Source organism: Poecilia reticulata, chromosome 19 (assembly GCF_904066995.2).
Source record: "Poecilia reticulata chromosome 19, P_reticulata-male-v2, whole genome shotgun sequence".
NCBI lineage: Eukaryota > Metazoa > Chordata > Actinopteri > Cyprinodontiformes > Poeciliidae > Poecilia > Poecilia reticulata.
The window spans coordinates 4,172,967-4,396,810 of NC_088848.1; the positions used below are offsets into that span (position 1 = coordinate 4,172,967).

At 38.3% G+C, this 223,844-nt stretch overlaps 4 protein-coding genes and 1 long non-coding RNA gene across 13 annotated transcripts; 2 read left to right on the forward strand and 3 right to left on the reverse strand.

Moving 5' to 3' along the window:
* Positions 1-295: 295 nt before the first annotated feature.
* On the reverse strand, positions 296-55,840 carry afap1l2 (actin filament associated protein 1-like 2). Of its 9 annotated transcripts, none has more exons than XM_081600480.1 (20): positions 55,627-55,840; positions 37,354-37,482; positions 31,923-31,988; positions 27,474-27,565; positions 15,434-15,545; positions 13,525-13,608; positions 12,927-13,138; positions 10,592-10,771; positions 10,410-10,496; positions 10,192-10,276; positions 9,971-10,075; positions 8,399-8,610; positions 5,386-5,531; positions 5,199-5,310; positions 4,842-5,087; positions 3,267-3,525; positions 1,424-1,597; positions 1,161-1,348; positions 855-1,076; positions 296-760 (listed from the first exon to the last, which is right to left on the reverse strand). In XM_081600480.1, exons 1-20 carry the CDS (start codon positions 55,640-55,642, stop codon positions 734-736), a joined length of 2,754 nt encoding a protein of 917 aa, XP_081456606.1. In that variant the 5' UTR covers positions 55,643-55,840; the 3' UTR covers positions 296-733. The 9 variants fall into 9 exon arrangements, with proteins under 9 accessions (XP_081456606.1, XP_081456604.1, XP_081456605.1 ...); XM_081600478.1 differs by having other exon boundaries at positions 15,434-15,563; XM_081600479.1 differs by having other exon boundaries at positions 27,474-27,568.
* Positions 24,489-27,271, forward strand: LOC103481292 (kelch repeat and BTB domain-containing protein 13). Its single transcript, XM_008436695.2, has one exon. The coding sequence runs from the start codon at positions 24,634-24,636 to the stop codon at positions 26,143-26,145; it is 1,512 nt and encodes a 503-aa protein (XP_008434917.1). The 5' UTR covers positions 24,489-24,633; the 3' UTR covers positions 26,146-27,271.
* Positions 55,841-63,316: 7,476 nt separating the features above from the next.
* Positions 63,317-135,673, forward strand: atrnl1b (attractin-like 1b). Its single transcript, XM_081601030.1, has 29 exons — positions 63,317-64,443; positions 68,563-68,646; positions 69,921-70,034; positions 70,218-70,346; positions 70,435-70,643; positions 71,952-72,126; positions 73,951-74,038; positions 74,736-74,997; positions 75,929-76,112; positions 76,205-76,359; positions 76,496-76,580; positions 77,637-77,851; positions 77,947-78,065; positions 78,344-78,476; positions 79,230-79,417; positions 81,020-81,233; positions 81,327-81,518; positions 90,060-90,293; positions 90,908-91,045; positions 94,264-94,357; positions 99,376-99,428; positions 101,236-101,330; positions 101,523-101,601; positions 104,783-104,940; positions 109,711-109,772; positions 115,701-115,779; positions 126,818-126,925; positions 132,245-132,359; positions 133,859-135,673. The coding sequence occupies exons 1-29, from the start codon at positions 64,193-64,195 to the stop codon at positions 133,981-133,983; spliced, it is 4,137 nt and encodes a 1,378-aa protein (XP_081457156.1). The 5' UTR covers positions 63,317-64,192; the 3' UTR covers positions 133,984-135,673.
* A 4,600-nt stretch (positions 135,674-140,273) lies between these two features.
* Positions 140,274-169,284, reverse strand: gfra1b (gdnf family receptor alpha 1b). The gene is made up of 10 exons (XM_008436696.3): positions 168,656-169,284; positions 168,102-168,410; positions 165,169-165,252; positions 151,007-151,185; positions 150,589-150,761; positions 148,888-148,997; positions 146,568-146,702; positions 145,099-145,292; positions 142,032-142,079; positions 140,274-141,551 (listed from the first exon to the last, which is right to left on the reverse strand). The coding sequence occupies exons 1-10, from the start codon at positions 168,690-168,692 to the stop codon at positions 141,411-141,413; spliced, it is 1,410 nt and encodes a 469-aa protein (XP_008434918.1). The 5' UTR covers positions 168,693-169,284; the 3' UTR covers positions 140,274-141,410.
* A 48,027-nt stretch (positions 169,285-217,311) lies between these two features.
* On the reverse strand, positions 217,312-218,017 carry LOC103481294 (uncharacterized). The gene is made up of 2 exons (XR_536259.2): positions 217,860-218,017; positions 217,312-217,512 (listed from the first exon to the last, which is right to left on the reverse strand). It is a non-coding gene; the product is annotated as an uncharacterized LOC103481294 (long non-coding RNA).
* Between the last annotated feature and the right edge of the window lie 5,827 nt (positions 218,018-223,844).

A 223,844-nucleotide genomic window follows, 5' to 3' on the forward strand; every position in this document is an offset into this window, starting at 1 on the left:
ATTTACTTTTGTGTGTTTTTGTCAGGCGGAAATTTATTTATACCCCTTAGTGTGTAAGAGGTTAAGTGTGACAAACATGCAAAAAAACAGGAAATAAGGAAGGGGGCAAACTCTTTTTCACACCACTGTATATTTAGAGAAAATTGTGTTTTCCTCTAAAATGGAAAATTTATATAGGGTTTGTAAAGTTTAAATATTGAGAGCTTTTGAAAAATAAAACAGCAACTGTTTGAGACAAACTGTCTAGTTTTTGTCAAACAAGATTGAAAACATAACATTAAAAACAAGCAGTGTGGGGTTTTTTTTCAGGACATTTTTTATTTGAATAAAAAGTGCAGTTTTAGCTAGCAATACAAGCCAAAAGGCTGAATAAATGGTGTACATCTATTTACATCTTGGCTCCCAGCATACATGAACCAAGCTACAATCTAAATTTTACACAATAGACAATTTAGTAAAGGGCTTTCTTTTTTTTTCTGTTTAAAAAATTTAGTGGTTTTAAAATGTGCTGCACTCTTGTTTCTGCAACACTGGCCTTAATGGACTCACTTAAATTTGGTCCTTTGAAAATAAAACTAATGAGAAAAGTCATGTTATTAAGGGAATCCAGTGGCGTTCAACAAGTTTTCGGCTTGTGCTTCAGTCTCCTGGCCTATTTAAAGTCTTGGGAAGCAATCCGGGGGTTTTTACTCCACATGGTTGTAATATCTGAGCAGATTCAAGACGTTTCCATCTAAGTGGTGGATTTTTTCTCCCATTCCTATAAAAAGAAAAAGCAACAGCAGCTTTAACTCAAAAGTAAAGACTTAATAATTCAAGCTGTAGCCTCGGCATCTGCTGCAGTCCAGCCTCACCTTGGCTTTCTGCAGGACATTTCCTTTTGTGGCGATGATGGAAGTGGGCCTGTTTTTAAGAGCCGAGGCAGAGTTTACAGGACAGTCTGCACTCGCGCTGTTGTTGGAGGGCTGGGGAGGTGCTGGGGAAGACGACGAAGGTGATGATGAAGATGGTGGCGCTGCTTGTGTTGATAATGATAACGATGACGTTTGTGGATGAGGCAGGGTTGCAGCTTTAGTCTAAAAGACAAAAACGACGGAGGGAGTGTTGAGTTCACGCACCAAACCCATGAGCCCTGGGTGTTTGGAGCGGGCGAAGCTCACCGCCGGAGAGTCCTGGAGGCTGCTGTCCAGCGTGGTTCCCAGTGTGAAAGGCCCCGACTCCACCTTCTTCAGACTTTCCTTCACTTCTACCAGGCGGAGCTCCACCTCCACCCTGCGGCGCTCCGCCTCCCGACACGCCTCCTCCTTCTGCTTCAGACAGGCCTCCAGCTGAGCTTGCTGCTTAGGATCTGAACACACCAGACGGCTGGCTGTCAAACGGAAAACCTCCCTACAGAGACGAGTGACAAAGCACTGAGCTGTACCCTGGCAAGCGCTCAGCTCCTCCTTTGTTTCCCTCTTCTCCTTCTTCAGGTTGGCCAGGCTGCTCCTCACCTCCTCCCTCTCCTTCTCCAGACGATCGCGCTCGTCGATGTAGCGCAGCAGGTCCGCCTCGGTGCGGTTCTTGCCCAGTTTGATCTCAAGGGCACTGGAACTGCCTGAGAATAAAACGTCGGCATTTGTTGGTAATATTCACAGCTAAAAAGAACAGAGAATCCTTGTAGCTGTTGGACATTTTTCAAGCTGCTTTCGGGATTTGTTTGGCAGGTGGATCGTTCCGAGCGGTATTCCAACAGGTTTTTTCTGGACGATAGATTTTTCCAGAAGTTATTGCGATAAACGATAATATTGTTGTTGATAATGCAAGATCATATTCTAAACGATTAGTAAACTTTAAATTCTAATGAACTGGAACTGGAAGACATTTTAAATATCCAGAATAAATAAGTAAAGCAACAAAAAAAAGTTTGTTTTTAAGTCTTTGTAAACAAAATTATTCTTCAAAACAAGGGCGAGTTGAGACCAAAGCGCCAAACTGAAGACTTTTATCATCCAGATAAACGATAAATCATTATTATATTTAAATTATTGAGTTTCTTATAATTTATCATGCGATTAATTGACTTATTGATTATTATGACAGGCCTCGTGGTAACGCATTTCCCCCGCACATTGATAAAATTACATCAAAAAATTAAGTATATTTTTTATTCATTAATTTCGAGCAGATAAAAAGTAAAAAAAAAAGAAAAAATACATAAATTAAAACAAGCTATCATGCCTAATTGACATGCAACTTTAAAAAAGGAGCAGATAGAATAGCTTATGATTTCCTGCCCCTCATTAATTTACAAACATTTAAATATCCAAACACCAGATAAACTTGAATTATTTCCACATTGTATGACACTTAAACAACTTTTCTGTACATTCTTAAATGTACAATTATTTATACATTAATAAAATCATTTTGGTCCTGTGGGCACCCATTTTAAACAATATAGCTCCTTTTTAAACAGTTATTTGCACCTTTTTGAACTCATTTAATCCATTCCATAAATCTATCCCACACACCGATAAACAAAAACTATTTTTGGTTGTTCTAATACATTGTTTATTAAATCATAACCCCCCTCTGTGTCACAAAACATTTTTGGTAAACTGTTTATATTATGTGGAAGTTGATGTTTCTTGCTGTAAATAAATTGTACGGTTTTAAATTTTTACAGGGTCCCAGAATAAAAAAAACCAAAAAAAAAACGGGTTGTATTTTCTCAATATTCCACTTCATGTAGTATTCAAATAGATTTTCTTGTATTATGTACAACGGCTGTAAATTTGTTTTGTATTGCCCCAAACGTTCAAACAATATGTCAAATGTGGTACAATGACAGAATTATGCAAACTAAACAAGTAGCAACACTTTTGGCTAGTTTTCATTTTACTTGGAAGTTCATTAAAACCTTTACTTTTTAAATACTTTCCTAAATGAGGTTGGAAAGGGAGGGATTGGGCGAAATCTGCAGATCTTGAATAATGCCAGAAATATTCTTTGCATTTTGCACTTTCCAGTCATTTTTATGTTGAATATAGTGAAAAACTGCACATTATGTTGACCTATGAATCAGCTTTTAGTTCCATTTTAAAACAAAATAATAAAAAAAACTCTGAAAAGTAATGATTGAAGGGGTTTGGATTATAGCGTCTGAAGCTGTAATGGGTGAGTCTTTCCACCAGATGGCGCCATTCCACATCGCTCAGGAACACCCGGCGACCTTTCCTGCCTCAGCACCGCCTCTAAATCTTGACGTCGTTGTTGGACCTTACCTATGGTGTAGGCCTTTGGCCGTGCTGGTTGTGGGCTGTGAGGGAACCCAGCTGGACTCTTTTGTGCTCCAGGCAAACTGAAGGCTTGTGGGACGCCCAGGCTGCTCCTCTTTGACGTCTCCTGGCTTTGAGTCTTGACAGGCTGAGGTTGTGAGGGACTCCGTGATCGCTGCTGTTCTGCTTTGCTGGGGGAAGACGCTGAATTTGGCCCATTTAACAGAGGGCTGGACTCTGGCTCGGTGCGGTTCGTTGAAGTGACCTGGAGATTAAAGCGTGGATTGATTTAATCTGTCTAAGTGTACAAAAAGAAGCTCATAAAAAAGCCGAAGCGTGGGATTAATATCCATTGATTTTCTGATAAAACTTAACTATCTTTTCAGGTGTTTATACTACAATCTACGAAAGAGGATTAGGGCCACTGGAAAAAAAAAGAAACAATTCTAATTCTGACTCAGAATTCTGAGATTAAAGTCAGAATTCTGACTTTAATCTCAGAATTCTTTAATCTCAGAATTCTGACTTTAATCTCAGAATTCTTTAATCTCAGAATTCTAAGATTAAAGTCAGAACTGTTTTATTGTTTTTTTTCCAGTGGCCCTAATCCTCTTCCGTAACAATCCCACTTTAAGGCCTGAAAGTCTTAACTTCTTTGCTTTGCATCTTTATTTTATTATTTTATTTAATAATGACAGCATGGGATAAAAGTTCACTCTTCTGTTAGTGATACTCCGCCTGACAAAATGACATAAAAAAGCTGGATGATCAATTTTTTATGCTTTTCTGTTTCACATTAGACAGCATTTGCTAAATATTCATGGTTATGTTGATGATACTCAGCAATAGTTCTCCAAAAAGTCAGATAAATCAATTTGTTCAGATGAATAGTTCCCAAACTTTTCAGCTTTTGACTTCAACTATTGTCACTACAAAGGAATTTAATAACAGTGCCAACATTAGTAACTTCAGTTCCTATCAATTGTAACATTTATGGTACAAACTTGCTTAACCATTATTGTTTTAAAAACTTTAAGGAAACGTATTCATTCTGAGACATCCGTCATTGTGATCAGGTTTTTGGGACAAACGTTTTCCATCAAAACAACTAAAATGAGAAACGTTTAATCTGACAAACTAGTGAATTCATTTCTAACATCCAGACTGAATGATCACAGATCTATTATTATTGGAATGTCCAAAAAACGAAGAAAATCAACAAAAACCAAGAGCTTATCTCCAGTAGCTACTTTTTACTTTTTAAAGCTCTGAATGCCGTGTTAAAGATTTAATTATTTAACATTTTCCCTCAATGGTAGACTTTGTACTGGTTATTTCTAGAGCTTCTAGAAACTAGCTCTAGCTAGCTCCCTGCAGAATCATTTCTCCTTCTTTCTACTTTAAACTTTCCAAACTGGAGTATCAGTATGCTGGGATAAAGATTTTCTTTTCTTCTTCTCACCTGAAAAGCTTTCAGACCTTGTTTTTGTGGATTTTATGTCTACTTCCCATTCGCATCTATTGTTTGGGATGTTTAGACTTTTGGCGGACGAGGGCTGGGACAAATCTTAGATTATCTACCTCTTTAACTTGGCAAGAGGAATCCTTCTGGCCCTCTCCTGGGATTGGACAAACTCTAGGAGTTTCCTTGAGAGGCGGAGAAGCTTTGGCTCCGCAGGCCGTGTGGAGGAAGGAGCGCATCGGGACCAAGTCCAGGTAGATTCTGTTGTCGCTCTCTTGCTCTGTGGCATTGTCTGGCTGTGTTGCATTGTGATCCTGGGGATTGTTTTCTTCCTCACAGCTCGGCTGGGTATCCTCCTCAGCATCCTGCGTGATATGGGAGTAGGATGTTAGTGATGGAAAGCAGCCGGACGATTGTTGTCAAAGTGAAACCGAAAATAGCGCAACCCATCGGGGATTATTCGTTTCCAAGCCTACCTCGGGATCAGCTATTGATGCCACGTCATCGTAAATCTCATCAGAGTTTTGAGGAATAGACGGGAGGGCGTCTATGTACGTATTCGACTCCGAATATCTCCTTTGCATCAAGCTGGAGAGAAACAAAAGTCTCAGCCAGATGTTTCATGGCAGTGGAGAGCTGCGAGTCCTCGGGTGAATAACTTACTGAAAGGACGTCTTTGCGGCGGTGACGATGGTGCAGACCCTTTCGGAGTCGACGTAGTCGTACGTCAGGTCCTCCGGGTCCGTTTTGGTTCCCGTCTGTGACAGCAGGAGGCCCAACCAGTGACCCATATCTGCTGAAGTTTTCGCCTGGGAGAAGAACGGGAGGAGAGAAGAAGGAATGTGCGCTCAATGCAAAACAAACACTTGCAACATCCTGGGTCTGAAGCCACATGGGTTTATGTTACATGCCATCCATCGCTTTGGATTAATGAAACGATTGCTACAACAGTATTTAAGATGTGAACAGTTTGCTACTTACAACATGTTGCAGAACTATTCACGCCCCTCAAGTTTTTCAAGTTTTGTAACGTTACGGCTTCAAACTTCAATGTAACTTGTTTGAATTTTATGTGGCAAACCAAGACAAAGTTGAGCACAAATAAAAATGTGAAAATTTTGCATCTGCTTTCATTCGTGCCCCTTATAATGTGATAACACTAAATAAAATTAAGAAATTCTTGAATAAATCCAGTTAATCTGCGTGTTTTTAATGAACATCGGTGAACAAAAAGGACTGTGGCAACGATGTGGAGAAATCTATTTCAACATTGATGTGGCGTCTCTGAAGGAGATGCAGACATCCACAGATCACGAGGCAGAATCGATCAAGAAGACGTCTACAGGTTGTGCACTCCACCGAACTGGACTCAATTGGCAAGAAGGAAGCCATTTTGAAAGAAAACTGTATGATTTATCGTTTAAAGTTTGCCCCACGCCACGTAGAGCACTCGGCGCTCTGTCAGAATATAGCAAAACTGAACATTTTTTTCTTGTGAGCAAGGAAATGTGCAGCAGAAAACCAACACTGCACATCATCCTGAACACACTATATCCACGGTGAAATGCGGAGGAGGCAGCATTATGGTTTCTTCAGCAGGGACAGGGAAGTTTGAAATGAATGAAGCTAAATACATGGAAATCTAGGATAAAAACTTGTTAAATACAGAAAAAAAAGACCTAAAATTAAGGCAAAGGCTCAACTTCCAACAGGATGACCCTAAATATACAGATTCAGACAGAGCAACATGAGGATAATACGGAAGAGGATTAGGGCCACTGGAAAAAACAAAATCTGATTTTAATCTCAGAATTCTACAATTAAAGTCAGAAATCGGATTTTTTTCTTCTTTTTTCCAGTGGCCCTAATCCTCTTCCGCAGGATAATCTACATCAAAGCACAAACCTATTTGAAAATCACTGAGGTTCCGCCATTTTACCAAGAAGAATAGGTAAATGGGGCTGCTCAGTGGCGCAGTTGGTAGAGCTGTTGCATTGCAGCAAGAAGGTTCTGGGTTCAATTCCCGGCCCCGGTCTTTCTGCATGGAGTTTGCATGTTCTCCCTGTGCATGGTGGGTTTTCTCCAGGTACTCCGGTTTCCTCCCACAGTCCAAAAACATGACTGTTAGGTTAATTGGCCTCTCCAAATTGCCCCTAGGTGTGAGTGTGTGTGTGCATGGTTGTGTGTCCTGTTTGTCTCTGTGTTGCCCTGCGACAGCGTTTTAACTAAAACTCTTGAGTTTTTTTTTTCTCTTTTTCACTGTTTATTCAATGTCACATGCCATGTTTTTATGTCTTTAATTTCTTTTTATTTCTTTTCTATGTTTTAATGATGTAAAGCCCCCCAGAAAACGTCCCAGTTAAACGTCGTTTAACTAAAGTTAAAGAGCGTTTTGACTAAAACTCTGAGGTTTAAGGCCAGTTAAACAACGTTTAACTGACGTCCTAAAAGGGGTGTGGGTTTTAATGTTTTTATCTTTAAATCTCTTTCTCTTTCTCACCGTTTATTCAATGTCACATGCTGTTTTTATTTTAATCATGTAAAGCACTTTGAAATGCCTTGCTGCTGAAATGTGCTATACAAATAAAATTTTATTGATTGATTGATTGATTGACAGCCTGGCAACCTGTCCAGGGTGAACCCGCCTCTCGCCCCGAACGTTAGCTGGAGATGGGCACCGGCAACCCTCCCGACCCACTAAGGGACAAGGGTGTAAAGAAGATGGATGGATGGATGGATGGATGGATGGATGGATGGATGGATGGATGGATGGATGGATGGATGGATGAATAGGTAAATGTAGTCTCTAATCCCAGTGATCGGTGGCTCTATAAAGTCAGGTTTAGAGGAGGCTGAATTGAACTGCATGTCATACTTTTAAAAGCTTCCTTCCCTCTTGGTAGACATGACATCATAAAATCTCCCCAAATAGGTTGAAGTTTTTATGCTTTAATAATGCTGTAGCAGATTTCGACCAGACACACAAATATATAAAACAACCGCTTAACTTTTAGTGATCCTTGTGTTTGAACTATATGAAACCATAAGTATAAAACTCCCTCTGAGTGTCTACATACAGTTTCTCTGAACCAATGATTAGTTTGGAAAAATAAAAAAGGAGGAGGCCTCAGGACTAAATAATAAATTCCTAAGCTTATGACCAAATACGCACAGCAGCTGGGTGGTACTGAAGGACTAATGAAAGAGGGTGTAGCTTTAGTCTCTGAAATCCCAGCACAACCACACCCTTCACATCCATCCACGCACGCACGCACACACACACACACGCACACACACACACCCCCCCACACACACACACACACACACACACCAGCACACGGGACCACCCTTGTGTGAATGCATATCTCATATACCCCAAGTCAGATGTTAGCAGAATGTGTATTTTTAAAATAAGTTGGTGTTAGGGGTTGTTTTAGACTTAGCTTGTTTGTCAGATCAGCATTAAATCAGTCAGTTCTTATGAGAAAATGAGCCATGGACAGGAAACGCACCACATCCGATCAGGTGTCAGGATCTATTTACAATAACGTTTGCTGAATCAGCACATGCAGCGAAATACCGCTGTGCTGTGGTCAGGTTAAACGTAACAGAAAGTGTGCAAAGTCTTAAGCGTTTATTTGATCTCCTGTTTGAGAGAAACACAGCGTTTATCTACCTCTAATGTCGCAATCTGTGTGCCGTCAAAGTCGATCCTGAAAGAGTAGAGGTGCTCGGGGATGGGGTCGGGCAAAACGCTGCAGCCCTCCAGGGTCACCGCTGGTTGGCTCACTTTGTTCTTCCCCTTGTCTTGGTAAAACCACAGCTGCCCGTTTTTTATGAGACACCAGCAGGTCCGCCACTGGCTGTTCACCAGAATGTTCAGGTAACCTTTAAAAAAAGAAACGAAACCTTGATCAGGAGGCATCTGTTTACAGCTGGAAATATTAAAAGCTCAGGAAATGACTGTCACTGTGGAGGAAAGCAGTTGAAACATTGTCCATTTAAATTTTATGACGTTTAAGCAAACCACTAGATTCATGAAACAGGCACATGATTTCGTACGTTTTGTATTTAACCAGAATCAAAGTTTATGATGTTTTAAGCTGAATAATCAAGGAGTCATATCAAAACATGTTAGCATTAGCCTAGCCTGAACATCTTGCCTCTGCTGCCGAACTTTTCATGAAGACTGTGGATGATTTATCTTTAGAATTTTTTTTAAACAATTCTGCTTTTATGTAACATGAGAACTGAGGACAATATTCAATAGTGATTAGAGAACATACCCGCTTGCAGGTAGCCGAAATCCACAAATATTTGAGACTTCCTCTAAAAACACTGCTAATTGCATATTCTAATAGTTCAAACTCCAACTATACCTTGATATGCTTAAATTCAAATCCCTTATTAGCAAAGAACATCTCTAAGATGCATTTTCTTCACTGTCTTGGTTTATATAAGCAGCAATAAAATACAACCAGCAGTTTTGTCAATGGCTATGTTTACGCTGCTGCCTGAAGTGACGCAATTCCTATTTATTTTTCCGTAATGCGACTTGTGTCTGATCTTTTCATGACAGTCTGAACAACTCTGGTCAGATTTTTTTCGAATGCGACACAGATCACTTGGATATCCGATACGTATCTGATATTTTCAAATGCGACCCAAGTCCGAACGGCCAGGTCGCATTCATCCCATCCAACGTCAACGTCATTGATACTCGACAAACGTCACTATTCTGCGTCCTGATACGCGCAAGCGGGAGGAAAAACAACAATCATGGCGGATTAAGTTGTTAATATGCTGGATCCGGTCAGACAACAACTTTAAAATCATAAACTATGCTCCACCGTTGGCATCCATGTTTACTTCCGCAAACACTGAGCACGCTCTCTACGTGACGTTAGTGCGCCCTCTACTGCGCATGCGGGACACTTTCAGGTCACACTGGAGATCACATACAAGTCTTATATTTGGAAGAGAGAACGATCACGCCTTAAAAAATAAAAATAAAATACGATTTGACAAAACAAAAACATTTGAATTGGGTCTCTTCAGGGTGCAGCGTGAAAGCAGCCTATTTGTAATTTTGCAAAAAATAAAAAATAAAAAAAATAGTACTGCTTATAAAAAATATCAGTTGAGCATAAAGCAGAATACTTTTGACAGTAAAACACCAATGCAGTCATCAAATTGGAATGACTTCAGGAGGCATGAATGAAACAGAGTGAAGTAGACCTGTGGTTACCTGAGGTGTCGACGCTTTTCTCGGGGCTCTCCAGCGAAGATGGTTTTTTCTTCCCAATGTTCATCAGGTTGCTGAACATTAAACCTGGGCCATATTTTTTCTTCACTATAGCGACAAAGAGGAAAAAAAAAAGAAGCTATTTTTTTTAATGTGAAAATACAAGAATTGGCTTCCTGAACCAATGTTGGATGTGTTTGACTATCAAAGTAAAATTCACTCACCATCTTTGTTTTCTGTGGTTTCTGTATGGCTGTCTGTGCTGCTGCCACTCTCTGAAGCCAGCGAGTGTCTCTCATTCAGATCCCCCTGTGTGTTTGTATGAACAATTTATTAATTTCAGAAGCAAATTTTTCAAGAAATAAAAGATTTTTGATCCCACTGGTTTATCTAAAACTCCAGAGGTCTAGTACATGTAAAGAAAATATTAGAACAAGCATACCTTAGTGCAAATAAGCCGTGGGGAGTCTGATGCAGAATGTTGAGGATCACAGCTTTCAGCTGGCTTGGGACTTATCTCCTGAATAACCTAACATGTATAAACACATCCATGTGTTTTTTTCCCCCACACTTTAGCCTTAAAATAATTGAAAATATTGCAGAGAAACACAGAAAATCGATCACCTTAAGCCACTGCTCAGTTTGCTCTTTGCTCTGCAGGCCTAACACTATGGCCTCGCCTCCTACTGGGATGATCTTCAGCTTGTGCTCTTTTTTCTTTGGCTGTTTTTCTTTGTATATCACACTGCAGCCTAACAGGCTCACGTCCAGCAGTGGTGTCTGGTCCTTGGAGCTTTTGTAGCACTAAGAAAAATAAAGAAACCAGGGTGACTTCATCTCTACGGTGCGTGCTGACAACATGTTCTCCAGTTTTACAGCGCAGCAGTAATTCATTGAGGTTTGTGGGCAGTTGTCTGCACTCAACTTTCTCAAGAATCTTTCATTACGTTTCAGTCACGTTGTGGCTTTGGACTTTGAGAAAAACAGTGCAGCATCGTTTTTCAGCTGGGCTGACAATTGGTTAAAACACCTGGAGTTCACAGTAAACACCAACAGGAAATATGTCAAAGTTTGTAGCCGCAAAAAAAAAAAAAAAAATCCTCATCCTTTCACCGTTGTGCTTTACAATTAGCACGTGGTCTTTGATGCTGCATGCAGCTTGGTTTCCACCAAACATGATGTGCACTGTGGTCGAGCAGCCCTGCTTTGGTCTCGTCTGTCCTGAAGGTGTTATCCAAAAGGTCCTGTTGTTTTTATTTTGTTGAGAAAACTTTGGTAAACCTAAGCACTCAAATGTGTTCTTTTTAAAAAGAAAATACTTTCTCTTTTCAAGGACTCGACATAGGGCTGTAAGGATTCCTCAAATGGGTTTTATTGATTTATAATAATGTCTGTTGTTTTTATTTAAAAAAAAAAATCATTTTTGGGAGACCAATAACCATCCTGGCATGCCTGGACCACGGCAGCCTGGTAGTGGGTTCAGAATGGTACACCGGAAAAATACATTTACCACCAACAAATGGGTGGCGGAGCGTATCGTGGCGGTACAAAGGAATACATCAACTAAAAGCTGGAGTATAGACATTTTTATAAGCATATTTGTGATTTCTAAGCCTGCCTTTTTTGTTAAATTGAATATAATTTCAGATTTTTTGCATAACTTTTCTTCAGGTTCCCTTAGAAAGTGAGCTATTATTGTGACAGGTTAATTTTCTAAACCACACAAAAGTTATTGTTAGGGATGCTCAAATATGAAAAATTGGACTGATGTTGATATCAGATAGTAACACTACTGCTGTGTTAGATTTACCAATATTTTATTTTATCAAAATCTTTTTATCCAATTACTTGATTAATTGATAGAATAATCGATTACTAAAATATTGGTTATAACAGCCCCAATTGCTAAAACATTTCTGCCAAATGAGGACAAACAAATCCAAAATGTGGCTTTTTTGGGTCACTTATTTAGGCATTGATGTGCGACTTAAATATAAACTCAATGGGATATTAGTTGGCAGAGACTTGACTAATTTTCAGCTGTCAGATGGTCACACACCACTCTAAACATTTGGGTAAAAGGTTTAGTCCATCGCCAACCCTGACTGGATGGAATAAAAGTCTGACGGCAGCAAAAAAAAGCCCATATCAACACTTCCTCTACCACCTTATAGTAGTTTGTGTTCTTTGACCTGATATGCAGTTTGGTTCACTGTGAATAACGGTCAGACGTTTCTAATTTAGTTTTATTTGTCTTAAGGTGACTGTTCAAAAGGTCTTTACTTCAGAAGCACATATCCAAAGCTAAGCTGTGCCAACAAGTTATTTTTAAAGAGAAGAAACATTCATCCTGCAACCATTTTAAATATGCTTAATCTGATAAACAGATATAGTCAAAGACTGACCTAAATGTTTAATAAACAGGCATCTCTTGAAAATTGTGGTCATTTCTTCTCTGAGAGATGGTTATGAGAACCGAAGTAAAGTTAATAAAACTTGTCTATGTTTTGCACTTTAAATAATTAAAGTACACCTTAAAACTATTCAGACATTAATTAGGCATAACCGTTTTCTATGCAAAGTAGCAAACTTACCTTAGTTTACACATTGCATACCAAGATAATAAGTTATTACAAAGGTTAAATAGAGAGAATACCTTGTCAGAAAGAAATGCACACTGACCAGCAATAACAGAAGAATACAGAGAAATCTCTTGAAGTCTTTTCCAAGATTTTCTCAGAAATGACAAACCTCTGCCCAAAATAATGGCTGTTTACAGAAATCATCATGATACTTCAATACAAGCAGAAAAGTCAATTCTATTTTTGTAATTTAGGTTTTCAGGCTGAATTTACACATTATTTTGATCTAAAATTCCTCTAATTACAGAGGGCAAACACACTACAGCTGATGTTCTACACAGAACATCTGCTGGTCTTTAACTGAGCGTGCCACCCACCAGAAGACGATGGTCTTTGATGACACAGAGCTGCTTGGCCCACTGGCCAAGCCACTTCTTCCTCCACAGGAAGGCGCAGATTCGAGCGTCCTTCATCAGTTCAATAGACGCCTCGGCTGACGGCCACTGATGCTGAGCTGACGGTGACTTCTCTCTGGTCACCTCCTCTTCGTCGTACGACTCGTACGAGCTGCTGACTGCGTCTCCGTCTTCTAAGAGGAAAAAAAAACAAACGCAGAGGCAACAGTTAAAACTTTGGAAGGAGCGTCGCTTAAAGGATTGTTTAAAGCAAGCTGAAAGGGCTGGATGGTTTTGGAGGAGTTAATGAGCTTAATGTCCGATCTCTTGACCCTCTTGAGTGAAGCATTTCCTCACAAAACTTAAGCAGACGGATGAATTTTAAACGACAGATGGATGATTGGCAGGAAAATGAGGACAAGTGAAAAGAACACATTCAGGAAACTGATAAGTCTGATTAATGGCGGCAGCTCCTTAACATGCCACGCTCCGACCATGCTGGTTTCCCCATGCGAGTTTTGGTAGACGCAAAATAAAAACAAGTGTAGACATGCCACAGAGACACAGGAGTCTCATCTACCCCCGGTGATAACGGCATAAACCACACAGTCTGAGCTGAGCACTCTGGTCCAGGGCTCAGAGAGGAGGCCAGACCGCGCCAGATCTGCACAGTATCAAAATAAACCCCATAAGAAGACAGGAAATATGGGATGTTTTCTTTAAAAATAGTATCAGTTGAACATAAGGAATTAAATACATTTATAAAAAAATACAGATCTAACAACAATGAAGTAGATTTAATAAACATACCCCATGATTAGCGTAGATTAAATTTTTTTTGGTCTAGTTTCTAGTGCAAATGTCTTACTACACTTAAAATAAGTGTAGTAAGTCAATAATTTTAAGGAATTATTGACTAAAAAAAAGCTCTTTTTTTTGCTGAAAAGTTATTTGTAAGTTAGAACGCTTGAAATGAGATAAAACTAAGATTTTTGCACCAAATGACTTGGTAAAATTTTCTGTTTTTACAGTGTTCACAGAAAAGGCAAAATGTTCCCATTTATTGGTACTCTTAACAAATCCTCTAAAAGAAATATCCTTGAAAAAATGTTGAACAGTAATTGAGGAAAATTTAAAAACAAGTAAAATGTTGGAAAATATGCACAGAGACCAGGATGGGAAGAGAGGTAAAAATCTCCAGTGTTAGAGGACTGCAACCAAGAATGCCAGCTCAAGTTCGTCAACTCTGCCGACCAAACCAAAAGATGCTATGTGCAAACCAGTTGTTTGTGGGAATGCCAGGAAAAAGCCTTTTCTATCCCACCATAACAAATCCAAACCAGTGGAGTTTCCTTCCTCATATTGGGATTTTAATTGGGACTTCGGTCAGACGTGGCTAAAATTGAGTTTTTATAGTGTAACCACTGGAGGTGGTTCCAGTGCAAAACAAAAGAAACACCAGGAGATTTTAGGTAAATAACTGATGGTGTGTACAAGAACACCAGCGATAGGGTTATCTTTGGGTATTTCAGCTGGAACATTAATCAAATTAACACAGAAATTGTTGCAATGACAGAAAAGCTCTTTTTTTCATGACTAACTCAGACTCCAGAACCAAACACTGTAGAAAACGATGAGCTGAAAAGGAGAGCAAGACTCAAAGATCCCAATGTTACAGAAAACCAAGTGCTGCCCTTTTGGCTGAAGGAATTGTAAAGTATTTTCGCCCGGGGTGTCAACAATCAGTGACTTATTTAAAAACAATTACTTCCTCACTAAACCAGAGCTAAAAATCCCAATATGGCTGCTGAGTCAACAACACAAAGTGATAGCTGTGTTAATGAACAGTTTATCTGCATTCATAAATAATTAACTCAGCTCCAAACTCTGCTGGTACATGTGTAACTAGAGTGTTTGAAAGCATAATTTGTTAAGGACACCAGTGTAGCAACAATTAGGAAACTCACGTTTTCCCAAAATGCAGCTTGGATTAGTTTGGATTTAGGGTTGAATGTTTAAGACGTTTATTTCAGTTTATTTCTGTTGTTACATCAAACCAAACTTCCTCACAAGTTTTACTTATCATGTAGCTCAACTATATTTGAGTTGTTGGTGTTTTTCTGCATTATCTGCTTTATCTATTTGTTTTGTTTTCGTGCAAACACAATAAATATGATGTTCAGCTCGGTAAAGAAGTAGATGTGTGTACTATTAGGTGGAAATCTATTGCCAACATAAATATACAGTTTTTACAAATGCATTATTTACACATACTGTAACAGGTAACATTTTTATGAATATGGAGTCTTCCACATATAAAATAATCAAATGCAGTTTCACATAACATTTAAAATGATCCAATTTTCATTTTATTTCGTTGCATTATACTAATTTGCCACTAGATGTCACTAAATGCTAAAAAGTGCAACTCTTGGTGGTTTTTGCGGAAAGTGTAAAGAAATCTTGAAATATTTAGCAAAGGACCTTACCGTTGGCTGTTTCCTCATAAGGTTGTGCCTCCTCATAGTAACTCTCTGAAGGATCTATACAGGCTGGGGCTGGAATTGGAGGCAAGGGGAACGGTTCCCGACCCACTACGCCCTGACAAACAAGAGAAATCTGTTGAAAAATTCAGTTAGTTGAAATAGTTTGTAAAAGTTTATCCATTTAATCTGTCATCAGTACGTCTGAACTATGTGTGGATGGTGAATAAATGTAAAAAAATAAAACAAAAAAGAAATCACACACATTCATGCATTTATTATTAGTCATGTTTTATTCCTGCAGCCTGAACTTATCGTTAATCCAGATAGGAGTAAGTAGGGAATTCCTCGTGTAACCAATCCTTGTCTGACCCAGTGGACTAGAGAGCAAAACTCTGCCTTCAGGGGAGAGTGTGTGAGAGCATAGACATAGGAGAAGGAGGTGTGACGTGTGTGTGCGGGCGTGCGCGTGTGTGTGCACCCAGCGGGTTTTCCTGAAATCAATCAGCAGTCTGGCTTCACTTCTGTCTCTCTTGTCAACTCCTGTGTGGCAGACCGTCTGTCTGCCCCATGCCAAGCACTCAACCAAAGACAGTAAATTAGCTACATGGTCCAAAACACATTTCACAGACATCTGTTATCACAAGAATCTATCTTACTCTGCCTTTCCAAGGAATAATGGCTTGGAAAATCCTGAAGAATTCATCCTAATGGACGAATCTGAACAAGCTGTGATTTTTAGACTATACAACGGCTTACAAAAGCACTCACACCACAAATATTTTTACATTTTGACCAACAGAAACAAGCACATAATTGTGAAGTGCGAGATAAATTATACTTGTCTGCCAAGTTTCTCACAAATAAAAATCTGAAAAGTGTGTTCAGCCGGTCTGAGTCAATGCTCTGTAGGATCAGCAAGTCTTTCTAGGTGTGATCTTTACCAGCTGTGCATCTAGAAAAAGACATTTTTATCCATTTGTCAGTCATATTGAACAGAAATGAAGAGTACCTGTTGACATCAATTCAAAAGTATAGTCAAAATTGTCGGGTTTTTTTTTTACTGTTTCAGAGTAATTTTGATGTGCTGAATCCAAAAATCACACTGGTTTTACTCAATCAGATCAACTTTCTGAACTATGGATTCAACATGAGCATCAAAAAAATGCGTGACTTGTTCTCACATCTGGATCGGTTTCCTGGGAATCTGGGATCAATGAGCAACGAGCAGGAGAGACGATGACGTAATGTTTAATTTACATGTACTTATTCAATTTACAGAAATCCAAGTTTGTGACATTCAATTAATACACTCTGTTAGAAAACTTTTTTCTCTCCTAAAACCGTCTTTGGATGAGAAATATTAACGGAAATGAACTGATAATGTCACAAAAATGTCATCAGATTGAGATTCTCCAAATCAAATTAGTATTGCATTAAATACGGACACTTTTAATGCAAAGTTGCTTTAGAAGTTGCACTAAAAGTCTATTAAACGTGCAAACTTTGCATCATTTGGTAAATATTGGCACCTTAATGTAAAGATGGCTCTTTTAATGCCACGTTGCATCAGAAGCGTCATTATTTACCGAATGACAGCTCGTGACAACAGTGATAAACATTACTAAAGACTCCTTCATGTTCATAACAGGTGTTGTGTCATATTTATGACAGTGTCATGTCAGTCTTATGCAGACTCCATCAAATGAAGTGTTGCTGAATAAAAACCTCACTTGATTAAGAAAAAATTATGTCACTTTTGGAAAATAGTCCCAACTCAGTTGAAAAAACATAGACAATTTCCAAAAAGTATTTTTTGTAACCCTGTGTCATCTATTGGAACTAATAGATAACATGTACGCGTTTTAATCTGCACCATTCGATTGTTGCTGTGGCTGAATGTTCTCCATAATCTCTCTGCCAAATGGTGATCTTCAGCCTCAGGCTCAACTCTTTTGCACCCTCTAACAAGTTTTCCCACCAGGATTGCCATGCACTTAGCTCCATCCATCTTCCCACCAGCTATCCTGCTGAAGAAAATCATTCCCACACCACATCCTCCCCACATGTTTGCTATGCCCCCTATACGGATTGTAGCAACCTGGAATCATGACTTCTTTTGTCTTTCTCTTAAAGGTTTTCTTCTCACAACCTTTCTGTAAAGGCCAGATTTATGGAGTGAACGACACTCTGGGAACACTGTGGGATTCCCCTAGAGGAGCTGGCTCAAGAGGCTGAGGAGAGGGAAGAAGTCTGGGCCTTTCTAGACCAGCAGTGATTAAGCAGAAGACAAAAGATGGATGGACGAAAAAGTTGTTCTGTCAACACCTGCGTGTTACTGTGAGCTGCTGACTGGTGTGTTCCTTGGTCTTAATTATGCTCATACACACTTTGCTTCTATACTTGTTTGAGGCAGCAAATTCTGACATAACTAGTGATTCAAGAGTATTTAAATGTTGCTGCAGTGTTGAATTCCTTGCAAAGATACAATCAGAGAAAGATACACAAAAGGCATGAAAAATACTTCCTTGAATTTGTGCACAGCGCTTATTGTGTTGCGACATTGCACACAGATGTTTGTATGCATCAACCTATCTTTGCGCAACAATCCCTCCGTTCAAAACATGGTTAGTCATTTCTTCAAAGATCACTTTCTCACTCCCACTCTGTGCTGGAATAACTCCCACATCTCTCCGCAGGAAAACAAGGTTTATCCCTTCGACTTGTGTCCACAGGCTTCATGGGATGAGGTAACTGAAGTGGCAAGAAGATCCGAGATACACAAGTTTAGTCTGGCAGACGTGAAAACAAGGACGGTGGAAACCTTCGAGTAAAAGTGGAATCTATTCTTTCCTTTTTGATGATGTGATATGATCAAAAATTAAGGTATTTTCCAGATATAAATCAAATACACAGACGTCTACAGGGATGATGTGAGGTTAAAAGCATTTCAGATAATCTGTTTGTGCGGAATAAAGCCAGCACTGATGCAGGCAGCTTGTATTTTCATAGAGATTTACAGTGAACTCTCAGAGACTCTAAATGACATTTCTAAACTATTTTCCTCCCACCACTGATGTCTGGACACACTTCCTGCATTCTTTTACTTTCGCTTGAGTTCCTGTAAAACTCACAAATGATTGTAAAACTCACAGAGAAGGTTTGATGAACAAACAGGACATATTAGGTTTGAACAAACTGGAAATATGTGGTTCAGATCAGAAACGCAGGTGGTTGAAATCGATTCTCCTCGGGATGATTATTCTTTTAAGAATAATCCAATTTTTAATTTGAGAAAACATTACATCCTGAGAACAATCCCAATTTAAAAGAAAAAATGTTTTTGCCACACTCCCCAGTGCCTCATTTATTAGCACCCTTGCTGGTGACACTTTGAACTAATTGAAAAACACTTCCACGTGTGGAATTTGACCACGTGGTTTTGATCAGTACTCTACCGAAAAACCGAGTTTATATTTCAAATATCCAGGTGTTTCAAAGAATTACTTTGGAAAAGACTTAAACAGTGAACATCAGGTTCACTTCTGCATATGCATCCTGCGTTTCATGACCAACTCACCTGGTTTTTGTTGAATGAAACGTTCAATTTGTCTCATATGACCAGAGACCAAGGCTCTAGTTAAAATCTCCAGGAGAGTTCAACAAACTCCACATGTTTATACGCTACGACAGTCGGCTGTTTCGTCCAGATGCCTCCCAAACAACAAGTTTGTTTGCAGTAATGACGTATAATTGTTGTTATGGAGACTTCACCCTGAGCTTTGGAGATTTTTTCCCCTTCCCTGCCCTACCATCCTGCTCATGGTTTGTGGTGGAGAGATCAACTTAACTTGTGGCTAAGAGAAATGGGCCTCTTTATCATATTATCTTCATACTTTAGGAAAATAAAAGTTGCTGATTTCTAATTTAAAATGCCTGGACACTTTGATTACGTTCATGTAATAAGAATTGTTGAATATGTGACACATTTTACAGGGATGCAAAAAGTGTTGAGGTCGCTGCATAACCAATCTGCAAAAAGTTTAATTTTTCTTTTTTAAATTGAGCCACATACTTAAAACAAACCATATTTGTCTCTATGAATAAAAATCATAAAAATCATTATTTCTAATGTGGGCTGTCAGAGACCCTTCCTGTCACTCCCTTTAATCAGAGAGGTCCCTGTTTGTGAGCTGTTCCCACAATATCAGGTCAACCATCTCACACATTTCCAGTAATGCACAGCAGATGCAGCAAGCTGTCATAATACGTGGCGTCATGTCACGGTCTGCGCGCAGTCACAGTGACGACGACTCGGCTTAATAGCCCGCATGCCAGAACGCGCAGGAAAGGATCCACCAAAGGCGGGCGTGGGACGAAAAATGTTTTCATCGCAGCAAAAAGAGAACAGCAGTTTTATGTTAGAGGGCTCTTTAATGGTTCAGAACGCAAACATCAGCAAATATAGCCGTCGCCATCAATGCCGCTTTGGTTTTCTGTTAGTTTTAGGTCACATCTATTGTTTGAGACAGAATGAAATCCTGAGTTAAGAGAAAATTTACGTATCTTGGTTATGCATCAATTTTAAAGGTGGAGCTGGAAACTTTTTCAAATAAAAGTGATTTATTTACAGTGCAAGTTTCCTTCGCATGAAGGGTCAGATAACATTGATATTGAGACACAAACAAAACCTAAAATAATTAACATTATTAACTAAATTAAAACAGATAAAAAATAAATCTACACTTAACTTAATAAAGTAAATGTACCTTATTTTCCGCTCTATAATGCTCACCTAAAAACATCCAATTTCCTCAAAAGCTGACAGTGCGCCTTATAATCCGGTGCGCCTTTTATATGGACCAATATTGAGCCACAATAGGTCTAGCAACTACGGTAAGCAGCCACCGACTTCATTTTCGCCCGTAGAAGAAGCGCGCGGTGCATGCTGGGATAGTTGTCAGAACGCTGTTTTGTTAATAAAGTTTGACTGACCTATCTACCTACCAACCTGATAATCAGGTCGTCTGCAGGTCATTTAGCACCACGTTCTCCAACCAACATGCTGTGGGCGAACGGAGAAGGGTGACCATCATCCGGCAACGCCCCGGCCCAGGAAGGCTCTCCTCGCCGACCGGAGTCGGACTGTTTTGTTGACATTCTTTATGTCAACAAAGTGGCTTTAGATATTCATCCTTTAGTGCAGCTCCATCTAGTGGATGCATAACGTAACTCCAGCCTCTACTCTATGCGCCTTATATAAGAAAAAAGTTTTAAAATAGGCCATTCATTGAAGGTGCTTTACAGTGTGGAAAATACTGTAATTATTCGCATTCAGTTTAATAAAACGCCTGGTGTAATTGTCATAAAGCTAAAGTAGGAATGAATAATGTTAATTACTAAAAGTCACCTGAAAGCCGAATCATAAAAACATATTCTGGGTTTGCTTTAAAAGCGCCATGCTTAAGGTTTTGTATTTATATCATGTGTTTCCCTATGCTATGCGTACATCAAAAGATTTTATGCAAAATCTTCCATATGAAATGATAGGAACTTATATTATGCAAACAAACAACTAACAAGCTGGAAGATAACGACATAAACAGATATTTTCTGAGGCAGTCCTGATGATGCAACATACGTTATGTTTGCACCAGTCAGTCAGTTGATTAAAAGACGGTTGAGGAACTTTAAGGGAGAAACTAAAGTTATCTGAATGTTTAATGCAACATACATTGTACCAAACAGCCAGAAGTTGAATTTAATCTCAATAAAACCAAAGAGTAACGGGTGTGGATTTAGCACTTGAGTCAAATACAATCAGTAGAGAAAAAGAAAAATTTAAAAATGTTTTCATTTAATATATTTTGCCCTTCTTATATTACACAATTTGTTCAATAATATCTAAAGATTGCATTTATTTTCTCCTTCAATAACATGTTTTAAAGTATTTACACATTTATCCATTATTCGCCCGCGAACAGCTGAAATCCACAAACACCTCAGACACCTAAATGCTTATAAGTGCCTATTTTAACAATTAAAATACCAAACATGCTTTAATACGCAGAGTGAAAACTGTCTAAGTACTACAGCAGAAACTGACATCCTCCGTCTTTTGATAAAATACGTAAATAGACAAATTTCCCACATTAATTTGAGTTATGTTCCACAGAAAAGCAATAGGCGGTGGTCCTCTGTCATCATCCGGTGATGTAAATGGTGCAAAGCTTGGACTCAACAAGAAATAAGTTTTATTAGTTTTATTGGGATTTTTTTTCCTAATAAAATTATTACTATGACTTCGCTACCTCATGATTGAGATGGATGTTTTCTTTTCATCAAAGTGGCAATTGACTAAATAAAAGTAACAGTAAAAAAACTCAAACTCTCTTTCACAAAAAGTCAAATAACAGGAATGTCCAAGTCCACTCTGGTTCTTCAGAAGAAGATCTGGGTGGGTTAGGTTAGTCAGAAACTTACCCAGAGTTTTACAGAAACAGCTCATCTAAGCACTAAATTAGAAATTCATGTTTCAGATTAGGGGTCTAAATGCTTTTTGCCCTCCCTTGAAGAAACATCCCCTCAATGAGACTGCAAAATAGATTACACAGAGCAGTGAAGGCATCTGTTATTAATTAAAACGAAACAACAAAAAAAACGACAAGCATTCCAGAGCAGCAGCAGCAGCGGCGGCGGCAGCAGCAGCAGCAACCCCCCCATCCACACCGCCCACCCACTGTTATCTCTATCTGTTTCCCCTTCTTCTCTCTCCATTTCTGTCATCTTCACAAAAACTAAATCTCCGTGTTGTGTGGGTGAAGGCCAACTGGAACGTTGAAAAAGACACACACACAAAAAAAGAGAAAAAAAAGGGACACATGCCAACTACTTTTTTTGTCGTACCAGATTGTTGCTTTCACTTCTGTCTCTGTCTCACACTCAGACGTGCACACATCCTCACCACAGAAACACAGACGAGACGGGATGGATCGAGGAGCTGGGGCATAAATAACAAAGAGAGAGAGAGAGAGGAGGGGAGGAAGATGGGTGTGGTGGAGGGGCTTTGAGGGGAGAGTGGGAAAAAGAGCCCAAAAAACGAACACTCTGAGGAACATGGAAAATCCCTGGTTCCCATGCCAAAAATCTGCCGCAGCAAAAACACGTGCAAACACAGAGACCCAGAGGAGCTGAGGGCCTGTAGGGCACTCAGAGCAGATCAGAGGGTTGGTGATAAAAATGATCAGGAAAAACTCTAGCTCTCAGAAATCCTACACTTTTCTGCCACTCTCATCACTTCCTGTTAAAGTTAAAATAGAAAAGTGCAGCTCAGCTTTCCAAGAGCAGTAAAGTGGAGAAAAGCTCATAAGTCAGTCTGTGTATGTTCTGCATTCATCTCCTGTTTTGACTCCTCGGGAAGAGGGATGTTTTCCGAATTGCAAAAGATAAACTTTTTCTTACAGCCAACCAAAAATGATGCTTAATTACAGGAAATCCACAATGGTCAGACTTAACAACAAAACAAATTAGATTTAAAAGTATGCACAACTATGACCAATTCAGCACTTTGTTAAAGTAAATAGTAGTTTATTGGTTTTTCACAATTTTCTTCATGCTACAACCACAAACATATGTGTATTTTATGTGGGATTTTATGTGACTGACCAGAAAAACATTACATATGAGGGGAGTTTTTGTTTTTATTTTTTTAGAAATACAAATTTGGAAAGTGTGACATGATCCCCTTTACACTGATACGCCTAAATAAATCCCAGGACAATCAAAAGAAAAAGGAGAAAAAGCCTTAAGAAGTCCTGATTCAGGATAGGGCAAACATGTGGAAGAAGGTGCTCAGATGAGATGAAGCCACTGCCCATCACAATAAATATCCATCCCCTTTATGAAACATGGTGGTAGCAGCATCATGCTGTGGGGATGATTCAGCAGGGACAGGGAAGCTGGTCAGAATTAATGGCCTTGGCCTGTCACGATAACAAATTTTGCTAGACGATAAATTGCCCCGGAACTTATTGTGATAAACGATAATATTGTTGTTAATAATGACACAATAATGCAAGAAGACATTGTCAAGGATCAATAACCTTCAAATTCCAGTGAGCATTTAAACACTGGAACTGGAAGACATTTTAAATATCCAAAACAAATAAAGAAAACAACAAATACAATAAATAATGAAGCCTCTGTAAACAAAATGATCTTTCAAAAGATGGGCAAGTTGAGACAAAAGCACCAGACTGAACACTTCTATCATTCTATCATTAAAAAGAGAAAAACGTCAAGCAAATGAAAGTCAAGCGAATGAAAATGATTGAGTTTCTTTTAATTTATCATGCGATTAATTGATTCATTATATATTGTAACAGGCCTTTTAATGGGGAGATGCATGGAGCTGAAAACAGGACAATCCTAGAAGAAAATTCTCAGAGGCTTCTGGATTGGAAGTGTCATGACTTAGATCAAACCATGTTTAAAATAGTCTAGTCAAAGCCCAGACCTAAATAAGACCAAGAATGTTGTGCCAGAACTTTACAGACAATACGACTGAGCAAATGGTAAACGGTCTGTAATTGTATAGCGGCTGCCATATGCCGGCGCCTCTGACCACCACCAGCAGGCGAGGCGGTGAAGCGACTTATCCAAGGACACAACAGATGTTGCTCAAGGACACAAGGTCAGAGACGGACAGAGCGGGGATCGAACCAGCAACGCACCAATTAAGGAACAAACTCCTACCACCGTCGCCACCAACGACTCGCAGAAGTAATTTTAGCAAAATCTGCCTCTACAAAATACTGAGTTGCTAGGCAGATTTTAATTTGTTAAAAAAAAATCTGTTTCCCTCACTTTTCCACCTTCTAAATAAATCAATAAAATCCCAATACACTTCAGGTGAAGTCTGTGGAAAACATAATAAAAAATCAAAGTGTGCGAATACTTTTGCACTGTAGTTCCAAACAGCAACACAACTCATAGTGCATGTCAACGGTTTCTCTTTCCTGCCTGCAAGTGACACAGTGGCTATCTATAGCATAATCTATTTTCAGACCAGGCAGGCGGGACGCAGTTCAGCTCATACTTAAACTCATGTAGTGTTAGAGGGAAAATGGCTGATCTACATTCAAGTCATGCAACAAATAATTACTTGGGGCCTGTTTTAGAAAGATGAGGTCTTGGTTTGAACGATCATGGAAGCGCCTGGGAGCCTGGGAATCAGCCAGGATATTAAAGCCGAGAATCCAACTGTTGATCTGGAGGAAGCAGAGGCAGACTGGGTGAGAGTGAGAGTGGAGGAAAGCTGGTTCCATCTTAACCGTGGGTTTCTTGTAAGGCACAGCGACTATTTCCGAGCTCTTTTTCACTCAGGGATGAAAGAAAGCCAGGAAGAGGAGGTATATCTGAGAGGAGGCGTGCACGCAAGAGGTTTCCTTGTTGCGCTTGCCGTCTGCAGGGATGAGAACCCCCCCATCATGGACCCAGAAGAGCTTGTTGAAGCCGTAGAGTGTGCTGCTTTCCTGCAGATTCCCACTTTGACTCAGCATCTTTGCGACATCATAGACTCGGATAACTGCCTCTTGCTTTACCACGCGGCTTCCATCTTCGGAGTGGACAGACTGTTTCAGAACGCCGCTCTCTTTCTTTGTGATGCTTTTGATGACCTCAAGGAAGCAGCAGAAAGCACAATTCCTGAAGAGCTGCTCAAATACTCTCAAACGCTCTCCCCTGCTAGCTATATTGCCATAGGGACCCACACGCCATCAATGGAGCTGCTGCAGGACTCTTTCAGGGTTGTTTGCTTCCTTGATGAAAAGGAAGGGGAGTGGAAGCATCTGACAAACCTGCCAACTCTTTGCAGTACCTCCAGGGCTGGGGTGGCCGTGCTTGACAATCGGCTGTACATTGTTGGGGGAATTTACGGCTATGGCAAAGACACAGTGGACAGAAGCTTCTGCTACAATCCAGATTCAGGGATATGGGCAACTCTTCCAGGTCCACAGCAACCAAGATACGACTTTACGCTGCTTGGGCATGAGGGGCACCTATACGCCATTGGTGGAGAAGCTCAAAAACAGATAATTTCCACAGCAGAGAAGTACGACGCAACAAAGGGAGAGTGGACGTTTATCCAACATGCACCCAGACCTGTAGCATCAGCCGCTTGTGCTGTTGCTCGTCAGCGATTGTTTGTTTGCTTCTGGAAACCCCCTGACACTACAGATATCTATGAGTACATGCCACTAAAAGACCAGTGGAGTCTCACCACCACCATGATCAGACCGCAAAGCTACGGCCACTGTATGGTGGCCCACAGGGACAATTTGTATGTGATGAGGAACGGGCCTTGCGACGACTTCCTGCGCTGCCTGATGGACTGCTACAACATTACGACTGGCCAGTGGACCGCCATGCCCGGACATTACATAAACAGCAAAGGGGCGCTGTTCACTGCGGTGACAAGAGGGGACTCTGTGTTCACAGTGAAGCACATGTTGACTCTTGAATACACCATCACGGCAAATGGATGGAAACCCCACAGACAGATGAAGGGATTCCCAAAGAGTGGTTCACTATGGACTTGTCTGCTTAGACTCCCCAAGACCGGACCAGTTACACCAAAACTGGATGTGGATGAGAGACAAAGAGAAATCGCTTTGCCAGACATTCCAGAAAGATTTGTGGATGTTATACAACAAATGTGAAGTTACTCCAACTGAGCTAGAATGATTAAAAGTCTAAGAGGTTAAAAAATGTTGAATACTTCTGGACATTTTTAACAGATAAATACACTTCACACATTCACTTACTCACATACACAACACATACACACAAAGATGTGCTGACACTAAAGATTTGCTCTGATTAGCAACAGCTGCTTCTGTGGTTCAGATCAGGAAAGACCGCTGTGTCTGTGTGTGTAAAGTTCAAAGGGGTTGATGGGATGTTCTGAGCCTCTCATTCTCTTGCCATTTTCCCGAAGTCGCACTGGGCCAATTCAGGAACCAGTAATTTCCCGGTCAACACAAAGGCCTACCACTCACACACTCCTGAGCAATTGCTGCTTTAGTGTGCGGTCGCTTGTTTCTGTGACTTATAGGCTTGTAAACAGCCTAGGATTTTTTTTCTTAACCTGTTTCAGTAAAATAAAAGCAAATATAAGTAGATTTGCATTATATTAGTGATAGCAATGTCTATTATTACAATGCCTTGTAAGAGTATTTACAGACCTTGAACGTTGTTACTGCTTGTAAAGTTACAATAAAAAAGACTTAACAACTCAAGTGGAGGAAAAATTACACTTCATTTTCAAATTAAAATCCTGATATGTGTTAGAATTGCCTAGAAATCTAACTGAGAATCTATGACACGAGTTGAAACTCTGTTCACTGACAATCTTCTTCTACTATTGAATTCAATTGATCAAAACTGCCAAATGTACAAGAGAATTCAGTGTTTCCATTACATTCTTGGTGCAAACAGTATCATACATACAAATATAAAAATAAAACAGGCAGTAAGACCAAGATAAAGCAAACAGCTCTAAAGATATAAATAGTATAAATATAATAAATAATGCAGTGTAAACAGAACGAACAGTACAAACTTTATGTCCCACCGTTTAGTGTCCATATGACTGAGTTTGAGCTAAAGATAAACTGAAACAATCAAACTCTAAATTTGCACACGTAGAAGACAACCCAGCAAATTGCAAAAGACAAACATGTATCCTTTTTTATTTAATTTCTAATTATGCACTGCTTTTGTTATTCTACTCCTAATAAATGGCAACAAAATCTAAGGAAGTTTGTAGTTTTAATGTCACGACGATTCAAGGGGTGTGTAAAACTTTTGCAAGATACTCAACGTCAACATGTCAAATATCAAATGCCACTGAAGTCATTTCGCAAACCTGAGAACCTTCCCTCTGATTTAAATTCAGTTTCTGGATGTCACTGCTATCTGCAAAGTTTAAAATCTTCTAATTCTTTGCTTTTCTTTGATGGAACGGGAACAACTGGTAATAACTTACTGTTCTGGGTGGTGGTAGGTCAGGAAGGTTCTTCTGTGGCACTGGGACAAATTTTGCTGCTTTTCCATTGACAAGGGCGTCCAAATTGTCATCTGCTGCACAGATGCACAGAAGGAAGGGGGGAAAAAAAGAAGAAGATTAGTACATATTATCTCAAATCGTGTGCTTATATTGATTATTTTAATTTTTAAAACCTGTGGGAAATCAAATAACTTGAGTATTATGCAAATGTAGACTCAGTCTATTTTTTATCAAGCACTTAATCTCCAGATGTTTCACTACTCTCCTATGAACTAATGCTTTCTGGAAGTCCTTTGAGAACAGAACCTTCTTTGTTCAATCACAGATACCGAATAAAAAACGCCATATGTAGAAGCATTTTGCATGATCGGATCAATTGCACTACCAGAAAACTGTTCAGAAGTACTGAGATCCACTGGTGACCAGCCCTGCAAACTTGCTACTGTATTGCATCTCTAAGCTTTATTAAAAAATGAGAATATGGCCAGAGCTTAAATTAATACTGCAAATATCTTTATGATATCGTTTATAGCTAATATAAGGTTGCAGTCTACATTTGAGATGACAATATGTGAGGCTAAGCTATTTTTACACCTCGATTCCTATTCCTTTAATTTATAAAGTAACTGATGCCTTTAGAAGTAGACGCCCCCTATTGGTGGCTGCAGTACATAGCAATATAACCCGTCGTCAACTCAGCATATGCAGCAACTGTTATTGAAAAGAAAATAATAAAATAACTGCAAAACCCAGATCTCCATTCACTCCATTTATGAAAAAGCTAGCAGGAACACTGCAGCACAGCTATCTGAAGCAGGAAGTTAGAAGAGAAGTAACCCAACACTCCCTTCATCTGTAGTTTTAAAAGTTGCATGTTTTTGCCATGTGGAATCTATTTTAAGTGGACGATTATTGTAGTAAATGTGTTCATTAAATTTCCATATTAATGATAACTTTGGATTGATTTTGATGGATAATAGCCTTGATTATTACAGTTTCTAACACTTTTTTATGGATTTATGAGAAGATTTATGAGAAGCTGCAGCCATCTCAAAGTGTGACTGGCACAGGAAGTCATTCACTGGACACTTTATTAGGTACATCTTCTAGTAAAAGTTTGTAATCCTCTTTTGTCTTAATTCTTTTTGCCGTTGATTAAACAATATGGACACATTCCTCAGGGATTTTGGAATATTCTGTATGCAGCAATAATTAGGTGGGTTGTAGTGTTTAAATTAATGACGGAAATACCATTTAATGGCCACCAATAGCTTGAAGTTTTGACACAAAGCATGATGAATCCTTACTTTTATGTTTCTCACAACAAATTTCCAACCTAGCATCTGAATGTTGCCCAATCCATCGGATCAGGAAATGTTTGTCCTAATTCTTGTTGACCAAGTTCAGTGAGTCGGTGTAAATTGTAGCCTCAGTTTCCAGTTATTAGTCTACATGACTGGTACATGGAATAATGTTCTGCTGCTGTAGCCTCTCTACTTCAAGGTTCAACATGTCATATGTTCAGATTAGAGATGGTATTTTGCATTCCTTGGTAGTAATGAATGGGTGTTTGAGATACAGTTGCCAACCGCATAATCTTAAACCAGTCTGCCATTCTCCTCTGACATCAACAGTTGAGCTTCAAAGACGCCAAGTTAAGTTGCATTACTTATTGCCCCTAGAAAAAGGCGCTTAGCCCCTTTCTTTCTCATGGGCATTTGAAGATTTTTAGATTAAAACGCGCGCCTGCTGATTATGAAAGCTCTATTCTCACATCTCAGCGTTCCATCAGTTCTGTAAAAGAAAACTTGTGGCTTTTCTAGTGCTGCCGCTGAATATAAGTGTTAAATCTGCTTCTTGCTCAAACCACATTCTTCATCGCCGTCCAAACAAAACAGGTCCGACTCAGATGGTGAGGAGACTTCGAAGAAACAGACAGGAAATGGTGCGTGGGAGGAGGACGGGTGAGGGGGCGCCTCTGCTTGCAGCAGCTTATCTTTTCTGCTATTCATTTGACTGTACGTTAAGCTTGAGATGTGATAATGCTGTTTGTGTGCACCGTTCAGACCAAACAATAACACACAAACATTACAACTAAGAGTCCTTCAGGTGAGAACTTTTCTTTTAAAGCTTCGTCACAAACATTTCTTTTAAAGTTAAACATTAAACAAGATGAATTTGATAAAGTAAGGTCAAAAAACAAAAAGACAAGTGATGTCTAAAACTCAAAAAAATAAACAAAACTCTGAATGAAACACTGTAATACTGCTTCTTAAACAGTGCTGTGAAAAATTGCGCCAATTTTGTTTTTGTTTTACGTCACTCTTTACTATTCTATATTTAGTATTTTGAACACTTTAGAAGTGATTTTACTGGTGTGATTTGGTCACAAACTGATTGTCCTCCAGAATTTTCTGCAGGTCGTCCAGACAGAATATTATCCCAAAAGTCTTGGAAATCATTAAAAGGTTTATTTATGAGGTTTTATTTATTTTTATTTTTTGCCAAATGCGATCCGGGGCTGCACAGTGGCGCAGTTGGTAGAGCTGTTGCCTTGCAGCACGAAGGTTCTGGGTTTGATTCCCAGCCCGGTCTTTCTGCATGGAGTTTGCATGTTCTCCCTGTGCATGCGTGGGTTTTCTCCGGGTACTCCGGTTTCCTCCCACAGTTCAAAAACATGACTGTCAGGTTAATTGGCCTCTCCAAATTGTCCCTAGGTGTGAGTGTGTGTGTGCATGGTTGTGTGTCCTGTGTGTCTCTGTGTTGCCCTGCGACAGACTGGCGACCTGTCCAGGGTGTACCCCGCCCCTCACCCGGAACGCCAGCTGGAGATGGGCACCAGCACCCCTCCCGACCCCACTGAGGGACAAGGGTGAAAGAAAATGGATGGATGGATGCCAAATGCGATCCTGACCTTTATGGTCAGCCATGGGTCTGACTCTTGACCTCTCAGTATCTTTCTTATTGTTGAATCATTAACACTAAACTTAACATAGGCAAATGACAATAGCAGAACTTCAAATGTTTTTGTCGGTTCTTTTGTGACCCCCTGGATGAGTCGCTGATGTATTTGGGAGTAACTTTGGTAGACCAGAAATTCCTGAGAAGGTTCACCAGTGATTCATGTGTTTTGGAAAATAGCACTGTGTGGTTTGGAGTAGCAACAAAGCCTTACAAAGGCCTGGTGAGAATTTCCAGCTTGACAGATTTCAGTTAGTTTGCTTCTTATCGGTTCTGTGATTTCTTTAGATCAGGGCATGATGTGTCAGCTTAAAGTGATGAAGCCTACTTCATGTTGTCAGCAAGGTTTTACTGAAGTGATTTCCTGCATCTACAGGTCAGTAAAGTGTGGCAAGTAAATACAGCATTCCAAAAAAGTTGCTTTAGCACAGTTAATTTCATTTCATGACTTAACATGTACCTTTTGGGTGCGTCCACACTGCAGCCTGAAGTGACACAATTCCGATTTTTTTGACGTAATGCGACCTGTATCCGATCTTTTCATGGCAGTGTGAACAGCACAGGTCGGATTCTTTTTCGAATGCGACCCATATCCGATACGTATCCGATTCAATTGTCCAGGTCGCATTCCTCCGAACTGAACGTCACTGTTTCTCAACAAATCTCACTATTCTGCGTCCTAATACGCGCAAGCGGGAAGAAAAACAACAACCATGACGGACTATATGAGGATCAAGTTGTTAATATGCTGCTCTGGCGGGACAACAACTTCAAATATGTAAGCTAAGCTCCACCGTTAGCCTCCATGTTTACTTCCGCAAACACTGAGCTCTTCTTCTTTTTATGGCAGTTGGCAGAACACTGAGAACGCTGACGCTATTGCGCCCTCTACTGGGCAAGCGGGACACTTTCAGGTCGTTTGCCCGTTCACACTGCAGAACACATACAGGTCGCATTTACTGGCAGTGTGAACGCACCCATTCACACCGTTCTGTTTGAAAAAAAATTTAATCCCCATTTGAATACTCTATTTGAATTTACTCTTGTTTTATTAACTGATTTTTATTAAAATCTGAAACATTTAAATGTAACTTTCTGGTAACCACAGCTCCAGATGACGACTTTATGAAATGTAGTCCTATGCAAGACAGAAGATGATCAAATGCTAACCAAGCTAGCAGGTTTAAATAAATGCTTTTAAGTTGTTTGATCGGTTCTGTAATGCATGCATGGCATCAATTGTTAGATTGCTACAGTTGTGATAGAAAGAATGGCTTCGCCATTTAAATGATCATCACAAGTCTGCATAAATAGCTATCATTTTTCTGTGCTTTATAATGCAATCTTTTTATATGTTGCAAAGTTCTGCTCATTTTCTCAATGAAAATGAACAGGAAATAGAAATAAGATTGAATTTCTCCCAGTGATTTGTCACCTTTTAGCGACAAGTCATTTCACATCTCTTACCTTTGTTATCTTTGCCTTTTCCAGAAACAGCCACTTTGTTCATGTAGATGTATTCCTCATCACCACCTGCGTAAAACAACAACAAAACGCGGTTAACAGTTTCACAGGTGGGAAGATCATCTCAGACCACACAAGTTTCCAACCTAACAGAAACACAAGCGGTTTGATGTAAGAAACATTGTAAAGACAAACAGATGGGGAAAAAAAAGAACCAGAAAAATAAGGGCACTGTTCAGATGAAAAGTAATTTGTCCCACATTTCAGAATATTTAAAGCAAGACACAACAATGAAAACAAAAATATCTGTACAGTTTTGAACCATTTATTCCTAGTTATTGTATGTAATCCATGCCGGTTTTAAAGAAGAGTCAAAGTTAAATATTTTGATTTGACAGATTAAGACCCAGATTCATGTAAGCATATTTGCTCAGCGCTTTCCTTTAAACCCTGATATCCGGATTTCACAGGGAAAAGTTCCCAACATTCAGAAAACTACGCAAGTCTGGCAAATACGCTCCAACATAGGATGTCTGGACCCGGTGCACAATTTCTTTAACTGAGCTATTCATAGCCATAAAAATGAGTGAATTAAGTGTTTTGTTTTGTTTTGCTTTGCTTTTTCTAAATATGTGAACATTTCAAGTGAAAAGACAAAATAACATTTCAGGCATTCAAGACAAACTGGTCTGGTTCTGAATGTTTTGAAGTAACTGTGTCAGAAATTTAGGTTATTGTGTCACTGAAAACATTAGAACATCTCTAAAAACTGTTCCACATGTTGAGTTTGTAGCTGCATGGTAATAATGTAAGCTACAAACAGACAAAAACAGAATTTTTCTGGTGTTTTCTCTGTATCTTTAGCGCTTTAGGCTAGCATCATCACCAGGTTTTTGGCTATTGTTTGGTTTCATTTGCACATTTTGGACCAACACAGGTTCCTCTCTGGGACACAGAACCCGTCTCCTTCCTGAGTGACATGATGTTTGGACATTCCCATCAAGTCTAAACTTGCATTTAATCGTTTTAACACATAAACATGGCATCGTCAAGCATTAAGAAATTTATCCCAAGGGTGAGCCAGACCCGTGTGGCTCCACAACTGATTTCTTTGGACTTTCCCATTCTGTGAAACAAGAAAGTGTGTTGAAGGCATGGCTTGTGAATACTTCCACAGGCGTGCCTCGAGAAGTTCCCTCGTTATTGAAAAAAAAAAAAACATTCTGTGTGTAAAATTCTAATTTAAAAGACAATAATTATATCTGATCTTCTCTGTCATTATTGTGGCATTTAGCAAAGAAAACTAATGTTGGTCATCCAAGTTGACCTAAAATAAGAGGAGTTTAGTCAGAGTATGTAAATCTCTGGTCTCAACTGTGTTGCATGATTGTAAGGACAATCTTTGCTTTTTTTTTAAGCAACTGTACGTTGAAATTCCCTTGCTTCCTTTGCATTAAATGTGGGAAAAATCTAATCTCAGTTTTGTGCCAAACAAACGTTAAGGATGTTTGTCCAAAGTTCAGGATTTAAGAGGCCGCTCCATCCCAACAATCAGACCATTGTGCAGGCAGATGGGATCACTACTGACACCCACTCTGACCAGGGTAAGCATTCATCAAACATTAGTCAGAGACCTCCTCGCTTGCACACATAGAGCTTTGTGCCACTCCCATCTTTGAAGTTTGGAGGTTTGTTGACTAATTTTGGTATGTAACTATTGAACTTGATCTGTTAAAAACACTCATAAAAACAAGTTTGGATTATTTCAAGCAAAGATGAGGCTGGAAGGTGGATTGAATATTAAGTTAACGTCAACAACGACGTAATGTTTTTTTTTCAATGTATGCAGTTAAATAAGGCATTTACTGTCAAAAACAGGATTAAGACCTGATTTGGAAATAATGTGCTTATGTGATTTATGCATCATCACTGATGTGATTTGTAAGGAGTTGTTTTATGTAGATCAGGAAGCAGATGGCATAACAAATGGAGCTATGGTGTCATCTGGCAGTTTCAGGAGCCTCCAACAGTCAAAAAATTATAATTAAATATATTTCCTAATCATAATAAATATAATCTCAAGGAAGGTGCACACATTACATAGAAATTGAGTTCTATCAAACTGATAGTCCAGTTCAGTTGGAATTATAAAATAGTGCTATCAGCTGTTATTTAGAAAGAACTGGTAAAAAGTCACCCATCCAATCAATCCAAGATATTTTTTCCAAGTTTACAGTAAGTCAAAATCCTCGAGGAAGCATGTGGTGGCAGTGGAGAGGAAAAACTCACTTTCTATACGCAGGGGTGCCCAAAGTCTGTCCTGGAGGGCCGGCATCCTGCATGTTTTAGTTCTCTCCCTGCTGGTAGAAACAACCTTTTCAGCAAGTCAATGTTCCTCTTAGGCCTCTAACGAGCCACCATTGGATCCAGGTGTGTTAAACCAGGGAGAGAACTAAAACCTGCAGGATCCCGGCCCTCGAGGACCGACCACTGGTGACGATTTACAATAACTCTTTGAAGAATTAATGAGTTATAACAACATTTAATTTCCCTTTTGGATTAATAAAGTATTTTGTAATTGAATTTGAATTGAATTTGGAATCTGGTTGATGGATTTAATTCAATCGCCAGAAGGCATCAGACATAGAAGATTTCTCTTGGACTGCAGTAGCAGATGTTGATGTAGATTGAGATGGGTTTCAATTTGGGTTTAAATACTCATCACTACAGAGGATGCGTACCAAATCTCGTTGGTGATTAAATACTTTTTGTCAGCGAGGGTTCTTACACAAACTTTACTTTAATAATCACAACAGAATCATTTTAGTAGCATAAAGCAAAGTCATTTTTATTTGAGCCATATCAAGATCATGAATGTCTGTGGAAATGTATTAATAAAACTACCTATTAGCAAACTGTTAAAATATTAACGCTTTCTCTGCATTTGATGTAGTTTGACACATGCAAATATAAACTGATTTGGTTTGACTGATAAAATAATGTTTAAGCACACAACTGACATTTTGAAGTTCTATTTTTGAAGCCCTTGAGAGTCTAGCGGGCCACAAGAATAGCCATTATGGGCCGGATTGGTCTGCAGGCCTCGAGTTTGTCACGATGTTGTACATGGATGCCGTGACGTTCTGAAAAACCCAAAACCAGATAAACCAGATCCTTTAAATGTTTCCACTAATCTTGCTCTCATTCAGCCTCTATTTAAGGTTTAGTTTAATGCAAAAATGTTAAAGGTTTATAATAGCCATTTTTAATTAATACATGGTAAAATATTAATGTTTTTAATCATTGCTGGAATATCTGCAACAAAGGGTTAACTTGACCTGTATGTGCGCTCTAATAGCGGTTTCGATGATGAAACTTTGCAACAAAGAAATATGTAGATGGTGGAGGAACTATAAAACGCTCGTAACTTCACCACATAAACGGCCAGAGTAAATGTTCTGTCTTCAACAACAAACCTTGAGGTTTGCAGCACAGCGGAGCAAAGCTGGTTATTATAACGTGTTCTGGGAACTGATCGCGAAGCTGCAGCCCGGTTGTTGAGGAAAGCTGTTTGGTTGAACGACATATTTGAGCTGAGTAAGATTTTACCCTGAGAGGAAATCAAACAAAGCTCCAACCTTTGGGGTGAAACTCTCACGAAGCGTCTCCTTTGAAACCGATACCGTGAGGTGAAACCAAACAGCAGCAGAATAAAACGATGTTTTGCCTGTACAGTGAAAACAGATTTTTAAAGGGAACAGAGTTGAAAGGCTATTTATAAGCTCCTTTGCAAAGGAAGTGAGCATCCCCCAGAGGATAAATGCAGCTTTGGAAAAATGATACAGCCTGGAGCCAGAAGAGGAAGTATGGAGAGAGGAGTCCAAGACCTGAACATGGAAAATCGTGACTGCTTGTGTGATTGTTAGAGGGCAAGTCTCTGAGAACGATGCAGACTGTGGGGAGAGAAACTGAGAGAAATGACTCCTTAAAACAAAAACACCAATAAGAAATCTGATTTATTTTACATCCAATTCCTTTTGAAGCACAGTAAATAACTGCAGCATGAATTACAGTAACCCACCAGTAGCTCCACCATTTTCATGCTGAGTTTCAAGCCCAGTGAGTAAGAAATATACATCAACATGCTTTGCATTTATTTAGGAAGAATTGTAATGGTGATAGTTGTAATAAAAGAGAAAGAAACAGTTAGTGATTTTGATAGCAAAAGCAGAAAAAAGGTAAATACTATTGCTACATTCTTCTACCACCAAGTGGGGATGAGTCCCATGCACGTCTATTTTTTTGACTCCGTAAAGAACCGAGCATTTGAAAAGAATCTGGACATCATCATTTATTAGCTCAAAAGAACAATGACGGCATCATTATTCGTGACTGTATTAACCAGAAAAATAATTACATTATGCTCTGATTGTGTGCTGAAATTAAATGTCGTGTTTTCCTCAGCTGCAGAAATACGGAGATAAAGGTTTGATAAAGATAAGGGTGTAATAATTGAGTTACTTTACTGTAATAAATTAACTTTTCAATAATATTCTGTTATATTGAGATGCATCTGTAAGCTCAGAAAATCTCAACAACTAGCAGTTTGTCAGTTTTTATTCTTAGTCTGTTAGCTGCTAGCTGCTAGCTTTAGCAACCAAGACCAAGTAAACTGGATTTCTAACTAAAAATCTGCACCAATCTGAATTAGTTAAAACATTACTTGGCACACTGTTACTATTTAATCTCATTTGGCAAATATTAATAAGACCAGATGTGGGATTCCTCAGGCCAATTTTCTCAGACCACTTATTTTGTAATCTACTGTCCACCTTGCTTTCTCAAACTGCTCATACTGATTAATTTTTGACTTAATCTTCAAGAAAAATGACATATTAGTTGTTGTCATCACCTTTATTTAAAAAGAAATGCTGAAAGCATCTATATAACACTAAACTTCTATTTAGTGAACATAAAGATTTTGCACTTAGTTGACTCAAATAGATAACTTTTTGTTTTGGTAGGCCAAGTTTCCCTTCCTCTAAACGTTTTTGCTTCCAATATAGGCTTTATTTTTTTTTTAAACCTTTCTCTTCTGTCTTTATTTGGCCCAAAATGTATGAAGATTTGTCACAAAAACACCTATTAAGATCAGTTCCTGGATAAGAAGCAAGAAAGGCATCCAGAGGTTTCAGTATCAAAACTGAAAAAGTCTGACAGTGTTTTAGAAGTTTCCTGCATCTATAAGCAATACAGAGGGGATTTTTAGATGCGAGTAAATAGATCTCGAAATAGTTTTTTACCTTTTAAAGTCTGAATTAAAGCCATTAACTGATGTTTCACTTATTAGGACTATTTAAAACTCTGTATTTTTGCTATCATTAATGCATAAACATGTTTGAAAAGTACAGTCTCTAATATCTTTTCATCTTACCACTCGGGGTTCTGTAGGACAGCAGGAGATCCGACAGCAGTCCCTTCTGCACGGTGGCGTTCCCGCTCAGAGTCTCCCTGTCCAGGAGGAGCAGGAAGCGGTGAAGCTCCATCAGGAGCTGGTCCAGCACTGAAAAGCCCAGACAGACAGCAGGAATTCAGATTTACAACAAAACAAAAACTCCTTTAAACCTCACTGCACATCGACTGGCATGGGAATGTTTGGTCTTGCATCAGGGATTTAAGGACACGTCCATCACAGTTACACAAACCCATACATTTTCTGACAATCATTTAAAGAATATTTAACTTAAAACTGAGATAATTTTTGTTGCTTCTTAAATGTTATGTTTCGTGCCAGAGTTTTACATGGGAGAGACTCTTCTGAGGTTTTCTTCTGGCAGCCATTGATCGTTTCTATCCATCGACAGTGAAAGTCTGTTTCGTGCTTGTTTAGGGGACTCCAGTAAAAGGTCAAGTTCAGAGAGGGGGCGGAGCCTACGCCTGTCTGGGTGAAGCCCACACACATCCTTTAGGGGTCAGCGCTGAGCTCGCTGCCCTCACTAGCTGTGTGTAGGGAGTTCTTTGTATTTCCCCTCACTGTCTCTTGGCTTCATGAATAAGCCCCCTCGCTTCAGTGGGCCTCAGAGCGAGAGAACGTCCTCAGCAAGACAAGAGACATAACAGAGGAGAAGTTTTACTGAAGGAAAAGGACTTGTAGGTATTTGTAAGAAGGAATGCAGTGATTTAATATTCAAAATGTTAAGTTAACCCCTGCTAAGATGCCGGGTTTTTGGAATGGAGCAAAATACACCAAAAATAAGGATTAGTGAAATGTATCCTGCACACTTTAGCTGAGAAAAACAAATAGAAATCTCTTTTGGGCGAAACCAGGCTGCTTAAACTAATCTCTAGCATATTAACATCCCACACATGGCTATTGCCCTGTTTACTTTGAAACCCTCTTTCGAAATACATCAGATTGTGACGACATATCTTGTCCACAACCCTCCTCAGATGACCACTCACGTTCTCCAGGTGCAATGCTGCTTGGCATATTATTGGGCAAAGCTTGCAAAGCAGCCAATCCAGGAGCGCCACTTATTTATCTTGGGACTGATTGGCTTTACCCCTAAGAGAGCAGAACTGGACGACCATTATTATGATTTTAGTTTCTGTAGTAGTGCCAAGATCATTTCCACTCTCCGCGTTAATGAATATTAAGCTATATTTGGAATTTGAACTAATAAAAAAAAAAACAATTGTAGGCTTTTTAGAGGGTTTCTCAAGTATTTATAAGCCCTACAAATACAAAGTATCCACTGTGGTCTTAAGGCTCCCACATACTCTGTAAGCTGCGCTGACTCTGCACATTCTCCTGAAAATTTTGCACAAATTTCAGCTTTTGATAAAGGATGAAAATGAGCAAATGTCTGGAACAGAGAGAACAGATGAGCTTTATTTACGTTAAATTACATTCTCTAAAACTGAAGGCGTGTGTGAACTAAAGAAGACAGCTTAATAAGTCAGCCAAAAGTGTGAGCTTTTTGTCAGCACTACAGTTTTATGAGGATGTAGTTTGTAATTTGAAGCAAATGTGGCAAAGGATTTTGATACAATTTATTATAGTCTGAAGATGCAACACAAAAGCGTGATATTTCACTAGAAGAGATTCTACAAAATAACTTTACTCAACCGGAAATTGAAAATACAGCTCAACTTCTCCACTGCAAGAGCTTAACTTTTCACCCTATATGAAGCAAGAAACTTTTACAAGGACTGAAAGCTGTTCCTGCCTCTTTGAACTCTGTTAAAACAGTCAAATATCTCATTTTAGTGGCTTCTTCCGGCTCAGACTAATCACCAAGCCTAGAGGGGGTTGGGGGTACGTTCATGAACTCTCCTCTCCTTCCTAAACAAGTACAAGAAGGAATATTTTTAAGAATAGGGCGTCAGATCTCAGCAAGATTTTGGCTCTTGGAGATGACAAGACAATTCTTGAAGCTACCAGAAACAAGGTTCAAGAAAGCATGAAAAAAAATTAATTTATGCACACAAATGTTTTTAAAACGGATTACTGGGTTGGAAAAATGATTACAAAAGTTTCTATGTGCGATTCTAACTCTTTTCCAGTTAGTGTTTGGCCACCGGACATGAATCTAAACATTTTTCCAGTCTCTCCTCCTTGTGTGTTTGCAGAGATTGACTCAGATGGCCTTTTGCATCCGAGGACCCTGGGAAACGGAGTCAGCTGACAGGACAGGGAGGTCTGCAGCCCGCCCGTCTTCTCTGGGCCTCGGTTTGGCCAGATGCCCGACGCACATGCAGCGAGTGACCGCAGCCTCGCAGCACAAACGGTTCACCCCTGCAGGGAGGCCAGAGGGAACCAGAGAGACCTTCAGAGAGATGGACTACTGCAGAGAGGTTGAGCCGCTGCACCAAATACATTGTGGGAATTAAATACCAAATTCTTGTTAAGGATGAGTTAAAACACACATTTATTTGTGTGTTAGCGACTGCACAGGATGTCAAAGCAGAATTTCTCTTCCATGTTGCTGCGGTTGGACTTCCTGATTTGCTTTATTCCGCGTGACCATGATTTGTTTACTTTTGTCACACATATTTCTACTGTGTTGGTGATGAGCTTGCAGATTTACAAAATCAATTCAATTTTGTCTAAATTCAGGATTTATTTTTAAAGTATTCAGTATTCAACGGCTTCGTTTTTAGGTAAGTTTAGCAAAACATCAAATCAGAATCAGAGCTTTTACAATTATTGAACACATTTTAACCCCTGACAGTATATTAAATGTTTTGTGCTACATTAGCCGGGTCTATTTATTGAGACTCATTACTTGAATCCCGCTGCAACCTTAAACGAAAAAGACAATCCTCTTTATCCTCAGGCCAACAGTAATGATCACATCGTTTTAATGTCATCATTGCAGTTATATTTCCTTACAGCTAATCGCTTCTCAGCAACAACACATGTTGTTTGCATGTTATTTGTGTTAAGCAATTAAAACATGTGACTAATCTGTGTTTAAAGCTGCACACAAAAATAGAAGTAAAACCAATTATTTATGTGAAAATGTTCTTCTCAAAGATGGCCTTTAGTTCAAAAATAGCTCGGGAATTGGACTCGAGTTTTTCCCCATCGTTCCTTTAATTTCACCATCAGCTGAACAAGGATGTCTTGTAAGGACATTAGCTGGATTTCCAGTTCTGAGAGGCTTCAGGTTTTAAATCAAATGAAGCAGACAAGGCCTCTGATTTTGGAAAGGCAGCTTCCATACCAAATAGGATCACAGACATTCTTTTCAAAGCTTAAATAAACAAACTTATCTGGGGTAAATATATCCGTAATAGAGTCCTGTCAGACTGTGTCACAGATGCAGGAAGTGCCATAAAAAGATACAACGTAAGTGGATAGAACAACATTTAAGCAAAGAAACAGATCATAGAGACAGTAGAACTGATCTCAAATAATTTTTCATCGTTTGGCTTCACTTATCTTTGTAATTACCAACAGAAACTGGGATCATTTTGCAGTTTTTCTCTTATCCACACATCATCTCTCACAATCTTCCCTCTTCTCAAGCCCACACTTTTCATTACCACGTATTTCCCTGTGTCGTTACCAAGAAATGAAATGAATGGGAAGAGAGTCAAATAAAATAATGTAATTCCATAACAACGGCTTCAACTCGATGATGCAAGAGAAGCAGCTGAGATGTAAGATTTCCAGCCTGGAGCAGCTGGTTGAGGTCTGTTTGGGACACTTCCTCGACTCTGTGAATCACAGTCATATTTTGGGATGTGGTGCAGATGTTGGAAACAGTTGCAAATAAGCTTGTGTTCCTTTCTTTGCAGCTGAATGCTGAAGTCGACTTAAAAACACTTTCATAAAAGGTTCTGTTTGCACTTTCCATGCATTTTCTTTATCAGTGAACTCATTTTTCCAGCTACTCCCTACTTACCCCTCCAAAAAAGTGACAGGACAGTTTCTTTTCACAAATCCCGTGACTCACAGTCACAGTAGGCTGTTCAAAAATGAAACAATCAACACGGTTTGTGGATAAACTAAAAGAAATCATTTTATCGAGTCCAAAAAAAACCCTGCCTTTTCTTAATGTTGGCACCAGAAATTACTTTAAAACGGAAGCAGGCTGACTTCACGCAACTGCGAAACAATTTTCTTTTTCAGTTTCCATTCTTATAGACGCCCTATGTTTAACTCTTATGACCAGGTACTGTTATAGCTGGGTTTATTTTGCACGCACCTCAGTCCTGCTGCTGTATGGCAAGCTGTTTATGTCACTTTGATCCTGGTTTTCGTTCTAAGATAATAATTAATACAAAATTAATAAAATCTCCCAATCTAAACTTTGTGTTTTTTCCACAAGAATAACAGCTAGGACCAGCTAAATAAATTTATGATATTAACATAAACAGAATTAGCACTAAAATGAGATGTGAAACCAACAGAGTCAAACGCATCAAATCACCTTCTAACTGCCGTCAACTGAGGTGTAACTTCATCTAAATGGGAAGTGGTAACAAGAAGGAGAATTGCAACCAACAGTCACCAAACTTCACGTCAAAATGATTGGATGCTGGTGAAGTTTGGACTGACATGGACTGAAGAAGCTTCTGCTTCAGCAGGCATGAGGAAAACCGCAAAAGCAGAGCAGTTTAACAGCACATCTTTGCAGCTAAACAACTTTTTTTAATCTATACAATATAAATAATTTTAAAAAAAAATCGTCAACTTCAGAGTACTAGTAAAGTAGGAAATGGTTGCATTTGAAGATGTTTGCAGTAATTTGTGTTTGTGCATGATTCAGGTGTTGAAAAGACACAAATTGCATTAAATATTCTGCATTTTTTTTCAATCATCTTTCTTTTTCGACAAACAGTTGAGAGTACATCACTGCCACCAGTTAAAATGGAGTACAAATCGATCAACTAATCAGTTTAACAATCATTTACAACCATTACAAACATTAAGCCACTGTGCATTGACATGCTCCCGATGGTTTTGCATTTATTTAAATAAACAATAAACGACCCTATTTAAAAAATTTTCACGGGAAATCTTTTTTATGCATAATATTGTCTCTAGTTTATAAAGTGAGAGGCCACAGTGCAGTAGAAATAATAATCAAGTGGAAATTATTGGGTTTTTAAACCTCTTTAGAAATGTATCAGCATGTAACTTTTCCTGTGGGGGGGGGGGGGGGGGCAACCATGGCCACTTATGATCGCTTTCCTCCAGCCAGCTTTTGCTCCAGAATAAGTAGCAGATTATCATCTGAATAAAAGATCAAACAATGTGTTCATTGGTGTTTGATTTCTATTGGCAGGGAGAAACCTTTCCACCTAATCGTGACGGGTTCAGCTGCTGGATAGCTGCTGACATGGCTGATTAATTCAAGCTGTGTTTTGATCTCGTTGCCATAGAAACCTGAACATGAAATAAGTCTGGAATCGGATAGATGACAGGAAAAGGCTGTTGTAGGTACTGAACGAACTGTTTTAAAGACGTGGACATGCAAAGCAAAAGATGGAGTAAAAGATAAGAACTGATTGCTCACATTACAGGTCAGTGTTTTGTTTCCAGACTAATATCAGACCAACATTTTTTTTTTTTTTTTTTGTAAAATTTTAGCATTGCATAAAAGAAGCCTCACTTATGAGAAGACAATATTTTTCTAGAACAAAGTGAAACACTTTACCATCACATGAAATGTTCTAAAATATGTTTTACAGTGTTTTTTTCTTTGCTTTTTCAATTTAACTTAACTGATTAACCATAACAAGGAAGAAACTGAAACAATGTGGGAGACATTACGCCTATTAGATGAGAAATTAACTCCTAATTTCAAACTTCATTCATCTCATTTACTTAAATTATTAAATTAATTATTAAATGGAGTCAGTTTATTATTGCAAAAGCCTTCAAAACATCATGCTGAACAGAAAACATGCATACAACAAATACAGGTACAACAAATACAGGAGTAGTGCATTTATGTGCACTAGAATTATATTAAAATCTATTTAACTTAGATTACGTTAAACTTATTCTTCCTTCTGCTATTTGTTGTGATTAAGCCTTATTGTTAATGAATAAAATAAAATAAATTTTTTTTATCAGATAATTTATAATATTAAGTAAAACCAATATTATAAACAGACATTTTATGCCATGTTACAGAAGACAACTTTGTTCATCTTTGTGTGATTGAGTACCCACCGATTGAACCTGCATGCTTTTAACAGCATGTTGTATATAAGGATATGAATGAAAAGTTGAGTGGAAGAAAAAAATGTGTGTGGAAAAAAGGATCAACCACAGGGATAACATGACATGGAGAGGATTGTGAGAGAAAGTCAGTTTGAATTTTTAAAGATACTCACAAGACATGACATGTGGCTGGAGTTTATGTGCAACTCTGAAAAACATTAGAGACCACCTTAAAATGATCAGATTTTACTTTTTATAGGTATGTGTTTGAGTAAAATGAACATTATTTTTTTATTCTATGAACTACTGACAACATGTCTTTGAAATTCCAAGCGAAAATTTGGTGTTTTATTTGCAGAAAATGAGAAACGGTCAAAATAACCAAAAAGATGCAGTCCTTTCAGAGCTCAAATGAAGTTCATATTCATTTAGAGACAACAACACTAATGTTTTAACTCAGGAAGAGTTCAGAAATCAATATTTGGTGGAAAAACCGTGAGGTTTTCAATGGGGTTCAGTGCAGTGGACTCTAAAGTTTTTCCAGAGGTGCACTTTTTAAACTGAACTACTAAAATAAGTTAATAAAACGATGATTTATTGAGAAGCACCACTGTCTTAGCAAGAATATTCCATAGAATGTTTATAAAATAAAAATAAGACATTTTTTTAATAGCACGTTGCAGTAACTAGGAAATTCATAAATGTATTTTTAAGGGTATGTTTATAGTAAGGCCTTATTGACCACATCGGAAATTCCCCTTTGAATAAACTCTTCTCAAAGGTTTGTGCAAGTAACGTGGTTTACATACATGCGCAAAAAATTCACACCTTGATAGCAGGCAGAGTTCATGCTCCGTCACGCAAATGTCATGAGTGTTTACAGCTGCAGCCACAGACACCTGTCTCACACTGCTACAAATTCTCACTCAGCTTTCTTTAATTAACTAGCCATTAATTTGAGTTGAACATTGAACATTAGAAATATATTTTTTTAAGTTTCAGCGCTTTTAGCAGAGCCATCTTTCAAAATATCTGGGCTACCACTTTACGGTTGAATTGGTCAAAAAAAAGAATGTGGTCTCCCTTTCAAATTTGTTTTGAAACGACAAATGCAGAAGAAACTGCCTACAAATAAAATGATGGCTATCAGTTGTGGAGCCTGCCACCATCTTTTTCATATTTGTTTTGTTTAGACTTCCTCTGTTCCAGCTTTTGAATCATCTCCTTTATTCAGCTCAGGTTGTATCTTTAGATCTGAGCTGAACTAAGACTCACAGGTAGTAACAGAAGACATTACACAGTTTTTCACAACTCAAAGTGTAAAAAAATAAATTATATGTTTAATTTGAACAGCTAATATTAATTCCTAAGGGTGCAAGAAAATGGATGGATGAAAATATATATGATAATGCAGGACCAAACAGTCTTTGTTTGACTAATGAAAGATCACAGAAAAGACTTAAAAACTGTGATCTTTAATATAAAATTAGACCGCAGTGGTAGTCAACTCGTTTGAAGATGACAACTGTGATTACTGAGGTCAAAATGGCAAAACCCATTTTGCCTGTAATACTTACAGTTATCGAGTTGAGGTTTTAAGCAATTACTTATTTTTACTTATTTTTAAAGCTTCGTGACACTTTCAAAGTGTTAGGTGAAAGATGACCTGATACTTTACAATTTTGCAGTTTAATTTAAAATACAGTTGAAACTAGTTGTATTAAATGTCACTTTTAGTTAGCTATTTTTGGGATTTCTCGGATTAGCAGCATTGGATTTGCTTAATATCAGTATAAATCACAACTTTCCTTGATTTCAGAGGCCTAATGTACACTCAAACTACTGTGCCTCTAAACAATTTGGGAAACCCCATATGTTGTTGTCATGGCTCCAGATCCAGATGTGTGATTCTTTGAACACTCAAAAGATTCTGTAACATGTGCACAGCAGCAGTATTGAGATTAAGTTGACAGATGGTAGGATATCTTTAATATGGAATTCAATATGGAAATAAATATAGTTTTGTAACCTCTCCTGACAAAATTTAACACAGTGAATTCCACACCCTTGATCCCAATATACATGCAATTCCAGAAGAGGAGTACAGCAGAAGTAGGACACTAACTTCAAACATGAATGGAAATTGATGTCCTACAAAAGCGTCTTCTTTGTTTTACACCCAAATAACACAATATTGCGAGGTAGAAAACAGTGTAAAACAGCTGTCCTCCAGCATGGATCTCCAACATGGATCTTTGCATAAGCCTTATCAGAATGATTATTAGGGCTGCACAGTGGTGCAGTTGGTAGAGCTGTTGCCTTGCAGCAAGAAGGTTCTGGGTTCAATTCCCGGCCCCGGTCTTTCTGCATGGAGTTTGCATGTTCTCCCTGTGCATGCGTGGGTTTTCTCCGGGTACTCCGGTTTCCTCCCACAGTCCAAAAACATGACTGTCAGGTTAATTGGCCTCTCCAAATTGCCCCTAGGTGTGTGTGTGCATGGTTGTGTGTCTCTGTGTTGCCCTGCGACAGACTGGTGACCTGTCCATGGTGACCCCACCTCTCACCCGGTACGCTAGCTGGAGATGGGCACCAGCGACCCTCCCGACCCCACTGAGGGACAAGGGTGTAAAGAAAATGGATGGATGGAGAATGATTATTATTTTTAAATTACTGTTCTGAAAGTGGAGGTGGGTAAGTTTGTATCCAGTTATTTCCTAGCAGCTACCATTTCCTGATTCAACACACTTCTCCTTTCCTAGAATTGCATGTTGCCTTATCTTTCAAAATAAAAATAAATGATAAAAAAGCTAACAGAAACAAATCTTTGTGTCATATTTACACACGCACCAAACAAAAATCAATTAATCATAGTTCCTTGACAATCTGATGAACTTAAAAAAAAGTTAATTATGAACTGATTTATCTAAGTTTTTTATGCAATAATTTTTAAATGTTTAGAGATCTTTGCACTACCTCAAGAAGTTATTGCATCACTCTACATTGTTAGAAACTGATGAACACCTTGTGGCAGTAAATTTGCTGCAAACAAACAAGTTTATCTCTTCCTCCCACTCAATTTATTTGCTGACAAAGTGACAGAAATGAAAAATCTGTCAGCCTCGGGTCATGAGGCGAGGGAGGCTCAGCGTGGTTCCAAATCTCCTTCCTAATCCACCACCCTGTCTGCATCCTTCCATCAACATCTTTTCCAAATGTTGCAGACTCAAGCACGCACATGCTGCACGAGTGTGCAGGTACGAAAACATCAGCTACCTTTAAACTAGGACACACTGTGCCTTGATGGGCAGTTTCAGATTTAACAAAAGGGGAAGCCTAAAAAACCTCCACGGCAATTGGTTTAAAAACAAAATTACAGACTGCAAGCAGACAAATTGAAACTAGCCACAGAAGAAAAACTTCCTAATCAGATAACACCCCACAGAAAAGTAACTGGAGGAATAGCAGGAAGCGAACGAGTCAGTAAGGGTACATATGTACGTGATTACGAGTAAGACCCTGCTCTGAGCAGCATTCTCGTCAAAGGAGAACCTGCTGAGAGGAAAACACAATACATGTCCAGTTTGGAGCTACTGTTTCCAGTAATCAAAGGCACGTTTGATGTGTCGAAAACAAGCGAGAGTGAGGAGACCCCGAGGCCAAAAAGAGCCAAGCAAGCTCACACAGAGCTCCCCGTTCCCATAAAGCAGGAGGGCTGTCTTTCTTTTCATCATTTTTACAACCCAGTTTGGCTTCCTGCATTACCCACGCTCAACTCGCTCCCCGTTGGCAAGTTCATCCCATGACACACATGCAAGTGAACCAGAGGACCTCGTTCTCAGCCACGACAGTCTACATCTAAGCCTACCACTGCTGAGTTTATGGCGGGTTGAAGCCACTGGACCCACCGACTCTGTTCTGTTGTCGTGCTGCGCTGAATTGCACTTTTTTTCAACCAAATTCCCTGTGGTTTCTGAATAGCTTCCCCTTAGGACTGCTCTAACCTTGGTCCTATCTTCTGGAGTGTACACTGGTCATCCACTCATTTTGAATTGGAACTTTGTCTTGTTATTTTCCCAGGATTACTGGACCCGAATAGCAGCCAATGGGCTTTCCCAGGGTACACCCTATTCTATCACAGTCCAACAAAGCAATCAAATGCAATATTACCAAGCATTCACCTCCAAGGTCAAGGTAAAGTCTCCAGTAAACATTAAGAGGGAGTTTAGACTGTGTCTGTAAGCCAGAATACTTGGAATAAGTAAGAACTTGAAGACCAAAGCAGTACGTCTTACGCTACCATACATTTCTCAACACATTCTGATAGAATATATTATCATCAAGAATTCTTAAAAAAGGTATAGCTTGCTTAGTCTAAATCCTAAAACTGTAGAATATAATTTGACAGCAGGAGTTTGCTGCTCTCATCAATTTTTCAACAATTGTCGAAGAGATTCTCCTCTGGTTTGAAGATATGATTGAACATTTGATCTTCTCCTGCTATACCAGCCAAAAACATTAACGTTGATGTGAAAAAAATGGTTACTCAAGTGTATAAGTGTGTGCATGGTTATTTTTCTTCTGTTTTGTTGTGTTGACTCTATCAGGACTGGAAACCAGTCTAAGATGTACCCAGTGACTCTGAACAGGCAGCAAAAATGGACAGTCACTTTTTATCTAGTAAAACAAGACAACTTGGTTTGTAAAAAGTTGAGCTAAACATGCAATAATGAGTCTAAAAAGAAAAAAGTTAAGATTGTTTACCTTGGAAAACACCTTGAGACATTTGTTATTGAGTCACATGTGACGGAGGAGCCGCCACCAGCTTAAACGTAGTGCTACAGTAAAGTCCGTGCCGGTGTTGCATCAAAATCTGTGACTCATCATTTTCTGTGACTGCAGAGGGCGATAGAGCGCAGGTACGTCTTGAAGATCAGCGAGAAGAAGAGTTTTTACGTAAACTGCGTAAATACTGATACAGCTGGGATTGAAAACTTCACAGCTTCTTACTTACCATCGCACTGACGGAGAAAATATAATGTTTTACTTTGGATTTGACTCTGTAAACTGTTTGACTGACCATTGCATTGGATGCCTATGTGCTGTCATTAAAATATGTAAACCAACTGTGGCCGTTTAATAAATCATTAAACGATTAAGAAATGGTTCTAAGTGCTCTGGTAGTTTTTAACACGATTTTTAATGTTTTTGCCACCTCTTTATTACAGTCATATCACACTTATAACAATATTTAACCCTCAAATAGCCATGATCACACTGGTCACTGGTCACAGATTTTGATGGCCATAATAACCCGTGACCTTATGGTACAGGACTGTAAATAATGTGACCATTGTGATTCTGGCTATTTGACGGTTAAATATTGTTATAAATGTGTCAAACTCAAGGCCCGGGGGCCAAATCTTGCCCGCTGTAGCTTTTTGTGTGGCCCTCTCGACTTCAAATTACATCAATAAGTCCCTCTATTTTTTCCAGAAATACGTAAAAATTGCACAAAATCAACAAATCCCCACATTTTTCTGGTTTTATTACAACATTTTCTCAAAGTTGGTCACAAACATTGAGTTTAATTGACTGTTACAGTCCGTGATCGATATAAAAAGTCACATTTAACATCAAACATTAGAGCAAATATCATAAAAGTTCTTTACAAATATTTCTAAATTAGCACCACAAGATTTATGATTTTGATTTTTTAAAAAAAGCACAAATCACAAAGTCCAATCACAGCTATTTATTAATATTTTAACAGCTTAATGGGTTTTACTAACACATTCTGGCATAACTGACCCTTTAAGTTCGTTCAGATTTCTGACATGGCCCAAAATGAAATCAAGTTTGACACCCCTGATTTAAGATGAACTATGGCATTGTTGTCCAAGTCATAACAGACCCCAGCCGCCGACATCACAGCATAAAAACTGATGTGAAACCAAAAACATCTCTCATAATAGTGAAGCACCATCAGGAGAAATCTGCCATGACACTGAGAGGCAATAGGTTAGCATCATATCTGATAAGCATTTTCCCTTCTAGAAGCGCAGCATGACAGCCCTTGTTTTACTGCAGCTGCATTCATGCATGCAAATAACTGATTTGCTACATTGTGCAATGATGATAGCGGAAACTCTTAGCCTCAAATACTAATGCTTCTCACCCCATCTTGTAAAGCTACAGGGGGCTTAACTCTTCAACCTAACCCAGTCTGTCGCAGGGCAACACAGAGACACACAGGACAAACAAACATGCACACACACACACACACACACACACACCTAGGAATAATTTGGAGAGGCCAATTAACCTAACAGTCATGTTTTTGGACTGTGGGAGGAAGCCAGAGTACCCAGAGAAAACCCACGCATGCACAGGGAGAACATGCAAACTCCATGCAGGAAGACCGGGGCCGGGAATCGAACCCAGAACCTTCTTGCTGCAAGGCAACAGCTCTATCAACTGCGCCACTGTGCAGCCCCTTACAGCCCCCCTTATTAGAACAAGAAAGTACAAAATGTTTTATCGAGAACGTTTTCCTCCAGTCTTCAGTAACTTTTTCTTTTATTTGATTGGAGTGTTATTTAGTCTTCATGCTGCAGTTGTAGCAAGAAATACTGATTAACCATGAATCAACCTTCCAGACACAGGTGTCACTGCACTCAGGGGATCTCCATTAAACTCATTGAGAGACTACTAACACTAATTGACTAGAACTCTGACAAATGAGGTCAGTCATCTTAAAGGGAGGGTGAATATTTATCCAAGCACTTATTCTCTGTTACGTAGTTTTTCTTCAATTGTCATTTTGTACAAATCAGTTTTTAATCTCGACTTAAAAGTTTTTTGGGTTTTTTTCTGTCAAAATAGAGACTTTGTTGATGATCGATTTGTTAAAGCAATAAAAATAGTAAAATATTAAGGTGGTAAGTACTTTAAATAATTTCAGAATCTAACAAAGACCAAATCAGTTAATCTTTATACCATTAAACAGCTCAAAGTTATTTTAATAAGCTACCAAAAAACTTTCTGGATGACTCTTTCTGCTCTATGAAGCAGGCTAGCAATGTGAGCAGAACAACTAAAACCACAACCTCATTGTCCGAAGAGTAGAATAGTGAAAAAGGCGGGATTAGCAACATGCAATTGAAAATATAACTTAAAACTAAAATCAGTAGCTGTTAATTATTCTAAACAAGTCCAGGTATCCAAATCTAAATGATGTGCAAAATCATAAGTTTAAGGTTTTATGGTTTATCGTTTTAAATTTCTGTTTTAATATGAAGGTTCTCATGCTATGTAATGTCAGCAGAGAAGCCTGTAATTGGACAATAAAACACTAAACCAACGATAAGCCTGTGTCACGAGGTCAGTTGGTTCAAACAAAACTGCAGGTGCTGTCACTAATTTCATCTGGTTCCCTGAGAAAAGGATGGGAATCGAGCGCTATCAGGAAACAGCTGCATAAATCAGGTTCCAGAAACACAGAGCATATCAAACCTACTGAACAGTTCTTTCCTTCTCACCAGCCTACATGAGATCACCCAGGTTTCCCTTTACTGTACCTCTTTTACAAACTGCCTGGAGTTCTTAGCGTCTGATTTAATGTGTTGCTGCTGCTTATAGCTGCCAAACAAGCACAGTCCATTCCTTACGTCAGCTGAAACACACCCGTTCTTTCTCTGCAGCCTGGGACTCGCAGGTGCAGAACTTCCAGCGTCACTCCGACTGCCAATCAATTACATTCCAGTTCTACACATGCAATTTGACCCAGATTTAAATGTCAGTCCGTGGTCACAGACAAACGGCCCAGCTGTCAGTAAATGAGTGCTGTTAAAGCTCCCTTCTAACCTTTAGCTCTCAGGTGATGACATCTGCTGAGAAGAAGACCGTATTTCTATTTTTTTTATTGTGGCTATGCGTCAACCAAACACTCGCACACTGAGATATTGCAGTTGTTGTTTTGGGACTTAATTAGCAACCAGTACGTTGTGCTGTGTAAAAGTATTTGCCTAATTACAGATTATTCTTCGTTTTTTTTGACTAAGTATCAAACGTGATACGAGTACAGCAAACACAAAAAGTAGTATTTCAAATATTAGGGAATATAAACGTCATCTTAAAACGTCATTAAATAACATGAGGGAAGAGTTTGTCAGTTAACGTGTTTAAATTAAATCAGGATTTTACCAGCCTGTTTTTTTTTTCAAACTTTTTATTAATTTGGGTAACTGTTAAACTAAGCCACAGAACAATTGGATGTGGTCGCAGCAGCCGTCTGTTGGGGCGACAAGAAGCAGCGAGGGAAGATGCTCCGTTAGTTGCACAGACACAAAGCGACAGTTTGTAAAGATTTAAAAGTCAACATGTCTGTAAATCATAGTTTATCCCTTTGGTTTACTGTCTTTCTTGGTTTTACTAGATAGTTGATTAGCATCATGTAAGCCACACCAGGGTTTACTTGTAAGTGAAACAAGACCCAGCCATGAAGGCAGGCGTTAGGTCGCTTGTTTTGTTCAGACCAGAGTGGAGATGTTCTCCACTCTGGTCCATTTAAACAGGACCAAAAACACTGCAGTGTGAAAGCGCCATCACTTAAACTGAACGTAGTCCCTCATCAAGAACTACCACAAACTGTCAAACTCTCCTTTATTTTTATTTTTTATTACAGTGCATCTTTTAATGAAATGTGATGACGACAGCATGTGGTAATTCAGAGATAATCTTCACTGACAATGGAAGAATAATTGAAAGTACCACGTTGTTATACTGCAGCTATCCAGCAAACAGAAAAATAACTAAATTTAAGAAAATTAAAACGGAGCCATGATATTCCCACCGTACGTGCCTTAGTTTTTTCGTATTATTCAAATCGATCCATGGAGATCACAGTCTGTATTTGTTTTCTGATTGTGCAGCGTGGGTTACAAACCAAGAGGGTGTGGCTAAAAAGTTGCACCATTTACTTGAGCAAGATGTGTGAGATGCACGTGAGCTCATTCAGAGTATTTAAAAGCACTGAATCCCTTAAAAACAAGAAAACCTGTTGTGTGACATCCTCAACATGTTATTATCTGCCCCAGATTATATTGACCAACAGCTTTCTCAGATCAGAAAAACAACCGATTATTGTCCTATGGTTTTGGTTTGCTGGTGCTCCCTTTGATTTGCTTCATGTTATTACATCTCACTTGTTCCACAATCCCACATTAGTTCCAACAGTTTATAGTTGTTGTGGGTTTTTACTACTTGTTGATGTGGATCTGGGGTGTAATATTGGTAGATTTACTTCAATGTTCAGTTGACTTGCCAGGCGTAAAGAACACGTAGATCACAGAATGAAAAGATGATACAGAAGTGGTACTTGCTTCATACAAATTAGGTTAATATCCGTTAGCTTAGCCATTCCATCTGATAACTTTTCATAGGAACCTTGAATTCTTCATACAAGCAAATATTACTCACCCATTTGATCAGCAGATCAATGACCAATACCGAGCCTGTGTTGACAATTAAAGGCCTTCACAGGAAAACATACACAAAGCCCCTCTGACTTTGGGTTCCTGCAACATGAACTATTTACTCTGAGAGAGTGTGGGAGTAAATAGACTGAGCAATCTGGTCAGCTGGTGAACAGGAATGTGGCTGCAAGACTGTTTTCTTTCAAATTTTGCTGATCCCATCTCGGTTTGACTGGTGGCTATTGTTCCCGGTTTGAGGAAGTTGCTTCTGCTGCCCATCTGGACCAGAACAAGCAGGGGGTCCATAACGGATCCCTTTAACTTTAAACTTATGGAATTACTGCAAAGCATAACAAAATATGTTCCTGTATACACATGTACAAATGCACTAGCGTACTAAGGGCTCTAATGTCATTTGGTCCAAACTCAACTGTTAATAGGGAAGTATTAGATTTCCATTGCTTATCCTTAATGAACAAATAGCCACAGGAATTTAAGGAATGCTGTGAGAATGGATCTTGGAGCTTTTGGAATTCATCCGTGGCCACAATATAAGCCATTTTGCAAACCCCACTGAGATGCATAATGTTCTCCAAGGGAAACAGAGGTTTGATGTGAAGCTGTATGGCAAACCATTTGTGTAAATACTGAGTACCCTTGACATCAACAGTCATTTTGTCCTACTATTTCTGATTTCTTCTCTACTAGTTGAACATTTTTAAACACCAGTTTAATATCTAGCTGTTCTAGTTAAAGAAAACTAACCAGTGACCCTTTTGATTACTTTAATGCAAGTAGTAGAAGTAAAATTGCTGCTCCAGTCCCAAACTGTGGGCTTTTTGACACACTAGCTGATGACTAGACCAATGTAATTGTTGACCATGGCCTACTTGTTAACAAGCTGGCAATAAACACCAACATGTTTACCAGTTTATACAAATTCTGGATCTGAGTTCACTCTTGGTCCTTACATTTGTGCACTAGTCAACTAATCTGACAATGATGTCTCATTAGAAGGTCAAAGAAGAACACCGACATGCTGAGGAGGTTGTTACTACCACCAGAGAGAGAGCTAAAACATGCAGGATGCCGGCCCTCCAGGACCGACTTTGGGCACCAACGACCTAACTAGTTGACAACTAACACCACAAAATGCACAGTAGTTTTGACACCTGTTGACACATTTTTGGTCTTACTAGATGATGGTAACTAGCTTACGAGTAAGGCAGAGTGTTCACCTACCTTTGTCTCATCATTAAATAGAGCTTTAAAATACATGTTAATTTAGATTTTTGTCTTAAAGGTTATAACTAGTCAAGTCGTGAGCTTTTAGATTCTAGAAACTACTTTACGTGTTATGTCATACCAGTTCAGCGGTCTGCATATTTGAACATCAGTTGTGAACTAATCTGTGAATTAGGGCAACTTTTTACGATGTGGTATTACATTTCCCGCAACCAATAAGTCTTGTGTCAAATAACTAACTTGCTAAGAGGACTTTTACCTCTACTAGTTGGATGAAAATGCCACTAACTGGTAAAAAAATGTCATACTAGTCAGAGTGTTTTAGCATGTACAGAAAAGTATTGAAGTAGTGTGAGAAACATTCTGCCACATGGGCCAAAATCACAAAGTTGAAAGGGCATAAAATACAAAGATTATTATATTGTAATTTTTTTTATTATTTTGCAGGAAAGAAAACGAATCACAATAATTAAAAGAAACAACATAATTTGATTCTTGGAGAAAATAGACCCATAACTCATTGTAGATCAAAAACATTGATAAGAGGTCCTGAATGTATGCCATTTTAAAAGAAATAAAACTATTTGCCACAATTTTGCAGAGTCCTAATTTTCTATACAGGTCAGCTAAATAGAATCTAGGTCACTCTCTTTTCAAAACAGCTGCAATATTTACCAAAAAATATTAAAATGGGCCAACTCAAATCAGGAAAAAAATGTGTGGTCCTAAATTACTGTGAAATTAAAATGAAAGTAAAAAAAAAGGCTCAGTTAACATATAAAGTATAATACTTCGTGTTATGTTTAACATTTTACATTCCTCCTCAATGTACTGACAGGTCAACTCTTTACCTTTACCGACCGCACAAAATAATTTCCCGAGCCACACATGGTCCATGGGCCACAGTTTGGACACCCCTGGGCTAGTGGAGTGTTGTCCCTTCTGTTGGTAAATTGGCCATCTCATAGGGATTTGGAATATTTACATAAACGGCTTACCATAAAGTGGAGTGCTTTGACTGACAGGTGTTGGCAGATGCCAAACGAACGGAGCTCGGCAGACAAGCCCATTAAAATACAGTCAACACACCTGAAAACGCTTCAAAATGCAGCTGCGGCATCGTTTTACACGACTGCACTCAAATTAAGAAATGCCATGTTGCTTTCGTGAATGTACAGCCAGAATCGCGGAGAGTCTAGTGCAACCACTTCTTCACAGAGTTGATGAGAAATCTTTGTCCGCAACTCGACTCAAATTGACCCAGCAAGTCAACGCTTTCATGCAAACTCCTAAAACCGCCACCTACCTTTGTGCTTCTCCATTCAGAAACGTTCGCGCGTCGCCCCCGTTTTGCTCCTAACATGCAACGAAAAACAAAAATAAAAACAGTCCGAAAAGTTTCTGAGTGAAGATGGGACCCGAAACCTCCCGGTGCTGTTCAGGCACAAGGCTGACTGACTGAACTGCACTCAGACTGTGGAGACGCAGAAGAGCGCGTCCCACTAACTTCTCCCTAATCATTTTCTGTGCCGCACCACCTCCTCCTCCTCCTCCTCCTCCTCCTCCTCCTCCACCCAGTCTGCACCATCCAGACAGAAAGACAAAAGATCGTCTTTTCACTCACTGTGGTGATCCTCGTCGGAGTCATTCAGGTTTTTACCAGGATTTAATCGACTGCATTCATTGATAAAAATGTGTTAAAGAGCGTTTAACATTAAAAATCTAGTTTATAAAGAACACTGCCTGATGCACTTTTCAAATAATAAGCTTTTACAAAAAATATACATATTGCTTCCTAACGACTTATCAGATACAAGGTTTTGTTAAATAAAACACAATGAAGACAAATACCAGTAAGTATTAATGACATCACAGAAGGCACAATCATCTCAAGGACTATAAAACGAAGCATGCTGTGTTTCTAATTTCGCAACTTTGCCAACATATCTGCCAACAGACCACTTCTTTACTGACTACTTCTCAAAAGAAAAAAAGACAACAAAACAAAACAAAAATAAATATAGCTGCCAATTTTGTTATGGACTGAATTAGAAGGATATGTAGGTTTGCTATCAAAGGTAGGAGCAACAACAAACAACACGAGAAACGTCTAAAACAAAGCTACACAAATTTGTAGAAGGTGGAAGACTGGATAGGCTCTTAGGAGGATTTTTAAAAGTTGTTTTGTTAAGCTGTAATAAAGACCTTGGCTAACAACCACTGTGCTTTTTCTCAGTTGTTTGCACCTTCCACTAACCAAAACACTGCTTCCCATGAATGGCAATTTTAAGCCCTGGACATTTTTGAGACTCTGACTCAACTCAACATATTTGACTTTGTCCATTTACATGGTTCATGTAGATTATATACAGTTATAAACTGTTGTCTGACAAAGGTCCTGTTCGTTTTGCTGCTTGGCACTTGAGGTGAATATTACAGACATTCTCCTCCAGCGTTTCTGTTTGAGAGTACAACGTTTCCATCCAATTTGTGAAGTTATTCATCACCCTGCCACTAAATTTCGTCTAACCCTTTCACTTTAATTTCCCCCTGAAGTGCTGTTTTGTTTTACACCAAGCGTAGCGGAAACCACATCTCCCCAAAAGTTCCACTTTTGTCCCCTTTGTCCACAGCATATTTATTTTCAAAGGTCCTTGGGATCATCAAGTGGCTTTTGGCAAATGTGAAGGGTCTTTGTGTTCTTTGGCCTTGGAACCCTCCCATGGATGCAATGTGTGCCCAGTCTCTTTCTTTGAATTATTTTGTGACCTCCTAGATGAATTGTTAATGCACTCTTGAAGTTATTTTGGTAGGCAGCCACTCCTTGGAACTTTTGCCAATTGTCATTTTTACGTTAGTTTGAAATAGATGTCACTGTGGTTCAGTACAGTCACCAAGGAACGCCAAGGAAAGGGTTTTGCAAACTATCCCACACTGAGAGATATTAATGACTGTTTATAGCCTGTTTTTGAATTTCTTTAGATCAAGCTTTGAGATTTCCTTCATGTTGTCAGACAGGTATCTTGCTTCTACGTGTTAGAAGACCTTGATGTGTCTTGAACTTGAACTTTCAAAAATGATTTCATGATATAATAAACCCGTTTGGCTGATGACATTCAACATTTTGGTGTCCTGAAAAAGCATCTATAAATGTGCAGATGCTTACGCATAGTTAGTAAAGCAAGTTATCTGTGACTTCTAGGAGCTATACGCAGTAAAAATGCCAGTGTTGAATTAACACCCAAAAGTGTCTATATGTGTCCAAGTCATCTGGTGTTAAATTCAGCAACAGACACTATACAGAGTGTCACATTAACATACGACGGTGTTAGTGTTAAAATATATTAAAAGTAACACCAGTGTAGTGTGGTGTTAAAAAAGTTAATAATTGACCCACAAAGTGTCAATATTAATCAAATCCAGTGGAAAATATTCAAAATACATACACAGAATACACAGAAATGGAAAGTTTAACTTTTCTTAAACCCATTTCAGTATTATAGATCAATGTTAATTTAACAAAAAAATTGGTGTCAATCTTTTAACACTTTCAAAAGTGTTACTTTAACACCTGCTGACTTGGACACATATAGACACTTTTGGGTGTTAATTCAACACCAGCATTTTTACTGTGTAGAAGCAGCTAATAGCAACTTCAGTAGATCTAAAATGAGTTGGATTAATATTTACATAGACTAATTTGTTCAAAAGTTAAACGACTTTTCCTTGTTTTCATTTGCAAAACTGATTTTTTTTGTTTTAGAAAAAAGCTAGAAGAAATGAGTTATTCTAAGTCTTTTTAGTGAAAGATATTGAGCATCTGTTTCATTCCCAAACACATATATTTACCATTTAAAAAAAGACTCCAAACTCTTTCCTTGTCTTTTACAGAAAATTAAAGTACCTTCACAATTCAGCACCCCTGTGGGAGAACTGTGACCGGGTGGAGGTATGAGAGGAATGTCAAGCAACAAAACACACTCCAGCGGATGATTAAAACGCATGACATGGATCCCAGTGTTTCCTCTTTTTTTTTACAAGGCAGTCAGTGTAACCGGTATTTAAGGAGGGAGAGGGCACGTGCACGCCAATGCACAACATGTGGTTAACTTTTTAATTTTAGCAGCTCAGACAAGGATAATTCCTGTGGTTTGGTCAGAGCTGCATTTCAAATGATGAACTCACACCCAAAAAAAAAAAAAAAAAAAAGGCCACACACAGGTAGATCTGACGATATGATGTAATCTAATGCCGCTTAATGACTCAAGGAGAAGAGGTGCATGAGTTATTTAAAATCAAAATGTTTCTCTTTCTGATGAGAACAGACACACTCAGCTGCTTGAGTTTGGAAACAGATGGCGTACACATGATTCAAGAAATAGAAGACAATCAAAACATGGATAAAAAGAAGTATATCAACAGATTTAATGTAGCGATAGCTAATAAGCTGTGCAAAGAGGTCTTCAGGAAAAGAAATAAGTCTCAACCAAATAAACAACATAAAATCCTGCCGATATATTACAAAGACAGGAAATGTTGTCTGCTGTCTTTTCTGCAAGGTTTTAGTTATAACTGCAGCATACAAGTAAAAAGTTCAAGAGGAAGTGGCTGAACAAGAACAGACCACTCAGGAAAGAAGACAGGAAATCATTGAAGAGTGTGCACAAAGTCATTACATTTTCAAAACTTTCGCCATCAGCTTACCTGTTAAACCGTAGATGGGAACATAAACACAGACCCACTGATACTATCTTGTGTTTTACATACCAGCACAGAGTTTGCAGAGTCTCTTTGACTTTCTCCAGTTACTGATTGACAATAACCATGGTATATCTTGGGCACATTGCTTGTCCATCAAAGTTAAAGCGACAACAGACAGTTCATATATGAACACACTCAAACTAAATGGCATTTTTAGAATCTGCAGTTAACCCAGAAATCATGTTTGTTGGTTGTGGGACGAAGCTGTATTACCTGGAAGATAACAGGAAGGTGCTCCAACTTCCTGTTTAGTGATCCTTCTAGAAAGCTCTGTCCATATGACACGCTATATAACAATGCACACCAGAAAGATCCAAACTGTACATTAAGCCAAACAGAGACTTTGATACAGCTGAATGAAGAATGTGGTGCAAGTGGTAGAATCTGGACTTTGATGAATCCAACCGCTGTTTCTAAGATCCACAAAAGTGAAAAATCATTGTTTTTCTCATCTTAGTAGAAAAACAAAATCGACTCCATTAAATTGGGCCATAGCTTCACTGAGCTTTTACAGCTGTTGAACAGGATAATGGATTCACCTGTGAACTTACTGTTTTATCCTCACAATGAAAAGTGATTTTTAGCTCTACATCATGAGCTTTAGTTGTTTAGTTTCATACTAATGAATGAATGAAGATGCTCATTCTTCTGGAGTTCCTACAAGCACCCCAGTTTATTTAGGGGATGTTTTAGTGACAGGGGTCATACTGAAGAGTCTCTGCATCCAAGATAACTGTATGATGTTTTGTGTATTACTAATGTAATCATCTGAAAGAAAATTAAAGGCGAAAAGGTGAAAATAAAACCCCATCCTCGGAAGATTCGTCAAGTACCTTGGTTAGATATCACCCTGTGACCTGAATATTTCCCAAAACCGTTTCATTCAAGCTGGTTCCATCTGGATTTTTCTTTGCAGCTTGAAAATACAGATTTTTTTTGTCTTTTTATCTGTCCTGGATTAATTGAAGTTCTATCTTTGGGGAGATTTCACCTTTAGTCAGAGAAGGTCGGCAGATGATGTCAAGTTTTTCTACTCCTTGTTCTAAAGGCTTGAGTGAAAGGCAAATGTGAGTCAGGCAGGATGATGGCTCAGCAAGATGTGAAAACCAGGGTGGTCTGGACTTTCTTGCCTCCGCTCTTTCTTTGTCTGTGAGCCCACTGCTGAAGAACGGCCCTGTTAATCCAGCAGGGGAATTCCTTTTGTGCAGTCCCATGGAGAGCTCTGTCTGGGCTGGAACTTAGACATCTTTTGCGTTCATATTAGGCTGCTTAAGGACATTTTTGCAAGTGAATTGTAAGTAGGTGAGAAAAAAAGAGACTGCTAAGTGTTGAGAAATGGTGAAAACAGACAGTTGAGGTGAACAAAGCTGTTGAAGGTGCAGACTCTAGGATCGGACAAAAAGCATTCCTCAGCTGTGAATCAGAGGTGAAAAAGGTCAACTCCGAAATAACACCAATCCCTGTTTAATTTGAGGCTCTCCCCTTTGTTTGCACACATAAGCAGAGACACATAATGGAGCGTCTGACTCCCCTAAACAAAGACTTCCCATCTCTGTTGTCATCACAAATAAATGTAGCCCAAACCATGTGCTTTCATGTGGAAACACACCCTCATCCCCCCAAAAACATAACAAAAAAGGAAAAACTCACTGACTCTACAGCACCTTCCTGTACTCCTAATAACATTTAGACCAAGAATACACAGGGTATGCTACCTTTAGAATGGTGAAATCCACTGTCCTGAACCAATGCATGCAAAAGTGATGCATGCATCCAGCGGCTGCTGTTTAATTTAGGAAATAAAATAAAAGTGATGCATGCACCTGCACATTCTCCAGTGGCTCAAGATGGGGACTGATAAGCCAAAGTGTGATTATTTTTAGTTAAGGTGTGATCTGGTCAACAGCAGGCTCTGTGGAAAACGCTTTAACAGTGGTTCTTCAGAATTCAAAGTGTTAGGTGTGGTAAGAAAATTCTTGGTCTGACATCTTCAAATGCTAACTTCTGAAATATGATCACCCTGGAGAAAATAACCATTTACATGAATGTATAAAATTTCCTATGATGTAAATATATATAAATCGCCAAATGAAAAGTTTGCACTGAGTGAAGCTTCTCGGCAGACTCTTATAGTTTAAGGTAAAGTACTTTTAGGCATCTTTTTTGTTTTTAGAGAACTTATTTAATAGATATAATTACGTAGTTATTAAATTAAATAAAAGTATATATTTTTCGTGTTTTCTTCTAAGGTGTTTTTACTTCGTGAAGTGTGATTGTACCCTTAGTGGCACTGTGCAACATTGCCATCTGCAGGTGAAACAGCTAACTACTCCTACTCCACATTTTTATTTAATATAACCAGGGGAGGAAAACAAGACAGAGAGCAGAACAAGTTGAAAACGAGTTGAGACACGACAAATATAACAACAATCAATGCTTTTCCTATATCTGAATATTTGACACGACAGAGAAAGAGACAAAGTGATTCAATTCTCCTGTTTGGAAGGATAAGGCAAATTTAATTGTTTAGCATTAATCAAACAGAATGTAGTTAAAAGAGCTTTAAGTACATGAAGGAACAGAAACTTAATTTGTGAATGCTGAAAAGTGGTGAATTTGTAAAGCTAGTATTAAATCCACTTCCAATATGTTTACAGTGGATAGTTGGGTGTGGTATTAAGACAAACCCCTGAGGGATTTCATTGCTACAATAAGTTAGATGACACTATTTATATGTATATAACTATCTTTTTAAAGCTGTGCTTGAAACCCACCAACAGAATGATTACAGAACCCAAAAAAATAATTATATTTTCACTATGAAGCAAGATGTTTTAGTTTTTTTCCCCCCTCTCTGATAAGAATTCTTAGTAATGTTTTTGTTTTATGTGTGTCACCCTACTTATTACCTACAGTCTTAATGGCCTCAACAGGCGTGAAAAAATAACATCTCCAAGTTGCAAGGTCATTAACCAATTCTTGTATAATTTTTTACTGAGCAAAAGAAATCTGAAATGCCAGGCATTTAGTTCTAATTATCTTTCAATAAGATTTTTTTCTGTGAATTTTACTGCATGAATCTCACTTGTATAAAACTAATATCCATGCTGAAAAAAATCTTCATAGCAGACCACTCTCTCTCTCTGTCTAAATGGAACCTGGTTGCTCTTATAAATTGTATTATTTGTAATGCCTTCATCACACAACCACTGTATGTCACAGTGTTTATACTCCTGGAGTTTGCTCTCCGGTGTATGCATTGGTTCTCTCCAGGGACTCCAGCTTCCTCCCACACCTCAAAAACATGGCTGTTAACTGTTCTCTCATAAATAACCTCTAGGTATAAGTGTGTGCATCGTTGTTTGTCCTGTGTGTCTCTGTGTACAAGGACACATCTAAAATAATACAACCCTTAGTTTGTGCTGCTGCTTCTTTTAGAATAATCAGTAATCTGATCCACCCTGAGTCATCTAAACAGCAAAAATGATTTGGACATTAGTCAGGAAATCATTTATTACAGCCACAGCTTAAAAATCTTAGGATAGCTTCAACATCAATATTTTTGTTTGTTTTGTTTGTATATTTTTTCCAGGAATATCTTATAACATCTCATTGATATAAACAATGGAGATAGTAACTATTTTAGTAACTTATGCTGTTTTTTTTAAGTTGTCACATTCTGTTATTACATTCTAAAATTGATGTTAAAACACACTCCTCCCTACCACAAGATAAATGTTTTCTTCTTTCTTATCAGAAGGAAATCAAGCTAAACTGGATTTAAAAAAAGTTTTCTGATCACTGAAAATGCGAAACTGTTTTATAACTAAACATTTGTTTTTTGTTTTTTTTAAACTAATCACTTTCTTTCTTTCTTTCTTTCTTTCTTTCTTTCTTTCTTTCTTTCTTTCTTTCTTTCTTTCTTTCTTTTTTCTTTCTTTCTTTCTTTCTTTCTTTCTTTCTTTCTTTCTTTCTTTCTTTCTTTCTTTCTTTCTTTCTTTCTTTTTTATCACTGGTTTCTGAAAATATAATCCAGTCACCAAAACGTTCACAGACCGTCCACATAACCAACTAATAATTATCAGATAATAAACGGTTTTATAAAAATTACTACAAAGGCGAAAGTAGGCATCTATATTTTGGGAAGTCCTTGACCTACATTATTGTTGCTGTGGCCAACTGTGTCCGTTTCTGAGCGCTGTGTCTTTAAGTGGAGCTTGTTTGCAGTGCGCATGCGCGTGCTCTGTTTAGTTTTCTCCAACCTGAAGAGCTCTGGCTGCCTAGCTTCGCATCGCTGACTGTTGTTGTGAAGCTTCGAGAGAAACGAGACCATTTCCCCCCCCCCAGCTGGAATATAAAGGAGTTAACAACAGACGTTAATGTGACAGAAAGCCACGCTTGAAGAAGTCTGGAACCGCAGTGGAAACCGACTGTTTGGGTGAAGAATAGCTAAACTGTTCGCTGAAAATACCCCCCAGCAGCAGGAGCAGCAGCAGAGGGGCAAGAATAGCCCTCACGGATCCCACATCACAGCACAGCCACTGCGGCAACCCTGTTCTCTGACTCTGGCGACTACAAACGCTTCAACCACTTTTGGGTTTTCTTGTGTGACTATTTAGGTGGGAAAAAAAAAATCTTCGGTGAAAACCCAGTTGCTAGAGGAACTACCCGCTTTTAGTATAGAGATTTGTTAACGCATTAAAATGGCTGCTGAGACGGTATTTGCGAGAGAATGGTTCTAATTCAACGTATCAAACTGCAAATGAGCTACGCAGGCTAACAAACCGTATTAGTTTGGCCTATGAGAATATTCAGCCAACAGCAGCTTTTGATTTAACGTTTATTGTTTCTTTAAATAGCCGCTTCCAAGGCAGAAGTGGTGACGGGAATTCCTCTCAATCCGAGTCCATGCATGCGGTTAACCGAGCAGCTTTAATAGACACACATTGCAATTATTTTAGGCCTTTTTAAGTCTTAATCGAGTGTGCCCACCACTCAGCGAACATGCAGGACTTCTTTGTTATAGTTGAAGCGTCCTGAGAAGTCGAGGCTTTCTCTCTGAGAAGGCCCCGCTTGGTCGACCTGGAGGGGAGGAAGAAAGAAGAGGAACCATGGAGATTGGAGGAAGATGTAAGACTCTACTTTTTCTATTCGGGCCGAAGCTAGTTTCGAGGAGCCATCCGAGGGGAATCCACAAATATCTGGTGGTGTATGCGTTGTTTTCCTTCGTGCTGTTAACGCACGCCTCCCCGGCGAAATCCTGTGACAAGAGCTGTAACTCGGGGAAATGCATCAACGGATCCTGCGTCTGCGAGCGAGGATGGGTCGGAGATCGATGCCAGCACTGCCAGGGGAGGTTCAAGTAAGTGGGCCGAAATCCCTTTCCCGATGCCGGGCTCTGAGTAATTCCTCTAGGAACGATCGGAGGCAGGGATCAGTAGGTGAGCAGCATCCAGTGGCTGCTGTTTAATTTAGGAAATCGGTGTCAGTGAAAGTCATCAGGAGACGGGAACAACATATGTGTGGGTCCTGCTTGTGCAAATGACCAAAAACACTCCTGCTGACTCACTGCGTAACAGGATGAGTCCTGCTCAAAACCCGTAATTGTGGAAAAAGTTAGCAGACCTGCAAACGCAACACAAACATTTTCAAAACCGGCATGATGTACTGTACTATCTTTTACCTAGCGGGTTCATACTTCTTCTTTTTTTTTTTAAGTAAACATTCTGACTGAGCAACTGTAAAACTTTTATTTCCATCACATAAAAGTCAAAAGCATTTTATTGTTATTGAGCCTACAGCACAACGAGATCCAGAATCCAACACAGTAATTTTGGCAGCTACACACAAACAGCAGGCTCTGACTGGTGATCTACAAAACACAGCAGCTTAACATTTTGATTTGGCCCCCAAGCTTCAGGGTATTACATTGGGACTTTAAATCAACACAAGATACGGGATAATTGTAAATTACAGTTGAAACCAGACGTTTAAATACACTTAATAATGAGACACAAATTTTCTCATGGTCTAAATTTAAATTAGACCAAACTTCTCTTGTGTGAGTTAGTAATACCAATATTATTTTTAGTCACTAAATGGCTCCGAGAAGTTGTCAGAGATTTATTTATTAACATTTAAAAAATGCGAGGTTTACCAATTATTTTGTTTACTGCTCAAGCAGGAAATCAAAAAGTATTTAAAATATGAAGTGATGGAGCAACCTTCATTTTTTTTTAACTCTATTTGGATCTTTAATACTTTAGGTAATTTCTATGCAGGCTTCACACCTGTATAGTATTTAGTAGTGTTGTGTTTTATCTGTATGACTTGGATCCAGCCTTTCGGGTCTCTTTCCAAAAGCTTCTCTCAATAGTTTGCTGGAGTTCTGGCCCATTCCTCTTGACAGAACAGGTGGAACCGAGTCAAGTTTGGAGGCTGCCTCACCAACACGTCTTCTCAGATCTACCCACAACTTCCCTTAGAAATTACCTTATTAATAGTGTTCAAAGATGTGTTGTTTGACATAAGTATAAATTAGAGCCGCACAATGTCACCATCAACATTTCAATATCAATGTTTGCAATTGAGTGCCATATGTAATTATGTATCAAGTTTTAAGTGTTGTGCTAGTTTTACACTGCATGGCGGTAATATGTTTAGCCAGTAGGATGATCTCTAATTGCCACTGGTGCAAACCATAGCTATATTTTAGTGATGCCATGGTAAAGCTTTTAAATTAGGGTGGGGAAATCATAATGGTGTAAAACTAGACAAAAAGAATCGGGGGCAATTTTCCTGATGCAATCGTTGTATAAATGGTGGGAGAATCTGACTGCAAAAACTATTTGTTGAGTTAGCAAGCAATAAAGACATTTAAAAATACTGTTTTTCTTTAGAAATTCTGCTTGGTCTGAATATTTTTTTCTAAAACTGTTAAAAAGAAATAGAGTAAAGGAGTCTGAAAAGTCGCTTTAAAGCAACGGGTTTTAGTATGTTGTTGAATTGTTTATGTCAGAAGGTTGCACTTGACATTAGGTTTGGAAACTATGCTAAGGCCAAGAGAAACGCGGTGTTTCATGCTGTAATAAGCTAGAACAAACTGAACTTAGGCACCTGTGCATATAAAGCATGTTTTGTCACAATCAGGGTTTTCGTTTTTAGAGGAAGTGACGTTTTTCAGCAGTCTGTGTGGACAGTCACCATTGTGTAATAATTTGTGCATTCAGTATAGTAACTATCCATCTGTCCACATACCTATTAAGTCATTTGTCACTGCTTCCTTATATTATTATGTTTATCCATCCATGCATTCATACATATGTCCATGCATTAATCATCCATCTGGTTGTCAATTCATTCACCCTCTCTCTTGCAGAAATATCTCCCGTAAATACATAATAAACAACTGCATTATGTTTTGAAAAAAATACAAATAAAAAAAGCTAATATGACTCTGGACCTCTAGAAATTTCTGTAAAGAAAAGCATGAAATCCTGCCATAAAAAGATGTAAATTGGATAAAGCGTACCCTATTCCATATCAAATCTATTCTCTTGATTTAGTGTTTAGAGGTCTGTGTCATAAGATCTTCCAAATAAAAGATCTTTGTCTCTTCTCGGCATCGCAGCACATATTCTAAACCAATAACACTTTCCTGTGCACTGGCTTATTGACTCACAGTTGCAAATAGATTTTCAATGAAATCCCCAAACATATAAATCAGTTTGGCTTTGTGACAAGAGTGAGCACCCAGTGGCTTTGAGGAAACACCTGTAATCCACTTAAATTTCCATAAACCTCTCCAGCAGCAGTGCTGTTATTGGATGAATTCTCAAAAGGAAGGAATATGTGTCATTTGGTGGCGATGCAAGACAAAACAAATAGGGTAGATATAATAAAATCTAAGGATGCAATGGCAGAATTAATGGCTGCTAGCTTGGTAATGTTGTTGGATGGCCTTTCATTACAGCTTAGCCGCTCTCAGTGGCGCAGATGTAACTCGATCTCTATAAATAGCGTTGTACTTAATGTGGTTACAGGTTTTTGTTGCTGGTTGTCATCAGACATGTTGTGGAGTAACAACATGCAAAACATAAGACACTTTCGAACTGTGACGTTCTATAACATGTGGCATGACCATAACTGTGTGGAAACGTTGTTTTGATTCATGTTTATGTGTGTGTGGTGTCGCAGTTCTGTAAACCGCATGAGGCTGCCAAACGGATTGCGTTTCTCACGGTAGCTTCAGGTGCAATATGAAAGATTAATCCTTTTTTTGGACAATTAAACATCCTCTGGATGTTGCCTTTTCTCTGGCTGCATGTTTAATTCATAAGATCTCATCTCCATTGCTTAGTGGGAAGGAGCCAGAGTAAAAGCCGTTTTCTTTTTAAGGAATATAGTGCGAGGATCTTGAAAAAAGAATGTATGCCCCGTGGACTTTTTATGTTTTTGTCAAATAAAATCTTTGACGGACTCGGAGTAAAGTCGCAGTTCCTCCACTTTTTCGCGTTTTTCAGACTTTGTAAAACAATAATCTTCACTATGTTGTGTTGGTTTGCTACATAAAATACGAAGAAAATGCACAGAATTTTTCAGTTCCTAACATAGAAGAATTTGAAATAGTTTTCCAATGTGCTGTTTTTTTCCCCCCTAGTTTCAAACTACTTTAAATCGGAGAGTTTAAAACTGTCTGAGGGTCTAATAGTGCAGCAGTCAGTTTGTGTTTAATTTTTTTTATCAAGCATGCCATGTTTTTGTGATGCATTTGCTCCCAAACATCAGAGAGGAAAATCATTTTCGGGCTCCTTTCTTACAGATGGTGTCTAATTATACAGCCTCTGTCATTGTGAAACATAACAGTGGGCGGTCACTTAAAGGCTTTTTTTCTAAGGATTAAAGGACCTTTTACTAAAGACTGTAAATGGTATCTTTTGGTTGCTTGGGCCTCTTCCTGTGCTCACTGGGCTCCTTCAATGCTGACTGTTTAATCTGCAGAACTAAAGACACACTGTGAAGTTATAATTTAGGCCTTTTGGATTATTTAGTTTTTGGGAAAATTCTGTTTTGGTTTAGTATTAAAAAAAGAGAGCTGTGATTGTGATTTCTATTCCTTTTAATCAGTTTATGGAGCTGAATGGGTTGCAAAGAAACACAGTTCTTTTAACCTGCATACTCAGAAAGCATTTGGATGTGTGTGGGCCCACAGCAGAGACCCCTCCCATCTGGGCAGAGAGGCTTCATCATAGGGGCGGGGGGAGGTGATCATAAACAGAACTCATGTTTTGATGTTCGGTCACCCTTCCCTCTGAGGGGAGAAAACCATAACAACAAAATCTGATCATAGCTGAATCACCACATCCTCTCACTGGGGGGATGAAGCGTTGACATTGTTTCATTAATATGTTTTCCACTCTGTGCATACCAATCCACTGAAACAATTTCTTTTTAATGTTTTGTTTTGTTTTTTGTTTTCCAGATTGACAGAACCTTCAGGCTACCTCACCGACGGGCCCTTCAACTACAAGTTCAAAACAAAGTGCACCTGGCTCATTGAGGCCTAGTGAGTCCTTCATTCGATTATTACGCAGAAGCTGAACAGTCGCAGCAAAATTGAGAATTTTTTGATATTTACCTTGACGGTAAAAAGGCTTCAGGACAATTTGTCCCTGTGCTACAGTCATTTTTATTACTCAGATGCTGCCATTTTATCCCAAATTAATCCCAACTGGTAAACAGGCAAACCATGTGGTTAAAAATGTATTTAATCAGTGTTTTAGTTTGTATAAAAAGGTTCAATACTTCCTGTTGTTCCACTCATTGTGGAACAAAACGGTGGTCAGCTTGTAGGAAATATTATCAAAGGGCCTGATCAAGCAAAAATACTTGCGGTCAAACTCCTCCCTGTAGATATTATTAGTCATTTATAGTCACATGTTCTTATAATCATGTCTGTACTTGCACATAATTCTTTGTACAGATAAACGTGACACATTCAACCATATGATTTTTTTCCCCCCAAGATTGATCCGGACTTATGGGGCTTCACAGTTCTTTTTCTGACTTTGTCATGGTATCAAACGAGAAAGCAAAGAGTTCCAGGTGTGATCTTAAAATACGTCCACAGCTGTGGCTCCAATCAACATTTTCTGATGGTCTTTGGCTAAATTGAAGCAAAGTTACCAAGAATCCTCAAAACCTCCTGTGGCAGATGGCTTCTTTGGAGTGATGTGGACACAAATGTGGGAGCACCCACTTAATTTTAGTCATCCTTTAAAAGCAAATGATGGTTAAACGGCATAACATAAAACTTAACAGAACAGGCAAAAGTTTCTGTATGATTGTGTTTCTGGATTAAGGATTAAGAGCCTCTATATGCCAATTCTAACCATCATTTAGAATCTTTTTTTTTTAAACTAGAAATATAATTAGCCAAAGTTAGCTTGCTATTCTCAGATCCAGTTGGTTTTGGGATGTTTCTGTGGACTAAGAGCATTATTGGACCAAAACACAATCATTAATTCATGTTTGCTTTTTAAATTCACTACAAAACTGTTTTCTTTCATAAAGAACTCAAATTGCCGAGTGTAACTACTTGAACTAAATAAAAACTACTTCAGCAGTTGAATGCCCTGTGAATTTAAACATTATAATATATATTTTTTTGTAGCTGTTGCTGATTCCTGGTGCATGAAATGACTTTTAAAGTTATAGTTTTTTAATTCTAATGTTTTTATTAGCATCTTTTTCTGCATGTTCCTTCCCAAATTAAGCTGTAAACATTATTCCAACTCTCTCTTATCAGACAGAAACACGTGGATGTTTTTTTTCTTTCAGCCCTAATGCGGTTCTGCGGTTAAGATTCAACCACTTTGCAACAGAGTGCAGCTGGGACCACATGTACGTCTATGACGGGGACTCTGTTTATGCTCCTCTGGTTGCTGTTTTCAGGTGAGAAACTCCAGATTGATCAGTCGATATGCACACATCTAAACTTTGAAGTCAGAAAAAAAAAAGAAACCACTTTCTATGTCACTAGTTTGAAGTTTTTCTGTTTCAGATTGATCATTTTTTGTAACATTTCTCTAGAAGTATTTAAAAACACTAAATGGGTTTGTGCATATATTTCCACAGTGGCCTGATCGTACCAGAGACACGAGGCAACGAGACGGTTCCTGAAGTTGAGACGACTTCAGGCTACGCACTGCTTCACTTTTTCAGCGACGCTGCCTACAATCTGACAGGATTTAACATACTCTACTCGTAAGTATTTGACGCTGAGCATTTAAGTTGTATTTCAGCTGATAATTACTTGAACCAATCTTTTCTACTCATTTATTTTTATTTCCAGGATAAACTCTTGTCCCAATAACTGCTCCGGTCATGGGAAGTGCACGCCGGGGAACTCGGTCGCCAGCAGAGTGTACTGTGAATGTGACAAGTACTGGAAGGGCGAGGCGTGCGACATCCCCTACTGCAGGAACAACTGCGGGAGCCCCGACCACGGCTACTGCGACCTCACCGGCGAGAAGCTGTGTGTCTGCAACGACAGCTGGCAAGGTGAGAGCCGAGGGGGGAAGAGGAAAAAGATGACGCTTATAAGTCAAAGTGACTTCTGCAAGTGGGTGGGCTGTGAATGCTGATATAGGCCGGTATGGATTTTCACAGGATGTTAACCTTGAGGAAAAATACCGAGGTTTCACAGTATTTACAAAAAAAGTAGGACGTTTTCTTATTGCTTACATTTAGAATAAAATCGACTGTTATTTGTGCTATCTTGATTACCACGTTTCTAATGAGGTTTCCTCTAAAATCAGGGTATTTTTATACATAGAGCACAAAATTATGACTTTGTTTAAAAATGAACCAGATCTGGATCTTCAGGCGTCAGCAAGATATTGGTGAAGCCTTGTGATAACTCCACTCTTTTGAAATGTTGGCAGAATTTTTCTGCACCATATGCTAAATTGTTGGTTGATGTCATGAGCAGTGTGGTACCAGGGAAACAGGAACAGCTGTGTTGTGTTATGACACAATGTAACGCTGATTGCTATCATGTTGATAAGCCCTTTGACTGCGCCTTATTATATTTTTCCAGCTGGAAGGAAGCAAAAGCTTTTGCATGATGGAACTTGACAGTAATTCAGCATGCCCTTCACTAACACACATTGATGCTTGGCAACTTCTTGCATTTGATTAGTTCAGGCTTATGTTTAGGTTTGGCTTGCTTGCAGTTTTTATTAGTGAAAATATTCCTGCCATACATACAGATACAGTTTGCATCTTAAAAATGGTGAACTTTAGGAGCATGTATTTTTATTATTTTAATTATTTTTTTGCCTTGACATCACTTGATCTTCTTTACATGACGTTATATGACAGCAACAAACTTTGGTGTGTTAGATTTACAGTCTCCTATACTGTTTCTATTATGTAACCCTGCTTTAAACTTTCATAACTTTATCCCTGACCTGTCTGCTGTGTTCCTTGATGTTTGTTCTCAGATGTTGTTCGAGGCCTTTGCAGAGTTGGTTGTATAAATAACACGCAGGTTATCTCTATTTACTAGCTAACTGACTTCTGAATTCAATTGTTTGCTCTGAGTTTTAGGAGTATCACATTAGAAAGGGACAGAAAACTAATGTTCACCACACTTGGACATTTTTTTGTTATAAAAACTTTGACTATCACATTAAATACCATTAAAACATATTTAGGTTTGCAGTTGGAACATGACAAAATGTGAAAGGAGTTCATATTTAAGGGGCATGGAAACCTAAAAGTCAGTGTGGATGTGTTGCAAAGAGCTTGTTGTATTGCGTTATTGTATTTTTAACTTGCATGTCGTAATGCCTTCCCTCTCTGCAGGCCCAGATTGCTCGCTGACTGTACCTTCAACCGAGTCCTTCTGGATCCTCCCAAGCGTCAAGCCCTTTGGCACCTCCCTCGCCAGGGCTTCCCATAAGGCCGTGGTGCAGGAGAAGGTCATGTGGGTGGTGGGTGGATACACATTCAACTACAGCTCATTCCAGATGATTCTCAAGTAAGTTGCTATATATTTTTTGAGTCACCTAATCATTTATGGTCTTAAAATTAGACGGCTTAAAGAAATTTCAATAGAAACCAGTGAAAAAATACTTTTGATCTTTGTCTGGTTATTAGGGATATCTGCCACTATTCTCTGAATTTTTTTCTGATTTATTTTGGAGAGATCACAAGCCGGTGTGGGCAGTTTGTAGTAGAAGCTGCTTCTTTGGAATTTTTGGTTCGTTAGAGGTTTTGTGTTTCCATATGAACGGCTTTTTGTTGTCGTTGACGTTCGGCTCAGTGTTTATTAATCACCAGGTGTGATGAAGATTCCTGACGTTCCTGCTCTGTCTTGTTTGAATAACAGAGCATTGATGTGACCAGGTGTTCCTGTTTATTGCACACAAGCTGTAAATTATGTACACTCATCACTGTGCAGGGCCTGCGGCTGAACCAAAGCATTGTTTACTTCTTTACAAATAAAGGCAACGGTTGATGTGCAAGTGACCAGATCCAAACCAACATCATGAGTGGGAAAAAAGCCACCATTGATTCTGAATGTATCTGAATCTTGATCTTGAATGTATTCAAGGGTTTAAGAATGTTTATTTACACTATATTAACAAAGTGAAATACATTAGGTAGATTAATTACACACAGACTGTTTTCAAGCTTTCATTTCTGTTCATTTTTCTGATTACAGCTAATGAAAACAAGATGTTTAAGATTTGAATATTAAATCAGATCAATAAAAAACATGTTTAAAACCAAAATATGTGTTTAAAGAAAGTTCTGCTTAGAAAGTATTTTCAGAAATGACTTTTAATCTGACACACTAGGCTTATTTTATGGTTGCATTGTCTTTATACAATTATTACAAAAGAAAAAAAGCTGAACCAAAACTGCACTTTACAAGAAACTACAGGCAATTTTAATTTTCTTGGGAACTAGTTGTAAGTGCAGACTATGTATGCCTTTGTCTCTTATTGTGACAGTTTGCATTCAATTATATCTCTTTTCCTTTGTTGTGCTGATGCTTCTCACACCATAGAAACTTGTCAGACCGCTTCTAGGTCTTCCTCAGAAGAGAGATTTTATCTCAAAGAACTTTCTGATAATTATAATGGTTATTAAAAACTGCTGCAGGCAGAATGTCATTAGCAGTTCTGTCGCCTACAAGCATATACCTGGGTACATTCTGGTAAAAAAAAAAAAGCAAAAATCACTCATGTTACTGCTCATTTATTAGATGTTATTGATTATTACTGTTAGAATGTTGGGTAACGCTTTATTTTTTATTTTTAATAAACATGAAGGAGTCTTAGTTAATGTTTGACTTGTCATGAAGTATCATTTGGTAAATAATAATATATTTAATGCAAAGTTGACACTTTTAATGGACTTTTAACACAAGTTTTAATGTAACTTTGCACTAAAAGTGTCATTATTTACCAAAGAATGCAACGTTGACACTTCTGATTGACATTTGGTTAAACTTTTAGTGCAGCTTTGCAATAGTGTCATTGTTTACCAAATTACCCATCATGACAACAGTGAAACATTTATGAAGACTCCTTCATGTCCAGGTGTTATGTCATGTTTATGACAGTGTTATGTCAGTCTTATGCACACCCCTTCAAATAAAGTGTTACCAAATAATTCTAGTTCTAAAAATATTATAACATTCCTTTATTTTTTTGTTATTGATCAAACATCAAACCATTTTGCCACAGTGGAACAAACTGCATATGCATTTTAGTGGATTTTATATGTATCTTCAATGGAATTTCTTGTTGCATGTTGGAGGTTTAGTTGACATGTGACGTTTGTTTCTCTGCAGCTACAATCTGGAGAGCGGCGTTTGGAACACGGTGCCCATCACCGGTGGCCCTGTGCCACGATACGGACACTCACTTGCTGCCTTCCAGGTATCTACACCACGACAGACACCCAGGTGTTGCATTCTGCTGTGCACGTCTGACATACTTCTATAAAATCACAGTAATTGTTACAAAACAGGAGGTTTTATTCAACATATATAGGGAGGAATGACTAAATCTACATTCACAAAGTAGGTCCAGTTTTTTATTATGTTTTGTTGAAATACTGCTAATAAACTGTGATTGCAATTAGACTTTTTAGCCACCTGCATTCAGAATTAATGTAGATGCTGTTTACATAAGTGATCATAGATTCTTTTGCCTATGGATTGATTTTAAATTTGTTGAACAATGGGAGCCGATAGTGTTATCAAAGCTCCATCCAGTGTCTGCACTCCAGTTATTCAGATTTACCACGTCCGGCTTCTTCTGGTGTAGAATTATGATGTACGTTTCACGACGAAGACGTAAAATTGTCGGATACATAACAGATTTTACAACATGTGGAAGTCACACAAGTCGGATTGTTTTGGGCATGAAAAGTTGGGTATGAGTCGCATAGCGAAAAAGCTGTAGATATCAGGGCTGCTGGATTTTTTGAGAGTCTTATATTTGTGATATTTTTGAATATTGTAACAATATCGGTTGAGATTAAATTGAATCAATCTTGCAATAATCTTTCCGTTAGTATCCTCTTCCTCCCATGCATTCTGTAACAAACCAATCAAGTTTCTATGCTTTTCAGGACGACCTCTACATGTTTGGTGGGAAGCTTGAAGCCAGCTGGGGCAACGTGACGGACGAGCTGTGGGTGTTCAACATGCCAGGTCGGACGTGGCAACGCAGAAGCCCCGTCGTCGGCTCGCCGGCCCAGGCTCAGGTTTACGCTGTGGAGGGCCACACGGCCCACTGCGTGCAGCTGAGCAGTGGCGAGGCCATCATGCTGGTCATCTTTGGTTACTCCCCCATCTACAGCTACATCAGCAACGTACAGGAGTACAACCTGAGTGAGTCCCAGCTCCGCTGAGAAACCCAGTATCGCTTGATGACCTCAGTCATCCCATTTCTAGTTTAAAAGTTTATTTCCTCTTCAAAAGCTCTTACACTGAATAGTGAAGGTTAGTTTTTAACTCATTTGTAAACCACATGAAATGAACTGATTTGACTTTTTTCTGATTCAGTCAGTTGATAAAAAAAAATCATAAAGTTGGAAAACGACATAAGCCAAACAGTTACAATAATAAACAGCATACAATTTCATGTTTAACTTTTATGATGCATAGGATGACAGGAGAATGACTGACGTTAATCATGTCTGCTGTTTATTTCACTGATGGCTGATTAATTGTTTCTGTCTGTTGCCGACTTGCTGACATGAAGAATAAATGACGATCAGTTAAATACAAACAAATCTTGTCTTAAGATTTGTATTTTGTTCTTGTTTTGTTTATAAATACTTTACTGCAGAAAATAATTTTTATTTATGTTTTTTTTCCCGCACTGCTCACTTTAGTTGTTTCCATTCTTGCATTGCCTTGCAAACATTTTTGTAAAGCAAAACTTTTTCCACATTTAGTCACGTTGCAATAAGAAAATAAGAAAAACGTGCATTGCAAAAGTGAAACTTTGAAAAACTTTTTAAATAAAAAAATATGTTTTTAGAGTAATTTATTATGTGTATGTAACAGTTGATTTTTGTTTAATTACATTCTTTTCAAATAGTTTTACAGATTCTGTTTCACTCTTTTGGGACATACAGTATTTCTATTTGTCTCAGTGGACAACTGTATTATTATTGTATGTGCAATGTGATTTTTTTCTTTTTTTTTCTTGCCAAAACATCAGTGACACTGTTTTGTAATCGGTGGATTTATTGAGTTTTTTCCTGTCGGTAGATTCTTCTATCTCTTCAAAGCTTTCCATATGTTTTCTTTTCAGGATCCAAAGTGTGGCTGGTACCTGAGACAAAAGGTGCAGTCCCTCAGGGAGGTTACGGCCACAGCAGCACGTTCGACAGCTCCAGCAGCAGCGTCTACGTCCATGGAGGCTATAAAGCTCTCCCAGCCGGCAAGTACGGCCTTGTGGATGACCTCTACCGCTACGACGTGAACACAAGGACGTGGTAAATCATCATAATCGTGTGCAACACGGTGTGTGGCGGCGGCTTCTTGCCACAGCTGTCCCTGACACAGACTTGTCACACGCATTTCGCAGGTTCATTCTGCGAGAAAGCGGCTTTCCACGGTACCTGCACTCTGCGGCGCTTCTCAGCGGCACCCTGCTCGTCTTCGGCGGCAACACGCATAATGACACGTCACTCAGCAACGGGGCCAAGTGTTTCTCTGCTGACTTCCTTGCATACGACATCGGTATGTTGGAATATGTTGAAAGAAATGTTCTTATGAAGCAGAAGCTAATTTTTTGTATAAGAATTTCTCTTAGTTTTAGGGAATGAGGAAAAAATGCTTTCGTTTATTGAAAATTGACCCAGTTTCTATTCCTCAGCCTGTGACAAGTGGACAGTCCTCCCCAAACCAGACCTGCACAGGGACGTCAACCGCTTCGGCCACTCGGCTGTCGTTAGCAACGGGTACGTTTCTAAAACTCATGCGTGAACTCAATTTCCCTACATGGTCGACAGGGTTAGACGTGCCACAATATGTAATAATTGAATAAAATTGGGCTTTAAGATGTTATTAAACATAGTTAAAACCACACTATGTTATAGCAGATGGAAATGTAGTAAAATTCTTGAAAGCATTTGAATCATTTTGCCTTGAATGACATGTAAGTTAATACTGAGAGTTTGAAAAGGTAACTAAACAACCAAAAGTTTGGCATTTATTGACCCCAGTTTCAGTTTAAATGCGTATAGGATCTACAAAATCATTTAGTATAATGATTAGGATGAACACAGACAGTTTATTACATTATACGCCACATAATTACATTGTCATTTCTAAGAAAGAGCTTACGCATTCTGTAATAATCGGCCCAAATGTAATAATGTTATATAAGCGGAAGAATGTATTGCAAAATGTGTTCAAGGATTTTATTAGATTTTGTGTAGATTATTACATAATGCGGCTTTAATTTTGTTTTGCTACATTTTGAAGCCTGATTTTTATTACATCATTACATATCGCAGGATTCTAGTATTTTTATGAAAAATCTTTTTCTTCCGTCTGCCTGCACATTTGTCTATTTTTGTCCAACCATCCGATAAACCATCCATCCACCTATTTGTCCCTCACCCATCCATGCATTCATACTTATTAATTTGTGTGTCATTTTATCAATCTGTCCTTTCATCCATGTCTTTGTCCATACTTCTGTTTATGCGTTTATGGACGAGCATATAGGTATTTTGAATTTTAAACCAGAAAACCACAGAAAAATCGGCACTAAATTCAAAAAGGAACTGTTGTCTTGAACACCCCATCTATAAAAGATGGCCTAAACAAAGTGTGCAACATGATAGCAGATTTTACACCTACTTAAGTTTAAATTAGCATGAAACATCATGTCAAGTGGCATGAAATCTTAGTGGAATGTTTTTAATGACTCTGTTTTGGCCTTTGCTTGTGAAACTTGTGTTGGTTATCTTGGTGTATAATTAAATGAAGTGCTCTGTTTTCTCTGCCAGGTCTATGTATGTGTTCGGAGGGTTTTCCAGCGTTTTGCTGAACGACGTGCTCGTGTACCGGCCTCCCAGCTGCCAGGCCTTCATGGCAGAGGATGGGTGTGTGAAAGCCGGGCCGGGGGTCCGCTGCATCTGGAGCAGAGGACGCTGCGTCCCCTGGGAGCCCAGCATGGCCAATGGCAGCTTCTCTCCGGTACCTTTCTGCTCCTATAAAACAGGTAACACCGACCAGCAAATCACGCCTTACGTTCACAATATTTAGTCAGTACAGGAAAAACACTCACTCCAAATAATTAATTTGTTTTCTTTACAGTGACAGTGGATGAATTGTGCTATAAGTTCTCTGACTGTGGCAGCTGTGCGGCAAACACCAAAGGCTGCCAGTGGTGCGACGACAAGAAGTGCATCTCCGCCTCCAGCAACTGCACCACTGTAAGTGTATCAACAGGGGGCAGCAAAGCACTTTTAATCCAGCTTGTTGAAACAGCACAAGTTTTTTTTCCTTCCCAAGATTTTCCAAACTGAACATGCATGTTGTGAATATTTATAGCTGTTTACTAAGCTGTTCCCCTGTCCAATCCGCTACATGATGGCAGACCCCGGATGATACTGAGTTAATTTCACCAAACAGATGCAGCCTTCCCTCATTTTATCTTGAAATTACAGCCACTCTTCTCCTCACCCTTGCCCTCTCTCTGCCCTGCTTCCAGGGCGTGAAGAACTTCACTGAGTGCCCGGTGCGCATCGAGCAGGTGTGCAGCAAGCTCGCCAACTGCAAGAGCTGCTCGCTGAATCTCAACTGTCAGTGGGAGCAGAATCACTCACAGTGCCACTCTTTGCCTGGTAAGCCTGACAGTGGAGCATGAAGAACACTAATGCATGCATGGGATGCTGATCAGATGTTTTTTTTTCTCCCACATTTGAGTAAAGGATGTTTTCCTTGTTGGAAATTACAAATAGATCCGTTGACATTCTCTGCTAAATACGTAATTTAGGAAGATGAATTTGGCCGTCAGGGTTTGGCTCACGTAACTTGAATAAATAAATCTATCCGTGGAGTGAATGTTTTAAACACAGCAGAAGATTTTTTTATTTTATTTTTTGTAAGCGTGTTTTTCAGTCTGTCATCCTGATGTTGTTTATCAGCTTTGCCAGTGCATTTAGTTTACCTCTCAGCTACTTCCTCCCACCCAGCCCTGTTGTTGACATCGACGGCGACAGAATCTGAAGAAATGACGCTGTCACTTTATCCGCAATTTTCAGCTCATGAAGAGTTGTCGCCTGAGGGGGACTGCGGTGGGAGCTGCAAATAATATCTGTTTAACATGTGTGTGTGTGTGAGTGTGTCCGTATTTGTCATGCATGAAAGAGACTTGCCGATCTCACACACGCACGCACACAAAAAACCCTTCTAAGACCAATAGATGCAAATTAGAAAATTAAATATACAGCACACATTGAGACTTTAAATGTTGATTCCCCTCACCCCCCAAAACTTCACTAACTAAATGAAGCTCAACTTTTTCTGTGGACAAACGTTGAACTCAGTAAAGCATCACAGTGAATGATAGTTTTGATTATGTTTCTGTCTTCCAGCCCAGCAGTGCAGTGAGGGTTGGAGCCAGGTGGGCGACGCCTGTCTGAGGATCAACTCCAGCCGTGAGAGCTACGACAACGCTCAGCACTACTGCAAGAACCTCAACGGCAACATCGCCTCACTCACCACCTCCAAGCAAGTCGACTTTGTACTTGAAGAACTTAAAAATCTTCAGCAGCAAGAGAAGGTAAAAGAAAATAATAATCACAGTTTGGGTGAGAAAGGTGATTCTCATAGTTGATTTAACATTTTTTTTTGATCAAGAATTGGGTTGCATACATTTTTATTTATTGTGGGCTGTTTCAAATCCACAAAGCCAAAATGATTCACTTCTTTATATATATGTATACATGCACTGCTACTGAGATTTACTTAAAAATCCATTAGCAGATTGCAACATGATCTCATGCTTTTGTTGTAATGAGCAAACGTCTTTTTCCCAGCAAGCTTTGATGCTAAGTCCACAAATTTTCAGTTGCAGAAGCTGAATGTCAGGCTGCAAGGTTTGATTGACTAGTTGCTGTTTTTAAAAAAGGATTTGTTGATCATCCTGTCATCTCTCTGTCTACATTGTAAATATTTTGAAGCACGTCTTCATTCCTTAGTCAGCTCCCTCTCCGCCCATCTCTTCTGATCCTGATTTGAGATGAAGTTTATTATTCTGCCCACTTTAGGCATTGCACCAGATGAAATGGTGTGGAAGACTCACCTTGACTTCTCTAAATTTGCTTATTGTCATTGTAGTCGATCTTTGTCCCAAAGCAGGGTAGTGGCTGCATCATGCTGAGATTCTATGCTGATTTTAGACCAATAGAAATTCCTCATTTTGTTAATTTTGTTTAAAAAAATCTGCATGATCATTTTTTTCCCACTAATAAAAAGGAATTTCAAATGAGTGTTTTTGAATTCCCAAAATGGACGACATTCACGCTAGGGGTGCACCGATTTCCTTAATTTTGGGTGATCGGTGATCAACTGATACTTGCATGAGAGACCAATTTTTTCTTCCTCTTCATAGGTCTGAAAATGAGCCATTGTTCCTTTTGTGCTCTGCAATAAGAGATCTGACAGGCTGGCCCACCGCTTCATTTTTGAGAGCACTTTTTGATGTTGTTCTATAAAATGAGATTGGAACGTTGAAGGTGTATTGTGCCTATAACACCTGACAGTGTCAGTTCTAAAATAAAATTGGTATCGGTCAAACTCAGATTCGGCAGTATACGTTATTTTAAAGATCGATGATCGGCCAGAAAACTTCGATCGGTGCACCCTTAAATCACTCCCATGGTGAGTGTATTTGACATTATATATTCATGCAGACTTAACATAATGTTTAGATTTTTTATTATTTAATCTCTCGGTGTTATATTTTAAATCTCTTCATTGCCAATGAAAATTTGGGCATTTTACTAATTCTTTCTTCGACTTTACAGCAACATTTTCTTCCTTCAGCTGCAGAAGAGTTGCGAAACCCCACTAATGAGTTTGTCATGCATGTTGTATTCATGAGGAGATAAATTGCAGTCTGTCTGCCTAGTTTCAAACTTTGCTGTTCAGAACCTTGATGTACTGTTCCACATTATTTTCCCATTACATTAAAAGCTGAATCCTGGAGGCAAATAAGTAATCATATCTGTGAAATTATGTTTAGCAGACCTTTAATGGCGTTTTTGCTTCCCAGGTGTAAATGGAGCAATTATTCCTATTATTTTTTTATAATAGCGTGACTGAACAGCATTTAGGATGTTTTTGTTTAAATATGCAGTAACTTTCAGCTCTGTTCCCACAGCGACTGTCTCCCTGGGTGGGCTTGAGGAAGATCAACGTGTCGTACTGGGGTTGGGAGGACATGTCCCCCTTCACCAATAGCAGCTTGCGCTGGCTGCCTGGAGAGCCCAGTGACTCTGGTTTTTGTGCCTACTTGGAGGAGCCTCAGGTTTCAGGCCTTCGGGCCAATCCGTGCACTGCGACCGCTCATGGCCTCATTTGTGAAAAAGCCACTGGTTAGTGACAAATATCGTCAGATACTATGAAACTAAATACGTTTTTACCTAAAATAAGTTTTCTTAAGGTCTCATTGTGTTGTGTTTTTGCAGGGAACCCCAATCAGAGCAGTCGTGGGTCTTGTAAGAAGCCTTGCTCGCTGCACACAAACTGCGCCAACTGTACCAGCCAAGCAATGGAGTGCATGTGGTGTGGCAGCACACGGCGCTGTGTGGACTCCAATGCATATGTGATCTCCTTCCCCTATGGCCAGTGTTTGGAGTGGCAAACTGCAGAGTGTATGGGTAAGTATCTCGCCATGCATTTAATCTAGGCGAGTCATCTTGGAAGTCTGACATTAATGCGAGGGACAATAAGTTCTCCTAGATTGGCTTCTGTAATCGGTCGATATTCATCACAGAGAGAGAGAAGAGGTTACGAGGAAGAAAACGGCTTAAAGTGGAAGGTGTTTGATTCACAGGGAAAATCGCATTAGTTTCCTGTGATTGACTTTGGAAGCTGTTTTGGCTTTTAATGGTCAATTACTTTTGCATATAAACTCACGGCCAACTGCTGGTGTCCCTGCTGACTGCGCTTTAGATGGACTCCTTACCGTAAGATGCCTTTTAGTAATCTTGTATGATGAAATGGTGGCTGGAGTGGAATGGAAAGTAGGCAAAAGGGGAATTTTTTTTTGGACATGGTGAATGGTTTTGTTTTAACAAAGGTGAATGTTGTTTGTCTGCATTTGTGCTTTGTTAAGTGGTGCAGAAAATGCAAAAACAGAGGATCAGTTTATAGAGGTAAAGGCTTTCTGGTAAAAAAAAAAAAGACCAATTAAAATTTTGATGAGTGATGGAAAATTGAGTTTGACTAGTTTTAGAAACGTGGATCAAAAAGGTTTGCCATTGTTCCTCTACCACAATTTCTCACTTAGGAGAAATGCTGAAAGCGCAGTAGCTTGGAGACCTATAAAACCAGCACCCTTCCTAGGGATTTAAGAGCTTTGTGTTGGCTGGTTTCATTCATGTCAGGCTTTGGAGCAGAAATATTTCCTCAGACATTCCTGGATGCTTTAGTTTGATGTCACTGTTGTATTGCATGTAGTTAATGAATGTAACTTTTTCACTGTTGCTTCTCAATAGTCATTATGCAAATTATATACCCTCATCACTGAAGAACTTACCCTGAGATAGGATGGAGTAGATTATAAGAAATAATTCCTAGATTGTTTAAAACTATATTAACAAGGTTAGAAAATCTAAGACAGAACTAGCTAAGTCTTTTCTTAACCTTCCTCCAAGAAGAACATTTGTTCCTAGCCTCAGTTTAACAAATTTCTAAGCTATTAGCTCTTCGATTTTGATCAACAGGAACCAGTTCTTAAATCCAAACTCTTATTCTCTTCATGGTGGTGCTTTAAGCTCTTGTTTCACAAACAGTATTTAATGAAACTTTAGTCTTACTCAGAGGTTACACACAAATAATCTTCCAAAAAAAAGAAAAAGCAACAAGCCAGATTACATATCAGACACATGCGAAGGAGAAAATACGCTTTGACTACCCAGCAGCAAGCTGATTGGGGAGCTCCTTCACCTGAAGGTCGACAAAGCACTTTGCTTTGGTGCTGGTGCGTGATGTATGAATTATTTCCACCGTTGTGTCACATTGAGAAAAATCTCTGATCAGTTTAGCGAGTAACAAATTTAGGGAGCCCAGGAGTGCTGTCTCAAATTCATTTGTGTCTGCTGGTGTTGGGCAACACAGAGATTCTGTTTGCTGTGGATATTTGTCTTGAGGAATTAGTCTCTGTTGGCATGAAGGACAAGGAAGGTTGTTCTAAAAATTCCCTTTGTTTCCCCCTCATTCTGTTTGCCTGGGTGAAGTCGGAAAGCTGTTTCGATCTTGAATTTGTGTGCCTACTTTCTTTGTTCCTTCTTTAATTTGAGTGTGAGTGTATTATTTAGGCTGGGTATTGTATATAAATGCATTCGAAACCACAAGTGCAGGAGAAAAATATGCAGCAGTGGCACAGATGATTACTGTGCTTTACAAGAGTTGTTGTATTTGGTGCTTTCAGTGGAGAAAATGCTCTTTTTGCAGATTACTTGGACAAGTAGTTATTTGTTTTTCACAAACATGGAACTTTTTCCAACTAAAGAAATTCCTTTAACCTGATTATGTGAAAATTGTGCTTCCCCCCTCTCAGATCACAGAGTCGGTTAACTAAATGTAGTTTCTGCATCATCATGGATTCTGAACAACTGAATATACTAAAGTAAATTTAAAACATGCAAAGCCATATTGAGTGTATCTTGCCGCAGGGTGTTTTCCCTGCTTCATTTTAGTGGGATGGTATTTGAGCGCTGCTTTCCTCCCCTAAAGTTAGCACTAAATCTTTGTTGTGTGCCGATTGCAAAATGCTGCAAAACATTGTAATGATAAACAACAGCTCTAAAGGAGCTACAGAAAAAAAGCTAATTATCCAAGTTGAAGTGCTACTATGCTACTATTCTCTCTGTTTTCATATGACTTGTTGATATTTTCTGTAGCATATTTTGGTGTGGATCTATTAAAGTGCATGCAAATAAAAGCTATAGAAGAAGTTCTCCAGAGAGTGCCATAAATTTGCTTACTTTTCCAAACATTTTTAAATTGAATGACTAGTGTTACTCTAGGTAGCTATGTGATCTCAACTAATGGAGGTGATATCACACAGGCAGACCATTGGGTCTCTACTTCTGTGTTTTAAAAAATAATAATAATAATGAAAAGATATATATATCTGATGGGAAGAAAATCAGACTCAGTTTTTCAAACTGGAGGAGCCCTTATCAGAATTTGTCAAGCATATAATTGAGTGATTCCAGTCAAGAACTGATTTTCTTGGTGCTGCAGGATATTGGGGGAACAATGACATTGATTTTTTTTCTCTAACCCTGTCATATATATATTTATAAAAATATATATAAATATATTGAAAAATACTGGACTTTTTATTAGCACCTTACTTTTTGTGAATAGTACCAGTATGATTTTTTATTTTATTTGAGCTATTCTTTTTTGTTAGAGCTGCAACACATTAGAAAATCTTGAGCTGGAGACATATTCACAATATATTGCACAGCCCTGATGTTTTGTTATGAAATATTGATGGAAGGGAGAACCCGTAATTCTTGGACTGACAAAATAAGACACATAACTTACATGTTTTTGCAAGCACGAAAACTAACAACTATTTTATTTTTTAAATATTTGACTGTACGTAACAAGGCAATACGGGTTTCCTAATAGCGCAGCTGACAGACAGACCAACAGCCATTAAAGGGAGCTAATTTTAGACGGGGACTCTGATGCAGACCATTTTAAAATTTGGAAACCCCTAAATAAATCTAAGCTCTCTGTGGTTGAGTTGAGTTGTATAGCCTAAATCACTCAATATGACAATGTAATGTAACCAAAAGCAAGCATTTCTCTCCCCAACCAATAGAAAATAACAGCCATTTTTGCAAAGTTAACAGGCTGATTTCATCGTATCCAGAGCTTGTTATCTAATCTTTTTAAGACAATACATCATTTTGTGTTTGTTTTTTTGGAGACACCTCCAGCCATCACATTTGATCTCTGTAAAAGGAGCTTTTTTGTGTTCCAACATGCTTTTATATTGTGGCAAAGCAAGAGTCCTCATCCAAACGTCTTCTGTTTTTTCCCAGAGCATTTTCCGCAGAAATCCTCCACTTATGGCCTGTCGTGAAAGCAAACTTAAATGGCCTTACTTTGTTCTGATTGCTCTTGTGTTGTCATGGTTTCACATCCATTAGCGGAATAGCTGGAGATTTGTTTGACATAGACTGAGGTAAAAGCACTCAGTGTTTGTCGTCTTAAAATAGTGGTGGCATTTCTCCACTGAGGTGTCTGTTGAGCGGCCGAGTGGTGGCTTTGAAAAGTTGTCAAGCAATCGAAGTGTCCTTAAGAGTCTCTTAGATGGCAGAACAGCGTTTCTCCTTCAGGTTTCTAAAGTTAGGGTAAAGTGCCACGATATGCAGCACATTTAATCCCTTTTCTGAAACTTTGCTGAAATGCGAAAGTTTTAGTGTTTTCAGGCGCATTCTCATCTCTTGTCTGTCTGTGGTTCGGACACCAACAGCCATTAAATGCTGAACATTGTGCTGTTTCTTATCCCCTTATCTCTTTCTGATCAGTTTTCTTAGTGCTTCACTCTATAATCTTCAATCTTCTGAAACTCCAGGTGATAGAAACTTTGCGAGGAGGATCAGGTTTGTGGTAATAAAGGACATTCTGAAGCTGAATTTCTGTCAAATTAACATTTAAAATCTTTGTGTGTTTTATCACTTAAGCAGGGCAAATATGATGTGCATTTATACTGAGCCATCTCTCTTTTTTGTCAATATTTTGTGCAATTTAAGTAGCAAGTCTTTTGGTTTAAGCATCTCCACAACGTTCTTCCTGTGTTCCCCAGACTTCATGATTCTGTTCGTTGACTAATGTTCTCTAATTCACACTGAGGTTTGTGGTTGTAATGTTATTAACATAGGGGGCTGTGCAGTTGGTAGAGCTGTTGCCTTGCAGCAAGAAGGTTTTGGGTTCGATTCCTGGCCCCAGTCTTTCTGCATGGAGTTTGCATGTTCTCCCTGTGCATGGTGGGTTTTCTCCGGGTACTCCGTTTTCCTCCCACAGTCCAAAAACATGACTGTCAGTTTAATTGGCCTCTCCAAATTGCCCCTAGGGGTGTGTGTGTGTGTGTGTGTGTGTGTGTGCGTGTGTGTGCGTGTGTGTGCGTGTGTGTGTGTGTGTGTGTGTGTGTGTGTGCATGGTTGTGTGTCCTGTCTGTCTTTCTGTGTTGACCTGTCCAGGGTGAACCCGCCTCTCGCCCAGAACGTTAGCTGGAGATGGGCACCAGCAACCCTCCCGACCCCATTAAGGGACAAGGGTGTAAGAAAATGGCTGGATGGATGGATGGATGGATGGATGGATGGATGGATGGATGGATGGATTACAATTACTAATTATTCACATACTTCTCCACATACATACAAACTATTGTTAGGTTCCTCATCAAAAAATGTATTGATGAGGAAAACACTGTTGAGCTGATTTAATGGGAAACCAGGTGATTGTGTTTTGCACATTGTAAAGCCTAAATCAGTTACAGCCACATTGGCTGAATCTTGTCTAAATTGTTGGAAAAAGTTACATTTGTGTTAATATGAATGAGTTTATTTGGAAATGTTTTGATGGGTTGAAACATCTCCTTCACTAGGAAGTGTGAATCACTTCAGAGCTTTTCCTGGTTACCATAGCAACTGTTACACTTCTACCCAACTGATGATGTCACTAGGAACCCAGGCCTTGTGTCATAGATTCTATGACATCAGCTCTGAACCCTTTGAATGTCTTGTTACGTGTGTTCTAAAGCCAGATGCGCAGAACTCAACGGATTTATAGAGAAGTGCAATTTTTCATCCAGAGACTGAAACGCAAGATGGAGCCCCATCGATTCCCCAGGGGGCATCATACCCCTTTGCTTATGACGAAAAAGATATCTGACCCAGACTTCCCATGGGATTTTGGATTCAAGAAGAGCGTCAAACAACGAAAAGTAGATATTTGGGAGGATTGCGAAGATATTCAGGAGAATTCCGCCACAAGTGATTCCAACTTTAGCATAAGCTCAGGTTTACTTCTAAGTTTGGAAGATGGACATGATATTCAGGCACGCATTGACCAGCGTAATAAATTAATTAAAGTACAGGAGTTGAAAGAAAGACACGAAGCTGCTCTTCGTAAATTACAGGAGAAGAAGCCAAGACCAACAAATGCCCACGCATGGGATGTGCAAAACTGGAGAGGCAAGCGGGAGAAAACTCCTTCAAAAACGTTGCTGCAAATTGACAGAGATGGGCAAAAACTTCTCAACTTGTCCAGACCCAGAGTTAGTGTAGGCAAACTGTCAGAATATGTACATGACGAGAGGGAGAAAAATTTTCACGAGCAGTTAAAATTTCAAGAAAAATGTAAGAAGATGGCCTATAAAAATGTAGAGAATATAAGGAGAAAAGAATATGTCAAAGATTCTGTTGAGGAGAAAAAGCTTAATCAAGAAAAAGCTAAGCAGGAGTTTGCCCAAAAGTTACTTGACAAACCGCAAAACATGAGGGACCAAAAGTTTAATTCTTTAGAGGAATGTAAGCAAATTGTTTATGAAAATCTGGATAATATTAAGAAGAAGGAAGCTGCCAACTTCGCTCTTTTGGAGGAAAAGCGATTCCAAGAGAGGGTTAAGCAGCAGTTAGGCCAAAAGTTACAAGAGGAACAGGAGAGGGACAGAAGTCGTGAAATACGTAAAAAAATAGTGTACGACCAACTGTCACTTACAAAGAAGGAAGAAGCTAAAAAACGGGCTTTTATGGAGGAAAAGTTACTGAAAGAAAGAAAAGAGCGGGAATCTGCAGAGCAAAAGCGTGAAAAACTGGAGAAAGAGAAAAAAGCTGCAGCTATAAAAAGTCTGACTAGTTCTTGGGATTCCCAGATTCAGCTCAAACGGCAGGAGAAAAAGGAACAGTGTGAGATTGAAAGGAAAAACATGCAGACCTTGATGGAATTAGACAGAGTGTGTGGAGCTGAAAACAGTAAGCCAAGCCACCAGACTCTGCCAGGGAGAACTACCTCCCTGGCAGAGTCTGCAAGAAGATCTGCAAGAAGATCGGTGGGAACTGCTGACAAACATGACAACATAAAGAACAGACCTATACTGAGTAGTCAGAAAGTTAGGAAGCCTGTCACACTTCCTTTACTCAAATCCACCACTGTGCACTTTGCTGAGGATCACCAACAGCAAATTAAAAGAGTGAAATTCCCGTCCATTTCCAGTCCCAGATAAATGTCTGTTTCTCAGCTGGCCAAGGAATGTGATGGGAATCCCCCGGAGGAGCTGACCCAAGTGGCTTAGGAGAGGGAAGTTTGTGCCTCCCTACTTAGGCTGCTGCCCCCATGACCTGAAGAAAATGGATGGACGGATACATGGATAGATAGATAGGTTTTCTCTGGGCGCTCCAGTTTCCCTTCAAAAATGATCGATCGATCGATAGATGGATAGATATATGGATAGATAGATGGATAGGTTTTCTCTGGGTGCTCCAGTTTCCCTTCAAAAACGATCGATTGATCGATAGATGGATAGATAGATAGATAGATGGATAGATAGATAGATAGATAGATAGATAGATAGATAGATGGATAGGTTTTCTCTGGGTGCTCCAGTTTCCCTTCAAAAACGATCGATTGGTCGATAGATAGATGGATAGATAGATGGATAGGTGTTCTCTGGGTGCTCCAGTTTCCCTACAAAAAACGATCGATTGATCGATTGATTGGTCGATAGATAGATGGATGGATAGATGGATAGGTTTTCTCTGGGTGCTCCAGTTTCCCTACAAAAAACGATCAATAGGTTTTCAGCTTCAGAAGGGAGGCCCAGACTTCCCTCTCCTCAGCCACTCCTTCCAGCTCCTCCGGGGGAATCCCAAGGCGTTCCCATGCCAGCCGAGAGACGTAGTCCCTCCAGCGTGTCCATGTCTTTCTGATTAGCTTCCCTGTGTATTTAACCCCACCTGTTGTCTCTGTCCTTCGTTGGGTCCTCGTCATTAGTTCATCGTTCGTCTGTCCGTTTCCAGTGCCGCATGTCTTTCTGAGTTTGTTCCTGATTCTTTATTAAATACATAATTTCCTCATTACTACCTGGGTTTACCGGCGTCTTCCTCACCTACAACCATGCACATATGACAGAATGTCCCTAGTATTGGCTACGGCAGATATATGGCCAGGGCCGTACAGAGACCACTACAGGGGCAGGTGCTCAACAACAAAAAAAGGCCCATCTAACCGCCTTCTAGGACAGAATATTAACAGCCTCTCAGCTTTCAGAGTTTAATAAACAATGATAAATTACAAAATTGTGAGACATACAATCAGAGCTAAAGGAAATCTCTACATAGAGCATAACACTATGCATATGTAAGATATTTTATGAGTAATTTCTTTCTGCAGGTCTATTTTGTAAATCAGAGCTGGTGGTCTAGCTCTGGTTTACATATTTTGTCTTTACAGAATTACACTATTACATTGTGTGTGTGTGTGTGTGCGTGTGTGTGTGTGTGTGTGTGTGTGTGTGTGGGTGCGTGCGTGCGCGCGCGCATGGTTGTTTATCCTGTGTGTCTCTGTATTGCCCTGTGACAGACTGGCGACCTGTCCAGGGTGAACCCCGCCTCTTGCCCGGAACGTTAGCTGGAGATGGGTACCAGCAACCCTCCCGACCCCACTGAGGGACAAGGGTGTAAAGAAAATGGATGGATGGATGTTATTAACATGTATATAGGTTCAGGAAATATAAATGCTTTAGCAAGACTGCTATATATGAAAAGCCATTGTTGAAAAAACACTGCAAAAACACAAAGTCTTACCAAGTTATCTTAGTTTCTGGAAATAATATCTTAGTACACTTGAAATAAGACAAAACTAACTTACAAGTAACTTTTCAGCAAGATATAGGAGCTTGTTTAAGTAAATAATTCCTTAATATTGATGAATATTAATATTGTAAGTGAAATCTGCCAATGGAACAAGTATTTTTTGTTAATATTAAGGGATTATTTACTTATAATAAGCTCCTATATCTTGCTGAGAAGTTGTTGTAAGTTAGCTTTGTCTCATTTTAAGTATTTGCACTATAAACTAGACCAAAAATGCTTCTTTTTGCAGTGAAGATCAATTACAGCAACGAGTTAAAACATCCCAAATAGTGAATTTGTGCTTCTTTTCCACTCCAGCTCAGAACTGTTCTGGACTGCGGACGTGCTCCCAGTGCTTGGACCAGCCGGAGTGTGGCTGGTGTGGGGACCCCAGCAGCACAGGGAAGGGCCTCTGCATGGAGGGCTCCTATCGGGGGCCCATGAAAAGAGTGGCAAAGCAAGGCCAGCAGAGCCAAACCCATGACATGAACCTGGAGCCCGCCAGCTGTCTCAAAGACAAAGGCTTTGAGTGGGCCTTTATTAACTGCCCTGGTGAGTGAGCTGCACCCTGTGCCGTCCTGTTCAGGTTCTAGTATATCTGCTGCATTATTGGGTATCAATTCTTGGCTTTTTGATTTTTGTTTGAAAACGATATCTCCTGTTTCAGCTGCAGAATGCAACTAATCCCTCCCTGGTGACTCTGTGCAACCTTATGCTACTATTTCCTTTTTAATGTGACCTCTTTGTTCACTTCTTCACTATACATTAGCGGATGATAATAATATACCCTTTTGAAAGTGGTAATTTGATCATCTAAATGGTGCTTGGCTGCAGATTATTGGAAAGCTCTACATTGAAGTGAAAGGCAGTGACCTAATTTTCTAAAGTTTTTATTTTTTTCCAGTTGTAGATGTATCCAGAGGCCAATTAAAAGTTGTTCCAATAAAGCAAATTCCAAATGGCAGCACTGATTAAAAAATAATTAATATGACATTGCAGACACAAGTTGTCGACAGCACTAACGGGTTTCTATCATTTCTGGGGAGCAACAACAACCGTAGCTGCAAAATCCCTAATCCCAAATCGACGCCCACATGACACTCAGACAGGTGTATTGAAAAGCATTTATTTTATGTACACCTTTCAACACTTCCTTTTCTCCTCAGCATGCCAGTGTAACGGCCACAGCACGTGTGTGAACGGCAGCGTGTGCGAGCAGTGTCGCAACCTCACCACCGGTCCACACTGTGACACCTGCATGCCGGGTTACCACGGCGACCCGACCAATGGCGGCAAATGCCAGGGTGAGTGCTGCACCTCCCTTGACTTTATTTATTTTGTGCTTCCAGTTGTAAATGTTTTCCTCTGAGCCAGTGGACATAATCTGGACGTGCTGCTGCAGCGTTGGGTCTGGTTTTGAAGCCAAACAAAGCATTTAAACTTTGATTATTTAAAAAAAAATAAAAAAACGTATGGGTTGGGATTATCTAAGCCGATTATAAACCGTCAATAGATTTCTCTCGGATTGTGTTATTTTGAGACTTGTGGAACATTTACATAATCCAGCCCAATGTGGAGAACGTTTTCTAGTCAGATGTCCAGAATGTTGCAAAATTGACTGAAACTTAAAACATGTCAGGTTGGAAATGTATGAAATCAAGGATTTGTAGAAACTCTGTTTTGCTATTAGAAAAATGTAAGTAATTTATGCGGCGAGTTTTACACATTTTCAGACACTTTTCTAGCGTACACAATCAGGACACATGATAATTTTCAGAGTGATCCAAAGTCACTTTGAAAATGGTGAGACAAGTTTCAACTTAAAGCTCCCCATTTTCATTCCTTTACTGATTTCGTAGGTGTGGTGCTCAGTTTTGCCTTGTTTGTAAGACTTCTTTATTCAGGTGAGGATAAAAGTAGATTTATATCTTAAGCCTGCTGCCAAATGAAGAAAATTATTCTTCAGTCGTTGCAAACTATACTTTCTACAGAGTCGCTGTTTTCACTGTAGATAATGATTATACTGTGTTCTCTACTAAATTTAAAGCGCTGAATGATTGCAGTCACACCAGAGGAGTTGGCACTAAGTCAGAGGAATAACAGTATAGCTCTCTGATGTCTTTCTGCATCTGTCAGCTGAATGAGTTGTACACTGGTTGAACTACGGTTTTGCAGGTTCCTTGTAAAGATGAGATTTAGTTCCCCCTCTTGTGTTTTGACATGAAATATAAAAAGAATTCCTGAGAAATTACACCTAGGCATTTGTTTGAAGTATGGGATGCAGAAGTCACGCACGCTCACATTCAAAAACACATCGCCGTGGGAGCTTTGTATCCCTAGAGACTATTTTCTAATGGATGTAATGTAAAGCTGCAAAGTGAGAATAAACAACAGAGCACCTTTAAAACTTTCTGCAATTTGTTCATTTTCCTCTGAAGTGAATTCATACTTGTCACTGAAACCTGTATATGAATCCACAGTTTAAATTGATGAAGCATTCCTTCCTCCCAAACAAAACATTAAAAAACAAGATTTTACACACATTCCTCTTCAGACACTGAAATAATTTGCTCTTTTGAGTTGGTCCAAGTTGGATTATTGTTGTATTTTTCTTCTTTCTTTGCATGATTTGAATTCACTTCATACTGAATTAAGACTACCTGTATTCCAGAAAATTTTGCAGATTCCTGGCCCAGATTTAAATGATCAGTTTCAATTTCAATTATCAGCTCATTGATTCAAGTTGTTTAAAAAAATTGTGAATCAGACACTTATTGTTCTATTTAATTTGTTTACCTTGCACAGATTCACAACAAATGTATTCTCCAGGCATTTGGCAGAACAAACGCGTCCATTTCATATATTAGGAAACCCATATAATTGCATTAAATCATTGACTTTGTGCAAGGCCATCTAATAATGAGCTCTTCCAGTTATCTCTGCTGTGCTTGCACATTCCAGTGAGCACCAGAGGAAATTCATCTTCTGTTCATGATGTTTATGTATTTTATCTCAGCGAACTTAAAAAAAACTCAGTTCATATCCATCTATACAGAAATGTGTAATCAAATCAGTTCTACAGAATTGTATTGTCAGAATCAAAATCATTTGAATGTGACTCGGATCAATTATACCGTAATTATGACACAGTTCATTCAAATAAAGTTTAGAATGTCAATTGGTAAAACGGCATCTACCCAAGTCTAACTTCGCTGCAATCCATTCTGGGCAAGCAAAATGTGAGGAAATGAGCAAGAATTTCTGTCGGTAGTCGGAAAGGAGCAAAGCTGTTTGGGTAAGCTCACAAGACAAACATTTAGAAACACCAACTGATCCAACATTCACGTTTTTGGACTGTGGGAGGAAACCAGAGTACCTGGAGAAAATCTACACACGCACAGGCAGAACATACAAACTCCGTGCTCAAAGGCAGCAGGGCTACCATCTGCTGCACCATGCAGTCTGCACAGAAACCTGTCAGATGGAAGACGGATTTGTTCAAGTTAAAGATCTAAAAGGAATCTTTGTCACCGTTTCGTCTAGTTGCTCCAAACTCAGCAGAATCCATCCCAGCTTAAGGGTTAAACACCTGCAACTCAAAAGCTTCTTAATATTTCAAAATCCGTCAAGAATTTGGTCAGGAAATTACTTGCCATTACTAACTAAGTGGCTCGATTATTGTGCCTCTTGTGATGTCATCAACCAAGATATGCTCAAAGCAGGAATATTTTTTTTTTCCTTCAGCATTACTGTTACACCTTTCTGTATTTTTGTTAAACCTTCCAGTAAAAATCTATACTATCCATATTTGTTGGTGGGGAAAAAAAACCCTCATCTGGATGGTATCTTTAAGTTGCAATGTGTCAGTAAGACTATGTCGTAAAGCAAGAACTTAGACACTTGGTAAAAAGCATTCCAGTCATGTAAAATATTTATATGCACCATGTTAGAATTTGGGAATGGAGGTAGAAGGCCCACTGACCCCTCAGTAATCCGTCTTCTCAGTGTTTTGAGCTCGGTGAACTAAAATAAAGGGGTCTCTTATTTTCCTTCAAATGCTAACCTAAAAGCCTGCCTCTGCCAAAGCACTTTAGCAGCCAGTCCACCCACCTATTGCTGCACCTTTTACATTCCTCACACATACAGAGTCTCAAACATACACAGCTGGGGGGAAAGGTGTGTGGGGAAGGTTCTCAATTGTCTGTTAGATCTTTAAAGTTCACACAATTTTTTGGGAAAGGCTTTTGTTTGCCGTCGTTTCCGGATCAATATCAATTTCCGTCGTGTGTTTGATGCAACAGCAAGAATCCGGGGCCTAGCTTAGCACAAACGGCCCAAGAAAAGAACAATTGTGAAGGCTGTAGGAATGCTGGGATGTGAATTCTCTCTCAGGTGTTTTCAATTCAAACATTGGTAACAACTTATTGTTGATAGAGTATTCTATTCACGGATGTGTTCTCTCTCTTTTCATGCTCGTTCTTATCAATCTTTCCCCCACATCTGTTCTTGTCACCTGTTCCAGCTTGTAAGTGCAACGGTCACGCAAACGTATGCCAGGTGTTAACGGGCAAGTGCTTCTGCACCACCAAGGGGATCAAAGGAGACCAGTGCCAGCTGTGAGTACAACAAACTCAGTAAAAATCTGAATCTAAGCAAACACTCTGGTTTATTTCTCCTGTTTTTGAAACCCCATGTCCTGGTTTTGGCCAAAATAAGCCTAGCTTTTTCCTATGAACATCAACTCAATATCAGGGGGAAAAAAAACAAAACAAAGACAGGCTGACAATATGTTCCCAAAAAGCTTAAAACAAAACATTTGTTGCTGTTTTCAGAGAATACTGATAAAGAAAAAAGGTTATAATTGAAATTTAGCACAGTAAGTTACAAATGGAGAAGCAAGTATACCATTTTTGCATTTTATTTCAGGAAACGAATGTAAAAAATATCTTTTATTTGATATTTTCCTATATTCTTAAGCTTGTTTCCATCAGCTTTATCGATACTAGCCGTTTGCACGTTGTTACTCCACTCCACCATGAAGGACGTCAAAACAACCAATGATTGTTAAGTCCTGTGAAGCTTTTCCATATGCAGATTGTTGGTAGCCTAATATCACTTTTATTTAGTTAATTTCATTCTAAAAATGGTTTTAGGGCTCTGTGGAATCAGCTGCACAAACAAACAAAGATGCAAACCCAAATCTATCCTTTTGCTCTTTTAGCCTCTGTTAACAAACCTGCTGGATTTGAGAAAATAGGTGGTTATGCCATACAAATTCCTAATAAAATATGATATACTCTCAGGTCGTTTTGTAATTTCCTTTAAAAGTTTATTGAACTTGTTTCACAGCGACTGCTTCCTCACACACAGTTTGACTTTGTTTCTCCTATATATAGTTGATAATGGCTCACCACAGGTACGCAGGAAGAGCCTTTCTTAAATGCAATTTTTATAGCAGGTTATATTATCCGTTTACAATCTGAACAGACTGAAATTAGCATTGACAGAGCAAAGTTCTTAAAAAACAGATGAGAAATCGCCTATAAAAAAACGGAAAAAAACAAAACAAAAACCTCAGTTTTAGAAAAAATAAGCTTCATACTTAATTATAATATTAGATTAGAAAATTAATAATGAAATATTCAGTATTAGCATTAGTATATTCAGGTCAGAAACAAATCTAGCCGTAAGGTATAAGTAAACAGCTGTCTGTGCATCAAATAAAATCAACAGGATCTCATTTTGAGACGGTCTGACTGCCAGTCGCCCTGCTTCAATCACACAACGAGATTCATGTGTGTGATTAATTCAGTCGGGGTGATTCATGGCTCTCATGACGTGGTGTCGAGCGTTGATGTCAGATCTCTGTGAGCCAGCCCCATTTCCTCATATGGAGTCTCGGAAGCGGTGATGCTGCGGATTTGATGGGGGGGTGGAAACGACGAAGGAATCGGTTGCATTATCGCCCAGAAAGTCCACATCCAGGGTGATTTGTGCTGATCCGGTGGATTCCAGCTGTGTGGGAGGGCCATTTCCTCTAAGCCTTGTTTTTACAGCTGTAAGCAGGATAATGCAATAAGAGTTATGGATGGGTCACAGGAAAAGCTGAACAAGCATTCATGCTTTTTAACATAAAACGGTTTTCTTCTCAGTTATTTTGCGCAAAGGCTGCCAATACCTGGCTGGAAATAAAATCTCATGCACTATCTTGTATTTCTATTTTTTATTTTTTACACTTATTTAGTTGCGTATTTGACTCTGACCTTTTAAACTTTTGCTTTTTTTTGCATTGTAATGAGATATGCTTTATAAAAAAAGTCACAATATTTCTTTTCTGAAAGAATTCTCGAGTCGGAAAGCTCTATGCAAATTTAGAGCTTCTTCTGAATTTTCATAGGAGAAGCTGCCACAGCTTTTAAACTGTGTTTCCATATTTTGGCATTCAGGGAGGAAACAGTGACTGGGTCAGAGACGAGGCATGAACTATTTGTGAATAATGTGAAAGCATCACTATATGCTGCTGATACGCAACGCTGATATGCAATACTGACATTGCCAGTTATTTTTAAATCTAGTCTGATAGAACCTGAACAAAGTTATTTTATAGTTCTTACAGTTTTTGTAGCATAAATGTATTAAAACACAAGTATTTTCTTCAGTTCTATTGTAATTAAGGTAAGTTGTTGCATTAATTAAAGGAAAAATAAACAGTTTCACAATCTTTGTGGTCATTAATCGTACTCTATTTTATTGGCCAAATTTTGACTTGTCTTGTGGTTGGAGGGGATGATCAAATTCATTTCAAGGACACCAAAAGGCAACCAGGCCACACTTTAGGCACCAAAGCTATATATTTAGCTGTAATAAACAATATGTTACATTATTTTAGTAGCTTAGCATATCATACTCTCCTCTCATTCTGGCTCATGTCTAACGAAACCAAGGTAGATCCTAGTATTTCTTCAAAATATTGTTAAAATGCATGCAATGTTACTGCCCAGTTCTTTAAATAAATAATTTTAATCCAACTAAACTTTAAACTTGTAAAATGCTTGAACAACAAACAAATTCATAACATTTTGCTTTGTGGTTTCTAACGTTCTACGTTATTATTGGTGTTGAGGCAAACCCTGAAGTATTGAAGGTAATGAAGAGGGGCTGCAGGAGAGTAAGACCTCTGTGAATCCTCACTGCTTTCTGTCAACTGTAATACTGAATATATAGCACTTTGCACAATCGACAAAGTGCCACATTGATTTCTTCTTCCAGAAAATGCAGTCCAGCGCAGTGATTAGCAGACCGAACCACAAGGCTGCAAAGTGCACAAAGAAAACACATGCAGGCTTCCACCTGTGCTTACACTGAAGCCACGGCTGCTATTAAGACTTGAAATAATAGCTGTACTAATGAAGCAAAGAGTGCATTAGTGCAGAATAATAATTGTTTTGAGGGTGGAAAAAATAATGATTTTGTCTATGCGGCATTACGACGATCAGTCATCGGGAAAGTTTTTCTCCTTTTTGCTCATTTAGATGGATACTTTAATCAGAAAAATTTCTCATGCAGGAGGCAGCGGCGGTAACGAACTCTTTCTGTGCCCGCCGTAGCCTGCGTTTATAGGTTGCACGGGCACAGACAAAGGTTCACGCCGCGTCTAGATCAAATTAAGATGCAGCAAAGGGGGATTGCCTGAAGTTTGGACGCGTGCATGGTTGCATGCCGGTGTAGATTAAATTAAGATACTGAATGAGTCGAGGAGCTGAATTATACTGATGAGCAAGTGGGTGTGTGGATTTTGCCCTCTAAATGCCAGAATGTTTAAATACTCGGCGATGTTCCCTAAGCTTCCTGTAGCCTGTGGCAGCATTTGTCCTTCATCCCTTTTTTTTTTTTTTTGTCGTATGGAACAAAACATTCTGCCTGTTTATCATCAAGCAGCGAGAACAGCAAAAACTATTCAAGTTCCTGAAAGATTCATCGTGCGAAAGAAGTGGAGTCTTTAGAAGTGACGCAAATCTCCCCCCAGCTTTCCTGAAGTGTTGCCGAATTATTTTAAGAACCGGAGTCGATCATTTTACAATGTAACGCTGCTTCACAGCCGCCTCCTCCTCCTCATCATCGGCGGCGTTGTCGTCTCTCAGTCGGCTTCCCTCCCTCCCGCCCGCCCATCCACCGCCGTCCTCTCCGACTCCTCACCACCACCTCTGATTTTTCACATTCTAACAAGTTTAATTAGTCGTCTGAAACATGAAATAACTGCGAAGCATAGTTGGTGCGATGAGAGAGGTAATTTTTAGAACCACTTTCACTTTCTTTGTACAGTTCCAGCTCATATAGGATAATACTTTGGAGAAAGACTTCGCTTCACAATGAATTGTTGAGAGTTCGGGGCATAAACAACTGAGATTCAGAGCGGAGAGACGCATTTAAATAAGATAAAGGGCAATGCAGTCCAGTGAACATGGCCATATGCTTGGATTGATTAGAGCGCTTTGGAAAGCCATGAGGTTGATAAAACGCACTAATGTGCACACATATTCTCAGAACCGTTGACATCCCACTGTGGATATAAACAAATTATTTTTACTTGGCAGCTCTTCATATTTAAAGTTGGCCTGTTTTGGCTGAGTCCACAAATTGACCAACTGCAGCTGTTTGAACCAACAGCATCACTGCTGAGGACATTTTATTTAAATAAAGTAATAGTAATCTTCCCATTTGGATTCTACCTTTTAATGGCTTCAAATTGCAGGTCCGATAAAAAAGAAAAACATTCTCCTAAATCAAGCATTATAAATCTATTAAACCCAGAAGATAATGATGGTTTTTGTTTTGTTTTTATCTAAAGAAGTAGGTGATTGGCTGTAGGAAACGATGTTTCCGACAGCATAATTTTCTGTCTGTCTTACTATCTACTATAGTTATCACTGCAGCTTTTCCTTAGTAAAAAAAACTGACATTTGTCTCACGATTCCCAATTTATATTTGGATTTAATCCTGATATAAAGTTACCATAGATACCAAGAAGGATATGTTTCCATTAGACCTTTGATGATTATTTTTTATAATGCATCACCATTTCACATCTGGAAATTGCAGCCAAGAATGAACCAGATTTGGTTCAGAACTTTCTTCCTTCAATCTCTTATAATTTCTTTAAACATTTCTCACAAAGTCAAACGATGTGCCTTAAAATATATCCACAGAAGATTAGGCGTCTTTTTATATAGTGTATGCCTACATCAGTTTCACCTGTTTCCAAGAGATTTCTTTGATTATTTTCAACCCCATTTCCAATGTCGGCGTCGTATTTTGCTTCTTAATCAAGTGAGAACTGATGTTGGACTGATTTTTTTCAGTACCACGTTTTTTGCTTTGCAATCGGGGGGAGATGAACTGTGATTCTCGTCGCTGTTTAAATTTAATGAAAGTTTAAGGTAAAAGTCTGTTCTATCAGCCGTCAGATTGTTTCCTTTATGTCAGAAGTTAAGAGGCTTGATGAGGTGCCAACAGCAGGAGCTAATGCGCTGGCACTTGGCATACACCGCACCTGATAAGAGGCGTTGTTTTTTGCTCTCAATCTGTTAGCGCTCATCTTCATCTGCTTCTCTCTATCCTGTATTCTTTGCTGCAGATGTGACTCAGAAAACCGTTACCTTGGCAATCCGCTCAGAGGAACCTGTTACTGTGAGTAATTCTCCACTGGACACATACACACGCACACACACACACACACACACACACACACACATCCACGTTTTATGGGTTATTCTCTCGTTGCTTCCCACTTCTCTGCTCGCACTCTTCCGCTCCGGGCAGATGGCGCATCTTAACACTTTGGCACCAGGGGCGCTTGTTCGATGACAGAATGACTTGTCGTGAAAATGTCAAGTGCATCACAGGCAGTGAGTGATTGAGCTAATCAAGGAGACGGAGGAGTCAAAATTCTCCACTTGTCTACTCACTCAATCTCACACCTATTCATTTATTAATTTTGAAAGGTAACGAAACGGTAGCGCAACTTTTAAGTAGGAAGAGTATCTATGGAGGTGCACACGTCTGCCTCAGTTCCTGCTCATGCTGCTGTCTGTGTTTATTTGCATGACGGGGTGTCCTTCACAGCGCCGCAGCAGTACTTTGTGATTTGTTATGTCTTTCAGCGCTCCGCTACTGACTTCAGAGCCTTTGCCAAGGCTTTGTCCCTTTTAAAATGTCATAGCCTGACAACAGGCTCATTGAGGAGGAGGAGGACACAGGAAACTAGAAGCCCGGAGCCTGTTTTAACCTCTGGACACCACTGGAGCTCCTTGAGCTTTGTTATTCTGCTTTGTAAACACGACACTCCCTGCAGTCAAAAAGGCCATTGAGCACAGATTTAACATAGCATGCTCAAGGCGACAGTGGTCAGCTTTGTCTCAGGGTTTGTTAGTGAGCTCTCCCTCTTATGGATTGCTTTGTGTTAAGTTTTGGAGCATGCTGACTGATAATCCTACCTTGTCCCCATAAAAGACTTACTAGCCAGACTCATGTATTTAAAGGAGTAACTGAAAATTCAGTTTAATGCGTTTGTCTTAGAGATAAATAGATGGACTTATCATACTACTTTAATATTGACTGTACAGCAAAAATAATACTTTTGACTACAAAATGTATTTCTACTTGTCCTAAGCACGTTTCTTTGTCAACTATATTATGTCAAACACCAGGTGCAGTGTAATATGATGAATTAGATTTGTGATGCGCCATGACAAAACCAAAAACAAATCGCCAAAGCAGAAATTGAGGAGGGGGGGGATTTGTGGAAATCACCTCATACTTTTTAAAAAAAACAGCTTCAGAGATTTTAAAATGGTGAACTTTATGTTTGAATTCAGCTTGTTTTCAGAGTAAATCTGAGCCATTTCATTGGGTGGAGAAGGGCACAGTTAATTAAATTCTCCACTTGGGGCACTGTTGTGCATCCATAAACTTTCTCCAGAGTGCAATGCGTGGATGGATACTTTAGCAGCAGAAAGAGAGTGGCAGGACATTAGAATAATTAGACATCTCTGAAGCTAACAGATGTACAGTTCTTAGATGACAAAATCTATCAAAGATACAGGTGAAAAAAGAAAAACAGTCCAGGATATGATCGGAGGCATTCATATTTGCAGGAATACTTTTTCGTTTCTCATGTGATGAGCTTCACAACTTCTATTCTCTGTAGAACACGATTATAAGACATGGACTGAAGAGCTTATTGTGAGATGTATTCAAGACTTGCAGTGTAATATGATGAATCAGATATGGGAACAGTTTGTTAGTGTTGGTATTCAAATGGCTTTATTTATTTATTTTTTTAAAATTTATTTGTGTTTCACATTCATTAGGAAACTTAGAATCTACACTTTCAGAATTTGTAAATGACTCAAAACGCTCCCAGGCAGACTTGTTCCTGTGTTCTTTTTTTCCTGGCCAATCATATTTATATTTCTTACTTTCGTCTTTTCAATAGATAACCTCCTGATTGACTACCAGTTCACATTCAGCCTCATCCAGGAGGATGACAAGCATTACACCGCCATTAACTTCATGGCCTCACCTGAGCAGGTAACATCTTTAAGAGTAGATCTCATATTTGTAGTTGTTTTGCTCTCCATCAAATATATGTATTAGAAATGATCATAGTTAGCTGTTGATGTTTAGCTTTTCTAAAATAAAATTTTGACATGCTGTTTTTTTGCTGTTGTGCATATTGTCTCCCTGACAAAATCCCCCTGGATTTATGTTTTTCATTTTAAGGCAAACAAGAACTTAGACATGTCCATCAATGCATCAAACAACTTTAACCTCAACATCACGTGGTCCGTGGGCTCAACAGGTACGTTTGTGCGTGCGCCATTTTTGTTATTTCCTGCAAACTAAAATTACCGTATTTTCCGCATTATAAGGCGCATAGAATAGACGCTACAGTTAAGGTTGCCACCCATCCCGTATTGAACGTATACGGGACGTGATTTGTTCCGTACTCTACAAATGTGGACGTGTAATAATGAAGAAGTGGTCCTCCAGTACCTTATATAGTAGGCTGCCCCAGTCATTGTTTGACTCACGGTGTTGGTGTTGCGATATTGTGCCCAACTGCTTTCTGGGTAACAGACCAACCGACACGCTGCCGCCGCAGTCTCTGTCTCTCTTCCCCCGAACCCTCCAGCTTTAAATGTATAGGGGCTGGTCCCTTGGTAACCCTAGTCGAAGCTCCCCGGATGAATATCTAAAGCCACTTTGTTGACATAAAGAATGTCAACAAAAACAGTCGGACTCCGGTCGGCGAGGAGAGCCTTCCGCGACTGGGCCGGGGCGTGGCCGGATGATGGTCACCCTTCTCCATTCGCGCACAGCATGTTGGTGGAGAACCTGGTGCTACATGACCTGCAGACGACCTGATTATCAGGTCGGTAGGTAGATAGGTCAGTCAAACTTTATTAACAAACCAGCGTTCTGACAACTGTCCCAGCATGCACCGCGCGCTTCTTCTATGGGCGAAAATAAAGTCGGCGGCTGCTTACCGTAGTTGCTAGACCTGTTGTGGCTCAATATTGGTCCATATATAAGGCGCACCGGGTTATAAGGCGCACTGTCGGCTTTTGAGGAAATTGGAGGCTTTTAGGTGCAACTTATAGTGCAGAAAATACGGTAAGCAAACACAATAGTTCCAGTCCTATTAGTTTGAATTTAATCATCAGTCAATTTAAACAAGGATGATAGACTGTTAGCTGCAGCTAAATTCATTTTAGTATTTTTTTTTCCTGAGGTATATTCAACAGTAGATTTTGCAAATAATAGTTACCTAACAGATATGTGGCATTTTGCAGAAAGGTCGCTGGAGCACTATCAATTATTTCCTATTTGCACATAATTGTGCAGACTGTATATCTTTAGTTTAGCTTGGGTCATTAAATTGAGCTAATTTCACCTGAAACAATTCACATTGAATGAAATACATGTATGAAGTATAGTTAAAGAGCAAACACTATCAGGTTTATAACCTTTATTTTCATCTTGATTTGACTTGTCACGTTTGGTAACAACATTTATTTCCATGTCCATGTTTTCAGTAAAAAGAAAAAAAGCACACAAGGCAGGAGGTTATGGAAATTAAAATGGAAGCTAAAATACTGATCAAAGAAATTTAGAATCTATCATACACAGACACGGAGAAAAGAATGACTTTCTGCTGTAGTTATTGTGAACTTGAGGGAAGATTTTTGGACAGAATAATTATTGATTTTGATCTATAAAGCAATCTTCTGACAGGTACGAACATTTTCATCAGATGTCTCGACAGAAACTTTATGCTCACAAACGACAGTCATCTTAAAATCACCTGGTTGCCAACTCAGTGCTAGAGCTTCCTGTCATATTGGTGGCATAAACAGTGCTTTGTCCTCTTCTCTCAATTTGGGTTGTTCCTTATTATGTAGTCGTTCCATTGCCATGGAGAATAAAAAAGTAATTCTTTATTTTTAGCTGTTCATTTTTCACATTTTGAGTTATTTTTGTGTTCCCAACAAGTGGAGACAGACCTGTCTGACATATTCCTGTTAGAAAGGGGGGTTGTTTATGTCCAGGAAAAAACCCCCCGTCTGTTTTCTGTTTACAGACTCGGACGGTGGGAGTCTGGGGTTCCAGACAACATACCATCACTCTCTAAATGAAAGTGCTATTCCATTTAGAGATACACAGTTTCCAAAAGTCTGTTTCAGAAACAGGCTTCTTAAAATATGTATGTTTAAAAAAAAAAAAATGAAAAGGCTTTAAAGCTTTGAATATTTTCAAGTTTTCTGTTTCTACTCTGTCATTTGCCCTATGAAGTAATTTAACTCAGAGTTCTTGGTTTTTAGGATTCTCACTGTATGGGATTTTGTTGATTTTTGCATTACAGCAAACATACAATTGGGTATTTTAAAGCAGAAGCAACAAAACCAAATGTTAAACCTCCTCTGTTGGCATTTACGGTGTCTCTGCTGCTGTTGGTCCCCTGAGGAAAGACACCCAAGGACACTGCAGATGTCCGGTGCCACTGTTTATCTCCCGCCTTCCCTTTCTTCCTCCCAAGTCGTCTGGCGCTCTCTCTCCGTTCCTTCAACACTGACATTTTCTCCCCACCAAAACGCGTTAACCCCACACGCCAACCTTAACTTTTCCAGTGTGCTGTCGTTAATATTTGAATTTGAGTCCCCACTTTTCCCCGGCACAGATGTTTTGTCTCAGAAGGAATAGAAGCCTCTTCACAATTGAGGAGAGCAAGAGGCGCCTTTAGTTGGTGGGGGGAAAGAAGGTGTGGGGGGTGATTTCAATTAAGATAAACATGCTCACGTAGCTACACTCAAGCTGTCATTTTCAGTGCTTTGTTTCAGAGCTGTGGATTGGAATATCAATGCTGAGAAAGCACTGACATGAAGAAGCAAAAGAAATGATTTGGAACATTAAGACAGATGGAAAATGGTCTATTTTTACCCTTATTCTTTTAAAAATTGCTTCTAATTTTAAGATGGGCAATGCAATGCTCGCCCAGAAACAATATTACTCACATTCAAACAATAGCAACTGTTTCATACACGAATTCTGGATGTATTTGGTGCCTTACCAGAAATCTGTGAATATTAAATGGGAAATTTGGGGCATCGCATTATGGATAAAGAAGTGGGATCATGAGTTCAGAAAAGGGATGTTTGTCGTTCGTTCAAGCTGAGCTTTTCACCCACATCGTATCCATTTTAGTATGAAATATAATAGGCATGTGTAATTCTACAACACTGTGTTGTTGTTTTTTTTGAACAATAGCAAAGTTAAATGCAGTTAAGAAATAATGATAATTGCACATGAGTGCTCTCCTGTTGTTTGAAACGGACAAATAAACTCGTTAATGCATTTATAATAACATGTTGCAGCTAAAGCACCTCCTCCATCTCTATGTGTAAGCTTGTTTTATTCATTTTTATTTTTTATATTAAAAGCTAAATGGCTTTGTACTGAGAATGAACACTTTGTTTCAACAGCTGGGACCATTTCTGGAGAGGAGGTTCCCATTGTGTCCAAAACGAACATTAAGGACTACAGGGACAGTTTCTCCTGTGAAAAGTTCACCTTCAGAAGCAACCCCAACATTACCTTCTACGTGTACGTCAGTAACTTCTCATGGCCCATCAAGATCCAGGTAACAACAAACGCCTGACTGCTGAATCCGGAGTAGATTTTCTGTAAAAAACAATCTTATTTTTAGATGCTGTCTAGCGTTCTATGCTTTCTTTGAAAACATGAGTCAGAAGATTTGATTGTAGGACAGGTCTTGAATTACCACTGGAAAAATAGTGTTTATCCTCTCCAAGTGTCTTGGGGTTGCATAAAAACCTGTGACAGCGTGGCAGACAAAACGATTAAAACCGAATGCCAACCACTCAGGCAGTCCCCTAAGGTCCAATTAGAGCAAAGTTTCTTCAAGGGGAGTACTGTCAGATTTTCACACCCCAAACGTCTGCATAAACGTAAGGAGATAAAGAAAGTCTAATTAAACAATTAGACTGTAAAAACCCCACTTTATCTGTTTTGGGGAAGTGATCCAACATTACACAAAGTGAGTTGCCAAATTATCATAATATTCAGGATCAGGGTCTAATTATGAATTAAAATTAGAGACAGCTATTTGTAAGCAGTGTGAAGTAAACAAATCAACAATTTAAGGACCTTAGAAACAGATTTATTGGTGCTTGTTGAGCTAAGATGTTGCAAAAAATTTTCTAAAGGGAAATACACAAATAGATTAAATGTATTATCTTCAACCTTACAATCTAAGACATACACGTTGAATAATGACGGATGTAACAATAAATGCTGAAATTTAGTATGTTGAAAGATATTAGCCTTGGCTATAAAGCAATAAAAAGTAAAAAAAAACAATACTCTAGCAAATACATTAAAGTAAACTTAAAATATAAATATTTATGACTAAATAATAGTCAATTCAATATAAAATTTGGAGAATTTGAAACATGTATGTTATATAAGAACTACTTTATCCAAACGTTGCAGCTACACTAAGCAGGTTTCTAATAAATTATCAAACATGATGTTTAATCAATTTATTGCATTGTATTTATCTACCTTTGTGTTTTGCAAATTTTAAAAATTTTAAGATTTTGATTCACCAACTTAATTTTCATTGGTAGACAAATTATTTCATTGATGCACTCTGATCAAATTTATGTCACCACAATGCAGCAGGTTATTTGAAACACATCAAAATGATCAACCAGTTCTCAAGAAACCCTTCTACTGTTACTAACCGACTTTGTTTAAGCAAGACAGGAAGGTTTTTGCTGAGAAATACGATAGTTTGAGATAGGAGTAGTGATTACTAATAATAGCACACAGTGCCCGTTTGGTTAATTAGCCCACTCCCACATATTGATTTTTATATCCTGTCGCACCACATCGCATGGTAGATGAGTGGACCACCTTGAGGTAATAACATCTTCGGGGATGGTCCATCTGTGGAGGTGGCCCAGTAATAGTTTTCTATTAAATTTCCTGGCCGACAGTCACTTACTTATTATGGACCGAGCCCACGCCATAAAAGCAAATAGCTTCTATTACAGGATAAGGATTCTTTCCTGGTTGGGCCTCGTGATGCTGGACTGATTCTGGAGACCTGGTTGAAATCTGGAAGAGATTAGTCTTTGTTAAAAAACAAAGACTAATCTCAAACAGCATTTAAAATAAGCTGTTTGTAATGTGAATCGGGATGGACAGAGATTTTTCAGTGACATCATTTGACATTTGCTTTCAGGGTTATTGGATGTTCTGATTAATTTTAAGGATTCTCCAAGACTGGAGAATTATAGAAAGTGGAAAAAGAATGTAGGAACATTTTTGTATTCCATATCCTGACATTATTTCCATCTATCCATCCATTTTCCTTCTCTCTTTCCTTCTATCATTAGATCTTCATCTGTTCTAACTTTCTTCCTCGGCAAGTTTCATTTTTAAATATTCAAAGCCTGTCAAGTATCTGCCGTAATTGTATTGGAAAATTAAAACACGGCTTTTTCCATCACAGATATTTGGGAACCATGTGCTTTACGCACCATTCGTCTAGTTTTCAAATAAAATGAATGGCTGAGATGAACAGATTGAAATTAAATTAACCCTACATATATTGCTTTGAGTTGTATAAGCACAGAACAGAGGAGCCCCACTTATTAAAAAGCCAGACAATCATTTGTGCTTTTCAAGTTAGCCGTGTCAGTGAGCATCGCATCTCAGATCAGCGCTTCTCATCTTCTTGTTAATAACGTAGAGAGAAGTCAAAGGTGAACAAAGTTTAAGAGGGTAATGGAGTTTTCCAAGAACAGTTTAGTACAATAAAGATCCTCGTCCTAAATAAGTGCCCTCCTCCCTCTCACTATTTGTGAAAAATACACAAATATCTAGTCGTTTGTCGCTTTTCGGCGGCTCGTTGTTATAGAAAATATAAATTAGTGATGCCGTTATTGGCCTCTGTTTAAACAACCTGTGGTTACCTCTATTTTTTTCTTTTCGCCATTTCGTACCATCCACTTTTTTCAAAATTGCAATTCAGAGCAACAAATGTGACGCAAATGGTCCACCTCTGAAAGCAAAATTGTGCTCCATTACCCAGCACTACATGTTGCCAATCAGAGGCTGAATAAAGCTGCAGATGACATTGTTTTTGTGGTTCTAAATGCTTTCGGGGCAGACTGGCTGCAAAGCATCTGTAGTAGATAATGACTTGTCACCATGATGTGGCCTATCATATATGATTTAGCTGCTAGGGCTGTCTGTAATCTCTCCTTTAATGAAGATGAACCATATTCCTGACTCATTATTCACTGGACATATTGCCTTTGAGGCAACAATACACAAATCACCAAAAATAACTAGTGATTCCTATCAATTTAATATTTGTATATGCTTTTATTATGTCTTCATTTGTAAGTGTAAAACCAATCCATGTTTAGAGTGTTTTCATTTAAAACCTTCTAGCCTCAGGTTTATGTACAGATAAGCCTCTAAATGCTCACAAATCACAGCGACTATAAAAAAACTCCTTGCCTGTATCGCCTGGCAGTTTCCAAGCTTCATCCTGAGAATTTGTTTCTCCTCTTTTAAACACTGTTTTAAGTCAATCCATCTTATTCGCTTTTTAAAAAAATATGAGGTAAATCTTTAGATGCTGCTACTTTCTGTCAAATTATGTTAAACATGTTTCTATAAATGTTTGAAAATTATACTACTTTTACTACTTTTTTTTTATTTCTAGTTGACTTTGAGTTTAATCTGCAATGCAGAAGAATTAAATGCTATTGAACGTCTGCATTTTTTTATGTTACGACCAATAACTTCAATCTGCATAATTGGAATTTTACTTCTATGAAAGTAGTGCGTAATTGTGACATAGAAGTAATTTGATTAATTGATAACATTTTTTTAATTTTCTTTTTTTATTGTTTACAAATTAAACCCTAATGCTTTTAAAATCATCCCTTCTGAGTCAACACTTTGTAGAACTAGCTGCAACGGAAACTATTAGCAATAAAAGCCCAAGATCTACCGGAAGAGCTAGAGAAGGTCAATTTTCACAATTTTGCCAAATATTTTCTTTTGGATTTATTTCAATGGTTTTCTCACATCTGGATACGCTTTGACCTTAAACATTGACAAGGTCAACAGCCGGAAGTTGAAACCTCACCCCAGGCTGAGGGGTGGAGGTTTTCTTTCTTTTAGCATTTCTCTGTATTTATCCCTTGTAAAGTACTAACATAGTAATTGTTGGTGCATTGTTTTGTTCTCAGTTGAAGGTTACTGTCTCTTTAAGAGATTCTAAAAGCAACAGCTGGAGCTCTGCTCTCTATTCGTCTTTCCATTGACTCTGACTAACTTCCCATAACTCTATTTTTTTTTTAAATAATTTGATAATCTGTAGCCCTCATTTTATTAAAGAACATTAGAATACAGGGGGTTAGATAACACATTTACTCCACACTTTTCAGATTTTTTTGTGGTGACAATTTCTAAAGAACAGTGCATTTTCATTTCACTCCAGAAATATGTACCAATTTGTGTTTGATGATCACATAACATCTCAACGCATTGAAATTCACAGCTGTGTTGCGTAATGAAGACATTGTAAATGAAATGGTGTTGGAATCAGTTGTTCAGTTACATTTGGTCCCTTTTTAAAAAGAAGGTGGCTCATGTGAAGAAGCTGAAACTCCTAAACTCTTCATCCAGTTTGAACGTGGAAACATGAGAGGCTGCACTTTGTATCCGTTACATAATTATAATCAGAATGTGTTCCAGTTGCCTTCCTTTTTAGCTAAAAAAAAAAAAAAAAACTTTTCAGCTCTAATTAATTATAACCTTTATTGTGAAATGTATTGTTCATTCCTAGTTTTATCTCGTTTGTGTTTTAGTGAATTGCAGTTTTGCGGCCTGACCGTGTTAGCTGCAGGTCAGGCCGTTCCTTCACACCACATCCATCCAGTTGAGCAAATGAGTGTTGATGTCGACTGCCAGAAACTTCTACCTTGTTCTCATCGCTTTCCACAATATTACATCAGACATTTCTTGTTGAGTTTTTATTTTATTTATTTATTTTTAACGCTGGTTTTAATAACAAGTCTTTGAGTGAATCAGTGACCTTTAACAGGCCAACTTGGTTCTTAGCGCTGACTTGACCTGTGTGTGCCACGTCACATTAACCTCCTCACTGTCACATTTCAACTCGGGCAAATCAGTCAGAGGTTCTTGGATGTCCCAAGGCAGGTTTGGTGTAATGGAAAAATGTAACTGTATTGTGGTTCTTTACCCTTCCTGATATAATTGTATTAACCATTACTCACATTTTGCAGATTTCCTTCTAGACCACTCAGAAATTCCTGATTTGTCTTCTGTTTTTCTCCAATAGATTGCCTTCTCCCAACACAACAGTATCATGGATCTTGTCCAATTCTTTGTGACGTTTTTCAGGTAAGTACTGTACTGAGCAGTTCAGTCTTATTGCTTTCGATACACATTAAATGCAATAGATATAAACTATTTAACCTTGAGCAGTTCAGTCTTATTGCTTTCGATACACATTAAATGTAATAGATATAAACTATTTAACCTTGTTAGTACAATCTTTTCATGTAATTGTGTTTGTTTAAAAGCTTTGGGAATTTGTTCTACAGATTTTTTTGAATCTTTTTCCTCAATGCATTTACTCCATATTCTTTAATAGTTTACACCTCAAACAGCACTGAACATAGGTGATGGCATTCTTGGTAAATGGATGAAAAGCCTGAAAATGAAGCATTTATTTGTTGTTGAAAAATATAACTTTAAATCAGACTACATTTGTGTGGTTAAAAAAAAGTGTTTTTACAAAATCACTAATGCCACATTTGTTGAATTTTCTAACAATTCATGTCTGATAAATGTTATCAAAGCATTAATTACTTTTAATTTTTAAATAGCTTAAAATGTAAACACGTTTAGACACGTTTCTTTTAATTCTGAGACATAAATTTAAAACTAGCCACTCTTCAAAATGGGAAAGACTGGAGAACAGGATGTTGGAGGAAGGTTCAGGTGTTGCCCACAAGAAAAACAAAAATGATTACTGCTTCTCTTTAAAAATTGATGATTTAAACCAACACACTAACTTCATGAAAACTGTCCTCATATTTAGAATATTTACACTGAAGAGTTTTAAGAACAGGAATGAAAAACCAGTAGCCGTAAGATTACTGTTCTGAGTGTTTGGCTTTACCTTACGTGTAGATGTAACATCCTTCCATCCCTTTAGTTCAGATGTATTTTTAACACAAACTAGCAGCTTATTCCCACAAAATCACTGAAAACATCCAGAGAAAACTTTGGAGAACCATTTCTCACAATTTCTTTGAAGGAGTCAAAAAGTCTGACTTTTAGAAACTAACTGTACTTTGTGTGTATAAGCTGTGCATTAAATCCCCTTAATCAGTCAAGAATGATTATGAACAACGTCTTCATTCTCCCCTCCGTGTTTCTTATTACTTATACGTGTTTTAAAGTGGCACATTAACTACCACTAACACTTTAAGAATGTGCATAATTCTCTGTAAGTGGCATCTAAAGAGAAGGCGTGGGTGATCAGGATATGAGGGCTCTTAATCATTTCTTTCCTGCTCAGAACTGTGAAGGAAGTCTTTCATCATTAAAATGTTTCTAATGAATAGGTTGAGCTGTTTGAAATGCACATTAATGTCTGAGTGCATAAAGATGATGTGTTTGGGATTTCTGCACTTATGCTTTCAATTACATACTGTAAAAAAAAAAAAAAAAAAAAAGATATAAAGTCTGCATACTTTTCATGCACCTGTACTCTCCAACGCCATGGCATTTGTTTGTTGCTTGTGTTATTAAGAACACAAGTAGCTTCTCTACATTTGTTGATTTGCGTTTAAAGGTGTGCAGTTCCGGTTTGCTTATATTGTGTGTGTGTGTGTGTGTGTGTGTGTGTGTGTGTGTGTGTGTGTGTGTGTGTGTGTGTGTGTGTGTGTGTGTGTGTGTGTGTGTGTGTGTGTGTGTGTGTGTGTGTGTGTAGTCTTAATGGAGAGCCGTTCCCTAAGGCAGCTGTCCATCAGCGCCCAATCCTCAATACGTTTCCAGAAAAGCTGTCACACAGTCAGTTAGCCGCTGCCTCCAGCTGATCATGTTGCAGTCTGAACAGAATGAATCTGGAATCTTTCACAGCTGAGACGGACAGCTGCGGATATTATTTACACAGAAAACTACACCTTTTGGGTAAAATGCAGGGTTTTTTTTGTACATTTGTATTTGGCTCTGAAATCTAAATGTTTTTAGAACTCCAATATATAATATCAGTCTGAAGGATTAATCTTTGGCTATTGAAATGGGGAGGAAAGTGTTCTTTAATCTTAGATTGCTTTAGCATCTGAGATAAAATGTTTACTTTAACTGAATATAATGAGAAACATCAACAAAAACTACTAATGAAAAAAAAAAAACAAGAATATAATCCACTCAAATATTATTATAGATTAATTTGTTTTACTTGTTGTGTCCTGCAGATCTTCTGATCAGGACCTTCTTGTGAATAAGATCTGGATCTCATTGAAGTTTTACCTGGTTAAATAAGGGGGGAAAAAAATTATTGTCAACTTATTATTCAACTTATTATTGTTTAATAGGCATGCTGCAACCGCCTTAAAGGGTTAAACCACATCACTGTAGCAACACTAGTATCTTCTATGCCTTTTTCTGAAACTTTCTTGGGATATTTGATCGATTTGAACGTCCAATGATGGCCCGTCAGCTTTCTTGCGTAACACGATGCAGTTTCTCTGGTGCTGTTGTAACAGGAAGCTTGAGAAGAGAAGAAATAAAACAATCGAAATCTTGCAGAAATATGCTGCGGCATCCACTCATGTGTGATTGCTAACAGTGGGCCTGCTTTCTCACTGAAATTTCAGCAGTTGGTGAGTAATTTATTAATTCGAGCAAAACACAAATAGTTTACCATTTGAGCCTCAGTTGCCAAGAATTGGCAGAAACATCGATTCAGATTTTTACTTATTAGTTTTTTTTTTGGGGGGGGGGGAAGTTGTTTGTAGAATATATTACATTTATAAAGCAAATTAAGTTGCTCCTCCTACTATATGGGCCAAAACTTTGGATTCAAAATCAAAATGTATTAAAACGGTTTCTTTCCGTTATGCAAATTGGTTGCTTTACGATACATGAAAATATACTGTATATGAAAATGATAAAGCATGAAAATAAGAAGATATTCCAACATTAAGGAATGAAAATGGTTCAATAAAAACACAATTACAATGATATTGCATTCATAAGAGTCAATGGCACAAAAAATCCAGTGTTACACAGATAACTGTATTTCCAAGCTATATGGGAGACAACCTGCAAAAAGATCAAATCAACCAAACCACACAATCTGCCCCAATCTGTTTCCAGTTATATTAGAAAGCCAAAGTTTAGCAAAAGTAGATTAAAAGAAACATAAACGAGGTTCACAGAATTGGAAGACCTTTAGTAACTGACACATGTTAACAGGTTGGCTTGTTTATGCTACGTCCTTTACAGGTAGCATCTGTCATTAGCTTTGATAACTTTTTGAAGCTTCAGATGAAACTCCGCAAATGCAGTGATTCCCATTTCTTACACAAAAAGTTAACATCTTCATTTTCTATAAATAAAAGAAAATCGGGTTCAACCAACTTTATAATTTTCTGTTGCAGAAAACTCAACAAATAAAAAAAAAAATCTGAACATTCAATATTTGTATCTATATGTTATTGTAGTTATTCATTGTGTTCATATAACAAACATACAGTTTAAGGCTGCAAATACCTTTTTTTATTTTAAGCTTCACCCGTCCGAGTCTTTGAACGCAGTCTCAGTCTTTCATTTCCTCACACTTAATCGTATGCATTAATTTCCACAGGAATGCAGTGAAGTGTTTGTGTTTTTCCCATTTGGAAGGCAGATCATAATAATTCCATTTAGCCTTTGTCTGTATCTGTGTTGTCCAGTTCTCAGTGACCCATAAACCCAAGAAGAAAAAACAGGAAAAAAGGAACAGCACTGATTCACTAATGAGCTGTTTTGTGTGTGTGTGTGTGTGTCTGTGTGTGTGTGTGTGTGTGTGTGTGTGTGTGTGTGTGTGTGTGTGTGTGTGTGTGTGTGTGTGTGTGTGTGTGTGTGTGTGTGTGTGTGTGTGTGTGTGTGCGTGTGTGTGTGTGTGTGAGACGGAGTGTGTCTCTGGATGTGAGGGAAGATTTGAGGAGACTTGAACCTGCAGGAAACATAATCAGCCTGATGACAAAATGTCAAATCACCCCACAGGGTTTTTTAGAGCTCCTTGAAGGAGAGATAAGGAGCAGAGAACGGACATCACGACTTTTCTAATGTTTTCATTTCTTTCTTTCTTCTATGAGATCAAGCCATTTTTTAAAAATCAAAACATTTTAGGATGGGTGTGCGCACAAAATGCGTATTTCGTCTTTAAATTATTCTGTTACTGAGTCATTATAACCCAGAAAAATACCATAAATGTTTTTTTTTGCTTGTGATTTATCGTTTTAAGAGGCCTCTTGAATTGTTTGCATCTGATAAGAAGCCCTTAAGGGAGCAGATGCTTCTTTTTGTGTGGAGTCACTGAAATAAAATGTTTAACTGAAGCGGCAGATCTGAGCTCCGGTTTTTTTGCTGATCTTCACTGTTATCACCTTGTTCAAACATCTGATCAAACACATCTAGAACACGTGGCGACCTGAAGTTTACATACCAAACAAACTGGCTCGTAACATCGGAGATGGTTGTCTGGCTCCTGTGAGTTGAGATGTTTGCTCATTTTACCGGTGTGTACATGACAAAACTGCAGCACATCTCTTAAGACACGAGGGCAGTGCTGGGACGACAGCCATTAAACTGGGTCTCCGGACATTCAGAACAATTTCATGTCTGTTTTTTTTATTCTGTGACGTGATGGAGAAGAATAAGATGTTTAGGTGTATAAGCATGGGCTAGTTTGAGATTTTCATCTGTCATGACGTTTAATGCGATTTCACAGTATTTGTCCAAAAAATATGAAAAAATAAAACCATGCTGGTAACACTTTATTTGAAGGGGGGTGAATAAGACTGACATGACACTTTCATAAACATGACATAACCACGTCGTGAACGTGAATAAGCCTTCATGAATATTTATGACTGTTGTCATAAAGCGTCATTCAGTAAATTATGACACTTTTAATACAAAGTTGACATTATTCAAAATGTCTTTGTTATGACAACTTGACATTAACCAAGAAATCATTACTGATATAAATTTATTATAAATGTATTACTGATTGCACTTTAAAAATTAGGTATCTTTGTTATTAAAGGTAAAGTTTAAACAGTAATGATTTCTTGGTTAATGTCAAGTTGTCATAACAGACATTTTGAATAATGTCAACTTTGTATTAAAAGTGTTATAATTTAACGAATGACGCTTTATGACAACAGTCATAAATATTCATGAAGGCTTATTCATGTTCATGACATGTTATGTCATGTTTATGACAATATCATGACAGTCTTATTCACCCCCATTCAAATAAAGTATTACCGGAATGCCTTTAATAAAAGCAGAAATGACCCAGCTGCTATAATAATCCATCATATTACGTAATGTGTTTGTGTTAGTTTTAAATAAAATCTATTGTATATTATAACATTGTGGCTTTATTCTATTGATCTACTATCAAAATCTTTGTGATTTTAATACCATTATTTTTTCAAGCCCCATAATTTTTCCTATACCCACTATGTTACTAAGGGAACAACATTTTCTGTTTTTGGATTGATTCGAATTTGATAGCAGAAATCTAATATAGACAGTTTTATCCACAAAAAAAAATCTGTTTTTGAGAAATTTAATGTAAAACTCAAACTGCACCATTCTAACCAGTTCTTAAAAAACCGCCTCTTTAGTGGATAATCATCCTGACATAATATGTCAAAAGGATAATGAAGTGGAAGCTCTCGATCAGTCAATTTTCCCCTCCCAGATCAGCTTAAATCTTGCTGACTTTCCCTTGACTAATGATCACAGTGTTGGGTTATTAATCGAAGTAATCGGCCAAAATATTTCAGTCTGAGGATTTTTAAAGTTCTACCTCCTCAAATTTGTCTCGTATTCCTTTCAGATTTTGTTTAATGGCATGCTTTCTTCAGATCAGCCAAAATGTATAAAGGTAGAAGTTCAAAAACAAACCTCCAATAGCTCCAGTCTGCTTTATTATGGATCCAATTTTCTATTTTAAAAATGGCTAACTAAATTAAAGGAGACATATTTTGATTCAGTTGTAATCCTGCTTGTTTTTTCTTCTTTTTTCCATCCCAGTTGCTTTCTGTCTCTGCTCCTGGTGGCAGCAGTGGTGTGGAAGATCAAACAGACCTGCTGGGCGTCACGACGCAGAGAAGTAAGTCCATGACGTTTAAAGCAGAACTGAGTAATTACCTTTAAGGCACTCCTATGAAACTCGTGTGAGTGAATGCAAGTCTGCAGATTAGTCATTTTAAAATGAATTGAATATACATATAATTTTGTATTTTTCCAGCTGAGTTTATTAAACATGTTTGGCAGTCTTGGCCATTTATGTTTAAGTCGGATGCTGAACTGAATATGTGAGGAATTGTAGCTAAAGTTGATACATTATGAATGTTAAAATTGGCATCTTTTTCACCTAGCCCTTTTTTGTTTTTACGGAAAGATGATATGACACACAAATTTCACCCTCTTGAGCCAACAGCCTGGCTTTTTTTCTTAGACTCGCATGAAATCAGACTAAACTCTTTCTGTTTTAGGTGAGATCCCAAAAATATTTCCATTTGTTAAATAATTTTCAGGGAAAACTTTATGAACTTTCTTCAAATTTAGGAAGTTAACAGACGTTTTATTGGTATTTGGTAGCATTACCTTTTAAATGTATGATTTGGGTCACATTTTATGAGGGTTTTCCACAAGATCCTCATCATGATTTGCAGAAATGTTGCTGTGTTCCTCCAAATGAACTGGTGTAACTCATTCAGGTTTGCCAGTATCCCATACTAACCCATAATGCATGGCAACCATATTGAAAAAGTAGACTTAAATGTTTGTGATTAACATTTGAGATTTGAAAAATATTTAAAGCAAAGAGTCTAGTGTGTGTGTTTTAGTCGGCCAGGACAATTGAGTCTTAAAAAGGTCTTATATCTCATTAAAAGCCTTTGACCACTGCTAAAGAAAGTTTTGATTAGCTGCCAGCAAAATCTTGTGCTCTACAATTGGATCAATTATGTTGTCAAATACTTTCGTTGAAAGTGGATAATTATTCAAGCCCAGTGTGGGTTTACATTTAGTGGAAAGGAATGGGAGCCAAGCAGACAGTAGGGATGAAAAAGGAGCCGAAATATTAATGATTAATATTCAGTGGTGGAATGAAAAGGATTTTGGGATGAAAAGATGTGGTGATTGGCAGTGGAAATTATAAAAGTAGGTCAGAAGAATTCTGTTCTGAAAATGAAGGAGAGGCGGAATGCAAATTCACCTTCCTGCTCTTAATCTGAAACCGCATTGGAAACATTTCCTGCTTCTGAACTGATGGTAATTTCCATCTCTTTGGGGTTGAATCTGCTATTCTCCTGTGTGCTGTTGGGTATTTAACAGCAGGAATTTAATTTTGGTCTCTCTGCATGACCTGTAGTCTGTTAATGAAGCTTTCACAATTCATTTCTACTTTGGGAATGACGTTAATAATTAGGGGATCAGAATTTAATATCCCCCTAATTGATTTATTGAAAATAAACAAAAATGATTACTGCTGTGTCTCTGACTCATGCCTATCCAAAAAAATTAAGAGTCAATAAAATGTAATGACAGCAGATGGTCTCTATTTTTGTTTCTGTTTTGGACATTTATTTCTGTGATCTGTTCTTTAGTTGACCAAAAAAAAAAAAAAAAAGAAAGAAAAAACAGCCTACTTTACTGGGTCAAAGAAAATGTCAATGTTTGATCCCTGTTGCGTTTGATTGTGCCCTTTTTTGTTGCACCATAAGGACAGATTTAGATGCATCTTTTCTCAGAAAGCTTGCCTTGTTACAGCTCAGTTGAACTTCTTCGTAAAGGTTTTTAAAAGTGATTCAATTCTGGATTTTGTTGGGAAGAATCCATGTGTGAAAATGATCTCTAATGCTCCCTGAACTCTTCATTCACAATTTAAGACCAATGAATTGTGGAATTTTCTTCTCCCAGTGAGGTAAGAAAAAGAGACATTGATAGAAAAAGTTTTTTAATTTTGAGTTCAGCACCTCATCTTGAGCTTTTCTTTACCCTGATGGACTCGTCAGTCTGGATGGTTGATTTAGATCAGGACTAAATCAACCATAACTCCTTTTTTGTTCCACATTACAATTTTTATTCTTCAGAGCAAAGTCTTTTTTGTTCAGTTGCAAAACTTCGGCTTGTCCTTGCAGATTGTTTGGGAAATATTTTTAAACATCCCTGAAATCTCTTTCTTTTTAGTTTGATAATAAAAAAAATATTTACAGGTAAAAATCATCTACTTACGTAATTTAGACATATATGGTCGACGTCTGACTTTAAACCAGACCATAACTTCCCTGTTGAAGTAATTTTGGATTATAAAACAAGATAATAAAACATGTCATTGTTTTGCAAAAATTGTGGATTTTTTATTATTTTTTTGGTTGGGTTTGCTAAATTTGATTTAAAAATGTCATGTCAAAAAAACATCATTCTTAGCAATCAAATTTTTCTGGTTCAACGTCTCAGAGGTTGTAAGGTCTCTTTTCCACCACCCTAATCTTTAGTTCCCCACATTGACGCTCTACCAGATTAACTTTGGGACGCTGAGCAACTTCCAAAACGTTAATGTGACTTCCAGTCAGAAGAGACATGTTGGTAAAAGTAAAATAACACTTTATGTCTAAATGTGCCCGGGATGTGAATAACTTTGGACTTAGCCGTATCCTTGACATCAACACTTTACTAAGACACAGTTTTCTACAGCTCTGGTGTGGCATTTTCAGTTGGCCTACTTTTAAAGAAACATTGTGTTCAGAATCTGTGTTGGTAACCTTTTCCTGAAAGCTACGGCAGCCTAGAGGTTGCCCTTCACCGCTCAAGTTGTACTTTAGCTTTGCAAATAGATTTTAAACTACTTCACGTGTTGCAATCTTTAAAGCCACTCTTCCGTAATACAAGAATCAGTAAAATCACTTATAGAGATCCTTACAGGACCCTTTAGGGTCCATTTAATAGACGGTCAATCTGAGGAGGTTTTAGTGCTAACCAGGCCATCTGCTTGTTGTTTAATTGCTTACAGTGAAATGAATGCACAGTTTGTCTGCTTACCCAGACATATAGATGAGCTGATGGTGATAGTTTATGAACGAGCCGACTGAGCCTTGACAGCTTTGTTTTTCTTGTAAACTAAATGGTTCCCTGATTCTTCTTCACTGTGTCTTTGTATTTATGGGTCTTGGTGAAATGAGGGATGGAAAGTTTCATCCTGGGGCCATTTGAGCCCCCATCTTCTGTAAGGACATGGAATGAATGAGTTTTAATGAGGCTTTCAGAAACTGCTGGGCTGATAATGAAACTGTGATCAAGCTATGGGGCATTTGGGCATCTGATGAAATGTTTTTTGTAACTGGCTTCCTGGTGCTAAAGGTATTTGTAATTAGGGATTGTGTTTGACTTGAATTTGAAGCACATTTTCTTTGGGGTTGGGTTTTTGTCCTGTAAGATTTTCATTAGGAAGATCTCTAGTTAAGCAAGCAGTCATTTCAAATTCTATTTCTGAAAATTGGCTGTGAATAGAGGACAATTTTGAAGGGTTTCTAGAAACCACACAGCAATTCCTTGAATTACTTTTTATCTCCAACGAGCCAGATGTCCTCCACACCACAACAATAATTAGATAAAGGCATTATTTTTTTTGTCTAGGGTTTAAAGGGACATGATAACAGAGGTGTGCCGGTTAATTTGGATAATTTTGGTTGAAGTTAAGTGATGGGACTTGGATTTTAAACAGGGACCACAGGGAGGAAGACACAACAGCTCTAAATGCCACATAGGAGGACAAAGGCTGACCTCTTTGACGCTACCTGTGGGGGAAAACAGAAAGGAGGGGTGCGCTGACATTTTACAAGAGAGAGCTGCAAAGATGTTACACACACACAAACATGGATTTATCTAATGCAGCTCCTCTGTCTTTTACACACATGCGAAGACGTACCTTTTAAAATCAACTGTGATGCTCAGTGGTGATGGGTTGTTTGTATTTTCAAAGGCTTTATTATTTACTCGGTATAGTCTCATCAATGCATTGGTGGAGAATTATTACGAAAGCACAACTTCCAGGATTGCTGTGTCCTTTTGGTTCTCCTAATAGAGGACTTGATGTTTCTTTATCGTTTAGCTGGATTTCTGGGGCATTCAGAGCCAGAATTGAAATGGCCGACTAGCTTCACCGTGTTGTTTGTCCCCATCTTAAATATTGTGAATACTTGCTGTCCGTTAAATCCCCCGTTCTACTTGATAAGTGTCCTTGCATCTCTGTTGGTATCTGGTGTAGTTCTTAAGTGGTTTTATTTTTAGTTGCCTGGTTTTGTTGTGTCTCTTTGACCTTTTATACTTGTGGGAGGCCTCAGGGGTCAATACTTGTGCCTTTTTTATTTTCTCAACTGGGAGTCGTTTTGCTCCTCTTTCTACAACTGTGGCGACAGTGGCAGGGGTTTGTCCCGCAAGCGGTGAGTTGCCTGTTCAATCCTGTGCTTTCTTGCTGTCGTTGGGCAAAACTCTTCGCCCGCCATGTTAATTTGATGAAATCTGTTGTCCCCAAATAATCAGGATGATCATTATGGTATAGAATAACCCTGGCATTTTCCAGACGCTCATAATCTGCAATGGAAATGAGTCATTTATTTTAAATCTTTTCAATATATCGTAAATTGAACATAGAAACTTTTTTTTTTGTGGCTGAAATCTATGGGATATTTTTGTATATTCTAGCAAACATCTAAATCCTTTCCAGACAGAAGAATGGTATTTATCAAGTGATAAGATTACTGGGAATAAATCATTTTGGTCCTAACTGTGTAGGAAAAATAAGAAAATAAAAGCAGCAAAAACAAAAGAAGAAATCTGTTAGTGTGGAAATACTTTTTCACAAACCAGCTAGTCTAAACTCTTCACTCCCAAATCTTCAAATCCAGGTATTTTTTGTTATTTATTTCTACAGACTTAAAGTAAATGCTTGCTTTCATGCTTGAATGTCCCCCTGAGGACAATTAGGACTCAAATAAGATCATCTTCCTCCTAATCCTTTTTGAGCGTCAAGTTAGCTCACTCGTTCTTCTTTGTCAAGATTAACATTTAAGTGCAAAATAATTTAGCACCTTTTTGGATCCTTCAGAAGTTGCCCTTGAAAATGTTTTGTTTCACCATTTAGCCCCTCACTTTACATTGAAATTGGGCCCGTTAATTAATATTCTGCTCCTGAATTTGATATCTTAGCCCACACAGAACACCTCAGCCTTTCCAGTGTCATATCAGCTTTGAAAAGTGTGGCAGGACACCACTGGATATCTTCATCTGGTTATCTTAAGTCCATTAATCGCAGTACGTGTTCAGACTGTCCAACAAGGGGCCACATGCAGGGTGTAAATTGCCTCTGACGTATTTGCTATGAGGAAAGCACTGGTGTATGTACATTTGACCGCATGTTTATGTATTGTTTGACTTTAAAGGAGCCAGCCTGTGGGTATAACCGGTGATCTTTGAAAGGGACAGAGTGACCTGCATCGGTGTGAAATGCGCTCGGAGGCGGGATGACACCCACCCCTTCATACAGTCCAATGAAGGGAACAAAATGTTGTATTCACTCGACAGATAATTCATGCCCTCACTTGCCAAATTAATCAAGTTGCATAGCAATGCGCTGCAAGCCCACCCTTATCAAAACTGTGAATGGCTCCAGCTTGTACTCTAGACAAAATCAGTCTGTCATTGCATAAACGTTAATTGGTTTTACAGAGTTCAGCCTTGCCTTTTGTCATTAACTTAGCATTCATTTCCAGTCTCTCAGGTATTGTGCTGGCCCTTTTTAACCGCTGCTTTCTTGGCACATTTCTGACGGCAGGTGCTAGACTTTGCTCTTGCTCCCATCTTGTGCTTTGCTGCGTTAAAATGAATTCTGCAACATGATAAATAACATTACTGCTATCTGACATTTAGGATGAATGTTGTTGGATTTGAAGCTTTTTGTGCTGGAAACCGTAATAAGCCTTGAGCTGTTTTCTTGTTTTGGAACAACCTCGCCGGGCCCCCCCGCCCTGCGTTTATCTTTTTTGAAAAGGGCAACATTTTTCATTTTGACCCATTGTGACCCAGCAGCTCAAATCTATCGGTTTTGTATTGTCGGTTTTGATGTTTAATGGCAGAGATGTACAACAATTTAACATCGGGCATCAGATATAAAGTTTAAAAAAGGAAAAATCAATCAGGTGATCAATGTCAATTTCATGTGGGTGCTGTTTTTTTTTTCCAGCACTACCTCCCTGAGGGAAGGTTTTTCAGATTGAACAAAGCAGCACCACTTTCCACTTATTCACCATGTACCGATACGTTTCCACGGCACTGAGTGGAGTCTCCGAAATGCTTTAATTATATTTGTTGGCACATTAGATTAAGTAAAGGCTTAACATTTAAGATGTAGGTGCATCTAAATAAACCAGAATGTCAATAAAAATATTAATTCCATTGACTCCTTTTAGAAAGTTAAACTCGTATAGATTCATCACATGAAAAGAGCGTTTCAAGGGTATATTTCAGTTATTTGGATGATTTTGACTTGTACTTCACATTCTAAAAGTGCACAAGACCAATTAATTATTTTTACTTTAGAAATGTTACGTTAAAGTAATCACATAATAGGTAATTTGATAGTTATTCACACCCCACACATGGAGGGTAACGTATCCCACATTCATCTGAAGCTGAACAGTTCAGTTACGTGGTAGTGGGACGCATTTGCAGTTTTTGGCGCAGACTACCTGGGGGACACCCCAACCTCCCTGCATCCTCTGTTTTGATTTTCACAAAACAGTCATGGTGAAAGGGCCTCAATGTTCTGCAGATGGCTTTCTCAGTGTTCAACAATGTCTCGACTTCTATCCATTAGTTTTAGCCATTTGTTGGTTTTACTTAAGCCTGTCGAAATAAACAGTAAATCAATTGATTGCACGATAAACTAAAACAAACTCAGTGATTTTCATTTGCTTGATTTATTGTTTTTTTTTTTTCTTCTCTCTTTCTACCAAAACTGGTCTTCAGTCTGGTGCTTTGGTCTCAACTTTTCCTTTTTTGAAAGACTATTTTGTCTACAGAGACTTCATTTTATCTGTTGTTTCTATTGTTTTAATATATTTTGGGTTTTGAAAATGTCTTCCAGTTCAAATGTTTAAATGTCCATAAAGTTTATTGACCTTTGAGAAAGTGTTCTTACATTATTCTTTCGTTATTACTATTACTTGATAACAGTCTCAAAACAACAATATTATCGTTTATCGCAATAGTTTCTGGGATAATTTATTGTCTGGCAAAATTTCTTATCGTGGCAGGTCTAGTAGTTTAGTAAGGAACTGTTCAAATGTACACAAGTCCTCACCTCTCTTGTGTCTCCTTTGGATACAAAAAACACATAGTGGAAGCTGTCTAGTTGAAACAAAATATTAACATGGTTGTCTGAGCGCATTTCTGCATAAAACATGGCAACAACCATCTGACCAATCACACGTCACTTTGCACAGAGCTCTGTCGAAGGGGACGGGGGCGCCTCTCTACGGACAAAATGACGCAATTTTCCTCAAACATCCACATAAGTTAAAGCTGATTTTGACACTTTGAAGGAAATATGTGAGACCCTTAAGCTATCAGAGGTTATTTCTAAAGACGTTAGCTGAAATAGTTGAAGCTGTGATACATTTGATTGCATTTGGAATTCTTATTTAATCATTTAATTTGTCTTTGGGATCAACAAAGTATTTTTGAGTTAAAATGTTTCAGTACAGATCTGTATTTTAATATAAAACCATAAATTACTTAAGATGTCTAACTTATGGCTGCTACTGAAGAATTGCAGAGCAAAAAGAGTCATTATAATAGCCTGACTTTGTCTTTTTGCCATTTGTCTTTGATAAACACCTAGACACTGATTCAGGTGGTCACTTTCTCACCTGTTCATTTTTCACTTGTCAACCTCTCTAGACCTCTTAATATTTTTTGCTAATTAACAGCCAGACCAATGAATACTAAATTATGCTCCGTGTTAAAGGTTGGGGGTCCAGTGATGAGAATTGTCAGGGTCAGTCCAACCTCAAGGAGAACGTTGTGTTCAGGAATGAGACTGTAAGAGCCTAAAAACCACATTCTTATTAAAGTTGATCTATTTATACTGAGTGTGGGAAAGTCTTTAAGAAAAACTTTTTGAGGCAGAAATTTACAACTAAATTCATTATTTCTAAGGTTTGAAATGGTAAATACAAATCATTATTAACCTTTTACACCATGCAACATTTATTGATGATACTGACATGTTTGCCATATTATATTTTCAATACTGTCTAGACCAGTGGTTCTTAACCTGGGTTCGATCGAACCCCAGGGGTTCGATGAGTCGGTCTCAGGGGTTCGGCGGAGCCTCTGCCGCGGAGGTAAAGACACACTTGTGTAAAGTCGTGATGACGCGGTGCTTTGCCATCACTTGCTGCAGAGGATCACGTTACATTGCTTAGCCAATCAGAGCTGCGGAGGAGCACTGATTGAAGGAGCTCCACTCTCAGCATGGATTTGAACTTGTGTCTTTAATTACTTCAGCAAAGCTCACAGTTTTTACCAAATTCTGTAGCTTTCGGTGTACTTCTAAATCTGCTCCTTAGTCGCATCTTTTCAGGATTGCTACTGCCTCTAGTGGCGTGGGGGTGGTAACACTAAATCAGAATACCACAAGTCTTTATTATTTATTATTAATTTTTCATTCTCTTAAGAATGTAGAGCTAATTAAATGATCTAAACAAGACCTTAAAGTGGTTCCAGTTTGTCTCGATGGCCAACCTGTTGACACTGTGGCAGATTTTAAATACCTTGGGTCGTTCCTGGACAGTCAGCTCAACTTTGCTGAAAACAATGACTATATTTTGTATATTTTGAAGAACTGTTCTCAGAGACTCTACCTTTTAAGAAGACTTGGTGATCTTCAAGACATATGGGTGACCCAACTAGGGTCTAGTTGGGTCACCCATATGTCTTGAATTTGGAAAAAAAATAATTTTATTTATCACTACAGAAGGGTTTCAGTGAATGCGCATATGAATCTGATGGGTTCAGTACCTCAAAAAAGGTTAAGAACCACTGGTCTAGATAGAATCCCCACATTTTTCAGGTCAGTCTGTCCTGTTATATAACCTAAAAAATGTTTTAAATTAAACTTTTTCAATTTAATTTAGGCACCAGATAATGTTTATGTTGACCCGTTATTTGTAGGTCATTAATTTGAATTGTCTACAGAAAAATAAGTGCAAAAACAAATAACTTGTTGCACTTTTCTGTCACAATCCATCCCAGTAGGCGGTGATACTTTTAGCTTTTTAACCACATTTTCAGATTTTTTTTTGGCAAATGATAATATATTTATTTATTTTTCACAAACTTTAACTCAAGGGACCAATGTGCGTTTTGAGAAAATTCCAACATTTTTGAACATTTTGTTAGAAATGAAAAACTCAATTTACAAACTATAGAATTGAGCTAAGGAGGTAAAAATTATGTAAATAAATATACATTCAAAGGATTCGATGCATTTCTATGGTCTTTGATTAAATCCAATTTGAATACAATGTGTTATCTGAAAATATGATCAAATCTGTTTTTGATTATTTGCTTAGGAAAAAATAGACGTTCCAGAGTTTCGCTTTTTTGTACAATTTCACTTTACACATCTTTGAAATGTAATTGTTTGCTGGTGTTCATTGTAAATGATACTTGGAGAGGTCCAGAAGAAGCACCAGTAATGAGAATCATCATTAAAAAAAAACTTACTAAAGGGTTTTAGTGATCTGAAATACAATTAGATCTTAATGCACCACGCTTAAGCTCATCTCAAACCCAATACCAATCAGTCATGTCCTTGGTGCCTGTTTAGATATTGATCAGCCGGTGCGCTGCTGATGATAGTGTGGCATTAGCTGTTGTACAGTATTGATTAGTTGGGGAAAAATGCATTTTCTGCTCAATTTAGGCAACAGAAATCATGTCTCCATGTGATCCAGATACCTAATCACACTTCTCCTGTAGTTAACCAGTCAATTACTACTCTTAGTTTTAATTTTATATATCGATTCAGTGTGTTGGTGGGGTTAAGAAAAGTACATATTTATTAATGTCCCCTTTTGCATTTTAGTAGCTACTAAATTTGGGAGTTTGGGGGGATTTTGGTCAGAATGATTGGTGGTGTGAATATTGTGTAAAACCAGGCAATTTTACAATTTCTTTTGTTGAAAATTTGTTTTCTATTTTCTTCTGCTTTTTCATGTGATATTTTCATTTATTTATGTTGCAAATGTTTCTCCACTTGAGGTTTTTTGCCGCCTTAATTGCGCAACTCATTTGAAATCTGTCTAAAGATTTATTCAGATCGGGGATCTGAGAACGCCTTCAGATTTGCTTGTCACTTTGCACGAGTGGAAGAGAAAGAACAAATGACTGATTATTTTATTAAAAATTTTGAACAACACAAAAAAGACGAGAAATGGATGAAGAAAAGTCAGGTAAATAGAAGGAAGAGTAGAAGTACATAAGGAATGGAGGTAGTGCACTGGGAAGGAAGGAGAGAAAGAAGCAACATAAGTAGGATGCAAGAGAGAAAATGCAAGGAAAGCAGATGGGGAAACAAGGAAGCAATAAAGGTGGCAAGGGAGGAGGGATGTAGAAAATAAGGAACGAAGAGGAGAACACAAGATGGATGGATCCAACACTTGGACAAAAAGAATAAAGTCTGAAATTAGGAATATTTTCCCCTGATCATATTTTCATTTCCTATGCTTTTCCAGACTCTGCAGGAACTCTTCATTTCTCCTCAAGGAGAAGCAGCTGCCAAGCAAATTAATGTTGTGCATAAATGTTTGTTTTTCTCATATCCATCTGTTTTAGTCTTAAATTCCACCAAACAAACACAAAACAATTAACAGTGATCTTGCTTCGCTAATTGGAAAAAAAAGAGTGTTTCATCTTTAACTTGAAGCTCTTTGGAGAAAAATCGTTAAGCGATCATAGTAATGTAGCGCTGGTGTTGTAATTCTGGTGAAGTGTTTGTATTAACGGCACTGAACATGTGTTAAATGTTTAATATCACGTTTGCTGTGTTTTGTTCACGTTTCATCTGTTTGTTTCTGCAGCAGCTGATGAGAGAGCGCCAGCAGATGGCCAGTCGTCCATTTGCATCCGTCGCCGTTTCGCTGGATGCCAGAGGAGAGCTAACAGAAGTCCTGCAGCCTTTGGTTGATGTGAGTCTAAATCCCACATTTCGTGCAACATTTTTATTGTATGCGGTTTTTTTTGGGTTTTTTTACCTTGATTTACAAAATGCAAAATGTAGAAATAGCAACAATATTCAACTTGTACACCCTGGACTACTTTTTCTTTTAAAGAGATAGAAAATGTGTTATTACTTTAATTCTACATAATTAAAAGCTACTATAATGAAGTCATCCAAATAATTTTTTTCCCATTTGTCATGTCAAAAAGAAATCAGTGATGATTTCTTTGAGGTATTCAAACTGCTTCAGTTTTTTTTCTTCTTTTTTTTGCCTTGATTTGCTCCAAAATTGGTCTCTTTTCATTTATTACTGTCACTTTCTCTCTCATATATCTCTGTTTGGAATTAAACCGTACTGTCCAGTCAGTCCTGTTTTGTTCATACTTCTCAAACTAATGGGAATGTCTGGCTCCAAGTCCAACATAGGGCTCCAGGCTATATGCTATATTGCTTGGTTTAAAGTAAGATGAAGAGATACGTCCCCAAAATAAGATCTGAGGGACCGGTGGTGATTTCTCAGCCTGGTTCGGGCTCTGTGTCACCTGCTCCTGCAAGAAATAAAATCACTGTGGCAACCTGCAAAGAGGCAACACATTAGCGCCGAGCGTTCTGCTGAGTGGTACTCACACAGCATTATGGTGTTTTGAAGGGCAATGTAAAGCGAAAAAGAGGAGGAAAAACAATGCTTCTCGGCTCTGTGAGTGCATCGCGCCGTCTGGATCAGAATGCTGCTGGAAACTGCCAGTTTTTTTCTTGATTAAAGTGTAGTTTTAATTGCATACTTGTCACTCTAATGTAGGTTTGTATGGTGTTTGATCTATTCTAGCCTTCTCATAAATATCTCAAGTGTTTTTTGTGAGCCACATTAAACGGCATACCTAACAGCAGTGGTGGGAAGTAACGAAGTACAAGTACTTCGTTACTGTACTTAAGTACAATTTTCGTGTATCTGTACTTTACTTAAGTATATTTAATAATGGGTACTTTCTACTTTTACTCCACTACATTATACAGTAAATATCTGTACTTTCTACTTCACTACATTTCTACAAAACTGTTGCGTTACTCGTTACATCCAAGTCGCATTGTGTTTTTTTTTCCCTTAAAATGTGAAGTTCAGGGACTTAAGGTGGCGCCGTAAAATCCAAGCAATAACATGACTTAGTGTCTGTTGTCACCCATCGACTCCCCCTTTACTCGCACGCGGAGCTCCAAGACATGCGCAGTGGCTTTCTCTGAGCATCAGTAATATAATAGCGCTGCATAAATCATAAGATATGGCGACATGTAAAATCAGCAGCGCTTCGCTTTCACAGACGGTGGGGACTTTGTCCAATTTTTAACGTCACTTGGAAGGAAAGCTTTAAGAAAGGTAAGCTCCGTGGACGTGATGCTAGCAAAGCTAGCTGTATTGACTGAGACACATGTTGCATCTGCGATGACTGACATGTCGCAGATATGGGACAACGCTGTGACCAAAGTGCAATATTGTAATATGACATTCATGGACGATCCGATTCTTCTAGACGGATCTTGACCAAGTCCTATAGTACTGAAGCCTCACTGAGAGCCGTTCTTTGTTCTTGTAATGCTCTGCGTACACTGCAGTAGCTATTTCATTAAAATATCTTTATATTTAATTGGTCAATAAATAAGACAAGAACGTAGGAACACAGAGCATGCTCATTGCTCTTTGTTTTCGTCACCTGTCGTGGTGGAAGACATTGCAGCAGGAGGGAGGATGAGAACAGTCACGGTGCTCCTCCTGCTTGGTTACTTGTTGCTTATTGGGCCTTGGACAGTATTCATAGTTGAGCGTTGTTAATTGCTATGTTTAATGGTGCAGACAATTATTATTTCTGACATTGGCAATATGGGCAACCGCCCAGGGCGTTATTTTTTTAGGGATGGCAGGAGACCTCTGTGTATTGTGGCACAGAGATGAAAGCAAAACAGAATGAAGAAGAGTTTGAATTGATACTGGTTAAATTTATTTCAGCTCTAATTATTTAATATCTAGGTGGGAAAGTGAATCTTTCAGATCAATTTGAGAAGCAGTTTTGATAGGTGCACTAAATTTTATTGTCATGTAGCGCGGGGTGCTGGTTTTGATTTGGTCTTGGGTTCAGTGGTCCAGACTACAACTCTGCTACGAGGCTCCTTGGTTCCATGTCCTCCTCTGCCAGTTGAATTTTTTTCAAAATAAATGTGTGGCAAAAAAAGTGAAGTTCATGTTATGTTAGGACAGGAGACGAGATGTTTCCATCCCTGAAATTATGATGCATAGAATCACATATCTAAGTCTAAACTATGTTACAGAGTAAACGTAATAAAAACATGCTTTATCTGTGGCATATCAGTACACTTAATGATATTAGTGATTAGGCAATGCATTCAGCAAGTACTTTTACTTTTAATACTTAAGTATTTTTAAAAACCAGTACTTTTTTACTTTTACTTAAGTAAAATGTTAATGTGGTACTTTGACTTTTACTTGAGTACATTTTTGTCTGTGTATTTGTACTTTTACTTAAGTACATTTTTTGAGTACTTTCTCCACCACTGCCTAACAGTCACTAGAGAACGTTTAGGGAACAAAATCGGTGTAGGCTTTATGCTTAAATCTGGAAAAATCCACACCTATTTACTGGCAAAACAAGGTTACACAATAATGCTCCTAATAGCAATAAGACAGAACAGAAACGGACCTTAAATCCATTCCATCCAAAAGAATTAAAGCTTAAATTACCATTTATCTTTTCATTAAAATGCATAATTGTTCAGGGTTTTTTACCTTTTTGAGACAGTTAAGGGTTTTTGACGCTTTAATCAGATTTTTTTTTAGATAGGAGCAAACTCTCGGGAATTCTTGCTCTTGTTTTTGTTAGATTCTCGCTTTGTGTTTATCTTAGTAAAAAAATGTTGTCCACACCTTCTTGGTGTGGCGTACCTCATGGTTCTGTTTTAAGAACACACGTGTTTCTGCCACATTCTCCCACATTGTCAAATTTTAGAAGAGTTTTACATGCTACTGGAGGATAAAAATTATTTTTTGATCCACTGGGATGAGGACAGAGACAATTCTGACTTCATTAACATTTTATTTTATGGCTTAATTTTGAGGAACACAGAAGGCAGAACGTAAAAGTACCAGATTGCTTATGATCACATAAGGTTTTTTTGTGTTCCTTTGCACCAAAGTGACATTTTCTGATCTGTGTAAAGCTAACGGGAAATATTCTGAAATGTGACAAATATTCAGAATGTTTTTTTTAATTATTATTATTACATTTTGATCCAAAGGCAAAGCCGAAACGTTATTTGCAGCCGTAAACTGGGATGCGTTTGTTGCAGCAGCTCCACAGCTTGCAACTTTAATAAAGAATTGCTCATTAGTTGAAGTATTTATCTGATAACTGTCGCATAACCTTTGAGCAAAAATGTTTTTTAGCTCAACTTTTAGAAATATATTTAAAAGTTGAATGTTTACACATTTTTAAATATTCAGTTGCACTTTTGGGTGACTTACAGATGTATTAGATGATTGATGATCTGGAGGGGAACTCTCAAAACAACCTAATTCTGCTCTGTGTCGGCTAATAAGTCAACATCTGCTTCCACTTAACTGTTGCACTTTTTTTTTTTTGGTGACACAGAGGACATTGGCTTTATTTCGCCTGCTCTGTTTCTGCTTTAACTACTACATTTTAGAGTACTTTCTCAAATGAATTTGAACACAATCAAGAAAAGTTGTCTCACCATGTTGGTCTCTCAGAAAGTTTCCGACTTACTGAAACATTCAGGTCCAGTGTGACTGAACCATAAGTGCTAATCTCTCCATATATGTCTACTTTTCCAACTGGTTTGAAAAGATCCCAGCAATTTTTTTGCCCATTTTTTTCACTTGCTTGGCTTAAACCTCCAAGTCGGGCTCCGCTTTTAGTGACCAAGATGACAGCAGCTGCTGGACAGAGAGACTCGGGCCTGCAAACTGCAGACCAAAATGGCAGGCACTCGACATATGGAACCAGTAATGAACAGCTAGTTTGATTGATGAGACCTGTCAGTCCTGGAAAGGGAGCTCATACCGACTGTTTGGTCGTGTGTTTGCATGTATTAGCACGTTTGAGCTTGTGTGTTTATGAGCTTTGGAGTTATGAATGACCATGTTACAAATGCAAAATATCTAAATAGGCTTTGAATAATCTTAACCAAAATGTGTGACACATTGGTGGCAGAAAGAAGTTTGGTTGTATGACTAAAGAGGAAACTGATTTAAATCTAAAACTGTTCATATTTTGAAAATACTGAATAAAACTACAGATTCTCAGAATCCTATTGGACTTACACCAATCGTTTTTTATTTTAGCTTTACAAATATATGTGCAACGCAGTAATGATCTGTTAAATATCAAAATGGTTACAGAGCAACATTTATAATTTTGTGGTTTGAGAATACAAAAATTTAAAAACATGCAGTTCTTCTGAGATCATGGCATTTAAAATTGTCTGATGGATACAAAAGTGCAATGTGTCTTTTACTAGAAATTAAGACAAGAATTCAGTTTTATAGTAATTATTTCAGTTTTTATTAGCTTTTATCTAACTATCAGGCTTTCAAAGCAAATTTCACAAGAATCTTCTTAAAAATATCAACACTACTAGGGACTTAAAAGTTATTATTTTCACTCTCAACTTGCTGTTTAAACACCATCAGGCAGAGAAAGGGGAAAAAAATGCATTTCTATTCAGAGACACGTCGTTTCTCAACAATTTCTGTCCTTTCATCCAAAGCATGCTGTGAAACCCTTGACATTCATTATCAGGATGACATGTTTTTCACGCTTGATACGAGCAGTTCTGGCCATTACGTCTGAGGGGTAGGTCATCGCCTCGGCACTCTGACTGTCTGACAGGGACACAAGTGTTTTTGTTGTGTGACCAATCAAACCATTTGTCTCAGGAGGAGGGCGTCTTGACTTAAATGCAGCAGCTCTATCAGATGACATGAGTGACTTTTGGTCAGCTGGTTTCTTTAAAAAAAAAAAAAAAGCATCACTTGAACCAGAGCAGAAAGTAAAATTGATTTCAACTTAGTTGGTAAAGCAAGGGTGTATGATCCAGCAGAGAAATCTGTTTGTTAATTCATTATTGCAGTTATTGATGCTGTCTGTCGAGAACAAAAATACTACTTTTTTTTACCCATATTATTAGATTGAGAAGAACAAAATCTTGATTAGTATTAAAATTCTGTTAATTTGTGTTTTTTCTTTTGTTGTTTTTTAAGGGTGCGCCTAAACCAGTTGCAATGGAGCCATGTTTCGGAGGGAAGGCTGCTGTGCTAACTGTCCTCATGCGTCTCCCGTCTGGACTTTCTGACCTGCCTCCACCTGGACAGTCAGGTAAACTGCTCACACTGACGCGTGGATCACATTTCTCTGAAATCGGTTACATAAACCCAAAGAATGCGATCTGAATTAAGACCACAGTCATAATCGTCATGGTGGATCTTTATCCAACGTAGAGAAGTTAGACGTGTTACACCTACTACACCCATTGCACTAATTATTTAACTTTTGACAAGCAAACTGGGCAATGAGTGCAGCCCGAAGCAATATTGTTTTACTTTTTAATTGAGGCAATAATAAATGAATTATGAGATATTTCCTGCCTGAGAGAGAGAAAGAGAGGGGGAGGATTTACTTGGAAGATTGGTCAAGCTTTTCATTTGTTCTTGCCAAATGGAGTCCTCTTGAGTAAAAACAAAAACATTACCACCGAGTTATAAAAGATGACTGATGAGAAAACACATTCTTAAATTGTCGATGATCTCACTGATGAGAGTAAATATTAGATTGTCGGTACTCAGATTATGTTTTATTTCATTTCTTGCTCTGATTTGCTTGTCAGCATCTTGTCAGGCTTGGCAGCAGTCGTCAAATGTCACCTCATATAAAACAGCTACTTTATCCTTCGTTGACTGTTTTTGCTGAAATAGTTTTTGTAAAGCCTTTTATCTCTGATTAAATTTCATGTCAGCTACTCTTTTTTTTTTTTTGCACAATTAGCCATATTTTTTTCCCTTTGTAAAACAGATTGTCAAACCAATAAAAAAAAACATCTTGATGATGAAGCTTATAAAACACTAGAAAGCAGTTAAAATAACATTACCAGTGAATAAAAGAGGATAGAAAAATAGAAAATAATAATTAATTGAGAAGTATGTTGTTATTGATATACTGTCATATGAAAGACTGCTGATTTGGCAGTTAGTAAAGAAACAAAAGATCATCTGAGATATCATAGCACATTATTGGAATGTTGAGTGGAAGGACAAAGTCTGGTAGAAAAAAGTGAACTGTTGCTTTCTGGTCCAAAGCAGGAGTCTGCAACCTTCTGCATTGGCTCTTAATAATTTAGCAAAGAAGTGCAGAACCAACATTTTTTTAATTACGCATATAACAAATACAGTTTTTAGTTGTTTTTTTTGTATGAAATAAATTCTGTGTTGTTTTTCCACAACCGAATGACACTAATATCACTTATACACAGCTCTGGAAAAAAATAACAATACAGTAAAATACAGAAAAACTGTCTTTCTTCCTCTGTGTACCAGTTAATCCTTCATATAGTGAACACATCATAAGAGAAACTGTAAAAAGTTTGAGCACAGCAAGTTTTATAGTTAGTAGAGGAAATGTCAAACCAGCAAATGTATATGTATAGATATTCAAATTGAGCAACATTTTACTTCTTTATTATAAAATTCTCCTCTGACCAAATGAACGAAATCACACTGTCCTTTTCCATTTATTTGGGTTTTCTTCAGTTGTACATGATCAATGTAAATACATTTCTTTCTATCTAACCTCATACGTCTCTCTGTTTTCCTTTACTGCAGGACTGATTGTCGCCAGTGCGTTGGTAGACATCTCACAACAGAAGCCATTAGATTTCAAGGACAAGTCCCAAGCTTTAAAGAACCGAAAAGCCCTTCCTCCAGCTCACCAAGGGACCTGCGTCTGACTCCATCCGGCGGTTACGTATCAGACCGACCGCCTTGTCATTCCAGCATGTCTCAGGTCCCGCGGCTGGAAGCCTTTCCACAGACTTGACATGCCTAAGTGACTTGTAGGAGATTTGTTTTGGCTGCTAACATTCACCACTACAGTTCCCACTTCGCGTGAGCGCAGTCCCTCATTTCCGAATATGCCGACATCAGAAATCCACAGCAGTGACCGATCCAGGCCGGGCTTCAGTTTCTTCACTTTCGCTCGGACAGCTCAGTCTACATTTAACGAACATCTGTCATGTTTTCCACAAATTACGGCAGATCCCGACTCATTGAAGTACGACTGATGAAGGTTTTTTTTATTTGCAAAACATGAAGGAAATGTAAATGCGCATTTGGGAATGTCACAAGCTGACCAAATTTCCTCATATGATCAAAAACGGTTATTAGATGTCCAATATGTGCACCCTGTATAATTTTGTACTTTTCTTTTGCGCACCCGTAAGTGGTACATTTGGGTGCCAAATCATTCAGATTTCCCTGGTTTGTCTTTTTTTGTTGTAAAGAATTTAGACTTGAAAAGGTCTCAACTTAACAACCCACAATTATATTGCAAACCATGACAACTTGAGCATTTTCTGCAATTTCTAAGCATAATTGTTCGTTTGCATAAGACTCCTCCACCAAGCAAAAGCTAAAGTCTGTATTTTCTGTGGGATACATGAACTAATGCTGCAGAGGAGAGAGTCCCTTCTCATGACATGCCGGATGAAGACGTGAAGGAGCCACGAACTAATCATTCGTCGTTGAATTATGGCATGAAATTCTAGAACAAGTTCGATGCATTTTATTTGGGAAAAATGTAGTTATGTTTTTTTTTTTTTTCTCGGTGTAGTCACTGTTCAATAAACAGAAAAAACACTGAAGTTACTGTAGTTTGTAATGAAAAGTTTTGGACGTTTTGACGCTTTTGAACTGAGATTGGGATGGTGGATGGCTGCTCCAGAGAAGTCCTGCTCTTCTAGCTGTTTACTAGTTTGTTTTGTAAGTTTTATATGGGAAAAAAAAGAAGCTATAACTTTATTTCACTTTTTAAGTACAATGAGTTGTGCTAATAATAAGAATGCCTTGGCTCTTCATGAGCTCAGATGGGAGCATGAAGATCTGAAGGAGCTTCTCAGCTGTACAGTGTCTCGTTGGAACAAATGTGCGTCGTCTTTCACAATTGTTTTTTTTTTTCCGTCAGGTTTTTATGAAACTGGTGAAAACCTTTTGTTAATTTCAGGCCTTGTCACCTGATACTATTATATCTATAATAAATTATCGGTTTGCTACACTTGTGAGGAGCTTTTCTGTTACTGTTTTTGTATTTAACAGATTCCTGTTTTCTTGCACATTCTCGTTGACTTCAAACCACTTGTTCTAATGTCAGCCCCCCTTTTTTTCTATTTGTGCATCTTTATAAACTGTTTGGGCATTGTCCTGCTTTGTGTCTCAGAAGTCATGATGTCAGCTAATGTATTTTTTTTCTTATTTTTATTTTGTGTTTGTAGAGTAATCCTTTAACCATGTCTTTGCACAGGAATCAGGCTCATGCTGTTCTGTGAAACAGATGACAAACTTGCATATCAGTCATCGTTAGTGTATTGGAAAGATGGACAACATGCCAGAAAATTAAAAGAAAAAATATCGAAACAAAAAAAACTTTTTGCAGTAAACTTTATTCCATCTCTCACAGTATGTTGAAGTTACATGTTTTTTGTCTTTCTGAAATGGATCCATATTTAGTTTTGACAGTAGACTGGGAAATATTTGCTGCAGATGTAAAAACAGAGTAAAAATACTGCAGGGTGTTCAGTTTTTACAAATGTAAATAAATATTGTCACTCGCACTCGGGCGTCGCCATACTGTTTGCGCTGCAGTGCATTCTGGGTAAATGATATATGCTAGGTCATAGCAGTGCTAGCTCCATTGAGCCCAGACATTTATGAGTAACGTTAAGCCTTTTAAATTGGAACCGGAGCACTACAATATTGTATGTGTATTGAAGATGAGGCGGACCAAACTGAGGAAGAGGAAAGAGTTGACCAAAGAAGTGGTTTGTGCTGCTTTCAGCTTAATAAATGAAACCATGAATGACGCGTACCTGTGGTTGGAGTCGGGCACCTGTAAGTCGTTGACGTTCTCTGTGTCAGGTGTGGTGTTACATCCGTTTAAGGTCTGGTTTCCGGTTTGTTGTCGGGTCTCACATTAGGTACAGGTGGTACGAGCAATTAGCTTTGTTATAAAAGATTTGCCAGTGTTGCCTGTCTGATGTTTTCCCACTTTGTTGTTCGCTAGCTGGGACAGTTTAGGCACTTTGAGGATGAAATGTTAGCCATTTGGTTTTAGCTTGAGAAATAAAGACCATCTGTTAGCTCCTTCATCAATTTTACAAACGAGTGAAGTTTTCTGGAGATAAATGTTTAAGGCACAAATGTGGGGTCATTCGGAAATTGTGTTCTTCCATTGGCTTTTTCCCTTTGCTCTCTTTTTTCTTGTGGGAAGAAATGGAAACTCGCCTTACTATTTGTTTTGAAATTACAAGCCAATAGCGATGCAGTGTGGCATTGTCTAAGTTTATACCAGTCAAACGCAATACTATAGAAAAAAATGTTAGCTTTCCTGTGTTTCCAGTCCAGCAATAACCTAACCTAACGCTGCAGCCCAAATCTCACAAAATAACTTTTAAAATTCAAGACTTGACCTTTAGGTATTTCTATATATTTAGTAAAAAAAATAATTACCATAGACATACTTTTTACTGCATTTAACACGTATATTGTTTTGCTTTCCCCCTTCAACTTAACATTTTGCTACTTTGCAGTTGGTGGAAAGGATGCATCGTGTATTTTACCTTTTATTAGCTTGGTGCTTTCAGTGTTTATTTTGAAGTAAAGAACGTATTGCATTCGTCTTTTCCAAGCTCAGCGTATTGTTGGAGAGGTTTGTCCTTCATTGTATTAACTCCCTATAGATTGTTCATGGCCTTTTTTCCCCAGTGCCATTGCTGTGTGTTTGAGCAAGGATATAGGCAGTTGGCCAAAGTGCTACTTTAAGGAATCTTCACTTATTCTGTACCCATTAGCTGCAGCCGCTCTTGGAGAAAAAAGCTTCTAGTGCCCTACAGGAGCGTTCAGTACCAGCAGGAGATCCTTAAATGATGGTGCACACCATACACAGACGAAGAATGTGATATTAAGCAATATGACTATGGAGTATTAACTTCACAATGGGTTCAGTCTATGTATTTAGTAAACTTTGTTATCTTTGACTCTCATGTAGAGGGTTTCCTTTTAAATCATCTGGACTGACCTTGAAAGCATGGAAATATGATTTGTGGGAAGCAAATTCCATCAGAGGACCTGCAACCAAGGTCAGTCAGAGACTAAAAGGTTTAGAAACTACCCAAGTAGAGGTAGTATTTTTATTGTTTTTATTTAGGTTTAGCAACATCAGCTAATTAAGACCAACCCCAGGAATGTCTAGCTGTACTGTTCAGGAAGGAAACATGTTTGGGTTGAAATGTGTATATTAACCCTCAAATTAAATAAAAAAACTTTATGAAGATGTGGGCTGAATGTGGCAACAGAGCATTGTGTAAACAATATAAAAGCCATGGACCAACATATGTTGTCTGGCGGAGTGGGCCAAATTTACAGCAAACTGTTATCAGAAGCTTGTGGAAGACTAGACGAGATATTAGCCCCAGTTCACACCGTTTTAAAGCTAATACCAAAGATGGAAGAAATGCATGTGAATTTTGATTTTGGAAAAAAAAAGAAATCTTTACATTTTTTGGCAAAAATGTTGTAATCTTAACTGACTTAAAGTGGGAACAATTAGTCTGAATAAATGGTCGGTAAATAGTATCAGCAGAGGGTTTATGTAACTCAGCATTTGAGTTATTTCTTCAAAAGCTACTTTATTTTTAATTACATATTAATAAAATGTTGCCATTTGGCCAGTATTTAAACTGGTAATTTAATAATTGAGGCTGTTTTCACTAGAACTATTTTACTTTGGTGATTTCTAGATAACGCAATAAAAGTTCAAATCAGTGCCCACAAGACATTTCTAAAATTTTGCATATTTTAATTAAATTATTGCTCTTTTTCTTTGCTTCCAGCAAAATTATTGTGTGGTTTTAATATCTTTTTTTTTTTTTTGTCAAAAAGAATCTCACTTTTTATTTTAACCATTTAGGAGATAATAATATTCTGTACTATCAAGATAAAAACAGATTCATAAAGTTGTTGGTTATCTGCAGTCTTACATCGGTTTTCTTTATCCATCTTGTTTAGAGCCTTAAAAAAAAAGTTTGTTCCTCCAAAATCCCAATTTAATCCAATCAAGAAGCCATTATTTCTTATCTCTGTCCATGGGACAAATTTGAAAAGATATGAAGCAAAGTATCTTGACGTAACTCACAGTTGTTTACTGTGAAAAGTCAGACACACACTGACATTTGGACACAATAAAACCCCCCAAAAGTAATAAAATGAAATTGCCTCTGCTCTCCTGGTTAATAGAAAAGGTTGAAATCCACAGAGAAGTTCTGCCTGTGCAGGAGAGGTCAGCGGTGCAGTAATTAGGTATGAGGTGCCGTGGCTGTAATTGTGCTGTTTTATCAAGATCTGCTTTAATCCATGCCAAGGGAGAGCGTGCGGACGGTGAAGACTTGCAGTGGTTTAATGGGTGTGGAAGGGTTGTAACCTACCGAGCTCAGAACTTGGTGGCAGGGGAACAATAAATCTGGAGGGCAATAATATTTACAATGGGCTTAATGTCAGCTGATTGTCTCAAGGCATCAATCACCTGAAGTAAGACAACATTAATTGGATTTTGATGTGTTGAAGTTATTAGAGAAGCAGTTTTAATTTAGAAACTAAGATAAAAACTATAAATTATTAGCCCAGGAGCTAATAATTTAATCCCATGAATATTGTAGCTGGCTTAAGATGACAAAAATGTGCAAAAAGAAAGCATAAAGGTATAATCTTATATAATTTTTGGTTTTTGAAGTTACAGAAACGAACAGCGGCTCGCAGATGTCTTCCTCTTGACCTTTTTCACATTTTGTCACATTACAACCACAAACTCCTTGGTAATTTACTGGAATTTAATGCGAAACCAACACAAAGTATCATATAGCAGTGAAGGGGAAGAAAACTGCTACCAGATTTAAAACGATTACTAATAAAAATCTTAAACGTATGTTGTTTGTTTTATAGTCTTGCTCCTGCAGCCCCCAGACAATCTGCTGTATAAAGCAATCAATTACAATTACCACCTTGCAGTTTTGCGTGCTTCATGTAAAGCGTTTAGAGTACTTTATACTTTGCTTCAGCATCTGATAAAATGGACAGACTATTTCTTTCTTGTGCAGAACATGAGGTGGACATTTTGGTCCTTCTGTTTCTGTGAGACGTCCAATAAATCTCTGGCTTTCTCTCTGGATCGTGCATTCCATCACTGTTCCCAAAACAGGTGACAGTACACATCCCCCTCCCCGTCCAGGGACGAGTCTGTCCTCTGCAGGTTACGTCCTTGTCCGCTTCTGTCACTCCACACAGGGACTGATATGATCTAAGTGGCAATAGTAGGGTGTCTGCCAGGTGCCATCCTATAATCCTGCTTTACAGGAGTTTCTTCTATATGGGAAGGTGAGATAAAGTGGCTTTTTTTTGGGGGGGGGGAGGAAGGATGACATGATCCAGGATATATGTCTGTTATTGAGTCTGTAAACCAAGATGTCTTATTATTATTACTATATTGTCATGCTTAACAAACATTAAATGTTATCTTTTGATTGTTAAGAGATTTTAAAAATAATCGTGCCTTGCAGAACCGTATACTTTATCACAGCAACCTTCAGTGAATGTTACTGGAATTCATGGTTATCAAAATCTTGTATATATAAGTATCAGAAAAGTGTGCTGCGCTTGAGAGACTTTTGTTTGTAAAAATATTAAAACCACAAATATTTTCCATCCCACTTAATACATCTGCACTACTTTTAGTTGGTCTGTCACTTAAAATCTCAAAGTTTGTGAAGGTTTGTGTTTGCATCTTGACAAAATGTAAACAAGCTCAGAGCACTGTATTATTAAATAATATGCTTCTTTTTTTTTTTTACTCAAAACAACAATCTATTCAAAAAACCTCGTATCTTGAATCAATTCATTATAGGTAGACTGTTGTTCAGTTGTCAACAGAGATCAGTAATTACAACAGACACATTGCATTTTTAGAAATGCTAGAGATGTTTAGAAATGAGCCTTTATTGTGTTGTACATTCTTTGAAAGTCTGTGTTAACTCGATCCATTTAGTACAAACTAAGTATGTGTTTTTATCTTTCCGTCCCTTCAGACCAGCTCTAATTGCAGGCAATTAATGTCTGCTGGCTTTTGTCTTTTGACATTAACTCTGCTCGTGGGTATTTACACATTGTTTATTCATCAAACCTTTGTTCCCTTTGCTCTTTGCAAAGAAATAATAACGTGGGGAAAAAAATAGAAGTGTGTGGTCCTCGAATTTCTGGATGAGACCAGTGCCGTTTTTTTTTTTTTTTTTATTTCTTTCTTTGTAAATTCTATGGATTGCGTTTACAAATACTTTGATACCTAAGAGAAATGATGCACGTTTCCATCAAAATATATTCACATAACAAAGTCAAATCTGTAACCACATGAGAAAAGAAGCACATCTCATCACATTTCATAAATCACAATTAGGCTGGATAAAGCTGAGGGACCTCAGTCACCTGTTACTAATTTACACTCTCAAAATGTTACAGACAATATTCTTTACAAGCTAACAGCAGCATACTGGAACAGAGTTTGCACCTGTATATTTCTATGCACAAAGTGAGGTGTACATGATAAAAGCCACAAACCACCTTGACGACCAGATCTACAGAGCTGCTCTATACCTAACGCCAAACATGTAGAAGAGAACGCTGTTGCGGACTTTTTGGGCAGATTCGTCTTTGTCGTCGTTTGATTTTTCAGACAAAATGGACGTTTGAATGACCTCATCGATCGTAATCCAATGCATGTATGAAATGTGTTGTATGTCCACGGTTTTCCCTTTTGCTTCCCACATGTTTAGCTTTTCCCTCAACTGCAACAAATCAAGCAGAGAATGCATGATTTCATGCTCGAAGCAGTTTTCACCTGCACTCCACTCAGTCAAATATGCAGAGTCTTTGCAAATGACTTCCACGGGGCTTTGGAAGGCAAATGAGCTGACATCTCAGCGACAGTCGTTCACAAATCTGACCCACGAGTGGCTATGATTTCAGAAAAACCTTGAGGTTCCAGTTCGGTGAGTGTCTGAATTAGAATGACTTTGATTGCGTCTTAAGACCAGAAAGGTTGACCTCCAGTTCTTGGCTCCTACAGAAACAGGAAACCTTTGAGCTGTAATGCTGTTGAGGCCGCTGAGAGGACTAAAGTTGAGAGATGCAAGGAGTTCAGTTCAGATGGTGAACGTCCAGCGATGGCATTCAAAGTGCCAGATTCATCCAGCTGGTGGTTCTGAAGGAAAAAAACAAATCAGTTAGTTTTTCGTCGTACGGAAAGTTTTATCATTTACTTACAATGTTTTGCAGAATTAACACCACTTTTTCTCTACATCACAACCAGAAAGCTCAATTTATTTTCTTGGGATTTCATGTGAAGTGAAAACAATAAATGGTTTTCACAGTTCTTTTCAAAAATCCTGGCATGAACCCCTTTACTTTGATGCACCTTATTAAGGAAAGGTTAACAGAATCCAGTAAAAACCAAGCTTTTCTTTAAAACCCACAGATGCTTGTCAAAGAATGCAATAATTGAAGATGCTGAGAAGTTAAAAGCAGAAGCAGCTCAAATAACAGTTAAAATACTGCTTAGACGCATATAGGTAATGAAATGTAGCACTTCATTTTTTAACTGAAACTAATAAATATAGACCCAGGATTGTTTGGTCTTATGGGAACCATGGAACCTTCAAGCGCTTAATAAAACGAGTCTTACCGGACAAAAAGCTGCTTTTGCTGTTTGATTTGAGACCAGATTTTGGACCTTGAAGGGAGAAAAAGAAAACAAGTGAGGCGGTAGAAACGCGTTAAATTTGATTTCTGTTTTTTATTAAGTTCTCCACAGCCCGACTGAGGGCGATGAAAAACGATACGGTACAAACCACAGACTGTTTTATCCCCACAAAACTCTGGTGGTGTAAACTTTTGGTGTAATTTTCCCTCTGCCTGTTTGTGCCAGCTCAAGGTTACATCAGTTTATTACGTTACAACTTTTCTCAGTTTCCTCAGAACTTTTGCATTCATACATATATATATAAAACAAAACTGTATTTGCACATACAAATAGATAAACAAAATAAAATACAACCTCATAGCTGCAGTGTTTGGGTGCAGAAAATGATAAGGGGAATCTGCGATGGTTTGGAAACAGAATAAACACTCCATGATTTTTAAGCAGAAAGAATCCTACAAACCAGGGTTATGGAGAAGAATGATTAATTGCTGTATTGGAGGTCTTTCCTCCTAAAGGATGCTTTACGGGTGATAAATCATATTATCGCTATTAAAAGCCAATATGATAGATTGTTTCGGTTAGAGGAGGCTCTGTGATATGATCTCATTTATAAGAAAAAAGCCCCAAAGTATTTATCAGGAGAGAATAGCAGATATCGTGAGCGTGTTGATCGAGCCAAAATCTGTCCAAAGGGGTTGCAGCGGATTCTGAGACAGTTAAGCAAAATTAAGTACAAATAAAAACAGTGAATATACGTAGCATTTTGAATTCAGGGAACTGAATGCTTGTGAAACACAAAATAAAGTCTTAACGTGATGCAGTGGGTTTTAAAAGCGCACATACCTCTGCTAAAATGCCAGATTCTGGTGGTGTAGAATAGAGTGACATTAAAATGTGACATTAAAAGTTGTACAGCTCAACTGAAAAATATGCAAATCTGTTAGGGGGGAATAAAGGTGCAATCACCTGGTTGCATAAGGATTCAAACTAATACTTTGTTCCATCTTTGGACTGAATTTCAGCATTCAATCTTTTATCACACCTTAATTATTGGTAATAATTATCCATTCCATCTTACAAGCGTTCTCCAAATCTATCATCCTCTCGTCAGCATACCTCTTCAGGTGACTGCAACAGATTTTCTGTCAGAATTGGCTCTAATCTCTGGTTAGGTCACCCAGAGTTTTCATTTTATTCTGGTTTTCATTCATTTGGATGCATGTTTGGTCCCATTGTAATACTGAAAAGCAAAATCCATTTTCATGGCCATATTTCTTGCAACCAAATGAAGGTTATAAATCAAAACTGATGAACATATAGAACTGTTCATGCTTAACAAAGAAAGATCTATAGAAAAAGCCCAGTTAACTCTGAACAAAAGTAACCTTAGAGCATGATGCTACATGGTGACGTACAGCGTTGATTCTTTGCTTCCCCTCCTTATCGAAAGTTCAGTTTTAGTTCCATCAGACTGTAACACATCTGTATGGTTTTTAGGGTGAATTTTAGCCTTGGCTGAATGTTTTGAAGTAAAGGTTTCTGTCTTGGAATCCTGTTCCAGGAGATTGCCGTCACATGAACCAGTACTGGGAAGAAAAAACAAACTTCTAGCTTTTGTAATATTGTTGTCTAATCTTTTCTTTAATCATTTTGATCTTTTATTGCATAGTGGCGCAGTTGGTAGAGCTGTTGCTTTGCAGCAAGAAGGTTCTGGGTTCGATTCCCGGCCCCAGTCTCTCTGCATGGAGTTTACATGTTCTCCCTGTGCATGGTGGGTTTTCTCCGGGTACTCCAGTTTCCTCCCACAGTTCAAAAACATGACTGTCAGGTTAATTGGCCTCTCCAAATTGCCCCTAGGTGTGAGTGTGTGTGTGCATGGTTGTGTGTCCTGTGTGTCTCTGTGTTGCCCTGCGACAGACTGGCGACCTGTCCAGGTGACCCCGCCTCCCACCCGGAACGTTAGCTGGAGAGGCACCAGCACCTCCTGACCCCACTAAGGGACAAGGGTGTAAAGAAAATGGATGGATGGATCTTTTGTAACTTAGATTTGTATAACGAGGTGTTCGTACAATTCTGAGATCCACTACATCTGTGCAAGTAATGGAAGCACTGTACAGACAGAAAGGTTTTTTCTTCACTTTGACTTTTACAACGACCTACAAACTGAATGTCAAACAAAGTTGAATTAAGACCTAAACTAAGAAATATCTAGCGCAAAATAAAATATGACAATTATTGTTTTTTAGTTCTTTGCAAACAAGATACAAACAAAATAAATAGAAAATGCCACTCACTTGTCATGGCTTTGTTAGTTTGGTGACTTAAGACTTAAGAACATGAAATCATTTAAGTAGATTTTAAAGATGCTTTGTGTCTATTAGGCACTGATAAACTGTGATTATATGACAATTTATCTTGCCATACAACTCTTCCTCTCTCTGCCATCAGTTCAGAAGTTTTAGGATTTAAAAATGTACTAAATAGCAACTGAAAATTTGAGTTTGGGAAAATTCAGACACTTTTAATTTGATCATGTAAGAGCACTTATGAGTGAGAACAAGTTAAAAAAAAATCTAGTCTAGTGTCCTTTCCAATATCTGACCTTCCAGTATTGAGGCGGGGAATATGAGGGAGATCCCTTTGGCTTTGGCTCCTGCCTGCACACTAACATTGTCACAAACAGACTGAACCTCCAGGCCATTTCTGAGGTTACCGAGGCATCCAATTAGCTTTGACGTGACAGCTTCTGAAAATGTGACTCCACATTGACATATCCACTTTCTGCCCAGGAGGCGGGATTCTGTGCATGCCGTTATAAAACCTTCGCTGATCTATCTCAGTGACAGATTCAGACATCTGACAGTCAAACTGAAGCTCTGAATGGATTTCTTGGTGACCTCCTAAGGTCTGAAGTTGGGATGAGGCATTTTCGTTCCCAAGTTCGGGGAAGTTTCTAAAGTTTTGCAAGCATTTTCGTTAAACATTTCAGCAGAAATAGATTTAAATGTTTCTGTACAGCAAGATTTAAGATTTTCTTCTCAAAACTCACCTGCAAGGGTCCACAAATGTGATACGAGTCACTATTGGCGCCCAGTTGGTTCACGTCTGTCAGGACGTCCACAACGCTGTTCGTCCAAGCTTTACCCCTACGAGTGATGCTTGGCTCCACAGTGGGTTGAATGGGGGGTTGAGGCTGCCATACTCCAACATCAGTACCGTTACCAAATGCCTTTATGGCATTTCCTAAACAAGAAGAAAGTATTGATCCTATTGGCTTTCTGAACAGAACAAATGGAGCATGTCAGGAAAACAGAAAACATGGCAGATGTGGGACAAAATTTGCACCAAATAGCTTGACTTTTATTCAGCTGCTCTGTGTTTGATATGATGGATTAATACGGTTGTATTTAAAAAGCTTAAGTAATAAAAACAGGCTACCTAAGCATATGCAAATAAATAGGGTTATGTACTCACACAACTTTTACGGTTACAAAAGCTTTCATGTAATAGACTAACACAAAGTAGTGCATAATTGTGAAGTGGAAGTTTCCAAAGTTTTCTTAAAAAAGAAATGTAGCTAGTAAAAATCGGGTGTTTTGTTTTCATTTGTGTTTGCATCACCTGTGATTGCTGAACAGGTCTCGCTTTGTTTAGTTTCATTTGTAAGTTCTTGGTGTGTTTCTTGCATTTTTGTGTTTATCGTTTAGATTTGTCAGGCTTTTCCCCTTCAGTTCTAAATCTGTTTTACTCTGTTCAGCCCCTTCTGTGTTAGTCTCCATGTTTTCCTTCTCTCACAGCTGCACCCTGTTTTCAATCAGCCACCTGTCTCTTGTCACTAATCAAACTCACCACTATCTAAGTCTCTCAGTTTCTGCTGTTGCCTTCATGATATTTCTCTTTCCTCCTGCTGTTGCCTTCATGATATTTCTCTTTCCTCCTGTTGTTGCCTTCTTGATATTTCTCTTTCTTCCTGTTGTTGCCTTCATGATATTTCTCTTTCCTCCTGTTGTTGCCTTCATGATATTTCTCTTTCCTCCTGTTGTTGCCTTCATGATATTTCTCTTTCCTCCTGTTGTTGCCTTCATGATATTTCTCTTTCCTCCTGTCTCATGGTCCCTTGCATTTCTGCTGGTTTCTTGTCTTGATCCCTATCTGCCACTTTTTCTGTTTTTAATATGAAGGAACTTTCACTTTACGTTCTGCCTGTGTTTGGGTCCATCATGAAACCAAAACATGACAAGAAACAATGTTTTGAATTATGTCTCTACTAGCTCTGCTCAGCTAGACACTAAAAATTTTCCCCTTTCATCCAACATTGAATTCTCGGTGAAACTAGATGTGAACATTGAATTTTCAAGGATTTCCACAAATTCTCAATTAGATTCCAGTTGGCTGGGCCGTTCTAGCTGTCGCTTTTAGTAAAGTGGAACTGTTTTCTCAACCTGTAAAAGTTTGGGGAGTATAAATACTTTAGCAAAGCATTGTACATGCTACGAAAAACAGAATGCTGGAACTCACGGAGACATCGATTGTTGGTGAAAAACTCAGCGAATTTATCACAGTCAGGCTTGCTGTTCCCGCTGCTGCTGCAGTCACACCATGGTGACAGGCTAATGCCAGAAGACCGCACATAATTGGGAGTCATCACTGTACCTGCAGCATAAAGCAGAATAGGACCCCTGTTAGTCATTGCTACTCCGGTTGAAACCATTTAATAGGGCACTTGTGGTTTAGTAGGAACTTTTTCTGGCCTTTTATGCTAAATTAAAATGTCCAGGTCAGCCAGTGAGAGTGGGCTTACTCTGTGTTATAAGGAGCTTTTACTCCATTTACAACATCCAGGGAAATTGCAGTGAGTGATAAAATGATAAAATTCCTTAGTAAGCTGTAATATCAAGCAAAGACTAATTGTCTGCCTTTTTGAAGTAAGTTTGAGGCCGAGTAGGTTCGATTTCTGCAATTACAAGCAGATTCTGTGGCGTGGCGTCAGGAACCTGTCGGGTGGGAGCATTAGAGGGAATAAACTGTGTGAAGCATGATATCTGTGGTGTAGATTGAAATTTCTGCCTGTTGAGACTGCAATTGGCCTCCGTTGCACTGTGTTCAAATCTCATTTCAAAAACTCTGTGGGACGTCATTTTCCTTTCTGCGTAATGAAACCCCCTGATGAAAGGAAGACTGGATCAAGATCTGTTACTGCACAATGAGCTGCAGTGAAATGTTCGCACTGCAGCGTTGCGGCTGTAATATAAGGTGTTTGCCAGCCTGGCTGATCAGCTAGTTTAACCTTTGCTCTGCAGAATACACACAGGCTAAACTGCTTGGCTTTTCAATGAGCACCTGTAAATGATCTGTTATATGTATGTAGTCCGCATATGAATGTGTAGAAGAATGCAGCAGCTGTGCCAGAAAGTTGTTGAAAAAACAAATAAGGATTTTTAGTTGGCATCATAATGTGGTTGTTAAGAATAGTCTCTATCTTTTTAGTGACCCATTAAGCAAGAAAGTATAAAAAATAACTTTGCTCACTCTGTAATTTTGGCGACCAGAGCGCCAAAATGAGTAAAAACAGAGAACATGGCAAGACGACTATGCGTGTTGATTTACAAATGGGTAAAATAGCTATTGACCTAAATAAGTTTAAAACAAAGTTGTAACACACAAGGTTGGATGAGGACCCGAGTATAAAGTATAAAGTTTCATTTCCACTGAGAAAAATGGTTAAAGAAGATAAACAAATCTCAAAGGGGCACTAATGGGGTCAGTATGTCTCCATAGCAGCAATCTGGAGCCATTTACATGCCAGTTAGAAGACAACTTTCCATCCCTACCATCACTGACATAAACATGTGGAGTCGGACCAACTCTACTGGTACTTTAGCTGGAAATTGTGTGTTTTTACTCAGGTGAGACTAAAATTGTTCAAAGGACAAATGCATGTAAAACCACTCTGTTTGATGGAGAATCTGAGAAACTTCTAAAACTGCACAGCAGACTAGACTTTTTCCAAATAGCAAATTTTAACAAAAGTCCTCACTGGGTTTTTAAGTTGTATAATATGGCTTGCGGTCAACATAACAGTGAAATGCTTCACCGAACGTTCTTTGATGGCAATTTCAATTCACAGACATAAATCTTATTGAAAATTAATTGAAGATACTAAAGTCTCAGAACTCTGGATGATTACGTAAACTTGTAGATTCCCCTCTCTGTATGTGAATAAGGGGTTGACATAAGTATTAACAGGACTGTGAATAATTGCGTTATACAGTTGAACCAGAAGTTCACATACAGTGAATAGACACTTATACCTTTTTTCTCACCGTCTAAAGGTAAAACAGACCAAACTTATTTTGTTCTGGTCAGTAAGAATGACCAAAATGATTTCTATTAGCAAAATGCCTCGATACTGAGGAAAAGGACATGTCAGAGATTTATTTAACGTCTTCAAAATCAGAAGGCATGCAGAAACAACGGAGGAAAGTCCAGATGATGATGACGTACCGGTTTTGGAAACTCCTGATAGGTTAACTGACACATTTGAGGTAATTGGAGGCTAACCTGTGGATGTATTTTAAAGCTACACCTGGAACACAGTAATTTCTTGTTTGACGATGACAGAGTATTTTTGTACACAGCATTTTATTCCACTCTGAAACAATGTACAAAAATATATTTTAGATGTTTCTAAAATGTTTAATATGAGGTTGTGCTACCACAAGAAGACAATGTTTCACATTTTTACCAGGTGTGGCAATAATTGAGAGCACAGTTCAGTAAGATCACGGGTCCTTGATGAAAAATATGTCCAATACACCTATGGATATGAAGAACTTACCAATAAGACCTGAATAGGAGAGCAGGCAGTTGGCGTAGTTCTCTAGAAGACAGCCAGATATGGAACCAGCTTCGGGCTGACAGTTGCTGAGAAAGTCCGCCAGCCTTGATCTATCAGCAACGGAGACACATGCTGTCAATGAAAGCTTCTTAAAACGACGCTTTTGTGTCCTACTTCTGAAATCACTCTCCAAGAAAGATCTAGGAGGACAGCTCTTTAGAGTTTGCTCATGTTTAAATAAGATACAATGCAAAGATTGAGCGATCAATCGGATCAAGATGGACAAAACTTCATTAAGTGTTTGTATCTACAGAACTGGACAAGTTTTCACTGAACATTTTTTTGAACCTGAAAAGCTGTGAAGGTGAAAATTATTCAAATTCAATCAAATTTTATTTTTATAGCAGCAAGGCATTTCAAAGTGCTTTACATCATTAAACACAAAAACACAGTCATGCAACATTGAATCAACAATCAAAAACATTAAATTTCCTGCTGAAATAATAATAATAAAAAAAACTCTTAGTGGGGAAATTCACAGCGTATCCAGAGCAAAGTGACGGATAAGTAGGAGACACAAACATAAAAAGCAATAAAAAAAATGTAATGAAGATGAAAAATGATTCAGTTTTGCAATGAATAATTTTGCAGTAAGTAGAAAAATGTTTTAAATAAAGTAATCTTTTCTTACGGTGTTTGAACTTTGCTTCTATATTAGTGCGATTTTCAAACGCCTTGCAGATTTCGTCTTAAATCTTTTACTTTTACTTTTACCGTCATGTTTTATTTTTCCGACTGGAACAAATCATTTTGAACTGGTTCATCCCAAGTTCTGACTTGAATCTGATTGGAGGGAACAAAAATGTCTAAAACTGGCCAGGAGAATGAACAATTTAGCACTTGGCTATATATGGTTGAGATGATGAACTCAGTGTATTGAATAAAATATTGGTGCTGAAAACTCTCTTAAAGGTCAAAGGTCAGGATACTTCATGCGGAAGATTTAGTGATATATTTAGTTCATCATGTTCCAGACTTCTGAGTAGCAACACAGAAAATTTTGTAATTGCTAATATAAGGGAATTACAATTGTATACATACATTCACTAGCCACTTTATTAGCTCAACTTGTTCAACCACATGGCAGCAAATCAAAGCACGTAGACAATCTACAGGGACGTAATGAAGACAACTTGCTTAAATTCAAACCAAGCTTCAGATGGTGAAGAAGTTAAGTGACTTTGAATGCAACGGGGTTGTTGGTGCTATGTGTGCCCACAAATACAGATTGCAAAAAATGAGTTTAAACTTAGTGGCGACACACAATTTAGTAAGAGTTGAGCATCATTTAAAAGCCACAGCCCACCTAAATCATGTCCATCACTTTATGATCTCAGTTTAAACATCTTATCCATGCTTTCTCTTCTACACTATTAACCTCCACCTGGTTTCTTGAACAGAACAATGAGTTCAATGGCCTCCACAGTGACCATCTGTCATTCCACTGAACTGTGGTGGAACAGGAGATTCACATTGTTCATGTGCAGCTGACAAATCTGCAGCAACTTCTGGCAAATTCTTAAATCTGTGCCATGGAGGATTAAGGCAGTGTTGAAGGCAAAAGGAAATCCAACCCAGAACCAGCAAGGTGCAAAAGAGGATTCAGTCAGCATTTAAACCTGTTAAAGATTCCTGTTTTACCTGCAGATGTAGTTAGTCTTGCATGTGTTCTGCAGAGAAAGACAGTTGGGCTTGTCTTTATCCTCATAGGAGCAAATGGGTACGATGGTTTGTCTTCTGCGTTCTGCACAAGCCATCTGATCTCCCGCTGGACAGGAGCAAAACAGCATCCCGTAGCTGTGCTTAGGTGGAACCTTGATTTTGGAACAAACACAGAAAACACCAAAGTCTCAACATGAAACAGCGTTTTTTAGTAATGTACTGCGGCGTACAACATTTTCCCAGCTGAGACATTTACAAAGACACTGCGCTGAAAGTGAAATCCCATTTAGAACTGTGATAGAAGCAAGTTTTTGATCATTTTGAGAAATGTTAGGCTGAACGTCAGACATCGAAACGGAAGACAATAAAAGCTCTTAAACCTGGCATGCTTAATTACCTTGTCAAAGAACTGTCGTAGAGCCTTGTGGCACTTGCGCTTGTTGCAGACCTCAGAAGCAGACACCCTGCTAGTGCAGGGGTTGATGTAAGCAGAGCGGTATTTCTTGCAGGTGTCGTTCAGGTTACAGGCTTTGGCAGCACTCAGACAGTTGTTCTCCTTTGTGGATGCAGGCTCAGCTGGGACAGAAAAAAGGGAATATGTTGAACTGAAGATTCTAGGCTTTCTTGCAGTAATGAAAGGAAATGATGGACTGCACAGTGGTACAGTTACAAATACTGTTTCCTTGCAGCAAGAAGGTCCTGTGTTTGCATCCCAGCCTGGAGTATTTTATGTACAGTCCAAAAAAAGTATGTTAGGTCAGTTTGACTCCTTATTTTTTTTCTGCCTCATTAAGGATATCACTGACTCCACAAAACTAAAACTTTTAATCACAATTTTAGCCTTACTGTTACTTTTCAGGGTGGAATGACGACAATTTTTGTTGCTAATTTCAACAAGTTTCTAAAACTCAAACTGGTGGCAAAAATTTACTTCATTGTTGGCCGACATTTTACCGACAGGCTCAAAAATGCACTGACTAAATGTTGCACTTCAACATCTACAACCTTTCATTGAGCTTTAGGCATCATTTTGATATTTCACTCGACTTCCTGGCAAAATTTGTACGTTTCATGTAAAGTTCTTTGGGTTATTTTTTTGGCCCTCGTTTGGTTTTTGAATCTATTGCGCAAAATTTTAATTGTGTGGATGTTGACGTTCAGACAAAAGAAAAATGTTAAGGTCGTTTAAGAACAACAGAAACACAGAACCAACGGTGAAGGACGGTGGTGACAGGATCAAGGTGGATGGATGGAATAATGAAGTAGGAGGACTAAATCTGTTTTACCTAAACTCACAAATCTGAGTAATCCAACAGGACAATGATCCCAAACACAACAAAATTACTTTTGAAATGTAAAAAAAATCAGGTTTCCATTAAGCTTCTGGTCTTTATAGTGTTCCTTAAGCCTTGAATATCCACAAACACAACTTCAAAATAAGCCATTTAAACATTTTTATGGTGTAATTTTGTTCTTCTTATCCCATTTACATATTACAAACTCATATGGAAATAAGCTCACTCAAACTTGCTTCCATTCTGATATGCCTTTACGCTCATCTCATAAAAAGAGCATTGTGTGGTCAACATAATGCCTCTCGCTTCCTATTATTTCTCATTTATTGTAGTTAAAACCCTTTCTGCTCCACTGACTCCTGCACAGTAGAACAAACTCTATCCTCGGCCTCGACATGGAAGAATGAGCTCTGTAATTTTGCTTTTTGAGGTGGAATTGAAGCGCACTGAACTCTTCAATGCACCACAGAATGAGCTATGATTAAATCTGAATACATTCTTGAACCTTGAGGTTAATCATATATTACAGAATCCATTACTTATATGTGACGAGTTCTCAGAGATCTGGGCTGTGATCCTGGAGTTCTTGTTTGTGTCTCTCAGGGCAAAGGTGTGACAGCTTTACCCCAATTAAGGTGACCCCGAGGCAAAATGCACACTGCTGTTGAATTAAATACAAACTTTTTTTTTTTTACAAAAAGGTATTATGAAAGGGCATTTGTCTGTACATGTAGACAAACTGCAAACAGAGAGAGCAGAGCGCAGGAGAAGGTTTAGGTCACAGTGTGGGTTTGTATGGAGACATTGCACCAGAGCAGAGAACAGAAACATTTTCTTTTGGGGCATTTTTGCATTTAAAAAGGTCATCTTAATGTCATGAAGTGCCTTGCATAAGATTTCATGCTTTTTTGAACTTTTCCACATTTTTCATCCATTCATGGAGAAAAAATATTCAGTGTTCAGTCGTTCAGCTTTGCTTTGATCTGGCCGGATGTTGAGAGTTTTGTCCTCCTGGACCAGTCTCCGCCCCCCCTTCCCCGCCGACACACAAAATACTTTGCGGTATTCTGATTTAGTAATGTAATTATATTAGCTGTGTTACCACCTCCACGCCACTAGAGGCAGTACCAACCCCGAAAAGATGCGACTAAGGAGCAGATTTAGACTATAGATTTTGGTAAAAAGAGTGGAGGTCCTTCAATCAGGGCTCATCCGCAGCTCTGATTGGCTCAGCAATGTAACGTGATCCTCTGCGGCAAGTGATGGCAAAGCGGGGCGTCATCACGACTTTACACAAGTGTGTCTTTACCTCCGGCAGAGGCTCCGCCGAACCCCTGAGACCGACTCATTGAACCCAGGTTAAGAACCACTGTCCTGGACGTTTTCCTCCAGTATTGCCTCGTTTTGTGCCCCATCCATCTTCTTATTAACTCTAAACAGTCTCTTTCCCTGTTGAAGGAAATCATCTGCAAAGCATGATGCTGCCACGTTCACCGTGGGGATAGTGTGTAAAGATTTTCACTATATAAATAATAGAACCCGGTTAGAGACCACAGCTGCCTTTGAATGGCTGAAATCCACAAATACTTGAGGTGCCCTATAAAATATAATATAAAAATGCATATAACTATGTATTTTAATAGTTCAGACACCAAAATGTACCTTAATATGCATTAAAACACACCGTGTAATATACAAACTAACATCCACAGCTTTGCTTATCTTTGCCTTCGGGGGTACAGCCAATCAGCACCAAGGGAAATGAATGGCGCTCCAGCCAATAGCACGACATTCTAGGATTTTCATCTTGCCAAGCTGACATTTCTGTTGAATATCAGATAAACTACTAAAAAATCCTCAAATAAGAGGATTTTCTGCAAAAAAAAAAAAAAAAAACATGGAATGAAGTTTAAACTTTGAATAGGCAGAAATCAACTCTAGTGTTTAACACTAACAGCAAACCGAGCTCCATTTTAATTCTATCTGATCAGAGCAACTCTGACTTTAATTAGTTCACGTCTGAAGAAATCGAACCAGATTCACTTTAGTTATCCAAGCACTGAACAAACAAATGCACACCACAGTTATTTGTAAAAAATGAATAAAAAAATTAAATCATATGTGGTTGTAATGTCACAAAATATGAAGGGAAATGAAAATAATAGGTGAATACTTCTGAGGTGCTTCACTTGTTTTCTGTCTGTATTTCAAGTTCAGTTTTATGAAAAGGCTGCTTTAAAGTTGTTACTTGTTCTGATTTGTATGGATAGCTGAGTCTGACTTTATCAGAAAGCATCTGATAAAGTCATCTAGCTTATTAGACTCTTAATATTTGTGAAATCCCAGAGTTTCAATCATACACGACGAATGAGAAGTCACTTGCAGGTGCCTCTGTAGCACGTTATGATGATAGATGCAAAAAAAAAAATAAAATAAAATCTGGCAATGAAAACCAAATCCATGCCACTCTTCTTAGGTTGCTGCCCTTGAGCAAGGCCACTACAGCAGACATAACAGAAATCTGACCCTATAAGCAACTCTCAATAGGCTGATACAAGAGATCTTTCCAATGATGTCAGTCAGGCGGCGTTGAATATGGTTCCAAAACGTTGTTAATCACGGTGTCCTGGAGCGGGAATTAATTTCAGTAATGCACCGAGGGCAACATGTGAAATTATAGTTATCCAAACTGCAGTTTTTAAAATGCTTTCTAACAAAGTGAGGAGTTGGAGCTGGCATTTGTCTTTTACAGTGGGGAACATAATTATTTCGTCCTCCTGCTGAGTGTTCTCACTTATAACAAAATGAACAGTCTCTAATTTAGATGGTAGCTTCATTTTAATATGGAGACAGAATTTCAACCAAAAAAAAAAAAACCTATTAAATAAAAGTTTAAATCAATTTTGCAACACAGATCACACACCCCTGACTTAATGCATTATTTATATGGAGCACACCTGCCTACAGGATTCATTTCTTCCAATCCAGCAACAAGATCAGAGTGCTGTCAGAAGATGTTACAGACCAAATAATAAATCTGTTATAACCTGGACCATCAGGCTGGTGAGAAGAAGGAAACTGTCAGAGATGTGAAAACTGTCTGGAGCCCCATGGAAGATTGTGAGGATGATCATGAGAAAGTTGAGGAATTGGCCAACCTAAGAGAAACCTAAGGAGATTATTGAAAATCTGGAGGTAGCTGAGAGCTCGCTCACCAAGAACACTGTTGTTGTTGCACTGTGATGTCATTTCCTGAAATCTTGAAGCCTCCTGATGTTGAAGGCACAAGTACAGACAGTGAAAGTTTGGCTCTAAATAAGTCAAAGCTTCAGAGAAGGTGCTGTGGCCTGATCAGACCAACATTGAACTCTTTGGAATCACGTCAGCCATGTTTAGAGGAAGATAAATGGTGAGTGCGACCCAAGAATAACATTTCCACAGTGAAGCACGGAGGTGGAAGCGTTATGCTTTGCAGCCATGCCTATTCTATTAGTCGATGAAAGCCATACATCGAATAATGTATTTTCACAAAAAGCATCTTCCTTTAGCTAGAAAATAAATAATGTGTTGCAGATGGATCCTTTAGCATGACAGTGACTCAAGACATCCAACTATAGTCAGAAAGTAGTAGCTAAAAAAGATACAAATTAAGTTTTTAGTCTCCAGATCTCAATTTTTCAGACGTCTGTGAAAGAAGCTGAGCCTTTAAGTTGACAAATTACAGGAGAATTCAAAGGTTTTCTGTAAAAATGCATATCAACAAATGAACAAAAGTTATTCCACTGAATAATTTGTCTTGCTTTGCCATGTTTACTTTTTACTTTTCAGTTTCTACTATTTTTTTTCCAATATTCTGAATTTTGAGCTCTTTTCAGCACAAACAGTGTTTTGTGAGTTTCATCAAGGTTTTTTTCTAAGTAAACTGAACACGTGGTGATATAGAAATCAGTCTGGTTCTTTGTTATTGTTTTTAAATCAAAGACCACTTGAAAAAGAACAACTACATGATGCTACCAGTGTGGGGTTTAGTTTCAAACTGACAACTGCGGATAGTCTGACAAGAACATTCTCAAGCTCCTCCTTATCTTTCACTGTGTAATAAGAGCATTAGGAAAATGCAGCTCTTGTCTTTTTATAAGATTTAGGCCTGACATTGTCCAAGAAGCTCAAGAGTGTGAGTGACCCGCAAGATAATCCCTAAAGCTCTTACTATGACTAATAATCCCACAGTAACAAGAACCATAAAAGGATACTATGATTCAAGCTGATGCCCAGCTCCCTACCAACATGCCTCTATCATGATTATTTGAATTAATCATGTCTGCATGTAGCAAAGTTTAATAAATCGTAGACTGGCGACCTGCCCAGCTACTACACTGACAAGAACCGGTCATGAAAAAATGAAGATTCCTCATTAAAATAGTCAATCCTTTCACATGTAAAGTTCAGGCCGTATCATTATCCAATATGTTACTCTGGGAATGAGGAGTGAAGTTAATCTTTTAAACCTTTGCATCCATAAACTTATTGTTCCTTCACAATTCGGGAAAAAGAGACCCAGAGCTCAGAGCCTTTCCCTCATGCTGCCCTCCTTTCTGTCGAATCTCCGGCTAGCATGTATAAATCCCCAACAGAGTCTTAATATTTATGATCAGACTCAAGACCCATTTATTACGTACACCCATGAAATTAGTGAGATCCCTCTTAGCTCCTGCTGCAACCGCTGCTCCTTAATCTTTGTGCCAGTCATTTATTCTGGAATGATATAGTGTTTTTGCAGAAATTACTTGCTAGGATGAAGCACCCAACAGACGCAGCAATATTGTCAGCAATAGTGGAAGTCCGCGAAAGTTTCCCAAATGTTCCCCTTTTGTAGAACATTTAATCACCTATAGAGAATAAATCACTTGCTTTTCAAGCCAAGCAGATATTTTGTTACCTTGGTGGAAACTCCACATTGTGGGATAACAGCGTCTGCTTCAGGTTTGGCTCACTAATCATGATGATGTGCTGTACTGTAAGCTTGAACGGACATATGGCGCATCGTCACTGCAGCATATGGGTGAGCAAGCCAAACTTTTTCACTGAGACGTGCAACTTTCTGACGCACTTATAAAATATGTCATTTAGGAATTCAGATGTTTACTTGTAGATCCATTTCTTTTTCTTCTTCTAGTTACAATTTAGGTTTTGTATCTTCAAATTGTTCAATTATTTTGAGAAAAGAAGAAAAGAAAAATCACATTTCTGTATATGTGAGTTCACGTTTCCCCCTGAAGATGACACAGTTGTCATTTTTCAAAAGGGTTGGGGTTTCCTTTCACAGAAACATATTAATGCAGATGCTTTTAAATGTAACACCTAGAAGTTTGGATTTTTCAAATTCAACATTTGTTTCCAATATTCAAAAATATGGCTGTTAAAATACAAGAATGGTGTATAAAGAGACACAGGACTTTTTTTAAATTTTTGCTCTGACAATTTTTCAATTTTTTTTGGCTCATATCTAATCAGAATAAACCATTTTTCTTTAGGCTGCTTAGGGATATTGGAAAATGTTCGATTTGCTTCACACTAAGATGACCATAACTTTAGACACAGATGATGATGCTATGGCTTTATGCTAATAGATTATATCACAACATTTGGATGAAAGGGAGGCCCATCCATCCATCCATCCATCCATCCATCCATCCATCCATCCATCCATCCATCCATCCATCCATCCATCCATCCATCCATCCATCCATCCATCCATCCATCCATCCATCCATCCATCCATCCATCCATCCATCCATCCATCCATCCATCCATCCATCCATCCATTTTCTGCCGCTTATCCGGGGTCGGGTCGCGGGGGCAGCAGCTTCAGAAGGGAGGCCCAGACTTCCCTCTCCCCAGCCACTTCTTCCAGCTCCTCCGGGGGAATCCCAAGGCGTTCCCAGGCCAGCCGAGAGACATAGTCCCGGTGGGACGTGCCCGGAACACCTCACCAGGGAGGCGTCCAGGAGGCATCCTGACCAGATGCTCGAGCCTCAACTGGCTCCTCTCGACGTGGAGGAGCAGCGGCTCTACTCTGAGTCCCTCCTGGATGACCGAGCTTCTCTCTGTAAGGGAGAGCCCAGCCACCCTATGGAGAAAACCCATTTCAGACGCTTGTATCCGTGATCTTGTTCTTTTGGTCATGACCCAAAGCTCATGACCATAGATGAGGGTGGGAAAGTAGGGAGGCATTCACCAAAAAAAAACAAAAGACCTCGTGAAGATGCGATTGGAAGCTGATAAATAAGCTCCACTGAAATAAGACCTGCACCATGACTTGGAAGAAGCCATGTCTCCAAAAGTAAGTAAGAAAAAGCCATTTTTTCCATGCCAACCGTGAAATACACAGGTAGCAACATCTTATTTTTCTCTTCAAGAAACTGGTGCTCTTCTCAAAATAGATGACGTCATGAGAAAAGAACACCAAGTGCAAATATTATTGAAGTAACATCTCAAGACATTTAGCTTTGGATAAGCAGGCCACCAATTCTGCTATAAAGCGGCTTAAGCAGAACGAGGTTTATGTTTTTGGAGTGGTCCTCACCAAGTCTTAATGTGTCTGATAGGAACGTGGGGGCAGGGCTAAACATGCGGGCTGCAAGTCTGACTCTGTCTGGCAAAATGGGCGGAAATCTCAACAAACTATTGTGCGAAACTTGTGGAAGGATATCCAAAACCACAAGATATCTTGTTTACATTTGGCCACAAGCCATGTAGGGGGACACGGCAAACGTGTAGCTCAGTGGGAAGAGCAGTTGTCAGACAAACAGAAGGCCGTGAATTTGATTCCACCCCCACCCTTCCTTTGAAGTGTCCTTGAGCAGGATACATGACTCTAAGCTATTAATCCATACATTTGTAAATGAGTTACTGTGTGAAACTGTGTTGTGTGATATGGATAGAAAATGCAAAATGTGTGCTGTAATTTTTTTTTCCATTTGGAAGAAAGGGATCTGGTCAGATAAAATCAAAATTGAACATTTTTGGATACATGTAAACCGCTTTGTGAACAGCTTTGGGGACAGCAGCACCAGTAAAGCTGGTCAGATTTAATGGGAAAATGAATGGAGTTAAACGCAGGGAAGTTCTGAAAGAAAAACGGTTGGATGCTGCGAATGACTTGAGACTTGGGTAGGGATTTACATCCCCAAGTGACAGGAGCAGTAAACATAAAGCTAGACCTACAACGGAGTGGCTCAGATCAAAGCTTACATGTGTGTTATAATGGTCCTGTGTCCATTTGCTGCAAGACTTTAATCTGACTGGGCAATTTGGCAAATAAGATGGAACAAATATGAGGAACTGATTAAGATTTTCCCCACATAAATATGTGTATGCTTGCCAAAAATATTATTGTGCGTTCCTTACAGCCAACAGCACTTTGGTTTTGCGTTTCTAAGCCCTGGTTAGCCAATAACTGCATTTCCAATGAGTGCATACCCACTTGGCTTGCCGTACTCAGCCTGTCATGGCTCGGCCATCAGGTACATTCATCTTGGTGAGGAATTTCTGTTTTTCAAGCCATTTAACTGAGCCTTCGTCTTCCAGCACCATTTATTTATGTCGGACTGAAAGTCAGTGAGCCAGTATGCAAATGTGCGAGTGTGTGTGTGTGCAAGCTGAAGTTGATGTTAAAAATTGCATTTGCTAAATAATGTTCTTGGCGTGACTTATTTTAAGTAGTCAGTTTTGCTTAAATTAACTCAGTTTTGCGCGTTAGCTCATGGTGAGCTCTTGGAAAAGCAAATTCTGCGTTCTAATACGTTTTTGGATTGCAGAGCACAATTTGAGCTGAATCCTCTGGAGTATTTGGCAGGTGAAAACATTGGCTTCATACAAGCAGCACGATGTCCTCCAGTGTTTGAAATTTCAGCTCTGGTGTTAAAACATCAGAGCGTGCACACCAGTTGTTTTCTACCTCTGAGGCTCATTTAACTTTTCCTAATATTGAAGTGAGAAAAGAGGTACGAATCAGGAAAATGATCCGTAAAATACTAAACTAATGTTCTACTTGTGTTCGTATGCACATTGGACCAGCATAAAAATCTCATGCTTTGGAAGATAAATGTGTTTGGGAGATAAAACTAGAAAAATCCAGGTTATTTTAGAGATGCTTGCTGGAAAGATAATCAAGCCGAGCTTAATTTATTGCTCTGTAACTCAGACTACTGATGAAATATGAACTAAGCACCGTAGTTCATGATTGGGTCAAAATCTGTGATTTCCTCAAGGAGAAAACTGCATTTTTGTCTCTATTGAAATTGGATTTAAAAAGGTAATCCATTTAAATGTAACAAATGAGTGAAGAAATACATAATTTGCTCTCATGTCTATGAAAAATGTAATATAACAAGTTTAAATCCACTTAAGTTAGCTCATTTTAGCATCATGTAAGAATCAAAACCCTGTTTTCCAATGATGATTTTATTTATTAAGGTGAAAAACAACAAGCCATATGTTATAAGATTATTTTTATCCATCCACACTGGAGGGCTTCTGAGAATGATTGTTATCTTGGGAGTCATGCCACAGCATCTGAGTTGGATTTATACCCGGGTTTTGACTAGGCCATTCCGAGACTTTCATTTAGATTTTTTGAATCATTCAAAGATGAAGCAGCCGGTCTGCTTCAGATAAAAAGCAAAGCAGAGTGAGACCTCCATGTTTGACTGTAGGTGATGTTGGTTTCCAAAATGTTGTGCACCATTTTGTTTTCTTTTAGAGTTGAATCAAGAACACTGAGCTTCACTGAGGTTAGAAATGTGTTTTTAACCCTTTCATGCATGAATTATGATCCTTTGTGTCAGAATTTTTTTCCATTTTTTAAATTTTCTTAAGGCATTAAAAAAAAAGGTAGGAAAAAAAATTTGTAAAAAAAAAAGTATAATATTCTTTTTAGGTGATCAATTGTAATTTCCTTTAAAAATACAAAGTTGTTATTTGAAAAATACATCAGTAGTATTGTTCTTTAGAGGTTATCTATTTTTTTTTACCTGCCAGAGTCGTCTACAGCAGAAGGAGGGACCGGATCGGTTGGCATGCTTTTTGTCTGTCGGCCATATTGGATTTAACAAAAAATTATTTCTTGCATTTGCAGCTGATGGCCAGTAGTTGATAGTGTATTTTATGACGCATTAGTGTCCACTTCAGTGGTCTGTGTGCATTTATAACATAAAAATCCAAAAGAAGCACAAGAAAGTGGCTTTTAGACAGCTGTCCACTGCAGTGACCACTATGCATGAAAGGGTTAATGGCTTCTTTTGTAACTTCCTGGATAAGTTAGGAAAAAATGTGAGCGTACTAAGAAGGTTTACTACTTCTATGTTCCATGTTTCTTTCTTTAATGGATCTCATTGTTGTTCACCCCCTTTTTTTAATTCTTTCCTGTATGATACATGCATTACCTTTTTCTATCAACCATTCTTGATTTTCTTTCGATTGGGGTATGATGAATTGCCTTATTTTAATAGATTTTCTTTTTACCTGCTTCATGCTGTCAGACAGGTTCTGTTTAGGTGATTTCATTATCTACTTGTCTGGCTGTAAAGAGGTTTAGATCTGGATAATGAAGATAAACAACGAAATGTGGTCTATCACAGTTGTCTCATAATTTAAAGAGCCTGATTTTAAATTTAGTTTGATGATCTGAAACACTTAACAGTGACAGTAAAAACATGTGAATTTCCCACCAAGGCAGGTTTCAGTTGTGCACATGTGACATCTTTTAGTAGAAACTTCAACCACAACCGTCCGTCGGTTCATGTATTGTATTACGTGACTGAAGGGCAGCTTTACAGATTGATTGTGTTTATTGATTTTTTAAAAGATACAGCATTTCATTTCATCTGTTCCTGGAAACCATGCTTGTAGTTAGTGGTTTGGGTTTCAAGCCTGCTGGTCTGAATTATTAATGTGATGATTACACGACACCCAAAGTAGGGGAAAAAACCCCCACAAATTCAAATTTTACACTTCTAGAAGATTGCTTTTACTTTTAATATATATTTTTATGTATAACTACAGTAATACTTTCATTTAGTCGTAGGTTAATATTACAATTGAAATAATTGGTCACTTCCTGGCATCTTGGCTTACCAGTGTCTTATATAATTGTTTTGAAACTACAACCATTTTCTGTTAGACCATTCCTTAATGAGATTAAACTCAGAAAACAACCATGTTTTTAAAGCAGAACAGCCCCTCCCCTACCTGTTGCTGTGTCTACCTCTCAGCAGGCTAAAAGAAAACTACTGCACTTTTCCCTCACAAAAAAGACAAATTGAGGTGTTTAGAAATATTTATTTTCTCAAAATTTCCATATATGACTTGTTAACTAAACTAGAGTCAACCATTAGAACTGTAGTTTGGATATAGCAAGCTACATGCTAATGCTAATATATGTGTTGTAGCATCTTAAGATAAAACCTGCATTCATGAACAGCAAATATACATTCCTCAATGCCAATCCTATGTTTTTTTGGTAAATAATATCTAACTTCTGTTTCCCAATATAATTAATAAAGACAAGTAAAGTTTTAACCATGTCCATTGCAAGAGTGTTTGGGGTCAGAAAAAATGTCAAGTTTGTGAAAATCGGGATTAAAAAAAAAGAAAATTAGTTGTTAGAAAGGAACCTTAATTACATATACAGATTCTGCCTTTTAATGGGGATTTCACTTTTTGAAAACAACATGAATAGTATAATGTAATGCTTAATTGTTCATACCTAATTGTTGATTTAAGTGTGCGACACAGTACTTTCTTTTCAACTAATTTTGGAGAAACGGAGCAAGGAGTAATAGTCGAAGCACCTAGAGCCTTTGTTTTACTGAAGGATGCTTAACGACAACCATCAAGTCAATAACTCAGCTCTATCTTGAGTCATATGTGCATTATTTTATGCTTGGCTTCGTTTCAGGCAGGAATGAGGTCACTTACGGTTAATGGACTTGTGATATCTAACCCATTAGGTGAATTATGTTTTTTTTTTCTTTCTCAGGCCGCTGTGGCTGTTTACACAGCTACAAGTTAAAATTGCTGCTCATCTTCAGCTACGTAACGTCATAGCTTATAATGCTCATATAATATAGGTAATACATGTGATTTTTTTCTGTGATGACACATAATAATGCTGATAAGTTACCCTGTCAGACTTACATATTCTCAGTCACTGACTTTGATGGAATAGCACATTAGTCGTGTATCAAGTTTCCAAATGATCTCTTGATCAGGATTTCAGCATTTCTCATTTCTTCAGTGGAATAATTCCAGTTTTATGCAGCCAGATGCCTCATCTAAGCTACTTCAGGCATATAATGGTGCAGTGAAAACTGTGTAGTGAAAGTGTTACATTAATATAGATTATTGATGTCTCTTGGTCATATTTTCTGTAAACCTTGAACAGTTTTAACAATATTTTCATCTTTCTGATTTCAGCATTTACATAGCCTTGAATTTTTTTTCCCGTTTTATGTTTTTAAAACAAAAGCGTCAACATATTTTATTGCAATTTTATATGTCAAACCGTCACAAAGTACTGCGTGATTGTAAAGCAGGAGAAAAATATTGCATTGCTTTGATTGTTAGAGCCAAAACCTGGTCGTTTAGGTACATTGGCAGGCCAAGCAAGTAGAACATTAATCAGAGAAAGAGAAAGCCAAGATGTTGAAAGAACGATCTGAAACGTGTGAAAGCAGCTGCTCTGTCTGTCTGGTCAGATGAGACACAAGTCTAACTTTTTTCACCTACATGCAAAATAGAATATGTTGTGGAAAATAAAATAAAATCTGCCTGGACAACCCCTCTTAACCCTTTCATGCATAGTGGTCACTGCAGTGGACAGCTGTCTAAAAGCCATTTTCTTGTGCTTCTGGTGGATTTTTACATTATAAATGCACACAGACCACTGAACTGGACACTAATGCATCATAAAATACACTATCAACTACTGGCCATCAGCTGCAAATGCAAGAAATTATTTTGGTTAAATCCAATATGGCCGACAGACAAAAAAGCATGCCACCCGACCCGGTCCCTCCTTCTGCTGTAGATGACTCTGGCAGGTAAAAAATGAGCAGAAATGTCAGTTTCAGAATTTGAAAAGCTAGTAGACGTAATCCAAAAGACTTGCCTCTATAATTGCACATTTTCTTCCATTTTACAACTATGTCTTAAGTTGTTTTTCTATGACACCAAAAACCTATTAAAAAAATACATTAATGTTTGTGGACGTAACGTGAAAAATATATAACGTTCAAAGGAATATTTCTTTTGGCAGGCACCAGACCTCCTCATCATTTCAGCATTTTTCCAGGAGAGTAATGTGGATCTTAATAATGTTTTCTCCACTCTGTGTTTGAAACACATTAAGACACTCAGTCATTGTATGCTGAGCAGAGTGACTCTAATATGGCAAGTTGGTTCTGCCACAGCGAGAGCCAGAAACAGCAGGAGGCAGAGCACAAGAAACAACAAAAAAAACAAGAGAAAAAAAAAAGCCAAATGTTTTTTCCACCGAAATAGTGGCTGGCCAGTTCAGCAGATGCATTCCTCCAGCCAGAAAGCCCAACGCTGTGAAGTGCCAAAGGGTTCTGCACATGTCACAAAGCTCTTCCTCTATCATTGCAACTGAATGCAGACAGATGGCTAATTGCTCCTCTGCGAAACTAAATATGGGCTTGCCTAAGTGTATGCTCACAAGTCCACCGTTGATGGCTGTGGACATGTATGACATTTATATTTTCACAAAAGCAAACAAGCCTTTTTTTTTTTCTTCTTTTTTTTTTAATCCAGGGATTCAGCTCTAACAGGTTCCTGGAACTCAGACGCATCGGACTCAGCTCTAAAAGGATGATTATTTCACAACTAGCAGATAAATGCGGTGTTCAGCATTAGCGCCATGACAGCAGAAAAACACGCAGGCCTCTCATCATCGCTTCGAGGGCAGGAACTCAAATATACTAAATTATTCTGCTTTGTGTACCATGGGTCACAGTGGCAGATAAAAGCTTTTGTGATGGATAATGGGCATTGAAAGCTACAGCCTGAAAACTAGACGGCGATAGAAAAAAGAGCGGTTGTCAGAAACGGTGACGGATGTGCTGCAGTGATGTGGTGTCTTATACAGAGTGCAACTGAGAAATACCAGGGATATAAACAGTGACTTAACTCTGCACAAACTGAGACCTTTAGGAGGTTAAAAAAAAAAAAAACAACCTCTTACCAGCTATGATGGGAGCCAAGCGGAAGATGTCTGAGAGCCGGCTATTGACTGGTTCATATGGAGAGTATTCCAGTAAATCGTTACCTGCAGAACGAAACAGATTGTTAACACTGTGTGCTTAAAATTGCATGTGTGTGTGTGAGACAGAGAGACAGAGTGTGTTTGTCTTAATGGCATAATGGGGCCTTGTCATTACTTTCATCCTGTGGGGACGTCGGTGTCTTTGGAAATGAAAGTGGATTCCCTACGGTTTTGACAAGTAACTTATCATTTCGTATGCAACCAAAATGAAGCACGATTCTGTTAATTTTATCGTCCACGTATCAGTGAAGCAGTATTTTGCTTAATATATGGAGGGACTGACAACTATTGAACACTTCAAAGGTTTTTTTTTTTGCTGTTTGCATAAAAATCACACCAGGCATTGGTAAAAACCCAAATAAGACAAAACAAATGATTCCAGAAATGTAATTATGTGTAATGAATGGAATATCACAGGGAATAAATATTAGGAACATGAAGAGAAGAGGCAACAAAAATGTATGAAATTACCTGAAATCTGTAGAACATAGTTCTGCTTCCTCCTATTAAGTTTATTATTGCATAAGAAGCAACTCATGATGGTTAAAAGTCAAGAGTTCTCTATAGAGCTTCACGACCGTATTGCTGCAAAATACAGCGATGGCACTGGCTACAGACATATTTTCATTTCACCATGAACTAGCCTTGACCAGATGTTTATTGCTGGAAATTTGTCAAAGGATTCAAAAGCATTATAATCGAAATATTTCTCCAAGACACAAGGCCCACATGTAGAGCTTTTGGAGATGTGTACTTCATGAAGAAATGCACACAGCTGCAAAAGCTTCTATGCACACTAACTGCTTAATAGTTTCCTGCAAATTATTTACAGAAATAAATGGAACATGTCAGTGACGTTTGGTCAGATGAGACCAGAATTTAACTCTCTGAATGTTATTAACAGAGTCTGGGAGGAGATTGTACTTCAAATAAAATAATATAATAAAGTATTAATAGAAAACTGACTCTCTTATGTAGGTATGATCTTTAAATTTTGTAATTTTTTTTCGCATTACAGAATGTTACAGTCATTGACTTGCTTGCACAGCTTTTCTTAGTCCTCAACTTTAGATTGAGCATTAAAAATGTACATTAACACAATTCACACATCAAAATCCAGCTTGTGTAGATGTTTGGTCCGACCTCTACACAACAGTATAACCTCATGCATCATTACATGTCAGTATGTGTGAAGCTTATGCTACTTTGATATAATGCGTATGAGAAAATATGAAAAAGCTGACTCTGAATTCAAAAGCTGAAAATGCAGATGTGTGTTGCTGCAATTTGAGTCACTCGTTACTTTTTGAAATACAAAATATCAACTTGAAACGAGCTGAACGAGGAACAGTTTGACTTTATTTTTAAAATAATGCCATAAAATTACAGGCAAAGAGAAAAAATGACCTTGTTTCCCTATGTTCCAACACCCAACATACCTCAACCTTTACTTGCAAAGTGTATGCTCCTCATATAGAGCAGGGTTCATGCTTTGACCTCATACGTAATAAAAAAAAATGACCCCAATAATTATTTAGCTTAATCAAAAAAAGGACCTGATTGCACTGTGTTACCAACGCATAAAGTTTTGTATATGTTTACAACAAATATTTCAAGCAAATTCCTGAGAAAACAAAAAAAGCTATTGAAGCTGCTGTCATATTTACATATTTAAATTGAAGTTCTTCTTTAAGTTTGTCTTTTGTTGTTATAAAAACAAATAAAACTTAAAAAAAGGAAGCAGCTTGAATAGTACAGCACACAAAAGACATACTAAGGTCAGACTGTTGCAGTTGTTTCTGGAGCGATACATTTAGGGTAATGATAATAAAACTGTCTAACTGTAAGATAACCCAACATCCTGAGGCCACTCCAGCTTATGAAGGCAAGCATGACTTCATATGACGCGCTCTCAAGTCATTACATTTCCACTCTTGCGGGGTACTGTGTGGGTCATTTCCAGTGTCTCAGTATGATTCTGGCAGCTGATGAAATCGCAACCATGACACATGAATATGTCCTTCTTGTCAAGGTTGGTGTTGGACACTGGTGGAGTCGTTCCTGCCCTCAGATTTAAGTATTTTATAAGCTGCCAGAATGGACTGAAAGGTGTCAGTTTATTTACATTTCCAACGTACAGCTCTGGAAAAACAAAGTGAAGAGCCCACTGCACTGGACCCCAGTGAAAACCTCCTGGCTATTCCACCAAATAATGATTTCTGAACTCTTCCTGAGTTAAAACATTAATATTATTGTCTCTAAATGAATATGAACTTGTTTTGTTTGCACTGAGGTCTGAAAGGGCTGCATCTTTTTGGATATTTTGACCATTTGTCATTTTCTGCTAATAAACACTAAATCTTTGCTTGGCATTTCAGAGACATGTTGTCAGTAGTTCATGGAATAAAAGAACAATGTTCGTTTTACTCTAATTAACACATATAAAAAGCAAAATGAGGGAAACTGATCATTTTAAATGGGTGGATGTTGCTATTCATTCTTCTAGCTCGGAAAAGCAAGTTGGTGTCCAAAAGTAATGCTGCAGAATTTAATATTGAATACATTTCCCTCTCATTTCCCTGATGTGTTTACCACCGTTAGCGTCTCAGTCAGAGCATTTCTGCCACCTCCACTCCATTCTGGTAGGACGTCTTCCTCAAAACCTAATTCATTTAGGCGAGTCAAACCTGAGCTTCATTATTCTACAATGAACAGAGATTTTTACAAACAAAGTCTGACAGTCAGTAAACGTTGGTTTCATTTGCTATTTAGATTTAGACCCAACTCTGAACTGAATTATTCATTGTATTTGTGCATATATGTATATATCTAACCTTCAGTTTAAATCTCACCTTGTAAACTCTGAAATATGCTCCAAAAAATCCGGAGGCAGTTCTTCTCCTTCTTCATGCCTCTCCTGCACCTGCAGTTGTACAGGGAGCTCTGCTTCATGGCATCTATGGCGCTGCGGCACTCGCCCTGCGCCTCGGGACCGGTGACCGCGCTGAAGTTGCTCTCCCTCCCCGCCACGCACTGCCTCATCACCCGGTACTTGGTGCTGCAGGAGTACTCCCTCAGACAATGCTCGCTGGCCTTCACACAGTCCAGACGGGCTGCGCGGGAGGCTGCGCCGCCGTCACCTTTCAAGGTGACCACCGAATCTGAGAGTCGGGGGAAACTCAAGTGAGGTTTGTGAATAAATGGAAACCTTTAGACTGTTTTACGCGCGCCAGCGCTTGGAAAGGGAAATTAATGACGGCGTAAAATAGACAGTGAGCGCTACAAACTTGATCAGTCGTAACACACACACAAAAAATGGATTTACAGCGAGAAAATGAAGTTAAATCAATCTGATGCAGTTTATGGAAATGTTATAAGTCTAAAGAAAAAAAAAAAAACTACTTACCCCAAATGGATAAAATAAAGACAAAAGTTAAAATCATTGCGCTTTTTGGATATTTTTTCAGGATCTAATCAACTGTTGCTGGAATTAAATTAAACTGTGAGAAGAACTTGTCAGATCGATCCACTTTCCGTCTGGTTGCAGCTCAGGTATGTTGAAATGACGACGCATTGTGTTACATCCGACAGGGACAATCCAGATTCTGGAATAAAACCATCGCCTTGTGAATCCGTCGGAGGTTTTTTGTTTGTTTGTTTGTTTCCTGCAAAGCCCTCAGAACAAGTAGCCTAAGTCGTGAATCAGCGCTGACTGACTGCTCCGCTGCTGTGCCGTCTGCTCTGACTCTGAGCAGCCGAGGCGCGAGTTGCGCATGAGGACAAACTTTCTGAAAAGCACAACAGCGAAAAGAGTCGCTGCTCTAAGCATTTAGTGGAATTTAATGAAGGTTCGGAGAAAGTTGGATTTGTCCATCAATGCGCTTAATTTATATCCCAACATCTGAAAAAGTAAAAAAAATTAATAAAATAAGATAAAAAGTCCTCCCATGCAGAGCAGGTGAAGAGACAAAGTAGTGACACTCTTTGATCCGGACCGTCCTCCACTCTGAGGGGAAACTGAAGGGATCGAGATGTGCTACCCATGAGGTGTGTGACGTCATGCGTCTTTCCGCGGACTGATCGTGATAAATCCTTTAGCATCCGGATTTAAAAGAACATCAGGACTCGATCGACTTAATTTTGTATGTGAGGAATGTTGGATTATTTTATTAATTCAGTTCAAAACGTGAATGTCAAATGGATTCAGTTCACAGAGTAATATCTTTCAAACGTTTATTTCTGTCCAGTTTGATTGCTAAAGCTTGTAGCTTCAACAAAAACCCAAAATTCAGTTTTTCTGACTCTGGAATATAACAAAGTTAATTAAAAAAATGTTACTATAGACATTCTGGAGGTGTGTAAACCACATAATACCATAACTAAAGATGCTGGGTGCTTATAGTGATGTATCCAAGTGTATTAATGAAAGATTGAGTGGAAGGAAAAAAGTAGACAAACAAAATGTATAGTCAGATTTGTGAGAACTGTGAAAGAAAATCTGTTCAACAGTTTGAGAAGATTTACATATTTTAAAGCTGGAGTCACACACACGGATGTTCAGCATTCCTCCTGCTGAATAACTCCTGAGAAAATCAGCTAACAAGGGCTAAGAGTGCAAAGTACTGAGTGTTTGCTCATTGATCTTGGGTCCTCAAAGCAGATTAAAGTGAATTCAGTACATTTTCTCTGAATCAAAGTCTTAAAGTCTGGAGGAAAATTGTGCACTTGTCATCTTGTGTTTTATCAAAGTCAGCCATCTGTTATCAGACCAGCAAACTCACCTGACCTACAGTATATAAGCTCAAGTTAACATGCTTAACAGTTATAGCAAAGTAATTACCTTCATATTAGTCCACCAAATCATGCATTTAAGAATAATTAAGAATAACTGGATGAGGCATTTCTTAAAAGACATGTCTTCGTTCATATATATCTGCATAATACAGGTGGCTTACATTTTTTTTTATTACAGTGCAGTTACAGTGCTGAGCAGATTCCAGTCTCCTTTTTACATTTCCATAAGCAGGCACTTTAGTCCTGGTCTCTTTTCCCTCAGCCAGACAGTTTTATATGCAAAAATGAATAAATTTGCTCCAATGGTAAACCTCCTTTTCCTCCCATTTCTTCAAGAAACTACATATTACCAGTTGATTTTTTATTGAGAAGACCAGTTTCTTAATTAATTGAATTCTAAAGCTCCTAATATCTCACTAAGTTACCTCTAAATATTGTTAAATACTTTTCAGTTTGAATCGAGATAACCTGCAGACCACATGATAGCTGATCGTTACAGTATTATTCCTTGTGAGTAATTTCAACACATTTCAGTCCTTTCCTGGATAACTCAAAGTGGAAATTGGGCAGAGGGGGAAAAAAAACAACAACATATTCTGCCTGTATCTAAAATTGAAAATGCATTATGATAACTGCAGGAAGAACTTTTTCTATTAAAGTTTGTTCTTCTGCATTAGGAAATCAAGATTCTTATTTACGGGCCGGGTGCAAATCGAGGCGGAAAATTGTGGAGGGACTCATAATCTCCAACCTCCGACACACATGTTCCTCACTCGTTCTATTCATGCTCACAAATGGCACAAATTTTAAAGGACCAACGTTCAATTTGTGACATTCGGTGACCAGTGGTGTGGCCCAAAATAAACGTTTGAAATGTATTTGCATGCAAAACCTCGGTGGGAAAGGTTGCTGTTGTGAACTGTAAGGAAATATTCCTCTACGTCACAGGTCTGATTCGCAGTTTCTCCATTTTCATGCTAAATTTAAGGGCAATTTTATTTTATTTTTTCAGGAGACTTTGATTAAAATTGATGTTTTTTATTTAAAAATGTAAGACACTTAAGCTGGTCAATACCCAAAAGGATTGTTCTGCAAATAAATAGTGTTTCCTGTGAACAATTTTTTTAGGTATAGGTTTCTAGTATAGGTTGGACTCCATTTTGCCTTTATAACTGCTTTTAGTCTTTTTTAGAATAATTTAGAAAAAGTTGAGGATAATCAGCTGAATTTTTTAAAATTCTTTTCAGTAGCTGACGATGCTACAAATTGTTTTGTGCAGAATTTGGATCACAGTGTTTTAGGCTAAAGGTTTCTGCGTCGGACTCTTATTTCTGAGTAGAAGTTTCTCCATTAAAGCCTGTTCAGCATGTGGAGTTCCTCAAGGCTTGATATCGATGCCACTGTTATTGTCAGTTTGTGCAATTCCTCTTCTACTCCTTTTTAATGTAATCTCTTCCTTTTATGCCGATAACATTCAGCGTATGCGGGTTTTAAACCCTGCATAATAGCCAAATTGATCTGCGGCCTGTAAAATTGGCTGATAATTAATTTACTTTGCAGTCTAAGAAAGGAGAAATTATATTTGCAGCCTCATTGGAAAAAAACCCAATGATTATCCAAAGGTACAGCATCACTGTGAAACTTAAACCACCACATATGAATGTCTCTGAAAATAAGATTATTACATTCCTGGGACCAACCGTCTAGAAATTAAATGGCAAAAATTAGCATTAACCACTGAAATATGGTTTATTGATACCAATATTCATCAATCAGCTTCTTGCCTACCACTACACTCAAATGTCTTCTGAAGTGTGCATTTCTAAACATGTATATATCGTATTATTCTGTGGATTTTCTTTTCATCACTTCTAAGTAGTAACTTTTGAGTGAGCTGATAAAAGCATGACAGCAAAGTGTCCAGCTGGCTGGACGAAATTTATGGGACTGTTTAAATGAATCAATTGGACGAGCCGATCGGATTACTTTCCTCTGGATGTAAGTCAGGGGCCATTTCCTGACTTAAGTAAAAGCCAGACATTTACGACATTGATTTGTTTATTTATGACATTGTGCCAAATAGAAAGATCAAGACCTTCCTGTAGTCTCATAACTGCATTTTTTATAATAGAAATATCCCAGCAGACGACCACCTGCGTTGTTAATCCACGAGATGATGTCTCATCTGTAATAATGCAGATTATCGGATGGACTCCTGTAAATGCACTGAGCCATCAGAGCAATAGGCCAATATCTGTCAGCAGAGCTGGAGCTAATTAATTGCTTTAAACACTTCATTAAGTGCTGGATGTATGTGTCGTATTGAGCGCGGCATTTGTTATAATTGATAACCGATGACAATGAAATCTGTAACCTAAGCTTTGTGAAATACTCGGGGAAGAAAAAACTAAATTAAATGATAACTGCCATTTCAAATAATCACTTTTCAGGATTAGAAACTTTAGAATAACATTGTCAGGAGAAAGTAGATTAATCGGCATTAATTAAAACCCTGTTGGAGGTGAAGAAGCCGTTAGATCTTAGGTTTCTGAGGGGGAAAAAGCTAATGTCTTATTTCCTTCTTATAATACGTCATTCCTAAACAAATGAAAAATCTATACTGAATCAGCAACAGGAAGAAACTCAACCTCTGGGGTCCTTTGCTCATCCATGGGAGGTTTCTTCATTACCTTGCAAAAGTTCTCCTTCAGCATTTTCCGTTCCATCTCCCTCCATTTATGGGGATCATTTATTTGATGTGTCCCCCAAGAACGCCGAAGCCGTTTCCGCTCAGGCTCATTTCCAGGGTTGAGATTTATTTGGGAATAATCAATATCATTGTTATGTGTATATCACAGGATCAACACTAACCAATTACTGAGCCCAGGACCGGTTTCTGCACCTCCGACAGGAAGCTATAAATCAAATCACGTGTGGCTCATGTCCTGTTAATGGACCGGCCAGTCAGACTGCTGTTCATCTAAATTGCTAATAATCGTGGAGTGTATCAGGAAGGTGTGCCTTACTGATAAATGATGTGCTTGATGCCTCTTCATAGTCTCGTATAACATTATCTAAATAACATTTATTAAAAAACCTGATATTTTAAAAGTACTCAAAGCTTTTTCTTTCCCGTTTTTTAAATAGTAGCAGATGATAGTCACCAGTTATTGCAGAGAAAATGCAAACATGAAGAAGAAGGATCTTTGTATTGTTGATTTAACAAACAAAATGCTTTATGTTGTGTAAAACTAAGGCTGGAGGAAAATAAAGAGTATTACTAGAAGAAAACCAGTTTGAGGATGTAGAAGACCCACAACAGGGGAAAAATTGACCTTTCAGAAGAAGAGCAGTCCTAAGCATACAGTCAGAAATATGATGGAATGATTTACATTAAATCATATTTTTCTGTTTGAAAGGCCTAGTCAAAGCCTGGATCTTCAGTATGTTCACTTGAGAATCTCAGCCAAGACTGAAAGATTTCTGATCACAGATGCTCTCAAGCCAACTGGACTGAGTTTCAACTATTTTGCAAAGAAGAATGGACAACATCTACCAGATGTGCCAAACTAATAAAGCCATACCGCCCAAAAAATACTTTTTTTTCCAGCAGTAAAAATGACACGTAGGTTCTTTAAAGTTCCTACGTAGTCTGAGAAACTGAATCCAAATGCAACAGATGCATTTAGTTAAAATAAAAAAAACAAACATTTTCATTCAATTTCAAAATTTTATGCAGCATTTTGTTGATCTACAGCAAAAAGTAAAAGACCAACTAATACAACACGCCAAAGCTTGTGGTTGTAATGTGGAAGCATTTGAAATAAACGCGTTTGCAGATCATAGTGCCTATTTGCATGTTATGAAAATATTCTGCACAGCAGTTGTGACAAATAAAATGTCAGAGTTCCTGTTGCATTGCTGACAAAACACAAATTAATCAATTCATTCATGCTGCTTCGCCATTCTTGCCTTAGTTTTATGTTCACAGCTCTTTAATAAACAGTTTCTGATGGTTGGTTCCTTGTAGTCAAGTTGTACAATCTGTGATTCCACCTTTTGAGGAATTTCATTTCATGTATTTCGTCATATAAAACTCATCTTGACAATTTTCTTTAAAACCCTCTTAGGTCTAGCATTTTAGTTGCATAAAATTATGTTGCATGTCTTTAAAGTTCTCAAAGTTTTATAATGTTTTTAATTTAGTTGAGGTTATTTTATTGACTGAATAACAGCAGCAGCAGTCTGTGTGGTAAGTTACACTGAACAAATAAGTGATTATTTCTGAAGGAAAGAGGCTCGGCATGTCTGGAGGCGGTAAAACATGTTTATTCAAGCCTCTGTGGAAAAAGAGGAAACACTGCCATCTAGTGGAAAAAATTATGACTTGCAATCTCTTTTTTTCAGTATTATGTACATTTGGCAGATGCTTTTTTTTTACAAGTGATAATATAACAATGCAGTTAATAGGACAGCTAGTAGCAATTTTAGCTCGAGTTTTAATTCTCTCTCTTTTGGCCAATGCATATAGAGTTGTAGTAAAAAAGATAATTTTATCATAACTTTATATTTGTCAGTAGCAAAGGGATGGCTGACATCAAAAGTACTAAAAGCAATGGCTACAAAAAAGAAAGATTTGTTGTGAAAAAATTAGTACTTGTAAAATACATGTTGTGCTTTTATATTTACTAAAAAAGGGTATAGACAATAACATAAATTGATATACAAAACACATTTATTTATATTCCCAGCAAGTTTTGGTTTAAAGTCCTCTTTTAATTTGACCTAAAAGTTTATTCTGACTAGAAGTAAAACTAACCTTCTTATGCAAAGTTTTTCTTCAAATCTCACACAGAATTTGCAAAGGGAGCAAAAGATTAAAGTACCTGCAAGAAAACCATTCAACCCTAAAAACATTGACATTCATCGCTATCGAAAACGTGAGAATATCGTCATATAAACAAACCCTTTGCAGACACCGAACCTACCTAGGGCTTTGTTTCGGTCAGTTTAATTGGTGTGCTGGTTGCACTGGTGCATGACAGGATGCAATCTGCTGGTTTTCTTTGAGAGACTGCTTTTCTTTTTTGCTTTCCTTTTAACTAATTGGCATTGACCTGCGTTATATGAGTCAGACTTGAATTTGAAGACGGCTGTTTTGGGTTGAATGGTATTTGAACTGCAGACTTGTTTGCCTGTTGTGCTTCATAAATAAACCAAAAATAAATTTGGTTAGATTAATTTCAATAAAATTGATGTTTTCTTTTGATCTACATGTTACAGATAAAGATCACCTATTTTTAATGTAAAAGCTTAACCACGTGTTATGAATGAATTTATGAAAAAGATAAAACAAACCTCTTCCGACAGGTTTGTTGGCCAAGCTTTTTTTTTTTCTTTCTCTAAATCAGCAGTTCATAATAGAAACTCCCAGCTTCCTCTACATTCTCCTCTCAGAGAACAGACGATCTGACTAGATTTTGAAAGTGCCTTGCTGGATTCATTTGCATAGCGGAGACGCACATGAGGGAAAAGGCAGGTCATTAACCGGCTCAGATGCCTCATGTTTAACTAGCAGCTTTCCTGAGGCAGAAACTGGGTCACTTTGGTTGCATTTCACAACAGGGAAAGGTTACTTTGATTATGCTAAAATAACAAGAACAACAGACAGAAAGGGGTTGATGAAAACATCCTTCTTAGACAGAATAAGTTTAATTGATGTATCCTAGTGCTACAAAACTCACAGCATTTGTGACCCAGAAAAAAATGTTGCTTTTTCTGCCGTGTTTTCCTGTGAAGGTAGTAACACAGTTGTCTTCCTTATCAGAGCCTTAAAGGTAAAAATAGACACGACTTATAGAGAAAACTCCAGCTTACGTTACTGGAAAACATGGCAGGATGTCAAGTTAATATGTTTGTGCTCGGTTTATTCTAAACGTGGATGTCCTTTGTGGCAGAAGTTAGTACACTTCCATCTACTCAGTTGCAGATATAAATATTTGATAGAATAGAAAATGTGCTTTACTTGTATTTCGTCATTCAAAACTAGGGTTTCCTTGCAAAATAAGGGGACTTTAGTGGAAGGCAGCAAAAGGAAACTTTAAGATTACATGGAAGACGTACATTTTTCATACGCAAGACATCCAGAATTTATTGTGTTGCGTCATTTTTTGTAAATGCAGAAAAATAAGTAACTTTATATAAAAAGCACCAGCCACATTTATAGGTATTTCTAGTTGAATGTGTAAAAAGTATTTAAATAAATGTTAGTTTTTTGGGTTTTTTTGCATCGGAATATGTAATTTAATTCAGATTTTATTTTTTGTCTTTATTTTATTCAAACTTTATTCAAGTTTTGTAAGAACATATAATTAGTAATACAACAATGTAAAAGTATAATGTGATATAATGTGAGCATTTCTCTTAGTCATTCTTCTAAATAGGAGTTTCGGCTTAACAAGAGTTTATATCAACCTTGAAATAGTTGAAACACAACCAACATCACAGGAAGTGATGGCAGAAAAATAGTTTCCTGTCCTTCCATCACACAAAAAAATGTGGAGATTCCTAAACACCTCTGGGACTTTAACTAGACCAGATGAAACTGAGATTGATCTTTTAAACTAAAACAGTAATAACAAAAAACAGTTAAAGAAATTGGGTTTTAAAGAAAGACGAATATGCAAAAAAAATATCACTCCATGAAAACTGTTAAGTAAAGTAGTGGTGCTGTAGTGCTGTGGGCTTGGTTCATAAAAAAAAAAAGAAAAGAAAAGCTTAATCAACACAGAGACAAAATCCATATTCCTTCATTGGCATCTCATAAAAGAGAGATTGAGCATAAAGGAACAGAAAGGATTGTTTCTAAACAGAACAGTTTTTAACATGAGCTCTGAATGAATCAAATAAAAGGTTGATTGTTTTTCAAAGATGTTCACTGTGAGCTTACGCTTGTTGCAAAAAAAATAGAAAACAACAAAAAAATAAAGATGGATATGTTAAGTCCCTTTTACATACCAGGAACCAACTCATTCACTGGTAATTTATGGGGTTGTTTTTGATAAATCTCAAACTGCCGCGGAGTCGCCTGTGATTTACTGAAATCTTCTTTATGATCCGTGAACATATGGGAACGCAAAGGCGTACTCTGAAAAAGATCCACGCCTCCAGCTGGCTTTGAGGAAAGCCAAAATAATGAGTAAGCTGATTTATGGCATGGTTCTGCTCATTTGATCGTTCCTGTTGTGTCAGCTTCCACCAAGGCATCAAAACAAGCGAAGAACAGCATGTGCAGACTGCAGATAAAAGGAAACAGAACCTGCAGTCGGCTGTGGGTCATAAAACCAGCAGGGGGCAGTGTTGGTGCGCGCATCATCAGGGGGGCAACGCAAAGAAGTGAAGATGGCTCCTTATTTCATAACACCTCTGTGTGTGGAGATTATCTTAAAAACAGTGCTGAGTGTTGCACTGCCATTGTGTGATGGCTGCAAATGCTCAGTGAGATATTAATCCACATGCTATGATTTCTGCAGGCTTCATCTTGGACGCCCCCCCACACACACCTCCACTTCCACCACCATCACCATCCTTTCTGGTTTTTCCTGTATCCAAGTTACACTAAAAAAGCAACAGCTGAGGTGACTGAGCCAGTCATGTGGAACAGTTCATTCTTTTTCTTCCTCTCCAAAAGCTCAGTATTTATAGGTTCCCTCTTAACTCCTCACATATACGCGCAGACTGTGAGTGGGCAGAGTCACAGTCCTAAAGGAACACGACTAGCTTGCATTATGAACACAAAACCACGGCTCAGCTTTGCATTTCACATTTCTATCACATTCTATATGTTAATTTCAGATGGTCCGGTTCCAGGTCTCTCCCTCTCTCTCTCTCTCCGCCGCGGCAGAGCTGCAATTGTTCTTGTGCTCCTCTCGCTCTTTGCAGTGTTGAATGAGAAATTGCGTGTGTGCGTGTGTGTGTGTGTGTGTGTGTGTGTGTGTGTGTGTGTGTGTGTGTGTGTGTGTGTGTGTGTGCGTGTGTGTGTGTGTGTGCGCGTGTGTGTGTGAGTGTAAGTGTGTAAAAGCGTTGGGCGGGGCCCCTCCATTTAGCTCAGTTTCTGATTTGGGTAATGCTTTGGCATCCAGTAGGTTTTAATGGAGCCAGACACATTGAGGCTTGTTGTGTTACTGCATAGCAGTTTGACAAGCTGCTGTTGCTCCTGTTTGGTAACTCTCCAAAGTGTCTACATTATACTGTATGCTGTTTTCAGAGACTACAACATTTAAATAATAGTCTGTGTGCGTCTATAAAAAAACAGGAGAATAAGCTGATTTTATCAGGTCTGACTGAAGACGGCGTGTACTGTGGGAGCTTTTAAATGTTAAACCTCTTGCCAACCCTGCATAACATACCGCTGACATAAATCTCAGACAATAGTCAAAATTTAATTAGGTACCAACAACAAGTACTTATTAAATTCATGTTCATGAAAGCAAACAAAACAATCATGATCTGCTTTGCTGATCCTAAGAAGTACCGTTTTGTTTTGCTCCAAGCTACAAATCATTTCAGAGAGCAAAACATTCTCATTCACAATGCTAAGTTATCAACTGTTTTTCATTAGACAGAACCAATGACCATATTTACAGAGCAGTGTGGTGTAAACTCGTGGAAACATTGATTTCAGATGAATTTGAGGCCTTTAAGGTGAAATAGGAAGCCAGTGGCGGACATCTGAACTGATGCCTTCTGACGGAAAGAATCAGAGAAGATGCTCTCTGCTGAGGCGGCTGGGTCTGTTGGAGTGCAGGGGGCGCTGTTGCTGAACTGGAGTCCTCTGTTACTGACAGACTAATGCATCCTTGGTGCACAAAGGAGCGTCATCACAGATTATTCCTCCCATCAAACCATTACTGCACCCAAAAGACTCAACGTCTTTACAGCTCTGCTGTTTCTGTCTTTTTTTTGTTTGTTTTTTTTGTAGTTTTGTCATTTCAAATGGCAGCAACATTTTTTTTTGTTCCACAGATAAATCTGTGGCACAGAAGAGGAGTAGGGCCACTGAAAGCTCCCCTCCCAAAATTCTGACTTTAATCTCAGAATTTGGACTTTTTCCTCAGAATTTTGATTTAAAACTTTTGAGATCAAAAGTCAAAATTCTGAGGGAAAAAAAGTCAGATTTCTTTTCTTCCCTGATGCTCTTCTGCAACTGTGTGATCAGTTTATTGTTTATTGGTAGGAAACTGTTTTCTTCCAGTGCTTTCAACTTTCAGGACATTTCATATTTTATTTCACCCCTCTGGGTCCCGCGAAGGTTAAACGCATCACGAAAGTTTGTGTTCCTTCAACGAGGCACAAAAACGGGATCGAATCATGTTTGTGCTGCTGTCTGCAGCAACAGTTCATACGCAACACATTTCTGGCCAACTGAGACAGTCCCCATTCATTCTGCTTCATCAGTGCTCAACACCTTGCTCCTTCAATTAGCTTTATCAGTTGTGCAGTTTATCTCTGCCACCTCCCTGAGCCCTGGGTTAGCCATGCTCCCTTCACAAATACCCTCCATCACTGAGAACAGAAAAAAACCCCTGAATATATTAGGACTACCTCAGTAACTTTTTACGTTTTTATTCGATAAAAGTGGAAAAAAATAAAACCATCTTAAGCTATTGGATTTGTCCTACTTTTTAAAGCTGATTGATCATTAAAAACAAATTCACCTAAAGGTGACCAGAAAAATTGAGCAAAAAGTGATTTTAATGTGTTTAGCTCCTTGCAACAAATATATCATCCATATTTTTGAAGGCATGGACTTTAATATTAAGCATTATACGGATTAACTTTGCAGAACGGTGCCTTGTCATGCACCCTTTTGGTTTCGGATTAGACTGGAAACATTTACTGTGCATGTTATTGAGTTGATTGGCTGGTGGCAAGATGCATTATCATAAAACCGGCTTTCAATTGATCAGAAGAGAAAAGAGTCTGAAAGTCGACCTGAGCAGAAGATAATGACCGTCTGCCCTGATTCCTCACTTGTGATGCAGTACTGTATCATCCGCGTTGAAATGTCCTCGTTCTCTTAAGCAATTCATCCATATATGTTTCTTTGCGATCAAACATGCATTTTCCTATCGGCTCGTCACTCAGTACCACTTACGCTTTCACTGCTTCTCCCCTCTGAGTTACTGTGCTGTAGACATGCTTCTCTCTGCAAAGGAGCTGGAAAAAGACTGAACATGTAGCTTCTTCTTTTTCTTTGCAAAATAGGTCAAGTTTGGCAAAAGAGCATTTCAAGACTTGCAGCAGATTCGCTGTTGGATTAAGGTCTGGGCCTAACTTACACATTAATATACTTAGATCTGCATCATTCCTCTGCAGCTCCGTTTGGTTAGAGATAAAGTCCTGCTGCAAGGGGAACCTTTATCCCCGTCTCTCATCTTTTACAGCATTTTGCAACTTTTCTTTCTGCTGTCCCTGCTGAAGAATAAGTGTAGTCACAGCATGATGCTGTGACCAGTGAGTGCTAAGTGTGTCTGCAGTAAATTGCACTATTAGTTATTTGTTGTCTTCCTTATGGCTTATGCCATAAAGAAACTGCAAACATGGTTTCTCAGACCTCATTTCAACAGTGACTTCCTGCCACTTTGTTCTTGCTGCCCGTTCAGAAAGAGATTCTACCACCTCAGCACTGGATTTGCGGTTATGTTACTGGAAGAAAATACGCACAAAAATCAGTTTATTTTACATGGTGGAATATGGAGGAATACAGTTTAACAGGAAAAAGACTTACTTGTTTTGAAAATAAAGTGGGATGTGCAGAGAAGAGGTTTGAATATTCAACAAAGTTCTTCAAATCAGAGACTCTGGGATTTCATGCACTTTCTGCTTGATGCTATGTGCATAAAGCTAAAAGAGCAAAACAAGTTTTATAAAGAGATAGTTTTATTTGATAAAACTCTATATGATAGAAAGAATAGCATTAGGCTGAATGAGTATGTTGCTTTACAGTGTATTCAGATTGTGCACAATTTTTTTGAAAAACCAACTAGAACTATTAAAGTGGCTAATTACTTTTGAGAATAAATAATCAGTAAAGTAACTGGATTATTTTCATGAGGAGGTAATTAGTAATCAGTAACTAATTGCTATTTCCAAGTAACTTGACCACCACTGGTCTGACTTCTGGTCAATTTTCTTTAGAGATTTCAAAGTATTTTCAGATTTAAAAAAAAATCTAACCATTTTCATTGCACAAGTATAAACTATTTTATGTTGGTTTTGTAAAATAAAATCATACGACCATTCTTTGAAGCTTGTAGCTTGAAGAGACAAAATAAAGAAGTGAGTTATATGCTCTTCTTGGACAACGTTACTGTTTTTCACTGGCTCTGAATTTTGAATTTTGTGAATTTTGGACAGAGCTGACTGGAAACAACCCACATCTTCCCCCCCTCCCCTCTTTATGTTGATTTACCTACTTGAAGGAGTTTCATAACCCTGCCCATTGTTTCGGCTGACAGCGCTCTCGTTGGGGCCGTGTTTCCCATCAATCAGCCAGGTGTAACAGCTTGTTGAGGTCTGTAAGCTCTCTTTTTAAACCACAGACCAATTTGCATAATTAGACTTTTGGAGACATTTGTTTTTCAAACACAAATTACAGACTGATTCCAAAATGCTTTCTTCCACTTGATAGAAATCGTGTGCCAGTAATTACAACATGGTCATTTATTATTTTTTTTAAGGGTTGTTTTCTCAAAGTCAAAATGTTCAGCTGTTAAAATAAAATTGCTTCACATTGAATCTGTGATTATTATTTTCCATATTTGCTATCATTGCTGTTTTATTGTTGTTTCTTTATTGCTGAGCCGAACTGAGAGCATTAATTTCCAACTCCGTCAACAATCTTTACTTTACTGTTTCGCCTATAATGAAAAAATAAAGCTCTGAAAAATAAAGTTTGATTTGATTATATTTGGATTATATAAAATTTAAAACTGTAAGCATCCACTGCGCTACATCTCACCTCTCAAGCTTTGATATTGCTCTGTGCCTTTCGTGTTTTCTTTCGCCATCATTTGGTCGGCAGCCTTTATGTTTGGTATTCCAGCCCACACTTCCAATTACCCTTGACGTGATAACAGCTCTAATGTAACGCACAAGGGTAAACGAGTACTCCGCCTAGAAACAGATCCCCCCCAGATCCAGTCCTCCCTCATGCACACAAGCAGAGCTCATGTCAAGTCCCGCTGGATCGTCACTTACAAACATTTGCAGCATTAATATTTAGATTCGGCACACGGCGATACGGGGAAACTATTCATTACACGACACAATAAGGTGTATTGACGCCATTTGAACATGAAGAAATGCTTTCAGAAGGCCGCATTACGCAATAACTGAAACTAGGATATAAAGCATGTAATGAGTGCTAACTACCTAGTTTTAAAGTACAAGGTTATAAAAGTTTTTTACAAATAAAAACGAAAAAGAGAGCCTGACATTCTGAATCGGTGCCTTTTGTTGCGGTTACAGGTGAAATCGCTTGAGACTTGTTTCTGTTTCTCCATCCAGAGGCCGACATTCATTTTTGCCAAACAGCTCAGGCTCTGTTAGACTGAATGGAGAGTTTCTGTGAAGATCAACTTCTCATTGATTTTCCATTAAGGGCAAAGACACAGACAAGCTGAACAGCTTCAGCCTTCACCTTTTCAATTTACGCAAAACTTATGAATTATTTTTACTGGACTTTGTTTTGAATTTCTTTGATTTGTATTTGGAGTGTTGATCGACTGCAACAACTGTTAATATCCATCCATCCATCCATTTTCTTGCACCCTTTTTCCCTCAGTGGGGTCGGGAGGGGTGCTGGTGCCCATCTCCAGCCAACGTTTCGGGCGAGAGGCGGGGTCACCCTGGACAGGTCGCCAGTCTGTCGCAGGGCAACACAGAGACACACAACCATGCACACACACACTCACACCTAGGGGCAATTTAGAGAGGCCAATTAACCTGACAGTCATGTTTTTGGACTGTGGGAGGAAACTGGAGTACCTGGAGAAAACCCACCATGCACAGGGAGAACATGCAAACTCCATGCAGAAAGACCCCAGGCTGGGAATCGAACCCAGAACCTTCTTGCTGCAAGGCAACAGCTCTACCAACTGCGCCACTGTGCAGCCCCTGTTAATATTATAAGCTAAATTAAACATTTGGATTTATGTTTGGACTTGGATTCATTCTAAAACATGAATATGCTTTTTGCCTATAGACTAATGGTCTCATACTGCTTTCCTCGAGGGCCGGAGTCCTGTAACTTTTAGGTGTCTCTTTGCTCCAACATTAGCTCATTAGCAGAGCTTGACTGCATGCTAGTGCAGTCAACCAGTGAGGAGGCGGCTTCGCCATGTAAAAGTCACATGTAAAAGTTGCAGGGCTCCGGCCCTCGAGGAAAGCAGTTTGAGACCACTCATCTAGACCAATCAGGAATGATGTTGAACTCAGCAGATGGAGGTTCAGGCTGAGGCTGGTGTTCCTAAAGGGACGCTCCGTACCGGATCACTGCACTGCTGTTTAACGGGCTGCTCCAGTTGATCCCTGGTGGTTTCGAGTTTCCCTCCCTTCGTTTCCTCCAGCAGCTTTCCCTGGCGTGCTTAAAGGAGACGTTGAAGAAGCTGGCTCATTTTTTATTTTTTGCAGTTTGTTCTTTCGTAGTTGTGGTTTGGGTGTCCATTTTTCGAGTTGGTGGGTTTGATAACAACCCAGTTGCAGTAGAGTGCTAAATACTTACATTTAAACAATATGGCACTCTTTACACTAAAAATACGAAAAAAGTTCAATCTGGTCTTTTTTTTAGTTCAGTTGAACAGTTTTGTGCTTCCTTGTGTTTGTCCATCTATCCATCCATTTATCTGTCCGTCTTATGAAATGCCAATTAAACATTTTGGCCAAAAATGACTTAGGCCAACATTAAGGTTTGCGACTGTAAAAAAAGTGAAGTTCAGTGGGAGTTAATACTTTGCACTGGTTCTGCTGCCAGAATTAGCTGTAAAATATTGCTCTTCCTTCCAGCTTAGATCAACTTGCCGCTTGTTTTAAGCTCTATCCAGACTCATCTTCTTAAGCTTACAGTATATCTTCTGCTGACTGCAGCTCAATCTGCTGCTGCAGCTCAGGAAGTTCAGGTTATTTCATCTGGAGAACGCCCCGCTCTCCACTTTACTTATGTAAGAAAATGGAAGAAGTTTTCGAAGAAATTAGCTATTAGGAACTTCAAGTCAGAACATTATTAATGTTGGACATTGATTGATGACTGATAGCGGTTCGACTAATTAAAACAAGCCAGTGCTGCCAAGGCGAGGTTTTCCTGTGGGGATGTCAGTGTAAATCCTTCTGCTGTAGACTTTCCCTGCAAGCTGACTGTGGGTGCTGAATCAAGAATGACCTTTCCAAGACGTTCAAAAATTAATGAGACACTTTTCAGTGTCTGAAATTAAAGATCAGAAGAAAAATTGTTGTAGAAAGATTAGTGACGATGCTGAAGGAAGATGGGTAAATTTGTTGGCAATTAGAAATCAGCGATAGAAAAAAATCAGTCTAAACTGTTTTGTTTTTTTTGCCTCTCATATACACACATGCAATCTTTTCTTGTTAGCTGAAACAATCAACTTTGCATATCATAAGTTTTTACCATCCTATTTTATAACAAAAAAAGGTAAATCAGTGAGAAACTTCTCCTTTCTTCCACCTAAACTTGGTGATCTTAGTTGCTTTTTAGAACACAGTTAATGAGGTGAATAGGTTCCAAAGCCGGCCAATTACCAAGAGTTGTTTTTCTCTTAAGTCTGACTGGCAACGGATTACTTTAAATAAAACAAGCTGTACTTTAACCTTCCTTCCACACATTCAGACCTTTGAAAATACAGTATAAACTTTCCACTGAAGAAAAGTAGGTTCCCATTCAGATTTTTGGCAAAATGAATCATCAGTATGAAGCCGTCATTCTCCCTTTTCTCCCATATTAAAGAGTCAAAAGCTTCATATTGACAGACACAACAGAAGCCTGAAAGTCAGAAACATTTGTTCTTTTTGATTATTGTATTAAATATAAACCAGCAGGCCCAGATGTGTTCCTGTATGTAGAAGTTAAAAATCAAAAGGTTGGCTCACTTTACACAAATCCAAGTGGACTCTTCTGCAAACCTCGGATTAATAGGTTAAACTGTAAAGACACCGTGTCTATAAAGAATGATTTCTCCTGTAATGCTTTATGTTTATCTCAGGGCTGTTTTCCTATGTGCGTACATTACAGCAATACCCTGCATGTCTGCGCTCTTAAATCAATATTGGCTGAAGCTGCAGGAGAAGACAATAAGCCAGGCAGGTTTTCAAAATGTGTCAGCAGCTTGGTATTGGTTCATATGAAATAAACAAAAAAAACACCTCCTGCTCCATTATTAAGTCATTTGATTTGTAATTTCCCCCCCCCCTTATGACAGGAAAACAATATCCACCAGATCAGAAGCATCAGTTGAACTCAGCTCTGGTTTTACTCACGTTTGATTCCCCCTGTGTTGCTGTGTCAGAGTCGCTGACTTATACGCGGTGATTACCGCGTGTAACTTCAGTTCAGGTGAATCAAATGCAACAAACGCACTCAATACAGATGTGAGGTCAGAGCAAACTGAAGACACAGTGACCTAGCAGTGAGCAGTAACTACGCCTGAGGTTCTGTAAACAGGTGGGAGAACCTACAGCTCTGCATGCTCGGATAACACGTCTAATTAGGTTCCTGTCCCGCTGTGATGATAATGATTACAGAGCCAATAACTGAAAAATGTGTTACTTAAAACACAAGACTTGTCAGAACTTTGACATGCTTATGCACCATGTATTTGTTTTTCTCTAGTGCGTATTGATTAGTGTTATTATGTCTCAATATCAATAGATGGAGTCGGTATTGATACATGATGAATAAAAAAGCTTTAACATTTTGTATCTATACAATTTAGAAATACTAACCTGTGAACATAAACACATTTATACAAAGGGATTAAAAAAACCCCATCCCATATTAAAAGTAATTGATTTTTTTTCCTGCAAAATCATCAGCGCTTCATTTATTGACATTCTTGCTATTAATATTTGATACAGCCTCCTTTGGCCAGTAGGACAGCACTTAATCTTCTCCTGTTACGTTTCACAAGGTTAAACCATACAGAGAAGGATCCCTGACCCTTCCTCCGCCAGCGTGGCTCTATATCTTCAGGAGTCCCAGCTCCTCTCTTCTGTTGCCATCTTTACAACGCGGCCCAGAGCTTTTCAGATTCACGTCTGGATGGTAAGACGGCTGATTTATTCACTGGTGAACCATTTCTGTGCTGATTTTGTTTATACGGTGAAAAGTGACTCGATTTCATCAAAAGTCATTAGATTTTAAAATGTCCTTTATTATTTTAAAGAGTTGTACCATAGCAAGGTTTAAATGTTGGGAATGTCTATGAAACTCCTTTCAGTGCTACATGCAAACTTTAAAATGTATCAATTTAATCTTGTTTGTTAACAGATATATTTTGCCGTGCCGATTAGAACCGTGCGTATTGGTTTTCCTTTTTGCTTTATTATTCCTAATTACATCTAATGAGGTATTTAATTTACTAACACATTGGAAGCGGTGAACTCTGAGCCTTAGCTGATTGCGATTCAGATGCGCTCTTGCCAACCAAGCCGAACATTAAATGTCTAAGTTACGTTTTCTTCAGCAGTAAAACTTCAGCAGCTACAAAGAGGAGAGCTTTCTGGAGCCTGAATAAGTTCCTCTACACGTGAATCTCACTGAGGAAGGAACGAATGTGGAAGAAACGATCGTGACTTTAGGCTACGTCTCATTAACTCGGTTCTGGATACAAAGTGATATTGAGGCAGTTGAATCTCAACAGTGCTGTGATTTACTGCGATTTAGAAGTGATTTATTAACTTCACCGCGGTCCTGTCTGATGAACAATGACGCCTATAATGCTCTTCAATCATCAAATTATTCATTTTACTTTGCTCGTGACCAATCAGAATGAATATTTGAGCTGCACTGTACCCGTAAGGGGCTGCACAGTGGCGCAGTTGGTAGAGCTGTTGCCTTGCAGCAAGAAGGTTCTGGGTTCGATTCCCGGCCCCGGTCTTTCTGCATGGAGTTTGCATGTTCTCCCAGTGCATGGTGGGTTTTCTCCGGGTACTCCGGTTTCCTCCCACAGTCCAAAAACATGACTGTCAGGTTAATTGGTCTGTCTAAATTGCCCCTAGGTGTGAGTGTGTGTGCATGGTTGTTTGTCCTGTGTGTCTCTGTGTTGCCCTGTGACAGACTGGCGACCTGCCCAGGGTGACCCCGCCCCTCGCCCAGAACGTTAGCTGAAGATGGGCACCAGCAACCCTCCTGACCCCACCAAGGGACAAGGGTGCAAGAAAATAGATGGATGGATGTACCCGTAAGTAATGAAGACAATAGCTCAACCAGACATGGCAGAATACATGTTGGCTGTTTGATATAAATGTGTGAGAAACATCAGTGGAAACTCTGCGTACAACTCATAAAGTAATGAGTGCACATGTTTCAAAAGACAAATAAATAGTACGAGTCTTCTGCTTCAAATGAAAAAGTATTATATTATATTTGATTAGAGTTTTCTTCCTGGAATTGTAAGTATGCATGTAAATTGCCTTAAGTGTTACAAGATGTGAAATCAAATTTGTGTTTCCAGTTTCCCAGCCTGGAAAACCAAGGTTTACACGATTGTAGACTAGTAATTAATGGCAATCCTCTGGGAAAACAGGAGAAATGAATGAATGTATCTACGCGGAGCAGTCTGTATTATCTCTATTCCGTAAAAGGACAAATGGCTGAATGCGTGGATAAGAAAATGGTTGACATGAGGCCTCTCTTTCCCCTTGCTGCATTACTTTAACTGGATGAATGTAATGTCTTCTAGGCTAGATACTTCGTCTTCCAATAAGACAAGATTTTAAAATGTTTATATTAACAATGAGCTCCTATCACAACCGACTTAATTAAGAAAAAAGAGAGTAAGGTCATCCTAGACTTGAACTTGTCTCATCTGTACTGTATAGCTGTGCAGACCTTAATATGGACCTAATGTCATGAGCGCTGCGAAAATGAAATGTCTGGCTCACTGATTGTGTGTGAACTCAGCTGTGTTTTGCTGCTTCAGCTGTTCTGCTCCGTATTCATGGAGTGACACTTTGGTAAAAGCCTCCTTCATTCACTTGTCTCACTCCTCAGGGTCTTTTCACTTTTTTTCAGCCCTGCTGAAATTGAGTTACATTTTTCTCCTTCCTTCTGCCGGCATGTTGTAGACGTTGCACAGCTAACAAAAAGCTCAGTTGTCAGCCCTCTAACCTATCATTACCCATGAGGTCTAAACTCTTTACAGATACATGTTCCCTTCAGCTCATTTAAAGTTGCAAGTAGCTTCTACAGTTTTAATGTTATTCATACATCTGGGACATAATTCACAAATTAAGTAATAATTGCCTTCTGTAACCTACATAAACTCAAATCTGGATTTTTATTGGAATTTCCTTTTGGAAAATGTGTATTTCCAAAACCCTTTTGTATTCCATTCACTATGTTGGACGTTGCATTTAAGAGGTTTTTACTTCTGAGTTCTTACCAGAATCAGCCTTGATGGTATTTATTCCCTTTATACTTAGAAGGTACATGTAGTAATACAACCAACCAAACAACTAGACCAATGAACCAGCCAGTCAAAAAACAACCAAATAATCACATAACTGACCAGTCAAATGACTAACTAATCCAATAAACTGACCAAACAACCAGCCAAAAGGTTCACTACTAACCAACCAGTGAAGCTACCAACTGACTGCATTAGGCACAACAGCCCCGTTGAAAAAGAGGGTAACTAAACAAACAACACCTGGAAATTGAAGACAAAATTGCACTCTAGACATCGAAAGTAGATTTAAAAATAATCTACTTTTGTAAAAAAAAAAAAAAAGTTCTGTCTGTTACTACCCAATAGTAAGTCCCGCCCACTCCTCACAACTCTTTGGACTCACTACGGCCCAGTTCTCTGTCTAACAGGTCCGGAAAACCCCCAGAAACTCGGGTCTTACCCTAGCGATAGTTTGTGGAGAATTATCTGTTTAAACTGGGGTCGGAAAGGACTCGTCTAGCTCTGACTACCTTCGATCCAGAAGTTATGACCTTTTACAGTTGAGGGGCAATCCGCTGAGTAGCCCTCACAGCGACATAACCCCTACAACCACTCCTGTTAACGGTAGCTCCTCTCCTAAAATAACGGCACTTGTTAACGGCTAGATTAAATTTAGTGACTTAGATTTAAGTCCCAAGGTCATTATTTTAGTTTTGGCCAAAAGCAACCTATAAAACATTTCTACTTTTTCCTCCCAGAATCAAACTTCATAGCTATTTCACAACCATCAAAGAACTTTAAGGTGACTCATTAATTGAATGTCCACAACATCTTTTAGATTTTCTTAATGCTAATTATTTTATTAGTAAGGCAATTTTGCAAGGGTCAGTACAGCTTAATTCAGTAGCAGAAATAATCAAATAAGTAAAATCAATAATCTAGCCTATCTTTCCCTAATGCTGACACTGAGAACTAAAAAAGGGAAACTTTGAGAGAGACGGACAGAGTTTGGCATTTTGAACCCCAGAACTGGCCTGATGATGAAGAAGGTGTTGCAGCAGCAGGAGGTTCCCAGTACAGGAAGAGTACTGACTTAGAGCAGCAGGTCTCGGGCATCAGGGTGACTTCCTCATGCGCGTAGCGGTACTCAGCTTCTTGTCTTGCAGCTCTGTAGCTCCCTTCTCCTCGTCTCACGATCTTTCTGGTCCCACGGAAGGAACACACCAGTTCTTCCTCTTTGCCTTTGTTCTTTGCCTTTGTCTTTATCTTCATCTTTGCCTTGGTCTTTGTCTTTGGGGGTCTAAACCCAGCTGTTGAGAGAAGTGCGATTTGAAGCCACATGTTGCGGGGCTAACGGGTTGGTCCCCATGTGCAGAACAGTCTTCGGTTCTGTGGCCCCGGCTCTTCTTCAGCTGCAGAGTTCTTTGTCCATCTCCGTCTTGGCTCGAAGCTGCCTGAAGGATCCAACCAAAGATTCCTCTGTTGCACCCACCTTATAAAGGGTTTATCCACCTTTTGGTGCGTTTGCATTGGCTAGCTTTGTTGCTGTGCCTGTCTCATTGGCTGACTGCTTGGACAGATGATCTCATCTCCATCACCCTGGAGACCTTATGACCGGATCTCTGTTCTAATGTCCCCAAGTTGCTCAACAGTTCCTCCTACCTCTGTTTCCTGCCCAACCTTTTCTTAGGCAAGTTGAAGTTTAGCAATAAGGCTTTATCTTCTCCACTCTCCTATCAGTTCCCCTTTTTGCCCTGTCCTTCCACCTACCATCTACCTTCAACACAACATCAGTGACCTTTAATTACAGTTACAACATTTTACACCTTTTCAAGTTCAATGTCAAAATCACATTTATAACCTTTTAGTTTATCTGATTCAACATTCATTTATAATGTTATAATAACCATAACTTATTAGTTACTCTTATTATAATCATAAGGTGAGTTATTACAGACATTTCTGAAAAGAACCCAATAATAATCCATTATTGTAATTATCTGATACCAAATTACAGTTACTTGTTTCACCTTTAAGTACTTCCACAAGTGTAAGAGTAAGTGTAAATATTCTTATAATCAAATCAACATCAACCACTGGTTAAACCAATATTAATTATTGGCATAATTATAAGTCATTATTTTAAATATTTTACTCTGGGTTTTATCCAATCTCTCAAAATGTTTAGATTTTATTCTTTAAAAACCTTTAATGCTTTAAAATAAGGAATGGTCTGAATTATTTTTAGCCTGATGCAAGAAAGAAACTTCCTCTTTATTAAGGAAATGAGCTCTTCCTGTTTCATGACTCTCTTTCTGCCTGACTTTGATTTTTTATGATTAAATAGAAAGAAGTAGAATTAAAGCAAAGTTTGCAGGACACAATAACAACACACACAACCAGATTCATTTTATTACCGTCTGACTCTATTGTTGGGTCTTGATGTCACTGTGTAATTAATTTTAAGGTAATTTTATTTATTATTACTATTAAACTAAAATCTCCAGCATGGGGAAGTGGGATGAGCTCGACTTTTCTCGACAGTTCCTTGTCTAAGCTCTAAACATTATTACTTATGGAGAATAACTGTAAGGTTTTGTCTCTGTTGCCAACCCCTCTCTCAGCAGTGATTCCTTCTGAAATGATCCTGAATCTGAAATGATTACCAGGTCTTCAGAAAGTGAGGAAGTGGTAACTTCAAAACCTGATCTGTGTTTGGACTGTTGAGTTTTTAGACTTAACATATTTGCTTCATCCAAACCTTAAATCCAATACCAACAAGAATATGTAAGAAATGATTACCTTTGATTACTGCCTCACTTTAGGTGTGATTCATTTATTCTTAGTCAGCTGATACATCATTCATTAACTTTTTAAAATGAAGTCACATATACTGTTTGTTTACAATATTTAGAGAAAATATACTTCTAAGTTCTGCTTCACTTTGTCTTCATATTCTTTGACAATCCTTTGTCTTGCCCTGCTCACCTCATTTGTCCAGAAGTCCTATAGTTAGCTCTGCTGCCACAGCAGCAGTGGCTAAAGGTAAACTGAGCAGGATGCCCTGAATTCGTTTTGCATGTTATGTTATAGCAGAGTTGACATTCCCCTGTTGACATCTTAAAACTATGACAGAGGTTCTGAGCAAGTCTCGTAATGGACTGGCGCCCTGTCGAGGGTTTTCCCCACCTGTCACCCAGTGGCAGAAAATGAATTCTTCATTATTCCCACAACTCTGGGTAGGATAAAACATGCATGCAGGGCAGCTAGAGGGTTGTCCAGAGCACTGGGTTTTCTATTCTTATCGCTGTTCTGGCACAATATGGTGAAGTCTGACACACATGATTGAAACAGAACAACATGCATGTGTTATAACAAGAGTCAGAAACATATTTTCCCTTCAAAGCAGCCTAATCAGTGCAGCTTCATTTTACTAACAGTGCCTTACAAAAGGACTTCTACCCTTTGAGCTTGAACATTTTCTCATGATATAAAAGATCTTTTTAATTGGGATTTTATGCAATGAACTGACCTGAAGCAGATCGTGTTTCTGAAGTGGAAGACAAATTATACATGGTTGCTGGGTTTACCTCTTATTAGGATCAACAGATTTAGATGCTCATTTTTTCCCCCCATAGTTGATTTTTTTTTTCAAGGCTGCAGGAAAGCATAGAAAGTCATTCCCATTTTGTTCTTTTATTTTTTCACAACATCTTTAAGGGGATTTATTATTTACCACATTCTGTCACTGCCTTGACTGCCAGTTGATCTGAGGATTCCTGTGTTACTGTATGCTAGATTATTCTTTGGGTTTTACACTCGCGTCTTATTTTAGCAGCACACCAGCTGCACTTCTTTGACTTGTGAATAAAGCTGAGTTGAGTTAAGCAAAAACGTTATGTAAGACAAAAACTACATTTTCACATTACACTGAACACATCATCTCCACCATGTGGTGTGGAAATGCTTTACCACAAAGGAGATGAGGAAGACGGTCAAAGTTTGTCAGAATGAGGTTCGAAGTTTCACCTCCCAGCAAAACAACCGCCCTGAACCTAGAACCAGAGCTACAACTGAATGGTTTAGATCAAATTGTATTCATGTATCAGAGTGATTCGGTCAAAGTCAAGACCTAAATCCAATTTAGAATCTGTGGCAAGACTCTAAGAGAGATGTCACTCATGTTCTTCATCTAATCTGACTGAGTCAGAGCCATTTTGTGCAGAAAATGAACAAAACTTTCGTCTCTGGATGTGGAAAATGGGAAGCTTACCTCTAAAGACTTGCAGTTGTAGTGGCATCTTAAGCAGGTTCTGCAAAGAACTGAGTCAAGAGGTTAAATACAAATGGAAGTCACACTTAGATTTTTCTAAGAAAATTGTTAAACCTACATATTCCTTTTTATTTTACCTCACATTTTCCCACTACTTTGTGTTTTCCATCATGTAAAATGACCATGAAATCAAGTGAAGTTTACATTGTTGACACGAAAGAAAATAAAATATGAAAATATCTGACTGGTAATATTTAGTCAATGTGTGTGTTTTTTTTTTATGTTTGTGATTTTTTATTTTTTTTTTTCAAAGCAGCTCACAAGTCAGGTACAAAATAATTTAGGTTGTGGCAATATGTCAGTCACAGCCAATATCAGCGCAGTCGTGTAACACCGCCTTGCTGAAGCGATCTCTCTTCCCCCTGAAACGCTCATCAATCAGGCAATACAACAGCTGAAGCTCTTTAAGTAGAGGTTGTATAATGCATTTTGGGATTTCTGATTACGCCGTGAAAATGCTTTAGGCAATAGAAAACATTCATCATTCAATGTTCATTTACCTTCTTTCTGACTGCTCTCTCATCTCTTAGATTCCTCCCACCTCATAAATCCTGCCGAGCTGAGAAGTATCCACGGATGATCTATTATTCCTCTGATAAAACAGAACAACTTATGCTTCATATTTTAATCTTATTTTAAAACGCATTTTATGTATTTCATGCTGTATCCACTGAGCATGCATAATAGCCTTGCGTTAATGCTCTTTGTGTGAGCTGTTATGATTATGTGGTGATTAATGCACCTTCAATGATGCTTTGAATATGTATATAGGTGGTAATGCACATCTTAATAGCTTAATGAGAGCACGGCTTCAGATGAGATGACAGTTCTCTCCTTTTGCTTAATTTTTGCATTGATATCTTACAGGTGACTTACAAAAATGGCATTTGGGGGGCGCTGGTGAGCAAGATATGGCGTAGGACGTACTTTTCAGAGCTCCTGCAATATCGTAAAAATTACATAAAAAACAGCATTAAACACATTAATATAAGTCAAAAAACTTGAGCGAAAACCTAAGGATTACAAATAGTCGGACAACCCGAACAAAATCATCCTGAATGGCCGAAAAACTGCAAAAGTATAGATACGGAAGCGATGCTAATGCTGTAAGGCCTGCTAGGACCACGAGGCAGCGGACAACAGGCGACGCGGACCCACCGATAACCACTGGGTCTGAAGGTCCAAACATGAGCAAAGAAGAAATGAAAGCAGACATTTTATCGTCACTGAGAGGAGAAATCGCTAAAGTGATAAGAGACGAGCTTAAAGGCGCACTGGCGGAAGAGTTTCAAGTTATAAGATCCGAACTGCAAGCGGTCCGCTCTGAAATTGCTAACAGCTCAAAGTGCATACAAGCTGAAGTGGATGTTGTAAAGGCGGATGTCTTGGACTTAAAAGGTGGCCTATCAACGTGGTCAGACGAAGTCACTTCACTACAGTCTGCTGTCACAAGCTTACAGAAAGAAATGTCAACGCTCAAAGATAAATGTGAAGATCTGGAGGGAAGAATGAGAAGGGCCAATATCCGCATTGCGGGCATTGAAGAGCTCCCGGGATCCAGCTCCCCACAAGCTGTGGCTAAAATTATCAAAGAAGTTCTGCAGTTGGATCGAGATATAAAGGTGGACCGTTCACACCGCACAGTTACCGGCAAAAGACCGAGGGACCGTGAGTCACCAAGAGTCATCATCGCTAAATTACATAATGACGGGGACGCGGCGGAGATCCTGAGAAGAGCCCGAGACGGAGCTCCGCTTTCCTACAACGGGCACCGCGTCGCCTTCTTCCCCGACTACACGGCCAGCGTAGCCAAAGCAAGAGCCGCTTTCACGGAGGTGCGGAAGGCGTTGCGGGGTATCAAGGAGGTCCGTTACGGCCTGCTCTACCCGGCCCGATTCCGAATCACATATCATAATGAAGAAAAGGAGTTCCTGGACCCCAAAACAGCCATGGAATATGTCCGGAGCAACATTTCTCCGACAGAGACAGCCGAATAAAGGTACCGTGAGCCCGTAGAGACAATAATATTCGAAAATATGTTCATTGTTATGGCTAATTTTCATACAGCTCTCTTCATAAGTTTTATGAAGATACATCTATAGATCTTAACGAAACGAGCAAATTCGCTGTTTTATTTTTGATTCCTTTTCTAAGGTTGCAGGAGCTTGTGAACTATGTGAATAGCTTACGTAGCTGTATTGTTGTTTTTTTCCATTGTGACTTTTGTGTATTTCCCACCTTGTACATATCTAAGCGCACCTGCTGCACACTCACATTCTACCTTGGCTGTGCACTTTAGCGGCTTACTTTTAGCTGCTGGGGACTATGTCCCAAGTACTTAAACATAGTATTTACCCGTTCTGTGTTTTTCTTGTTCTGGTCCCTCAGTTCCCCGGGGACCCTGCGCAATTTTTTTCTGCAAGTTTATTTTCTGTCTGTTATCTTTTGGCATCTTTACTTGTTTACTCTCCTTTTTTAGAGTCTAGAAATGCCGGTTACAGTTGTCAAAATTTTGCTTTATCCTTCTCTGTTTGGGCCTGTGTACATTGTATACCTATATCCCTTAGACCCCACACAAATAAGACAGTGTTATGCATAAAGGGTGTGTGGTCATTTATGATATTTTCTGAGAGATCAAAACTTAGATCTTATAGAGATAATGGGTGACCCACTTAAAATTGTAACTTATAATGTAAACGGGCTCCACAATCCAATCAAAAGAAAGAAAATATTGAATCAATTAAAACAAATTAACTGTCACATAGCTTTTTTGCAAGAAACCCATCTGTCTGACACAGAGCACGAAAAATTAAAAAAATCTTGGGCAGATAAGGCTTTCTACTCATCCCACCCATCAGGGAAAACAAAGGGTGTTGTCATACTTGTGCATCGGGGGGTTAATTTCACGCAAACGCTGCTGCATAGAGATACAGAGGGAAGATATATATTAGTTAATGGTACAATTGATGGCATAGAAGTATCGCTTGTAAATGTGTATGCACCCAATACAGATGCACCTGAATTTATAAAATCACTTTTTAAGGTAATATTACAGCATAGTGCCGGGCTGCTATTACTGGGTGGGGACTTCAACTGTATTCTGTCACAAATACTGGACAGATTACCCACTCCAAAAAAACCACTCTCTAGAATGAGTAGGATGCTTAAATATCAGATTATAGAGACAGGAATTGTAGACGTATGGAGAAGCAGGTTTCCCAGAACTAAAGACTTCACTTTCTACTCAAGCAGACATGCATCCTACTCTAGGATTGACTATTTTTTTACCTCAAAGTCAGAGCTGCATAGAATAGTAGATATAGAAATATTACCTATTACTATCTCTGACCATGCACCTATCTTATTAAAATGGGACATAGGACACAGGCCAACATCTAAACAATGGAGGCTTAACACGTCTCTGCTTAACGACAATGTATTCATTGCATTTATTACAGAAGAGCTCAAGGCGTATTTAGAAACTAATATATCTGCAGAAACATCACCTCTGATAATATGGGACTGTGCCAAAGCATTCCTTCGGGGCCGCATAATTTCTTTCTCATCCGCAAGGAAAAAACAGAAGAATGCTAAACAAAAAGATCTAGAGGACAAAATCAAAGATCTGGAGTCTAAACATAAAAGACACGCTTCAGTTAAAATCATGAAAGAATTAAATGTAACCCGCAGACAACTAAATAGTCTTTTGTCAGATAAAGTAGAGGGCAATTTGAGGTTCACTAACCAAAAATATTTTGAATATGGTCAGAAGGCTAGTCGGCTACTGGCATTTAGACTGAGAAAACAACAGTCCTCCAATATGGTTCACAAAATAAAATCTCAAGATACTGTTGAGACAAAACCTGACAAAATAGCAGAGACTTTTGCAAAATTTTACAAATTATTATATACAAACACTGATACCTGTAATAATGACCAAGAGCTTACTGATTTTTTAAATAACATAAAATTGAACCAATTAACGGATGAGGCGGCTTTGAAATTAGATCAACCGATTGAGGAATGGGAGATCAAGCAGACAATTAAATCGCTTAAGAACAACAAAAGTCCAGGCCCAGACGGCTTTGCTAATGACTTTTACAAAAGCTTTATAGACCTTCTGACTCCTTTGCTATTAAAAGCATATCATCATGCTTTAAAATCCAAATCTATGGCACCATCTTGGACAGAAGCCACAATAGTAGTAATCCACAAAGAGGGCAAGGATCCTACAGACTGCCAGTCCTATAGACCCATATCACTACTGAATACAGATCTACGCATACTTACAGCAATTCTAGCAAGACGACTTAATAAATTCATCACCCAAATCATTCACCCTGATCAGACAGGATTTATCGCAGGCAGGTACTATGCTGATAATTTAAGGCGTTTACTAAACCTAATAAGCATCCAAAAAGAAAGAAAGATTGAATCAGCAATCATATCCTTAGATGCCCAAAAGGCATTTGACAGAGTGTCCTGGAAATATCTAATTCATACTCTGAAACATTTTGGATTTGGCCCACATTTTGTTGACTGGGTGCAAACACTTTACTCCTCTCCACAGGCAGCAGTTAAAGTTAACGGCTTTAGGTCTGATAGATTCCCACTAGAGCGGGGGTGCAGACAGGGGTGCTCACTCTCACCCCTACTGTTCGCCATTAGTATTGAACCGTTGGCTCAAATCATTAGAGATGATGCTTATATTAAAGGAATAGAAATTAACAAGGAAGTACACAAAATCTCATTATATGCCGATGATGTATTACTGTACTTGTCCGACCCTAAATCATCAATCCCCCACCTAAAAGAGCTAATTGCTCAATATGGATTCTACTCGGGCTACAAAATAAATATTGAAAAAACGGAAGCTATGGATGTTAACAGTACAATCTCAGATTCCATAAAATTACAGAGTGAATTTAAGTGGCCCAAGAATGGCATCAAATACCTGGGTATTCATATACCTCTATCTTTAGCTAATCTCTATGAGGCAAATTACAGCAAACTTCTACGAGCCATTAAAAATGACCTAGAGCGCTGGGATACACTCCCTATTTCTTTGATAGGCCGTGTTGAAAGTATCCGTATGAATGTCTTACCAAGACTACTCTATTTTTTCCAGATGCTGCCTGTGACGATTCCCAAATCTACCTTTGACACCTTAGATAAAATGATAACTGGATTTATTTGGCAAAAAAAGCGTCCTAGAATCAGACTAAAAACCTTGCAGTTATCTAAACCCAAAGGGGGCCTCAAACTACCGAACTTAAAATATTATTACTGGGCTGCGCAACTTAAACCCTTATTAGTATGGCTACAGAATAGTACAGATACTCGATGGTTGGAAATAGAGGAAAGCACGTGCACAGTACCATTAAAAACATTACCCTTCTTAGATGCTCCTGCAAAGGAAATGACAATCTGGACAAAAAACACCCTCAAAATTTGGAACAAAATACAATCAGCTTTTAAGCTATTAAAACAGATCTCACCTTTATCAAGTATAGGATTCATGAAGACATTTGCACCAAACAATTTAGATACTGGATTCAAAAACTGGTCTAATTATGGACTATCTTATATCCATCAATTAATCAAAGAGGGAAATTTCAAAACCTTTCAACAGATAAAAAATGAATTTGGTCTCCCTAGGACAGACTTCTATAGATACTTACAACTCAGAACCTTTGTGATGACACACAAAAATTGGACTAAACTTCACGAAGCTACACCTATAGAAAATTTTCTAATGGACATACAAAGGGGAAAGGAGAATAAAAAAGTAATTAGTAAAATATATGACCTGTTTTTATCTATGAATAGGCACGACTCCACAAACATAAAGCATAGATGGGAGTCTGAACTGCAGGTGTCAATAGCAGGGGACACATGGGAAGAAATTTGCACTGAAGCACAATTATCAACAAATTCCAATACATGGAGGGAATTCAAATGGAAAGTAATAGCCCGGTTTTTCAGAACGCCAGCTATAACTAGTAAAATGGGCCAAACACAAACTAGCTCATGCTGGAGAAATTGCGGAGCGCAGAACGCAAATCATACACACATCTTTTGGTCTTGCCCTAAACTAAGTGTATTCTGGGAGGAGATTTTTGAAGCCCTTAAGGTAATTTGCAGGAGAGACATTCCAAAAACCCCCCTTGTGGCAGTTTTGGGAGAAATACCCGATGGAATAGACAGAAAGGGTGACCGATATATCCTAAATATTTTGCTTACGGCAGCTTTGAAAAGCATAACCATCAGGTGGCTGAAGCCAGGGCCTCCTACATATGACACATGGATACAAAAAGTCTGGGACATTTATTTGATGGAAGAAATTACATATTCCCTAAGGCTCCAAAAAGCAGTTTTTAACATAAGGTGGAGCACTGTCATACCATTATTAATTCAGTGACACATTAACAGGGCTGCCCTTTTGCATTCACTGTGTACTTTTGGGTCAGTTTAAAATTTTGTGATTTGGAATGTGTGGACTATCTTACCTCAGAGGGGATTTATTTGTGTGTTTTGTATTTATTTAATTTTGCTGTTAGCTGTCTTTTTATTTTACTCTGTTGTTATTTTCAGTATTACATTTGTTAGAACATGCGCTGTCTCGTCTTTTGTCAAGTTGCAATGCTGAAGATGTATGTCAGTAAGAGACAGAAGAATGTAACTGTTGGAATGTGTTTTTGGTAAAAATAAATAAAAATAAAGTTTAAAAAAAAAAAAAAAAAAAAAAATGGCATTTAATGGTTTCAGGTCAGGCGGTTTTAATAAATAACCCAACACCTCTGCTGATTTCCCATTTCGGCCTGGAAGAAAATAAAAAGGTCAGAGCATTCCCGTTACGGGTCGCCTAACAATAAATCAATCTAGAGATGCAAAAATCAGAAGACTCACGACCCGGATTCATACTGAGTGGACTTTGAGTGAACTGCAACAGATCTTGGCTTGTCTTACAGAAACTCCCAAGCTGGCTTTACAGATAGCGGCTGAGTTCTGCCTCAGGCGATGCGCTTCATCAAGATAGATGCCTCATCAAGATGACTGGCAAGTGCTGAAGAGGAGCTTTACTTGCTCAGGAAGAAGAAGCAGAGATGAGGCAGGTGGAGCATAGGAGTCGACTTCAGCTTCATCCATCTTCCCGGAAACCAGGCTCCGTAGATTAAAGTGCTCCTGGTTTCGGCCAAGAGACAGTGATAATATCTCACTTCCTTGTTTGTAGCAAGAGGCAGTTGTTGACTCTACAGAATTGCAAGAAGGATGCTGCACCTTTACACGTCTCAGCTTTTCTGTACAGTGATCCAGACAAGGATGGAGTAACGGCTGGAAAAGCTTAGCCTTCCTCCTCCTTCAGTTAACTGGTGCTGACCCCATAAAACTTTTCCAGCATGAAACCAAAACATTGTGCAGCCTGGAAAATTAGCTGCCTCACTGCACACAATTACCACGGTTCTCAAATTGCAGCAGTTTACTGTTCATGAACACGACAATTAACAGTTACGACGGCCATCTGACCTTTTCTCTGTCTTTTATTCCAAACTACATGACAATGGACTCATCATAAAACATTCTGGAATTCAACTTTTCCTTTTTTTTTCATCCTTAAGTAACATCCAGAAATGAGTTCCCTTCAAAAAGCACCTACAGCCGTCCACCTGTGAGTAATTGACCGCATGGATAAATGCATTTGTTCTCTGAAGGCCTCAGAGGTTTGTTGGAGATCAAACAGCATTTTAAAGAAGAAGAAGTAAACGAGATGAATCAGGGATTAAGTTTTCAGGTTTAAATCAGGGTCAGATTTAAAAAATATATGAACGTCTCACAGAACACTGTTTAGTCATCTGAAATGGAAAATGTATTACACAACTACAACCCTGTCATGACGTTCTCCTAAGCTGACAGGCTCTGCAGAGGGACAGTTTGGTAACTCTGCAGGAGCAGCAGAAATCCTCAGGCGGGAGATGCTGACAAATAATAGTTGATTATTTGTGCTTTTCATAAATAGTCTAAATGGAAGAGAAGCCCATCGTTGCTCTAACAGCTGACCAGAATTGAGCTATTCATATTTCCATGCAAAACATAGTACTGTGGAAAACATCCACAGCACAATGTTGGTGGCAGCGTCATCCTGTGGGGATGTTTTCAAGCTGATGAAAGTCGACGGAAAGGTGGATAGAGATAAATGCGGGACAATGCAGAGAAGAAATTGTTAGAGGATGCAAAAAACCTGAGACGGCGGCAAACGTTTCCCTTCCAGCAGGACAATGACCTTAAGCATAGATTCAGGGCGATAATACAAATTCATTTTTTAGAATAGCAGAGTCGGTGTCAAAACATGAATCCAGTTGAGAATAAGTGGTGAGAGTTAAAAACTGATGTTCACAGACACCACTCTGATTCAACTCCAGAAAAATGGACAGAAACAGACAAAACCCAAAAGACTGTAATCACCTAGTCAAAGTATTGGAGTACAGTACTGTCAATACTGTACTGTACTTTGACTACTTAATACTTGTAGCATTAAGTAGTCAAAGTATTGACTAGGTGAGCTAAATAAAAATACGTCACAGTTCTTGATAATTACTCGTAAAAATTTTCCTTCTACTTCACAATTATATGCCTCTTATTTATTAGGAACAAATCCCAATAAATTAGATTCAAGTTTATGGTTCTAACCTCCCAAAATTAAAGTGAACACTTCCGCAACTGTTTAAATGTTTTATTTAGTTTAATTTCTTGTATAATTTTAATGAAGCCTGTAGTACAAAAGCCACACATTCTAGAGGGAAACACTATTATTACTATCTATTGTTCTGGCATGACTGAGAGAAACACCTTCTGACTGTTTAATGGTACACGGCACAACGATATTCATTAATGGAAGTCAGGTGGGGCGTTCGGTGCATGTAAGAGTGAAACGTACAAGTGAATAGCTATCATCTCCGTGAAAGCATTTAGATGGGTATCTTGTGATTATTCGAACCACTGGAGATGCTCAGCCAGTTGGAAATCTGTGATATGGTTTTGATAAAAGATAAGATCCGGAGTGCAGCGGTGTAGTCAAAGCATAAATCAAAAGACAGATAAACGATAGGAGATACTGCCAGTTCAGCAGCTGACACTTGCTGCTTGTTTAGCCTGCACAGCGCCGCATTCATTGTAATACATTGCTGGAAAGTGACACAAGTTGCATTTGCGTTGCACACTTTCATCAGACTTGAAACGAGCTTAGAGTGGAAATATGGCCCCCAAGGAAGAAACAAACAAAAAAAAAGTCTCCCATCCAGAGGATGTTAAACTCGTTCAATTTGCTGGCATTATATTTAAATTATGATAATTACTTTGAACAAACTTAACTGCCAAACAAGGCTCAGTGGTTTCTACACACCTGTTCAGTTTGGATGGAACAGTTGGTTAATTTCAATTTGCCTTCAAAGGCGCGTCTGCTACTGGCATTCATCTATATTCCAAAAACTGAACTGGTATTTTGTTGTATTATTTTGTATGCAGCCAAGTTTTCCCTTAAAATATCAATTCCATTAAAAGTGGTAGATCAAAGCAGATATTTAATCAGTCATTTGCAAATTAAAAGCCCACAAAACAAACAAAACAAAAAAACAACTGTTGGATTATGACTTTAACCCAAATGTGCTGAAAATTTGAGTGGTTTTGACCCAACTCTTGCTAAAGCACTGCGGCACATTTTGTTGGGTTTGTTTTGAACATTAATGTGACCTGATCAAAGCTCAGTGAGCTGTGCAAGTTGGAACAAAAAAAAAATGGTTAGACAAGGGCTGTAACGTGAGCTTTGCCCAAAATGTTTGGTCAAACATTTGCATTTCATGATCCGTTTCAGTTTGGCCTGTGTACCAAATGAACAGCCTTGTTTTAAATGTGGACACATGCAGAAGCTAATGTGCAGAACTGCAGTGTGAGCCTCTACGTTTCCCTCGTGTAACTTTAAAAAGTGGCAGCCAAAGCTGAGAGGACTCCCAGCTATCACTGGAGTTTGGTATTGGAGAGAAATCTGGCTTTCTTTTCAGCTACAGTGATGGTGGAGAGTATAAGGTGCTCAGAAGCAGAGCTTTTTTTTTTTTTTTTTCCAATTGTGATAATGCAAGCTTCATATAATTGTATAACTGGTGCAGAAAAACAGGCTGACATCCAAGCTGTTTGTAGCATTCAACCAGTTCCCAAGTCTTTAAAGTGGCAGACAAGCAGGACATAGATGTGCAAGTACATTGGTAGCTAAGTACAGATATAGCTTTATGGATTGAATCTATGGATAGTTTTTTCCCTTTACATAGGGATTTATGTCTTTGGATCCATAAAACCTTGTCTGTTTAATCACAACATACAATTTTTTAACCCAAAGCTAGAGTGGCATATGATAATCATGCTCAATAAACTGGAAATATTTGAAAAGTTCATTTATTTCAGGAACTCAGTTCACAAAGTGATACATATTACATATATTAATTATGCAAAAAAACAACAACTGGTGTTTCAAGCCTTTATTTCTGTTCATTTTGATCATCTTCCACTTACAGCCAATTAAAATATGTAATTTAAAATCATCAAAATAATTAAAAACCATTTGCACTACAGATCATAGGCTTAATGAAATGTACCTGCTGGAAGCTGCAGTATGTAACTTTTATAAAAAAAAGTTATTTTCGGATTTGTTGAAAACCGTCATCATGTCGTGACTTTATGGTATGAGACAAAAATTTAGCCGTTCCGCTTTCTCCCAGCGCTCCCAGTGACAACTAGAAACAACCAATCGGAGCCAGGAGGCGGGTCTTAGTGCTGTCAATCACAATCTTGTGTGGCGTTGCTCATCTTCCCTCCCTTCTTCCCCCTTAGAAAATGCTAAATAGCGCTCAGGCTAGTTAGCATGGCTACCAATGACGATACGTTGACGGTAAGTTGTTTCTCCGCCATTAGGACATTCAGCAGTGCATACACCAGATGAATTGACGGCGCTAAGACCCGCCTCCTGGCTCTAATTGGTTGTTTTTGGTTGGGAATGGTGCATTTCTTCAGATGCCAATAGCAGCTGAGGAAGGGCATGGAAGAGATTGATTTTTTCAGATTACCGTACTTCCCTGAGATGGTGCAGTTTTAACGAATATGTAAGAAACATATATATATATATATTATAAATGGTACATACTACAGTTTTAAAGGTTGTTAACTTTTATAATCTGATGGGTTTTAATACATATTTGACCAATGGTTAAAATATTTTTGTAAATATATTTCTTATTTGCAACTAAATCTAATATTGAAACATTTGGTGATGTATGCATTTAAAAAAAAACCCAACAAAAAATAAAACAATATTCTCTCTTTTAGATAAACGTTTTGGATGAAAACCATAGACTCCAGATGCAGATATTCAGATAAAGACATCTTTATTCCTCATGTTTAGATCGCCCATTTCCATTTCCACTCTGAGTATTCTGAGTATTGTCTGCATCAATATGTGAAAGGCTGCGACTGCGAAGTTATGACATTAATAAATCCTTACTGTATGTGTCCCATGTCAGCCTGGAGATGTGCCAGCACTTCCTGGCAAGACAAGTGGTGGGTATAGCCTAATTAAACGTGGGCTCTTGAGTTTTCCAGTACACTGAACATGCAAACACTCCTTACATTAAAGGCATCTTAAGTGATGATGACACTGATAGGTGTCAAGCAAGCTCCATGTATTCCTCAAATGATCCTTACCTTAGAGGCATGTTCAAGCATCAGCTATAGCTTCATGCAAATTAGATCAGATTCCCAGCACTGAAAGTACCCAAATTTCAATCTTTATGCTTATGGTTGTAAAGTGTCTGCCCATGCTTCAGCAGTCATTGTCTCTCCATCTGCTTTGGTGATATCTTCCCCTGGGGATAGTGCTTGACTCAAAGCAGCAGGTCCTTCTTGCTTTCTTTGCAGAATCTCCTCCGCCCTGTCTTCACACATAAGTGCCTTAAGTAAGACTGCAGATAAAATTGGGTTGGGAGCTGTCATCGTCTTTTACATCTTTAATAGCAGGATAGATCCTCTCTGCAGCAGCAGTGATGCAGTACATTAGCATTGCAATGGTTTTGATTTATGAAGGCAACAGAAAGCTATACTGGTCGCTTTAATTATGGATGTGATTCTGATTCTACTATCAGAGATAAACTCTCTAATGCAAGGACTGAGTGTTTTCACACTTTGACATCCAGCCTCTTATTGCACCTGTGGTAAATATTTCTAGCTCCCAAAAGCAGAGTAATCCCAATAGGTGCCTCTTTTCTGTGTGTCATTAAAATCATTCTTATTTTTGTTTAAAAAAAACAAATGAGAAAAGAGTAAAATAATATTTAAATGCATTTAGGGCCATTGTACTGTTGGAATACCCAGTTGTTTTAAAATGTCGATCACATAGCTGTTGATCTGAAATGATGCTGAAGAGTTTTGAAGTTCAGCATGATGTCACCACTGCAGTGCTCTTAGGATTTAAACTCTCACCTCAGTTCCTCTAAATACTCTCACTGTCAGAACATTGGGCATAAAACTTGGTCCCAAAGAGACACTGTTTGTCCATGTAGACAGCGGTCAGTTTCAGCTGACTTCTGTCTCATAGTCCATGCTATTGTTAAACCTCCTCTGCTTTGGACAGTGACACCGGCGTTCCAGTATGTCTGAAGCTACAGTTGGCTCGAGCCTTCATGAGTAAAACACAGTAACTGATTTTACTGGAGCAAGATGAGTAAACGTTGATAGACTCCAGCATGGGTTTTCTAACTGGGAAAATGTCCCAGATACATGTCAAAGCTGGTTTTGGAATGATTTGACCTCAACTCTTTTGAAAATGTATGGATTATTTTGGGTCTGTGCATTTTATCAGTCCCAAAAAATACATTCAATTATCTTATCCAATTCTGTGGTCAAATGTCCAGCCATAATTATGCGACATGCTTGTTGATTTGGTCGGCTGGATCCTTTACACATATTTTATCCGGTGTTAAACCGTATCAATGCGGTGTGTGTATGCATACCCGAGTCTGCTTGGATAATTTTGAACATTTGTGACACAATTTATGCTTTTAAAATTCATTTTAACTTTTATTTGCGTAATTGTTACAAATATGCTAAAAAAACAAAACAAAAAAAAAAAACATTACTTTTGCAGCTAGTATGTTTTTGTAAACTTCTTGATTTCAATATGAATAAGTTTAAGAGTAAATTTGCATGTTTCTTGTTTTCTATTTCAAAGAGTAAATTTAAAAAATGAGTGTTTGTATTGTATCTTATTTATACGCCAAACCTGTCATGAACTAGTCACTAAAAGCTCATGAACAAATGAAAATCCTTTAGTTGGATTTATTTTGGAGTGTTTTGTAAGTTAATAATTTTTCTGACTAAAACTTTGCTAAAAGTTCTTTTTTCCCAATGTGTCTGTAATTGCGAAGGTCTTTTCAAGATTATTAGTGGAACCAGTAACCCAGAATCTGCAAAATCGTCAGTGTGAATATGAGGTTATAATACTGCTCAAGTTTAAGCATCTGCACCAAAAAGTTTGGAAAAGTTACCTCATGAATATACTTAACCTCAGGGATGTACAATTAGTTTTGAGATATCTACGTATTATGTTTTCCTCACTCTTTAAAGATGTTATTCGTGGATACGGTTATTAATCAGCGTTTCTATGTTTCTCTAAATTTTTTTATCATTAGTTTTCTTTTATTTTTAATGGAACTTTTTTAAATTCCAAGCAGAGCGGTAAAACAGCACATGCTGGCAGATTTAATAACCTACTTTGCAGCAGTGCAGGGTGTCTGTAAAATTATCTCTCTGTAACAATGAGCCCATTTTGAATTTCTGCATTTTTCTCTTCGCTCCCTCGGGTAACAGCTCATCTTTTGATCATGAAGATGAAACTCCTTGACAAGGTGATTTCTACCTTGAAATTTGAAGCTTTCAGGTGTGCTTCAATAACATCAGTGCACTGAAAAAACTGCCTGTGCATGACGGAAAGTAAGATAATAATAAAAAAAATAGATAAACAAAAAGAACATTATCTAATGAAGATGTTTAATGTAGCATAATAAAAAAAAGGGGAAGAATTCTGCATTTTAAACAGACGGCAGAAAAAGTTTTCCTTTGATCGTTAGCATGTTTGTCAAGGGGCTTTGGATTTGACAAGTGCAACAATCCTGCAGCTCTGCAGGCTTAGTATGAAAAGCTTCCCTCACAAATGAGCACACAGTTAAAGATTCAAGTGATGCTTATTCCAATAGCTGCAGTTTAATCTCAACTTCTTGCATAAGTTTGACTGTATGAGTTAGAAACTCAGGTGAAGGGTCAAAAACTGTTCATGTGTCAAAAAGTTGCGCTCATGACAGTTTCCCCAGCTTTCAAGAGAAATGAAGTGATATTATGTTGACTGTGCAGAAAGTTAAAGATACTTCCTCATGATCTCTTATAATAAAATCAGGAGAACATAATAAATAATCACGGATGTAGTGGTTTGTGTGACTTCTGACTTTTTATAATTTCCCTGTTTCATGTGTTTCCTGCCATGACTGCTGTTGCTCGTTACTCTCACCTGTGCCTTCAGCCGCAGCTCATGGCGCTCACCTGCTGCTGCCTATGTAAGCTCCTACTCAGCACTTAGTCTGAGGCTGTCTGTTGCCATCTTTGGCACAGCCTTTGACTGGGCCATGGCAGTAGTCCTGAGTGTGTACCTGGCCTGTTTTCTGCCTACACCCTCCCTGCATGGTGAATTGGTCTAGTTTTGGCTCTGAATCTTGCTTCGTGTAGCTGGATCTGCTGCTGATGCTGGATCTGTTTTGTGTTTTTTATTACCTGCCTTGTTGCTGACCTCGACTGTTTACTCTCCCACTGAATTAAAGATCAATTATAAGCTCAAATTTTAATGACACACAATGTTTACTCAAATGAAAACCACCACATCCCTTTTGTGACAGCAGCATGACCTAAAACCGACTTTTGATGCATAAACGTCCTTCTATGTGGGTATATGGGGGGAAAAAAATCTGCAAAAGTAGAGCAAAGCTCCTCAACATTGATAGTTTAAAAAAAAAGACTCATTGCTAGTTATTACAAAAATCTGTGGCAGTTATTAAGTTTATATATGACAAACAAATCTTCCTCTGAAAACAGATTTTTGTATGTGCAGTTTATGTGTCTGATACTAAAGCCACTGAGAAATGTGTGCTTTTTTTATTTCTATGATGCAAGTCACCACTGACCTATGTACTGATGCACATATCTGTGAATCCAGAGTAGCATGAAAAAAAGATGCCGCAAGAAAGATGCAAACCGAGGAAGATGTGTGCAGACGAGCAGACTGAAAAACCCTCGCCCAGACAGATTGATTCTGACCTGACCAGATTCTGCACGACAGCCATCGGAGACAAAGGGAGGTCAGGCTGTCCAAGCGGTGGCTGAAGTTAATCTCGGTGAAGTTTTGGTCTAGGGAAATCATTCTAGTCTAGTGCAGTTTGTTTGCATGGTCAGCAATAGTTCGCAACAGAAATAAACACTTGAAATATATCACTGTGTGTGTACTGGTCTATATAAGACTGTGGGAAAGAATTGGGACAAACTGTAAAAGATGTTTTCCCTTTCACATATATGGAAATATAAATATCTAATATCAGTTTAACAACATCTAAAAATTCTAGCAATATAATCAAACTATCAAAATGGAAGAAGGTACTTTTTTAAAACCTTGTGAAATAAAATTAGAGAATATTTTAACACGGGGGGCCGAAGGGGAGAAATATGCAGACTTTTAAAATAAAATCACATTTGTAATTATTTTTGGAGCCAAGTGAGAAACGGATAAAAACTATCACCAGCAAAAAAAAACCCGGTAAACTTTGTAACCTGTTGACGGAACCGTGCCAAAAAAGAATCCTAGTGTCAATCTGTCCAAAGTATATAAATAAACTGTTAAAATCATCCATCCTGTTGCATCTATCTTAAAAACACAGCATGTTTCTATATTATTTAAGAAGAATCATAATGTCATAAAGGAGGTTGGCTGGAGCGTCCTAACTTTGACTTTGTTTAAAATAAACATTTTTTGTTTTGTGGTCTTTTTTTTCTAAGTTAAATTTTGTCCCTTTGCTTTCCAGAGCTCAATCACAAAATAAGACGCAAGTAGCTGAACATTTCTTAATGAAGGAGTAAACATTTTAATGAGGTTTTCTAAATTTTACATGTGTATGAGTTTCAATTTTTGAAAACCGTTGCATAATATTTTATGTAGCCATTTATAACACTCTCTCTAAGCCTATACCAGTCTCATATCTGCTGTATTTTGGTCTATTTCTCATACTACTATGGCAACTGAGTTTAATAGTTTCACTTCATCTCCTTAAATCTAATAACAAACCTCAAATCTGTGCTCCTTTGCACCTCCTGCTGCGCTGGGCTCTGCGGCTCCTGTTGGGAAGAGTTGAGTTCAGACAGCTGCTGAGACACATCAGTGGTTTCATTCAGAGTGGCTGAGTGGATTTAAAATTAATGAATTAATGGAACAAAAAGTCACGGCAAAGGGAAAAAGAACAGACCGGATCAGTGCGTCCCAGTGGGCCTTGTGTTCTTTTCCACAACATGAAAATAAAACCATGAATTACAACTGGGACTCAAAGCTTTATAAATTAACAAGATCATACAGCAGGGTACATAGAAATTTGACAAAGTGCGCAAGATATTGCAGCACCAGTTTTGCTAATTAGTACTCCTAAAATGATTTCTTTTTTTTCTCTGAGTCTGAAACAAAGTTAAATATTTCATTAAAGTTTCTGTCCTACTTTAGAGGTAGATTCTATAAAATTAGTTGTTTAAATGTTATAACTTGTACCAATACTTCCATAACCTATGTCCTTTCACATGGAAACCTAGTACATACACATAACTAAGTTATGACTTCTATAAATAAAGAGGGTTTTGAACTAAGAAGTATAAACTGATGGTACACGTAAATGTATTATACCCAACATGTAATGTTTTTGCGTAGTTTTACCGGCAATGTTTGGGATCAGTGTATGAAGCCACATGTATGTCAGTTGGCATAGATAGAAAACATTCCAGGTCATAGACATTACCATCAAAAATCCTGGCCCTCTTTCCAAAAGTGTCTTTGACTCAGCAGGCAAAGAGAAGCAGCAGCAATCTGTCAGCTGCATGCACAAAATTCACATGCACCATGTTATCTTTGTGTCACGTTGGGAAGCTGTGGACTGAGGAAAAGAAGATTTCAACATTCTGTCATGTCTGACTTTTTCCTCTAAGTGATCTCCCTACATGCCGTAGTCACAGCTCAGGAGTTGCTTAACTTCCATGGATGCAACTTTTGTGAGATCAAGTGAAAGTAAGGCTTTTAAATTAGCAAATTTCAGCAAGAGTCACATTGCTGAGTAGGTCCAAAGGAATTTGGGTAATGTCTTGGTCTTAAGCTGCCTTCACAGATTATCATCTGATTTTAGGGTTTCTATTAACAAGCGTTGGATGTAACTGCCCTGTTGTTGGAGCTACTCCAAGCATTCAACATGCATTGATCAGGAAATCTTCATCAGTGCAGACAGAACCTTTGCATAGTGTTCCCATGAGACTAATCAATGTTATAATTGGATCACTGCTGTGATATTTAAATTGTTCTGGTGTAAATTCTATAGAATTGGTGTCTATGTGTGGAATATAAAGTCTCTTAAAAAACAGATTTTCGCCAACAGATTTTTTATATTTTTGTCACACGTATGTTTCATGTCATCAAATAAATTTTAATATTAAAATTCACCTGGGAAATTGGAATGACACGAAAAACATTTATTTTATTAAAAGAAAAAAGCTATTCAGATGTGGTCTCTGTGGTTCGCTGGGGCCCCAAAGTCTTAGTACTGACTTTTTCCCGTTTCCTTTTTCTGATTCTGTTGACCTGTGAGCTCCACTTCATGTTGTCAGACAGGTTCTAGTTAAGTTAAATCTAGAGCTCACACCTGGGTGTATCTGGTAAGACTGAACTTAGCTTTAAAAAATGGTTTCTTAATAAGAGGTGCATCTTATGTTTTCACATGTAGCCAGTTTCATTTTGATAAATTTGATTTTTCATCAATACAATCACCATGTGAATATTGCATTTTGAGCTCACGCAAGATGTCTGTCTGCTACTGGAATGTCTATGAAAACACAGAAACCTGCAGAAGGCAATTACTCATTCTTATGATGCAATTTTTTGAGTAAATCCTGGAGCGCCCACTTATGTTAATATTTAATTGAAACACAAAGCAGACACGCAGCCGTGTGATCTGGGTATCGGACCAGAAACAGACACAAGACGTCAGAGTGAGCTGTTTTACTGGAAGCTTGATTTTGATCAAGATTAAGGATGTGCTGACTGTAGTTTTCTTGGCTTATTCAAATTTAGATTTGTGCAAAGATTCGACCTCTTCATTCAGAATGTGGCTGATTCAGGTTTCTTTATTCCCTACATTTGTTCTGAAACTGCACATCTCAGATGAATTTTCCTACATTTTCTAGCAAACAAAGTCACTACATTTTTGGTTAATCTATAACAATAATACTTATTCAAATTCCACTGATAATCCTATGTAAAATAGTTAAGAAGTAGTTAGAGGAGATGTCAAATTGTAAATCCTGTGTCTTGCATGTTTAAGTACTAATAAAACATGCCCTGATTTGAACGTTAATCCATCCGTTCACATTCTGAATCCACTTAGTTCTATTCAGGGTCGTTGGATTGTGACCCAGCAGTTTTTGGTGCATTTTCAAGCCACCTTGAGTTCTGTTATAGATATATTAAGAAAAGCAAGAGGTGTAGTTTCTGTCAAAATCTCAGTTTATTGTTTTTATTAACTTAATTTTAAACAGAATCCTAAAAAAGCAACAAAAAAAAAAATGGTAGGCAACTTTTTTTGAGTTTATGTAAGAGATAAACACCGGCCCCTTTGCTGAAAACTCCTCTGAATCCAATTATCTCCTCCATGGAAGCTCTAAACCTTTCCTAACTAAACTATCTGCCCTCAAGGAGAGACTACCAGCACCTCCCAGCATAGTTTCCCTTTTCTGTTGCATAGCTGCATCTGTAGCCACTACCCGGCCCAAGCAAGGTCATGCTTGAAAATGTCTGGATGCGTCTTCAGAAAAATCTGTTGGCTGTAGGCTATTCAGGGGCAGCGCGATTAGACTGGTTTCACAACACAACAGCGGTGCGCCTGTAAGCCAGGCTCAGGGCATACATGACCATTTAGTTACAGACTAATTTCTTTCCCCTCACATTTGTAAATCAGAACTCACATTTGCAGATCTATCGTGGAAGGAGTTAGAAGAAACGTATCGGTGCAACACAGCTGTGGTGTGCAACTTTCTAGTCTTTTCCTGCTAATTTCTTGTGCTTTAACTGAATCTACGATGTGCTAGTAAAATTGTGCTTCAGCAAATTTAAAGGAAATTGTTCAGTATCTAAATACAATCATGAAAAAAATACATAGTTTACTTTTCACATTTAAAACACAAATTCAGGATTTTTACCTTTTCACACATGCGAGACATTCTTATAGCCTGTTCTGTGAAAAAGAGGTGGTGACAAGGCGAGAGAGTAAAAAGAAAAAAAAGATTACATTTCAGCCAGGAAGTTTTCTATTAGAATGAATTTTAGCTGTTCATTTTTCAGGGCGGACGAAACAGTTGTTAAAGACGGAAAAAATGAAATTTAAATCATGAGTTGTCAGGCTTTAATATATACAAACATTTCCAATTACATTTGCATACTTTTGTAGCCGTAAAGACACTTCTTTCGTCATCCTACCTGGATCTTTGATGCTAGAATTCCCTCCAGTTGGTCAGCTTCCAAAACTGACTTTCAGGCAATTTTGACTTACGTTTCCAACCGGGTTGAGGTCAGGACCGATCCGAGAACTTAACGCCAACTCAAGCACCTTCAGCAAAAGGTTTTATGAATCAAAGGTTGAGCTTTTTGGTTTGAATGAACAAACGGTGTTTGGAGGAGTCAAAGTGAGGCCTTTAAGTCTAAGATATTTGTACAAACTTTTAACATTATTGACTATATGTCAGAACTGGTTTTATATGAAAACTGCATTTTCCATACAGTTTTGGTGGGTAATTATATATATTTTTTTTGCGGGTTTGCTTTTATTGATGTGTGCAGCACTTTGAGCTGCTTTTAGCATGAAGGGTGCTTTATAAATAAAATTGATTGATTGATAGAATAGTTAATTATTCAGTTAGAAGCTTAGCTTCGTAACCGCGAGCCTGTCATTGGCAGTGAACAGCACACATTATTATGGACAAGGTTATTTTTTTGTTAGATTTAAAAGATTTATTACTATTTCAATCATGTTTCATAAATTTAGCTCAGTAAGCAAAACATTGTTTACAACTGACCAATTTTTTCCATGTCTTTTACAAATTGACCTCATATAATGTATTTTTTTAGAACTATCGAGTTAAAATGTATGTATTTATTTATTACATTGTAATAGGTTCTTCAAATCAGTTTTTAAGGATAACAGAAGTTTAAACATTTTTTGACTTCACCAACTTTTCTAAATAAGGACAGCAAAGTTCTGCAAAGGCAATTTTTCAACTTCAGCCGACACAGACTGTAATCATGTGTATTTATATTCACCTTACATCAGATTACACTTTGAGAACTACGCTTATAGGTCACTTTATCATCAGTATTCTCTTCTGCCCGTGGCCTCTGACAACCCCTGTCATTCAAATTACACCCTCTGATGCTTTAAACAGCAGAGGGACAAACTCTTCCTGCAGACTATACTAAGTGCTATTATCCGTACACTGAGATTGACACTTTAAATAAAATAACCATTGATCATCTACAGAGGGGCCCCGTCTTTTGTCTCTCAAAGGCATCTGTACTTGCGGAGTGTTAGACAACAAAGAGCCACAGGGGGCCCTCTCGGGTGTCGACGGGAGTTTTTGGTGGTGTGGAGGAGTATGACAGCGTGCTGAGAAATGTCAAGTCCACGATTGTGTCGTGCGTTCTATGCCAAAGATGCCTTTGACTGCCGTCGGCAGATAAAGACGCCTGGCGTTGTGTTTTCTCAGCGTGTTCGGTTTGCAGTAGCAGAAGGAGGAGCGCCGTGTGCTGCGGACGCCAAACTGCAGGGGCAACAATGTTTGACAGATTTGTGGGATATCGAGTTGGAACTGTACAGACGATGCTGTTATTTGTGGACCTGAATCAGAGTCGCAGCTAAAAATAATACAACAGGGTAACACTCAAAGCATGGCCACAAATCTAGAGGAAGCCTCCTGCAGCGGTTTGTGCTGTTTACTCATTAGGACCATCAATCCTATTTGGAAACATGATCATTTTCTTGTCATAAATACGTCTCCTTTCTTAATATATGTGCTTTGCATGATTCCAGTGCTTTGTTTCAAAGGTGACGGCAGGATATTTACACCACACACTGACACGAACAAATTCAATCTGCAGCCAACTGATTGAGCAATTTGTTCAGCAATTGAGCACAATAGGCCATCAGTGTGCAGGAATACTAATGCATATCGCAGACCCCAGAGTAATGACGAGTTGCTAAAAAAATTAAGCTGCAGCGAGAGGCTGTATTTCATCAGTGATGATACAAACAGCTGCGGTGGATTTGATGTATAATGCGCCACACCACTGTAGTTACCTTGTATTTTATTTACGTTTCAGAAATGACTATAAAACCAAACCCTCTTTTGACCTAGGACTAGCATCGTTTTATTCCCTTTGTTTCTCAATTTTAAAAGCAGCTGCAGGAAACTAAGTGTTTAAAAGAATGAGACATAAACTATAGAGGACTAGTGATGGACCCAGCTCACAAGAGGAAGCAATACAGCTTTCAGAATAAGCTTTATTGCCCGGATTGTTTGCACAATGTACGGATGTAAAATATGAATCTATAGATTTTAGAGAAAATATAATAAAGCTGAAGGAATAATATGTACGTGTATTTGCGGCCATTTTTGCTGTTATAAAGTAATAAAAAATGATTGTTGTGACAGTGCAGACGTGCCTGTAGTGGTTCACAGTAAAGTATCTGACTGCTCAGCCTGTAAGGTGCTCATAGTGTTAATCAGAGCGGCAGCTTCTTCCCCCAGGGTGTCTTTCTGATGCTGGTTGTCAAATAGGGCTCTGTAAAGCCAACCTGAAGGTACAAGTTTAAGCAGTTTGTGTCCAGGATGTGTGAGGTCTGCCCTTTCCCTGACCCTGCATCTACAAGTCCTGGACGGAGGGAATCCTCTCTGGAGAACCTAATTGTTTGTTGCAGTCTGATCCTGTCATGTTTTGTGGATGAACCAGATCACACACAACTCAGGACAGACTGAATAATGGCTGAACAGACGATGAGCAGCAGCTTCTTTGGCAGGTTGGACTTGTTGAGTTCAGGAGTTTTGAGGTGGAAGGACGAACCAGCTCCACAATTATCTGTCTGATATCTTGGCTGGTTTCTGTTGAGTCTCCCGTTGTGTCAAACCAGAAAACGGTGTGTTCCAAGATAAATCCACAGGTGTGCCTCCAATCCACTCAAATGTGTCAGTGAGCCTACCAGAAGTTATCAAAGCCACGGCATTATCATCCGGGCTTTCGGTATATTAACACCTGATTTCTGTGACATTAACCAATAAATCTCTGACATTCTTTCTCTCATTGTTGTGGCATTTATCAAATTGAAATAATAATTTTGGTAAAATGAAAGGTTTGGTCGGATTCGGCGTCAAATAGTGTGTAAAATAATTCACTGCAGATGCTGGATTTAATATTCAATCCCAAAAAAAGAAAGGAGACAAGAAGTTAAAAGATCATGTGCAACATTAGGCTTAGGCACAACAATTTGAATCCATGGCTTTTCTATGTTTAACGCAGACTGAGTTGCATGCATATTGAGAAGTCTTTATGAGACAAGTCCATCAAGAGAATAGTTCATAATTACTTCCTTTCTTGCTTTAAAATACCAGCCTCATAAATACATCCAACGTGTCAAACTGAAGGCTCTCACATTTATGTTTAAGCTCATAATAATATCTTATTCCTACTTCATCAAATGAATGGGCTTAATGATACAGCAACATAGCATTTTGTGTGACAGACCTTACTTTGATGAGAAGTATTGTTAGATTATAAGTGCTGTGAGATTCACTGCATGTCCTGTTTCTGCAGAAAGTTGTTTAAAGCATGTGAAAATACTTGAGATATTGTACGACAAACGTGCCTTCGACTTTTTTTTTTTAAAAATATGAGCGCAAACTAGATGAAAATAAATGATTCATTGCATCCTTGTGACTATTTACTCCAACTGTGGAAAACAAAAGGAATGGAGCCCTGCATCAAATGACTTAAATTGTAACATTAAGAACTGTTTTGTGGCATAAACGTCAAACGGAGATGGTAAGAGTTGGAATGTCTGTCATGTTTCTGTATGCATGTTTCCTTATTTTCAGAGGCAAACCGTGTCATCAGACTTAAATAAAATAACACTTGGTGTACCCAGATACATAAAAGCAAAGAGAGAGCATAAATGGGTAGCTCTAGTCGGAGTGTTTTTAACAGAGGGCGGGTGAAAGACTTTCTACACTCAGCGGAAAAACAAGACATCCGGTATTCAGACACTGCAAGTTATAATAGGTTATTAAACATAGACTTACCCTCTGAAGGGATAAATAATGTAAAGTTTGGCTGGTTAGTTATCAAATGAAACTCCTTGTAGATTTTGAATTACTCTGATGTTCTTACAGACTTCCTGTTCATGAAGAATTCCAGGAAAACTCCTAATGATGAGCTGTTATTATTCACATCATTTCAGATGGACTAAACATACATGCATAAGAGAATTATTTAAGCCTGGAGCCTGACCCACATGACAGGACAGCATTAGGTTAGCTGCTGATAGATTCTGGCCTGGCCCTGTCTTATTGTAATATTAACCAGTGACCATGTGAAGTGCAGGGGGGGAGCAATGGTAAGAATGTTGGCGCATTTATATGTACCAACCTTGAAGGAGTTTACAGATGTATCTTGCATTAGTGTAGCCTGGCAGAGACGGAGAGCAGAAGCTGAATGATAAATAGTTTTGAGGCGAAGATAATAAAACGCAGTTTGCTCACACAGCTAGAAAATGCTGGAGTACTCTAAACGCTTTTTCTACAAATAAAAAAAAAAAAAATCCTTGTAAAATTAATTCTATTCATTTATTCCTCATTTGAGATATTGTACAGCAAACAATATCTCAAGTATATGTATAAATGTGTAGAAAACAGTTGAAGGGGTTGAAATTCTTGGACTATAGTTCTTCCAAAATCAATACGGCATTCAGAGTCCACTTCAGGGGTCCAGGGGACGTTAGAAATACTCGTTTGCTCCCACAGCGCCCAATTGTTCTGTATAAAATCAAAAGGCCACAGTCTTCACTCCTATGTTGGTTAACCCTATTAAAGCCTAACCAGTAAATTGCTCTGGATTATTATTTTCAGAAATTAGGTCCAATATATGACATCATCCGAATTTCCTGAGCTGTGTTTGTAACCCAAAGTCACCTTTGATTGGTATTTACTGCCTGTGCACATTCTCTAAGTGCAATTGTCATCCTTTTTATGCTCACAGTTGTGATTAACATACTCTGAATCAACATGCTAAGTTCCTAAATTAAGAAGGATCTGCAGTTGTTCTTCAGGGAAGCGCGGCAGAATGAGATTTAACACTTTGGTGGCATTAAAAATATACTTACCAATTCACTTGACACAGAGACTCGGGATGGATGGGAAGAATTAAGCCTGGGCATGGAGATTAATCCCAAGATGCTTTCTGGGTAAACAGGAATGTTTCATTCAAACACTCAACTGCGATTCGACCTAATTCAGTTTTGATTCAAATGGATGCGATACACTTTGTTTTGATGCAATGCATTCATTTGGAGGTTCCAAGGAAATCCCGATTTACATCTGAATGAGAACAGCTGTTAAATTATTTAAAAAACGGTTGTTGGCTGAAAAGCTGTTTATTCTTTAACGTCAGTGGAATATATAAAAAATGCTGTTAGTTTAGAATTAAACAGGATTTTGTTTTTTCAGAATTACTTTCACGTCCACAAAGCAAAATTTCATTACTCATAAAAAATAGATTTATCAGTACATTTAAAAACACAGATGGAATGTTTAAAAAAATACTGTGTGATGTGTTAAGCTACACATGCGACAGGATGAAACTGTTAATTTTCACATCTCCAAGTAACAATTGTTTCTCTTAAAAATCCCCTGAGTAACCCACATTTAAAGTTTAAACAAGTGATCTGGATACGCTCTTGTGGCTTCACCTTTGCACCTGCCCTTATGAAATCTTGTTACACAGGGGATGTACTCACATACAGTGAGCTAATACAATGAACTGACAGATGGTTGCTGTCTGGATGGTTCTGACCCTCCTCTGAAGGTGAATCAAATGTGTGTAGTCAAGCACTTTTTCATTGGGTCTTATGCCATCTATGTACATCCGTCTTTTATTTTGACTTCTTATAATGGCAAACCTTATTCATCTAGCATGGAGCCTGCTTTTAAACAGGCTTAAACCCAATTAAATACTCATGCATGAGGGTTTTTCTGTGAATTTGGGCTAGTTTGTTAGCTTAATGTAGCTTAATGTTAGCTTGCTTTCTCCTTTCCAAAATCGGTGTTAATGGGAGTTTTTGATTATGTTGGAGTAGACAAATGTCCAGGTTTCTACTGTCACCCTAAAAAACAGACATTTATCAGGAGGCATGAAGTAGAATTTGTTGAAACACAAATGTTGCTGTCCACAGTGAGAAGCAATTTCAAAATCAACATGGACCTCTCGGCGTGCCAACCAAAAATAAGCAATTACTCTAAAAATGTTAAGTATGGATAAAATTATAAGCTGCCTAAATGGGAGCTAAATTTTCTGTCGTCCAGAAAAAAATATGCATAGTCGGTTAGAGCTAGAGAGAAAAAAACTGAGATATTTCATCATAAAAGAGAAATGAAGTTGAGTTAAAGCTGCAACAACTGTAAAGTGATGATAACATCATATTGTGAGATGTTTGTTTCTGGTATTACTGGTGAATTGTAACAAGTGGCTACGGTACTGAAGATGTAAGATTACCTTCAGACATATTCTACTTCACCTCAAATAAACTAGACTTTTGCTACTTGAGCAGAAATGGGTGTTCCTTCAAAACAATGATTCCCAGCATTCCTTAGAAATGGGTTTAGAATAAACCAGGACAAAATGAATTGTCTGGAATAGCCTTTACCTCAACTCTATTGACAGCAATTTCTCATAAGAAGAATGTTTAATTTACATCCAGAAATACATCGATGGTTGAACAAAGAGAGTTTGATCATCTGTAACTTTTTAAGAGACATTTAACAATTGCAGCATGGAAAAATCCTAAAAAAATAAATAAATCATTTTTAAACTTGTTCATCCAATTCTTGTTTAAAATCACTCAGATTGTATGTGGGTGTTTAGTAAAGTCTAAACAAATGTACCTAATAGACCAAAACTGAGTGCATATAAACCTCTGACCAATACTTTTAGTTTTGGTGACATGATACAAGATGGCATTGAAAGAAACGACCATAAAAGAAAAATAAAATCTCTGTAATGAATGATTCAACATTGTGGCGTCTGCAGCATCCAGTCAACAAACAAGCTACCTTGAGTGAAAGCTTCAGGCTTCTCCAAGCGAGGTAAAGATATGAGTGACGGCTCTGCTGGCACCTTGTCTTGTGTGACTCGTATGCCTGCTTTCAATGACATAGAGTTGACCCCTAGTGGTGCATGCATGGTCAGTTGTAGCAGCTGACAGTCATGATGCAATATAGGACCAACAAGGACCTCAATATAAATATAAAACCGACAGCTGACTTGCCTCATGCACACACCTTTTCTTGCAGTCCCCTTCACAGAAAATAGTTTGCATATGTAAACCTGAACATCTAAAAAAAAAATTGTATTAAACAAAATTAATGCAAAAAAATCCAACTTCAGCATCAATCCACACTGCAGTAACAGCCCTGAAGACCTGGGCTCTTCATTATTGATGGTTATTTACCATTAATTGCTGAATACAGTTACTTATTCAAAGTTCTTACTTAATATTTTTAGCCATAAAACTTTGCCCACAAAGAGTTAAAAAAACAAAGCAAACATCTTTTGCCTTTCTTTTCAGTAGTTGGGTCCCCTGAGCTTCATGCATGGAACTGCATTTGGTTCAGCATACAGAGCACACATTTCTAAGTGCTGCTTCAGGTCAGCCAGAAGCTCATTAGATGTATTTTTGGTAGAAATCTCAGGATTTTCATCAATCTCTCGATGCTCGCTGCAGGTTTTTTTTTCCTCCACCTCTCCAGTTTAATTTCAACTTTTCAACAGGGGTTTTTGTTGAAATTGCTACAGGACGATGAACGCTGTAGAAAATGTGATTTAAGACAAAACAACCCCAGAAACTGTCTTCCAGTTTTGGGTGAAAGTTTTGATAAATTACACAAAAGAGCAGCAAACTAGTCGATTTTTAAGGAAACTTTGCCATGTTTTACGCATCATGCCTCACATTTTCCGACACTACTACACACAGAGGGTGCTAAACACTTTTTAAAAAAAATGCCTCACTTGGATTTCTTTACACAACATGCAACGTCATTCTTGGATTTGATAACGGGCTGGGCGCATCGATCTATTTACCAGTCCAGACTCGAATAAACAAATAGCATATCAAATTAAAAAAATTATTTAAAAATGTCACCATCATGTGTTAATGCTGTAGTAAATTAATGATTTAATCTAATTATCTGATTTATTCACTGTCTGCTACAGCGTAATTAATAACCGTTCAGGTCAAAATGACTTATTTAATCAGACTGTCACCAAATCATTTTGTTTCCTGGATGTCACAACTCTTCAAACTGTTGTACTATCTTTTGATACCCAATGAAGCCATAAATGTGACTGCAACAGCTACTATTTTTTATTTTCTGTTTGTTCTGAAGCCCCATAGGGCTTGAAAATAGCTTTTATGTCAGTATGGATGCTTTAAATTAACAAAAATCATTATACAGGCAAACATCTTGGCAAAATTGTTCTGTTTTGACACATATTGATATAAAATATTTAGATTTAACAGTCAGATTAGAAGCTGAGTAAACTGAAACATATATATATATATATTATGCAATGGTTTCCTGTTACAATTGTAATTGTAAATGGTTGAAATTCCAAGCAGTTAGGTGAAATTTACAAGAACAACACAAAACGTTAAACCATTCTAATGGGCTGAGACAGAATTTTATGCAGTAGTAAACTTTCACTCAGTGTGAAGTGAAAGTTCAGATTGATCTTTATAAACTATCGTTTATAAACCTGTTCAATGGCAACGAGACAAACCCAAATTAGAACAATGAAGTGCATTTTCACTCTCTCTTTTTCAAAAAGATGTCAGAAGTTTGAACACGACAAAGTGTAGGAATACGTCTTGGACATTTATAAAGAAGGGAAAAGACATTTGGGAGACATTTTACTCATTTTAAACATGTATCTATATCAGTTTATTTCAATGCAAACATGAAGAAAACTGAACATCCTGCAGGTATCCTCCAATCACACATAAATATACTTGAAAAAGTGCTGGAGCATATGTTGTACAGGTATTCAAAGAAAATGTCATTCTGTCCTCTGTCCATGTGGCATCCCCATTAATCCACTTTCCAGTTCGGAGTATTTTGATTCCCTTTGGCAGGCAAACGCTCGCGTGCTTCCCTGCACAGTAAACACCTTTACTTCAGCCATAGATGTTCAGCCAGATTGTCTTTTCCCATTCCACATTTTGTTTTATTTGCCAGCCAGCCTGAAGATATTTAGCATACACAGACGCCAGACGAACTTCAGTCTCTCTCTCTCTCTCTTTCTCTCTCTCTCTCTCTTTCTCTCTCTCTCTCATTTCCAGCTTCAGCCTGGAAGGTAAGAGAGTTGAGTAAAATGTGTGCAGGTACCAAAATGAATAGAGCTGTCAAAAGCTACAAACCAGATTCACAGTGTCCATAACCAGGTTGTGTGAAAATGCATATCTGACAACATTCCTTCGAATTTTGTCGAGCTAAGAAAAATTCAGTTTAAATTTACAATGAGTGAAAAGAACAAAAAACATGGCTGTATGGCATTTACACAAATATCAAAAATAAACCTTTAGAATAATCTAATAGTTTATTTTAAACAGAAAAGCAATTATTCCTAATACCCGTATCTCGCATGCATTGCAGTTTTTGCAGTAAATGGTTTTATGTCAGCGAAATAAACAAGGTGGTGATGTTTTGCATTTTATTCAGCTTGTCTAATCTCACAAAGTCTGTGTACAACTTTAATTCACCAAACATTAAGAGAGAAGAAAACATTTTTACTTTTAAACTGAAAAGAAGATGGGACTAAAACATCCATATTTATTGGCGGCGTGTGAGGATGATTGTAACTTTACAGTTCGAAGCTGATGTGTTCAAAAAGTCAGAGTTTCATTTCGAACGTAAAAGAAGAAAATGTGAAAGTGCAATTTTCTGAAAAGTTTTGCACAAATGAATCCATTTCACAGCTGACAGGAAAATGCCTTTGGCCAAAAGCAATGGTGACACAGGTGAATAAACAAATCTATGCACAACTTTTACTATGAAAATATTTTTTCTTTCAGTATTGTATGCATTTCTGAAGCATAAACTGTAGTAGCAAAAAGGGCTCATATTTAGTTATATGCTGCAAATTTATTTAAATTTTTTCCGCTTTTTCTCTATTGCAATTTTGCAATCTTATGAATATTGAATATTAATTTAATTACAGGTTTTTATAGACATTTATTTTACTTTACATAGAATCACAAAGCAAGAGAGACTGATTAAAATCCAATTGCTAAAGTTTGACATGTTGTAATTTGATATGGAGCGAGTGTAAAATTTGCTCATCCCAAGTGGTCGGGGGAAAAAAAAAAAACCTCCACCAGGTCTGTGCTCTTTGATAACACCAGCTAACTTACCCTGAAATTGCTCTGAAATTAGTCATCATTTGGCCTGAAGTGACAAGAAGTGACTCCAGAGAGCGTACTTTAGCACATGAAGTCAACCAGGTACACACACTGCAGTCATAAGCAGCGTGTGATTGGTGTAGGAGCATGTTGGGTGAAGAATCCTGTTGATCCTGGTAATGGCACTCAGTTGTTTTGTATAAAGAAGACGGATGGCTTGAGAGACGAGTGAAGGAGCCAATTAAGTGAAACTGGAAACGCAAAATCAAGTATCACTTGTGCACCATTTGGAATGCAACCTTTGTTTCCCCCCGCAGCTCACTTCACAAACACTCAAATGTTGAAATATGACGAATGTAAGTCAGAAATTGGTCTGGTAGGTTAGGTATGAGTAAATAAAAGACCTGCACAAGACATTATAAAACCCTAAATAAGCACAAGTGTTGCAATCTTAAGGCAAAAACTACACACTAGAAACGAGATGTTTCTCCTCTTTCCGAATGTAAGTTACACATACTTTTCCCCAGCAGAAAGGAACCTTGAATAAAAGAACGTACACTGCTGCTCAAATTTTGAAAGGTAAAGCGGATGATTCAAGGTCCTGTGGAAAAATAATAGACCGTGATAACTTGGCACAGAGCAATAGAAGGAATACAAATGAGTGACCTCAAAGATATTTGTCATTGGTGAGAGCAA

Excerpts from the sequence above, each read along its gene's own strand:
- LOC103481292 (XM_008436695.2), top strand. The coding sequence starts at position 24,634 with ATGGAAGCGCCTGGGAGCCTGGGAATCAGCCAGGATATTAAAGCCGAG.
- afap1l2 (XM_081600477.1), bottom strand. Across the intron at positions 3,526-4,841 it reads CCTCTTGCCAAGTTAAAGAG|GTCACTTCAACGAACCGCAC; the intron begins GTAGATAATCTA and ends TTTAATCTCCAG. Across the intron at positions 1,598-3,266 it reads GCCAAAGGCCTACACCATAG|GCAGTTCCAGTGCCCTTGAG; the intron begins GTAAGGTCCAAC and ends TTTTATTCTCAG.
- atrnl1b (XM_081601030.1), top strand. The coding sequence starts at position 64,193 with ATGGAGATTGGAGGAAGATGTAAGACTCTACTTTTTCTATTCGGGCCG. Across the intron at positions 90,294-90,907 it reads GGCCTTTATTAACTGCCCTG|CATGCCAGTGTAACGGCCAC; the intron begins GTGAGTGAGCTG and ends TTTTCTCCTCAG. Across the intron at positions 104,941-109,710 it reads CATGGCCCATCAAGATCCAG|ATTGCCTTCTCCCAACACAA; the intron begins GTAACAACAAAC and ends TTTCTCCAATAG.
- gfra1b (XM_008436696.3), bottom strand. The coding sequence starts at position 168,692 with ATGATTTTAACTTTTGTCTTTATTTTATCCATTTGGG. Across the intron at positions 150,762-151,006 it reads TACGACAGTTCTTTGACAAG|GTTCCACCTAAGCACAGCTA; the intron begins GTAATTAAGCAT and ends TCCAAAATCAAG. Across the intron at positions 145,293-146,567 it reads CACCAACAATCGATGTCTCC|GAAATGCCATAAAGGCATTT; the intron begins GTGAGTTCCAGC and ends CTTCTTGTTTAG.